The following is a 239,397-nucleotide window of genomic DNA, read 5'->3' as shown; positions in this document are numbered from 1 at the left end:
TTAGCATACGTTAAAGATTCTGCCCCTGGCACTGATGGTATACCCTATTCGTTTTTCTCTCACTTAAGTGATTCTAGCCTTCTTTACTTTTTAAGTTTGATAAATTCCATTATGATTTCTGGCAATATCCCCACTTCGTGGAAATTACAAGAAGTAATCTCTATTTTAAAACCGAATAAGCCTCCTTCTGATGCGAACTCGTATAGACCAATAGCCCTCGCATCTGTTCTCGCAAAATTAACAGAACATCTAATAAAAAATCGGTTAGAATGGTTTCTTGAATCTAATGATATTCTTGCTCCGAACCAATACGGCTTTAGGAAAGGTCGGAGCACTATGGATAGTCTTGGAATATTTACAACTGATATTAGATTATCCTTTAGTAATAATGAATCAACACTTGCAGCATTTTTAGATATACATGCTGCTTACGATAACGTCGATCTTCACATATTAAAGCTAAAACTCCTTAAGCTCAATGTTCCCTTTTTGATTACTAATTTTATTATTAATTACTTGTCTGGTAGAGTAATAACTATGGATACGGGCGATTCAAACCATAAATCTAGAACTTTATGGAAGGGCTTACCCCAGGGATGTGTTATTAGCCCTACTTTGTATAACATTTACACACATGACCTAGATAAAGCAATTCAAATACCTAATGGTGATTCTAATAACGTGTCTATATTACAATATGCAGATGATCTAGTTTTATACGTTTCAGGGCGATCTGTTTTAGAATTAAGTGACTTTTTAAGTCGAGCACTGTCCAAACTTAAATTTTGGCTTGTCTCCAACGCTCTTAATCTTTCTGTTTCAAAAAGTTGCATTGTGTTATTTTCTAGAATGCGGCTTCCTCCTCCTGTTTCCGTATATTTTGATAATGAACTTATTCCATCTGAAAATGAAATAAAATTTTTAGGAGTTATTCTAGACGCCAAATTATCAGGTTTATCACATTGTTATTACGTTATAGCTAGATGCGAACGAGTTTTGAATATTATGAGATGTTTAACTGGAGTCTGGTGGGGTGGACATCCATATAATCTAAAGCTCCTATACAACGCTCTCATACGAAGTATTTTAGATTATGGTACTTACTTTCTTGAACCATGTAATGCAGTCGGACTAAATAAGCTTGATGGCATACAATCAAAAGCTCTCCGTTTAATAACCGGTGCAATGAAATCTAGTCCTATCAATGCTTTACAAGTTGAGTGTGTTGACCCTCCTCTGCGACTCCGTCGTCAATATCTTTGTGACAAGTTTCTGTTCCGTGCTCTACAATTTACCAAGCATCCCCTTCATACCAAATTATCTACTTTATCACATTTAGTTTCATCTTCCCCCTACTGGAGGCACAAGTCTCTACCTTGTTTAGTCGTGAGTTTTCGTAAATTTTCCTCTTTGCTTGCCCCCACTCACATGTCTCATCGTCTCTCTATTTTTTCTGCTGAATATGAAGCATTAACTCTTGTTCCTAAAATTCATTTTACCTTAGATATATCTCGATCTATTTTTTCTGCCAATATCGATTTTAATATCATCTTAGATAGAGAGTGGTCAGATCGACATTACATTTATAGCGATGCATCTAAAAATTCTTCCTCTGGTCTCGTTGGTGTTGGAGTTTATCATCAACAATCAAAAATTGTCCAAAAAATTAAACTTCCACCAGAAAGCTCTGTTTTTACTGGGGAATGCTACGGATTATTTAAAGCTATAGAATATGTTAATTTGATGAAATTACATAAATCTGTTATTTTTTCTGATTCCAAAAGTGCGCTTCAGGCACTTCAGAAATTTCCTTTCAAATCTTGCGCCAATTACCCTGTTATTGTAGATTGTAGAAAATTACTGTGGGAATGTAATTTAAAAGGTTTCGATGTAATTTTTGCCTGGATTCCTAGTCACGTGGGTATTTCTGGCAATGAATTTGCTGATAAACTTGCCAATGATGCTGTGGATTGTGGAGATATTTATCCATACAAAATCTTCATAAATGATCTTTTGTGTCTTCCGAATTCAGACCTGCGCGAATCTTGGGGACAAACATGGGCTATTTCTAGTCAATATAAAGGAAAGAATTATGCCCAAATACAATCTGTCATTCCTACCAAGCCTTGGTTTTACAATTTTAGATTTAATAAGATCACGACTACTATCATAATCCGGATGAGACTGGGTCATGCTTGCACTCCATCTCATTTGACTAGATTGGGTATAGTCAATAACAATATGTGTGATTGCGGCGCTGATGTTGGCAATTTAAATCATATTTTTTTCGCGTGCTCCTTAAATGACTGTTCCTCATTTATTGATTTATTAACATCCCTTGGTATTCCACTCCCGACTTCTATTAATACTTTGCTGTGTACTATGAACTATGATATTTATTTATGTATTTCAAATTTTATCCTGAAACATAATATCAAATTGTAATTATGTATATAAATACCTACCTGATCCATTCTTTTTAATTATCCGTTTTTTCCTTTTTCTCCTGTTTCCCTACCTTTACCCTTGTATGTGGCTAAATGCACAAACAGTGCAAGCTAAAAAAGAAAAAAAAAAAAAAAAAAAAAAAAAAAAAAAAAAAATGTCTATTTTGTGATTGGGCTATTATTATTCAAGTTTGATCATATAAAGTAATGTTTATTCTCAAATGCTCGCTATAAATAAAATATCTTTAAAAATGTGATAAACTTAATATGCCACACAAATATAACGAATTAATTTCAATATTCAACAGTGAACAAGAAAATGTAATTTGTAACCTCAAAGACTAGTAGTAAAGTGTTGTTTAAACGACTAATATCACGTCAAAAATGTGTGAAATGTAAGAAAGAAACATTATTGTGCTCTAATAAAATACAATAAAAATGGATGCTTCCAAAATAACGAGTAAAACTAGTTCACTAAAAGCTTTAATTTTAAAAGCTTGGAAAGAACGATGGACTGATATTCAATGGGGCATCAACATCAAAACTATACTGCCGAGGGGCGTCAGTGGTGACCTATATAATCTGGCTGATTGTATTCTTCAACAAGCCATGGTAGGCTGTGGGGCCAATCAGTTAGTGATATCGTATTTGAAACATTCACTTGCGTGTCATTTGGTCTCTTTCGCGGCTGTGTTACAACGAATCGCAAAATTTGATGCTTTTCACAAACCTCATTGTATAATAAGCTTGTTGGAGTTCCTTGAAACCTTTTTGGAGAGTATTACATGCAGAGGCAAGTTAGAAGAAGAAGTTTTAGCTTATGCTGTATCATCTATAATATTGTGGCTTTTACAAGTATTTCACTATTCATTAACCAAGTATCCAGCTTCAAGTTCTGTTCAAAGTCAGGAATTATTGGAGAAATCATCAGTTTTACTGAACTCTATTGTTAATACAGATTTTCTGATTGCAATGTTCTATTTGGCCAAGCAGAATGATCCTGATGAGTATAACGAAGTGACAAAGAAATGTCAAGAGATAACAGCATTTATGATGATGAACACTCAATTCAAACCTCCGATGACCATACATGTCACTTTACACAAAATCTGCAATATGGAATTGGATAAAATAGCACCCTTAAACAATAAACCAGAAGCTGTAACCTATTGTCTGCAGGCTTTAATAGCTATAAATGTGTTCTCAAACCCTAGTGCAGGCATGCAACAGATCTCCAGCCAACTACTAATGGTTCAGAAAATAAAAGGCTATTCATTGTCACGTCTCTACTGTGAACTTATTAGAGCTTGTTTCATTTCACTAAATGATTCTAGTAATGATGCATCGAAGCAATCATTGTGGGCTGCATTCACTTTTCTAAAAGTTCCACAAGTGATAAATCACCTCCATAATATGTGTGGGACAACAAATAAGGAAAGTGAATATTCTACTGAGGTTGTGGAAGCTTTTGAAATGTTATTACAATCAGCTCCACTCCTGGATATTGTTGATACGAAGAATTCTTGTAATAGTGTTATTTCACTTATAGAGCCATTAGTTAAACTTAATGTTCTGTCAGATAATACTTTGACATATTTTAAACAAAAACGTGAGACTATTGATCATCCTTTACAAAAATTTGAGCCAATAGGATTACAAGGCTCAGTCCCATTATTTATAACTCGTGTTGAACCTACATTGGCAGAGATTTTAAAAGCATTGAGTGGTGAATTTCACAAAACTCAAGAGTCGCTCTATATCATGCTATGCCAAATAGTTGGTCGAACTACATTGGATACCATCCTGGCCGTTGCAACTGTGGAAGGAAAACTAAAAATGTTTGTGTCAAGACTCATTAAGTTTAATGAATTTGCATTGTTTGCTGCAAGTGAAAAAGGTGCACCACAATCAAAAGTATATATATTTGACATTTCATTTTTGCTTTTATGTTGGATAGTCCAAGATTATGGAGCTGATGTTGTTCTAGAAGAAAATGGTGATTCATTTTTTGAGAAATGGGTAAGGGATTGTATGGTACATAAAGGAAATTATAAATCTTCAGATCAGATACTTCAGAAATGTGATCATGTTGTTGATGTTATCATTCACCATTTGAGTGCTCCTGACTTTGATTTCAAAAATACTAATGTCAAACCTCATGATCTTTGTATGAATATCACTGGTGCAGTCAAAGAGGTTCTTTTTGCTTGGGAACAAGGTCTACTTTCGGCAACAGATGTTAAAAGAATGTTGGATTCTATAAGACAAAAAATGGCTTCCTTGGCAGTGTGTGCATCAGTATGGCTTTGTTCATACATCAATGTTGTCCATCAAGATGCATCAATAAAACCCATGAATATGGTTCAGCAATTTTTAACATCACCTACTGAATTAGAATTAACTCAAATAGACAATTTTCAAGAAAGAGCAATTTTGATGTGTCAGATAATAAGAAAATTACTGTTTAAAATTCATCCTACCTCAATGCCAAAATCAAAAGAGCAGCAGTTGCCATACAGTATCACCTCTCGCAAGCCAATATTAGAGCAACTACAAAGCATTTGGGAAAATATAAAGTCTAGAGGATACCTTCATATTGATGCTACCCATCTCGTTGAGAATCTTTTGAACACAACTGGCCCAATATGGTTTGTGACGAACTTAGTGAAAGAGACATTAAAATTTCGGTACCAAGTAGATCTCGATAGATCTGTTGATATTGTGTTGGCGATGTTCCATTTGGACATAGAAAAGTGCACAGGAGCACTTTTATTACATGTTCTACCACAATACCTGTATAATTCTAAGTTGTCTGAAGAGCTAGTTGAACCCCAGTCTTCTGTATTAGCCAAGCTAGCAGTGTATTGCATATATGCTGCCTTAGATTACAGCAACACTAAAAAGTCGCATTTTTCGAGGAAGCGTCGTCATGACGAAGTTGAGGATTTGGATGCGATGTCGTCTAGTAAAATGCGGAAACTCAACGACAATACATCCGATGGAAGTGGTGTTTATTATTGTAAGGGACAAGGATATGAAATATCATTAAAAGAACCATTGTTGTCAGCTTTAGAAACGCTGTATGCGTCCTTTTCACAACTAGCTGGCAAGGACGGAAATATCACACCCCAAACACATTTTATACTTCAGTTCTTGATTTATGTGGTTCAATGTGGCCAAGATAGGGCCCAGTTAGTATTACAGAAAATGCCTAGTGAACTCGTACCAACTTTAATTAAAGCTCTACCTGACAATTTTAACATTGGTCTGATTTTACGCTTATATAATTTGAATACTGCTTACGGAAGAAAAGACACCGCGAGAGATCTATGCCTTTTACGAAATATGAGGTTAAGGCCAGAATAATAAATAAAAAATCATAGTAATAAATTAATAAGATAATTTATTTTAAGATATATATAATGAAATACATTAATTATTTTGATTTATTAAAAAAAAATCTTTTATTTTAGTTTTAAATATAGTCAGTATCAATTTTTACAGTTTTATTATGGGAACACTCATAATAAATAGTTCTTCCACCCGTATTATCCTACTTCTATCGTTTTTCCAAATAATTTATTAAATAATATTTAATAACATTTTAATATAATGTAGGATGCGTTTTAAGTTATACTAGGCACTGATAAGTTGTGTATTCAGCTTTTTTAATGTACACTGTATACTGCAAAGAGTATATATATCAAGCCGAAAATTGTAAATGCTCTTCTATTAGAATAATCGATACGACGAAGAAATAAGATTCCCAATAGTTTCGGAATAAAGAGTATCTGATCATAACGAACAAGCTATTATATTGTCAACCCATGAATTGCGTAAATTACGTAATAATAATAATAAGAACACTTTATTTAACATAATATGTACAGAGTGAGCAAATAAAACAAATAATAGTTGGTGACATAAATTGGCGGCCTTATCGCTGAAAGCGATCTCTTCCAGGCAACCTTGCAGGGAGAGGAATAAGCGAACTGGACGGTGCTATATTATAATAAACTTACATTACTTATATACACATGTGAAAAATAAATACAATATAAGATAGACTTACATACGATTAAATACAAATAAATACCTACTAAAAATATGCAAGTAAATACAAAATAAGTAGCAACTTGTACAGTTATATTGTAGGAGCCATATTATTGTGCAAGGTAGTGCGATTTTAATCTGAATTTGAAAATTATACGTAAGATATTATGATTCGTATTAAAACAACAAGGCTGGTCATCTACCGCAGATACGATTTTTTTAGATGGTGAACGAACTCATGGTTAACCCTTTGACTGCCATGTAGGTCACCGATGCCCTACGTGGCGCACTGAAATAATTATGTCGATTTCTCTCTTCGATCTTCTTACTAAGGCACCGGAATATCTAGTAGACACTGGGAAAGATGAATCCGTAGATACTGAGAATGAATATGTTTTTAAGAGACCTAAAAGACTAAAATAGACATTAACAAATAAAATAATGCAATGTTTGGCAATCCAGGTGCTTAGTAACAGAAATCGGCCAAATAACTTCAGTGGGCCGCGTAGGGCACCGGTGACCTACATGGCAGTCAACGTGTTAAGTGCTTACCGAAGTCCAACGATATCAACGACATCAATGCCGTTACCCTTCTAGAGACATGAGTTCTAAGTGTCAGTACAATGGTTGCTCCGCCCTTCAAGCCGAAACGTATCACTGCTTCGTAGCAGAAATAGGCAGGACGGTGGTACCTACCCGTGCGGGCTCACACTAGGAAGTAAACGTATTAGTACTAGTTGTACAAATTGAGTGCGCACATTAAAAACATTTTTCTCCGTCAAATAGGAACTGTTCCTGTGATATTACTGGCGGTAGGACCTCTTGTCAGTCTGTTTCGGTTTGTAACTGCGGTTGTAACTATACTGAGACCTTAGGACTCATATCTCAAAGTGGGTGGCGGCATTTACGTTGTAGATGTCTATGGGCGCCGGTAACCACATAACACCAAGTGGGCTGTGAGCTCGTCCATCCACCTATGCAATAAAAAAAAATGTCTGTCGCTTTCATCAATTTCTGCTATTGTCTATCTCTCTCTGATGCGTTTACCAGAATTAACAGCCTAACGGTACTTTTATTGTATAAATTTAGGGCTGTCATCGAACAGTGAAAACAATTAATAAAATATTCGTTGTATGAAACTACTAATAACAATTTAATTTATTTTTACATTTTTTTAAATTAATTATAACGTGCTCTATCTACATTGTGATACTTTAATCTAGTTTCGTCTTGTTATATTCATTGTGAGGTGAGAACCTATACAGTCCAATTTAAGGAACTGATTTAAATATTTCTTAAATATTTGCCGTAGTTATTTTTTGGAAGACCAACAAAGGTAAAACATTAAAAAGGTTAGTATTTAGGCAATGGTTTTTTTAAACAGAAAAAGGTCAATGCCCGTTACAGAGAGGGTTTGCAGAATAAAAAATAAAGCAATTGACTAGGGTCTCAAAACTTTTTATTTTCAAAATTCACACAATAGGTTTATACAAGTTTAATATAACCTATAATGGCTATACCAAATTTGGAATCATATAATATAGTAAGACTACTTTGTACAACATGGACCATATTTCGGACGGTACGAATATTTAATACTACTTACAAAAATACAAGTTGTAGGTATACAAATCGATTATAAAACTACAGGAATATTTTTATAATAATAACACAAGTTAATTCGATAAATATTTAAAACAAGTTGAATATACATTAACAATGTTTACAAATAAAACAAAAACGCACTAAGCGAATAAACGCGTTAAGTACTTACTCCTACCTACTTATTTAACAAAATTAAAGTGAGAATTCCTTACTATAAGTACCACGGTAAAAATGTTTAGGACAGCGGACTTCAAAAGTATCTTTACCGATAAAACTTTTAAAATGGAAAAGATATTTCATCTTCCGTAAAAAACACTTTTGACACATAAACGCAATATTATAAATTCAACGCTATTTACTTTCAATGATATCCTAGAGCTCACGATTTTACGTAAACAGTAATTCTTTATGTACAATTGCTACTATACACAAATTATATTTATTCATATAATACAAGATCACAGGAGAGTTCCAGAGCTAGTATTTCTTCTATTCAACATTATAATTGTATAAAATAATTACAGGTAACAAAACAATATGATACTAAAATTAAAATGTCATTATACAGGTAATAGTTATAATGCGGGCTTTTTCGCATCCGGGGAATCGGGATGTCCACGATCTATGAAAACAAAACAAAATTAACTTAAACATTAAATTGTAAATGAATAGTAAATTAGTTACCTATGTTACTCAAACTTACCTATCTGCCTCCTAAGCATTTCCCCTTCGCTGGTTACATTGTAAGGCGGTGGATTACTGACCCTCATTGTTAAACTTAACCTATTAGTATTGCAAATCTCATCTACAGAACTCTCTCCGCTATTAGCGAATGTTCTTTGACTTCTATTCCACGTCTGTTGAAAGGAACTTTCCGTTGTCACTGTATTACATCTATTGTTAGTATGAGGAACATATTGCTCTGGTGACCAGTCGAAAACAAATGTATGGCTGTAGTTGTGTGTGTACGCCGAGGGTGTGCCTGTGGGTGTCGGAGGCGTTGTTGTCACATATGGACTCAAATCTTGGTGACAAACATCAGGAACTTTCTGAAGTGCCGTCTCGGACCATGTCGGACTTGGATTCCACTGGTCGACTATTTCGGTTTCAGTGATATTAAAGTTTTTAGAACCAGGGCGTCTGCTTGCAATCGAGCCCGCAGATACGGCGACCAAAATGTCTCCACCGGATGTAACCGTTGATGGTGTGCACCTGGGAGATAAATTGGAATTAGGCGTACTGGGCTTTTCCTCAGCGTTTTTTCCTTTTCGTTTAGCATTAGACTGAATCCTGGTATCCTCTACCCGTATATTGTGGTACCTGAAATGGGAATCTAATGTTAAACATGCGGAATTTTAGCTAAACTAACCACTGAGATTGTAATTAGATATGTAAATGACGAGAGCGAGCTAATAGTGCTCAGTACAAACTCTTTGATGCCACAAGGTCTTGGCGCAATTAGTCTGTTTCTAGGACATCCCATTAAGATGCGATTGTATCTCATTAAAAGTTAAAAGGTTCACGCATCTGTGTTAGTTTTTTTCTGGTGGCTTATCATATTTACTGTTTGCATTGAATATGAAAGTCACTATTTAAGCTAGGTAGGTACCTACTCAAATCGTATCCAAATTCATGGTATCTTATACCCACATATTACTAATAATGTATTAGTATTGTTATAAATTTGTAGTTTTTTATGTAATCCACAATCAGTATAAGCTACATACAGATGCGCTGTGTGATGTGGCAATTTTCGTGTGTACTTCAGTGAAGGCTCCTAATTAAGTAGATTAAATAAAATGCATTTATACAGTACAATGTTCATTCGTTTTAGGCTTTTAGTCAAGTTTCATGATGTTAATTTAATAGTCAATTAATTTGGATGTATTTTATTTTATTTAGCCTTATCTGATACACTCTGATGTTTTACGGATTTCGTTCTATACAGTAGTAATGTTAGATGGTTGTGTAGAGGTTGAACAGATATTAAGTAATTAAATTATTTTATCAAATACCTGCTCTCTTGTAATGAGACGGAATAATCTACAGGTCCTGTGTCTGATCTATCGTAGGCGTAGTGCATTGGAGTCAGATGAGTTGGCACATGCGGTATCGGAGTCTGCAGCCCAGGTTGCATAACCATCGGTTGGGTTCCGTTGATACAGACTGGTGGAGCCGGTGTATATTGAACCGCCGACGGGTAAACTTGTAGGTCCGGAGGCGGAGGTCCGTACATTCTGGTTGCCGCTTCGTAGGCGAGCCCGTAGTGGATTTTCGACTGGACAGCGTAGTAGTGGTAGAGCCAAGGGTTCGCTTTCATTACTGATGCTTCATGTTCACTGTTGACAATCAACGTTTAAGTATATGAAGTACCTGCCGCATTTTTTATTTATTTATTGCTTAGATGGGTGGACGAGCTCACAGCCCACCTGGTGTTAAGTGGTTACTGGAGCCCATAGACATCTACAACGTAAATGCGCCAGTCACCTTAAGATATAAGGTCTAAGGTCTCAACTATAGTTACAACGGCTGCCCCACCCTTCAAACCGAAACGCATTACTGCTTCACGGCAGAAATAGGCAGGGTGGTGGTACCTGCCCGCGCGGACTCACATGAGGTCCTACCACCACTAAGAGCATTTGATTAAAGCAGACGTTTTTTATGATATCGTTTTTGAATCACTTAAAGTAACATAATAGTTTATTCCATTACGATCAAATGAGGCAAAGGTAAATAATAAATTTATTAGGCATATGACTTTTTCAGAATTATCCAGTGTGAAAAAGGGTAATCTGGAAGATTTTCTAATTTTATCTAAGGTTATCTAAGTGATAAAATACACCCTTTATCTCTCATATAAGACACTGTTCTGAAATTGGACATCGCCTAGAAATCCCGAGTGATAATTGAATTCAGCGTTCTAGCGTGTTTCAAGCCTTAAACTGATAACTAATTAAAGTAACTTATCTACGTAAGTTTGTAAGAATTTTGCAATATTTTCAATTAATAAAATTGCGAAGCACTCTCGGAACCGGGGTATCTTTAGCATTATTTAAGATAATTATTACGAACACAAGTATCCAATTTAAATAACTTTTAAACGTTCATCGGTAATAAAGAGAAAGAATTGGCATCAACTGAGCAGAAACGATGTTACACGGTTCACCCATTACGGCAACACAAAATGTGACCGCTAAAGTTTAATGTTTATATTAAGTATTTCTTTGCGTTATTTGTAGCATTGTTAAAGTTAAGGCGGCAATAAATAGATTAGGGATCTTAAAGTCTGCTGTAATTTATTAAATTATAAAAGTTCTATAAGTGATTTTGAATGTTTTTTGAAATGCTACATAATATGTAGACTACATATGAATAAAATTTTCATTTACCTTAATTATTGATGCACATAAGACACATTACTAAGGCAATGAAGACGGAAATAAACGAAATAACTTTAGAAACAGTTTTGAATTTGTATTTAATGTAACCTTTAGTGTAAGGTGCCTAACCCAGCGTTTGCGCTGGCAACCTTTAGATAGTGGATGCAGGAAAATGTCACATAGTTGGACTTAAGCCCTGGACTAACAATCGTACAGTGGCGTTGAAAACGCTTTTATACAAAAGAAGTCGTGACAGTTAACAAAAAATGTCATCGAACGCATTGACGTCATGGATAGGTTTCATACTTCAGCATAGACCAATATAGTAGAGACACGACATATTGTTCTATACGTACAATTGCTTACATAAATAGCACCCATTTCGAAGGCACACACATAAACATATATCTATCTCGTTCTTACTCAGCACTGTAACTCGCAGGAAAACAATATAACAGTATTTCAGTGCATACATAAAATTCAACATGAATATACGTAAATGTCTAATGAGGCCGAAAATCCGCCATGTTTAGCGCACCAAATGTCATTGTCACGTCAGTTTTTTTTCTGTGACGTTTTGTCAAAAAAAAAATTTATACACATTGATTTCAAATCAAGCAAGCCGCTAGCTAGGATATGGTTACGTTCATCCTGACGCAAGGTACCTCCTTGCGAGGATTACACCATATTCATTGATTTTGGGGAACTAATTTGTGCTAATATTTCTTCCACGTTATATGAGGATAGAAAATGGTACAGTGATAGGATACTTATGCCTATAGCATTTATGAGATCAAGGCTTTAATTTTGAACTCTAATTTACCACTTGAGATCTGAAAAAAACTGTAAAGGTATCCGTACATAAATAATTACTAAGACTGAGTGTTGATCAGGAAAGTAAAATTTTATGTACAAAATTTGTGTACAATACACACGAGTTATTTTGTAGTATACATTGAAGATTATTTACATCGCTTAAACTTTGGATGTATTGGTTTGCCATATTACTTACTTACTTACTTACTGGTGGTAGGACCTCTTGTGAGTCCGCGCGGGTAGGTACCACCGCCCTGCCTATTTCTGCCGTGAAGCAGTAATGCGTTTCGGTTTGAAGGGTGGGGCAGCCGTTGTAACTATACTTGAGACCTTAGAACTGATATCTCAAGGTGGGTGGCGCATTTACGTTGTAGATGTCTATGGGCTCCAGTAACCACTTAACACCAGGTGGGCTGTGAGCTCTTCCACACATCTAAGCAATAAAAAAAAAAAAATTCAATGTATCTTGTTTGCGAGTGTACATTAAAGTTTAGATATGTGTTGGACGACGACAAATCGCTTTCGTATTCGCTTTGGGTGAGAGAGATAACAGCGCGAAGGCTGTTTGTTAACAGGAAATCAAAAGGGCACTTTTGCGGGCGAAGGTTTTTGAAAATATTTACGCTAAGTTAAAAAAAATAATTTAATACACACCGTTTAAAGTATTGAAGGTAACTAACTATATAGTATTTTTTTTATCTGCTATGCTTCAAAACTCTTTGTTTTCTATCATTGCTTTTGTTCCACTTTTTAGTTAGATTTCCCATTAATAAGCTTGACCTCGCCAAGTAATGTTTATTTATTGCTTATTTATTGTGGAGTTTCTCTAAATTCTAAAATCTTCTCTGTTTAGTTGCCATATTTGTTAAAACTGAATTCGCGTTTTGGAAATAATATTTTTTATTTTCTTTTACATCGTAAAATAGCGTATCATATTATTATTGAGTGCTATGCTTATTTCTGTAACCTTCCAAGATTTTTATCCAGTGTTTATTCGAACAAAATTTATTTTCAGGACACCGGAAATGAATATGCTTTGTATGATGTAGTCACGAAATTTGTTACCTTTGTTACGAATCTATAAGAATTCAGATCGACGCGAGTGCGTGTCTCGTAAGTGTTCCCGAAAAAATCGCCTACGATAATCTCGAACGCGTCGTTCCAGGAACATGCGTAAATCGTCCTGTAGTGTATGAGTAATAATGCTTCATTAACTTTTGTTTTTTAGTCTAAAAACGGGGGAGGTACATTCATTTTATTCTTTTTTGTTGAGTTTTTTTTTTAAATAGCTTGAATTAAATGATTGTTTGCGAATACGAAATGCAAAAAACCTTCCCCGGTAAAGATTCAAGCTTTCCTCAGCATTCATCTTAATTGTATTAGTTTTAATACGGAGCTCGTTATGCATTCCCAAGTAAATGGGATCTCGGATGTCGATATTGACTGCCACAGATAAACTGTCATACTAGAAGGGCACCATTTAATTTTAATAAGATATTTTCACTCATTAAAACAAAAATTAGAAAGTATCTTTATATTTTTGTCGTAAATTACACATCCTCCAGATTAACTTTTTGAAAGACTTTATTGTGTGGACGTTGAGTTACCAAGATGAAATGGTTAATTTGCCACATATAAAATACTGCCTGAAATTTCGTCTATATTGAACACTCTACACTAAATATAATCTACACTAAATATAATAAAAGGAAAGCTCATTGTATATATCCATCGGCTCTCATGATCGTAGTGAAATAAAATAAAATAAAATGATTTTAAACACATAAAGCTTAGAGTTCAAAATACTCTAGCATGAATACTTAGATAAACTAACAGATGACACACAAAAAAATATAACTAAATACCTACAGGTATAACTTGTGTAATCTTTTTGAACGAAATTACCTATCTGCTTTACTAAGTTTATACGAAATCTATTCCTTATTTTCTCGAATTTTAACATACAATGCTCGTTCTGTGTATTCTAGTTCAATGTGATTATAATTTAATCACACAATCCGGTATGCCCTCCCTGGCCAATTTGTGCGTCCGCGCAGCCAAACGCATAAATCTGAAGGGCAAGATGTAGGCGGGAGACATGTCGACAATACGCAGTCGTTCTACATATCGCAAACAAAATGCGTATCGAAAACCAGGACAAAAAACGGATAGACTATTTTAGCATTTTGAGTACAACAATGTTTTTCAAGATATGTCCAATGTTTTTACGGGTGGTAGGACCTCTTGTGAGTCCGCGCGGGTAAGTACCACCCTACCTATTTCTGCCGTGAAGCAGTAATGCGTTTCGGTTTGAAGGGTGGGGCAGCCGTTGTAACTATACTTGAGACCTTAGATCTTAAGGTGGGTGGCGGCATTTACGGTATTGATGTCTATGGGCTTCAGTAATCATTTAACACCAGGTGGGCTGTGACCTCGTCCACCCATCTAAGCAGCAAAAAAATAAAAAATAAAAAAATAAGCTTCGATTAATTCAAGGCGTATACTCTAAAATAATGTTTGAGAACTGCATTTAGGATAATTCTATTCAAAGTGTGAGTTCAATGTTCATTTGATCTAAAGGGATTATCGTAGCTCAAAAATATCACAACAAGAATACTTAATGTTTTGATACATCGAACGATCTGCTCGGTTGTAGTATTTCTTCGCGGCAGAAACACGCAGAACCGTATGTATGTGGTATCAAAATATGCAGGATTGTAGAGTACAACATAATAGTACACATTCATTATAGGTTAGGGCTAATAATTTTGTAGTTAAATGGGAAAATATGCCTGAATGCTGTTATTAGAGACGGATTCAGTAGTAGCACCAGCGACTTTTGGAGGACACAGAATATGCCCGTGCTAGGGAGTGGTAATGGATTGATTACATACTGGATAGATAGATCTATGATAATTTACAAAATGAATTTCTATTAAAATAACGAAGTCCAATTAAAATGGTACAGGCTGGAGGGATTAATAGAAGGTACCAAATACAATATAGACTTCAGTTTGTCGTATTTTTTTTATTTAAACTCGCATTTTAGATGACACGAAAAAAGTTTGTCAAACTAAAAGACAAATTAAGTATATTTATTGTAAATATACTTAAAAGACAAACATACTGAACATTTGTTTTATGATTTCGGTCATCGCGATCGGGTCTACGATGAAAGAAATAAAAAAAAATCTTAGAGCACGTGACGTAATTTTGTTTTGTTAGTTCAGAGGAACGTGACAAAAGTGACAAATAACGCAATCCAAGTGACAATGCAACCCGGCTTGTGAACTGAACGGATTTATAAACACCACAGCGTGGGTGTGAAGTCAAGTGATGAGAGCTAGCGTATTTATCTGGCCGTGTAAGATTTTGGGAGGTGATTTTTTTGCGCATTGGACTTCGCGCTGAATACCATATACGTAGCAGATTATGCGTTCGTCTATTCTAGAAAAATCTTGATGAATGACCTTTTATTTAAATATCTATTTTCGTTTGAAAGATTCAATGGTAGGAAGAAAGGGTATAATCGATACAGAAGTGTGCAACGAGTCGTCCATTCTCCTGACTTAACAACCGGCTCCATATTTATACTGGTTAATTTCAGAGATGCCAGACTATGGTAGGCCTCTAATTAACTTTCATGTTAAATTATATGTACTCGTAGTACATTGTAAGCCCGCATGGCAAGGTGCTAACGTCCTGCCTATTTCTCTCGCGAAGTGGTCATGCATTCCGATCTAAAGGGTGGAACAGTCGTAATGTAATTCAATTGTAACTACGACCTCATGTTTCAAAGTGACCGACTGCATTCACCTGGGCTGTCAGCGAGTGTACCCAAAAAATGAAAAAGAAATTAAAACCTAGGCTAGTTATGTCTGTGCTTAAGATTAAACGCAAGAAGAAGATGTTAGGGTGTGAAATTCTATTTGAGGATATTTAATTGTAAGACCACTTATTTGGCCTAGTATCAAATAATTATATAATTAGATATCGGAAATAAAGAAAAAAAAACTATTATAAAATATGAATTCCATATAACAAGAACCGCTTATGACTTGGACCGTCACATATCACTGGCCCGTGCACTGAAGGGCCGCGCCACCGCCCTTTGTCCTATTTGATTGTTTAGTTCTGACCGCACTGTCACCCACTCACCCATTCAAATTAATTTAGATTTACTATCTAATATGCTAACCAGTCACTACTTACGGTAAAGCTTGTATCATACTGTTTATTCTTCGTTTGTCGGTTAAAGAATTTCAAATCGTAATGAAACATTTTTCCAAATGTGGACTCTGCAATCTATATAAGTTTTATTATGTGACGTTACGTTCATAAGATTACGTTTTGCTATGCTTACTGTTAAATGTTTGATGAAATACACCGTTTGGCTGAAATTCATTGTATCTCAAACCTATGTCAAATGTGTGGTAATTATAAAAAAAAAAAACTTTAAAATTAGTACATACTCTAATAATCTTTTCAGAAGATCAATTAAAGTTGTAGTAGTCGAATAAGTCATGTGTAAACGAATAGATTAGTATGTAAAAATAAACAAATAAGCCTTTTAAATTTATGTATGTAATTTGGTTAGACGTTACAAGAAAACGTGTAACAATATGACATTGGGCAGCAGTTGAAGTAGTTTTTTTTTTATCACTTAGATGGGTGGACGACCTCACCACAGCTCCCCTGGTGTTAAGTGATACTGGAACCCATAGACGTCTACAACGTAAATGCGCTACCCACCTTGAGATGTGTTCTAAGTATAGATACAACGGCTGCATCACCCTACAAACTGCACCCTAAAAACTGAAACATTACTGCTTCACGGCAGAAATAAAATTGTTTGTTAAGATGTATGCTTTATTTAAAATTACTTTTACGGCTTGCTTAATCAACGTCAATCGCAGTCGTCTGTGACCACGAATACTGTAAAGTACCCGAAACCGAAATAGGAAATGATTTAATGACAATAAAAACGGGAGATTAATCCGCTAAATTGGTTTTAATTATGTCTCTCTTATGTCTATGTCTATGACTCGCGTAAACCGATTAAATCACTGCGTATACTTTAAATAATTTAATGAAATTTGGAAATTCGATATTGAATTTTTGCAACAGTGTGTACTCTTGTTTATAGTAATTTATTTAATTTTGTGTGTCGCCTGCCCTCTGTGGTAATGATTTTGTTGGCACTGATTCTTATCTACACTGACTCAACCTAATCTGGATTACTGAATAGAGTAATAAATTTAGAAATACGTACAATAGAAAGTTTTGAAAGACGTAATAAGGTGTCAGGTGAACAATGCGATCTAACTTACTTAACAAGTAGATGTCTACCTATTCATTAATACCACATTGCTTAAAATAAAATTTACAGATGTGTAAGCAGCTACATCTTTTTTGATAAAGTAGGAATTAAATTAAAACAATAGAATTTTATAATTAATTAACAAAAAATAATTTCAAGACTGATGTAGTAAAATTGTCGTTTAGTAATAATTATATTCAAGCGTATCATTTACCCCATTGAAAAAAACTAACTTGAAGTAGTAATTGTTGAAATTTGTTTTATTATTCATCAGGGTCGTTTAATCAGAAAATTTTTAATGTTCTTTTTAATAGATCAAATTAAACAATTATTTCAAGCTCGACTCGTGTAAGCTCTGAAAAAATTGACATAATAATTTAACCGTACCATTTTGCAATGAAATACGCCGGGGTGTTACCAAGGGCGCCATCGATCAACTGCGGCGCTTGTTAAACATAGTTTCTCACATCACAACAATAGCTCTCTGCGGGCATATTTCAACCGGGTCGATAGTAACATCGGCCCGATCGACTCCGGAGCGGTTCTGGCTCAATAAATCACCCCCTTACAATATTTATTCTCTAACAAACTAAACTATAGAACCACGTTCGAGTTGCATGCTAAGTAGCTCGCGTAGAGTTTTCTGAGGATATTGTTTTTTTTTTTATTGCTTAGATAAGTGGACGAGCTCACAGCCCACCTGGTGTGAAGTGGTTACTGGAGCCCACAGACACGACGTAAATGCGCCACTCACCTTGAGATATAAGTTCTAAGGTCTCAAGTAGAGTTACAACGGCTGCCCCGCCCTTTAAACCGAAACGCATTACTGCTTCACGGCAGAAATAGGCGGGGTGGTGGTACCTACCCGCGCGGACTCACAAAAGGTCCTACCGCCAGTAAAAGTGTTTGGGTTGATACCGTCATCTCATTTTAATCATCACGCCATTTGCCAGCGGCGCAGACTTAATCCATAGATGTGCTTCTAGAGACACTTTTCCCACGTACCATCCGTCTTTGGAATAAATGTCACTCTAGTTTTTCCAAGAACGAAGAAATGAGGTCCAAAGAGAGTTCTTAGCGGTGACTTGGTTTGCTATCTACGACATTGCTAACTTATGCGACTGTGATGTCTCACCATGCTTACGGAGGCAGTTAAAAAACCATTAGTTTAGCTCGAATACTTAAATACCTTTTTTTTTCGAATTGTTCCTTTTAAATCAAGCTAGGAGAATGATTAGTAACTCTTTAGTAAAAGTGTGAATAACAAAATTAAAACCCTATGCTTCTCGTCGACTTCTCGCTGAGACTATGGTATGGGGCACATTTCCGCGAGAGCCGCGCGTCGTACAACGTCATCTACTATTGATATCTCAATAGGGAAGTCTGTAAGTGACCGTGTTAAGTTATAGCCGTAATTTTTCAAAGTCGAAAGCGTGCCGTGAGCCGAAGAATTATCGGTCCGTTTAATACTATAGCCTTTAGAGCCAATTAGTTCGAAGAGTTTTGCGGCTTAAGGATCTTTTGTGGAGATTAAAGGGTCTCTTTGGTAGAATGTTGAAGTGATTTGGGTCTTTGGGGTTTCTTGCCTGTTGTCGTAATATAAAGGGATAACTAAGTGCTTTTCGACCAGAACCGGAGAGGGATCCCCTAAACGCGTTGGAGAAAAATTACATGTACATTTATTTAGAAGTAATTACAATTACTTTAAATCATTAAGACTCGGGGTACGCGCTGAGAAGATTCAAAACTAGTCGAAAAATAACTACTTCTCAAGTCTATTCAGTTTTAAAATAAAATGATTTTGACATGACATGCATTTACATTACGAATTGCCGAAGATAGCGTGGCGGTAGCTATCATACAGCAGACTGAAGTCTGAATCTCGCTTTCAAGCTAAAATTTTCAAGATAAGCTTATATATTTACAAGTCCCAAACAAGAAAATTCGGACTGACAATCTACCGAGCAATATCACCCACCCGGAATGGATGGAATATCTTCCCTTTGTCGTTAAACCTCCCAAATAAACATATTTCTAAGTAATCCGCATGTTAGTAAGGATGAAATTTCTGGAAATATTAACCTCAAAACCTGATTGGTGCAGACTATCAGCGGCCGCTGCGAGTTCTCCAGATTGTCTTTGAGCTGCAACACGGTGTGGACCCACAGGAATTGGCCAGATCTCCTCTGCAGTCTGAGTAATGCAATGCAGGACCTTTCTTGTTCCGATTGCGTAACTGTTAAAAGAAAAGCGTTTTTTAATTGCAGTAAGTGATCAGAGAAGCTTACAGGCCATCTGGTGTTAAAATAATTTAACCGGACTTTAAAAACACGTCAATCTCACCGCCAACCTAAATTGTTTTGAAATCAGGGATTTGAAATAAGAAATACGCTTCAAGTATTATTAAAAATTGCTAAAATAGTTTGAAGTGATAAACGATAAAAACTAAAAAATAATAAAAAATTTCATAGATTAACTTTACATTTACAAGCGTTATTTTTTAGGTACGTATGTACGGAAAAGATTTCTATATTATTAATTTCATATAACAATACTTGTCAGTCAGTATGTGTTTAGTGAACTTAATAAATTAAAATTTTACTAAACCAAAGCGAACTCTCGCGAACTCGTGAATTATATTATCTTCTAGAAAATTCAAGCCCTAGTCTAACTTGATACTTAGGGCATCATTTTAAAATTGGCCAGAATCACTGTACATGTAAAATGTACACGGAAAATCCATCAAAAAAACAAATTATAACATTAGTGGTTAACTAGCAAAAACAAAAAAGTAATTTTCATCGCGTCTTTCAGTATATCGTAGATCTCTGCTTAAGATGGATGTTTAATAGGCCCAGAAAAATGTTCTACTATTTTTATTTCAGATACATAATGTTCGTAAAATATGATTAGTTCTATGGTAATTTTTTTTTTCCCTACCTAAGCTGATAGCCCTAGCGGCTATGTCAGCGTAACCCTAACTTTAGTAGGTGAGCTCACGGGGCTCAAACCTGACGATGTTGCTAACACGAACCCTAGCAAGAGCCGTGCTTCGCAGAATCTACCACCGGATCGGAAACGCGACCCACTGAGAAGATCCGGCGAGAAACTCAGTGGGCTAATTTCGATCACACAAGTTATTGCTAAAACAAGTACACAAAAACAGTCCACGTGTACTGTGTTTTATTAATGTGTGTACATTTATTTTTTATTGTAAAAATCATCACTCCAATAAATTGATACTTGTTCGTAATTTTTTGTGGTCTGACATTATCGTGAAGCGATAATAAAAAATATCAATTGTTCCATGTATTATATAACAATCGAGATTCGATTGAGTGTGAATTGTTAAAATTGGACATATCAAATTTGGTTCTCTACGACAGATTAATGCAAGTATAGATTTCAGAGCATTTTAGTTTTTATTTGCTCGTATCTTAGACCCAGAATTCCTTTTCTGTGTGTCAATGAGGTGTCAAACTTATCCGTTCTTTTTTTGTTCGGATGCCCAATTTCGACAAGCACCTTGACTTTTGAAGTTTCGTTCATTGAAGGTGCCTGTAGTAGTTTGTTTTTACAAATAGATGTATCGTAACTATTTTATGATTTTTAAAATTTTAGTGTTTTTACCGCCCTAGAGTCTCATGTAGTCATTGAATAACTATGTTTATAATCTATTTTATAAATATCAAAGTGTTAGTGCCAGATAAAAATAAGAATATAAATTAAAATAAGACATGATCTAAAGGTCTTAGTTACCAGGTCATGGAATCTCTTAAAAAAAGTGTCAGTACCAACATTTGACCACTGGCAACATCAATATATTACAATATATCGATGACTGGCAGGGCAAGCTCTTAAAATTATCACAGGCACGACATTAAATATTTAATCAAGCCTCAATGACCATTATAAACGTATGTAATAAAACTGTGCCAACGCGATATGTAAATAAGACACCCATTCGAAGTACTCGTACCGCAACGATAGTAATTAATAGAATTCCTATATCTGATCGAAAACGTTAATAAATTCATTGTGTACTGTCGCAAAGAATGGAAACGAATGCTAATACCTCGACTTATCTGATTTCAATTGAAATCGTTCGATGGCGCAAATCTTTGCGTCTATACATTCATTGATACCGACCGTACATTTTTCATGTTTGATTTAATTAATTTATTATTTCGGAATGTTGGTGAATGGTTTTATTTTTGAAATAAGGTTATAATTTACTAGATATACGTTTCATTTTTTAACGCGCGTAAATTAATTAGATTTACATTGATGGATTCGTTCGTTGTATAGGCAAAGGGAACATACCCCATAACAACCAAATATTTTTATGAATTTTGAAGCTATGTTTGCTGTATGAAAAGGGAAATGGATAGTAATGACTTCAAATACGGAATGAAAGGAAATGAACTTGAATAGTTTAGTCGTGAAATCGTAATGCACTTAAGCTGAAGGACAGTCTTTACCAAATATAATTGAGACGACCTTAAATCTAAATATGAGTCGAGACATTTACGCTGTGACATCTCTTGGCTTCAGTTTCGGAAACTCTTGTGGACTTGTGAATCTGTGAGCTATCGTGAGCTTCGTGTATGCTCAGAACAACAGAAAAGCATTTCAACTAATATTAGTGTACAGAGCTAATCAGCCTACGCTTTCAAGCATGATTTAACAGTGCAGATGTAAATAGAACTAATTCTAAATCTGACGGTTATATGTAGGTGTAAATCTCGAATGAATGAAACATAACTTTTACTGCCGATTAATTTATGTCTCGGGAATTAGTCGAGAAAGGTGTTGGAAATATTATGTACGATGTTTTCAATGAAAACGCGGAAACAGCAGCCATTAATAGTGTTTAGTGCTAAGAAAACATCATATTTATGGGGTTTGTGCTTACGATTAAACTGCCTTTATAAATAAAAATCGCTTTTACTAATTTCGCTATAAACATCTTTCGAAGTTTTCTTTACAATTCTTTGGGATCATTGTCGATGATTATTTCTTATTTCATTAGTTACTATCACAATTAAAATTACTCAATAATGTTAAATGTTTGACGTTTAAAACTGCGTTGTTTATAGCTTAATAAATTACATTTACAGTTAAAAGTAATAGTAAATGTAATAAACATTTATACTTTATGAAGAAAACATCAAGTACATCTTGATTTCACGTAAGAAATGTTTTCACGAAATAAATTTTTGCCAACACAAAGTGGTGAGATGAATTTTAATTTTGTTGACTTTTATTTTGTCATTTTTTTATCAGACACTGCAACACACATACACGCACACACATACACGCATATGTATGACACAGATATTTACGATGTGATGAAGCTTATAAGTTGATTCCTAAAATATGCAATAACCTTAAGCAGTGGACCTGCTATAGATTTTATAAGCAATTATTTTATGATAGGACATTGCAAGCACTAGTCGGCGTTGCTGTGATTATTTTCACGCAGCAATCATGCGTGTCAGATTGAAGTAAAGGGATCCATTATTCTAATGCAAGTAAGACTTCCAAAGAATACCACAAAAATTGGCGCCTTTAAGGTTGGCCAAAAAAATAAAATTACACAGAGTAAAGATTACAAAATCAGCAACATAACAGTATTTAATACGATTTAATCTCTCACGTAGTTTTGTTCACACACGACAGTCACGTCATAAACACAACTTTTCCTAAAATGTAGCGTTACAGATAACGCACGCTAATGTGTATTGTCTTAGGTTATCGAAACATCACTGATTTCCTTGTAGATTTCATTTTGCGAAACATGTGGAAATAGCAGATACCCTTTGCCGCTGTAACTAATCTGTATCAATGCGCGGAAGAGCTCGAGCCATTTGAGTTAATATCAATTCATTCTGAAGTTGGATATTCTAATTTTAAAGGGATTTTATGACCTGGTAACTAAGACCTTTAAGTCATGTCTTATTATAATTTATATTCTTATTCTTATGAAAAATGATAATATGGAGTGAAATGAAATGAATACGTATGCTTAATTTGAGACATTAATCAACTGTGATGAAATGAAATGATATGCGATGAAATATAATCTCAGTAAAATGGTGGTCATTTTCTGAGATTTTTTTAGTGGACTTTTTGGAGGATCCCGAGAAGTTATGTCCAGCGGCTTTGTTTCACTTCCCCACATTTGTGCACTTTCACAGGTTTTAAACAGTTAATAAGCCACCGTTATTATATATTTTAACCTGAAGAAACACTAAATAGACAAAATAAAACAAATCACAGAACTTCACTCCTCGCGTTCCCGCCAAAAAGTCTGGATACTCTAAGAAAGAGGAAAATACTAGATTGTAAAAAGGACGACAATTTTCTTGCAACACAGATAAACATATATCGGTGTTATTGATATTACTTAATACTTTAGAAAATATCTAAAAGTGATACGATATACTTATTTGTGTACTTACTTAATCGATGCTTGCTTTGTGCCTCCTTACAGCAGTCAGGATGGAGAAGGTGGTACCAGCTGACTCCGTGCAATGAACTTCGCTCCCAACCTAAATGCCACTCGCTACTGGACAAAAAAAAAACAGAATTTTAATTAAGTAAGCATTTCGATCTAATAATACATTCGTATTCTTGTAATTCCTTTTTACAATTAACTAACTTTATACCTACTATTTATATGGTTCAATTTATTATTATTTGACGCGTTTACTATTTATACAATTTGACAAGATTCATATCCTCCCTAAAAAGCTAGACAAATTCATTTTACATATTTTTTAATGCTGGTACGGCATGTTGTAAGCCCGCATGGGTGGTAGGTACCACCATCCCGTCTATTTCTGCCGTAAAGCAGTAATGCGTTACGGTTTGAAGGGTAGGGCTGCCGTTATACTATAAAACTGAGACAGACCTTATGTCTCAAGGTGGGTACGGCATTTACGTTGTTCATGTATTATCGGCTCTCACAGCCACTTAACATCAGATGGGCCATGACTTAGTCCACCCATGTAAGCATTAAAAAAAGGTATAGTATACGAGGCAATTGAAATAAAAAAGAGCCCAAGTTTTAATAAAGAGGACGTTTGGTTCTTGGTTGACCTATGATACTCTTATCGTGAAAATTACAACCAAAGTCAAGCAAACTGTCTCATCAGACTACGAAAACTGTATTCGTATTGTCAGAATTTAGGAATTGAAAATATTAGATGCGAAATTACACTGTGAAAGTAGTTAATTACTCGGAAGTCGGAAGTAGCTGTATTTGTTATTGAGACCATAGGTTTTTTTGTTTGTTTGTTTAACTATTAAAAGTACAGTTTTATTGGTTCCTAAGAAACTGAACATCGATAACTTTTACATCACACATCCACATCCACGAAGATCGCGTTATACAAAATTCCCTCATATTTCTATGACTTCACTGTTAATCGATCAATCTAATATCGATAAACATAAAATAATTTTTAAGCATGTCTTTTTTTTTTTTATTAAAACATTCAGCAAAAAAACTCTTATTGTTTTATTTATTTATTGTGGCTCTTTAAAAGTAAATTATGCAATTAAATCACAATGTAAGCATCCTCTTAATATGCCGGAATCGATTTATTATAATACATTTCTTAAGCCGATACCTACATATAATTAAACAACAAAAACTCCGCAATCTCATTAATTCACAAGCACAGAAGTCATAATACAAACACACGAAATCATTTGCCATTGCAACTTACAAGGTCTCCCGAATGATTGATAGACGAGATGACCCTTCTTGATATAAGTTTGTTTGTGTCATGTCTGGTACAAAAATTCGTATTGATTTTAGACTATTGATTTTAATTTTATTGTTTTACTTCTGATTTCGTAATGTATTAATGTTTTTTTTTAATTATAATCTTATTCGTTATTCTTATTGAATTTTAGCTATTATTAATTTGAAATCGTAAGGTAACGTTCGGAATTACGTGAACCGACACTATGGGCTTTGCCAGCATTCGTATGGAGTGTTGTTACTCATATAAGTAGGTCACAAGATCTCGTCTAGAGCCGCGGAGCAATCATACGTTCCAGTTTTAAGGGTGGCTCAATCAACTCACAATACAGTGGAAACTTTGATCTCATCTCATGAGGTCGATAACGGCATTCTGGTTGTGATACCTGTGAGTTTTGGCATTTAACTGGTTCTAAGCTATAAGAAATACCTAATAAAATCGCACCAGGTGAGGCGTGAACTTGACCTCAACTTCATAAGGGTATAGAAAAAAAAACCTAAGAAAATAATTTCAAGTCAACTTATTATTCTATTTAGAATCTTATTTATTAGAAACAAATAAGCTAAGTTTTGAACAGCAATGACCTATATTACGAGTACTTTTGAGGATACCAGCCATTTAGTGCCCGCATGGAGTGGCTATCATCTAAAGCTAAAAGAAATGCAAACACTTAAATAAAATTTAATTGGCAAACGACTTGAAATGCTCTCTCGATTTGAAGGTGAATTAAAATTGTTGAAGAAACAATTACAAGCGACAAAGTTCGAGAATTGGGCAATACGTGTTTGAATACGCTATAAAAATAATAGCTTCTAGAAAAACATATGTAAAGTTATGGTCAACTGCGTGTCAAGGTTTGGAGGTTGTATTTACTTTTTTTTTTATTGCTTAGATGGATGGAAGAGGTCACAGCCTACCTGGTGTTAAGTGGTTATTGGAGCCCATAGACATCCACAACGTAAATGCGCCACCCACCTTGAGATACAAGTTCTAAGGTCTCATGTATAGCTACAACGGCTGCCCCACCCTTCAAACCGAAACGCATTACTGCTTCACGGCAAAAATAGGCAGGGTGGTGGTACCCACCCACGCGGACACACAAGATGTCCTACAACCAGTAATTACGCAAATTATAATTTTACATGAGATGGTTCGCGTGCTTGTTGGACCACTAATAAAACAAGAATATTCATGATCTGTTCCTACCAATAGCATCTATTTTCTTCGATTTTCTCGAGTCGTAGACATAATTAAAATAAATTGGTTAAATTTTGAGTTTTTTTTTTAAATTGTCATTTTCTTTTGAGTTTTTTTCGAATACTTTACAATTTTTGTGGTCACAGACGACTAAGGTTTTATTCTTTATTCGTCGAATATCAAATGTAATGACAATAACAAAAAACGCGGTATTAAACCGTAAAAGTAGTTCTAACTTTATTTATATCCAGGTTTTTTGTTAATAAAACTATTAGCATACTCTTTTAGTTGTCTTAAGAGGTCACTATAGAGATCATAACGTGTCCCCACCCAAACCAACAAAGTTCTATGTGAATATTGCATGAAGATTACCCAATCCTTTAAACCAGAACCTATAATTTTTTGCTGCATAAATGAATAGGGTTTCCGTAGTTATTTGTTCTCTCAATTAATTGGCATCAGTAATTAGAAAACATATAGGTTTTTATTACCCGCTGCTATTTCCTCATCAAGTAAATTGTTTATGAAGACGTCGTGTTAGGTATGTGTTTATTTTAACAAGAATAGTTGTTTGAATTTTATGAATCTAGTCCCGGCAGAAACAAGACAATCGATATACGAGTAGGTATTTATACGGACGACTTATACGTTAAACCCACGGATGGTTGAAGTGTCTAATTGTCATCGACTCGATTAGAAAAATTGCTCCTAGACGTAGGAATTCATTTCGATAGATTGCTAAGAAATTCAGAAATAAATTATATAAAGATTAAAACATAGTGGGATATTCTAAATTCATTAAATAGAGTTGGTACTCTAATGTTGTGAGAAGAAAAATCTCCATACCAAAATCCAACTAATACAAGAAGACGGCATTTATTATAAAAAAAACAATGAATTTGATTACTACACGCTTTGGTCAATGTTAATTTCTGTATTTGTATAAACATTGATTTTGAATCAGCAGCATAGTTTTCGAAGGCAATGCAAACACATTACAATTCATTCCTTGGTTTATACGATCACGCATGCGTATATCATAATGGATATTTATTAGAAATGGCTCATTGAAAACCTCGTATTGTATTAAATAAAGACAGGACAATAATGTTTACGATCGCCACATGTAATAGAACATTATTTGCGCGGCGAATACTTGCGTGATCTGTTTAAGGTATATTCCGTATAATACAAGATCGTAAACCGTGGTGTTCGGTTAAATCTAAATTGATCAATCGTTAATTAAATGTCACGGGTGCTGTATTAATCTAGCAGTTACGAGTTTCTTGAGTGTCTTTGTAATTAAAAGACCTTTTTTTAAATTCTACATTTCTGTGATAATAGCAAAAGTTGGTAACCTTTTTTGACAATAGATTTAAGCCTTGCGTTTTTTGCCTTTGTCTTTTGGCAAATGGCAAATGCCTTAAATCGCTTACAGTTTTCCTATCCTTATAGCCTTCGGGGCCTCACGGGGCTCAAACCGGGGAGTGTTGCTAACACTGGCTCTAGCAAGAGCAGTGCTTCGCAAAAATTACCACCGGATCGGAAACGCGACCCACTGAGAAAATCCGGCGGGAAACTCATTGGGCTAGTTTACAGTAAAATACAATTCATGCACGGGCAGTACAATCTTGCAGTATTACGAAAATAATGAGATCTAATCAAGCATCAAAGACTACACTGTTTATTTATGTATATACTTTACAAGTATCATTGTATGCAAAGCCAAGCGCTTCCGATCAGGTGCCATGTTTACATTTCGATACTGCGGAAAACATTAACGTTGCGTTAGAAATAATCGACACAGACAATAGAATGTGTGACTTGCAGGCAAAACAACGGAATGTAACCAACGGAAGCTTGTGGCAAGATATACGTGAACTCCGAGAGGTTAACTTGGTTATGACATTTATGAGAGAATGTATGTATTGAATTATTCTAGGTCTTGTTAACAAGACACAATTAATTGTGAATTTATTTACTATGTTAATTTATTACATGTATTCATGATATAGTGTCCTTTTTTGCCCGTAGCAATAATAATTGTACCTTGTAGTCTAAGAGGCGGGTTAAGTCCTAAAAATATTAAGCAACCGTAACTGGTGATTACAGGAGGAGTCCGAAAACATTTGATTTGTGATAAATATCGGAACCAAAAATCACTTAAAAAAAGTAGTTGAGCTATTGAAATTTCCAAATAAACATTGGTGTTTCCAAACCATCCATGACTATCAACTATTGAATTCAAGGAGTATCGAGCTTATTATTAAACATTAAATTATTCCCGCTCGAATATTCGCTATATGCCCTCCATAAATCTAAAGCAGGCGGCGGCTGCATAAAACCGCCAGTTTATTTGTGGCACAAGTGACAAACTCATCTGACCGGGCTGTTTACCATTGCGTATTATTTCAATACCTCTTTATCTCGTGCCATTGAGGGCTGCTACAGTGACATCTATGAATATGAAACGTTTTCAATAGACATGTTGTCATACAGTAGCTTGATCGACGGCAGAACGGCGACAGTTACGCATCAATTTAGCATTGTTCAGAGCAGGCCTTGAACTGGAGAACATTAGGTTTGCATGAGGAAACGTTCTTGTGAATTAAATGTTTGTTTGAGCTTCGGTGTGGGTGTGTTCAGATCGTATCAGACGTAAGGACACGTGTTGCACTAATGTTATGTTTTGTTATGCAAATTTTGTTGATTGTTTTTCGTTGATGGCTCATCAGCTTTTTGTCTGACACCGGTATGTTTATACTGTGTTTTTTTTTTCTGTAGAGTTCCAAGAGTTTAACGTAAAGGGCAATTATATACTTACCTAATAAATAAATCTTTGTTACATGATATTTTTGAAGTGAAACTTCTTTAGAATCGTTGTGATTTCAAACTCGATGAAACGAAACGAAAAAATAAGTCCATAGAGACACAAACACATAAATGTATAGGATTCAGCCGGCGAGAGAATGAGATAGAACACATTATACGTGAAGTTAAGATATCAATTCACAGAGGGCGCTACCTTATACTATATAAGATGATTTACAATTATTTGCTAATGACAAAATTTTACATATACTTAAACATTTGGGATAATTGTATTTTCATTTTTGAAGGTTTCACTTCTACCACGTGTGAATTGCACACATGTATTTTTTTTAGCCCTTTGACTGTTATGTATGTCACCGGTGCCCTGCGTAGCGCACTGAAGTAATTATATCGATTTCTGTTACTAAGCGCCTGAATTGCCTAACTTTTCCTTGTTTTGTTTTCAATGTATATTTTTAATTTTTAGAAACCGATTCATTCTCAGTATCTTCGGATTCGTCTTTCTCAGAGTCTGCTGATATTCCGGCCCCTTAGTAAGAAGATCGAAGAGAGAAATTGACATAATTACTTCAGTGCGCCACGTACGGCATCGGTGACCAGCATGGCACTCAAAGGGTAAACGAGACTACGTACTGAGGATTTTCAGTAATATAGTGTTCTTTTCTATGTAGGTCTTACTTGGTGTCAACGTGGAGTATCTTCATGTCCATGGCGTGCAGAGTGGTGAATACGTTGGTGGCTCCGTGCACCACGCACTCGCGGGTCTCCGGCATCGCGAGCGGCGTGCACACCGCCACAAACACCGGCTCGTTGCGGCTGCACAGCGGCAGATATGACACGTAGTGACCCCGCACAAGAACTACCTAAAAAGGAATAGGTATGATTAAAATTAATCGTACAGTTGAATCTCGCGTTTATTGATTCCGACAGACATATAGAACGAATACTTTACAGCTTTCGTGGTCGCGGATTTTATTCATGCCTCACGGAGTCAGGAAATTAGTACTATAAATAAATAACATACTATACATAAATTTTGTACCACAACGCATGTTTTACTAAAAGAAAACATTAATGAATTGTTAATTGAATTAACAAAAAAAGAGGCTGTACTTCAATATCCTTAACTAAGTCTTCTTTGTTAATGGTAGGACGTTTTGTGTGTCAACACTGATAGGTAAAACAATTCTGCCAATTTCTACCATGAAGCCACGCGTTCCAATTTCAAGGGTGGAGGAGCCACCATAGAAGTAAATTGGCACTTGGATGAGGTGGTCATGAGTTTTAAGGAGGGTAATGATTTTCACGTTGGCTATGTCTGTGTGGGTGATCAATGGGCTCAGGCAATCACCAGAAAACCCGAACGTGAGTTCATTTACTCATTGAGCTTTAAAACAAAACAAAGTTAGTGGTAGTAAGCCTCAAAGCAATGCCGAAACATCAGAAGTCAAGGTCGCAAATTACGCCAAACGAAACCTTTTGACTTGCAGCCCGAACTTCGAAAGGAGGTGTGGTTCTATGACATTCTTTATAAAATTTTAAACAACAATAGAAGACAGAAAGTTCGATACAATAGTTCACAGTTGAGCCGCTCACCGATCCGATGCACGATCCGGTTCGATACGACCTTGGACGATATAGCAACGTTTTGTTGAGGCTAATACCATCGTATTAAATATATCTCTAGGTAATTACGCGGACGTAAATTCTGTGAACTCGCATCGAAATATTGAATTACAATATCAGCTTCGCTAAAATTTTTCAATTTTTTTTTATGTCTTAGATGGGTTAACGAGCTCACAGCCCACCTGGCGCTAAGTAGTTACTGGAGCCCATGAACATCTACAGCGTAACTGCGCCACTTACCTTGAGATATAAGTTCTAAGGTCTCAGTACAGTTACAGCGGCTACCCACCCTTCAAAACCGAAACGCATTACTGCTTCACAACCCGTGCGGACTACGTCCTACCACCAGTAATTTTTTTGATATTTAACATTTCTATTAATTTATATATACATTTAATTTACCGTACATGAAATAAAAAATATTGTTTTTAAGTATTTTTTACTAGAAAAAGGAAGATGTTTCTGAAATTTAGAATTTTCACCTTTAATGAGTATTTGAAACATATATGAGACAAGAATTAGTCCTACCAGACTCCGAATGTAGAATGTCATTTACAAAAGCCATTATAAATCGCCCTAAAGGTATAGAGTATGTGGCTGATCCTACCAGCGCATTGGACTTCTACCTCTGGGCCTTCTTCCTTACATACATAAATCAATACATAAACTTACTTTGCTAGCTCTGGGCTTAGCACCATAAGATCTATTTCAATCATGTCCACTTCGGCCTCGTAAGTCCGATTATATCATTGAACAGAAATAGATCATTTTGTATGATCTAAGTACTTTGTTATTTTTCCAATACCGTTATTTGTTGACCAAGCTTGTGATTTCGTTATGGATTTTTGGACTAGTTATATTATTCCGATAAGTTTGACTGTCCGAAGAAAGGTGGTCATTTCGGCCAATGGAAATTGATGCTGCGATTGCCGTATCGCGGACATACTGTAAAGTCCTCTCATTAAATCCATTACGTCCGAAGAATGTCATTTCATATACTGTCAAATACTGGTGGTAGGATCTCTTGTGAGTCCGCGCGGGTAGGTACCACCACCCTGCTTATTTCTGTCGTGAAACAGTAACGCGTTACGGTTTGAAGGGTGGGGCAGCCGTTGTAACTATATTTGAAACCTTAGAGCTTATATCTCAAGGTGGGTGTCGCATTTACGTTGCAGATGTCTATGGGCTCCAGTAGCCACTTAACACCACGTTGGCTGTGAGCTCGTTCACCCATATATGCAATAAAAAAAATGTCAACACTAGTATGAGATTATTATGTACGTATCTAAATTAATAATAATAAGTAAAGTTCGGACTATTTGAATGTTTCTGCAGTACATATTCCTCTAGATTCGTAAAGAATAATTTACAAAATTATAATTCTTCTTCATGTTGCTGAACATGCAGGACAAAAATATAACGTAATTGTTTCCAAAATCAATCAGTCTTCTTCTTCTATAATAATTAAATATTATAAGGGATAGTTTAAGTTCTCATAGCATTGCATTTCATTCAGTCATTTCATATTATGTAATTGCATGTTTTTCGCTTCGTTTTAAATAATAGTTGTTCCAATAGCCAATAATAGCGGTAATAGAACACCGAAATTACCGTCGAACCACATACGACTAATTCGTTGTAACAATGAAATTAAAAACTATCAGAATGATTTGTAATGTCGACGCGTGTCCGCCCACCCGGGAACGTAACGCAATGCCGATTTACTAGCCGGATACGAAACGTAAGATTAACGTATCGACTATATTAGTGGTACGCCCGAACATACGGCACCGGTTACGTTTGGTACAAGACACGAGCGACCGGCTGTCAAGTTGTTGACGAAGTTGAATAGGTTATTTTATTTTTAATGAATGAATATCGGCAAACCGCCGTCACGACGACCCAGTCGTAATCGTATCTTTGTAAAAATCGCTATTTGGTCTTCCAGACCAGAACGGTCGGGGGATTCATAGTAGAAACTAGTCGAATGTGCTCCATAATACACCTTATCCCTGCTTTAGAAATGTAATAAAATAAAAATTGTGAGATAGTAGCTCGGATTCTGAACCTTCAGACTGAATACAATGTTTCTTCCTGAGGTTACCAGGAATCTCAAGCATCTAATTAACTTGGTGAAGAAGTTGAATGAGAACTACTAATCGCACGCAAATAAAAGCATGGTACCCTAAATGTGGGTAGTTCTATAAATTATTATTTACTGTAGTGATTGCGGGGATTATTTTATTCTTTGAATATTGAAATTACCATTGAAAACGCTAGTTTTTCTAACTACTAGGTATGAATTTTATTATGATCCGTGTGCCCTATGTTTTATAGAGAAAAAATAATCCTTTAGACAACTTACTAATACGCTGGGGTTTTTTGAATTATCTATCAACTATATCAAAATTGCCTCAGCCAATATGATCACGAGTTGAAACGTATGCAGATAAATGACCAAAAAATTATTCAGAGTTTTAATGCATAAACAAATAATAACCAATGTATGAAAAACAACAATGTATTACATAATTTAGTCCAATCACGAACAAGATTTCGCGCAAATAAATCGATTTGTTTTCTCGCTACAGCTCACAACTTTTAGCTCATTAGAATATGACAGAACAGGGCGATCAATCGTGACTTATTATCTGTATATACCTTCATTTGGACCAGAATCCATCGCACAAACCGAGCAATGCTGAACAATGACCACTTTCTATCTGAACGATAACCGTCATGAATAGGGCTGTCAAACTAAATAGAGATATTTGTGGTTGCCCCTTGAGAGGGAATTCTGGTTTTTCTGGTCTTTTTTGTTTCGTGTCTGTGTTTTAGAGCGTTTATAATGAATTGATTGGTAGTTATGCTGCTATTGAAATAAAGTATGGAAATTATCATCATATTTATAAATTTTAATTTTGGCTCTTCATTTAATTCTACAGACACTTGACACAACAAAACACCTTACCTTCTTAATATCTCAATTATCTATTTGGTGACAACCTTAATCGTGACTTTATTTGATTTCCAGTGAAGTAATGATTGTGTTTATCAAATAACATAAGCAGCAGGATGTCAGAAGCATTACTTATGAATTAATTAACTGTGCAGTTTTTAAATGACACGTCGTGTAAATTATGTCTATAACGTTCTGTAATTGGAAGCATTTATTTATTTGGAATAAAATTCTTACTTATATTGATTGTAAAAAATTCTCAACCAACATTTAAAACCTATTTTGTATAATTCGTCATTTATTTCATATATAATAAACGAAACAATCTATTTTAATTAATCAATTCAAAAATATATGACAACCACATAAAGTATTAGCTTGATTGAGACACGTTACAGTATCAAGTCCGTTAAAATGTTTGATATATAGTTACGATTAGACCACAATGCTTACAAATATGATTTTATTATTGGCGCTAGGATAAACGTGGTCAAGTTAAGTAAGGCTAAGGCTTTGTTCGCAGCTTATCAATAATTTCTCGAAAAGGGGGCGAGGTTCTGTCAAACATACCAAAACGACCACTTAACTAGATAAATAGCACCGCAGTCAAGTTATAATTAGCGTATTAGCCGCACTGTGGTTTGTTGTGAATTATTTAGTAATTATGTGCTAGATTATATTATTATCACAAATTAATATCACGCACTTTGTTTACTCAAGTTTATAGATTGAATAAAATTGAATAAATGAAGAGTGAAATTGATTTGATGAGTTTAATTGAATTTGCTGGTTGCGGTAAGAGTTGATAATGTCTCTTAACACACGCTGTACTTATATTTTAAGCATTATCCATTGCCATACAGCGTGGCAATGCTGCTAGCGTAATGGGTACTTTCGGGCCGGGTGCGATCCAGAGTGGCTTGTTTGACTAGCCGATGCCTACGCGCGCATTGCTGTTAGCGTGGACCTATAATGACGACGTTTGTAGCTGAAAGTAAGTATTGTACTTTTTGACGAAGCATGTTGCTTATAACTCTATTTCTGTAATCTGACGAAGCGTGTTGCGGATAATAACATGTAAGTACGCTTAGGTTATTTAGGAATATTATGTTCTTTTTTTTATAATAAACAAACAAATATTTTAAGCAAATTTATCAGTTTCACTGAGTAGACAGACACACTTCATGTTTTAAACTTGAATATGCTACCACATATAAAAAGCAAGTCTTAAAAAAATCTACTCATTTTAGCTGTTCAATAAAAAATTACTTAAGTAAAAGATTTTCGTAATTATTACAGGTACTATCGCTATTCAGATTACTCCAGGTTTGTAATATTAGCATTTAAGCGCTAAAATAGCAATAAAGTCTTTCTCGTAATCAGACTAAATAAATTTCATTCTTAACAGCCGTCAGTAGACGGATACCTAACCGGATCAAATTTGTTAAAATTTATGACGACGTTTTTAAGTTGTTTTTCCCAGTTAATTCTGAGATACTGCTGATTTGTTGTTGGATGTTCTTTTTTTTTTATTGCCCTTGTAGGCAGTCGAGCATACGGCCCACCTGATGGTGAGTGGTTACCGTCACCCATGGACTTTAGCAATGCCAGGGGGAGAGCCAAGCCGGTGCCTATAACCGGATGGTACGTGGCAAAAAGACCTCTGGAAACGCAGTGTGGATGACCGCAGTGGCTCCAGGTAGTATGGATGAACTCTACTCCGGTGGCGGGCGGTGCAATGGTAAAAACGAGATGCCGGTATCATCTTGAACAACTCCTCAGAGCACTCATGTATGTATCTTGCCAAGTCATGCTGGAAGGCTGGCACGGCTTATTCAGTGCAATTGAAACTACAACCTCATATCACTCCATTTATACAATAAAAACTCAACACACATATCTTAATTAAATAAATGAAACTAGAGGTTCCGCAGTAGTCGAAATTCGACTATAATTAATTGGGATTGTAAGTTTGTACACTATTATGATTGTATTTTATACTTCAAGACTACACTATAGAAAAATATTAATAAAGACAAACAATATTTAATCTATTCTCAATTTGACCACACACGTCAAGAACAAAAGTTTGACAATAAATAAACAGTATGTATGTGTGTGTGTGTGTTAAATACATGGTAGTGTGTGTAATGTTTTCTTTATTGATTTAATGTATATTTTATGCATTATTAAAAAAATATATATTAGCATTGTGCACTTCTTCTCTATATTCTCTATAAGTGTGGAAAATTTCATAGTCCTCCGTCGGCGCAATTTTCGTAAAAATGGATACAAAGCTTTTGCTTCACCTATTAATATATAGATTAACCAAACAACGTCCATACGGAATAGCTTAATTTAGTCGTAAAAAAATCCAGCAAAAACGTTGAAGGCATACATTCGCCCACACGATGTTTTGTTTATACATCGATTCTCTAAATGACCGATAACGTGGTCTATTCACATCTGTCTGGTCAGGGGAGTCACGTTCCGCGGAACATAAGTCACGACGGAGCACGGTCTGCGTCACCGGGACACACCTCCGGACGTGATTTTTAAAGTTCGATGCCCTTTATCCGGAATTTAATCATCCTGTTTCGACGAGAACAATCTCCCGATTTATTGTTGTTTTTTTGACGATTAAAAGAGCTTCTTTCCACTCGATTGTAGAGCTGTAAATACTTGAACGTGTGTCGTTTAGGAAATGTGTGTTTGAGATATTTAATTTCAATATAAAAAAATTAAGTATTTAATTTTTAATTTTGCAAGCAAATTGTTATATGAATTAAAATTTTGACGTTCATTATTTTTTATCTTGAAGAATCTCCTGATCGACTATAGAAGAGGCTAGAACTTAATTAAAAACGCTTTGCTTTTCGGTGAGAACATTTTTTTATGCGCTATCATATGTTCTTCTGTAGACAAAACTAGTCAGTCTTCAGCATTACACAGCTTTTTTTTTACCTATGCTGATAGCCTTGAGAGGCTATTTCAGCTTCTCCTTGACCTGAGCTCACCAAGCTCAAGCCGGGAGTATTGCTAACACTGGCCCTAGCAAGAGCAGTACTTCGTAGAATCTACCACCGGATCGGAAACGCGACCCACTGAGAAGATCCGGGGAGAAACTCAGTGGGCTGTGTCTATGGGTTAACGTTAAGCAGCGGTTTAGCAGTTGTCCTGGTATAGATGTTTATCCATAAGCAACGGTAAGCACTTATCCGAGGTTCGCCTTAGTGGCAAGCAATAAAAAAAAGGGATACAAAACTAATATCTATCTATACTTTCAAATGGTCAAATGCTTGATGACAAAGAAAACGACTTCTAGTTTAGCACTCGCCCAACCCCAGCTAATTACATTTTACTTTAAAATAAATTTTATTGTCAGCGTTTGTCTTACTCGTAAATTAGGAAACGTATGATTTGAAATACCAAAAAAAAACGGTTTATATGTATTATAAGATTTAGAATATTTCATGTTGATTGCCATGCCCAACTTTACCTACAAAATAGCTTCATTACGAGTTAGATTGGTCACTGGAACGACGTTTCCAGAAATGAGTCTGTCACGACATGGCAGTTGCGTAACTATGATTCAATTTTAGTAATCGACAATATGTGATATCAAATTATTATGGACCAACAATATTTATGATAAATATTAATTGCTTTAATGACGAAATTTTTAAATTTTTGAACCATATAATTAAAAATTATTTTAAAAAATAAAAAATTATTTTAAATTTAAAATCAAATTAAAACAACATAAACTATTCTTTAATTATAATGAAAGAATAGTTTTTTAATAGTAGTAGTAATAGTAGTTTATGTTGAAAACAGCCTAGTTTATGTTGTTTGACGGAAATTTCGTGTCCTAATTTTTTTTTGAGCTTGTTTTTTGATAGTGCTTATGTTTTTTTATTTCTTGCGCAACAGCCCTGTCGAAATCACCTACAGATGACGTGGGAATTATTTTCAAACTGGGTATAAGGAAGAGCGAGAGCGCAGTACTCTCGCACAGAAGACTCTTCTATCTGTCCTTACTCATAATGTCCCATTCATAATGTTCTTATTAATTTTAATTTTGATTCGAAAACTTTTAAATATTCTTTGGAAGCTGTGCCGGTAGACATAAAATTTGAAAGCAATTGTCACATCCATATGTCGTTGACCTAGTCAGTACTTGGTTTACAGGTTCCCAACAATTAACACCTCTGAATAGACTACATTACATGTAACTTGTTGATTATTGTAAATATAGTGATATGTACCGAACTAATCCCAAATCTCTCCCGTGAAAAGAAGAGACATTTGAAGTCGTTGTGGCCTAAAGGATAAGACGTCCGGTGCATTCGTGTTGAGCGATGCACCAGTGTTCGAATCCTAGGCGGGTACCAATTTTTATTTGCGTAATTACTGGTGGTAGGACCTCTTGTGAGCCTGCGCGAGTAGGTACCACTCCACCTATTTCTGCCGTGAAGCAGTAATGCGTTTCGGTTTGACGGGTGGGGCAGCCGTTGTAACTATACTGAGACCTAAGAACTTATATCTCAAGGTGGGTGGCGCATTTACGTCGTAAATGTCTATGGGCTCCAGTAACCACTTAACACCAGGTGGGCTGTGAGCTCGTCCAACCATCTAAGCAATAAAAAAAAGACATACTCGTAAAATAATCGATTATGGCATAAATCAAAGACAGGCTTAAGAAACATACTTCTATCGTCTGACTCTTATACTATACACATTACCATAAACACTCACCCAAATAGATTGATGAGGCAGATCTTTTTACATGATACGTCAACTTACAGTAAACGCAATCGACTATCATCATGTAATTAAATAATTGCCAGATATATTATATTACATAACTCGAACTATGAACCTCTTAAATTAAAACACAAAATTACACATTCGAAACTCGATTGAGTTAGAAAGTATTATTTATAATTACATCCATGTAACATCCTATACATTAATCCGTGCGTTTATTTATTTATATTCGTTTAAGAAACAGGTGTAAATTATAGGTAATAAGAATTAAGACACGGTTATAGCAACGCAATCTTCGGAACGCTTAATTATTATCTACTGAATTAATTTACGATTGAATTCGTAGCCTTGATTGGGTAGGTAGACGGAAAACATGCAAACTAGAAATTTAGTTTTTTAAGTACTCTGTAATTCCTCGCGGCTAATCAGTTTATCCGTTTCAAAAAAATACTAAACGTAATTTTAGTAATTAAGGATGTCTACCAGATAAAAATCTATGAAGGCATTTTTTGTTGTTGTTTAGAGGGGTGGACGAGCTCACAGCCCATTTGGTGTTAATTGGTTACTGGAGCCCATAGACATCTACAACGTAAATGCGCTACCCACCCTGAGATATAAGTTCTAAGGTCTCAGTATGGTTACAATGACTGCTCCACCCTTCAAACCGAAACGCATTACTGCTTCACGGCAGAAAAAGGCAGGGTGGTGGTACCTACCCGTGCGGACTCACAAGAGGTCCAACCACCAGTAATTACGCAAATTATATTTTTGCGGGTATCATTTTTATTACACGATGTTATTCCTTCACCGTGGAAGTCAATCGTGAACATTTGTTGAGTACGTATTTCATTAGAAAAATTGGTACCCGCCTGCGGGGTTCGAACACCGGTGCATCGCTAGATACTAATGCACCGAGCGTCTTATCCTTTAGGCCACGACGACTTCGACTTTGACTTATTTGATTCTGTCTAATGTATTATTGTTGTGTTAGTGCGTATGGGGACAAGTGATACTCAAGACGGCCAGTAACACACTAACATTTATTAAAAACATAACAATTATAATATATTTTTGTTCTGAGACCTTTGTAAGTGTGCTTCAGTTTTTTTTTACAAAAGTCTGTTTCACTCCTAATCAGTATGAGTATATAACTACTACCTACCCACTTCGAGGTTTCACAACTATATCTACGCTACGTTGCGGAGTCTATTTATGGGCTTTTTGTAACCACTCGTCGGAGCGATCAGTTCATCCATCCATCATAATGAAATTTTAATGTCATAAAAATCTCTGATTCATTTCAATTGAGAATGATGCATATTTGCATATGATAATTAAATATAAATATGCAGCTAGTGCATATCAATAACGTTATTGGTTTATAATAAAAAAGCCACAATTAATAGAGTGAATTCTGCAAGTTTTACTCTATAAGCAGTCGTAAGAAAATTTTCTTGCAATTTGTTTCCGACTAGTACAGCCAGCCACCAGTAAATCTGCGTGTAGCTTGTTGATTTACTAATACAACAGACAGAGCCGGAATTAGAATCTCGATATTTTAAAACAACGCTTTTTTTTTCAAGGCCGCTGTCCTTTTCGTTGTGATTTTATTAGGGATTGCTTATATTTGTACCTTAGAACTCATTTTTAGTATCATTATATTTCTTATGTGAGCGATATGTTTGTTGTGACCTTTAAGCCGTTACTGCATAACAAACAACTTTATTGAATGCGGTCCTTGGCTGCTGGTGGCTGGGTAGGAAATTTTTATTGATAAGCAAACTACAATAAAATGATTTTATATAGCGTAATAAGCACATGCTTTTATGAGGGTATTAAATATTTACTGGACTGCGTGGAACGCTCTAAATGAATACCACGGTAATTAAAACACATAATCAAAACTTCTTTTACGGTCTCACGTTAAACTACCGTCCATTTTTTTAGTAGTTCGCGCAATATTCATTTATCGACGAATATGCCTTTAAGTAGTCACCCGAAAACCATAACGTATTCGAAACGTCCTTAATAGTAAAATGGAAATAATTACATAGCGATTAAACCGTGAAAGTAGTTTATTTATTTTCACGATTCGCAAAAACTGAAGAAAATATCATGCTAGAGTTAACTTTAAGATACGAAGCTGAGGTCCCTAATGCGTTAGAATAATAGCCCGCAGAAAATGGTAGCGTATTGTCGGTACTTAAGACAGGAGGTAAGGGGAAAGGGAAAATATTATTAATATTGTTATGCCAGTAAGAGTAACGCCATCTATCATCGAATAGCAGAAACGAATATCAAAAGAACTAGTAAAATCGAGAACACTCGTGCTCTGTACAGCCATCTATTATCGTCGAATAGCAAACGAATATCAAAAGAACTAGTAAAATCGAGAACACTCTTTCTCTGTACAGCCATCTATTATCGTCGAATAGCAAACGAATATCAAAAGAACTAGTAAAATCGAGAACACTCGTTCTCTGTACAGCCATCTATTATCAAATAGCAGAAACACACATCCGAAACGACTCGACCTGCCAGGAATGTTCTCGATAATAGTAGATATATCGTATCAACTATGAAAGTGTTGCAGATACGGATCACCTGAAGCGAAACGGAAGAAGTGAAATCTCTAAAGTGTTCTGTAAGTGTTTTAAGTGTTAAATAGAGTTTTAATTTGTACTTCGGTGGAAGTTTTATTTATCCCGAACCCCAGCGCGTAACAATATGGATAGACATTGAAGATATACCTGTATTATCGGAAAGATTACAGGACATTTTATTTTTATGGAAACCTCCTCTGGAAAAAATACAACCAAATCACAAATACGAAATATAATATCTTTTACAAAAATCTGAGCCCCGTAACATCGTCGTTCATATCTGTAATGAAATTATAATATATTATTATATCTTATATTATATATAAAGCTTTGTGTCGTTGCATGTGTAACGTGTTTTTTATTATAAATTAAAAAACAACAGCGATCGTTATCAGAGTCGAATCGTCCAATCGACTCTTCATTCCACCTCTGACTTCAAAAGCAAGTACAAGTTCACAAGATTATGCGAGATCTCGTACCGTAGATTCTCTACATTTTATATTTACTAAAACCATGCCAAAGCGAAATAAAGTCTAAAACCTGTTGAGGTACTTAAATAAAATTAATCCTTAATGCGCAAGCTGCAAAGTTGAATTTTCAGCGATCAGTCATATTCAAATCGAACCCATGGCATTATACTGTAAAAACATTCAGTGTGGCGTCGTTAGAACCGGGTATGCATTTATTTATGAAAATGTAAATTCATCTGTTTGTAATAACAAAACTGGAGCCAGTGCTCTCTATATTAAGATGTTTTATTTGCATATTGTGAGTTGAGACGTGTGAGTTTGCGGCGGATTATGTCAATGTTAATACGCGAATGATGAAAAGCTAGTTCTTTCATTAATACGACACGTTTATTAGACGAGTTTTGTTTACTTCTGTTAGACCGTACTTGGTAATAGAATGAGCACTAAAGCTATAATAAATGTTCCGCGTTGGGGTTCGGGATAAATAAAATTCCACCGAAGTATAAATTAAAACTGTATTTGCACTTAGAACACTTTACAAACACTTTAAAATTCTCAATTCGCTTCGTTCGCTTCGCTTCAGGTGATCGGTTTCGCTTCGAGTAGTTCCGATTAAAGTCCCCGGCACGTAACTTGGCAAGAATCGTCAGATGCGCAGAAGTCGATTTTTAGGTCTCTTTGGTTGTCAAGCGGGACGCGGGGAAAGACGTAGCACCGTTCCGAGCGCGCGATTGGTGAGTCAGTCGACTCTCCGTTCCCGCATTGCGTCCACGTTCCGTTCGCTCATGATTACACATGGGCCTACTAAATTGTAGGAGCCCTTTGTTTATATTGAGTTTTTGTTACGAGTTGTTATTATTGTATTAAATTCAGTTTTTGTTACGAGTGTTATTCTTTTAAATTTGTTTGCAATGCCAGGACCAAATACCAATGACCATATAGTCGATTCAGTCCCTGAGCGTTTTATTATTTACGCCAGTGACGACAGCGACTCTTCGTTATGTCAACGATGAGGAGCCAACTCCTTCCACCAGCTCAGGTGCTACCATAAATTTAATCCAAGGGGTAGCACTATTAGAAAATGATAGTGACGATGGCGACACATAATTTTTAATATGAAGTATATTTTTTTAAATAAACTTCTTAACTTTTAATTGTATTTTATTTATAACACCTAATATACTTCACGAATTCCTCTCTTTTTTTTAACTTTCTTCTAAACACACAGGCTTGAAAACAAATTATGGCAAGTAAAAAATTAAATAAAATAAAATTAAATTATATGCGGGCAATAAAAGTGACCATTTTTTTGTTGCAATGTGCACTATGCGCGACATTACCCCCACTACACCAAAACCTTGCCAACTTACGTGCCGCTTACTATACTAAATGACTGCGTGCCATCTCTGCAACGTTTTTATACCCGATACCACATCCCTAGAATTATCGAGAATATTCCACACATTTCGAGTATTGTGTTTCCGCTATTTGACAATAGATGGCGTTGTACTTCTCGAGCGTTCTAGATGCTACTAGATCCTTCGATATTCTTTCGACTATTCGGCGATAGATGGCGTTCCTTTACCGGCATAACAATACAGTTACCGCTTGAAGTCAATTACTGACAAATTTTGGAAATTCATTGCAATACGGCGAACGGCGACTTCACACATTATACATATGACACTCGGTGAAAATTACTAATTTTGCAAAAAAAAATATGATTGATTACTTAGCCAAACAAGAAGAAACAAATAGCGCACCGATATAATTATAATTCCTTAAAATTTAATAAAGTATATTTTCATTATTAAAAACGCTCACAATAATTTCAACACGAGAACAACTCATCATTGTAACGAATTTCAATAAGAGCTTGTCAATTCGATCTTAAGAAAAAAAAAACCATTTCAAAATTGGCACACGCTCTGTACAGAGCCACCACGAACATCGTACAATGATTGATCACTCTGTATCGAACAAAATAAATATTTCACAAGCCCCAACCTTCGATACCGGCCTTCGTAATTAAAGACGTCTCACAATTACCGTAGTTTATAGATGCCTCTAATTATATGTATTTGATGTTTTCTATACGTTCTGTGACGAAAGAATCATCATTCGTATGGTCATTACTCGAATTAATATACCTACGTGTCAGTTCGAAAGGTTCCGTGTAATGATCGGTACTCGATTTTTATAGCGCCCGTGAGAACGCGAACGAATCACATGTCTCTGTGTTTTGTGTTCATCTCTTTGGCTTCACTTTTTAGGGTACGTACGAATTCGTTTTGTAATTGATACGACCGATAATGCGGCGGTGATTTTAGACTCGAACAACACATTGAATATTAGATGATTCTAATGACGGTAATAAATGTGAAGTACCGAAAATTATCCATTAAATTGCAACGTTTGTTTTCTATTTCAACGTGAGATGCCTTGATTTATGTTGTGTAGGATATTAAATGTTGCACGTAGGGATACCAGCAATTTGGAACGCCTTGTGGTGACCGGTAAAATAGAGGGAAAAAGGCCTAGGGGTAAAGGTCCCAAAAGATGGTCGGACCAAATAGCGGAGGAACTGGGGATACCTATCAGCGACGCACTCCACCGGGCTGCAGGGCGGGATCGATGGAGACAGTTGGTTGACGAAATCGGACGGAGTCACGATCCTCAGCAGTGAGGAACCGATCGAAGAGAGAGAGAGAGAGGATATTAAATGTATACTTATAGTTCAAATTTGATTATGAATCCACTATTTAATTGGGCTATTGACTGTCAAGTGTTGAGTCATCTGTCTCGTTTTGGTAAATGCTTTTTGGATCCGACCACAGAACTTTGTTTGATAATACATCATTTAAACTTGAATAAAATTTTGATACGCTTAGCAACATTATATGCCATCTCTATGCAGACACGTTTACGTCACGTCAGTGATCTGATGTCCACGAAGACTCATGATTGACATTTAGAGCTTCCATTGTTAAATCGGACTGTTAAATCCTTAAAGCTTACTTAAAGTTGTACTGGTGGAAGGACCTCTTGTGAGTCACACGGGTAGGTACCACTACCCCGCCTATTTCTATTGTGAAGCAGCAATGCGTTTCGGTTTGAAGGTTGGGTAGCCGTTGTAACTATACTGAGACCTTAGAACTTATATCTCAAGTTGGGTAGCGCATTTACGTTGTAGATATCTATGGCTTTGGCCACTTAACTACAGGTGGGCTGTGAGCTCGTCCAACCATCTCAGCAAAAAAAAAAATAATACTTATCCGTTTTTATTCTGTTGCTTGATAAGCAAATCTAAATAGAGAGGCTCTTTAAATATGTGAGCGAACACAATGCATAACTCACAATGCTTAAAAATATGTTTACCTTGTACGAGGCTATCGATTACCAAACCTGACAACAATATTATCAATTTATAAATGTATTGAATGGAACTATTGTGAAGTGAAGAGCCGACGACGAACCGTCCAATGCGTGGTAAATGCAAGCTCTCGACCTTTTTATATTGTTTGTTACTGGTTCAAGTTCATATACCGACTAGGAAAAGAATATGTACTTGGATCTTGATGATTTATGTAGGCAAAATAAGAGATAATCGTGTAATAAAAATCAAACGGGCAAAATTATAATTTGCGTAATTACTGGTGGTAAGACCTCTTGTGAGTCCGCGCGGGTAGGTACCACCACCCTGCCTATTTCTGCCGTGAAGCAGTAATGCGTTTCGGTTTGAAGGGTAGGGCAGCCGTTGTAACTATACTTGAGACCTTAGAACTTATATCTTTAGGTGGGTGGCGCATTTACGTTGTAGATATCTATGGGCTCCAGTAACCACTTAACACCAGGTGTGCTGTGAGCTCGTGCACTCATCTAAGCAATAAAAAAAAGATAGAAAAGATTTGCATCATTATCGTTGGCGTGGAATGACCAGGGAAGGAATTGAGAGGTAGAAACTGTTTTCAGATATTCAAAGATCAAACACCGCAAAATATCTATTGTTGATAAATTTACTCCGCTAATGTTCATTCTGTTTACGAAATTGAACCATTATCAAATGACGCTTTATATTTGGCTCATATTTCGATTTACTTAAATTACATTACTTAATACATTTTTTTATTGCTAGCAAACTGTTAAACAGACTAAACTAAAACTAAACGTCTACTGTGCTGTTTATAATAAAATGCTGACTACGCTAAATGTTTTATCATTTATTATACCAATAAAGCTAATGCTAATAAATTGTTTGGTATATTATTAAAAGTGAAGGCTTATGCGTTAGTTTTTTCGTGACCTATAGACTCGCGTGACTTTTATCCGGTCGATTTTTTTTGTGAGGAAATCGTATTGCTTCCGATCACGCTTCGATTGAGTTGAAAAATATGTATGTACAGTAGTTGTAGGATTAAGGTATAAGGCGTCCGACGTACTGGTATCTAACGATGTGATTAAGCCGTTGTTGAAAACGCGGAGGCAGGTACCAATTTTTAACAACACACGTCCACGGATTACTTCCACAATTTTTATTAAGCTATTGCATAGCTTTTATCGCGGGCCTTGAGCGCGGCGACCGAATCATGAAGTTCCGTAACGAAAAAAACCTAACACCCCTCACTCCGCCTACCATGTGGCTCGCGTTCAACACATTCACACGTTGTGCTTGTGTAGTGTTTGTGAATAAGCGCGTGGCGTGACGTCACACTGCATGCGCATCATGAAAAGTCTGCCCATCTCTCTCTCGCGCGGTCTATCTTATGATTGTGAAGGGGACAGTTAAGGTTTTGCTTTTATTAATGTTTAATATAGCGTGGTCTTGTTTTATTATTGTTTTAATATTAAATTATCATTGTCTAATTATAATTGCATAAGTTAATAAAAAATGCTATGCAATAGCTTTACCGCCGCAGTTCCCGAGTGCCACACGTTTGTTTTTTTTTTATTGCTCACATGGGTGGACGAGCTCACAGCCCACCTGGTGTTAAGTAGTTACTGGAGCACATAGACATCTACAACGTAAATGCGCCACCCATCTTGAGATATAAGTTCTAAGGTCTTAGTATAGTTATAACGGCTACCCCACCCTTCAAACCGAAACGTATTACTGCTTTACGGCAGAGATAGGCGGTAGTACCTCTTGTGAGTCCGCATGGGTAGGTTCCACCACCCTTGCCTATGTTGTAGATGTCTATGGGCTCCGGTAACCACTTAACATCAGGTGGGCTGTGAGCTCGTCTACCCATCTACGCAATAAAAAAAAGTGACTTTTCACTTAATACGCGACATTTATCTTTGTAATTAAAGGTGCGTTTTAAATGGTATTAGCATTAACAGTTCGATGTTTTTAATTAACTTAAATAACCGGAAAAGTTTTTTGGTTATAATATTTTTTTCAAATTTTAAGCTTTAAATAGGTAAAGTTCCTGTAAAGTTGCAAAAACGTCGCTTAAACTATCTACTTCCTAACTAACCTTCTATCCGATTTTATTGCATTGGGACGGCTTTTAAGTCCTATTAAAATTAAACAATGATTATCTCTGCACTAATAGATATACAAAAGGCGGTATACCCAAATGATATTCATTAAAAAATACACGACGAAAACTGAATCAAATCACTTCTCAATATTTAAGACGTAGTTTATTATTTAACTATGACATGCATGAAATGGATCGAGAAGTGAAGTTTATTATGTACAATAAAAGGATTCATAAAAATGTATGCTAGCCAATTTTATCTATTGGTCGTAACTAGAATATCCGCATTCGTAATGTCTATGCGATTGCATGAAATATTTTGCTTTGAAATGATCTAAGCCATTATTGTGACGTGAAGTAAGGTTAGCACATTGAAATTGTTTGGTACGGTTTCCAGCTAAATTTAGATCATTAAAATTATTATGTTTTTATTTCACATCACTATTAAACTAATTTTTTTGCAAATATAACTTAAATATTAAAAATTGTACCGTGTAATATCATATAAAGAAATATTGAATTTTCAATAACTTTCAGAATTAACATTGATTTCTTTTGAGATGATAGGATTGCGTCGAGGTACCTTGCCCTAGCGAAGACAGATGGGCGAATATAGGGGCTCAGCTAGGAGGGAAAGGTTTTAAGCTACGTGAGTATCTCCGGAGGAGGCTTGATAGACTCAAAGGCACTTTTGTGAGTCGGATGGCAATCATTTAGAGGTAGGGCGTGTTATGACTTATGGGGTCTCCCTCGCGTCGTTTCCTCACTGCTGAGGGTCGTGACCATTATATCTCGACAGGATTTTGCTCCTTAATGTAATGTCCCGCCAGCGCCTCCGATCATTAAACGCATGAAGGGCGTCGTGGATGGGATCACACTAGTGTGGTGCGGATTTTGTCGAACCACCTTGTCGGACTGCGCCCGCGCGGTCTTTTACCCTTGATCTTCCCTGTCACGAATAGTCTCTCTAAGCTATCCGGTGTTTTCCGAGCAATATGACCGAAGTACTCGAGTCCGCGGCGAAGGCAGAGTGTGTACAGTCTAGTCTTGATCTGCAGTTGGTCTAAGATAGACGGATTGCTTCTCTTCGCTGGCCAAGGTATCCGGAGCATAATGTTCTTAAATTCAAATTGAAAAAAAAACCTTATGATTTTCAACTGTCAGCATAGCGTACATAGCAAAAACATTTTTTTTCTTCTAAAGGTATTATTTTATTGCAATCCGTACGTAAGAGGTACCAGATACATTTAAAGTAGTTGCTCAAGCTTTTGTCATTGTATAATGATGTTCAACGATTGTAATGTTTTGTGTATGCGAATGTAACTAGTAATACATACCGTAGAACGATCTTTACCGCATATTCCGACATCATTAAAATTAAATGTATCATTAACTAAAAGCCCGGGAATCTATTTATGTAGTTTAAAAACGGTGCAGATGTGTTTTTAGATTGGCTTGATTAATGTTTAGTAGTTCATATTATAATGGTTTTTTTATTTGTAACAGCTCATTGCTAGAGAAATCGTTTATGCTTTTAGTTTCGTTGTAATGCTGTGAGAGCTTTAGAGAACAGACTGAACTAAACGCGAGGCTGAATTAAAATAAAAAAAATCAAACTTATTTTTCTTTAAATTGCGTTTTGACGGGTGAATGAGTTCACTGTACACCCGGTGTTAAGTGGTCACTGTAGGCTTTAGTTTTAACTGTTAGGCTTTTTAACGTCATGACGTGATATGAAGTCGGAATCTCGCTTGTATTCCATGACGACTTTGTCCGCTGAGTTTCTCGGCGGATTTTCTCAGTGGGTTGCGTCTCCGATCCGGTGGTAGATTCTGTGAAGCACTGCTCTTATTAGGACCAGTGTTCCCAACACTCCCGGTTTGAGCCCCGTGAGCTCATTTACACGTCAAGGGGAAGCTGAAATAGCCTCTCAAGGCTATCAACAAAGGTAAAAAAAGACGACTGTTTGCACTTTACGGCAGAAGTGCGCATTTTGGTTTCCCTTCTTAGCATTTATTAACTATGATATTCGTTTCAATTGTGTTTCATCTATTTCATGGGAAGCATTTATGAATTTAATCATCATAAGTCTGTACTATTAAACGTAAGTTTTAATCTTAAATCTGAATAGTTGTCAGTGCTTGTTTTGAGTCCGAATCGATGGTTAATTTTCAATAAAATTCATTTTATAGTATCTGTCAGTTCTCGTAGCCACTAAAGAAGAGAGCCGTTTATCTATATATATGAAAATGAATTGCTGTTCGTTAGTCTCGCTAAAACTCTAGAACGGCTGGACCGATTTGGCTAATTTTGGTCTTGAATTATTTGTAGAAGTCCAGAGAAGGTTTAAAAGGTAGATAAATATGAAAATGCTCAGAATATAAATAAAAATAACAATTTTGTTTTCCCTTTGATGTGTGGAGACACGGACGTCGGACGGATTCCTTTTGTTTGTTTTAAGTTTATTTTACGCAAAAGTTTAGGTCTTTTATTTATCGATTGAGGCACAACGAAGTTTGCCGGGTCAGCTAGTTCGCTAATAAAACCAAAGTAATGGCAAATTGATTAATAACAAGTTTGCCAAATTATTAATGAACGAAGATTAAACAGAATCAATTAATCCCTCCATTAGCCGAAAATGAGCCTGTGTGCCTGTTCGTGACCACTTAGCCATTAATGGGTCTTGCGTAAAACGCTTACCTCGATACTTACAAACGAATCGGGGTAAAACATTAAGTTTTGCAAACTGTTTAGTGCCATCGTATTATCGACCTTGAATGTATTTAGAAAGCTCTTAATGTTGTTAACGTAGGACGTGTTAATCGTAAACTTTTTAAATATCTTGAGTGGTTATTATTTATTTTCTATATTCACGAATCGATACAAAAATAAGAAGTGTTATAAGTGTGATAATTAGAGCCACGTTAACAATTTTGTACTAAGCGCAGTCTTCTACCCTTTCTAACCTTTTCATTTCTGGAACAAGTTGAAATGTAATATAAATTTTATTTTTATTGTTATTTTTCTTCTGTCTGTTCGAGTGATGAATGTTTTAATTTTTTATTTTTTCTTGTACCTTGCTCGAAAGATATCGTTACTTTTTGAACGAACGAAGATGACAAAAATTGTATGACAAAGACAAAGTGGACGTAGTTCTATTGAATTTGACGTAAGTCAATTATAATGCGTTATGTCTATGTCTAATAAGATAAAATCTCAATTTTAATAATGTTCTTTGTTTTTTTCAATTTATTGACCAACATTATCTTCGTAAAATGTTCCCTTGATATCACTAATGCAGAACTAACCTATTTATCTCAACGTTTGACTTTAAACGAGTGTCGCCTCTTACTAACTACATTGTATGCAAAACCTTACAACACATCAGATAAGTTGATTTCGATTCCCAAATCTATACCAAATAAGGCGACTTGTCTTAAACTTCTACTAGAATGGAATCGTGGAGATGCTGACTTAAGAGATAATGAAAAATGTCATGTTGATGTGGCACATATAATGCGCAAACTAAAAAGAGATGATCTAGCAGATTGGTTAGAAAAATCAGTATTCAAAAACCTAGCTAAAGATGTTAATGATACTTTGAATAACGCTTTTAGAGCCGATTCTGGAGGACAGCTAAAGAAGAAATTGTATTTGGGAGATAAAGGCATTGAAGACGAACATAATTGGAGTGTATTTGAATACTTTCTGGCATTATTTCTCGTAAGTGTTGTAATTATAGTAATGATAAATTTATATCGTTTATTGACTCTTGTTTGTAGAAGAGACGAAAAGAAGAAGCCTGATGAAGAAACAATAGATCTTCTCAGTCGTGGATCGGAAAGCGATCAAGAAGTTGTATTTGATTATAATTTAATTTATAAAAGAGATAAAAAGATGACTGAAACTCTACAAAGTGATTAATTTAAAATATCGTGTTCCACATTTAGTCTTAGTTTACTGAATAAATGGATTGTTAAGTGAATAAATCCTACCTAACAGATTTCATTAAAAAAATCGAATGTTTGAACCGAAACTAAGTGATGATATTTTAGACCTAACAGAAATAAATGTTGTTACTGTAGCAATATTTTACTGAATGTACTATTTGAGTTATGTGAGTGTAGTTTTAATTGTTTTATATGTATAATTAATATAAAATAGTGACAGTCATATCGATGTAACAGTAAAGAGAAATTCAAACACTAAGCTTTTTCATTCCACCACAAAAGAGCTATTTGACACAAAGCTGATCTATTGGAAGTTTAGAAACTATACTCATTAGATATTTTAAACTGCTCAGAAGATTATATTTAATTATATTTGTGACGAGGAAAAGTAAAGGAAACAAACGCTCATTAGATTATTTAAATGACTCGCAGACGTTGTAGGTTTTAGGCCCTCTAATCTTCTAATTACAAGTCGAGTCACCTGTAACTGAGTCAAAATCTCGATTGAACACTGTCCCTTGGCTAACTAGCCGCGTGTAGGATTGCGCACACGCAGCCATCGCACGTGTCATCGGGTCCGGTCCTCGATAAGCCTCATTAGGGGACAGGCTTAACTTCATCAGTTGATATTGGACTCCGATGCGGGGGACTCGGACGATAACTGTATTTTAGTATAAAGTTTACGTTTTTTAATTTGCCTTTGTATTACTTTGTAGTTTTCTATATTGCTTGATTATATTAAGCAACCGCTTTGATTGTTTATTATATTTAATTGAGTCATTAATAATTAAAAATTAATTCATGGCTTCACATTTAATTTAGGTCAACAAAATGTGATATTTATTAAGATTGTATGTAGACAGGATGAGCAGAAAATGTCCTATACTGGAAGTTGTCAATTTGAAGATGTTTTACTTCCCATTCTCTTTGGGCAGTGTAGGCATTATTAATGCATCGTATAATTTTATCTTGTGTGTGTAATAGATAGTAAATGGCTTTTAAGTTAATATCCATATTTGTTGTCGCAAATAGAAGAACAGGCGGCACATGGTCACCAATAATGCCACGGGCATAACTATCCCGCTGCTTACCATCGTTCTCATGATTAAAAATATTTAAACCAGCTATTAGAATGTTACTACGTGGAAGAGGAAATGCCACGACCGGGACTTGTGGCAGGATTGTGGGGAGGCCTATGCGAAAGCAAAACAATCTTTGCCGATGTCAAATGCTTAGAAAAAATAACATTAATATGTAATTTTTTACTATTAATTAGAAATTACAGTTACATTTAGAAAAATTTGATATTAATGTAAATTTTCTAAACATTTGACATCGGAAAATATTGTGTTACTGTTAAGTATGTACCGAAATATGAATTAAGGTCGTTAATAAAGGCTTCTTTATTAGAATGCTAACAGCTGGATCAGTACTACCTATTAACACCCACGTTTTCGATTTAGCTAAATCGACATTAAAATAATTATGGTTCAGTAGAACTTGTTTGTTTACAGTACATTTAATGATAGTCGTATCTCTGATCAAATAATAAAGAAGCAATAAAACTTTCGTACCCCAAAGCGAACTTAATAGAAATTAACATAAACTAGCGATCTAATATTAACGGTTCTTTATACGTACGATAGTATAACAGTATTTGAAAAGCTAGTTATGAATATTGATGGAGAAAATATGTATGTAATTCAATATTTATCCTTGCCGTATTTATTTTTGTTTTGATAGAAGACATTAAACCTGTGTAAAACTGTATGAATAATTATTCGCTGGAAATTACAGAATGAATGAAACTACTGATTCTTGCAACGACCGCTCTTTAGAAGCAGCTAAAACACAAGCAAAGTTAAAAGGTCTGCTTTAAGTTTTTTAAATAATCAAGCATATTAATAATTTAAACTAACGCACTTATTAGGCTGAAAGGGGTATAGTACTCCACTATTGTTGTCGGAGCCCATAGGTCATTAACATTCCGACGCATTTTGATTTGTGTTCCGGAATACTTACTAATTGTTATAAACTTTCATTAACATACTATTTATTATTAAGCGGCTTATTTTCTACGATTTTTAGTTTTAATGAATTTCCCATATTTCAGCGCTATTGTAAGTGGCTCGAACACATTCAGTTTTCAGTCCAACAGCTCCTTTGGGAAGTGCCAGTTATATAATAGTGTTTAAAACTGTAATACTGTTACTGCCAGTCTGATAGGGTCTTGTGAGTTAACGACATTTGAGTGATCCACAAGATTTGCAAATAAATTATGAACATATTTTAAACGTCCTGCAAATCATAATCTAAAACGATTAAGTATCTATAGCTTGTATTTAAAATTAAATTCTAAAGTAAATTGGATTAAGAGCGTTAATCAAGCGAACGGTTATCTTTGTAGAGACATTTTATGCATAGCACTCAGCACGTGCGCGCTCATTATTAATAGCTATACAGCGACAGCAAGTATTACGGGCATTAGTTATTTTCAAAGTGTTTTAATGCCACTCAGTACTGTATCTAGTTCGCCACTTATAACCCATAGTGTGGGCGTGTATGGATTATTTTAATACATTTCAATCGATTTCCCCTTTCGAGCTGATAAATTGATGGTTTCTAGGTTGATCTGTTATTCCTGATATCTGAGCGTAGGTATTCATTTTATGTCGTTTATAATGAGTATATTGGAATATTACCAGAAACGAAGACAGGCAAATTTAAATTATAAATTTTATAATTTTCCTGTTGTTTTTTTGTTGCAAGCAGTTTAACTTAAAATGTATTAACCACTTCCAATGACTTTGCTCTAAGTTAGGGATCGAAAACGTCATGTCAATGAAATAAATATTCATTGCTAGCTCAGTAGATGTGTCTCCTTTACTTTGGGATGGTATTGTAATTTCGTTTTGGCTGCGGGACTATTTGCGATTCAGCCTTTTAGCGGACCGTTTTTGAATCACTGATAAATACTCTAAGCGAACGTGGTGTTTTAATCAATACTGATATTGCAACTTAAGAATTCTGGCGGATACCACGTTCATAAGGCATTACGGTGCCCACAATTGAGTTGTTTTAAAAAAAAAGAAAATATTGTTTTGTGTTTTTTTTATTGCTTATCCCCAATATCAAGTGGTCACCGAATGACTGCTTCACAGTAGGCTGAATGGTGGTGGTATATACCCGTGCTGGCTCACAAGACGCCATATCACCAGTAGTTTCGCAAATTATAATTTTTGCGAGTTTGGTTTTTATTATCCGATGTTAATGCTTCACCGTGGAAGTCATTCAAGATAATTTTTAAGTACGTATTTCATTAGAAAAAATAGTGTCTGCCTCCGGGATTCGAACACCGACGATTCTCGCTCACGACTCGGTCGTGCGCGGACGTGCTTTCCGATCCGTGGCCCGCTTGCGAGCCGCGTCTCTGAACTCACAGTTGTGCTCGACAGTGTAGTGACCGTGAATACATCGTGCGTACAATTCGGTAGTGCGGACGTGCCGATCCGTTGGTCGCTTGCGATTTGCGTCTCGGAGTCCATTTTTGTGCGCTAAAGTTTTGTAACCGCGAACCCACCTTTTACCAACTGTCTTTTTCAAGACAAAACCAATCGCTACGATCAGGCTTCCTGTGGCACTCACAGGCTAGCGATTTCCTAACCCTTCCCAAAACAACAGTCTTTTTCAAGACTAGACCCCCGCTCGCGATTCTGCCTGCTGTAGCACTATACAGCCCGAGCGGGTTCCTTTCCTTTTCCCCGCCGATTGCCGTTTTCACGGCATAGGCATTCCCCCCCCCTGCTCCTTGCTGTCCTGCAGCACAGGGGGGTTACAAATCCTATCCGGGGCCTCGCCTTTCGGCGAGTTCAACAAAAGTCCCGGGGCCGCCCCCCCTGGGCAAGAAGACCGAAGATGAAAGAAGATTGTGATAGTGTCAGTGACAGTGATTTTGTCGGGTTCCTCCGGGAAAGGTACCCGACAATTAGGGCCGAATATCAGGCATATAGGGCCTCTCGTGGCAATCCCTCCCCCCCCGCGTCCGTCGCCGCGTATTTCAAACGTGCCTCGGAGGCACGCCGCGCGCCCCCCGCCGCCGCGTTAAGTTCGAGCGCACGTTCCGACGATGCGGCTCACATAGCGCCTAACGCAACCCCCACCCCCGCGCCCGCGTCGTTTACGTCATCGCGCGCTTCGTCCGTCGCGACCTCGATCGTTTCGAGTTCAGGCTCCGATACCGAATCGGAGATGGATTTCGAATCCGCGTCAAGCCCCCAGCCTGGAACCTCGGATGGGTTCCAAACCGTAACGCGCGGTAAAAAGCGTTCTCGCGCCGTGGAGTCCCGGAGCTCCACGACGAAGCAAACTAAATCCGCGACCGCCTCCCGCCCGCAGGTAGTCGTGACACCGGAGTCGGACTCCGCTCGCCGCGTAACCCCGCCGCCGCGTCCCAAGCCCGCGCCCGCTCCTAAAGTAGCTGCCCCACCCCCGCTGATACTTCAAGAGAAGACAGCGTGGAATCGCGTGTCTCAGGCCCTTCAGGCCAACAAAATTAATTACACCCATGCGCGTAACGTCGCGCATGGGATTCAGATAAAGGTCGCAACGCCGGGCGACCATAGGGCCCTCTCTTCATACCTCCGAAAGGAGAACATAGGTTTCCACACCTATGCTCTTCAGGAGGACCGCGAGCTCCGCGTAGTGATACGCGGAGTCCCTAAGGAGTTAGACATCGATTACATAAAGGAGGATCTGACCGCTCAGTCCCTCCCGTTAGTTAGCGTGCACCGGATGCACAGTGGGCGGGGCAAGCAGCCCTACAACATGATCCTGGTAGCTCTAGAACCCACCCCGGAGGCCAAAAAGAAGATCGCATGTCTCACGACAATTTGCGGCCTATCCGGGATCTCGATCGAAGCCCCCCATAAGCGTGGCACTCCCGGGCAGTGCTACAGGTGCCAACTCTATGGCCACTCGGCGCGTAATTGCCACGCGCGCCCCCGCTGCGTGAAATGCCTCGGCGATCACGCTACGATAGATTGCGTTAGAGATAGGGAAACCGCGACCGAACCTCCCAGCTGTGTCCTATGCCTTAAGCAAGGGCACCCCGCGAACTACCGTGGATGTCCCAGGGCTCCGCGAAAACGCCCAACCCACCCAGCTCCGCGAACCGTCGGCCCAAAGACTTCGGCACCTTCAGTGCCGAAACCCGCCTTCGTGCCGGCTGCAGTTCCCACGGTCTCGGCGTGGAAAAAGCCGCTGCCGTATACGAAGGCGGGAACGGAAACCGCACCCCCGCCCCCGCTCGTGACACGCCCCGCGCCCCAGCCCCTGCTCGCACCTCGCCCCGCGCCCGCGTTCCGTCCCCCGCAACCCTCTGCCGTCAACAACTTCGCGCTCGTGCGTGACTTCGTCACTGCGGTGAACTTCGACCGTCTGCGATCGTTCGCAGACGCGATACGTAGGTCGGTAACCCCCGAACAGCGGCTCGCGGCCGCATTCGACCACATGGACGTCTACGAGTCCGTGTCGCGTACGTTATAAAAATCTTTACCGGTAACCAATGGCGCAAAAAGGTAGAGAAAAACCGTATTCCCTTACGTTAGCATTCTATAATGCTAACGGACTCGCGCGGCAACGCGATCAAATTTTTGAATTCCTCCGCGATAATCTTGTAGATATTCTATTAGTGCAGGAAACCTGTCTGAAGCCCTCGCGTCGCGACCCGAAAGTCGCGAATTACGTCATGGTTAGGAATGACAGACTCACCGCCTCCAAAGGCGGGACTGCCATTTACTATAGGCGGGCCCTGCACGTTGTCCCTCTCGATACTCCCTCGCTCTCACATATCGAGGCGTCAGTGTGCCGTATCTCGCTGACGGGACACCAGCCGATCGTCATCGCATCCGTTTATCTCCCCCCGGACAAGCCCCTCCTGAGCAGTGACATCGAGTCACTGTTCGGCATGGGAGACTCCGTCATCCTGGCAGGCGATTTAAATTGCCACCACACTAGGTGGAACTGCCATCGTACAAACGTTAACGGTAGGCGTCTCGACGCGTTTATAGACGACCTCACCTTTGAAATAGTCGGTCCCCCAACTTCAACATGTTATCCGTATAACATCGCGCTCCGTCCGAGCACTATAGACCTGGCATTGCTTAGGAACGTAACTCTGCGCTTGCGTTCCATCGAAGCAATGTCAGAGCTCGACTCAGACCACCGACCTGTCGTTATGCAGCTCGGTCGCCCTCACAACCCAGTCACTGTTACGAGGACCATGGTGGATTGGAATAAGCTGGGCACGTGCCTAGCCGACGCCGCTCCGCCAATCCTCCCTTACGGCCCGGATTCGAATCCATCCCCCGAGGACACCGTCGAATCCATAAACATCATTACCGATCACATCTCTTCCGCGATCATTAGATCTTCAAAAGAAGTCGATGTGGAGGACAGCTTCCACCGCATCAGACTGTCCCCCGATCTTAGGAATCTCTTAAGAGTTAGGAACGCGGCAATCCGGGCCTACGATCGTCTTCCCACGCCTTCAAACCGGCTTCAGATGCGTCGTCTACAACGCGAAGTCCACTCCCGCTTAAGCGACGCGCGTAACGATAATTGGCATAGTTATTTAGAACAACTCGCGCCCTCCCACCAAGCATACTGGCGACTAGCTAGGACTCTCAAATCCGAAACTACCGCTACTATGCCTCCCCTCTTACGCCCTTCAGGCCAACCACCGGCATTCGATGACGATGACAAGGCTGAGCTGCTGGCCGATGCACTGCAAGAGCAGTGCACCACCAGCACTCAACACGCGGACCCCGAACACACCGAGTTAGTCGACAGGGAGGTCGAGCGCAGAGCTTCCCTGCCGCCCTCGGACGCGTTACCCCCCATTACCGCTGACGAAGTTAGAGACGCGATCCACAACCTCCAACCTAGGAAGGCACCAGGCTCCGACGGCATCCACAACCGCGCGCTAAAATTTTTGCCAGTCCAACTGATAGCAATGTTGGCTACAATTTTAAATGCCGCTATGACGCACTGCATCTTTCCCGCGGTGTGGAAAGAAGCAGACGTTATCGGTATACATAAGCCGGGCAAACCGAGAAACGAAACTTCTAGTTACCGTCCGATTAGTCTCCTCTCGACGATAGGAAAAATTTACGAACGTCTCCTTAGAAAACGCCTCTGGGATTTTGTTACCGCGAACAAAATTCTCATAGACGAACAGTTCGGATTCCGCTCAAAACACTCGTGCGTACAACAAGTGCACCGCCTCACGGAGCACATTCTGATAGGGCTAAATAGGCGTAAACAAATCCCGACCGGCGCCCTCTTCTTCGACATCGCGAAGGCGTTCGACAAAGTCTGGCACAACGGTTTAATTTACAAACTGTACAACATGGGAGTGCCAGACAGACTCGTGCTCATCATACGAGACTTCTTGTCGAACCGTTCGTTTCGATATCGAGTAGAGGGAACTCGTTCTCGTCCCCGTCAACTGACTGCCGGAGTCCCGCAAGGCTCCGCGCTCTCCCCGTTATTATTTAGTTTGTATATCAATGATATACCCCGGTCTCCGGAGACCCATCTAGCGCTCTTCGCCGATGACACGGCTATCTACTACTCGTGTAGGAAGATGTCGCTGCTTCATCGGCGACTCCAGATCGCAGTAGCCACCATGGGACAGTGGTTCCGGAAGTGGCGAATAGACATTAACCCCACGAAAAGCGCAGCGGTGCTCTTCAAAAGGGGTCGCCCTCCGAACATCACTTCGAGCATCCCACTCCGTTGTAGGCGCGCAAACACCTCCGCCGTTAGTCCCATCACTCTCTTTGGCCAGCCCATTCCATGGGTCTCGAAGGTCAAATATCTAGGCGTCACCCTCGACAGAGGGATGACATTCCGTCCCCATATAAAAACGGTACGCGACCGCGCCGCGTTTATTCTAGGACGACTCTATCCAATGCTTTGTAGTCGAAGCAAACTGTCCCTCCGCAATAAGGTAACTCTCTACAAAACTTGTATACGCCCCGTCATGACGTATGCAAGCGTAGTGTTCGCTCACGCAGCCCGCACCCACTTGAAATCCCTTCAGGTTATTCAATCACGATTCTGCAGGATAGCCGTCGGAGCGCCTTGGTTCCTTAGGAATGTGGATCTCCACGACGACCTGGAGCTCGACTCCTTTAGTAAGTATCTACAGTCGGCATCGCTGCGCCATTTTGAGAAGGCGGCACGACATGAGAACCCTCTCATCGTAGCCGCTGGAAATTACATACCCGACCCAGTAGACCGAATGGTAAACCGTCGACGTCGCCCAAAGCACGTCATTACGGATCCCCCTGATCCATTAACGGTGCTTTTAGGCACCACAAGCACCGGTCACCGTCCTCGTCGAACCCGTCGCTTGCGACGAAGGGCTCGACGAGCGAACTAACCCATAGACACAGCCCACTGAGTTTCTCGCCGGATCTTCTCAGTGGGTCGCGTTTCCGATCCGGTGGTAGATTCTGCGAAGCACTGCTCTTGCTAGGGTCAGTGTTAGCAACTCTCCGGTTGAGCCCCGCGAGCTCACCTACTAACGTTAGGGTGAAGCTGAAATAGCCTCTCAAGGCTATCAGCATAGGTAGGGAAAAAAAAAAAAAAAAAGAACACCGACACAGTCGTATCGCTCAATATGGACGCACCAGGCGTCTTATTATTTAGGATACAGCGAGTATATAAATACGTAATCTAATATATAAAATTCTCGTGTCACAGTTTTCGTTGCCATACTCCTCCGAAACGGCTTGACCGATTTTGATGACATTTTTTGTGCTTATCCGGTATCTATGAGAATCGGCCAACATCTATTTTTCATCCCCCTAAATGTTAGTGGTAGTCCACCCCTAAATTTTTATTTTTATTTTTTAGACAAAATTTTTAATTTCTATTTTTTTATGATACAGCATACAAAAATACATACAACCCTAAATTTTCACCCCTCTACGATCAACCCTTATTTTTTATTTGCTAATTAAAAAATTTAAATTTTTTTGCGAGAATTTTGTTTTTATTTTGTCATGACGTAGAATAAAAAAATTCATATTACTCTGAAATTTTCACCCCTCTATGATCAACCCCTATTTTTTATTTGTTAATTATAAACTTTAATTTTTTTGCCAAGATTTTCATTTTTATTTTTATTTCGTCATGAATTAAAATAAAAAATGTGATGTTACTCTCAATTTTTCAGCCCTCTATGATCAACCGCTATTTTTTATTTGTTAATTATAAACTTTAATTTTTTTTGGCAAGTTTTTTATTTTATTTTGTTATGACTTAAAATAAAAAAAATCATATTACTCTCAATTTTCACTTTTATATGATCAACCCCTATTTTTCCACCCCGATTAATATTTTATTTTCTATGCACAGATCTGCAATAAGGTTGCAAGATGGCAATCAAATTTTATAATTGTAGTACGATAAATTCTTATTCAGAGTTTATAATTTCAAGTTTCTTTAATTATGATTTTTTTTAAATTGAATTTGATCTCCCGCCCTCGCCGGTCGACTACTGATCAACTATCAATTGATCAGCTATCCCCGCCAGGTGTCACCACTCATCCAGCAAACACGTAGTAGGGCGAAGCCGGTCTCCTGTCTTACTTACTCACTATACATCATAGATCACTTAATATATAATTTGAGAGCTATACAATACTATACATTTTTCAGCCATGTTTTTTTGGTTTTATTTGTGTATCAATAGTATGTTCAGTAGGTCTGAGAATCGGCTACTATCTATTTTTCATACCCCTAAGTGAAAAGGGTTGTCCACCCCAAACATTTATTTTTTATTTTAATTTTTTGGATATTTTTTTTGTTTATAATGAGGTATTATGTGGTTAAATGAGGTTTCTACAGTAGAATTTCCCTAGAAATCTTATTTAAGGCAACACAACGTTTGCCGGGTCAGCTAGTATACTATAATTTTGTACTTATTATTAGTGCTAGGTATAAATAATATTAATGACAACCACCTGTATTCATTTTTTGGAAATGTTTTTTAATACGCTCTGTATATTTATTTTATAAATACAGGGTTTATTTATGGTTAAGTTTGTGATTTTAAAAAGAAATAGTAGTACTTTAAGTACTACATATTTAACGAATTTTTTTTTCCTAATTACTTAGCTTACTGTTCGTTTTACCTTTACTTAGTGAAATTCCCGAACCATAATGCATAAAACGCAAAAACACTATCGCATCTTGAAAACAAATCTGTTGCTAAGTAAATAATTGAGTTCACTGAACCTTGCCGATATTCTCACAAATTAAATAACATCACACACGATTGAGGAAATTTGCAATTACAGAAAAATTTCGGATGCACAGATTAGGCGTCTACATCAACTCCATTAAGCGATGATTAGGCATAATCAGTTGTTAACCAAATAACTCTTTACTAATAGTTTCCGTTCGAGGCGGATCTTCAAGAAATGGTAAGTGTCTTTTTCTCACGGTGTTGTAGATACGTTTGGACGGCAAAGGGACAATAAGACTAAGTTGAACAGAATTTTTGACACTGAAAAATTTCAAGTAGTAAATTAATAAAACAATATACAATTTTAAACGAGGTTTGCGAAGAGAACCCAGTGATAGGCTGTGGCTTGGCTTTGCTTCTGATATTGCTGATCTTCATGAGGGACGGTAACCACTTACATAAGCTCGACTTCCTAAAAGTCCAATAAAAAAGGTACTATTCACATCTTTTGGCGTGTTTTATCTAGCGATGATGTTTGGGAGAGGCTTGTGTCCAGCGGTGGACATCTGTGGGCTGATAATAATGTACGAGATGATTTTAACCTAAGTCACGCTGGTTGACGTGGGAACGTACAATAAAATTGGTTGTGTTGTTATGGGCTTAAAATACGGACCCGTCTCTTCTGATAGCAAACACCTACGGGGAGAGAAAATTGAATAATAAATTAACTTTTTTGCGTGGTGTTACCAAGCATAGCCATTCGGATTTTCATAGTATAATATACTTTATAGTAGGATAAAGACAAAAAATTTGGTTTACTATAAAAGTGTTTGTTCGTGGGTCTAATGAGAACAAATTTGAATGTACATCCGGATCGACCTTTAGGTTAAACATCTTCAGTGAGCATCCAATTGGCGTTAATCAACAGATTACTGATTACCACTCGATAAATGCTCATAACTAGCTTTAAAGTAATTAAGCTACAAATTAATGAATTAATACTTTTTTAAATATTTTTCCCAGGGAAATTATATTAGAATAGTGAAAGTTTGAATTAATAGATTAAGTAATTTTGGTAACTATGAATCAGGAGGTGCTCACCTCCTATTCTTTAACTCACTTTAGAATTTAGAGTTCACGTTTTTTACGACGTCTCTTTGAAATTTGGAACTTTTATGTAGTTAATTTTCACCTCTATCTTTTTAGCACGTAATACTAACGAATTTTATTAGTTTTTTTTACCCAAACGTTGGTTATCTAGGGGCTATTCTAACTATGCGCGGACTGGTATAGCTAAGCTCACAGGGCTAATCCGAGAGACTTGTTTCTAACCTAGCTAATACTGCGCGTCAAATTCATCGCATTTATCTAGAATAATCTAGATCGACGAGAACGGTGACCGGTGCTTAGAGATCCTAAAATCACCGAGAATAGATCGGAAAGATCCGATGATAGGACATGTTTGGGCTTTGCGTTGCCCCGTCGCGGCGTCGCCTGGGTTGGGTATGTAATTAGAGGCGACCAAGATAAGAGAGTTATCGTGTTGTGCCACTATTTCGAAGAATTCGAATCAAATTTAGAGAGAGAGAGAGAGAATACACTTTACTGCACACCAAAACACAATTTACATTCAAAAAACAGTCAAAAAGCAGATATATTTGTGCAATAAGCAGTCTTATCGCTAAAAGCGATCTCTTTCAGACATCCGTTTAATTTACAGAAATTCTGGAAAATATAAAAAAATATATGGCAGCAAATTTAATTGCATTTAATTTTGAAATTCGCTTATGTAACTGGTATCCATTCCATATCAGAGCCGTTGACAATAGAATAAGTTCCAGGGGCCTGTTTTGCGTATAAAAACCGACAGAAAGAAAAGTTGGAGAGTAGCAGATGAGCATACAAATTAGCTTTTTCTTTCTTCATCGTGCCGCCGAACAACATTACTAAGGTTACGCTTTGCTTTGCACGCATTGTGTACGCAACACCAAATTCTATAAATATAGATAGCTTAGCTAAAATTGGTATGGCATTGTTTTAAATTACAAATTGTTTGTATTTTTTTACCGCAACTAATTCACTGTACCCTAGCGTGCCTGCCTACTTTGAGAGCCGTTGCATTAAAATACTAGCATTTTTTGTAGCAAATAGATTTAATTTATAAGATTCACAAAAAGCTTAAATTTCATGGAGTCATATTTATTATCCTATATATATACTTGTAACAATACAGTAACTGACAGCTGATAAAAAAAAAAGTTATAACCAAAATCCCATACATTACATCAAAAACCAAACTTCACTTGGAAGCGTGATCATTCAATTACCCGTGATAACTCGTCAATATCGAAGCCTATCAATTTGTCTGTCCGTCCGTCCTACCACTTCATAGCAGTTTTAAGCTCATTTCGAAATTTTACTGGTTAATTATGAACACAATTTACAGTTACATTTTGTGATTTTATTGAAAGACTAGCCGTACTCGCCCGCTTCGCTGGGCATTTAAAAATAACATTATTATTTATTATCATTATTATTAGGGAGTCCAGCACTCATATAAATATTAGCCTATCCATTAAGTACATGTATTTTCTATATGAATACCAAGTTTCAAGTCAATCGGATGCATGGTTCAGTAGTTATAACGCAAAATTTGTAAAAACCACTGTAGATTTATATACCTATATTAGTATAGATATTCTTGCTTGGACAAGGCTCATAGAAGAATGAAGTTGTAGCTTTGTATTTATTATTGTATTTATTTATTTTGATATTTATCAAAACAACATTTTATCATTTAAAATAATAATCGACACAATATCTTAATATTACTAAAGTCGTTATCCACGACATATTATTGTATTTATTTTGTATTTTCGCTTTATATCTTACCTTTTGATCACCAAAGCGCATCTGTCTCCGAGCGTTTCTGGCCACGTTCATCCGGCACAAGAACACCCTGTCTTCTCCATCGGCCGGTGACCTGGTCAACTCGGTTCTAACAGCTTGTTGATCCTGCTTATCTATGACGTCATATACACTATCCCCGTGGATTAGGAGATCTTCCTGTGAACAAAACAATTGCGTTAATAACCGTTTTTTTTTTGTTATAATAATTAATAAATTATGTAACAAATAATATTATAAACGAACGAATTTATAAACTGTTTTGATTAATAATGTTCACCGTCATGTACCACAGAATTTTAATTATTATTGTTATTGCGTCAAATGTAAAGATGAACGATAGGAAGACAATACAAAAAAAATGTAAATTAAATATCCAGATATTTTCAAAATGAAACGTTTAGTACATCAAAATTGTTTCGCGTCTTTCAAAAATTTTTGTAAGGCAAACAAGTGTCTACTGCAAAAACGGAGTATGCGGAAATTGCTATACCCAGCAGTTTTTTTTCCCTACCTAAGCTGATGGTCTTGAGAGACCATTTCAGCGTAACCTTAACTAGTAGGTGAGTTCACGGGGCTCAAGCCTGTCTGTGAATCTACCACCGGATCAGAAACGCCAATGAGCTAATAACGCGTCTGTCACAATTCCGGTGAACTTTTGTGTTCTAAGAAATTGCCTAATTTCGCAAATTTAATTTCTTGCTCATCTAAAACACTACTACGTAAATAAATAGATTTTAGTACCCAATAACATGTGATTTAAATTACATACATATTTTGAGGTGTGAGTAAGAACTAGTAAACGTATTAAGAATCTTTAACGGAACTTATCCAACAACAAACGGTTACAAAACTCGGATAATTTAAATATCTAAAATTTATATCGCTTGCCATTTAAAATTTACATTATTATTTCTCACCCCCACAAAGATTAATATCATTATCGCTCCCGCAATTGGTGTAGGAAGTCCAACACTCATATAAATATTAGCCTATCCATTAAATACATGTATTTTCTACATAGATACCAAGTTTCAAGTCAATCAGATGCATGGTTCAGTAGCTATAACGGAACATCCGTAAAAACCGCTGTAGATTTATATATTAGTATAGATAAAGCAATTTCTGAAATGGAACGAAATTATTTTATTTTAAAACGATTACATAACAGCAGATGTTGATCAAAAACAATAGCGAGACGCAGGAAACAAAGGTGCCGAGTCTAATATTAAAATAATACGGCCTGCGGTCGGCGCACTGATGAAATTGTCGAGGTAATCTCGCTAAGTACACGCCTCTTTAAAAATAAAAGCGTTTGCTTTGAGTTTGCGGCGACGGATTTTGTGTCGTGTTCCGCAATTAGCGTTCTTTGTAATGAGCCCGAATGCTTCACTCAAAGGGAAATGCCCATTTCAGGCCCAAAGTGGGCAATAGATTAGAGAAAAAATACTCAGTGCATTAATTTTGGCATAAATAAATATGCATTTACTTTCTTCCGAATGAGCGCCACTACAGTTTACAGTAAGTAGTTTAAAAAAAGTAGCTCTATTGAAAAAACAAGGTTTTTGATTTTTTTTGAGATATCCAATACATTCAAGAATTTGAAACAGTCCATTTTTATAGTAATACAAACAAACAAACAAATCTTTCCTCTTTATAATATTAGTATAGAGTATAGATTACTTTATTCTATCGTCAATAGTTTTCGCAAGGCATGCGATGTAAAGAATATTTTAGGTGATTTTTTTTACATCTTGGGTTACATTATTGGAGTTTTAGTAAGGATCCCTAACTTTTTTCAAAAAATATTATAGCCTATGTCACTCGGAAATACTGTAGCTCGTAAACAGTGAAAGAATTTTTCAAATCGGTTCAGTAGTTTGGAAGCCTATTCGAAACAAACAAACAAACAAATCTTTCCTCTTTATAATATTAGTATAGATTTTATGTCCATTTTTGGGCTCAGCATACTATGGAGAGTGGGCATTCCCCTTTGTATGGAGTTGGAATAACGGCCCTAGCGCCAAACGTAGGAACGCTGTCCAACTCCATACAAATTAGAGTTAACTTTTACGTGATCGAGAAGTTTAAAAACTCGCACTAAGCACACAGAGCTCTAGCATAGCTACTAGTGAACTCATCGAGTTCTCATTACTGGTGGTAGGGCGTCTTGTGAGCCCGCACGGATAGAGATCACCACCCCGCCTATATCTGCCGTGAAGCAGTAATGCGTTTCGGTTCGAAGAGTGGGGCAGCCTTTGTATAGGTAAGTAATCCAAGAAGAAGGGGCAGCTTTTTTAACAACTGATTCTTTGTTCCGATTACCAATTTATTTATTTATTTTTTAATTAATACATGTGTCGCATCTATCACGTATTACTATTGACGAGACTATTAAGTATCTGTATCTTATCTTTTCTTAAGAGATCACTCGAGGATCTTAACGAAATACGCTACTTACTACTATACTACTACTAGTAGTACAATACTTTGTTTTATTCACCTAACTTTTATTTTTCGTAGCAAGCTCTAATCGTGTTTGTTTCACGACTATGCGAGAATTATTTATTTTAGTCCTGAAGTCGTTGCAATCATACTGTCCCATGATATATATGTACATACATATTTCCTATATCTTCTATCCGCACATTGAGTCATTAGTGAAGTTCGTTTTGAAAATATCCTTGGTTATTTAAGTTCCCTATAGAGACCCCAAGTAGGTATTTACAATTTACGTTATAATAATCTACAATCTATACATATCTGAGCTGAATTTAACAAGATCCAGAATACAGTACAAATAATTTTATTTTTATCTGAACGGTTTCACCTAAGAACTGGTTTTATAAAGAAAATAATTGTTATCTTTGTTGACAGTCGTTCATAAATATAGAAACTACGTAATTTTATAATATTAAGTGCACGAGTCGAGTTTTAATTTACTGACCCCGAGGTCAAACGAGTCTACCAGTACAGTTTATGCTTTCATACTATACAAACAGATTTCAATTAAACATAGACAGCCTTAATAACTTTAATTAAATCATATTTCGCTTAAGAACCCGTTAAACTTTTCGTAACAAAATTGCGAGAGTTTATAGTGTTTGATGCACAGGGGTGATCGAAAATAATTACTTATTTTATTTTCACAAATAAATTAATATTTTAATTTTCGTTACCGTTTTTAGGTTGAAAATGCATTTATGCGTGATACGTGAGTGTAAAATAGATTTTAATTTTTTTTTTGGTGTTGTAAGCAGACTCATTACTGCCTAGTAACACCATAGCTGTTAGTTCCCGTAAATTAGAGTTGTCAGATATCATAGTTGAACATTAGGGTAAGTTGAAGACATTGTTACATGTCATTTCTAGTACCATCTCAAAGTCACGATTTCTACTTTGAAGTCTAAGATACACAACACAACGATGTCAGGCTTAAGTCTATTAGCGTCATCGTTAATCACCGTAAAACCCTGACACGAAAATTCTCATTCCCACCATAGCTTCATCTCAAAAGCGACATTCACACGTGACAACTTCAATTACGGTAATTACATACAAACTCGACACTGTCATCCTTACGCGCGGTGTCATGCGCACGTCATATGCCCCGCCCACCTGTCGCGAAGCCAGCGTTAAGACATTACGCGTCATTCCCGCCCACGCGCCTTACCCGTGGGGGGCGTGTGAGAGCCACGTGGAAAAATTCACGTAAATTTATTGCAATCCTTGATAAGCCATTGCTCTGTGACCGCTAGCATATCTTGATACTCCACAGTGTAATTACAAAGAGGACGATTACAAAAAGGAAGATTATCTTTTTTTGGGATAGAACATTTTTGTTTCTAACTGTACTTAAGCTTAGAAATTGTTTAACTTGAAGCCGTGTTAGTAGGAATCGAGAGTATTTTGTCAGATTGTGATACTATTTGCACTAATTGTGTTAAACATTCCAGTTATACAATAATTGAAAATAGATGTACATATATTTAAAGTAACTCAAAAAAATATTTTAAATATTTTTATACTTGCAATTTTACGTCTTGAATTTTAGTTCTTTCTTAAAATTGATTGCATGAAACATACATCTGAACTTTGCTTGATAGATTATCTGGAGCTAGATATCTATAATGACAATAACATAGCCACATTACATGTATACAATATAAAGCCAATTATAAATGTGGTAAGTAAACGATAAAATACATAAAATTCAAATCAGCTTAACAAACATAACCTTTATTCTCTTCTAAAGCTAACAATTAAGACGAAAAATCCACATCAAATTGTTTACGGTGAATTAAAATTTCAAGACCACCGGCCTTGTGTTCCCCAACGTTTTATTAGAACGAAGTGAAATTATTTAATCATGCACACATAACATAATTGCTTTAGGCCTCCCCGCCCATAACGATGTAAACGCATTGTAATTTATGCAAACATGTCGACGAGAATAGGCGAATGTATAATGTGGACAGAGTGTTTGTACTCTGAATCGTTTGTTAGAATTCAAACTCTGCTTTGAAGAATGAAATCAACAAGATGAACTTAAATTTTGTAAACATAATCTATATAATATATAAAAATGAATTGCTGTTCGTTAGTCTCGCTAAATCTCGAGAACGGCTGGACCGATTTGGCTAATTTTGGTCTTAAAATATTTATTTGTGAAAGTCCAGAGAAAATTTAAAAGGTAATTTAATTTAAGGTAAAAAAAATACAATTTTGTTTTCCTCTGATATGTCCCGCGTCAGACGGATTCCTTTTGTTTGTTTTAAGTTTATTTTATACAAAAGCTTAGGTCTTTTATTTATCGATTAAGGCACTGCGAAGTCTGCCGGGTCAGCTAGTACTTAATAAATATTTCTAACTTAAAATTCGTCTTCGTTAAAATCTCATTATCTAATAAACGACAGCTTCATTTCATCGCATATACGAACCCCGATGCAAATTAGTTCGTCTAGTATGGAAAGTAGAGTAAAGCGTAAAATATAAAAGTAAAAATATTGGTAAAATAAATAAGAACTTTTAATAAAAAGTAAACCACAATTTGAGGAACATTGTAAAGTTTATTTTAACATAACTGAAATTCTTTCATGATTTAAATATGCATTAATGCATTTATTAACAATTCATGACATAACATAAATTTTTTCAAAAAATATTCTAAAAAACATAACGCAAAAATCTCACAGAGGCAATTTCACACTAGACGAACTATTTTGCATCGGGGCTTGTATCTCGTATTACTGCAAAAGCGATTAACTTAATATATTATTTTAACTGTACAAAACCGACCTAAGCGTTAAGATACAATACCTTAAACTCGTAAATTTGTAAAGTTGCAACGCAGATTTGCTCCTACAAGACAAGCATGCTCGAGTCTGCGAATGATAATATCTCTTCCTGTGTTATTATATGAATACCGCTATTTCACACCTGTACTCAACTGCGGTGTCCATGAATCATATTAACAATACTATGACGTAATTCACTTTGGATTTAACTGCAACAACACGTTATTTAGGTATCAATGAAGTGGAACCGTGATTTAAGCGCATGAATTCTCGGTTCGATAAGTTGATGAAAATTTATTACGGCTTGCGGCCATCGTGTGGCGTAATACGCCGAGCGTATTAATATTTGTAAACACGTCATGGAGGGGACGGAACGTGGAATCGTAATGTAAAAGAATTATAATACAGCCATTCACGTCAGTTCAGGCTTTCGATGATATCTCAAATTAAAGTTAAAGAACTGACAACAAGCTCTTTTTTTTATTGCTTAGATGGGTAGACGAGCTCACAGCCCATCTGGTGTTAAGTGGTTACTGGAGCCCATAGACATCTATAACGTAAATGCGCCACCCATCTTGAGATATAAGTTCTAAGGTCTCAAGTATAGTGACAACGGCTGCCCCACCCTTCAAACCGAAACGCATTACTGCTTCACGGCAGAAATAGGCAGGGCGGTGGTACCCACCCGTGCGGACTGACAAGTGGTCCTACCACCAGTAATTACGCTAATTATAATTTTGCGGGTTTGATTTTTGTTACACGATGTTATTCCTTCACCGTGGAAGTCAATCGTGAACCTTTGTTGAGTACGTATTTGATTAGAAAAATTGGTACCCGCCTGAGATTCGAACACCGGTGCATCGCTCAACACGAAAGCACCGGACGTCTTATCTGTTAGGCCACGAGAATTTCAAAATTGGATTCCAATCTGTTTATATTGGAAATGGATCAATAAACAATAAACATACATAAACACAAAAAACACAGAGTATGCTTTAGCTACATATGAAATATAACAAAAACCTAGATATATGCATATAATAAACTTTATTTTCTCGATCTCCGAGTCCTGGATCAACGAGGCCAAGGTTCGTTTTGAAACACTCTCGGTTCGTCAAGATCTCAGTCACATTGTCACGTGTGTAGATCTACGGTCCACGATAAGAACGTGGAAAGCGAATAAGATCGTATTGGCATAGTGACAAAGAGCTATGTTAATGATATTAGAGTATCCGTGACTTATAATATGGATATAATAGGCTTCGTATTTATTGTAAAGTCGAATTAAAATATATTAGTGAGTATCCATATTTAGCCCTAGGATTCACAGCGGCGACTACAGGGAAATATTTCGAACGATGAAGTTCAGGTAGACCGCGGCAATGATAATAATTTATCTCTCTTAAATTCGGCAACGAACTTAGAGATGCTTAGATTCTCAATTGTCTCACCGCTTAGCGGACGACAGTATAAGCAGAAAAGTCACAACCTGAAACTAAGAAGAGTTTCATTCGAAAGGACTGCCACAGACCATTTATGGATATAATGGGACATCATTTATGAACTGCCACCTCATTTAAGGTGCCAATAACAATCATGGCGAAATCGCCTGAATAGGTAGAACTTTCTGGCAGTCTCCGATATATCTACTGGTTTTACTACGCATTTAATAGTGGTAGGGCATCTTGTGAGTCCGGACGTGTAGGTACCGTCATTCTGCTGACTATCTCTATCGTGAAGCAGTAATGCGTTTCGATTTGGAGGCTAGAGTAGCGGTTATGCTATAGAACTGTGACGTAGAACTTATGTCTCAATGTGGGTTGAGGCATTTGCGTTTTCGATGTCTATGGGCTCCGGTGACCACTTTACACTAGGTAAGCCGTCAGCTTGTTCACCCGTGTAAAATAAAAAACTGAGAAAAAGAAAAATTCACCAGAATCGACGCAAATGGAATTTAGCATACCAGAGCGTTCATACCAGAGGATTATGTTTGCTCCTATTTATGCGCGTGTGTTGGGCAATTGCAATGAGATAACTTAGGAATCTTAAATGAGAATAATTTAGGCTTGAACTTATCATGTCTAGTCAGAAACTACAAAATGCAATGATCCTTATTAATGTATTTTTTTTTCTTTGTCGCATACAGGGAAAGGAAGTTAACGGCAAACCTTAACAGAAATATCCCAATAAGTTTGTTATTTTATAATTGATTCGCCATTAACAAAATCTGAGGTGTAAAGTTTCTGTATTTTGCTTTTGATTAGGCCGTAGTAAATATAAGTTAGTTTTTGATGAGTGAAAATTATTTCAGAAACACTATGTATAATAGACGATTTTTTTTTTATATTTTTTTTTTTTAATTTTTTTTTTTTTTTTATACACGCCACGTTAACCGGCCCCGTGATAAGTTCGTAAAGAACTTGTGTTACAGGTACCAGATAACGGATATAAATGTAAGATTTTTATTATAATTTTATAATTTTATATAATTTTTAAAATATTTTATTTAATATACATCCATAACCCTGGAAAAGACATTTATATTTATCATACAAATATCTTCCCTTGGCGGGATTCGAACCCGCGACCCCCTTGTGTAGTGACCATGTCACTTACCACTACACCAGACGACCGTTAAAATGACCACGAAAACTATATAGCATTCAAAAAGTTTGAAATTGTGTAAGGTGGTATCAAAGAAACGCGAGATTAATACGTAAATTTGTTATAATAACAGATTAAAATAACGAGGTGGACAGTATTACAGATTTTCAATATTAAATTGTCCAGAGCTGCAGTTGAGAAGTGACTCACAGTTAAGTGGAGACAACATTGTTTATAAGTTCCGTAGCTGAGACCCAATCATTACTATTAATGCAGTCGTTCCGATAACCAATGAGTTTTCTCCGCCCATGAGCGAATACAATAAACAAACATGGAGGTGAAGCTATTTCTAACTGAAATCGTTCATTTTACATCGATACTCTGCGGTGGGCCTATTCTATTTATCTATATATCATTGATTCGTAATCGAGCAGGGCTGGTACTAATAAGATCGCGTAAACTCTAGAAATCAGAGTTTTTAGTCATTTGAAGCCGGTATTAATAATATTCACTGAAATCTATTATGATAATATTATTTAGTGACGACACTAATCTATTATATTCAGAATAGAATAGAATAGAATTAATAGAAGTATCAATGGGAATATATTAGATTGGGATCTTTGGCTATTAATCAGATAATACCTAATGACGCTATTTTTTTCTGGACCAGGGGCCAAACCTTCTGGTGGACCCTGGGCCTTGGGAGCCCACCAAGTATGTGGGACTGGACAGTCCGCAGAAGTTGGGAGCGGACCACAGGTCCAAGAGTATTTAAGGATCTACCAACTAAAAGACTCCCCACACTCTCGCCCAAGCATCCCCCCTGAGGTCAGAACCTGGACAGAGTAAGGGTGTTACCGCGGTCAACACCGCAGTCACATGCACGACTCATCCCAAGGACGCTCGTCTGACGGAGCCTTCGAGGCGCAACGAAGGCTTTGGAATGTCAGCCGCCTCGGTACGGCAGCCCGTCAGGCCATCCAGGCTGGTATCCCGGGATGCCACGCTGGGTCAGAACCACCCTACCAACGAGTGCTATCTGAGTTCTACTGTTACATCATTTTTTATTTGAGTAATAGTGATGAGGTAAAATGGTCTTTTCGTACCAAGTGAAGGCAGAGGCACTACGTATAAGGAATGAATTCTGTGCTAATGGTAGGATAGGATATGCGATGGTATAAAGCAGTTTTTATTTATTTATTGCTTAGATGGGTGGACGAGTTCACGGCCTCACCTGGTGCTAAGTGGTTACTGGAGCCCATGGACATCTACAACGTAAATGCCGTCACCCACCTTGAGGCATGAGTTCTAAGGTCTCACTTTTAACAGTAACACGGCTGCCCCGCCCTTCAAACCGAAACGCATGCTTCGCGGCAGTAATAGGCAGGGTGGTGGTACCTACCCTTGCAGACTTACAAGACGTCCTACCACTAGGGATCGGTACGCTACGTCAAGGATCTTATTTTTAACGTACATTAATATCGTTAACCAATTACTATCAAGTTCTGTGGGGCTATAAGCTTTAATAAATAAATTATATTGCTACATTCACTTTTAAATATCAATCTTACAGTACACAAATTGTAATTTTTTGTATAAAATTTATCACAGACATCCCTATTTCAATAACTTTCACGTTCAGCGGGAATTTTCGATATTTTCGATTGATTCAACGACTTATTGTGATCTCGTACTGTACCGTACACGTACCGTTATAGGAACAATTTGATTGGGAGATACGCCAAACAAGCGTTCCAGTTATTTTTGATTGTTTAATGTATTAAAATTGATTCCATTTGGTATCGACTGGGAGGTCCTATTTGTTGAATATGATTTTGGATTTGTTTTTGATGACGAATAGTTGCGATTATTTCGGTCGTTTATAATAATAGAAATAAATGGTTTGAAATTATGTTATGTTATGTTACTTTTATGTTATCAACCTATTGTTAACGATGTATGTATTTATTTATCTTTAAATATATATTTCTTCTGTGCGTGTTTTTGTCACTGAATTCCTCCTAAGCGGTTGGACCGATTTTAATGAAATTTTCTATATACCTTCAGGTGGATTCGAGAATGGTTTAGATTTAAAAATTAGCCCGGCAGATGACGCTGCAGTCGGTATCTAGGTTATTTATCTTTCCTAGAAATAATTTATATGGCAAAACAACGTTTGCCGGCCTAGCTAGTATACATATGTAATAATTTGTTCGAAGAGGTATTCATTAGAGAGTCACCCGACTCTGATTGCTGCTTCTACATTATTTGTACGGAAATCAATAAAATCATCTCTTTTTAATAAACGTTAGGCAGCGGCTTGGCTCTACCCCTGGCATTGCTGACGTACATGAGCGACGGTAACCACTCACCATCAGGTGGGCCGAATGCTTGCCTACACGGGCAATAAAATAAAATTATATTTCCAAATTCTTTTCAAATTTAATTAAAGTAAATTATCTGAAAATTGGTTCAAAATTAGAATACAATAAATAATAACTCAACGGATATATACGACCAGAATCCACTGTATTGCTAACGAGACGAATAAGTTTTTTTTTTTTTTTTTTAATAAACCATCACACATCGCGTCGCTTCTCCTCTATACAGCAAGTCGAACCTTATGTAAATCAGCGCAAGACTAGTACGCAACAAATGTTATACAAACAAACATGCCCCTGGATATACAGATTAATGATGGTATAACTAAAGCACGGGCAGTAATTTTGTTAACAAATGTACACTTGTCTGAATTGATTGATGGCATTGTAATTCTTTACATGTATAACACAAACACTCGTGCTACTTCAGTGCTTTGTTTGAACCTTGTGATATTAATGATGTTGGTAGTGTTAAATATTGTTCAGAGCAGTTGGTAGTGCAACGTACTGCGTATAAAGAAGCACTTAAATGTGTTGGTGACGTCATAAAGGGAAATTAGGGTCAATGGCCTCGTGTGGCGCGGGAGGGGGAACCATCAGACCTATTTGCGGGTTAGTAGTGAATTTACCTCGTATTTTTAGTAATTTTCGCAACCATTCACTAAAAAGCTATCCGTAATATTATAGATATCACATAATCTCTACAAGTATAAAACAATCATTGTATTCACAAAGGCCATAGTCACAATAGAAGTGATAAATGCACAAAACAGCCACAGGCGTAGAAGCGGCCCTATCATTACTTACAGCGACTAAACTGACTAGAACCGTTCCTTTGGTTAATTTCGAATAAAATGTAAGATGTTGCATTGATTTCTAAGGCCCATTTTAATTGGACGTTTACTGTAGAGACCTTTAATTCGTAACTTATAATGATATTTATAAACTAATTCGTATATGTGTTGCTTAGCAAATAATATTTAGTCGTATTATTGGTAGCATGATTCAAAACGTATATGTTCGTATATAATAATATGACTAAATTACTAATTTAATTTAGTTTTGAATTCTTCTTGATTACTAGTGCCTTTGTACATAATTTTCCTATTACTCTGTACTGTGTCTTGTTTTCTGTGTGTACATAAATAAATAAATAAATAATAAATAAGTTTGTAATATTTTCGTAAATTGTCAGCATTTAATTCGATTGAAATATATAAGTTCGATAAAGCACTTTTGTATTAATTAACATTTTCACTTTCTGCACCAGAACCCACGTTGTCAAACTAGTATTGAATCGATCGGCATAGTGGTTTGTGCGACGAAAGGGTATTATTGTTTGTGGCATTATCGTTACATTGTTCGGCTGGCATATATTGAATTGTGTGCCTATTGTTTTTCGGCCGTCTCTCGGTCGCTATGTGTGTGGTTTTATTTATTGCCTTTCAGCGCTTTCGGTTCCATGAGATTTGATGACTCTTTCAATTGTGTTAAGGAAAACTTACACTGTGTTCTAATTTCATCGAAATTAAGGCATATGTTTCGTTTAATTTATTTAATAGCTTAAATGGATGAGCTGACCACGTGACATGATGTACTACTGAAGTCAATGGACGTCATTCACCTAAAGACACTCAGTAAAAGTTCAGGTTATATTGGACTAATAGTTATCGTGCCCTGCTGCCTTCTGAGCAATGCATCAGTGGTATGATATAAAACCAATTCAAGTCAATTGTTCCAAATTTTAAGTAGTTAGTAAAAACTAAAGAAGCGAAGGAATGGTAGAAACATGAAATGATGCACGCCCATGTTCGGCCCAGGATTTTCTATTAAGATTCTATTAAGTCCTCATTAAGCAACAGTTTCTCCCAACAAGCTCAGCCCATTACCACAATAATTGCAACATCAATAACCCTGGTTAGTAAGACAGGGAACCCATGGTCCGGAAAGAGGCGGTTGCTCCTAGACCCAACTCGTGCCTCGCAAGGGGAGACAACGATCCTGTCCTTCCAGAACGTCTGATTTCGTCGTGGTAAAAATAGGCAGGAATGCAAGAAACTAACCCGTGTGAGCTCATTTTTCTTCCTACCGACAGGGTTCGTAATAGCAAGGGAAATGTTTTTCTAAGCATAATAAAGAAAGAAAGGTAATAAAAACGTTGGTCACTAGAAGATTTATATTGATTTCAAAGTATTTATCGTCATTATCTTAATACATCTGGCGTCTCGAGGGATCTATCTGCTATATTTATACTTTCGCAATAAAAATCTGGGAATTTGGAGTCTAGTTTAGTGAGAAGTCTTCGAAACCATCTTAATGTATTTGAAGGGAAAACATACTTGTGGATATTGCCAAAAAAAAAGGAGTCGTTTGGGGTTTGGAAAGCACCGAAAATAGCATTCAGTTTCCAATTGGTCATGTGGTAATGTTTAAATGAGTTTTCCAGCAATGGGTATTTGAAGCAATAACAGTAGTAAAAGGTAATTTTTTTAGTTTGAGTTCGGCCATCATTCTTACAGTTTGTTTAGTATAATTATTTATTAATGATGCACCTTATTTCATCATAATGTCACCATACATGCCCAATTAGCATAGCCCACCCCATAGCAATAGCGATCGCTACGTCATCCATGACTACTGATCGTAATATTATGGCTATACTATTACATCAGATTAAGAACATCAAAGCTACGCAGATGAAAACGTTAGCCCGTATCGAAGATCTAAACGGAGTGTGAAAACATAATTATAACCCTAACTCTTTTCTTAATAAATTACAAAAAATATATATATACACAGTTAACTTGACTCCTCCCACACAACGATTTGATCGCATTAAGAATACCGCATTGTTTTAACCAGATATTTCGAATTAAGTACCACTAGACTCTTATCATTAATCTTAATTGTGGAATAACAATAAAATATTAACGGAGAGCTCCGGATCTATGTTACGAAAATGTACTTTAATCTTGAAACGTTAAAGCGTATTTCTAATGACTAATTGTCGGCGCATTAGAGGCTTATAAAAACTGTATCGTGGGAATTCTGTCGATAGATGTGGCTCGTCTATTTTCTGATCGATCTAGATGGAATCTATATTATCAGCTATGTGATATTGGGCGGTCTAATCTAAGTCCGGGATTGGGATTTAAATGTAGTATCTTTTGTACTTTTATTCCTATCTCTGGAATTACTTTTAAATGCTTTTTAAAGGCGAATAACTACCTATCCCACTTGCTCAATATTTATCAATTTCAATGTCTCTTGATCGAAGTCTTTATTTTTTATCCTCATATTCAAGAAAAATTGTGATCTCGTTTATTTTTGACCCGAAGTGAAATGCTCAGAATCTGTACCAATAATCAGGCTGTTTAACTTTTGCAAATTTTAAAATCTGATTACACGTCACCGTGTGAACATGTTCAGTACGTAATTACTTAGTAATATTATTAATCAGCTCGAGTATTTAATTTCGGTCGATAAATTGTAGAATTCAGAAATTGCAGGTACGTTCGCACGCTAGCTTTAGTCATTAATACTGTTTGAGTATTATTTTTTTAATATGCGCATAATATGGTCGCATAATATATTATGATGGTAAAATCTGAGTAATGTAGAAAATCATTATTGATAATTTATTATCATATGTTGACAATAAATGGTGAAGTTCAACTGTACCTTAGTTATAGTTTTTTTATTATTTTTTTTGCTTAAGTGGATGGACGAGCTCACAGCGCCCCTGGTGTTAAGTGGTTACTGGAGCCCATAGACATCTACACCGTAAATGCGCCAACCACGCCACAATTTGTCTAATGAAATAAGTACTCAACAAATGTTCACGGTTGACTTCCAAGGTGAAGGAATAACATCGTGTAATAAAAATGAAACCCGCAAAATTATAATTTGTGTAATTACTGGTGGTAGGACCTATTGTGAGTCCGCGCGGGTACTACCGCTCTGCCTATTTCTGCTGTGAAGCAGTAATGCGTTTCGGTTTGAAGAGTGGGGCAGCTATTATAACTATACTTGAGACCTTAGAACTTATATCTCAAGGTGAGTGACGCATTTACGTCGTAGATGTCTATGGTCTCCAGTAACCATTTAACACCCGGTGGGCTGTGAACTCGTCCACCCAACTAGCAATAAAAAAAAAGTTATTATTTGAAAATTTAATATAGACGAAATACTACCGAATCGCTCTATCATTTTTTAACATGTTTTTTTTTATTAGTTTCGTAGCACTCATATATAATAGATTGATTACCCGGATGCGTCGATAAATAATAAACATTCGCCGATATAATTATAAACAATGCTGGTAATATTAGAAGAGTTATTATGCGGATCTAATGTCTTCGATTGGAGTTTATGAAAGATCAACAATTAGTTTTAAAAGTCAAGTAAGATAAATCGTTGACGTTATCCGAAGATAATTTTGTGAAGATAATTTTGCATGTTTTTGTTAAATTTGTACTTATATATTAATATTTTAAACTTTAAATATGTTTTTTTTGTAGGACAAAGATGTACGGGCTCACGGAAGCTCATGCTCTCGGTATGATTTTGTTTGACCCCATTAAAAAATTACGAACTTGTGTTAAATGTTTTTTTTTTGTTTTTTTTATTGCCCTTGTAGGCAGACGAGCATACGGCCCACCTGATGGTGAGTGGTTACCGTCGCCCATGGACTTCAGCAATGCCAGGTGCAGAGCCAAGCCGCTGCCTACCGCTGATATTTATCTAGGACTATTATACTGTAAAGTTTTTTTTTTTTTTTTTTTTTTTTTTTTTATTGCCTTTGTAGGCAGACGGGCATACGGCCCACCTGATGGTGAGTGGTTACCGTCGCCCATGGACTTCAGCAATGCCAGGGGCAGAGCCAAGCCGCTGCCTACCGCTTAATACTCTCCACAAGCCTCGTTTGAAGAAGGACATGTCATAGCGCTCGGGAAACACCGAGGAGGGGAGCTCATTCCATAGCCGGATGGTACGTGGCAAAAAAGATCTCTGGAAACGCACTGTGGATGACCGCAGTGGCTCCAGGTAGTATGGATGAACTCTACTCCGGTGGCGGGCGGTGCGATGGTAAAAACGAGATGTTGGTATCATCTCGAACAATTCCTCAGAGCACTCCCCATGGAACATACGGTATAAAATACAGAGGGAACCGAAGTCCCTCCGCAGACCCAGAGGCTCCAAACGATCCGAGAGAATGGGATTATCGACAATCCGAACGGCCCTCCTCTGTATGGAGTCAAATGGAAGAAGCTGGTATTTGGGAGCCCCGGCCCAGAGATGGGAGCAGTACTCCATGCGAGGCCGGACTTGTGCTTTATAAAGCAAAAGTCTTTGTCCAGGCGTGAAGCACCGCTTCGCTCTGTTGAGGACTCCCAGCATTTTGGACGCCAACTTGGCTTTGCCTTCCAAATGACTCCGAAACTGGACATCGCTCGAAACGTCGACCCCAAGTATCCCGATACTCTCGGAAGGTTGCAGGGATACTCCTTGGAATTGCGGCGCCATGACAAAGGGGTCCTTCTTCGCAGTGAACGCGCAAACTTGTGTCTTTATCGGGTTGAATTGAACCAAGTTCAATTCACCCCATTCGGAGACTCGCCCCAGAGAGTTCTCCACTTCAGACACAAGTTTTGATCGTCTCTCTTGCACCACGCTCCGAGAGAGACTCTGATGGCCGATATATCGCGCATCCCCCGTGCTATCATCTGCATAGCAATGCATGCCATCAATAGACAGCATGTCATTGATATACAGGATGAAAAGCGTGGGGGAGAGCACCGAACCTTGTGGAACGCCAGCGTTAATGGTCATGGTATCAGAACAGTCACCGTCTACAACGACCGTGATGCTCCGCCCATCCAAAAAGCTAGCGATCCACTTGCAGAGACCCTCGGAGATTCCGTAAGATGGTAACTTCGATAGAAGTGCCCTATGCCAGACCCTGTCGAAGGCCTTCGCGATATCAAGGCTCACAGCAAGAGCCTCGCCCTTGCTCTCCAAGGCTTCAGCCCACCTGTGAGTAAGGTATACAAGAAGATCGCCAGCTGAGCGACCGTGACGGAAACCGTACTGTCGGTCACTGATCAGCTGGCGATCCTCAAGATACTTCAGGAGTTGTGTGTTTATAATTCGCTCCATCACCTTGGAAAGCAAGGAAGTTATCGCGATAGGCCTGTAGCTCGATGGGTCCGACCGGTCACCCTTCTTGGGGATAGGGTGGACGTGGGCGGTCTTCCATGAAGACGGAACCCTGTTAGTGCAATAAGAGAGGCGATACAAACGCGTTAGCGCAGGTGTCAGCTCAGGGGCGCACGTTTTCAAAACCACTGCGGGGATGCCGTCCGGCCCACTCGACTTATGGACGTCCAGGAGTCGGAGCTCCCGCCTGACTGCACACTGTGTGAAGCAGATATCCGGCAGGGAGCTATCACACCGGGGGATGTTCGGTGGTGTGGCACCCCCGTCGTCCACAGTCGAGTTCGAGGCGAAGAGTTTGACCAGAAGGTCAGCCTTCTCTTTCGCGCTGTGGGCCAGACTGTCATCGGACTTGCGCAGTGGTGGGAGACTAGACCTGCAAAAGTTTCCTTCTGCAGCTTTGGCGAGCGACCAAAAAGCACGGCTCCCGGAGGGATAGCTCTTCAATCGCTCGCCAACTCTAGCAACGTGCTCCGACTTCGCCTTGGCAATTACCTTCTTGTAGGACCTGGAAGCGGCGTTATATTTCCGCCTTTCCCCTGAGATGTTAGGATCCCGACGTCTCCTGGCATTATCCCATGCCACGTATGCGGACCGCTTGAGGCGTGCAGCATCCCTGCTGGCATTGTTATACCAGGGTCTGCTGCGACCCCCAACGGGCACTTCAGAGGAGGGAATAAACAATTCCATCCCCTGGAGCACCACGTCTTTAAGACGGTCCGCACAGACGTCAGGATCAGCAGAGGAAAAGCAGAACCGCCCCCATGGGTAGGATGCGTAAAATTCACGCAATCCATCCCAATCTGCTGACATATACCGCCAAACTCTTCGATACCCGGTCGTCGTTCGACGATCAGGACGAGAGAGTGGTACGGCAGCACGAATAAGGCAGTGATCAGACGATCCAAGCGGAGCGTCGACCACCACACTGTATCCGGCCGGATCTGTGGTCAGCAGAAGGTCCAACAAAGAAGGCTCGTGCCCCTCGATATCTGGGACACGGGTGGGCTGTGTCACCAGCTGGGAGAAGCCGTAGGCCAAGGCGAAATCGTAGGCAGTCCGACCCGGGAGGTCAGTGGTTCTGGACCCCAACCACTCTTGGTGGTGAGCGTTAAAGTCTCCAAGAACCACCACCTCCGCAGATGGGTACTGCTCAAGCACGCGGTTAGTCCCCTCTTGCACATGCTCAAACAGAGCTGAACCTGCATCACTGCTGTGGGACCTGTACAGGCACGCGTAGATTCGGCTACGGCCCCCGTGATCTACGCGCAGCCACAAGAGGGACAGGTCCCGTTGTTCGAGGCCCCGAAGACGGCGACAACAGACATCAGCCCGGACGAATACGCACACCCCGGCTTTACGCAGGAAGTTGTGCTCCAATACGTAGCCGGGGTACTCAAGGTATGAGGTATCATCCGGAGCAGATATCTGTGTCTCCGTTAAAAAAAGCAGGGCAGGCTGCGCCGTCTCAAGGTGGTGGTGTACGGCGTCAAGGTTGCTATGTAGGCCCCTGACATTGCTGAAATCCACATTAAATGTGGAATGGGGGACCGCCTGTGAAACCCTTTTCTTTTTTTTTGTCGACTTCATAGTTGTTCAATTTTCGGAGAGTAGGATTAGGAGAGGTAGGATGTTGGAGGTGAGACCGAGGCAACACCTGAATGAAGCGCGGAACATAGTACGTGCTCGACCGCGGATTGCGTGAGAGACCGACGCAGGGCATGGAAGGGCCCCCAGTCCACTCTGCATGCGATCGCCGGGATCCACTCCGGTCTCCGACTCCGGCACGACGACCGCACGACAGGATTTTACACCGGTTGGCGGGACAGCTTCCCGGGGCGGAGTTTAGTAGAGACACCCGGGTTCAGGTCCCCTACTGACCGGCGGGCGGCAGCGGGTACCGTTTCACTGGGTCTCCCTATACCCCCGTCAAACCATCACGCCCCGCGAGTTCGCACGCACGTCTGCTCCGCAAGTTCCAGGCGTCACCAAGACTTACCCCCAACAAGGAAAGGGAAAGGGAAGGGATAGAACTGGCTCTCCAACCCACACGCCGGAACACAGCTAGGCTATTTGGCGGCGGACTCTAGTTGGAGGGTGGTCGCCAGCCAGTCGGACTAGGTCCTACCACCGGTTATGTTTTCGGCTCCCGTTTAGCACCACCCAGGGGTCACTTGTAGGGAATCGCGGGTTAAACCTACGGAAGCGGGAAGCACCAACCCCCAAAAGAGGCTTCGCAGGCAGAATTAGAACAAGCTCACGGGCCTCTTAGTGTTAAGTATCTACCAGAGCCCAAGCTGTGGTCATGAGTGCCGCCACGCACCTTGGACATGAATTTAAAGTTTCAAATGTATATTATGTATGGCAACAATAAAACTCTTCAAAATTAAATGGGAAAGTACTACTGCTTTGCGGCAGAAACAGGTAAGTAACAGCAGATTTTTGAATTTTCAATTGTGACATCTTTGAGTTCCGGGAACCACTTAACACAAAATTGTATGAATACTTTGGACAATTTAAATTTACTTTTTGTCGCTTCATAGAAAACCATCCAAACATAAGAAAGAATCCAAGAGAAATATTACCAAGCATACACTAGATTGTGTATTTGAGCGAAGACACTGGTAGTAGGAGGACCTCTTGGGAGTCCGCACGGGTAGGTACCACCACCCCGCCTATTTCCGCCGTGAAGCAGTAATTGTTTCGGTTCGAAGGGCAGGGTAGCCGTTGTAACTATACTGAGACCTTAGAACTTATATCTCAAGATGGGTGGCGCATTTACGTTGTAGATATCCATGGGCTCTAGTAACCACTTAACATCAGGTGGGCTGTGAGCTCGTCCATCCAGCTAAGCAATAAAAAAAAAAAAGATTGATAATACTCGATCGCTTCGTTTCGTTATGATACTTCCTTAAACGAACTATTAATCACAATTTGAACACATTGACCGGCTATCATTACACATACATCTGCTCCTTGGTAGCGACGTTTCACACGAGCCGACCGCCAAAACAACATCGTACAGGGTGTACTACTACACAGGGTTGTTTCCGAAGTCGTACCTGTAACTATTACCTTATCCGAAACGATTTTCTTCATTGACTGAGTTCAACAAAACCACTTGTTGGTTTAGTTAAGTCATATTTTATCTGCCTTCAATACAAAGCGTATGCAGGCATTTAACATTGTAATAAAGCGCAATGATAAGTCCTTCTTCAAACGTTTTACTGGTGGTAGGAGCTCTTGTGAGTTCGCGCGGGTAGGTACCACCGCCCTGCCTATGTCTGCCGTGAAGCAGTAATGCGTTTCGGTTTGAAGGGTGGGGCAGCCGTTGTAACTATATACTTGTGACCTTAGAACTTATATCTCAAGGTGGGTGGCGCATTTACGTTGTAGATGTCCATGGGCTCCAGCGACTACTTAACACCAGGTGGAATGTGAGCTCGTCCACCTGTCTAAGCAATAAAAAAAACGTGGTTTTAAAAAAACACTGAGGGGTTGCCAATTGTCTAAAAGTGATCGAGTCTAAGAAAGACTAGACCATCACGTGGAGCGTAGACTCATTTTTCTTCAAAACATTTCCTATATTAGTTTCACTTTAATACACCTGGGCCATTTTAAGTTGTCCTAAAGTAAATATTAGAGGACCGATAGAGGAGAAACCGATCCTGAAAATAATGTGTTTGTTTCGGAGCACCCTGTATAAGGCACACGAGTGCAGCCGCGGCAAACAATGAAACGCGGTGATTAATTTATCGGTGCTCGGACTAACGAGGAACTATTCGGGGTCAGATTCTATGTCATTTGTAACTGGATCGCTGTGCCCACCTCCGCGAGGCTGTGAGAGGAGGAATCAAACAGGATTTTTTTTTATTGGTTAGTTGGGTGGACGAGCTCACAGCCCATCTGGTGTTAAGTTGTTACTGGAGCGTATAGACATCTAAAATGTAAATGCGCCACCTACCTTGAGATATAAGTTCTAAGGTCTCAGTTAGTTACAACGGCTGCCCCACCCTTCAAATCGAAACGCATTACTGCTTCATGGCAGAAATAGGCGGGGTGGTGGTACCTACCCGTGCGGACTCACAAGAGGTCCTACCACCAGTAAAGTAAATATTAATAAGCCATACTTTAAATTAAGTAAAATACAGAAAGTTTAAGATTATTTTGGAAGCTACAAAAATTTGTTATTTACCACTACCACTACCATTGACGTTTTAAAAAAGCGTCAGCAAAAAAATTGATCCCCTTTCTTAATTTGTATTACGAATAAAAGTGTTTTTTGTTTATTTGTGTGATTGTAATTTATGCCTATGCACATTATTCGATTATGTTGAAGTTATTCGCTTATGTGAGTTGAAGTTTTGTGCAACTGTGGGCAATCCAAGTCAGATGTAACCACCATTGGATTTCCGTGACATCATGCAAAACCTAAGCATGAACTCAATATCAATTCGGCATCCTTAAATACAATTGCTGTTGGGAATAAACTGTAACATTTCACCGAAAACAAAAAAAAGGTCTATAAAAATAGCGATATATTTGTTTTCATTTGAAAACTAATTTTAGATACTTTAAGGCAGACATACATGTTAATCTTTACTCATTTTTACCACAGAGAATAAATAAATGTAAACGTCCACACAGATTTCGCCACAGATTATAACGCTGAGATTATTTATAACTTCAGGGAAATTTTTAACTGTTCAACCATATTTTAGTATTTAAATAGTTCAAAGCTTCCATTTCAGGCAAACCATTAGCGTCATAGCAAAATTATGAAATTCCAAAATTTAAATTAATAGTGAAACAAACGTGTGCAACGTTAAGTCGACTACATATTACTACAACTATGGATAATGAATGTTGACTTACCATAGAATGCCCGAGGTATTCAGCCGCGTTGTCAGATATATAAAGCAGTTTCCCATTTTGCGTCATCATCATCAGAAACCCGTTAAGTGCCTGTCGGAAAACAACAATCGTAATATTAAATGAATAATAACATTTAAGTTTTATTGTTAGTGAAAAAAATATATAATGAGATGACTTGTACAAATATCATATTTAATTGCTGTTTATATATTATATCGTTTTGTTCAAGATTCATTTATAATTCCGGGTAGTAGTGTACTGTTTAGATGTCGATCATCGAAAACCTGATCGAATTGTTACAACATATTGACTTTTGCGTTGACAGACGATTTCGAGATGATTTAAATAATAATATGATCGAAAGACAAAATAATATGTCAATATCGGATTAGTCGTAACGTGTTTAGTAAATCGGCAGTGTCGGAGAAATGCCAATGGCACTAATGCGCCCACAGTTCCCTTTTTCGTGAGGGCTGCAAACGACAATTTTATTTCAATAACTTTCACCAAATTAACTGACTTGTATTGAAAATTAAGATGATCTTCTACAATTATTAGCGGGCTTATATAGCGATTGTATTGTGTTTAAACTGCATGTTGAGATTAAAATATTTGTAATTTCAACTTTGATTCTTTGAAAATAAAGATTACTGTATAATAGCCGAGTTCAACGTTCAACGTTCCTTTTCCATTTATCATAGGCAATGCCTATCATAAATACAGGCGTCGACAGAGACCTGAAAAAATCTAATTCTGCCAATGCAACTGCAAGAGTTATCATTTGTATGACTATGACATATAACTATAACACTAATTTTCATATCTAAATAACTATTAATACCTAACAATATAGTTATTTTTTTATTTTTTTTATATAGTTATGTTCATTGTACTGAGTTGAAATTTACATATTTTAAAACCCCGTAATTCTCTAAAGATTTAGATTAAAGTTTTTTGATAGTTTCACTGATGGTATGGGCCATATGTTGTGAAGCAGTGATGTGTTTCGGTTTGTAGAGTGGGACAGCAGTTGTGCTATAAAACTTGGATTAATATTAGAACTCATCTGTCAAGGTCGCGTTATTTACGTTGTTAATATCTATTATTCCCTTAAGCTCTTAACATCACGTGGGTCGTGTCCTCGTCCATCTATCGCAATAAATGAAAAAAAAAATATATATAAAAGTTGGCTTTATAAAAATAGTTAATAAACTCTTGTTCTGAGATGAAAATGTAGCCATCGGCACAGTTACTGATAGCTACTAACTAATGAGAAGGAATTTTGTAATCTAAAAATGTTTAACGGCAAGTATACATCTTAAATAAATTTATTATTATGTTTTTATTAAGCTTCCCCCTTTCAGAAGTATTTTTGTTTAAGTACAAACAAAATATTAAGACAGCTAAAATGAAAAATAGCTCCCAACTTATGATTAAAACTCAACGAATTAAAGTTAATAAGTGGTTCCAATGGACCACACCTCCATAATACTTGGTTTTACGTAAGGGATGTTTTGTCCCTCTCTGACAGGCAACAAAGGCAATAAATAAAGCGAGATGCTGAAATTGAAATTAATAGTAAAGATTTGTAAAAATTTGAATTTGAAGCGTGGGAAAGAAACGTGATAATAAGTTCAAAGTAATTTTGTGGTAAAATATTTATGATTCTCGAAATATAATTTACAATTGCATGTTCAAATGATGCCTAGTATACTCATGGTTGGCCGTGCTATGAGCCCACATGGGTTGATACCACAACCCTGTCTAGCCTGCTATGAAACAGTAATGCGTTTCGGTTTGAAGAATCGGGCAGCTGTTTTACCACAACAACTTTTTTTTATTGCTTAGATGGGTGGATGAACTCACTGCCCACCTGGTGGTAAGTGGTTACTGGAGCCCATAGACATCTACAACGTAAATGCGCCACCCACCTTGAGATATAAGTTCTAAGGTCTCAGTATAGTTACAACGGCTACCCCACCCTTCATACCGAAATGCATTACTGCTTCGCGGCATATATAAGCGTGGTGGTGGTACCTACCCATGCGGCCTCACAAGAGGTCCTACCACCAGTAAACTAAGACTTAGAACTCATGTCACGAGGTGGCATTTATGTAAGTTGTCAACGTCTTACGTCCGGTAACCATCGCAACTAAGCAATAAAAATACCTATAATGCATTGTAAGTAGGTATCAACGAACAGCAAACCCATGCTCTTAACAGATTAAGGACCAAGATTTTTTAGCGATTTTTGCCAAAAGTAATTAAATACATATGGATAAAGAATTACTCAAATAAGCTATTCCTACTTTTAGTTTTTTGATTATGCAATTATATTGTCGAATAGTCCCCCTTCAATGTTATAGCTACTAGCCCAGATGAGCCATGGCGATCCGTGTTTCTTACATATTCAATAGAAAATATGCGGTCAGGGATATTCTGGGCAGGTGAGTTGCGGCGATCTCAAGAGACCGCTTATTATGTTTTGGCAAAGTAATAGTATCCACCCACAGGACTGCTCCGGTCATTAACCTGTTAAGCAGTTATATTTTATATTTTCTATTCAAAATACAATTTAATCTTGAAATAGTTGGCACTCATGACGTAACGTTTATGCATACTTATTGGACGGGCCGCAAGATGGCTTATTTTAATTTTTTTTTATTCCCCTTGTAGGCAATAAAAAAATAAAAGACGAGCATACTGCCCACCTGATGGTGAGTGGTTACCGTCGCCCCTGGACTTCAGCAATGCCAGGGGCAGAACCAAGCCGCTGCCTACCGCAAAACGCAAAATTAATCGGTAAAAGACAAATCAATGTATTAATTGAGATGGTTTCTGTGGATTTCATAAAACACAAATTATATTAATGCCCCCTATACATAATACATAACTTCTATAATTCGAATAGTAAATACCTTTGAGAATCCGAAATTCGATGACGTCGTTGGTTGATGGCTTATGTCAAAGCGTTTGAATACTGTAACAAAAAAAACACATCATTAACAAATTTGTTTAAAAAAGGAGCAATAAGAAAACTAGATAAGATTGCAAACGCAAAAAAATCGAATTAACTAGAAAGCATAATAGTGCAGTTTTCAATATAATTAGTTTGAAATTATGATTTGTAAATATATTTTGTTTCTCAGTATATACATATATATCGATGTTGACAATATCGATGTCACACACTAACGGAATAAACTCGGTGCTTAATTAATCGATAGTATCTATCGATACTTTCACGTGTACTAGGAAAGTACGATAAACAATAACCAGAGCACTGATAATATCGATAAGCTTGGCCTCTGGTTTAGCTGTTAGGGTTCGTTCACACCAAGACTGTAAATCGATAATAGTCGGTTTTTATTTACAGCACATTATCTTCTTTGACTTTATTTATGATTTAAACATTTAAAATTAATGTTATAGTAACATTTGTGATAATTTTTGTTGTATGTATGTATTGTGAAAATTTTTTAGTTGAATTTCAATTTTTTCAATATATTTTTTTTTAATTTTTTTTTTTAATATTGAATTGTCATCGGTCCTTAATAAGTATACCGAATTTCGAGTTAATTCGACGTTTTGAAGGGGCTCAAAACCATGTTCAAAGATTCCGTTACAAACATACATAGACGTCTGAAGCTAATAAAAGCGTATTAAAAATACCTACGTAATGATGTCCAAATAAAAAAAACGAGCGGCGTTACGTAGAGTTTACAATTGATGCTGAATTCAATGACAAACTAAAACTAACTCATTCGATTCTGTCTTGTATCTCTAATTTCTATGTAATAGTTGTACCATAGCAAGCATCAGTCACAGTCAGAGCAAATAGCGCTCACGGGCCGCTCTAACTGATTCTAATGTGCTGATCATTTGTCTTGAAAACGTCTTGCCATTTCTCATTTCGAGCCGGCTAACATTGATTTTGGTAAAATATATTTCATAGTTATTCAAAGTCGGACAATTAACGTAATACTGAAAGCTTACGATTTTGGTTAGTTTATTACTTGTAAGTTTGATGTACATAATTATGTTGATATATCTGCATATTCGGTATTTGTAGGTATCGCCTATTTCTGCCGTGATGTAATGCGTTTCGGTTCGGGTGGGGCAGCCGTTGAGACCTTAGAACTCATATCTCAAGTTGGGTACCGGCATTTACGTTGTAGATGCTTATGGGCTCCAGGAACCACTTAGCACCAGGCGGGCTGTGAGATCGTCCATCCATGAAAGCTAATCAAAAAAAAATTAAATCAACTAACTACACACTATAGCTAGATTAGTTATAAAATAATTAATAAATTTAAATTAAACGAAGCACAAAAAAGGTTTCAATTTTGTAATTTTGAAAAAATCTTTAAATCCAGGTAGTAAAAAAATAAAACAAAAACGTTTCTCTAGTTATTAACTGAAAACTAAATGTAGGTCCAGACTCTAAATGATCATGAATAAGATATTCTGATAATTATTTTGTGTCAATTATAAGACTAGCAAACCTAATACAAAGATCATAAATTGCAAGTCAGGTCGGCTGAGACATCCCAGTAGCAAATGCTTTCACGTATTCCTGACAAGAAGATTTGAAAATTAAGACGACCGTTGCAAAGAGCTTTCAAACCTGTTTGACACACGAATGTGTGTCCGACGTGGGAATCGAACCTCGTCCCACGGTGCAGCAGTCATATGCTAATATGACTATTAAGCATTTTTTTTATTTTTATTATTGCTTATACAAGGTGGACTAACTCACAGCCCACCTGGTGTTAAGTGGTTCCTGGATCCCATAGACATCTACAACGTAAATGCGCCACCCACCTTGAGATATAAGTTCTAAGGTCTCAGTATAGTTACCCTTCAAACTGAAACGTATTACTGCTTCACGGCAGAAATAGGCGGGGTGGTGGTACCTACCCGCGCGGACCCATAAAGGTCCTACCACCAGTAAAATATGTTATATATTTGTAAGATAAATTCAGAATTGTTGCAAGATAACATGATAAATAAATTGCACAAATGCATGGGAAGATAGACATTTAATATATTAACGTCAGAAATTCGACAAATTAACTGGATGCTTCAAATATTAATACACAAAAGTATTTTACCATTGATGCTGTCGAAACTCATCGCTAAATACCCAAATTATGAAAAAAAAGTGTGAATATCTAGATTTGAACTTCCTCTATTAACGTGTGATTAGTCTTTAGTGTGACTCACAAGAAAATACATTATTTTTCGATTTGTCTTTGTCGTAAACACATTTAGTATGGTCGGTGGGCACTTCGAATTTACCTGTTTTAAAAATACTCTGCTAGTAAATAATGAATTATTGGATCTCGTATTATTAAAAAGAGCATAACATTTTTGGAACGAATTTCCTTATGGGACGATGCGCAGGGGTAGTACCCTAACCGGGAAAAAAACGTCCGTAACGTAAGATTTTTATTAGTAATGCATACAGTGTATATCTTCCATAATCTGATTGTGGACTATACGTACAACACATAACTATTGTAATAATATCTAACGTCCGCAACGTAAGATTTTTATTAGTAATGCATACAGTGTATATCTTCCATAATCCGATTGTGGACTATACGCACAACACATAACTATTGTAATATAAATAATATCTTCTTAATAGTATATAACACCAATATAAATCACATTATTAATCAAGACCAAAGACTGAATCGTTAAAAAGTTTGCAATGTATATATTAATTAATTAAGAAGTTTTAAATTTTATTGTACTATAATGCGGCTCCTGAAAGCCGATAATTAATTAGCGCGCATTTGCAATGATCATTTTGAATCCATTTAGTTAGTCAGTTGTACCGAGCTATTCATTTCATTCGGATTGGACTAGCGGATCAGTCTTAATGGGTCTCCTCTAGTTAATGGATTGGGATAAGCGAGTATCGCAATGTTTAGCTTAAATTAATTTATTTGTTTCAATGAGAAACAGCGGCTAATTAAAGTGATTTGTAAATATTTGAAAAAGACGAGAATCTGTATCTGAATCTGATAAGTTCTATAGGATATGATTTTTATCAAACAATACATCAGCAAGGAGAGAAATAATAGCACATGTGGTACGGTATGCTGTTTAAAAATACATTCGGGTGTAGTTAATCTTTGCAATAAATTTTTCAATCGCAACTTGATGTTGTATATATGGAAATGTTTTAATTTCATAGTTTGCGAGCTCAGCGAAAATTTCGTTGTAAATTAAAAAAAATATCGCTTAATGCGGAGATATTATTCAGATGTACTATAAAACGGAGACTTAGGACTCAGGTCTCAAGATGGTTGGTGCCATTTATATTGGTACCTCGAGGGCTTTCATATATACATAGGTTGAGAGCCCCTCGTGTTGCGATCGATAGCGTTAGGTATAAATTATATTTACTGCGTACGGTAAGATAGCCGTCATTCCAACGCAATGGATACAGGCTCATGGATTGACGGGGTGAGACGACATTCCCGTTTATGTGTTTCGAGATTGCTGTTAGATCAATTGTACATTTACCCCGGTCACAAAAGTTAGCCGTTTTTTTGTTTAAAGCCACATACACTCATTTATGGTAAAAAAATAAAATTCAATTATAACCACAAAATCGATGATTTTTTTAATGGTCAAAACTTACGGTACTCATTAAGGGTCGTCATCAGATTATACCATAATAATGTATGCATGAAAATACAATTGAAATTGGGGAACAAAGTTGTATTTGAGGAAGTTCTATTCTGCTTGATATAACAATACGGGGTATCCGTAATTAAAGACTGATTTTCCGGTAACGCAAAAGGCACTTCAAAAACACACAAGGAAGCGTGTAAATGAAACATTTCTTGTTTTTGAAGTGGAAACTTCTTTAGCGTCGTTGTGATTCGGAAGACGATGAAACGAAACAGCGACACTAAAAAGAGACAGACACATAAATTCATAAGATTTAACGCGGGCCAAAGTGAGATAGGAAGCATTACATAGCGTTTCTTATATTTGTGGTTCTCTTTGTGCTCTGCTTCGTACTTAATATTCGTACCTTATATATTTCTGAATATATCTATGTAATTATAAGAATAAAATATAAATATAATAATTATCAAACTTTGTATCACTATGATCATTACTAAAACCTACAATTATCCTTTTGCCGAAATTTTACATACGTCTCATTATCTTGAAGTCAAAATATTTGAAGGTTTCACTTCTACCACGTGTGATTATACATGTTTTTTTTTAAATTTATTTCTCTTTTAGTGGCCCATCAGTTAATCACTCCTAATGAGGTTCGGTACTAGTATTACTAGTTCATATTATATATTTTTTTTCATTACAGCTTTAAAATGAAAACATTTTTAATTTTATCGTGAAGCAATCAAACGTTCCGGTTTGAAACCGTTACTCAAATTTAGACTTCGGTCCCACATTTTAAGGTAGAGTTCACGTTGTTTCATATAGGTACGTTTCAGATATCGCGTACCATCAAGTGGACCAGGAGCGTCTAAGCCAATTACACAAGCACCAAACTATTAAATTAATCCGAGTCCCAGCCCTGAGCAATTCCAACGCTGAATACCTTTCAGAAATCCTGAGTTTATTTAACGTGAGCGCTGTCTCAAGGCAGGTGGCTGGCTAAATTGAGATGTTCGTTAGCTCCTAATGATATGTATCGAGTCAATCTTGGGCCAGTTATTTCTGCCCGCGACAACTCATGTGCTATTGCGCTGTACCTTTTTAATAAAGGCATTGGTAGCGCGAAAAATGTTCGTACAAAACATATTATAAATACTTCAAAGAATGCTTAGCAGTTTTATTTTTGAGAACGATTTGTGGTTTTTTTTTTATGATCACTGTAGACAGACAATCATCTGGACCACCTAATTGTAAGTAGTTACCGTCGCTATGGACGTCAGCAATGCCAAGTGTACAGCCAAACCGCTGACTAGTAAACATAGTATTTATTTAATAGCTGTTATTAATCAATTCTAAAGAGAGAAAAAGATAAACAAGTTATTTGGTGGTAAAGTAATTCCGAACCTACTCGGATAAGTTCGACCGGAATATTTTTGTTCAGAGGCAGTCAATACAATTTGAAACTTCGATCTTATGTCCAAGGTGGGTGGTGGCATTGACGTTTCGATGTCCATATAATCCGGTCACGTATTAACAGCAGATAAACTTCTGTCTATCCTACCCTTCTTCTTACAATACAATCATTGTTGTGTTAAAAGCGTATTTTATGCCCTGCTTATTTCTGCCTTGATGCAGCAACGCGTTTCGGTTTGAAGGGTGGGGCAGCCGTTGTAACTATACTTGAGACCTTAGAACTTATATCTTAAGGTGGGTGGCGCATTTACGTTGTAAATGTCTATGGGCTCCAGTAACCACTTAACACCAGGTGGGCTGTTAGCTCGTCCACCTATCAAAGCAATAAAAAAAAATTACAACATCTCTCTCTTTGATTTACTGTCGCAATAAAAAAATGCCTAATTCTAATTTAAAGAGTATGCTTGCTTAATCGAGAATTTTATTTCATTTCGTATCCCAAAAGGATGTCGACATTTATACATTTAACTGAAAAAAAACGGCTTCTTCAGTTTCCCCGTTTAATTTGTAATTCAGGAAGAAAGGCGTTTCGTTTTTCAAGTGTTTATGTAACTCGGGTTAACAAACTACCAATCGATTTCTAGATAGTTACGTAAAATCCAGAATAAGGGACAATAATAATAATACTTAATAACCAACTATGTCATCTGTACATTTACACATACCTAGATAAAAAAGCATACGATTTGTTAATTTAGGCTATGAAGTATATTTCTGCGAGGTTTTATACTAATCTATTCAGCTATAACTGATTGAGTAAAAAATGTCCAATTATAAAAACGTTTACAATTCTCGTTTACATAGTTTACATACTAGCGGCCCGCTCCGGCTCCGCTGGGGTTTTTAACAAAAATTTCAACGATATTTGACTTTGTGTTATTTTTTTAAATAAAAGAACACTTATTGAGGCACAACTATAATAGTTAGACATACGCTGTCACAACACATTTTGTAAATAATAATGTGTTCTACAAAGTCGTAGTACATTATTTTATTCTGTCATCAATAGTTTTCGCAGGGCACGCGAATTAAATAATATTTTAGGTAATTTTTTTACACCTACATTGTTACAATACATTATTGGAGTAAAGACCCCTAATTTATTTCAAAACAGATAATAGCCTATGTCACTTGGGTATAGTGTAGCTTCTAAACAATGAATGATTTTATCAAATCGGTTCAATAGTTTCGGAGCCTATTCAATACAAACAAACAAATCTTTCCTCTTTATAATATTAGTATAGATTTAACAGTTGGTTCATAATATCGCGTGAGCTATGCTTTTCCTGCTTCCCAGTTTATCAGTTTAACTATTTAAGACTTCGTATCCTATGTTCATCTAAAGGAATGTGACGAGTTAATCTTACCCGACTGCAGACAAATTTCATTCTATCAATACAACGTGTCTTATCAAATACCTCCACGCATGATTATTCTAGTTACCTTCAAAGATCGACTAATATACGGCTCACTTAGGGTGAGTTATTGATATTATCAATACTAGGTACACAAATTATAGCTGTAGACCCTTTTCAAACTTCGTGTAAAAAGAGATACGTCATAGAACACAGGAAAGATTAGAAGGAAGTTCATTTTAGCCACGGACTGCACTTCGTCAAAATTATCTTTAGAAACGCAGCCGATTTAAATAATTTCTTTCCATAGAGATCCATAGAGATCCTTGTTTCTTCAAGACAGCATAGAAATTTATTCTTTTATTACAAAAAAAAAACCATGACCACAATCCACATTAAATTCGTTAAGGTTCAAATATCCAGTGCCCTCCACTAATAAGCTCTTAATATCCATTACGCCATTTTCTTAGAAAACCGTATCGTAGTACTCCTCACATGCCCACACAATTACATATAGACTGACAGACAATGGATTTAAGATCGAACCCGAAAAGGCTTCGCACGACCTAACATCGTTCTGGGAACGCGTGAGAAGTACCAGAACAATTTCCCTTATAGTAATTGCCTATAAAATTTGCATAAGTACTCCCCGAGCGTCCGTATCGATAGTAATGTATGCGAAAAACTTCGATACAAGGAACAGTTTTATAGAAATTACCTTGAATTCGAAATGGCATACGACTATGACATTGATTCTAGTAATTCAGAGACTACCTGAATATTAAATACATATGTGCGTTTATGAAAAACCATAATTTTAAACTTGATGTATTGTAAAAATAAGAAACAACTTATAAAACCTTTTTTTCAGTCGAACCATGTAATATAAGGTGAAAGAAAATCCTTTAGTTTTTGGAACGAAGTTCCTTATGGGACGATGCGGAGGGGTACCCTAACCGGAAAAAAACGTCCGTAACGTAAGATTTTTATCAGTAATGCACACAGTGTACAACTTAACTTTGTAATAACGTACAAATTAGTAATGCACACAGTGTACGGCTTAACTTTGTAATAACGTACAAAAATTAACATATTTTTTTATCATTCATTGACCACGATCTCAGAGCGTTCGTTTGCGCAATACACTAACTCTTATGCAAACAACCGTGAATGAAGTGTACCACAGTAAGTTCGCACGTTACCGAATTACCGTGGGTTGTTGCGGAACCTCCAGTTTTATTTTCTTTATACCTCGAATAGAACTTAAAATTAATATTTTTATAATAAGAAACTTCGTTCCTATCCGGTGTCCCACGACACCACACATCTTTTTTAATTTAAAAACACGCTTTGACTAAAACGTTTACCCAACGAAACTATATGTCTGATCGATTATGTTTTTTTTTTATGAATCTGACCTTTAAACAGAAAATTCTAATTAAAATCCCTCCCAAAACACATTATCACACTTTTAAATAACGCAAGACACCAAAATTACGAAACAAGCTCGTCTGTCTTAGATCATCTTCGTGTCGGTATTTACCGCACTGCAATTAACTTTTCACGTACAGAACCGGATTGGTGAGGGACAACGTGAATTCGACCCCCGCGTCCGGAAGCCAAAGATTGTCCGAAATAAAAATAAAGATTTTACTGGGTCGTTTTTGGAGATTATTGATAGAATTACAGAATTATTGCGAGTCAAGAAAGGTGTTTCATAATCATAATCAGGCAATTTTGGTTTATTATTTTTGTTAGACAAAAATAATAATAATTGACAATTAACACATCTGCCTATATAAATTATTCAATTACTGGTGGTAGGACCTCTTGTGAGTCCGCACGCCACCGCCCCGCCTATTTCTACCGTGAAGCAGTAATGCGTTTCGGTTTGAAGGGTGGGGCAGCCGTTGTAACTATACTGAGACCTTAGAACTTATATCTCAAGGTGTGTGGCGCATTTACGCTGTAGATGTCTATGGGCTTTAGTAACCACTGAACACCAGGTGGGCTGTGAGCTCGTCCACACATCTAAGCAATAAAAAAAAAATATTGAGCCTTACATCATTAATTGCTTGAAGAAATCATATTCCAAAAATGGCCGATTGACTAGGTCTACCTAGTCTAGAATAATTCAATTTGATAAGTTAACATATGGCATATTTGACATTACAGTTCTAAGGTCAAGGAAAAGCCCCCCATAAATCTCCAAATACTTAGATGTACAGCCGTCAACAAAATTAGCTTGTCATGGAAATGCGCTGGATTGTGTGAAGCAGTCGTTACATTAGCGGTGGCCCGATACTCTGACGGACGAGTTGAAGGCTTGACTGGTTTAACTGAAATTATACACTGATGATTGATCGAGATAAGATGCTCTACTAATGATATCGATTTCAATATCACTTTAATGCATTAAATATGGCACCAAAGTGAAAACAAATTAGATATGCATTTTGTTTGAAGCCTTCAAAGTTGCCCGACTTAGCGTTATTGTACGATAATAACAATAATTACGTTCGCAATTGAAACAGTTTTGTAGTGTTTCAATCTTCTTAATTAATGTTCATTTATAAAATTATTTACTGGTCTTATATTTATGTGAGGCACTTTGGGTTACTTGGCTGCTTTGAAAATTCAAGATATTTTATGGTTTTTAAAAATACTAAAATCAGGAATGCGATTTTAGTCTATAAAAAGAAATAGTCTTCAATAATATTATGTACGCATATGAATTAGCCTTTGAATCGCAACGCCTTATAGATTTGCAGTAAAAACAATCTACATAAGGTGCCCTTTTACACTTCTTGCCAAAAAAATTGTGCCTGTATTTTTATTTATTACACAGGCTTGTTGAATGACTATATTTGTGGTGGTGAGTAGTTAGCAGAGCCCACAGCCATCACCATGTGAATGCGACCGCCGCCTTCAAGATGCAAAATCTCGATTGTGTAACTTCTATCTCATCCTTCAAATCAGAACTCACTTTCTGCCACAGAAACACGCAGAATTATGGAACTAGTCATACTCGTCGTCGAGTTCGACATGCGAACTAGCCCATAGACACAACCCATTGACTTTCTCGCCAGATCATCTCTGTAGGTCGCGATTCCGACCCGGTAGTAGATTCGGCGGAGATACGGCTCTTGCTAGAGCTAGTGTTAGTAAATTCTCTCAGGTTGAACCCGTTAGCTTACCTACCGGTCCGCGTGAACTTGAAGTAGCCTCTTGGGCTACCAACGATTACGTACTTTTTTTAAAAATCGAATTAGTAAAAAATATCTCTTTTTTTATAAACCTTTATTTTATTGCTTAGTTTGGTAGACGAGCTCAAGGCCCACCTAATGTTAAGTGGTTACCGGAGCTCGGATTACCGGAGATATCTATAACGTAAATGCCGCCACCTACCTTGAGATATGAGTTCTAAGGTCTCCCAGGTTCTAAGGTCTAAGTTCTCCCTTTTTACAGCACAACGGTTACCCACCCACCTTTCAAACCGAAACGCATTACTGCTTCACGGCAGGAACAGGCAGGGTACGTACCACCACGTACGTATTTCATTACAAAAATTGGTACCTGCCTGCGAGATTCGAACACCGGTGCATTGCTAGAGACGAATGCACCGGACGTCTTATCCTTTAGCCCAGAACGACTTCAAAACTTGGCAACCTCGAACTATAAATAATAATAATAATAGTGTTTGAATATTTAAAATACACACCAACGAGCCGCATTTATATGTAAAATACGGCTATTCAAATGATCGTTCTCACCACGCTATTAACACTTGAGTTTTAATTAACAAACTTAGCAAATCGATTTGTTAAAATAAATATCATCAAAACACGAATTAATTGTAGCGAAAGCGTTTGTATATTGAATAATAAATATTTCGGCATTTTTTTTGTTTGCCTGCCCGATCGCCTATTTGTTTTTAGAACGAAGTTCCTTATGGGACGATGCGAAGGGGTACCCTAACCGGGAAAAAAACGTCCGTAACGTAAGATTTTTATTAGTAATGCACGCAGTAAACGACTTAACTTTGTAATAATGTACAAAAATATCATTTTTTTTTATCATTCATTGACCACGATCTCAGAACGTTCGTTTGCGGAATACACTAACTCTTATGCAAACAACCGTGAATAAAGTGTACCACAATAAGTTCGCACGTTACCGAGTGACTGTGGGTTGTTGTGAAACCTCTAGTTTTATTTACTTATACTTCGAATAGAATTATTAATATTTTTATAATAAGGAACTTCGTTCCTATCCGGTGTCCCACGACAACACACATCTTTTTTTTATTTTATTTGTCCGTTCGCCCCAAACAGAGAAATTCCCGATGTGATATTTGTATATTTTTTGGACTAGTTTCACTACGATTACGGGAGCGAGGGAGTCGCAACAAATCCGTCAAATCCAGATACTGTTTTTTTTTATAGTATTTTTATGAACAACATAAAAATCAAATTACCAATCGATGTACGTATCTAAGAAAATAAGTTATCCCACTAAACGTTTTAAACATAAACGTCTTCGAGCGTATAAATTTGAATTCCTTGACATTTCAAGAGCAAATTTTAATAAAATAATTGAAGCCAGCTAAATGTTTGTTTTCAATAGTATCACAAATTATGTTTATTTTTTTATATTGTTATATGAACTTATACAAAACAACAACTTTTCTTTGAGTGACTTGAACAATATAATATAACAAAAAGAAAGGCAAAATAATAAGTTTGTACTTTTATGTTTCTATCGATTTCACTTTACTTATAAATAAATAGGGCGTGTGAGATTGTATGAGCTAATATCATCAGTTTTTTTTCCCTACCTATACTGATACCCTTGAGAAGCTATTTCAGCGTAACCTTAACTAGTAGGGGAGCTCACGGGGCTCAAACCGGAGTGTTACTAACACTGGCCCTAGCAAGAGCGGTGCTTCGCAGTATTTACCACCGGATCGGAAACGCGACCCACTTATAAATAAATAGGGCGTGTGAGTTTGTATGAGCTAGTATCATTCTGTCCGTTCTCATTGCAAAGCAAGCATGTGTTGTGTTATGTTTTACACGCAGGATAGCTTTTAACTGTAGAGCACTACGGTGGAAAATGTCAAAAGTATGGCTGGAACGAACACTCTATTTCTGGCCCTTCGAAGAATATGATAATCATAATAATCAACACTACATTTACGGATCAACCTATCGTTTTTGATTGTCACTACACTATTACAGCCCTTTAGAATATTTTAAAATGTTCGTGGTTAAGAACGGATGGATGTAAACGTGGTTTTAATTATGTACTATGGAAGATTCGCGAAAACCGAAGAATATATCAATAGGACAATCATTCAATTTGAGCAAGTTGCAGCGATATTCACTTTGCGGCGTCATTAGGTCTGAAAACTGTTGAACGTTAGGTAGAGTGTGAGCTCATTTGTTCAACTACGCAATCCGAAAATAGTTTCATCAGGACAAATCAATCAAAAATCTATATATATAAAAATGAATTGCTGTTCGTTAGTCTCGTTAAAACTGGATAACGGCTGGACCGATTTGACTAATTTTGGTCTTGACTGTTTTGGAAGTCCAGAGAAGGTTTAAAAGGTAAAGATAAATATGAAAATGCTCGGAATTAAATAAAAATAACAATTTTGTTTTCCCTTTGATGTGTCCCCCGTCGAACGGATTCCTTTTGTTTGTTTTAAGTTTATTTTATACAAAAGCTTAGGTCTTTTATTTATCGAGTGAGGCACTACGAAGTATGCCGGGTCAACTAGTATAGAATATAATTGAGTTCATGTATTGAAAATAACATTCATCTGTCTTCGCTCATCCTTGATAACAATAAAAAACAATTATTGTCAAACTAACATTCAGTTACATCACGAAAACGAACGAATATTTTAAATATCGATTGCATACGATTTTTATATCGATGATTGAATAATTTATCGATACAAAATATAAACAAAACACAAATACAGGAAACATCCCTTTATATATATCATTTATAATCGATGCATTCGAATCGATAGGCCTTATAAATACGGGTCATACGATTTATAAATCAAGTTCCAAATCGATTTCAACAAGTGGCTATTAATTAAGTTGTAGTTAGATTGGAAATTAGATAGAGTAAGCGTTTGGGCGGCGTCGCTGCTTTAATATATGGGATCTTAAAATTATCTAAATGTTGTCACAGAGTAAGAAAACGTAGTAAGACATCTTTAAGTTAATGGATGTTTAGATAAACGAATAGGGATGTTGATAAACGATTTTTAATCAAAGTTACAAATTAACAAAAAAAATAATAGAATTTTAAAAATTGTCTCAGAAATGGAAGTTGTATGTGAAAAACTAAACAACGGTCACAAATTACAAAGATTAAAACTTATGTCGTCATTTTGATTCAAATCTTACCGTGCGAGAAAGATAGCAATATATTTCTAGTATGCACCTTTTTTATCTACACGAGCTATTTAATTATTAAGACTTTCTCAAAGAAAAATAAATTAAATGAATTTTGTAACGCATAAAACGAATGCTCGAAATAAAACACGATATAGTTTTCTTACATATGAGTCGTCTATTATCAAAGGTGGCAATCTGCGCATTTGGACAAAAAAATGTTATTGATATGTCAATACAGATTGATTTGAATATAATCGTCTCCTTCAAAGAATACGGTTCAAAACCTGCATTAAATAAAGGTTAATAGTTAACCTGTCATTTATCTAAGATGTCGTTCCTAAGAGTTTTGTGACTGCCAATGGAATACAAAGTCAATAATTCGTTTTTCTGATTTACCAATAATTATCAAAAATTCAGATTGCCGGCTTTGATAATAGTCGACTCATATATACTTTTCTGTAGTGTAAGTACATTCTCCCTTTTCTCCTCTTATTATGTTATGGTCTAAATGTGAATATACGTAATTAATATATTTAATTTGATTTTTTTAACCTATAGGTTTTTAACCTGTACATTGTACAATGTACAATGTACAGGTATGTGTAATACATCCTATACAATGTAATACATTGTATAGGATGTTGTTTCACAAAGCACTAAATGGGCAGTGAGCTTTACTAACTACATACGATTCACTAAAAAATCTAGAATTTTTTGTCTGCGAGTAGAAATATGCAACAGATTTAGTACTAAATTTCTGATATAGAGAATTGATATTTTGATCATAGATTAGAATCAGATATAAGGCGACGTAGAGAAATATCAGTCATAAAATAAAATATCATACATTATTATTATATTACTTTTTATTTTTTACATATTACTTATAATACTCGTATTAGCTTGTGGATCCTTTATCCCATATAAACAAATAAAAAAAATAACTTTATTTTTTGAAATTTAACATCATCTAATTTCTCTTCTATACTATATATTTGATATTATATCATTTGGCACATTCTCACAGATGTTAATTTATATTTGTCTTGAACCCTGAACCTATAGGCCTCACTTATCACCTTGAGATGTTCATACTCATATGTGGTTGTCAATATTAATAGCTTTAAACATTCAAAATCAATGTGGCTAATCATTATCTCTGAGTCTTGTGATCCAGCGGAATGGATATGCGACGTGCTTGCTGTTTGTATGATGTGATTTAGTAGCTTTCATAACAGACATGTTAATAACGATGTTAGTAAACAGCTAATAAACCGCGATCTCTGAGCAGTCGCTTTAGTTCATAATGGGTATAAAATAAGTCAAATATTTAATATTTCAGCAATAAAATAATTCAAATCCCATAGTGGAAGTAAAGAAAATAGTTCAATCTGGGAATTACTCGTACTCAGCAAATGTTCACGATTGACTTCCACGGTGAAGGAATAACATCGTGCAATAAAAATCAAACCCGCAAAATTATAATTTGCGTAATTACTGGTGGTAGGGCCTCTTGTGAGTCCGCACGGGTAGGCACCACCGCCCCGCCTATTTCTGCTGTGAAGCAGTAATGCGTTTCGGTTTGAAGGGTGGGGCAGCCGTTGTGACTATACTGAGACATTGTAGATGTCTATGGGCTCCAGTAACCAGGTGGGCTGTGAGCTCGTCCACACATCTAAGAAAAAAAAAAGAAAAAAAAAAAGGTGAAATTTTGAAATAGAAGGTGCTAACAACAAATTCTAGAATATCTTAAACATTCAATTTAGTGATTATTAATTTTGATTGAAAGAGAACGACCAATCAATCCTCTCTCCACGTTTCATTGGATAGTGTACTTTAATATCTTCATAAATCATACTCTATCACAAGATTGGCTGTCAACCATTGACAAATAAAAATTGCAAAAATGAAATACGCATATGTATTCTTTTCCATTAAGGCTCTCACTATAATTGTTAATGGAACGAACCGTGTGATTGGGTCATTAATTTTAATTAAAACACATTAGAGATATCGTGTCAGCACGATGTTTGTTATAAAATATGTTTTATTTGTTTTGTCGTCGATTTCGAAATAATGATTTTATATTTCACCATCTACGTGCTTTGTTTGAGAGAACCTAATAAATAAAGAAAATTGGCTTTACAAAAGAATATACTATGTAACGTACACTGCAATAGTTATGTATGGATATTTTTAATGATAGATATTTTTTAGTAAATTTAATAAAATTTATCTTTTAATATAAATGAATTCCCAGTTTATTTGTTTAGTGATTAACAAAGTTATTTTTTTTTGGAACGAAGTTCCTTATCGCGCGTTGTGAAAGGGGGCTAGACGAAAAAAATTGTTACGAAAAGTTGTCACGACACTTTTTAGATCCGTTATTCTGACCAATCAACGTGTAGGCGCTTATCGCGTGACATTGCTCGTATCCGATTGGTCCGCGTAATGAGTACAGTTTCTCGAGATAGCGTTTCAACAATAGTAATTTAGTTCATAGTATTGTTTTTTTTTTCTTCATAATGCCGTAATTTATTATTATAACTTAAAAAAAATTACAATTCCTTCACTAATTAATCGAAAGGAACTTCGTTCCATCCGGGTGTCCCTTGACACCTCTGAAGTTTTTTTTTTTTTTATAATTATTCACATTTTTGTTAATTTCCTTTTGAAAGCTAAATACGTCAAAATTTAAACACCTTCGGAGTAGTAGTATAACAAAAATATGTGATATCGATTAGACTAACAGCGTACAATTAATTCAATGTTACGCGTAACGCCCAGTCAATGTCTGTAGTTATATACCTCGTAAAATCCATTAACGAAACTAAAATTTAACAAGCCGGCTTCAATTTGTTAATTACAGTATGAAATATACAATTATTGTATTAAAATTTAACCTTCGAATGATTTCAATGCCGAATCCGTATTAAATATTTATTCCCAGAACGTTTATTTTTAAAATTTACAGAATGATCGAAAAATTCACGGGCAAATTGGTTCTAAGATAAATCGATGTTTAAAGCAAAGCTCGTTCCAATGATCGCTCGTAGTTTAAGTGTCTATGACCATTACGGAGTTCGGGGGTCTATTCTCGGTCGTAATTGTTACTTAAGTTGATGATATTTGGTACTCGCAATCTGAGTGTAATTCTTTTCTCGTTCACTCTCATAATATAAGAGAAAATCTCTTATTTGAGCCGTTCAAAAAAAAACTTTTTATACACCTAAATAACTTTTGTTGTATTTTTAGCATCGCTATCACTGCAAAAATTCAATAAAAGTTTTTTTTTACAATTATTAAAATTATTCAATTTTAAACATTGATTTTTTAGCGAATTCTTAAGATTAATAGAAGCCTTTTACGAGTGCAGATTTGGGGTTGATGTTAATTTAGAAATACACCACACCGTCGTCGAATAATAAATGTTCAATTTTCATTACGGAAATAATTTTTAACACCTTGTATATTCATTATCAAAGCGCATTTCAAGCGAGGCTATACGCAACCGATCGCATGAAGTTTAACTTTACAAACCGGATCACGATTTAGTTGTAAAAATAAAGGCACCGGTACAAAAGCGTTTACACATTGAAATCCCCAGTGAGACGCAACCCGGTATCTGGAGAAGGCATGAAGTCATCACAACACTACCGGTCCGCGTGACCTTTCGTTTCGTAATATAAAATGTTATTTTTTTATATTAAAACAATTGAAAGTGAGTCTCAGTACTCGAACAGAGGTCACGTCATACGTTCGACCCAGTACGATTGATGTATGAATGAATGATTTTACTATGTTTTTTTTGTTCGTTCGCTATGATAACTTCGTGCAATTACAAAAGACTCTAATTGCACTATTATTATATTTTGTATTAATAATATTACGGTAGCCGCAAAAAAATATAGATTTTTAATTTTGTTTTGTTGTGTTGATTTTTTTGCGATTCTACCACCTACGATCCTACATATCGACGCTTGTAAGGCAAACTTAACTAAGCGACAATAGCTGCTTTATACATAAATGATAGGCAATAACCATATTCGATGCGCAAAAAATGTATATTTCTAGGTCTATTAAAATCATTTCAATCCTACACCTAGATTCGTTAAAATAGATTATTTTTTTCAGATATTTCAACTCTAAATTAGTCTACTGTAAAGTTCACGCATTGTCGCTTAGTCACGTTTGCTTTTCAAGCGTCGATATGTTTTTAATAATATTTATCAGCCGAAAAACATCCACTGAAAGACATCAAGCTCCTTTCAGTTTTCGATAACATGATGAACAGTTATTCGCTGTCCATATCCTGCGGAATTATTCGATATGCATATAATATTTATATCTATCAATTTTGAAACCATTCATGCGTCCGTTAACATCCTACGTTGATATCACTATGGCCCAAGATCGAAAACAAACATAATTAATTAATAACTTACATAATTCGGTATGTTTTGCTATCTAATGACGTAAGAATGGCTGAATCAATTTCGAATTTGAACCGCGTGACTGCTTCACGGCAGAAATAGGATAGGTCCCTATTAAATGTCAATTGGTGTTGCTGGTGTCCTGATATAGTACTCTGAGAATACCGCTACCCCTTTTCCTTTGAGTTCTGTTGTTTATTCAATTCGTTTGGTCACCTTAAGCACCTACGGGAATATGAAGTGGTGCTATTCTAGGTCGACACTGCAAATCAGATCACACTAACAATTTAGATGTCAAACTAAATCGTTTATAAAAAAAAAAACATTTCAGGCAATGTGTTGCAGACCGATTTGGGAGAGAAAACAGGGAATTTGTATTTCGATTCCGGCTATTTGATATGCAATTTTTACCGCGAAATTTTTGGAGATCGTTTTCTTTCTTGTTTGTTACTTAGACGTAGTCTGATGAATTTTTAGTCGTCTCGTCTACAAACAAATTATCGTCCGATGTTTTACCCGTCCTAGAATTGTTATTAGATGCAATTAGTGTGTTTGCAGGTCTTAAATTATCCGTAATATATTATGTGATTGTAATTTATCATCGCGATCGATTAAGTGTGAAGCGTTTTTGTTTGTGTTATTTATATTCCTCATTTAATGCATCAATGTCATTTTCTTTTTCCTTCAGTAATATTTTTGTAGCTAGAACAGTTTCCTTTATACATATTTTACTGTCCATTTTGAATTGACTATTTTAAGAAATATACATGCAATGATTCTTATTTCGGATGAACGAAAATTTTTAAAAACGTGCGAATTTTTGGAACAGATTTGATTAACAGAGATTTGGTTTTAAAATTGTATAATTTTTTTATCTCTAGTAATAAAAAAAGTAAAAATAACAAAACTATAGTTTTAATAAAGCTTTTACATAAACCAGAAGGTATCCATAAAAAAATATTAAAATAGACCTTTCTAATTACAGAAATCGCACGTGGAAGACTTCGCCAGTTTTCTGTGTATCTACAAGGAACCTACCGTAAATATTATTATACAAATTGAACATTAGATTAAAAAAATTGTTCCTTATAAATAGCGTGAGAATTAAAATGCAACACGAAGCCATAAAGTACATAAATGGTTGCTATGAGGTTACAATTTATTTAATGGTAAGTTTCTGATGGACACCAGCTGGTTCAGTCCCCAATAAATTTACTAAATTTTCGGTGTAAAACTTCAATAAATAATTTCAATTTTGAACCTATCAAATAGCAACACTAAGTATATACTGTTAACTTATAATAATGATACATAACATGAAACTTACTTTTTACTGGTGGTAGGACCTCTTGTGAGTCCGCGCGGGTAGGTACCACCACCCTGCCTATTTCTACTGTGAAGCAGTAATGCGTTTCGGTTTGAAGGATGGGGCAGCTGTTGTAATTATTCTTAAGACCTTAGGACTTATATCTCGAGGTGGGTGGCGCGCGCATTTACGTTGTGGATATCTATGGGCTCCAGTAACTACTTAACACAAGGCTGGCTGTGAGCTCGTCCACCCATCTAAGCAATAAATAAAAAAATATATCGAATGATCACGGTATCGCAACGTTAAGCATTGAACTTATCATCAACTTAACACATATGTAAGTATAATGTGCGCTTATACATACGTTAATCCAATTAGCGACAACGACGCAGCGTCACATTTACATCTAATTTGAATTTTAAAACAGCTTGAAATTACTTAGCGGCTCGTTGCTGGCGACAGGTGGTTGATACGTTTCGGTAGTAGATATCGTTTGATTTTTACAAAATATCTATGTAGATAATCAGGGTTTTCAATATCAAGACATCTCTTTTTTCTAATAGGTCATTAAAATTTTGAAATACGCTAATGACATTTAATGATTGAAATTTTCTTTATTGGCTCAGAATGTTATAGGAGTTAATGGCCTGCTTAGTTAAGGGAGTCTGGAGTCTGGTAACTGCAGTCCACGGACATAGCAATACGAAAATCGTAGCCGGGTAAGCTGGAACGCTCAACTTTTTCGCAACAAGAATAGGCAAGATGTCTACTGTTGGGAAGTTCCAACCGGTAAAGTTATTATGGAAGGTTGTCTTTTTTACCTTGCGTAAGTATGTATAGTTATATATTTCATTTAAAAGAATCTGTACCTCTGCTGAGATCCTGGCATCAGAACCTTAAGTTAAGCGAACACTCGAATCCCGAATCAGAAATGAGAAGAAGTAGAAGAACCAAAGTTACTGACATAGCCCGTAGAATTATCACGCTGAAGTGGCAGTGGGCAGGTCACATAGCGCGAAGATCGGACGGCCGATGGGGCAGAAGGATCCTCGAGTGGAGACCACGTACCGGCAAGCGCAGTGTGGGATGGCCACCTACGAGATGGACTGAAAACCTGGTAAGAACCGCTGGGTCACGTTGGATGCAGGTGGCAACAGACCGGCCGCACTGGAGATGACTTGGAGAGGCCTGTGTTCAGTGGTGGACAGTAGACAGGCTGAGATTACAAACCCAGACTCCTATTAATGAGGTCTGACGACTTCAATACGTCACAAGACTTAAAAGGCTCTTAATTCGATAGCCCAATGTTCTTTAATTCGTTGAAAATCTCCGGGGACTTAGATAAGCCTACATATACTTAATATTGGTTTCTTTTATTACATTTTGTATTACATTGTTGGTCAAGGTTGCAGAGTCATGGCAGCCAATCTATGTCGCAAACGATACGCGAAAATTACATTTTTGCAACGTAACTAATCGTTGATTCGCTTAAACTCGGATCCGTGAAATTCTTGAATTTTTAATTGAAGATGCGAGCGTAAGTAACATTCTTAATAATCCTAATGAAATGAAGTAACTATAAATTTGTTATCGAATAAAAATTTAGTGTTTTGTTTAATTGAATATGCAATATTCGAAAAGGGCACATCTCTGAAAATATAAACTGATTATTTTTTTAAAGCAGTGTAAAATTTTAAATATTACCTTTTGAGATATATTTTAGTGTTCATTAGCAATTGAAAATTACTGGAATTATTATCTTAAACGTCAGTATATATATTTTATTGGATATTTTATATTTGTGAGATATGCCCTTTTCGAAATTGCATATTGAATTGTATTTATGATTTAAACTGATAGTGATAGATCAAAAATCAATTTGTGTAAATTATAAAATTGGTTGGATGTGATTCAGCCCACATGCTGAACGTATAAGAAGACAAAATAAGATTTTTTGTTTATTGCTCTTAAAGGGCTCGTGAAAGGCTAATCTGTAAAATGTATGTAAATGACTGGTAAATTTTTTGGAAAAAAATGCAAGGCAGTGGACTTTATTTTTTTGATCCGATCCGATTGTTACCAAGCTTCAGAGAATCTGGCCAATTGGAATATTTCCTGAAAATTGCACGGCAATCGCTCTAGCCGTTTTAAAGTATATTATAGGGAACATAGTTATATATACACAGCGACTTTTATATATTTAAAAACTAATTTTTATGTACCTACCTACCTACCAGTTTTTTTGGTTTTTTTATTGCTTAGATGGGTGGACGAGCTCACAGCCCACCTGGTGCTTAGTAGTTACTGTAGCCTAGAGACATTTACGTAAATGCCGCCATCCACCTTGAGATATAAGTTCTAAAGTCTCAGTATAATTACAACAAGCTGTGTCTGTCAACTTAAAATAATCTCTATGCTTGACACTTAATAAATCTGCAATTTAGACAAATCGTCTGCGAATTGATTAAAATCTGAAATACCTAAATCTAGTTTCTTCTGAAGTAAACAGATTGCAAGGTATCACAGTAACATACGTAAGGAGATTTATTGCTGGTTCGGTGCACTGTTATTACATGAATTCTTGTCTATATACAATTGAATATTATTTTAATCAACTGTACGTCTGTATCGATAGACCTTGAACACACAATGTGAATAAGAATTACATAAAAAAGTATTTGTATATCTGGTTGCCGTGAATTTTGTTCAACTAATAGGACTCAATACCTTCTATGATGATGAATATGATGAAGACGTTTATTAAGAGAAATGCTGCATAATGTTATTATAGAAAGTTGTCTAATACATTATATATATTTATAATTTCATATTTATAAACAGCAACTTGCTTTAAAACGTTCATTATTTACGATATGTTGTGTATAATATATATGGTGGTAGTACCTTTTGTGAGTCCGCACGGGTAGGTACCACCGCCCTGCCTATTTTTGCCGTAAAGCAGTAATGCGTTTCGGTTTGAAGGGTAGGGCAGCTGTTGTAACTATACTGAGACCTTAGAACTTACATCTCAAGGTGGGTGGCGCATTTACGTTGTAGATGTCTATGGGCTCCAGTAACCACTTATCACCAGTTGGGCTGTGAGCTCGTCCACCCATCGAAAAAGGCAATAAAAAAAGAAAAGAAAAAAAAAAGACATTCTAATTTTTAATCGATCGAATATTCACCATATTCAATACGAGTATAGGACTTTCGTTATAGTCTTCAATTTAATTATGTAGTTCAAATATTTATGGACGTAATCCCCATTGCGCAATCCTCGAACAATCTCCACGAGCAGTCGATGTCCTTAATAAATTTAGTAAATTAAATTAATTGTAAGTAAGTTATTCTAACGATTAATGGTTTGGGTAAGGTCGGAAATAATTATTCAAATATCAATAGTTACGATCGATTACATGTATTTTCGATTCGATACAATTACAAAATCGAATTCTCGGGAGTCACTTAAATTAATAAACGTTTTATGATAACAATGTTATTATCATGGTTATAAATGAAGCCCGAACTGAATACAATACAATTCGTGTGAGTTCGTATGCCAAACTACAGCATTACGTTTTACGTTTGCTGTTCATGTTTTCCAGTCCACCTGATGTTAAGTGGTTACCGGAGATAGACACCACAATGCTACTTTCCATCCATATTTAGATACAAAGTTTTATTTGAAACTGGAATACATGACTGCGTCAGACACATGTAGGTAGGTAAGACTGTGAAAATACTTGTGCAAGCTCTGAATGCGCTGGGGCGCATAATTTAGTGGCATAATCTGGGTAATGTAGAAAAAAATTATTGATATTTTCTTGGTATCATATGTTGACGATAAATGGTGAAGTTCAACCTGTACCTTAGATATATATACCATTTTTTTTCCTTTTTTTTTTGCCTAACTGGGTGGACGAGCTAACAGCCTACCCGGTGTTAACTGGTTACTGGAGCCCATAGACATCGACAACGTGAATGCCGCCACCCAACTTGAGAAATGAATTATATGGTCTCAGTATAGTTACAAGGGCTGGCCCACCCTTCAAACCGAAACGCATTGCGGCTTCACGGCAGAATTAGGCGGAGTGGTGGTACCTACCCGCGGCGATTTACAAGAGGTCCTACCACCAGTAAAAAGCTGCATCTGTTTATCAAACAAATACATGCGTATATAGCGTTGGAAAACAAACATTATCGTACACAAGAAGTATTTACACTTACATACGTAGCACAAAGCGTATAATTACGAATGATCCGGTACTTACGAGTTAATTAAACGCAAGAAAGAAGCTGGAAGCTCCCTATAGTTCCCATGGAGGTATGCAAAAATTGTTGAGAAAATACCTGGGCCGTTTTGCGTGCCTGATAATTCGCAAGGCGTAATTTCAGCTTTTAAAACGATAAGGGGAATCGTAATTGTCTCGACTAATAAGTGTAGCGGTGCTCAAATCGCGTTTTGTTTATAAATGTATATATTGTTTCAGTGACTTATGCGTGATTACAATATTCTACGTATTGATGTTAAAGTTATTATAATTTAATTATTTTTATCGTTGTTTTCTAGAAGCGAATGTTTTAAATTTGCGATTCTAAATGAAACAAAAACACAAAAATATTTTATAACAAACAAAAAACTTGTTATTAGTTTTGATGATGCTGTTTTAGATACGTATTGAATGTTGATATAAAATATGGGAGGTACTGAACCCAGTTAACTGTCTTTGAATAGAAAATGTATTAGTAGAATACTTGATGTAAACATAAATACAAATATTATTGTTTTTGTTTACACAGCTATCACATTTCATTAATTTTAACTCTATTTTTTGGATTAAACACACACCGGTGGAGTATATTTTAAACCTTTACTACCATCACCACCCTGCCTAATTCTGCTGTCCTGCTGATCCTGATGTTTTGATGCTTTTTAGACTGCAGGCTTCCACAGCGGCTATAGCAGGGCTATGATGATTAATTTTATGCCTCAGAAATGATACGAGCACCTCTACATTGTAGAATCCAGGAGCTGCTTTAAGCCAATTAGGATTTGGGAGTTCCTATGTCTAACGACTTAGTAAAGAAATAGACCGGCACTCATTAAGTAAGAACAACGTTAGGAATATCGAAGTATGTAATTCTTAAGTTAAAGACATATCATCATCATCATCATTATCCTGCCCTTCTCCCAGTTATCTGGGGTCGGCGCAACATGTTTTCTCCTTCCATACTCTTCTATCATATACCATTTCTTCGCTCATTCCCTTCTTACTCATATCGTCTTTCACGCAATCCATTTATATATTCTTAGGTCTACCTCTTCCTCTATGTCCTTCCACATTCATAGTTAACGTTCTCTTACCAACCTCATTTTCATTTCGTCTCATCACATGTCCATACCATCCCAAATGCGCACTTCGAATTAACTGTACCGTAAGTTAACGACATAAGCTGCATTAAAAACCGTTTAAATCTGAAGCTATTTTCTAACTTGAATCCAAACAACGCCCAATAGCCATTGAACGCTGCCACAGTCATCATTGAGAGGCAAATTCCAAGGAAATCATATGCAAACTGCGTTTCCCACGATCCGTCCGAGGACAATCGAACGTTTATCAGCTTTGCCGAACCCTTATTCTGTAACTTCGAAAGGCAATCATGTTTCATTTAGTAAAGAAGGGTAGTCAAAGAATTATGGTCATTACGATACAGCAAGACTTTTTAGCTGGAACGCGAGGAGTGAAGTTGTGATTTGTTTTGTTTTGTCTATTTAGTGTTTCTTCAGGTTTAAATGTGTAATAGCGGTGGTTTTTTAAGTGTTTAATATCTGTGAAAGAGCATAAATGTGGGAAAATGAAACAAAGTCGCTGGACGTAACTTCTCGAGAACCTGCAAAAAGTCCACTGAAAAAATCTCAGTAAATGACAATCATTTTACTGAGATTATATTTCATCCCATATCATCTCATCTCATTTCATTTAATTTCATCCCAGTTGATCTCAAATTAATCATCTTAATTTCATTTCGTTTCATTTCACTCCATATGATCATAGTTCATAAAAATTAAGTCATATCTTATTTTAATTTATATTTTAAGATACCAGGTCATAAAATCCTTTAAAAAAATTACGACACAACAACTTTTTACTTTAAGCCTCAGGTTTCCTTGTATAAATAAACTGCATGTATGCGATTCATACGCGGTGCAACAGAAACTTCATTTTATCGCAAAGCTAAATCCTGTAAATAAATATGTTTATATTTTTTAATGTCGTTTTTTCTGTTTCATAGAGATTTATATCATAATGGTGCTGATATAGTTTTACATTTAACGACCCTAAACTTGACCTACCTCGTGTTTTTTTTATATTGCTTAGATGGGTAGGCGAGCTCACAGCCCACTTGGTGTTAAGTGGCTACTGCAGCCCATAGACATCTATAATGTAAATGCGCCACCCGTCTTGAGATATAAGTTCTAAGGTCTCGAGTATAGTTACAACGGCTGCCCCACCCTTCAAACCGAAACGCATTACTGCTTCACGGCAGGAAAAAGCAGGATGGTGGTACCTATCCGCGCGGACTCACAAGAGGTCCTACCACCAGTTAACTAACTCCGTGTTATGTGCTACGGAGTTACCGCAGTCTCATAAGATCTGTTGGTAAGATGTATTGTAAAGTATCTGCAGATCACACAATGACTACCTCACAGCATATATACTGCACGGTGATAATATTCGTGTGGGGTTAAAATATGCTCTATAGCCCATTTATATGTAGTACGACGAATTGCGTTATCATCACTTGGCAACAATTAAAAAAACATGATTTAGTAAAAAAAAAAAAAAGAAAAAAGTCAAGAAATCATCGTACGAAATAATCGTTGAAATAAAATCCAATTTAATACAATAAAGAAACACTAAACTTTTTAGTTTCCTTAAAATATGGACCACTAAAAATTATTGACTATAAAATTAATGGCGTGTGAGATATGAACCAGGATCATCGATCGTTTGATCACAAAATCGTATTTATTTGGATTCGAAATATGTATACATGTAATAATACGTAAGATGCTTTATATCAAGACATAAATAAAATATTGTTTAGAGATGTTTATGCCATCTGAAAAGATCTCAAGAATGTTTATAAAGGATCTGAATTATTTGGAAATTTAAATTCAATTTGAAGCAAAAAAAAACGCATTTGTGTTGGACGCATATTTACGAATAATTAAAAACCGATTGTCATGTAGTTTATTGTCCGATACAAGAAATAAAATAGCTATTGACCGCCATTACACTTAATTTGAATAGTTATGAGAATTGATGGTTAATTTAATCCAACTACCGATTGTATCGGAAATATAAGTTATTTATATATTTGACAAATTGATCAATTCACTAGACTACACTTATCTTTATATCATGATATTTATTCATGAATGAAAACTATTGGGAATGATAAATAAAATTATTAGTATATTAATACGCGGTGACTTTCAACTTCATAACATAAGTTTCACCTTGGTTGATTGATCTACGCAATTTAGACTATAAAATGATTAATTATGATGATTTTTTTTTATGGCTTATTGATTTTTACGTCCCAATAAATTCGATACAAATATTTATTAATTAAGAATACGATTTGTTTTTATTTTATAAGAATATAATCAAATATAGATACTGCAATTATAATAGTGGTTTTTCGGTATACACAATAAAGTATAACGATATTAAACTCGAATGTTAAATACAGAATAAGGTCGTATTACCTCTATACAAAGACAATATGCAACTCTGAGTCGGAGGATGGACTAAAGGGAATCTCGACAAAATGTTTGCACATTCTTGTTTTAGAGGAAGAATTTAAGTTGTATTGGATTGTTAGACTTTTTTCGATCTTTATTGATGTAATAAAATTATGCTGACTTTTCACTTGAGAAATTAGAGCTCTTATTCCTGACATAATCGGGAAAAAATCTCCTTGATATAGACGTGTATGACTACGCAAAGTCTAATACGGAATTTCAAATATAAAAGTTTGTTACAGTTACTTAATTTAGGTTTAGTATTTTCATATGCCTATTTCTACCGTGAAGCAGTAACGCGTTTCGATTTGAAGGGCGGGGCAGCCGTTGTAACTATACTGATACCTTAGAACTTATATCTCAAGGTGGGTGGCGCTTTTACGTTGTAGATGTCTATGGGCTTCAGTAATCACTTAACACCAGATGGGCTGTGAGCACGTCCACCCATCTAAGCAATAAAAAAACCAAAACATATATATACTTTATCATTTAGTTTTCTTACACTTTACGATTGGCTGTAATATAAATCGTTGATGACTCATAAAGTGATTCCCGATGAACTCATGTGAACTAAAGCCGCTCCAAGTTCGGCGTGACACGGCCCGACTCAGATTCGATCCCTCCAGGCACCATTAGGGCCAATAACCAGCAAGCAGCCAGTAGTCAGAACCGAACCCGCTAATTTTCTCTAATTTTCCAATCAAATCGAAACCTTATTGTTTTTTGCACGGTAGCGTCCCGACCTAACTGTTTCGCGATCGTGAGAATATCGGATTTTTCGTTACATAATTGTTGTGTTTTTGCCGTTCAAGGCAGCGTTTTGGTCTTTGCGTGCCCACGTTCGTTACTGACGTGAAATTCGACCTTGTCTTAACGCGGTAAATTGAGCTTGAAGAAGAGAATCTTAAGCGTTTGTTAATGGACTTGTGTGATATGTGCGGTATAAGTGAGCGGAGAAAATCGCTTTCAAGGTTCCCTTATTGCTTTATTGTTTGAATTCCGTTGCAAGATGTGTTGACAATAGACTCATCAATGCACATCAAACTGAGCCGTAGGGTGACATGAAGATATAACTTTAAAATTATTGCTTGATTCGTAATTTTTTTCAAATAAAAAAACCTTTAAGGCAATTAAGATGTAAATATAAAATCTTGATGTACCTAGTTAATTTTGAGCAAATACAATGCGTTAATTAATGTCTTACATGAAAAAACATGCATCGAATTTACTTGACTAATGGTAATTGATTAAGTAAGTTGCGGTTTTAATTCTTTTGTAGAAATCATAGACCAATTTAGGATATTCAATTTTTTTTTTTTAAGATATGAACAAAAAATTAAATTAACTCTTAGTCCGATTTCCTATTTTAGGGTATTTTTTTATTTTTAGACTACACATATTTTTATTGGATCCTATCAATTGTCCGAAACTGATTACAAATTTAAAATATACAACGTTTATCTCATATATATGTGTTATTACTGGTGGTAGGGCCTCTTGTGAGTACGCACGAGTAGGTACCACCCTGCCTATTTCTGCCGTGAAGCAGTAATGCGTTTTGGCTTGAAGGGTGGGGCAGCCGTTGTAACTATATTGCGACCTTAGGACCTATATCTCAAGGTCGGTAGCGCATTTACGTTGTAGATGTCTATGGGCTCCAGTAACCACTTAACACCGGGTGGGCTGTGAGCTCGTCTACCCGTCTAAGCAATAAAATAAAAAGCTGCAAATATCAAACAGCTACCATCTTTTAATTATATATTATGTAGAGGTATAATTATCATGCCAATTTGGAAGGAACAGCCGTAATGAAGAATGCGCAATGTAATAAAGGCTTCGAGCTTTTTTTTTATTGCTTAGATGGGTGGACGAGCTCACAGCCTACCTGATGTGAAGTGGTTACTGAGGCCCATAGACATCCACAATGCATGCGCCACCCACCCCGAGATACAAATTCCAAGATCTCAAACATAGTTACAATGGCTGCCCCGCCCTTCAAACCGAAACGCATCACTTCTTCACGGCAGAAATAGACAGGGCGGTGGTACCCACCCGCGCGGTCTCACAAGAGATCGTACCACCAGTAAACTGTTGATTTCCACTTAATACGGGGTGGGCCGTAAAATCATTCTACTATCTGTGCAATAAAAACACCAATAATACACACATTTCAAATTGATGAGTCAGTACTATAAAATCTTAAATGTTCACGTTAACTTATGCTCGGCTGCAAGGAGTGGCGGACAGCATATCATGCTCGTTTGATATTAATTCATAGGTTGTTTATTACTACTCAACGCGTCAGTACATCGGTTCTGTGGACTCACGCTGTGAGACTGTTTAGAAGCCATTCGCATACCGAGCTACTAATATCGGTGGTAAGCAATTTTAGAAATATTAAATGTATGTTATACAATGTTAGTATTTATTTCTTATCGTGTGTTATGATTTAATGATGTTATTCTTTAATATTATTATTGATACTAGATTAATAGATTTTAAATGCTAGAACACTAAAATGTTTAAAGCTTTCTGATTAAAAATACTTGTTACACTTTTCAATTTCACGCGTCTTTTTAACATATATCTATCTAATGACTGATCCGGACTAACCAAGTGATCCATAAACGAATTCATTTAATTTATCAGAGCCTAAGCCTAGAAATTACGTAACTAAAATCTTGAAATTTTGGCAGTTGATACTTTTATATCGTTAGTGCCCACTAAGAAAATTCCGAATCTATGGTAATAAATATGGAAGACCGCATTCAAATTAATATTATGAAATTTCAAACATATATCGGCTTTTGGTTCCAAATAAAAGTATTAGTAGATGGGTATTTTTGAAAATAATATCCTAAGAGGTACATACGAGTGTTTACTAGTATTAGTATTTACTAGTCGCCTTATGAGCCCTCACGGATTGGTACCACCACCGAGCCTATTTCAGTTGCGAAGGACGGGGACAGGTTTTGTACTGCAACACTGAGACTTAAAACTCATGTCTCAAGGTGACGGCATTAAATTTATTGCTGTCTATGGGCTCTGGTAACAACTTAACACCAGGTGGGCTGTGACCTCGTCCACCCATCTATGCAATAAAAAAAAACCATTTTAACGAACAAAAACAATAAAATGACGACAAAGACGTTTGATCTTTACATTCTCGCTCACGACTCGGTCGTGCGCGGACGTGCTTTCCGATCCGTGGCCCGCTTGCGAGCTGCGTCTCTGAACTCACAGTTGTGCTCGACAGTGTAGTGACCGTGAATACATCGTGCGTACAATTCGGTAGTGCGGACGTGCCGATCCGTTGGTCGCTTGCGATTTGCGTCTCGGAGTCCATTTTTGTGCGCTAAAGTTTTGTAACCGCGAACCCACCTTTTACCAACTGTCTTTTTCAAGACAAAACCAATCGCTACGATCAGGCTTCCTGTGGCACTCACAGGCTAGCGATTTCCTAACCCTTCCCAAAACAACAGTCTTTTTCAAGACTAGACCCCCGCTCGCGATTCTGCCTGCTGTAGCACTATACAGCCCGAGCGGGTTCCTTTCCTTTTCCCCGCCGATTGCCGTTTTCACGGCATAGGCATTCCCCCCCCCTGCTCCTTGCTGTCCTGCAGCACAGGGGGGTTACAAATCCTATCCGGGGCCTCGCCTTTCGGCGAGTTCAACAAAAGTCCCGGGGCCGCCCCCCCTGGGCAAGAAGACCGAAGATGAAAGAAGATTGTGATAGTGTCAGTGACAGTGATTTTGTCGGGTTCCTCCGGGAAAGGTACCCGACAATTAGGGCCGAATATCAGGCATATAGGGCCTCTCGTGGCAATCCCTCCCCCCCCGCGTCCGTCGCCACGTATTTCAAACGTGCCTCGGAGGCACGCCGCGCGCCCCCCGCCGCCGCGTTAAGTTCGAGCGCACGTTCCGACGATGCGGCTCACATAGCGCCTAACGCAACCCCCACCCCCGCGCCCGCGTCGTTTACGTCATCGCGCGCTTCGTCCGTCGCGACCTCGATCGTTTCGAGTTCAGGCTCCGATACCGAATCGGAGATGGATTTCGAATCCGCGTCAAGCCCTCAGCCTGGAACCTCGGATGGGTTCCAAACCGTAACGCGCGGTAAAAAGCGTTCTCGCGCCGTGGAGTCCCGGAGCTCCACGACGAAGCAAACTAAATCCGCGACCGCCTCCCGCCCGCAGGTAGTCGTGACACCGGAGTCGGACTCCGCTCGCCGCGTAACCCCGCCGCCGCGTCCCAAGCCCGCGCCCGCTCCTAAAGTAGCTGCCCCGCCCCCGCTGATACTTCAAGAGAAGACAGCGTGGAATCGCGTGTCTCAGGCCCTTCAGGCCAACAAAATTAATTACACCCATGCGCGTAACGTCGCGCATGGGATTCAGATAAAGGTCGCAACGCCGGGCGACCATAGGGCCCTCTCATCATACCTCCGAAAGGAGAACATAGGTTTCCACACCTATGCTCTTCAGGAGGACCGCGAGCTCCGCGTAGTGATACGTAGAGACCCTAAGGAGTTAGACATCGATTACATAAAGGAGGATCTGACCGCTCAGTCCCTCCCGTTAGTTAGCGTGCACCGGATGCACAGTGGGCGGGGCAAGCAGCCCTACAACATGATCCTGGTAGCTCTAGAACCCACCCCGGAGGCCAAAAAGAAGATCGCATGTCTCACGACAATTTGCGGCCTATCCGGGATCTCGATCGAAGCCCCCCATAAGCGTGGCACTCCCGGGCAGTGCTACAGGTGCCACTCGGCGCGTAATTGCCACGCGCGCCCCCGCTGCGTGAAATGCCTCGGCGATCACGCCACGATAGATTGCGTTAGAGATAGGGAAACCGCGACCGAACCTCCCAGCTGTGTCCTATGCCTTAAGCAAGGGCACCCCGCGAACTACCGTGGATGTCCCAGGGCTCCGCGAAAACGCCCAACCCACCCAGCTCCGCGAACCGTCGGCCCAAAGACTTCGGCACCTTCAGTGCCGAAACCCGCCTTCGTGCCGGCTGCAGTTCCCACGGTCTCGGCGTGGAAAAAGCCGCTGCCGTATACGAAGGCGGGAACGGAAACCGCACCCCCGCCCCCGCTCGTGACACGCCCCGCGCCCCAGCCTCTGCTCGCACCTCGCCCCGCGCCCGCGTTCCGTCCCCCGCAACCCTCTGCCGTCAACGACTTCGCGCTCGTGCGTGACTTCGTCACTGCGGTGAACTTCGACCGTCTGCGATCGTTCGCAGACGCGATACGTAGGTCGGTAACCCCCGAACAGCGGCTCGCGGCCGCATTCGATCACATGGACGTCTACGAGTCCGTGTCGCGTACGTTATAAAAATCTTTACCGGTAACCAATGGCGCAAAAAGGTAGAGAAAAACCGTATTCCCTTACGTTAGCATTCTATAATGCTAACGGACTCGCGCGGCAACGCGATCAAATTTTTGAATTCCTCCGCGATAATCTTGTAGATATTCTATTAGTGCAGGAAACCTGTCTGAAGCCCTCGCGTCGCGACCCGAAAGTCGCGAATTACGTCATGGTTAGGAATGACAGACTCACCGCCTCCAAAGGCGGGACTGCCATTTACTATAGGCGGGCCCTGCACGTTGTCCCTCTCGATACTCCCTCGCTCTCACATATCGAGGCGTCAGTGTGCCGTATCTCGCTGACGGGACACCAGCCGATCGTCATCGCATCCGTTTATCTCCCCCCGGACAAGCCCCTCCTGAGCAGTGACATCGAGTCACTGTTCGGCATGGGAGACTCCGTCATCCTGGCAGGCGATTTAAATTGCCACCACACTAGGTGGAACTGCCATCGTACAAACGTTAACGGTAGGCGTCTCGACGCGTTTATAGACGACCTCACCTTTGAAATAGTCGGTCCCCCAACTTCAACATGTTATCCGTATAACATCGCGCTCCGTCCGAGCACTATAGACCTGGCATTGCTTAGGAACGTAACTCTGCGCTTGCGTTCCATCGAAGCAATGTCAGAGCTCGACTCAGACCACCGACCTGTCGTTATGCAGCTCGGTCGCCCTCACAACCCAGTCACTGTTACGAGGACCATGGTGGATTGGAATAAGCTGGGCACGTGCCTAGCCGACGCTGCTCCGCCAATCCTCCCTTACGGCCCGGATTCGAATCCATCCCCCGAGGACACCGTCGAATCCATAAACATCATTACCGATCACATCTCTTCCGCGATCATTAGATCTTCAAAAGAAGTCGATGTGGAGGACAGCTTCCACCGCATCAGACTGTCCCCCGATCTTAGGAATCTCTTAAGAGTTAGGAACGCGGCAATCCGGGCCTACGATCGTCTTCCCACGCCTTCAAACCGGATTCAGATGCGTCGTCTACAACGCGAAGTCCACTCCCGCTTAAGCGACGCGCGTAACGATAATTGGCATAGTTATTTAGAACAACTCGCGCCCTCCCACCAAGCATACTGGCGACTAGCTAGGACTCTCAAATCCGAAACTACCGCTACTATGCCTCCCCTCGTACGCCCTTCAGGCCAACCACCGGCATTCGATGACGATGACAAGGCTGAGCTGCTGGCCGATGCACTGCAAGAACAGTGCACCACCAGCACTCAACACGCGGACCCCGAACACACCGAGTTAGTCGACAGGGAGGTCGAGCGCAGAGCTTCCCTGCCGCCCTCGGACGCGTTACCCCCCATTACTACTGACGAAGTTAGAGACGCGATCCACAACCTCCAACCTAGGAAGGCACCCGGCTCCGACGGCATCCATAACCGCGCGCTAAAACTCTTGCCAGTCCAACTGATAGCAATGTTGGCTACAATTTTAAATGCCGCTATGACGTACTGCATCTTTCCCGCGGTGTGGAAAGAAGCGGACGTTATCGGTATACATAAGCCGGGCAAACCGAGAAACGAAACTTCTAGTTACCGTCCGATTAGTCTCCTCTCGACGATAGGAAAAATTTACGAACGTCTCCTTAGGAAACGCCTCTGGGATTTTGTTACCGCGAACAAAATTCTCATAGACGAACAGTTCGGATTCCGCTCAAAACACTCGTGCGTACAACAAGTGCACCGCCTCACGGAGCACATTCTGATAGGACTAAATAGGCGTAAGCAAATCCCGACCGGCGCCCTCTTCTTCGACATCGCGAAGGCGTTCGACAAAGTCTGGCACAACGGTTTGATCTACAAACTGTACAACATGGGAGTGCCAGACAGACTCGTGCTCATCATACGAGACTTCTTGTCGAACCGTTCGTTTCGATGTCGAGTAGAGGGAACTCGTTCTCGTCCCCGTCAACTGACTGCCGGAGTCCCGCAAGGCTCCGCGCTCTCCCCGTTATTATTTAGTTTGTATATCAATGATATACCCCGGTCTCCGGAGACCCATCTAGCGCTCTTCGCCGACGACACGGCTATCTACTACTCGTGTAGGAAGATGTCGCTGCTTCATCGGCGACTCCAGATCGCAGTAGCCACCATGGGACAGTGGTTCCGGAAGTGGCGAATAGACATCAACCCCACGAAAAGCGCAGCGGTGCTCTTCAAAAGGGGTCGCCCTCCGAATATCACTTCGAGCATCCCACTCCGTAGTAGGCGCACAAACACCTCCGCCGTTAGTCCCATCACTCTCTTTGGCCAGCCCATACCGTGGGTCTCGAAGGTCAAATATCTAGGCGTCACCCTCGACAGAGGGATGACATTCCGTCCCCATATAAAAACGGTACGCGACCGCGCCGCGTTTATTCTAGGACGACTCTATCCAATGCTTTGTAGTCGAAGCAAACTGTCCCTCCGCAATAAGGTAACTCTCTACAAAACTTGTATACGCCCCGTCATGACGTATGCAAGCGTAGTGTTCGCTCACTCAGCCCGCACCCACTTGAAATCCCTTCAGGTTATTCAATCACGATTCTGCAGGATAGCCGTCGGAGCGCCATGGTTCCTTAGGAATGTGGATCTCCACGATGACCTGGAGCTCGACTCTCTTAGTAAGTATCTACAGTCGGCATCACTGCGCCATTTCGAGAAGGCGGCACGACATGAGAACCCTCTCATCGTAGCCGCTGGAAATTACATACCCGACCCAGTAGACCGAATGGTAAACCGTCGACGTCGCCCAAAGCACGTCATTACGGATCCTCCTGATCCATTAAGGGTGCTTTTAGGCACCACAAGCACCGGTCACCGTCCTCGTCGAACCCGTCGCTTGCGACGAAGGGCTCGACGAGCGAACTAACCCATAGACACAGCCCACTGAGTTTCTCGCCGGATCTTCTCAGTGGGTCGCGTTTCCGATCCGGTGGTAGATTCTGCGAAGCACTGCTCTTGCTAGGGTCAGTGTTAGAAACTCTCCGGTTGAGCCCCGCGAGCTCACCTACTAACGTTAGGGCGAAGCTGAAATAGCCTCTCAAGGCTATCAGCATAGGTAGGGGAAAAAAAAAAAAAAGTGTGTGTGTCCGCTCCGACGCACGACTGGAGTTTACTGGATATAAAAAATTAAACGAAACAATACGAGAAATAGTTCTATATTACGACAACACGATACACTACAGATTATTAACAAATTAACGAGACACAAAACAAACGACTAACAAATATATGAAAATACAATAATGAGAGAAACGCGCGATCAGTACGAGGCTTTGTGGCGGACTGCCGGCGCAGCAGCCCGGCGCGCATTTCGTGTGACATGCGCAATCAGGCGCATAACGCATTTCGTGTGACATGCTAGTACGATTTTGGTCCCCATAATTTTCATACCCCGGGCCTATATATGTAAATCGATTCTAAAGGAGTAAACTCCAAAAATTGATCTTTATACTTTTCAAACTGGAATAAGCTTCCGAACTGAAACGAGTTCATACCGTGGCAATATCTTTTCTATCAAGAGAGATGACGCAGCTCAGAGACTGCTTACATACATAATATATACTGAGTGCTAAAATATTCACACGATATGCAGTTTTAATCTCCAAGGAAACTGGTTATTGCGACGGCTAATAATTGTTTCGGCGAACAGTAATATCAAATTAAAATTTAAAGACCATTTCATGTCCCTTCAGTAGGGTACAGTACTGCCCTTTATTGGGGAGATATGGAATGTGACCTACATTCCATATCTCCCCAATAAAGGGTGTTCCAAATTACCATGTACGCATGTAATTAAATAAATTGTAGCTAACGGCGTCAACTTTTTATTGATTTAATAATAACATTGTAATAAATTCATCTTGCTTTGAATCAATAGGCGAATTTATAAGGTACCTACTACAAAAATTTGCCTTAAAAGTTTTTGGGGCACTTAATGTTTGAGACACTTAATATTGGACACTCTAAATTTATTTATAATAGATAATTTAAATTAAAATAAATACACTAAATCATAGCACCTACTACACATACTACCTAGTGTAATATAGATTTGTGATAGATATTATAGATAGATTTTAATTCCAGAGACAAAGCCACGCTGCTGTCTAAATATTTGACTCCAAACTAGTCTTTTCGTTCTACAGAAACGAACGACTGATATACATATTAGGTATATGTTCCCAAAAGTTTACTTAAATTAAACTATTAGATATATTAAATTACTTCTTCTTCTTATCAGCCTACAGACGTCCACTGCTGGACATAGGCCTCCTCCGAGCCATACCACAAAGACCAGTCCTGCGCTGCCTGCATCCAGCGGATCCCGGCAAACCTCAATAGGTCGTCGGTCCATCTTGTGGGAGGCCTACCCACGCTAAGTCTTCCGGTACGCGGTCGCCACTCAAAGACTTTCTAGCTCCAACGGCCATCCGTTCTAAACGTTCTTAAACTACTACTACATACATAATATATTAAACTAATAAACAATAGTCAGCAGAAGTTATGAAAATAAGTCTTACGAAAGTAGAGAGAAAGACAATTTTTTTTTATTGCTTAGTTGGGTGGAGGAGCTCACAGCCCACCTGGTATTAACAGGTTACTGGAGCCCATAGACATCTACAACGTAAATGCGCCACCCACCTTGAGACATAAGTTCTAAGGTCTCAGAAATAGTTACAACGGCTGCCCCACTCTTCAAGCCGAAACGCATTAATGCTTCACGGCAGAAATTAGCAGGGACGATTCAAATTTAAGACGACTATCTCGTAATCATACCTTGTTGGAAATAGTTGGATTTTCTGACATAGACGCACACGAGAGCCATTAGTTGTAGTTGTGAGAGCCGCTGTCTGGTGGAAGGAGGTAGAGGAAGCAAGTCCCGGAGGTTTGCGATTTCTGCATTGATCAGGTCGCGTCGTAGCTTGCTCGCGCCTTTTGTTGACTTGCCCTGGTCGAACCTGTAAACAATGAAAATATATTTAATAGGTCAGAATAGGACAGCATAGTTTTTCAAATCAAAACTAATGACTGCTTCATGGCAGAAACAGGCAGAGTGGTGGTACCTACCTGAGCGGGCTCAAAAGAGGTCCTACCAACAGTAGTAGTATTCCTAATTTTTAAAGGGAGGTTTCTCTCTCTTAAATTTATCAAAGAATGCAGCAAGGTGCTGGTGTCACTCTCTGATCTATAAATTCTAGTGGATTTGTAGACCCGATGGTATGTATGATAATACATAAACTTGCATATACAATATCGTATTTATGATATCAGAGACGTCGTTGTCCAGGTCATGTCATTTACCATGAGAAAAAATAACGTAGCCGTTAAATCAAATGCATTCAGCCATATTTTCGCTTTTATCATTTCAAAGATATGATTTTCGTATTCATAGTATAGATAGATTTTGAAATCCTCATAATTTGGCAGAAATTGGTAGATCATACAAACGATTTAGTTGTTTCTTAATTAAGAGGTGAGTTAATAATGAATTGTAAATCGTGATCGACGTAAAGTTCATCAAATTTAGCAAAAATTAAATTCTTCAAACATCCTTGTTATTTATTTAACAACTAGCGACCCACCCTCGCTTCGCTTCGGAAACTGTAATTTATTATTGATTTCTCCACGATTTAATGGATGTTATTATACATATAAACATTCTTCTTCAATCACTCTATCTATTTAAAAAAACTGCATCAAAATCCGTTGCGTAGTTTTAAAGATTTAAGCATACATAGGGATATAGGGACAGAGAAAGCGACTTTGTTTTATACTATGTAGTGATATCCGATTAATTGATCGTTCGATAATACGTCTCAAGATAAACGACGGTAGTCACATTGGTACCTATGCTTCCTTAAGCACTACAAACAAGGAACCTTAGCTATGCTCATAAAAAAACATTTCGAATTTGGGTACAGACAAAAATATCCCAAACTCACTGGTAACAAAACGTTATTGAAATCACCTTCATTCAATGAAGCAGTTAGATATTTATGTTCACATCGAAATTCGTTCCACATTCGTATCCTAGTGGTTTTATACGTTAATTCAAAGTTGCAACGATTGATTTAAATAGTTCTATATTTTTTATGTATTCCTTAGAAATCAAGGAAAAGACAACGGACCAAGGATTTGTGAAATGTTGAAATTGAATTGATTTTATTCTTAAATTTACACTCAAGCAGCCTTCAGAAATGTTTTATTTTTATTTTTGTCGTGCACTTAAGAGATTAGACTATGACAAATACAATTGTGAAAACCCTGAAACCACCCTGCCTATTTCTGCCGTGAAGAAGTAATGCGTTTCGGCCTGAAGGGTACGGCAGCCGTTGTACCTATACTGAGACCTTAGAACTTGTATCTCACGGTGGGTGGCGCATTAACGTTGTAGATGTCTATGGGCTCTAGTACCACTTAACACCAGGTGGGCTGTGAGTTCGTCCACCCACCTAAGCAATAAATAAAAAAAATAAAATAAAAATATACAATTTTGAAAAGGGTTACATCTGGTGTTGACCATTTATAGGAGGAACCCATGCCGGATTGAAAATTTATCAACATTTGTAATGTACAAACATACAAACATACAAATCAAACACTCCTTATTTTTTGTTTAGTGTAAAAAAAATTGCTGGGTAATTAAATTCATTATTCCTTATTAAATCTACCCGATGATATGTAGGCGAAGTAAAATGTCCCTTAGAAATAAGGTGACACTCTACAAAACTTGCATACGCCCCGTCATGACCTATGCAAGTGTAGTGTTCGCTCACGCGGCCCGCATACACTTAAAATCCTTTCAAATCATTCAATCCCGTTTTTGCAGGATAGCCGTCGGAGCCCCGTGGTTCGTCAGGAATGTCGACCTCCATGACGACCTGGACTTAGAGTCCATCAGTAAGTATCTGCAGTCGGCGTCCATGCGCCACTTCGATAAAGCGGCACGACACGAGAACCCTCTCATCGTGGCCGCCGGTAACTACATTCCCGATCCTGCGGACAGAATGGAAAGCAGTCGACGTCGCCCAAAACACGTCATCTCGGATCCTCCCGATCCACTAACGGTGCTTTTAGGTACTTCAAGCACCGGTCACCGTTCTCGTCGAACCCGTCGCTTGCGACGAAGGGCTCGACGAGTAAATTAACTCTCAGACACAGCCCACTGAGTTTCTCGCCGGATCTTCTCAGTGGGTCACGTTTCCGATCCGGTGGTAGTTTCTGCGAAGCACGACTCTTGCTAGGGTTCGTGTTAGCAACATCGTCAGGTTTGAGCCCCGTGAGCTCACCTACTAAAGTTAGGGTTACGCTGACATAGCCGCTAGGGCTATCAGCTTAGGTAGGAAAAAAAAAAAAAAAAACCTTATTAAAGCCATAAACATAAGACGTTCAACATTAAAAAAAATACTTTGCAGAAGTGCAGCATTTTATTGTGATAATTAACGATTTTAAGTCTGATGAGAACCGTTAGTTAGTTTAAAGTGCCGATTCTACGACCATCTCATTTCTGTAATCTAAGATACTTCTTTACTAATATATAAATCTACAGTGGTTTTTACGGATGTTCCGTTATAACTACTGAGCCATGCATCCTATTGACTTGAAGCTTGGTATCCATGTAGAAAATCATCATCATCAGCCTTTATCTGCCCACTGCTGGACATAGGCCTTCCCCAATGCCTTCCACATAATGCGGTCCTCCGCCTTCCGCATCCAACGACTTTCCGCCGTGCGCACTAAGTCGTCAGTCCACCTGGTTGGAGGACGCCCCACGCTCCTTGTACCCATCCGTGGCCTACATTCGAGGACTTTCCTCCCCCACCTGGTGTTGAAAATACATGTGCTTAATGGATAGGCTAATATTTATATGAGTGTTGGACTCCCTACACCAGTTGCGGGGGCGTTAATGATGAGAATCTTTGTGGGGGTGGAAATAATAATGTTAATATTAAATGCCCAGCGAAGCGGACGGGTACAGCTAGTACTTTATAAATGTATTTGTACAATATACAGATCGTATACTAAAACGCGGAATATTTCCTAAAATTACACAGTAACCTTGAGTTTCGAGCAAGTAACGATGTGAAAGGTCAAATTTATAGCAATTTGCTTTAAGGTTACTTAATTTTGTCTGTAATTTTAACGAAATAAAAAGCTTTTACGTGCAATTACTGGCCAATTAAAACTGCTTGTTTGAATAGTGTACGGTCGTTTCGATTATTAATAATACTATTCTATTTTTTTTTATGATTGCAACGATTTAAATTTGGATGAAGGACAATTTGCAAACCAATATTTGCAAATAATAAATATTGTCACCGGGATCACCCTGGATCGGTTAGTAATAATTAGAACTGGTGGTAGGACCTCTTGTGAGTCCGCGCGGGTAGGTACCACAGCCCCGCCTATTTCTGCCGTGAAGCAGTAATGCGTTTCGGTCTGAAGGGTAGGGCAGCCGTTGTAACTATACTGAGATCTTAGAACTTATATCTCAAGGTGGGTGACGTATTTACGTTGTAGATGTCTATGGGCTCCAGTAACCACTTAACACCAGGTGGGCTGTGAGCTCGTTCGCCCATCTAAGCTATAAAAAACAAAACAAAAATTAGAAGCCTGCACTTTGAATGTTTCGGGTACCAAAAAAAGTTCCATGGTAATTTTCTTCAAAAATATCATCAGTTTGTTATTGATAATCGCTTTCTCCGAGGAACATTTCAAATGACAAGTCACGTTTCCCAAATTAGTTCAATTACAACGAAACCTTCGCTCATTACCATCTCGCGGCTTTCTTTTAATTGTATTCATTGTGTTCAAAAAAAAAGAAGGCGAATGTTTTGTTGTGAAACCAAAAGTTGCGTATTTTGCTTGAAAATGTGAAATCGATGAGTTGAAATCTCTTAATATATCCATGCACGCGATGTTTAACGTTACGAGCCTGCTCATCATATGAGGGTACGTTCTAATTGTAGCTCAGTGTTATTCGCAGAATAAATTACAATTTGCACTGTGAAACAATACACTTTTTTTTTTACTTTTCCGTACCAAGTACCAAGATTTAATAAGGTGATTTACATTGCATAAGAACTAACTTGCGATCACTAAAAGTGGAAAAGCTTCTTTAATATGATGTTTATAGATTACTACAATCAGAGCCCAAGATTCAAGGCTGATCCTTGTATCCTTGTCGGTGCAATTTTACATGATGCATTTTTGATCAACTCCACTTAATTTGTGACTATCAGAGTACGAATTTGAGAACAATAATTTTGTGGATTCAAGGATATAGTATAATCATGTTTTTAGATGAAGGGTACCAAACCCTATATATTTTCTGTAGCCCTGGAAACGTGTATCCAATATTTCATGATCCAACGATATTAAATAGTTAACACGTTTACTAAGGAATAGTTAAATATATAAAATAAATTAATTAACTTTTACTCAATAGTAAATAAGAGTTTATTTCAAAATAAAATAAGTAGTTGCAGAGTAGATGAGTTTTCTATATCGAGCTGGAAATCCTCATTTAGACACCATTAAAATACTTGTGCTAGTAAACATAAATATTTAAGTCAGCCAAAGAAGAAAATTTAAGAAACACATTATTTCATTGTGAAAATACGATGCGAAAAGTTACAAGCCCTTTCAATCGTAATTGGATCTTGTCTCGTTCAGATCAAAGTGGAACACAACAATATTTACGTCGTGGGAAAGAAAGGCATTCAGCCCCTTGTCGGTGAACCTCTAAAGTAGCCTATTTTACAAATGGGCATATGTAGTTTACGTGTTTTGATTCTTTCTGCGATTCGGTGAGGTGAGAACAAAGATTTGCAATTTGGTGCACCACGTTTGGTGGTATAACAGGTTTGTTTGCAAACAAAAGTAACTTGTTTTATCTGAATAAAACCATTTGTTTTACATTACAGAAAGTCTCACGGGATGTAATCTATCTATATATATATACCTAGTCAGGTCATAAATTCTGTCACATGTTTAATGTAAAATAATTGAAACAAGTTTATTCATTATGTAAACCATTCATATACCAAAATGAACTTAACAAAACATAGATTCTTATGACACTAAAGTTTATTCAAAATGACCTCCTTGATTTTGAATACAGGCCTTCAATCTGCGCGGCCAGTCGTCTATCGCAGCACGAACGAGGTCCATGTCAATATCGGCGGTTGCCTTAATCAAGGATGTCTTGAGTGACTCCAAATTGGGATGAGGCTTTGAGCACGCCTTTTCCTCCAAGTGTTGCCATATCTTGTAATCTAACGGATTCAAATCTGGACTGGAGGAGGGCCAGTCTTCGTGCCGGATGAAGTCGATTTCACGCGCCGCCAGTCAGTCTTGTGTGCTCTTCGCTCTATGAGCTGGCGCCGAATCTTGTTGGAATACCCAGTGCCTGTTATTGAACATGGTATGAGAAACAGGTTCCACAAGGTTCCTCAGGACTGTATTTTGATACACAACTGCATTCGTTTTTACACCTTTCTCACAAAAATGTACCTCTGTTAAGCCCCAATAAGAAACTCCCAACCATACCATGAGCGAGGATGGAAAATGACCTCGTTGGACACGCGGAATACGGTTGCTCGCTTCTTCACTACTGTGTGCGTACACCTTATCATTTTGTTTGTCGTAGCTCTTTTCTACGGTAAAAATTTTTTCATCCGAAAAAAGAATTTTCCGATATTTTTTTCCCGCGTACCGCTTCAACAAAGCGCGGCATCTCTTCAGTCTCAGGTCCATTAGACGAGCATTCAAACGATGTCCTGTTTTTCTTCGATATGCCCGAAGCCCTAAGTCTTCATTTAACACCCTTTTCACCGTGGTTCTGCTTAACCCCATCTGAAGGGCCAACAGTTTCTGCTTACGTTTGGTATTTATTTGAATTCGCGCCTTCACAGCTTTTATCACTGCTGGAGTCCTAACAGACCGAGGGCGACCACTTTTTGACCTGTCATCTACACTAGAGTCTTCATTGTATCGTTTGATGGTACGATAAACGAATCTTTTGGTTATATTCAAATTTTTCAGTATGTTAAAAATTTGAATTGGCGCGTAACCGCAACGATGCAACGCAATAACTGCAACACGGTCTTCTTTAAGCGTCCACTCCATATTTAAAAACGAGTAAAATTCTAAAAGTATACATTTTTATTTGCATGAACAATTCGAAATTCGAATTCAATAAACTTTTTTGTGGCCAGCATTCTAAAAGAAAAGTTTTTACTGTGTGACAATACTTATGACCTGACTAGTTATATATATCTTTATATAAAAATGGGGAAGTGACTCTTTGCCTTGACAGTATAAACGCCAGAGAGCAGGTACTGTTGCTGGGCGACTTCAATGCCAGGGTTGGTCGGGACTATGAGGCTTGGCCTGGAGTTCTGGGTAGACACGGAGTTGGCAACATGAACAGCAATGGTCAGTTGCTGCTCAGTCTTTGTGCTCAATACGGTCTAGCAATTACGAACACTATGTTTAGACTTGCTGCTAAGTACAAGACAACATGGATGCACCCAAGATCCAAGCACTGGCATTTGATCGACTATGCTATCGTAAGGCAAAGAGATTTCAGCCAAGTGCAGATCAGCCGTGTTATGCCTGGTGCGCACTGCTGGTCTGACCACCGACTTATTGTCACTAAGCTACGACTCCGCCTCCGCCGCCCGCGTAGATCTCCTATGAAAAAGCTTGCGTCTTTGGACATAGAGAAGCTAAGAGATCCTGAGGTGAGGAAGAACTATGCTGAAGTTTTGACTAAGAAGCTGTTGCCAGTTAATGAGACAGGTGATATTGATGCTGACTGGGGAGCTTTACCATCTCATATCATGGATACCGCTTCAATTGCACAGGGTAGGAAATGCCGTCGTAATGAAGACTGGTTTGATGGAAATGATGAAGTTTTGCGGGCGGCACTCGACAAACACCGTGATCTCTTGCGACAGCACAGAAGGCGTAAAGGAAGCGTTGCGGCGGTCAAAGCTAGTGACCTTGAACTGCGCAAGCTGTCTCGACAAATAAAAGACAAGTGGTGGCAGGACAAAGCTATTCATATGCAATGGCTCACTGACACAAACCAGCTCGGTGAGTTCTATAGCGAGGTGCGCAAGCTGATGGGTACATCCAACCATGCAAAGGTTCCTTTAAGGGCTCTAGATAGTAGGCACCTCTTAACAAGCAAGGAGGATGTACTAAGGCGCTGGGCAGAGCACTTCAATGCCCTGCTGAATGTGGATCGATCAGCAGATCTGCAAAGCATCGCTTTAATGCCTCAACTCCCTCTTGCCCTTGAGCTGGACGAGCCCCTATTGCGTGACGACGTTGTTACTGCCATCAGACAGCAAAAAAATAAAAGGGCGGCTGGCGCTGACCTTATACCAGGAGAGCTGATCAAGTACGGTGGAGAGGATTTGCACACGTTGGTTTGGGAACTGTTTGTTCGTATGTGGGAGGAAGAGCGCGTTCCGGATAGCTTTAAAGTATCGCGCATAACTGCTCTCTATAAGAACAGGGGCGACCGATCTGACTGCGACTCCTACCGCGGTATTTCGCTCCTATCGGCCCCCGGAAAGGTCTTTGCTAGGGTACTCTTAAACCGCCTAAAGGACTTATCTGAAAAGATCCTGCCCGAAACTCAGTTTGGCTTCCGACCGGATCGAGGCACATGCGAAGCGATCTTCTCTGTGCGTCAACTACAAGAAAAGAGCAGAGAACAGGGTCGTCAGCTGTACCTCTGTTTTGTTGACCTGGAGAAGGCTTTTGACAGCGTGCCTCGCGAAGCCTTATGGTTGGTGTTACGGAAGCTCGGATGCACAGAAAAGTTTGTGGCGCTTCTTAGACTCCTGCATGACGACATGCAATGCTGCGTCACTGTAGATGGTGAACAGGCGGGTTTCTTCCCCGTTACCTGTGGGGTGAAGCAAGGATGCGTCTTAGCGCCTACTCTGTTCGCCTTGTACTTTGCGGTCGTAGTTAGAGAGGTTCTACAAACTGTTTCCCAAGGAGTCCGCATCCGCTTCCGTACGGACGGCAGCCTTTTCAATTTGGCTAGACTTAAGGCTCGCACCAAAGTGTCGTATGCATTGATCACTGAGATCATTTATGCTGATGACTTGTGCTTCTTAGCAGAATCCCCAGACGGCCTGCAACAGCTGATGTCCGTTTTTCACCAAGCCTGCCGTAAATTCGGCCTGAAGATTAGTGTCAATAAGACGGAGGTGATGTCCCTGGACAGTCACGGTCACGAGACACTAACCATAAAGCTTGGTGAGGATGTGTTGAAGCAGGTGGATAAATTTCGCTATCTGGGGAACACTTTAACATCCAAGTGTGACCTTGATGATGAGATCAATAGCAGGGTCGGTGCCGCTGATGCAGCATTTGGAAAGCTATATTCCAAGGTCTTCTGCTCACACGACCTTAAGTTGGCCACTAAAATCTCAGTTTACATGGCAATTGTGCTGCCAAGCCTCCTATACTCCTCCGAGTCGTGGTGTGTGTACCGCCGCCACATTCGCACTCTGGATCGCTTCCACCTTAAATGCCTTCGTGCCATCATGAAAATCAGATGGTCTGATAGAGTGCGAAATACCGAAGTCTTGCGACGTGCCAATGTTGGTGGCATTGAGACCTATTTAATGCGTCGGCAGCTTCGATGGTGCGGTCATGTATCACGCATGACGGAGGAAAGAGTGGCGAAGCGCATCTTCTTCTCTGAATTGCAGGATGGCAAGCGAAAGCATGGCGGACAACTCCTGCGGTACAAGGATGTCGTGAAACGACACATGAAGAGATGTGATATAGAGCCCTCTCAATGGGAGCGCTTGGCAGCACAGCGGCCAGAATGGCGCAGGATGGTGAACAGCAAAGTACGCGAGTTCGAGGATCAGCGTAAAGCTGACCTTGATTACAAACGCGACCAGTTGAAGGCCCGCCCACCTGCTGCCATAACCTATAATTATGCGAACGGCGTGCTTACGTGCCCTCAATGCGCAAGGAGTTTTGCCGCAAAGATAGGCTATATAAGCCATCTTCGAGCGCACGAGCGCCAAATCGACGGATAGGAGTCAAAGTGGTCGCCATGGCTGAAATCGGTCGGATAAATCATCATCATATAAAAATGAATTGCTGTTCGTTAGTCTCGCTAAAGCTCGAGAACGGCTGAACCGATTTGCCTAATTTTGGTCTTGAATTATTCGTGGAAGTCCAGAGAAGGCTTAAAAGGTGAAAAAATATTAAAATGTTCGGAATTATATAAAAACAAACAATTTTGTTTTAACAATTTAAGTTTATTTTATACAAAAGTTTAGGTCTTTTATTTATAGATTAAGGCACTACGAACTCTGCCGGGTCAGCTACTTCAAAATAAAATAATTGTCACGATATATCCTCATTTTCAGAGTCTGGGTCATATTTATCTAAAATGTTTACGCGTGTTGGTTGTTCTTAAGCAATAGTTTTTACAGAGCCTCTTCATATCCTGCTACCCATATCCATACTATATTCGCCCAAAATAGTACAAAGTAACATCTCTCTATTTCAACAGTTATCTCAATGTGAAATAGTTTTACATTATATCGGTTTTTCCGGTTGAAATGAAGTCGGTACGGATCTGCGATTCCAGACACTTCTAGTTATGAAAATTGGTTTCCTGTCTGACCAAATTAGTGACCTGAATAGCGAAGAATTTGAGAGTCCTACATAAAATGGATGTTGGACCAACGACATTATCATTGTGAGCCACCATTTCTATTTCAGCCGCGGTGCAGTCACATACCTTTATATTATATATATTTCTTCTGGGCGTGTGTTTGTTACTGAACTTTTTCTAAACGGCTGGACCGGGTGGCGCCCTGGATGGTTTAGATTTACAAAAAAGCCCGGCAGACGGCACTGCAGTCGGTATATAAGTTATTTATCTTTCCTAGAAATTATTTATATGGCAAAACAACGTTTGCCGAGTCAGCTAGTTTCCATATAAAACATCGAAAAACCGTAACGCAATTTAACTGACTCATTGTTTCAAGGCGATATTTAAAGTGTGATGTTCAAAACACCACCTGAAGCCGTAGTTCAATATCAACGATTACGAGAATTTCTATTTAGCTTTCCATAATTTGAACAAGTTTCAATATATGTGTTCATTTATGAAACAACAAAATTTTACGAGCACGCTGGCTACAGAATACTTTAAGAGTGAAGTGTTCAGTGTAAGCTAATCGTGTTTTCCCACGACGTAAGCCGCTACAAAAGCACCTAATAATTTAGTCAATTTTCCAATATCAGTCAGGGCGTGGTCTAGAATACGGTATATAGAGTAGTATGGTAAGCGAATTTTTTTATGTGGTAATTGACAATATGGTTCGAGTCTGTAGATTACAAGGTTGCTTATTAAATAATTTTAGTTTTGTCTCTTACTAATGAATCGTGAACATAATTTGCCACAACTGATTATGAGTAGCATCGTTAAGCACATTTGTTTAAATTAAGATCAAAATCTATTAAATATTACCGACAACTGTAACAAAGTAAGTGAACACAAAAATATATATTTGTTGTTATTTTTTATTAAAAAAACACTATAAATCAAAAACTTTAACAAGCACGTACTCGCTTACGCTTGTGAGTTAGGTCACACATTAGGGGTAGTGCACACAAACCGCAACAGCGTTACGGCGACTCCGTACAAGGGCCTTGCGTTGTGTGGTGCCTTACAGTTAGAACGCTTTATAAATTCTAACTCCGTGTTGCCGAGATATTTCTATTAGCTCTGCGTACTTATGCTTTCCTAGTACTCGTAAAGTGATATGTTACGAAATTAATTTAAAAAGTAATAGTTTATGAATAGGACAGGCGTGCCTTCTAACGTCGAACGATTTTAGAATTGACTTAATTGAAACAAACACTAAATATTAGGTATTTATTTCAAATTTAGTGACAGATTTTAATTCAATTTGGATCTTTAAATCTTGAGCGATACCAAACAAAAGACAAAAGCTCAAAAAAATACTATACACTCGTGTGTATTTTTTAAATAGATTTTATTAAGATTCGGCAAACATTTTGGTAACAGTTGTTCCGTTTGAAACAAAGGTCAATAATTAGTTTAATCCAAAAACAAATAAATTAGATTGACTGAATTTTTTATTTGGTACTAACTGACCCGGCAGACTTCGTAGTGCATCATTCTATGAATAAAAGACCTAAGCTTTTGTATAAAATAAACTTAAAACAAACAAAAGGAATCCGTCTGACGGGGGACACATCAAAGGAAAAACAAAATTATTATTTTTATTTAATTTCGAGCATTTTCATATTTATCTACCTTTTAAACCTTCTCTGGACTTCCATAAATAATTCAAGACCAAAATTAGACAAATCGGTCCAGCCGTTCTCGAGTTTTAGCGAAACTAATGAACAGCAATTCATTTTAAGTATATAGATTAGCATCAACAAATCGATGCTCACCCCATTTAAATAGTTGAAGAAGTTTTTTCGTCATGATATTTTTTTCCAAAATTTCAACTTTAAATGACTCCTGTAAAGTTGCCAAAATGACGCTTAAACTAAATAACCTTTTATCTATCGATATGATTTATAGGAGTTACTCAAAAGCATATAGTTTTAGGAGGATGAAACCCAGCACATTATCGACTTTTAATGCAAGCGAATTACGAAAGCTGTTAGGACTGCTATGTTCGAAAGCTGCTAAACATTGCCCGAGGACTGACTGGGCAATTTCGCCTCACATGGTTGTACGACATGACTCCAACGTGGGGATAATAAATTCAATACATTTACGCAATACAAACTACTTGTTCCTGTAAAATTTAATTAACAACAACATTTTTTATTATTATTTTAAGATCTCTAATTTATCCTACATCATAAAATGGTTACAGCATTAATATAAGTATCAAGTTATAGTTTTTATAGGCTCATTGGTAAGCATTGTTTAATCTAGGTATAAATAAATCGTTTTATTGCTTTCTTTGCTTTAGGCTTTAGGTTTGTTCGAAAAATACATAACATGGTGTGAGAAACTCTTTAAATGCTCACAGAAATGAAGTAGTATTAAAATATTTCTTTATATAGTCTTGTTGAGTTACCTAGAAAAAATTCAAATTTTGAAATTAAATTTTGTTTCAAAATCTAACTTAACACGTTCAACGCCATATGAAAAATGGAACATTTTCATTCAGGGCACGGTACTCACCGGTGAGCCTTATCTTACTGAACCATTCGGGCCATGAGGGTCACCCGTGAGCCACGTGAGGGCTCCAAAGTAAACGGTTCCTACAAGCCACAGATTGCAGCTATCAAACAAAACACATATGGACTTGCCGCGGCTAAAGGAGCCGCGTGGTCCTTTAGCCGAAGCGAACGCCTTGTTTTTCAAATCCAATAGAAAGTTGTAGTTTTTATCAAGCCTTTTAAAAGATCTTAAAAACTAGACTGTAAAAGTCGCTTAATTTTATCTTCCGTGCAAATTATCGCCTTTGATAATATTTAGAGTGAAAAAGTTTATAAAAATTCCTGATTCCCGGATTATGCCTTGGTATAGTACGCTAAGCCCAACGCTGAGCCGCATGGCGTTCACTGTGTTAAGTTAGTTTTCCTTCAGTTAAGTTTCCACCTTTATCTATCTAATGATAGTCCTTCGCAAAGCGTAGTTCTTAGCTGGATGTGAGTCTGTTTTCTTTAAAATTTTTAGTTTTCAGATTGAAAAATATATTTATATTTTATAAAAATAAGTTATTACTAAGAACTTTAAGTTCCAATGTAACTATTTAAACCAATTTAAAAATACAGTGTGTACAATATAAAAAGCTTTATTCACTGACAATACTTTATTTAACACAATAGGTACATAGTTTTTATATTGATGCCTGTTACACGCAGTCAAATACACAATATACATACTTAAAATATACATAATACATCATCGTTATAATTATGTTATTAATCAAATTTACTGGTGCTTTTATATCATAAACTACAAATGATATGACATGTGTACATTTTGTATGAGGAAAACTACATGTTTACGACTTAATTATCTTTATAATAATTTTTCGGATTGTTAAAGTAAGTAATAAACAGACCAAAGCAGTTTTACTTAATTCTACTAATTCTACTGGTCGCGAAATTTAAATTTAAATGTGGACTCTCTCTTACACCATGTTCATAAATGAGGTAAATTTTCTGAAATTGCCTTGTTTAGTAAATCATTAATTATAAATTAGCTTTCCGTCTATTTCAATATCAAAATTAGACAAATATGAGGTCTGTTACATATAATACAAAATTTTAATAGAAAAGAAAGTCGACCTCAGCGTAATAAAATGAGATGATCGTCAATGTAATCGAAGTCAATTGAAGATGCAAAATTAAAATGAGACAATAGGAAAAGCAAATGCACTTAACTAAAAAAAAATCATTAAAATCGGTTTAATAAAAAAATATTCTAAGGCGATATAGTCAAAAATCGGTCTATTTGTTTATATAGTTGATAGGTATTCTGTGGTAATCCCTCCCGGTTTTGAACTATTTTATACGTAATTTGATCCAAATTCGCTCAACCGTAAGTGACTGAGTCAAAAACATTTAGATACCCAAACTTTCACATTTATAACATTAAGTGTAGATGATATTATTTATGACATTTCCTTTTATTAATTTGAAACCAGTCTTGAACTATAATTGCGAATTCATATTTAATTTATTTAACCAAATTAAATATTCTCATTTTGTTTCGTGACGTCATTTAGATTTCGTTCAAAATGTTATCCTGTATTCCAACAATGAACGCTATTAATCAGTGGCGCCAACATTAATAGCCGCCGAACATCAATTGCATACTAATTAAAATCTATTGTTTTATTTAACTATGCAAATCAGATAATTTCTTGTGCTAAAATATATAAATATTCATACCTTTTTCTTTCTCTCATTAAAATTTTACGTTGTCAAATAAAATAGGAAAGTATTAAATTGTTTGATGCATTTACGCGCTCTTTAGACTGTGGAAAACGAACTTCGATTGTGGTTCGGAAAATTTATACGTAAGCCATTTTTGTATTGTGGCCTTTTTCGAATGAACTCACGGCCTTTGTATTAAATTATTCCCAGAACCCATAAATATCATAATTCTGATGCTGCTGCCTGCCTTAAGGCGTGAGGTTGAGTCAATTCTATCAGAATATCTTCAAACGAGAAATAAGCAGAATTTACGTACTAACTACGTAGATCGTGTACAACTACGGAAGATAGCCTATTTGTAACACTTAATCTGCAATGCAATTTCGAGTTATAAATGAAACATCGCTAAGGCAATCAATTTCATTGGGAAATTATAACATTTGTGCCAAATTTCGTTCAAGGCGTTACTAATAGTATTCAATTACGTATAACATGACATCATCTAAGGTAGATTTTTTTTTTTTTTTTTTTCTTTTTGGACCCAACACCAAGTGTTATTTGCCACTTTCAAAAAGGTAGTTAAGAAGGGTCAATCATATTTTCCAATAGTTTCAGTTTTGAGTTCTAAATTTGAATTACAAAGTAAGTGTGTGACTTTTGAGAGTATTGAACATACCTAATAACTTGTTGGTAAATAGTATTTATTTTTACAGATACATTTTACCTTCTCATTTGACAGGCGCACTGTCACATTAATGACATATGTACTTATAAAATTGCGAAGGTTAATTGCTGACCCGGATTTGTAGATTTACTTTTCGAAGTCGAATCAAAGTTGTCAAATCCGATCATTTGTCATTCAAATGTTATTAGCGAATGTTTCGTAGAGCAAACAGCTCTTGACCACATTTTGAAATTATTTATTGGTCTCTAAGTGACGGGAGACAAAATATATACCTTGAAATGTCAGGCTTTCAAAAAGTTCCGGGAAACATCGCGGATGAAGTGCTTTTCAAGGGCTTTTTTTGCTTAGACCTCGATACTGTGAACGAATGAAACTTTTACTTTAGAATTTTCAGGGCCTTAATAATATTCTTCAGCGGGAGCTGAGAGAGTAATATATGAGCTTCGAGGCGAACATCGAAATTACTACCTTTAGTGTCGCCTGTCACTGTTGGGTATAAAACAAATAATAAAATTACACGCCCTGATATCTAGCTGGTTCTTATCGTAATTTTCACAATTGATGTGCTCCCAACAATATTGATACGTTCTTTATTCCGATGCTTTTTTTTGGTCGTGATAAAATCGCCGGACTTCCGCCCTCTACTGTGGATGGCGGGGCATATCGGAGTCGAACCGACTAAAAACCTCCTGCCCCTCAGCAACCTCCATCCGAACCCCCCATGAGACAGAACTCGTGAAAAGGCAAAGGGGGGAACGTGATGCGCTTAGTACAGAGCACATCTCTCCCATCACCTTCCCCCTCGGGACGCCGCACCGGCGGTCGTTGGCGCTACGACCACCAGCTCTGTCGGTCGACAGGCTATCCGAAGGCCACCTAGATGGCGCCGGTTAGAATGGGTTATCCCACGGAATACCCCGCTGGGTCAGAACCAGCCTGGGTCGAGAATAGCCGGCCTTCCGTCATCTGGGTGCTCTCGCGTAAAACGTGTGCAGGGCAGCTTGCATTACGTCTTCTTAGGCCCTCCTCGCCCCAGCACAACATGTGAGGGGGACCCAAAACATTTAGAGGGCCACGGCTTGGGCGTGATCCGCCACGCTGCCCCTCGCTTGACGGCGGCGAGCAAGTTTCTCAGGTGCCCCGCCGCCTCCTTCTGCGAGATAGTGCACACGTAGAAGTCGAGCATTGCCTTCCACGACTCGTGACCATCGAGCATCGATGCCACAACACTCCGCCTCGACAAGTCGTTTCCTATTTTTGTGACAAGTTCACGGCACCACCCCTCCCATGCGGGGCAGGCGACGAGCGTATGCTCCGCTGTGTCCAAGTCACAACCAATGGTTATTTCGATGCTTGGGTCGTTTTGGGATTTAATTTTAAAAAGCCATAGGGAGCCTTACGCTGTCCAAATCGGTAGGAAAAAGAAATGGTGTAGAAAGACGCTAGTCTTGACATGGTTAATCATATTCAGGTTTTTCACTCTGGACACTTAACCAAAATTCGATTAAGTTGTATATACCGCCGTTCTACCGGATACCGGATTCTATTATCATTTATTTTATTTTTATTATCATCATCATCATCATCGTCATTAGCCCATTGTTATTCACTGCTAGACCTAGATTCTCCCAATTTACACCATTGATAAAATATTGTTAAAGTACTTTTTAAAATAATATATTCATCCAGTTATATACATTCACAATAGATATCAATTAATAGATCTCCTGCAAGATGTTTGGATATCTATTTCATTTCAAGAGAAAAACTATGTTAATTTTCGTTTTCTTTAATGTATCAAGCAAAAATTTGGAGAAAAGACACCTAAATGTTTTTTTAATTGTTTTAAATTGGTTTGCAGTACATGCTCATAAAACCAATTTCAAGAAATTGTAATCACACGATTGAATGCCACAGCCACATGTGTATTCTCCGTCACTTAAACTTGCTAATAATAGATTTGATTTTGCACGTTTCTTCAGAAAGTGTTACTATTGCCAAAAGTACAGACGCGTGACTTTATCGTTATCTTTGGCTACGTGACGTACTGTAGTAATTCGGTCCCTAAATCGTGACGTAGCTGGACCGTTAGAATACCTTGAAACAATTTACACAAAAACGCGTAGTGAAATCGTGTTGCTAGGATATTTCGAGAAAAATTAGAATTTGTAACTGTGTGTAAATTTGTGACGTGTGAATTTCGAATTCAAATCTGGCTAATATATCCAAATTCTGCTCGATTTTGAATTTTGAAATTCGAAAAAAAAAACCACAGTCGATTCTTTGTTAAATGTTTGTTCCGAATTTGAATTAAGTACATCGTTACGGAGTTTGAAATAAATCTTAATGTTACAAAAAAAACCTAAAAGCAAATTGCAAAGGTGTCTTCCTATTTATACAGTCAATTAAAATGTAATGTCAAACAAACCTTACGAGTCAAAAATTAGAATAGTTGACAGATTAGTCTCCCAGCCATGAGACGAATTACGGATATAAAAATGAGCTAAGCTAAAAGGTTACGTAATTGTGTCGCAGTTTTCATTGTGTACAGACATCATATATAATGAGTCTATTAGAGAACGTAAATTTGAAGATGTGTTTTAAGATCTTCAGTAATGCACATCAATAATTCTGACATTTTGCTGTTATATAAACACAACTCAGCTTTACCGACCCGGTAATTAGGTTTAAACTTTAGTGAAAGTATTTCATGATAAATTTGTCTCAAACTCAATTCCGTCCATTGTTTCTCAAACTCTAGATGCTAATAAAGAATATTTATTTGACGCATTCTTAATTCGATTTAAAGATGTCTAATTTCAGTGCACTATATTTTTCCTGTATTCAATAATATTATAATAAAAGGAAATTACAAATAATAATAAAGAATCAGTAACAGGAAATCTGAAAGGAATTAACACAATCCTTGATAAAACGTTTACAAAAGGTATGACCAACATTTTGTATGAATGTAACAAAATTATTAATGGTTGTTTGATTGTTGCGTTTCTATATATTAATTACTTCCCAATGTCTGTTGGAGTGGTGATTGCTTCCTCGTCATCTTATAAGCGAAGGTCGATGTACATACAACGAATGTTTATGGCTTAGTTGATGGATTAGTACATTATCTAATTCTTGCATATTAATATGTATGTAATCTGAATCTCGGAAACGGCTCCAACAATTTTCATAAAATTTAGTATACGATTTATTTTCAGAAAATGTTGTTTTATTCGTGTTTTCAATAATCAACTCTTCCCGACATCTATTGGCGAATAACAATACTATTTTTCTTAATTGAGGGCAACTAACCGCTTTAAAGACACAACAAGATGGCGTTATAAAAAAAAACCCAGCTAAGCTCATCATCTAGTTTATTTGATAAATTCAAGTGATTGGAAACATCAAGATAATGTCGCATGAATTATACTCGACTATTTAAAAATTTAATTAGCTTACAGAGGCAATTAATTCAAAGTCAGGCGTGTTAACAATACGAATAACGTCAACAGTGAGCACAGTTGATCTGAAGAGAGTGTATTAAGTACGCTGTTTAATTAAGTCTGTTTTTCTGAAGATAGGGTGGTTTGCGAGCCCGCACGGGTAGGTACCACTACTCTGCCTATTTCTGCCGTGCAGCAGTACTGTGTTTCGGTTTGAAGGGTTGGCCAGACGGTGTACTGTAAAAACTGAGGCAACTCATGTCTCCAGATGGGCGGCGGTATTGACATAGTTAATTTCTATAAGCTCCGATGATTATTTAACACCAGGTGGGCCGATAGTTAATCCACTCGTCTTAGCAATAAAAACATGTGGATATAAAACTGTTAGAGTTTAAAAAAACTAAGATATACACAACTTATCTACAAACTGCACATTTTTGATTTAGAAGTAAACATTAAGACCGACTAACAAGAATATCAAAGTTTCAATGTAAAATTTGCTGTACCCCTAAATACATCGAAGTTCCAGTTTGGAATTTATTCATCGGGAATAAACAAATAACTTAAAAACGAACACCGTCGACATATAAATAAACAATATAGTAAAGATTTATTCAAATCATTGATAAATGAGCGTGAAAAACAATTATAATCCAATTCATAGCAGATACAGTGCGTTAAACTCGCGGCGGCGTTCATTAGCTGACAGTTAATTTTAATCTTCGATTAAGGACCGGGTATCTGTCAAGTCTTAATGAGAATAATGGGGCTCAATTGTTTACGACCCCTGAATTTAAATGGCGAATGTTTTTGTTTGTTCCATTTAGTGTGCGAACGCTTTTTTTTATTTTTTAAGTTGTCTCGGTGTGTCTGACAAATTGATACTTATAAACATTATTTAATGTAATAGGGAACGTGTAATTTATTGAATTAAAATCAACGCATTATCAATAACAGTTTTGAAACTGGTCACGCAACTCGTATAATAAATATTATATTACAAAACAATCGAATATCACAAAATAAATCGTGTGATAAGTTTGACGATATCTAAAATAACTATATATTCAAAATAGCGTATTTCTGTATCGTGATTACAAAAGTAAATAAATGAGAATCTGGTTTCGATAGTTCCAGTTCGCATCTTACTAAATAAAAATAAATTCAAATCCGATTCACACAGCAGACATGTTTTCAAGTTAAAATTTAATTTTAATCCAACAATTTTTAAGATATTCTAAAAAGTAGACCGTTAAAAATAGTCTTAATAGTCTCAATTGGACTGTTTTTAGCTGATGGGTGTATTTTAGCACACAAAGCGTTGCTTTTGAATTTTTATTCCCAGACATTATGGGAATATCCAAATTATTACTAAAACCCGCAAAATTATAATTTGCGTAATCACTGGTGGTAGGACCTCTTGTGAGTCCGCACGGGTAGGTACCACAACCCCGCCTATTTCTGCCGTGAAGCAGTAATGCGTTTCGGTTTGAAGGGTGGGGTAGCCGTTGTAACTATACTGAGATCTTAGAACTTATATCTCAAGGTGGGTGGCGCATTTACATTGTAGATGTCTATGGGCTCCAGTAACCAATTAACACCAGGTGGGCTGTGAGCTCGTCCACCCATCTAAGCAATAAAACAAAATAAAAACTTCTGTTTACGTCAATCAAAAAATCACCTGTCCCCGTACAAACCTGTATATTACAAAATGGAATAACTTATTGGCCTCCGCAAACTCCGGGTCGTATACTAACATACTCAAAACTATCATTTGACTAATTACCCGTATATCGAATACAAGTCGTATCAATTACGAAACATATTTCGCAAACTGTTAAAATTTAAACGATCTAACTGCTTCATCTATAGTACAAATTTCGTTTGCTTAATACCAAGAACGGCTTAACTGAAAGCTGGCGATAATTTATACTGAAATAGAATAAATAATTTAATTAAGTTTTAATTAAATGTATTGAAATAAATAAAATATAAAGTAAATATCCATTAAAAACGCAAGCTTATACCGTAAAGGTAGTTTTAATTCGGTTTTTATTATATTATTAACTAGCGACCAGCCCTCGCTTAGTTTCGGAAACATTAAATTTTATTATTAATAGCCGAGTCTCGCGACGTTACCCGCGGCTATTGTCGTACTGCGAGTGACGCCGCGGGGCGAAGCTAGTATAAAAAAGTAGCCTAAGTTACTCCTTATATCATTAGCTACCTATCAGTGAAATTCTCGTTAAAATCGGTCCAGCCGTTCCAGAGATTAGCCGGAACAAACAGACAGACAGACAGACAAAAATTGTAAAAAATGTTATTTTGGTGTATGTACCGTATATATATATTCATATGCATGTAGTAAAAAGCGGTTATTTCAATATTACAAACAGACACCCAAATTTTATTTATATGTATAGATAGATTATACTCGCGTGGCAAACATCAGAAACATTGTCTATGAATTTCGCAACAACATTTCAAAGTGACTGACAATGCATTAAGTGTTGGTTTTCGAGTTTTTTCTCTAGTCCGTATCATATGTGGAACACTCGTAGGTAAAGGTCGCGGAGATTGTAATCGAGAAATACTTGTTAGAATTGTTGTTTGATTATGTTACTCACAGTTATAATTAAACTAAGGTTTTACGATTTCATGTAGCACGTCAATGCTTTGCAAACATTCAATTGCTATTATTTCAATTTGTCTCTTTAGATTTTATTATTATTGTTATAATGACTCTTTTTGACTGCATTGATAGAATTGACAAACTATGAGACTATTGACAAAGTAATTAAATTAACTAAAAAAAAATTAAATTTCTACTCCTTCATAAAGAATTAGTCATGTGCGTCAAAGATCGAAGTTTGATAGTAATCACTGAAAATTCAAGAGTCATTTTACATTTTCCTTTTATTTTGTATTGTATGAAAAAAGACTACATTGAAAAAAATATATAACTATATGAAATACTGGTATATTTTACTGGTGGTAGGACCTCTTGTGAGTCCGCACGGGTAGGTACCACTACCCCGCCTATTTCTGCCGTGAAGCAGTAATGCGTTTCGGTTTGAAGGGTGGGGCAGCCGTTGTGACTATACTGAGACCTTAAAACTATATCTCAAGGTGTGTGGCACATGTACGTTGTAGATGTCTATGAGCTCCAGTAACCACTTAACACCAGGTGGGCTGTGAGCTCGTCCACATATCTAAGCAATAAAAAAAAATTTTTTTTTGAGAACTAACACAAAACTTCATCGTAGTAACTTAACAAAATAAAGTCATTTAATAATCCGTTGAAATTGTTTTAACTTACTTAGCTGAATTGTTTTTTGCCTATTTAAATTTACAATCAAATATTCCGTTAGACGTCTAAAAAACTAGTTTTAAAGTAACTAAACGGGTATTAGCATACGCGTGTCTTCATAATATTAATCTGAATAGATTTTCATCATTAAGTTTCTTTCTATGTAACATTGAAGAGTTCCGTTGAATTTTTGGATCAAAATAACATCAGATGACCTATGAGGTCGTATACTAATCTAAAGAAATAAAAAAAATGTTAATTCATTAATTTAATGTATATATTTCATCGCTTACTACAACTATTGCTAAAATGTCTACCCGCATTTCTAATTTAATGAATCCCGGTACTCAGAAACTTAGCTTTAAAGATAATTAAATAAGCTCTGGTCTCGCAAATATACAGATACAATCATACAGCGACTTTGTGTCCAATACTTCATCAACAATATCATTAATATCATGAATTATTTAATGTTATCAGACATTAATAATTTATTGGTATCGGTTGCCGTGAGAATTGTTCCGCACCACGAAAACTATGCGAGTGTACTTGAACTACATTTAGTTAATGGTCCTCTTCAGACTAATGTTGAGACACTAGGCACGAGCAGGATAGAAGATCGAGTCGCATCTTTAAATTATCTATCTTGCACTTTTACTATCGCGTGTAATGGATGGGAGTATCGGATAAATTATTACACATCGCTATTAATATAACATCACGATATTGTAGATAGGTCTTCTGTTTTATCTCGAATGTCTTCGGTTACATCAGGGGAAATTGCAACTTAACGAGTACAAATTTGATATTAATTATATTTATAGGTAATAACAATTTCATATTGTTATTCACTATGTGTAGATAAAAGAGATTTAGATAGTTACTTTGAAATAAAGACTATTTCATAAGTCCAAGACGGCTTTAGTGTGAAGTTCCCTTTACTATGTTTTTTGAGCACTATGACATGTCTTTCTTTAAACAAGATATGTGTGAGCGATGGTACACTGTTACCGTATGCTGGTCTGCCACTAAATGTAATAAAAATAAAAATATGACTTTTTGGCGGGAACGCGAGGAGTGAAGTTGTGTGATTTGTTTTATTTTGTCTATTTAGTGTTTCTTCAGGTTTAAATGTGTAATAACGGTGTTTTGTTGACTGTTTAATATCTGTGAAAGTGCACAAATGTGGGAAAATGAAACAAAGCCGCTGGACGTAACTTCTCGGGATCCTCCAAAAAGTCTACTGAAAAAATCTCAGTAAATTACCACCAATATTACTGAGATTACTTTTTCATCCCATATCATCTCATCTCATTTCATTTAATTTCATCCCAGTTGATCTTAAATTAATCATCTTCATTTCATTTCACTCCATATTATCATTTTTCATAAAAATAAGAATATAAATCAAAAAGATATGACGTAAAGGTCTTAGTTACCAGGTCATAAAATCTCTTAAAAAATAAAAATAGCTACCACAAACAACACTTCCATCTAAACGAAATAAAAAAAAAAGTTATATTTACGAACCAAACGAAATATCAGCTTATTAAAATTACTAGGTTTCATTGTTGGTTGGATTAGTAAACTGAGATTGTCTACAGTTTGCTTTAGGTTAGCATTTTATTCCCGTTTCAGTTTCAGAAGCCGTGTCTCTGGCATTAGGGGAGCCGAGATGCTTTTTTGCTTATTATATGCAATTTTTTGGAATTCAATCGACATTGAATGTTGTGTGCTTCAGTGTTAATTTTTTTAGTTTTTTTTTTTTATACACGGATTTTCACACAACGTTCTCTAGCCCCAAGGTAAGCTTAATGCTTGTGTGCTATGGGTGCCAGATGACGGGTATACTACATATATTACTTTTTGTTATAAATATATACATATAATACATAGAAAACACCCAGACGTAGTACAAATATCTGTGTATCATCACACAAATAGTTGTCCTGAGCGGGGATCGAACCCGCGACCTCGAAACGGCAGTCGGTATCACTTACCAACACGCCACGAGGCCCGTCTATAATGGCACTAAAAACCTAGTCGCGAAATCTACAAGAATAATAGTCTATTTGTTTCAAGCGTATCCCCGAATACATGACGCGTGCTCGTTAGCAAAACATCAGTGCATATGACGGAAAGCACTTAAGACCAATTAATATAAGAACAGGTTCAATTTCTTTGCCCGTGTTCGCCATTGAATTACTCAAAACATCAAAGTGCGCGTTTAAATAAATAAAAAAAAAAACGAGATAACGAAAACGTTTCCCGCAATGCGAGTCGGCCGCAACAAACGGGATCACAGTTTCAATTAAACCCGAGAGCCGACTTGAGTGGACTTTTGATTGATCAATCAATAAGTACATAAATCCATTAAGGCGATACGCGCCCGTTAATTGTACTTTCTTACGAGTGAAGAAGCTTGTTCATTGTTTTTCGATCGGGGATGCGATTTGAATGAAATAATTGCTGTTTATCACGCCTGTTCGATACTTATTTAGTTACTGGTCTAATTTTGTAAAGTTTAAAATTTTCTTATACGAACATTAAGTGTTCATGATTGATTTTTTTATACATATATATCTGAGTATGTAATTATATTATTATAGGCATTATATGTGATTATACTATTATTGTAGGCAGCGACTTGGTTCTGCCCCTGGCATTGCTGAAGTCCATGGGCGACGGTAACCACTCACAATCAGCTGGGCCGTATGCTCGTCTGCCTACGTGGGCAATAATAAAAAAAAAGCTTGAGACCTTAGAACTTATATCTCAAGGTGGCGCATTTACGCTGTAGATATCAATGGGCTCCAGTAACCACTTAACACCAGGTGGGCTATGAGCTCGTCCACCCATCCAAGCAATAAAAAAAAAATACAATACTACATTTTCAGCATTTTTTTTATAAAGAGACGTGTATTTCTTGAAACAGTGAAAGTGAAACCTACCCGTTTTTTTGTTGTCATTGTGTTCTTTCTGACATTTCAAATACTACAATTTTCGTGGTGCTAAGGTGTTATTCGTCTATCAATTCGTCATTTGAAAATTGTGTCCGTCTATTTTTACCGTTTATTTTTTTTATTTTATGTTTATAATTTTTTCAGATTTACCGTAGAACCCTACGAATATATAATTCGTAGGTAGAACCTCACTAATCGAAATAACTTTTCAAACCGAAATGTTATAATGTGTATAATGCCATAAATGATAAGAAAATATTAATATCTATTACTTTCATAATATCTTATACTGACATAAATCATTTTACATAGATTAATACTCGTACATAGCTCTTTATTAAGAGCATATAAACTCGAAGAGGTCGTTCATTGAAATCGTCCGTCCTCTAGCAATTATTATGTAAATTACTTATTTGTATTTATTTCATTATATTTGATCATTCACACTTAAATAGGATTCAAATGTGTTAGTTAGATAGGTTCTACTGATCATATCACAAACAAATCAATTTAATTCAGATTCGTGTGTAGCAGCAAATGTTTTATCATGACATCATGTACGTCACTATACGTAAGATGCCGATACAAATTCGCACTATTGGCATGTGATTACCGAGTGATGTTACTATGTTATAAATTTGAAACGGAGCCTATTTGTGTATCGATATGATATCGACGGGTGAAAGGTAGTTGGTTTAAGCGACATTTTTGCAAACAGGAGAGCCATATAAAGTTTAAAATTTAGAAAAAATATCATAACAAAAAAATTTCTTCAGCTGTTTGAGTGAATTAAACTTAATTGAAGTTTGTAACGAATTAAAACTATTACAGTCGAATGTATAGCTTAATGATGTGTGAATAACTAACAATGAACTAAAAGATAAGTGATTGCGGTAAACATAATTAAACGATTTCTTCATTTCCTATAATATTATTACATTAGTATATTGAAGTGCCTACATAATAGAAGTCAATTAAAACATCAAATAGAATTCGACTCTGTTCTGTAATACACATTCAAACGAACTTTAATTAATTCTAAAATTACCCCAAAACTTGCAACATCAAATTGCACATCGGAGCAAATTAATAGTACACATAATATATATTATTTAATTAATGTTGATGCGCCGTTTCATTACGCGATATAATTAGTTTAGTCGAACCACAATAGCTTAATTAGAACGGGGTTCATTAACATACGATTGTGTCAAAACACTTGGAGCTGTGTATCCGAATGTCAACTAAACGTCAGAGATGTCTCGAGGTGTGTTTGATACTTTAGTCTGTCGGAGTAAGTACAGGCGCCAACAAAAAGTTTTCAAGAAATATCAGATTTTGTTGATCACCCAAACAGTCACGCAACTCATAGACCTGACAACGACAGTCACTTTGACTTGAGTGGCAAAGTCTTGAATGAGTTTACTCAGCTCAAATGCTGCCAAGTGGTGACTGGAGTCCACAAAGAGTCAATCTTGAGACACGAATCGAAGCCTCAATTGAATTTTATTACAGATTTGCTAATTCATTATACAAAAATAAGCAGGATTGTTATGTCCATTCGTTTGGACTAACAATGTGACCTACCAGTAAATAATAGTATGCTACAAATCATGTAAAGAGTAAAATATAAATGATTTAAACATATCAAAGGGTATTATTTTGTTCCAACGAATTATGTGAATACCTGTCACCATTTTAAGCTAAGGTTTCATTGACTTTATCTTGGATCAATTAAAAAATAACAGTCTCGTAACGAAGATCTAAAGAAATTGGAAGTTAACTAAACGCGAAATATAATCGAAATGAAATTGTTATAAAATTGTTAGAGCAACTTTTAGCACATACTCTGACATTGACGCTGTACGTATGCATAATAATCAATAAACGTTATTAGAATTACCAAAATCGATTTTTAATTCTATCATTTCCAGTTTTGAAGTCGTCGTGACCTAAAGGATAAGACGTCCGGTGCATTCGTATCTAGCGATGCACCGGTGTTCGAATCCAGCAGGCAGGTACCAATTTTTCTTATGAAAAATATGTACTCAACAAATGTTCACGATTGACTTCCACAGTAAAGGAATAACATCGTGTAATAAAAATCAAACCCGCAAAATTATAACTTGCGTAATTACTAGTGGTAGGACCTCTTGTGAGTCCACACGGGTAGGTACCACCGCCCCGCCTATTTCTGCCGTGAAGCAGTAATGCGTTTCGGTTTGAAGGATGGGGCAGCCGTTGTGACTATACTGAGACCTTAGAACTTATATCTCAAGGTGGGTGGCGCATTTACGTTGTAGATGTCTATGGGCTCCAGTGACCACTTAACACCAGGTGGGCTGTGAGCTCGTCCACCCATCTGAGCAATAAAAAAAAAAGAAAATACCAAAATCGATTTTTTTTTTGTATCATTTCCTAATTAATATTTTTTACAATTGAACTTTTCAATGCAAGCGTACTCTTCAAATGAACCTGCCCTGATCGGCTTACGTCGGCCGCTATCAACCGACATCGAACTCTGTCCACGTGCCCGGATTAAATGTACCATGTGACATCTGATTGTATACTTATTTGTACCACTAGGTGCATGATCAATGGCGTGATGCAACGAATAACGGGATCAAAGTTTGATCGACCGATACGAATGTTTATTGAATTTTGATGGTTTATAAAACTATTTATGTGAACTGGGATGTTTTTTTATATTTATTAGAACTAATAGACAAGCGGGCCAGCGGTCAGAAATTCTATGGACATTAATGTAACCGCTAAAGCATCAGCCTCGTTTTAATAGGTAGACGAGTATACGGTTATCTAGTGTTGAGTTATCACCAATGCTCATGGACGCTAGCTATGCTATGCGCTACTAATACTCATAGTCACATCTGGGTGAATATCTATCACAAATATAGTTTAAGACATGATATCTTTATATCAATTGTATAATAATAACTATCATGGTTGCTTAGTAACAGAAATAAACAAGATGGCGGTACCAATTAGTGCCGACCTATAATCTACAGCCAGTACTCGTATTATTTATGCAATAACTAACAGTTGTAATCTTTATTGTATAATAAAATTGCAATATAATAAGGTGCAATTTATGAAAGCACAGATTCGCGTGTGCACTACCTGATTGCCGCGTATTTTCGAACACTCAATCGAACGTTGTAGAACGTACTAGAACCAATATGTTATTCTACGTAATATTTTCGTTATTTTCGCCATTTGTAGACATAATTAAAATTTTACGGATGACTGCATGACCAGGAAAACTGTATTCGCAATGTCAGAAATAATATTTCTATACTAATATTATAAAGAGGAAAGATTTGTTTGTTTGTTTGTTTCGAATAGGCTCCGAAACTACTGGACCGATTTGAAAAATTATTTTTCCATTAGAAGCCGACATTGTCCCTGATGAACATAGGCTACTTTTTAAAAAAAAATTTTTTTTTTTTTGTTTCATGTGTGTTTTAATGTTTCCGAAGCGAAGCGAGGGCGGGTCGCTAGTTTACAATAAAAACGCGGGAATAAATCGTAAAAGTTGTCTCAATTTTGTTATACCACATATTTTCTTTTAATCTATTTTGCATTAGCATTGAAAAACCTATATAAATCAGGACTAATATCTATTGACTGAAGGTATGTATACATTTAACAAAAACATATATGCGCAATTCACACGCGCTAGAAGTGAAGTTTAAGCAGCGCCCTGTCTGTGCCCCCGGCATTGCCATGAGCAACGATAACCACTCAGCATCGGGTGGATCTTATACTATTCTGCCTACAATGGCAAAAAAGAAAATACATAATTCTAAAGTCTAGGTATCCTAAAAGGACAATCTATTGAGATGTCTGTCATAAACATGGGGAAAAAAACCAAAATGCTGGGTCGTATATCATAGCAAATCATTACGTTATCGTTCTTGTCTTTATAAATAGAGCTGTTCTTATTTCGGAGATATATTACAACGTAGTTTTACTACTACATGGTTGTGCTTAATATTAAGCCGATCGAAAGAAGCGTATAACTCTTATCTTATACGTTTAAACGAGCAATTCTTGTATATTAATATATGTATATATAATCTGAATCTTGGAAACGGCTCCAACGATTTTCATAAAATTTAGTATACAGAGGATTTCGGGGGCGATAAATCGATTAGCTAGCTACGATTTATTTTCAGAAAATGTTGTTTTATTCATGTTTTCAATAATCAACTCTTCCCGACATCTATTGGCGAATAATAATACTATTTTTCTTAATTGAGGGCAACTACTAACCGCTTTAAAGACACAACAAGATGGCGTTATCAATAAAAAAACCTAGCAAAGCTCGGTCATCATCTATCTCTAATAATGTTTCGTGAATAAAAATACTGAAATTTATTACAAAAAACAGTTTATTAAGACAATTTTAACCTATTCGAGTAATGGATGTCGTCAAATGTAATTTAGGTACAGTCCAGTAAATGAACGACGCTGAGCTATAAGCAAGTCATCTGTTTTGAAAACATTATAAGAGTTTTTTTTTGTGACGGCTTGACTGTTACTCTTATTAATGCCGACGTCCATCAGAGACGGTGATCACTCACCATCAGGTGGGCCGTATGATCTGCTTATATCTGTATTTTTCGATAGTTTTTTTTTTTTTTTTGTATTAAATCGAGAATTGTTTCGAATGGTAGCTTTTACTGCTAATGCTGTATGCAGGTAGCACAGGACCGGTCACTGAGGAGAGTCTTGGGTAGGGTTATGTTCAGTAATGGGCGTCTTTAGGTTGGTTAGATTTTTACTGGTGGTAGTACCTCTTGTGAGTCCGCGCGGGTAGATACCACCACCTTGCCTATTTCTGCCGTGAAGCAGTAATGCGTTTCGGTTTGAAGGGTAGGGCAGCCGTTGTAACTATACTGAGGCCTTAGAACTTATCTCAAGGTGGGTGGCGCATTTACATTGTAGATGTCTATGGGCGCCAGTAACCATTTAATACCAGGTGGGCTGTGAGCTCGTCCACCCATATAAGCAATAAACAAAATAAAAAAAATAGTAGTAGTAATTACTAATTACTAATTACTACTACTAGAGCTGTGTTGTAAGCTCACACAAGAGGATACCGCCACTTAGCACGTTCGGGACGATGTTACAGAGCGAGACAAGTGTGATACAATACAAACAATTGCGACTTAAACCTCACGTATACTTGGTGGTGGAATTTTCGATGTGAAATCTATGGGCACCGCTAACCACTTTACATCTGGTGGGCCGCGTGTCTGGTGCCGGTCTTAAAGCTACACATAAACATCATTCGGCATTCTATTTAATATATTACATAATTCCTGTATTTATATACATGGCACGAGCTCGCAATCAAGAAGTCTAATGGGTGATGGGTTTTGTTAAAGGTAAATAGATACCATAACTCTATTTTGTCCTGAAAAGCTGTTGTTTTAATGTAATCGGGGCTTCGGCAACCTTGTGTCTCGCTATGAGGGTACATTTTACTAACGCGCTCGAAGATTTCGGCTTAAATAGTATCGGTTTCTATTTTCACTCTTATATCTCCTGGCAGCAAGATCCGTGTTGCAATGTAGGCACTTAACGCCAGGGTCGAGTGCTCAGAAATGAACATAAATATATAAGAAATAGCCCAAAACATTTCATAATATTAACTAAACGATCAAATACATAATGCGAGTTCTTGTCACATACGTCACGACGCCTTGGCGCCAAACGACGAGTACAAAATAAACTAATTTCATGTCTAAACAAAAAATAAATGTAATATGTAACGATGATATATAGAAATATGAGTCTCGTTTTAGGCTAGCAACATTGAGGCGTATTCGATAATGACACTCAGAGATGCGAAATCTGTTTTTGTGGTTTTTTTTTGTACATAGTGACGCTGAAAAATTTTTTTAGCACCTTACGTCACAGAGCACTCTGGACCGGCGACGTGTGAAAATAAACATTTCAGCGTAAAATAAAAATTCTAAGTAATTTGAATGGTTTTCAAAGAAGCGACACATACGTCGATGAATACGTTTATTTCATCATAATTTTGTCATGTTGTCGATTTTGACACACTGGATGACTGATTCGGAAAATGTGGGGTAAAGTTTTGTGAATCAGATACTTAGGAGACAATCATTTTTGTAGCTGGTAGACTCGATGGCAGACCAGAATTATAGTGGAACTTTAAATGCCACCATTGTCACCGCCCAATGCCAGACAATGCTAAAGTCGCAATGTTTTTGAAACATGTGCAGCGGATTGTCAAAATAGTAGCAGTATTCACTGCCACACAGTGATACAGTCTGTGGTAGAAACAAAAAGCCCGCCAAAACAAAACGCGTGTTAACTTTTAATTGTGAATCTTGTTTAAAATGTTGTTTACTTCAAAAAGAATTGCATACGGCTTGCTGCGTTGCTTACTTAAACGTCGACATAATTGTGATAGTCCATTGATCCTTTAAAAGCGTATTGTATGTACATTCACCAACTTAGATTAGGAAATTATTTAATGTAAGATTAGTTCTTGTAAAGCCAGCTATTTACCTTGGCGAATTAAAGCATTGTTTGATACCTACTGAAATAAAAGGCTAAAGGTGTCAAGCTGTCTTCAGAAATTATTAGAAGACAGTTAACGCGATAATTAATTTTTGACAAAGAGAAGCCTTATGGAATCGGAATCGAGACGTTGAACATTGTTACATAGAAATAGTAACACTTGATTAAGCTTGAACATGAATTTTAATCAAATCTGCCCTTCAAAATAGGTAAAACATCGTTCGAAATAATTTACTTTTTTCATTGAGTAATGGCTCAAAATATCTATTAGATGTAATACCAGTACAAGCACGTCACTTTCAAGGAGTCTAACCAATATAACAGGACCACGAGTAAATGCGGATGGAATATCCAATTGATTGGTCACGAACATTTTGCACGTCCACTAAAACATACATGTGACGAAACATAAGGCAATTTAGACGAATTTAGCAATAGTAATGGGGCAGAGTGTACCTACTCGTTCATGTCTCGTTCTTATGCTTCCGACACTCATAACACAGGCGAAAGTGCTAGCTTAGTAATCCACTCCATGTAAACTTTTATTATCTATTATTTATATAATGTTTTCCAAAATGTGGACCGACAAACTATTGAGGTTCGCGGGAATTCGTTGTATACAAGCAGCGCAGGATGGATAGTTATGGCAAGACTTGGGGGAGGCCTATGTCGAGTAGTGGATTTCTTTGGACTGATGGGGAGATAGATAGAATATTATATTGTAATACAAGATGAGAATGGACGCCTCAAAGGCGTAGTGTAAGTGAAAGTGACCCGAGAATTCAACATTGCTTCTCATTAAAAGTGCAGTAATATTTGCGAGCTAACTTACCTGGTGAACATGATGAGTTAGGGTGAGTAGACGTATTATCGGTACGCTCCGGTCGGCGTCCCCTCGCGCCACGACAGTTGTCATCATTGGCTCGACGCACGATCCAGATACTCACATCACCAGCCTAGAAAAAGGAATACCTTTAATTAAATTTCTTTTCAATTTCATTGTTATAAAAAATATATTTAAAATTTACATCACTCAACCGTTCAAATCATTCTATAAGCATTACAGCGAAATGCTGTGTTGGCTAAGCTGCAGTTGCTGGTAGTAGGGCGTATTATGAATCCGTATTAGTGTCACTTCTAAGTCGTTGTGCATGCACCGGTGTTCGAATCCCAGGCGGGTACCAATTTTTCTAATGAAAAACGTACTCAACAAATGTTCACGATTGACTCCCACGATGAAGGAATACGATCGTGTAATAAAAATCAAACCCGCAAAATTATAATTTGTGTAATTACTGGTGGTAGGACCTCTTGTGAGTCCGCGCGGGTAGGTACGACCACCCTGCCTATGTCTGCCGTGAAGCAGTAATGCGTTTCGGTTTGAAGGGTGGGGCAGCTGTTGTAACTATACTTGTGACCTTAGAACTTATATCTCAAGTTGGATTGCACATTTACATCGTACATGTCTATGGGCTCCAGTAACCACTTAACACCAGGTGAGCTGTGAGCTCGTCTACCCATCTACGCAATAAAAACCAAAAAAATATATATCGTATTTAAGCCGCCAAGCAATCATGCGTTATATTTTTCAAAGATGAGATAGTCTTTATACAATACAAAAAATAATTCTGCGTCATGTCTTAATGGTTGTGACAGTAATGATGTAATCTCTGTGAGCTTCAGTAACCAATTAGTACCAGGTGGGCCATGAGTCGCAAATCTACAGGAAAACATTGTACATATTTGTGGGCTGTAAATTTCTAATCATTACATAAATACATCTAATGTGCGCTAAAAAATGATACTGCATGCCATTGGCTGGCTGGCCAGTATGCCGAAAAAGGAGAAGTTAACACAATCATAAAACAAAAATGGTGTGCTAAAAAAAATCAGTGTTAACAAAATAGAAACGCCAATCGTAAAAGAGTCCTTCTCGAAATATTCATGTTTGGCTTTGGAGGTGTTATTATGTTGAAGCCAGAAAACAGTTTGTCAAATGTAATAATTTAGTTTTTTTTTTCATAGGTACTTTTAATTCTATGCTATAAAAATCAGTATGAGTAACCAAAATTTGTACCACAAATCATTTTAAACAGCTTAATTAAGAATATTACTAATTAGGACAACCCGACCATAGTTGGCTGAAGTATGATTCACCACATCGAAATGCAATATACCCCATATTTAGTGAAACCATTCACAAAATATGTGATATCTTCCACAACAACTATCCAAATGTTCAACTTATTGTATAGTTTATGAACTTATTTGAATTGTGTATAACATGATCTGTAGTGTGATGTAAAAACATCTATTTGGAAAAATGGGGGCTTGCTTTTCGGATCCGCTAGTTGCGGATTTTTGTCTGTTGTCTAGCTGGATTCCAAACCGGTGATAATGTCAAGATGATTTAACTGTTTCCATTTCTTTTGGCCTACTTATCTAGAGTAATCCACTTAGTCTATCCAAATATTAGCAAAAAGGTACGATTTTGGGTCTACAGCCTCTGCCCCTTTGTTATTATCTTATCTACCGTATTCCCTTCCTTATCAGTATTACCTATTTTCTTTTCTAACTTCCTAAGCCCTAATGCCATTATCTTTAGCGTCAACGATAGAGTTTCTTTCTAACGCTAAAAACCGTGCCTCCCTGTTGTACCAATCCTGTTTTAAAGTCAGTAATACCATTTCACAATTCACGTTCTGATGACGTGTTCCGGTAACCATTAAAATTTAACACAAGTGGTCCGTGTTTTCATAATAACTAGTCAAACACTCATTTATTTTTAAATTGGCAACCCTATTTATAACTGTCAAATACGGTTCGAAGGAGTGACGACCAGTAGTCGTAAAACGCTAACAAGTTATGGCCTTTTTTGTTATGACGCCTCATTGGATACTACCATTGGTCAATTTATACATAATTCGAACTTTTATTGCCCATTTACATTTTTAACGTCATATTAAGTGGTTTCACAGATTTCAAGCATCTCTCAAGTTATTTAACTTGAATTATTAGATGTATAATATATTGCTCAGAAATAAATGATTTAGTGTATCTTGTGTATTTTTCTAATTCACAGCTTGTATTAAACAGTTATCTGTACTAATATTATAAAGAAGAAAGATTTGTTTGTTTGTTTATTTGTATTAAATAGGCTCCGAAACTACTGAACCGATTTGAAAAATTCTTTCACTATTTGGAAGCTACGCTATTCCCGAGTGACACAGGCCATAATCTTTTTTGAAAAAAAATAGGGATCCTTACTAAAACTCCAATATTCTTTACATCGCGTGTCCTGCGAAAACTATTGAGGATAGAATAAATTATAATATACTACGACTTTGTAGAACACATTATTATTTACAAAAAGTGTCGCGACAGCATATGTCTAACTATTCTAGCTATTCCGCAATAAGTGTTCTTTTATTTAAAAAAATAAAACAACTTCAAATATCGTTGAAATTTTTGTTAAAGACCCGAGCGGTGCCGGAGCGAGCCACTGGTTAATTATAATATTGTGGTAAGACTCTCATATCGTATACGAATACATGTATTGAATGATCTGACTAAGTTACAGTTGAAATTGCAACATCCGTGCTTTTTTTAATAGCTACGTATACAACACCCGTTCTCGAATGATTTCCAGTGTAAACTGTTTCTAGATTACTATTATTATTAATATTATTAATACTTTATTTCACGGCATCCCTGCAGTGGTTCTGAAAACGTGCGCCCCTGAGCTGACGCCTGCGCTAACGCGTTTGTATCGCCTCTCTTATTGCGCTAACAGGGTTCCGTCTTCATGGAAGACTGCCCACGTCCACCCTATCCCCAAGAAGGGTGACCGGTCGGACCCATCGAGCTACAGGCCTATCGCGATAACTTCCTTGCTTTCCAAGGTGATGGAGCGAATAATTAATATACAACTCCTGAAGTATCTGGAGGATCGCCAGCTGATCAGTGACCGACAGTACGGTTTCCGTCACGGTCGCTCAGCTGGCGATCTTCTTGTATACCTTACTCACAGGTGGGCTGAAGCCTTGGAGAGCAAGGGCGAGGCTCTTGCTGTGAGCCTTGATATTGCGAAGGCCTTCGACAGGGTCTGGCATAGGGCACTTCTGTCGAAGCTACCATCTTACGGAATCCCCGAGGGTCTCTGCAAGTGGATCGCTAGCTTTTTGGATGGGCGGAGCATCACGGTCGTTGTAGACGGTGACTGTTCTGATACCATGACCATTAACGCTGGCGTTCCACAAGGTTCGGTGCTCTCCCCCACGCTTTTCATCCTGTATATCAATGACATGCTGTCTATTGATGGCATGCATTGCTATGCGGATGACAGCACGGGGGATGCGCGATATATCGGCCATCAGAGTCTCTCTCGGAGCGTGGTGCAAGAGAGACGATCAAAACTTGTGTCTGAAGTGGAGAACTCTCTGGGGCGAGTCTCCAAATGGGGTGAATTGAACTTGGTTCAATTCAACCCGTTAAAGACACAAGTTTGCGCGTTCACTGCGAAGAAGGACCCCTTTGTCATGGCGCCGCAATTCCAAGGAGTATCCCTGCAACCTTCCGAGAGTATTGGGATACTTGGGGTCGACATTTCGAGCGATGTCCAGTTTCGGAGTCATTTGGAAGGCAAAGCCAAGTTGGCGTCCAAAATGCTGGGAGTCCTCAACAGAGCGAAGCGGTACTTCACGCCTGGACAAAGGCTTTTGCTTTATAAAGCACAAGTCCGGCCTCGCGTGGAGTACTGCTCCCATCTCTGGGCCGGGGCTCCCAAATACCAGCTTCTTCCATTTGACTCCATACAGAGGAGGGCCGTTCGGATTGTCGATAATCCCGGTCTCACGGATCGTTTGGAACCTCTGGGTCTGCGGAGGGACTTCGGTTCCCTCTGTATTTTGTACCGTATGTTCCATGGGGAGTGCTCTGAGGAATTGTTCGAGATGATACCGGCATCTCGTTTTTACCATCGCACCGCCCGCCACCGGAGTAGAGTTCATCCATACTACCTGGAGCCACTGCGGTCATCCACAGTGCGTTTCCAGAGGTCTTTTTTGCCACGTACCATCCGGCTATGGAATGAGCTCCCCTCCACGGTGTTTCCCGAGCGCTATGACATGTCCTTCTTCAAACGAGGCTTGTGGAGAGTATTAAGCGGTAGGCAGCGGCTTGGCTCTGCCCCTGGCATTGCTGAAGTCCATGGGCGACGGTAACCACTCACCATCAGGTGGGCCGTATGCTCGTCTGCCTACAAGGGCAATAAAAAAAAAAAAAAAAAAAAAAGTTTTTTTTTTTAAAACAGTTACATTTTGTTAGTAATAATTACTTATAATCTATGTTAGTAACTTAAAAAATCTAACACATAACTATCATTATATAAATTTTATACCATTACAATTTTTTTTTTTTTTCTCTTTCCATGTGCCTACTGCAAAGGCTATTGATCAGCAGTCCCTCGATCTTGCTAGGTATGATTCTCAAAAGACTGTTGCCACTGTCACGGACTCGACGCAATAACGATGCACTTCTCTTCCGCATTATTGCAAAGAAGTCATCGGTGTGAGATGTCGCAAACATTGTGGATGCACTACAAAAGCGCGGCAGTGGCAACATCATCCTAAATCATATACATAATAGTTTAAGTATCAGTAATCCAAAGTCCAACAAAGTATTACACCAATCAGCCAAAACGTTGCCTTGAAACAATAATTACTTTTCTAAGTTACACTTTTTATTTATTTGAACGATATAAATCGGACAACGAATAAATTAGAAAATTATCGACAGTTAATTAGGATTGTCTTCAATTCGTTGTGATGTATATCATTTACATTCATCTTTGAAAGTACAAATTATACTTTTGGTGGAACAATAATTCTGGCCCCAAATGTACTAAGGACGTGTATTAAGGTCATTAAGACCACTTTTGAGCAATGATTGGACATTATTTTGCTGTATAATTTTTGAGCCATTATTGGTAAAAGCTTTGTAATCGGTGCTTATAGGCTTGTTAGAAGTTTTTCGAAATAGTTCTTGTATACTATAGGAGGAACACTTCATCAAATAGGGTTAAATCTCAATATGAGAAGAAAAATCTAGATTTTTCAGGATATCAAATTGAGAATTTATTTTAGTACAAATAAAAAAAAAAATATTTCAAGATTTCAATCTAAGCTAAGATCCTATGCCTGTCGTTAAATCTCATAAGCTGAGAAGCGTAAAATGTGTACACAAACCTATTAATGAGATAAGTAATGGTAATTTACACAAATCTCCTCAATTATTGACTAAACTTCGGAAAGGAAACGAATATTTTAAATTTATATTTTTTGATCAATCAATTATATTATAGAAATATGTTTTAATTTTTAGTATTTCATGTATCAAAACCAAAACACAACTGGTGAATTTCCAATTGCTTATTTAATTACAAACATACGAGAACACGAAAGTGGAAACACGTAAAAGCCGAGTTCAAAGCCAAGACAATGCTGCCAAAGAAACAATATGAGAAACGGATAATGTTACTGCGCCTACAAATCGAATAAAACAAACACAGATATTCTATTATGGTGATCTTCTGTCTGTTTCTTACACGCCAGAATAGAGTGAAATGGAGCTATCGGTTGAAATGTCGGAGGTCATTAGGTCCTCGCCATGTAGGGCTTGCAATATGCCAATATGGGAGCCGCCGTGACTTTTAGTTGGTTCGTTTCAAACAATAGGTTATTGGGATACAGTGTGCGTAGTGCTTCTCGATGACATTGATAGGAAGGGACACGGTGAGTTAATTGCGTTCGATTTATTGAATACTCGAACCATCGATATATTACCACTCGATGACTCGAACAGTTATTTTGTTACTTTGTAAACTTACCAATTGCAGTCACTTAGTGTCAACAATGAATCAGCTTTTCTTTAAATATTATATTAATCAATATTTCTACTTACTGGTGGTAGGACCTCTTGTGAGTCCGCGCGGGTAGGTACCATCACCCAGCCTATTTCTGCCGTGAAGCAGTAATGCGTTTCGGTTTGAAGGATGGGGATGGATGGGGCAGCCGTTGTAACTATCTCAAGTATAGTAAATGAGGTTTTGAAATTAATTTTATATTTAATTTTAAGTTGGAGAGAAATGCACTTCGAAAGCCGTAAAGCCGTAAAGAATTTGCAACAAAGTTGTGCGATGTCTTGAAGAAAATCAAGATGGTAGGTAGAACTTAACAAGGTTTTGAACAAGTATGAATTGCATTATTTTCACTGTACTAGATCTAAGTACTTAGACTGAACGAGCTCAGTGGCCGTCTAGTAGTACTAAGGGGCTACCGAAGTCCAGAAACATGATTGCTTTAGAGATGAATCTGATATCTCAATTTTATCGTAAGAATTTAACTCAGTCTGTAAATTAGACCGCATGGCTGATTTGCGGAAAAAAATTGTTAGGTTCGTAGTACCTACACATGGCGTCTCACAGCACGCGCTTATTACCAGCATTTATCACTTCCGACGTCCATGATAACGCAGTAAAATCAGTATACATATAAAATGTCTGAAATAACAATCGATTAAACGGTACAGGTAGAATTATGTCTTAATTATATTTATGACTCGCAAAAGCCGAAGAAAATATTATGCCTAAGTAAACATGACAATAACTCAAAAGAAAACCCTGTAAAATAACTTCAGCTAAACATAATTCACAGTTCAAACAAAGATGACACTGATAGCAAGTCCACTATAAATTAATTGTGTTCTCATATTATTGGGTACGTTGTCGTAGATTCAGATTAGATAATTCGAATCTTATTGTTTAAGTGAATTATAATTAAGGGACTCGTTTTAATTATCGAAGTAATTGTTCACAGTGTTTTCATCGTAGGGTAGATGTTATCATGAAATGAAAGCAATCTTAATTAAATATTATACGATTTCTAGTTTCGTTAATGTTAAATGTTGGTAGGACGTTTTGTGAGCCCAAGCATATATATTCCACTATTTTTTATGCAGTGAAATAGCTACGAATTCGATTGCAAGAGGCAGTCCTAATAGAAATATGTTTGAGAGTTGGAATTCAAATCTCAAAGCGACTGTGGGCATACTAGCTGTGATGTAGTTATGTGCCGTCAGATGCGCCAAGTGCTCATCTGCCAAATAAAAACAATGAAAAAATAATAGTTTAAAAAAACTAACAAAATACGCTTTAATAGAAAATCTAACTAAAAAATTGAAAATAAATTTTAAAATATTTGAATTAAAAATAGTGTAAGAAAAAATGATTTTATTGTAAAAAAAAGTATGGGGTGCATGTTATCAATAGTTACAAATATTTTATGAACAGATATGAGTAGAAGGGTTATTTTGATTTATTTGTTCCATAATTTTTTTAAATTTTGAATTGTAATCGGTCCTTAATAAGTATACCAAATTTCGAGGTAATCTGGCGTTTTGAAGGAGGCAAAATCATGTTTCAAGATTCCGTTACATACTAACATACATACGTCTGAAGCTAATAAAAGCGTATTAAAATAGACTGAAGGATTTCACAGCGGTTACATAATATTTATTAACTTCATTTCTAAAACAGTATTACGCCGAACAGTGCAATGAACTCTATCGCCGAGTAAATAATACATTGATCTAAAAAAAAACTAAAGTCACAGTTAGATACGCTGTAAAAATTAATAACCATAGAGAAAACACTGGTTTGTCGTACAAAAGTCATCCAGAATGTCGATTCAAATTATGATAAGACGCAGTGAATTAGTTCTGGTAGAATATAATGACCTGCGATTAGACTGACGTTACATTCGACTTGAAAATATATTTTAGTTTTGGATATGGTAAGTCCTAAAAATATTATTAAAATTTCGAATTGATTTGAACGTTCATCTTAGTTATAAGCATTATTATTTAATGGGTTCTTGCCATGTTGGAACGAAGTTTCTTATGGGACGATGCAGAGGGGTACCCTAACCGGGAAAAAACGTCCGTAACGTAAGATTTTAATTAGTAATGCACACAGTGTACGACTTAACTTTGTAATAACGCACAAAAAATAACATATTTTTTTATCATTCATTGACCACGATCTCAGAGCGTTCGTTTGGGCAACACACTAACTCTTATGCAAACAACCGTGAATGAAGTGTACCACAATAAGTTCGCACGTTACCGAATGACCGTGGGTTGTTGCGAAACCTCCAGTTTTATTTTCTTTATACCTCGAATAGAACTTAAAATTAATATTTTTATAATAAGGAACTTCGTTCCTATCCGGTGCCCCACGACTCCACACATATATTTTTTATTTTATTTGAATGAGTTATCAATTTTTCTGTGCTATTTCAAGTATCATGACTACGACATAATACAGCGAGTAGGACTTTAGAAGCAGACAAATCAGTCTACTCTCTTTCTGGTCCGTTTTCGGGTTTTATCACTAGGATTCGATATTTCACCCAGTCCCGCACTTCATAAGTGGTGGATGTGAAATCTTTAGAAGTATTCGATCTCTTTTTCTGGGAGGCTCTCATTCTTTTTAGCGGCATTCTTTACCTTTTTAGTGTCACTTTTTAGTGTGGTAGATAGACCTACAAGCTCACAACCCAGCTGTTGCTATGCCGTGAAGTCTACGAGGACGTCGAAGCACATAATTGCTACTGCCGAGGCAAATCTCAATCGTATTGAAGTAAAGGCTATCTATAATACAAATATGATTCACGTGGATGTGTAGAACAGATATTTCGCTATAAAAATAGATGTAATGGTTATCGTCGGTAAGCACTATCGTTTTAACTATATCTACTGTGATTATATGTTTGTTGGCTAGTTAGTTGGCCACGATGGTCGTAATTCTATGGTAATTAAGACCTCGACGTAATGTCATAGTATGGAACGAACTAAATGTCACGGTGTTCATAATATGTCCGTCAATAGTGACTGCCAACATATTGGCACGCGGACTTTACTATGGTAACAAAACTCCTTGCTATTGTTTACCAAGAAGGCATATCCAAAAATATTCATCAAATCCCTTTTTCGTAGTTTTAGGGCACATTCTTTCGAGCGTTGAATGACGCGACGCATCTTAAAGCTATGTCCCCACGAAATCAGCCATTCTCTTTAATAACAGTGCCATAGCTGCGTTTTAAATAATCTACTTGAAATATTTGAATACAGCTTCATTGCTTTTGAACAAAATACAAACAAATTACGGTCAGAAAGAAATAAGATTTACTTATTGTATTGACTTTATTATGATTAGGTTAATTTGTTCGGCACGTTTTTATTTGAATTTGCGGATGATTAAATTAGTAATAACTAATAGAGTGTTTCTTTACTGTATAGTCTTAAATACTAACTATAAAGATATCCCATAGATTTCACAATAAAAATGTCGTCAGATATCTTGAAACTTGCGATTGAATCTTAATTGTAGCATAGAACGAGCCTCTTCCTCTTCGAATAGACTACGTGAATTCATGATTGATTCGGCGGAGCAGATATTTATCAACATATGATCATACAACAACATACGGTAGGCAGTCTGGATCTGTCCCATCGCTGACGTCCATGGGCGACGGTAACCAATCACCATCAGGGGGGCCGTAAGCTCGTCTGCCTACAAAGTCAATAATAAAAGCCTAGTTAATTTTCGCTAAACTTTAACTTATGTACAAAGATCCTTAAGAGTGTTACAATACACAAAGCATCGCTTTAAAACAATCGAACGTAAAAGCTTCTCGTAATTACCTTTTTAAAAGCCTCGAAAACGAGAAAGGCATCTTAAAAATCGGACCCGTTTAAACAAAGACCACCTGCGTCCACCCCGTAAGTAACCGCTAAATACTGGTGTTAATTCCGATGCTGCATAGCACCCCGACGGCAAGGGACATGCTAATGTACATGTTAAAAACTGAACCCAAATATTTAGAGGTAAACAGCTAGTGGCGGAAAATGAACATGAGGATCGACGTTTAAAAATAAGCATAAAGCCGCGATCTTTGAATTTGGAACGCGACAGTTGTGCCAACATGAAAGGACTGTTCAAATTTTATAGAAGGAACTTTTTGTTCTTGGCCGGCTACTAATTTAAAAAAAAAACTTGCAAATTTTTGTTGCAGATTTCAGTCATTTACGATCTTAACCTTTTCTTTTTATAAAACACTAGCTGACCCGGCAGAATTCGTAGTGCCTCAATCGATAAATAAAAGACCGAAGATTTTGTATAAAATAAACTTAAAACAAACAGAAGGAATCCATCCGACACATCAAATTGTTATTTTTATTTAATACCGAGAATTTTCATATCTATTTACCTTTTAAACCTTCTCTGGACTTCCACAAATAATTTAAGACCAAAATTAGCCAAATCGGTCCAGCCTTTCTCGAGTTTTAGCAAGACTAACGAACAGCAATTCATTTTAGACAACTTCGCGTATTTAAACAAATAAATATTTAACTTATTTCTTCTTCTTAACCATAATGATATACGACATGAATAATGAAATAAAAATTGTAAGGTATAGCTGTACTAAATATCGTAAATTGTATGATTGAAATTAAATGAGGATGAACGGAAAAAAATTAAATTATCAATAGTTCGTAAACCAGTCATGGATGACCTCACACAGCAAATTTCGTTTAATGTTAAAAACCATGTGATTTCATAGTATCGATTTGCATTAAAAAAAAACCATTACTCACACTTGCAACGGGTATGCATCGCTTAAATTCCAATAATATAAACGTAAAAAACAGGTTGATCTTAACCCTTTTCGAGAAATAGAGTTACTCATCCATCGAACAAGGAACATCCTAGTTGAACTCGGATCCTGTTACTAAAGCTATCATGCAAAGTGTAAATACAGCGATGACCGAATCACAATTTAATTAAGCATGTATTAAATATACAACTATAAACTTGTTGCTAATGAAGTAGCTGGTTTTTTTGAAACTTTTTATATTTAATCAACACTAACCTATATTTAAAGGCTCATAAACCAAAATTAGCTGATGATGAAACTTATTGATGGGAAACAAAAATATTGACGTGATGAGAACTTCATAAAATATACATACCTTTTGAACTTCGATATTAGACTTTAAGAATTGAATTTGTGTTTGATTTTTATACAAATTTTAGAGGGAGAGAGAAAGAGAGAGTTGTGTATATATACAGGGTATACAAAGGCAGACAGAGAAGAATTTAGATATTGGTCTGTCGATCATCATTGATAATCACAATATTATCATCGCGGATTATTGATCAGGAGACTCGTAAGTCTCGAACTAATCCTGAAATTTCCCTACCTTTAATCTGTGATATCAGTATTCACATTTTTCTCCCCAACTCCATGTACCGTCTCCGAGTCCCTAAGTTCTATATTGGTTAATGTTAACAGAGCATGTAGTGATCCCCCAGCATTATCCTGCCTTTTTGAAGTAGCAAGATTTAAATGTAACTAGAACTATTTCATGTCTCAAAGTGTATAGCATTGTTTTTAGCCCACTGAGTTTCTCACTGGATCTTCTCAGTGGGTCGCAATTTCGATCCGGTGGTAGATTCAGCGAATCACCGCTCTGTGTCTGTGGGTTAATTTACTCGTCGAGCCCTTCGTCGCAAGCAACGGGTTCGACGAGAACGATGACCGGTAAAAAACGCTGCGAAACAGCATTTACATCAGGTGAGACTTCAAATTGTTGGCCTATCCATAAAAAAATACTAAACTACTTTAATAGAATCTGAAATCTGAACAGCCATTAAGACTTACAGAATATCTTAACTCGCTTCGTATACATATCTGCATACAGAATAGCTGGACAATACAATCAGTGTTACTCATTCAAAAACATGAAAACCCTTGTCGTATGTAATTATTACGAAAATAGCTACCTGACGTTCGATAGACCGTCGCATTGTGATGCACCGGAGAAAAGAAATCACATCGACTTAATGTTAAAACGTACAAATAAAAGGGCAAACGAGATGCGGCCGCGTACACTAAGATCTCGGTCAGGGAGCCGACTTCTTTTGTTTCCAGCCTCGAATCAGCCACAGTCTCGAATCTAGATGCTGTTTTCGAATTGTTTTTACGTTTTTTTTCCGCTTACGGCTTTTTCTTTATTGTCCCTCGGGCCGGGCACAAAAAGACAAAAGCCGGTGGCTTATGGCTCCCCATTGATATGCGAAGTTCGAATTGAAATTTAAATATTTGCTTGCGCGGATACTCGACGGGTATATTGAGTGTTTTGTTTTTAAATATCAACGTGTTTTCATGTAGGTTAGCGACGCTCCAAGTTAAGCCTGGTCGTGTTAGGAAAGTGAAAACGTATGGATTTCGTGATCAATTTGTCACGTTTTTGTGCACCTGCCTCAATCATTCAGTAACGATAATAATCAGGTACCGAACAAGATTAATTTGTTGATAGCCACGCTTAAACGGTGTAAATGAATCTTGGCTGAATCATTTCACAAAAAAAAAATACGAATAAAAAAACAGATATGAACTCACGCTCTAATATAATAATAAAAATTACTAACAATAATATTATTCGTTTCTAAAGCTGAAGTAAGTTAAAAAAATATATTAATGTCCTAATTAAATTATCATGTAACAAATTTATTTCCAAAAAGTACAACGTCATTAATTTTTATTTAACTGAATTCTACAATGGCAGTCAGCAATCAATAGGTTTTCGCAATAAAAAAGCCCAAATTTCTTTCAATATGATAAACTAATTACAGCCCTGCGTCCCAGTAACTGGAGCAAAGAAATTTAATAGCGTTTTACGGAGCAGAGGTCATGGGTCAATATTGGATATTTATATTATAAACGTTCCAATGAGAGGACGACAGGTTTTTAATTGAACTAAGACTAATTTGCTGAAGATGTGTGCACAAATTAATAAAATAAAAACTAAAATAGCTTACCCGGAATAAACGTATTACTGCATTTGATTTTGAATCTTATTTCGAGCTCACCTAGTTATACATTACTATGTAAAATTTTACACACTGATCAAATTAACACGTCGTTAATTTTCTTTATGGTGTAATTGGTAAACATTACTGGCAGCCGCATTTTACACTGTTATTTTGTGAGGAATATAACGAACGATCCCATTTGTATTTTTCTAAATTATATCAAGGTAAATTTAAAAATATATTTGTAACCTAAAATCGTTACCTACTTACATATACGATTGGATATTTAATGAGTATTTGATTTGTTTAAAAAAAAGAGTTTGTTTCATACAGTCACGAAGCCTAAACAGCTTTAGTAGTGTAGTCAACGGTAACAAATGTACTACAAAAATTACTAAAAAACAAATAGGGTTATAGAGTAGGTTCTATAGCATGGAAATCAGGCTATCTCTATGCAGTGTTGTCAACAATTACATATTAGCGAACAGAACTTAACTGCTACTATGGCGTATTGTGAGCCAGCAAACGTAAGTATCATTGTTTCATCTATTCCTTGGATTTTAAGCAGACAATCACATTTTAAGGCTCATCATCATTACACGAATGCATAAGAAGGGCGGCCGTCAGAGAGGAGTGGTGGAGTGCTGTGAAGCTTGCCACCAACGCCTAAAGTGATGACCACGACCACTCTGTCAAGAGTGTCTGGTACGGACTAAGAAGAAGATCACATTTTAATGTCTATGTGTGAGGATAATTTAATACAAAGTTGAATATGCACACAGACGAACTACCAATAGAATAGAAAAAGAAAGAAAAAAACAATATTAAAGGTTAAGGTATCTAGCATTGAATAAGAATTTCACAGCGAAAGGCTCTATCGGTTGCTCTATCTCTTCCAGGCAACGTTTAACGCGGAGAGCTTGTGTCGTATAAAACGCACTTCGTACTTGTCCGTCAATTTATGACATTAAAAAGTGCTTTACCAAAAGTTCAACATATATGTACATCGTCGTTGTCGAACCAAAATCTGCTGTGTGCACTTTTTGAGATTTTTACTTTTTGAACTTTTCGTATAGTTCACAGCCCTATCTATCGTATAAAAAAACTGTTATGTGTCTGTAGCTTTAATATTTATATATAGCTTTCATTTCATTTAGTTCTTAAAAATTCACTTCATATAAAATTTTATACGCAAATGTTTTTACTCATTAATTCAAAATAGAGTTTTTGCACATAGCAGTTTTTGATTTGACAGCGACGATATATCTCTCTTGTAGAATTTTGTAATTAATAGGCGGTAAATAAATAGCATAATGACTACTGTTATTTATTTACCGCCAGTTATTTACAAAATTCCTTGGGAGAGAGACTTGTAAGCTTATTTTTCTGATTTAAACTTCAACTACAAAGGTCTTCAAGGACAAAAAAATCAAGGGCAAATGATTTCTATGTCATCGCGTCGTATCCTTTGAGTTTCGACGAAAATAGCTGTAGGTACAGATTCTAGCGCTCTAGAAATAAATTGCGCTTTAGTTGTCTCTTTTTCTTGGAAGCACGTTCTAAATAATATTTCATTTCCGAATTTTACCGACTCTAGTTAACGAGCGGGTTTTTGTACCATGTCTCATCGTCTTTTTTATTAAAATTTTCAACAGGCTTTGAAGCATAAATCCACGTTAATAACGTCGACAATTGCATAGCCAGTTTCGATTTTTTTTGTTTAAAATTCAGCACGTAGTCGCTCGATGCAAACTTTTTCTTTCAATTTGAAATCGTTAGTATAAATGTTAGGTATGATTAGTTATCATTGTCTAAATTATAATTAAAGTATTAGTAAATTAGATTGTACGTTCGGCCATCAAGATTTGCATGAAAATGCTCATCTCATTTTCAGTTTTCTTCTATAGATTTTACAATTATTATTTAACGCCTGAATATAAAATAGTGTTATTTATTAAAAAAAACACTATATTCGCGTCTCTGGTTGACTTAACTATGAAAATTAAATGAATAGTAATTTTGATTTCTGATGATTTAAAATTAGAACGGGATACTTTCACAGGGAACAAAGAGAAATATAGTTCTCAATACTTTAAGATAAAATGTCGAACGATAAACTGATTAACGGAACTAATTGGTTAGGTGTCGTCGTCGTGGCCTAAAGAATAAGACTTCCGGTGCATTCTTATCTAACGATGCAACAGTGTTCGAATCCCGCAGGCGGGTACCAATTTTTCTAATGAAATACGTACTTAACAAAATGTTCACGATTGACTTCCACGGTGAAGGAATAACATCGTGTAATAAAAATCAAACCCGCAAAATTATAATTTGCGTAATGACTGGTAGTGGGACCTTCTGTGTGTCCGCACGGGGAGGTAACACCATCCTGCCTATTTCAGCAGTGAAGCAGTAATGCGTTTCGGTTTGATGGATGGGGCAGCCGTTGTAACTATACTGAGACCTTAGAACTCATATTTCAATGTGGGTGGCGGATTTACGTTATAGATGTCTATGGGCTCCGGTAACTATTTAACACCAGGTGGGCTGTGAACTCGTCCACCTTTCGATGGAATAAATAAATAAAAAGTTAAATTAATCTTAGTTTACCCGAACTAGTTCTCTTTGATGAGTTCAAATCCGGATTACCAAACTAAAACATTATTGAAAATAAGCTGATGTTAAAATCACCTCAGAACTTGATAGTTTGAGAAGCGCGTGAGAAGCACACCAGCTTTCTCATAAAAAAAAACATTATTAAAATCGGTTCACTTCGAAGCAAAGTAACACACAAAAAATACAATCGAATTAAGAACCTTATTTTGAAGTCGGTTAAAAACGAATGCTTTCAACCAGAATGTTTCTCGGTAAAGTTTTTCAAAACTAAACCAATTCCAGAAGTTAGCGTCACGCAAAACGGTCATCACACTGTCATACTCCATTTCATATAATTTTATATTATGTTCGGTTAACTAACGTACTAACTGACGTACGAGGTTGATAAAACTATTTCACCGTTCTATTTTAGAGCACAATCAAAAATAGAACTTTGGACGGTGAGGTCTGTAAGCTAGAACCAACCAGACGTTTACGGTCAAGGTAGTTTATCTATATATTAATACGTGAAGCAAAAACTTTGTACCTACCCCTTTTTACGAAAATTGCGCAGACGGCTGAGTATGAAATTTCCCACACTTATAGAGTATATAGAGAAAGAGTGCACAATGTTAATTTTTTTTTAAATTATACATAAAAAATACATTAAATCAATAAAAAAAACATTACACATTTTACCATGTATTGGACACACGCACGCATTCTACAAACATTCTATTTGTTTATTGCCTAACTTTTCTTATGGCTTATTATAGAACAGACAAGGCTGTATGGGCTTAGATCCCCTTGCCTTTTCTAATAAGGAAAAATTGTACCAAAAAAAAAGTCTGTGGTCAAATTGAGAATAGAGTAATATTGTTTGTCTCTATTAATATTTGTCTAAAGTATAGTCTTGGCGAAATTTGTGATTATAGAAGTATCTTTGACAATAGAATCATACAGGTGTACAAACTTATAATTTCAATTAATTATAGTCTAATTTCGACTACCAGGGGTTAAACAGTTAATGTAAATGCTTCATCACCCAGCTCCTAAACTAATTTGTACTTCAACACATAAGTGGTATGCAAATATGTATCGTTAAATAGCAGAGTAGAGTTTATTGTACAGTGAGACTTTATTTTACACAATATATACTTATATAAAAGTAAGTATGTAGCATAAGGCCTACCTGATGTGAGGGGTTACCGCCGTGGTGGACGTCAGCAATGCTAATAAAAAATGAAATCAACAGAAATTCGAAACACTAAATACAAAGGTACAATGGGCGCTTTTATCGCTGATATCGATTTTTTTGAGACAGCCATCCAATGGACAAAAATTATCCACAGAAATAATATAACCGAAGTGTACTTATCGATTTGAAAAAAATCAATGAAATATATCGACGCTTGAAAGGCAAACGTGACTAAGTGACAATAACTGCTTTGTACATTAATGATAGGCAATAACCGTATTCGATGCGCAAAAAAAATATATTTCTAGGTCTATTAAAATAATTTCAATCCTACAGCTACTAACTAGATTTTACTGCAGCTAGATTCGTTAAAATAAATTTTGTTTTCAGGTATTTCAACTTTAAATTAGTCTACTGTAAAGTTCACGCATTGTCGCTTAGTCACGTTTGCCTTTCAAGCGTCGATATTTATTTATATTAATATTGTGTATTTATTTTAAGATAATGATAATAAGTATCATTGAGATAAATACGAAATCAAGTAGATTAAATACTTTCAAGCTAATAACAAAAAAAAAATTATTACTGATGAACTATAAAATGTATGGACTTATAATTACAGTAATACATTTTATAGTCTATATAGAGTGAGAAACGTTAGAGCCTGTCAGTAAGATCCACATCCGGTTAGCAACCGGTTCGGGATACCAATTTGCTTAAATATCTATTTATGTTCTATAACTTTATCTAATATCAATCTGCTAAGCCTTATTGAAGACTGATTTTCTGTGTTGAAATCTATGTCCTGTGCGAAGCGCGATAAAGTTGACTTTTGCTAGTATGTTGAAGCGTCGAACCGTGACAGACTTAATTTTGCACTGTGCTTTTAGAAGAAAACGGATAAATTCGACTGGAATGCTGTGTAACATTCAGACGCGGTTACAATACCTTAGCGATAAGGCTTGTTTCACGTAAACTTAGAAATAACTTTTTCCAATTTAATAAAAATACTGGGATTCATTTTCAAATTACTAAAGAGTAAAAGTGTATTAAAAGACTTTTTTAGTATTAGTTAAGAATGTAAACTAGGTAAGGTAGTAAATCAAAATATGTAGTTAATAAAAACACACGTAAATAACAAATCGAACTAACAACTACCAGATAGTAGTCATTAATGACTGTTAATCTACTAATATATTTTTAATAGAAACAGTATTTGCATTGCTGACGTCCATGAGCGACGGTGACCACTTACCATCAGGTGGGCCGTATGCTCGTCTGCCTACAAAGGCAATAAAAAAACAAAAACCGTGATCCCAACCAATTCTTATTTTTAGTCAGAATTTATTTAAAACATTACCGTCGGAACTATATCTGAAACAACAATAAAAAACATAATGTCTTTAAATTAGGCAGTTTTTTACTTTTACCTATTAAATGTTGTTAACGGAAAATTCATTCCCAAGTTGTAAAATGCACAAAATATTGATTAGGCAAAGTTAACATCTTCTTGATGAGGTCTTCTAGAACAGAAAAAGTTCAAGAAACTATACCTATTCTCATTTAAAGATTTAAATGAGAACGCTTAAAAAATTACCAACGTTTTCTAATTCAAAAACAGATGGCCTATCTCGGTAATGAGCGACCAAAAGCCACCACGTATTGTCTCGCAAAAAACATGACTAACAAACATACGATGCGTCATTTGACCTATTAAATAAAACGTGAACAAAAAACACTAGACTTATTGTAAGGTTGGGGTCTGTACTTTTTACGTCAATTAAGATGGTACATTTGTCTAATATTTTCCTTAATGGCGTACAAAAACGCTTCGAACGCTCCTCCGAAATGTGGGATAAGAGTAATGACAACATACGTGACCATCTGTATTGTAGTCCTTATATTTTTATTTTAACGTGGAGCAATAGGTTGTCATAAGCAACGCAGAGCCGTTGAGAATACTTAGGTAACAATATTATTGTTTATTGTACCTATATTTTCTCGGCAATTAAAAATATAATTTATAATTTTCTAGGCAGTCTAAATTAAATAACAATATTGTACACGTGCCATTTAATAACATAACTAGACGATGACCGAGTTTCGACACGAGTTCGTTTTTTTTTTATAACACCATCCTGTTGTGTCTTTAAAGCGGTTAGTTGCCCTCAATTAAGAAAAATAGTATTATTATTCGCCAATAGATGTCGGTAAGAGTTGATTATTGAAAACAAGAATAAAACAGCATTTTCCGAAAATAAATCGTAGCTATATCGATTTATCGCCCCCGAAATCCCCTGTATACTAAATGTTATGAACATCGTTGGAGCCGTTTCCGAGATTCAGATTATATATATATTAATATACAAGAATTGCTCGTTAAAGGTATAAGATTAAATTTATTTTTACTTTTGAATTCCAACCGCGTTCTGCTATAGCTATCAAATTATTAAAAGAATCAGCTACATTTGTAGACACTTCCTTCTTTGCCAATGTCGTTCTTTGACTGTATATCACAAAAGGTTTCCGTAGACATTGTTTAATTTGATTCGAAGGCATATAACATAAATAACTGAATATGAAAATAACAACTTTAAATATTAAATATATAAATAAACATCGCTTTAAGCTGACGAGCGTGTTGATATAAATGATATTCTCTGATTTAAGTATAGAGCGCTAAAAAGTAGAATTGTTGAATGTCCGTGAACTATAAATTGTTATTGTGAGATAGTTTTTATTCTTTAGCAATCAATTTGGTAACAATAAGTTACATACAGTATACAGAATGCCATATTTTTACTTAACCAGCCAGTTTTTACTTAACAATACATTTCCTTTAAATATTATTTTAGTGCTTATCTAACATACAATACATTGCTAATTTTGAGCTAATAGGTAGATATTACAGTTTCAGTCTTATTCCGGCACCCTGTACAAAATTTAACTAAATTCTCTTACTTTTTTTTTATTGCTTAGATGGGTGGATGAGCTCACAGCCCACCTGGTGTTAAGTGGTTACTGGAGCCCATAGACATCTACAACGTAAATGCGCCACCCACCTTGAGATATAAGTTCTAAGGTCTCAGTATAGTTACAACAGCTGCCCCACCCTTCAAACCGAAACGCATTACTGCGTCACGGCAGAAATAGGCAGGGTGGTGGTACCTACCCGCGAGGACTCACAAAAGGTCCTACCACCAGTAATATTTCTGTCTGCCCAGTCTTATTTCCTATTATTAGTATTTTATTATTACATCTGTATTAAAACTTGAAATCATATTATCTATAATTGTATGTTTTGTACAAGGTGAATTTTCTTACACATGTTCGTTGAATTACGTATTGTCTCGCCGTCGAAAGAATGCGATCGATCCTCATCAAAAGTTAGCATACAATTACACGATTTATCCCAAGCTAACGTAATGGTATTCTTTCTAAATCTACTTTAGTAAACGGGGAAAGAAACTTTTTTTTTCATCGTAAATTCAAGGCTATACTCGTATAGTCTTTTCAATGGCACCCTGACAGAAATGTATTCCTTCAGTGGCCGTATAGAAGTATTCTTAAGTAAGTAAGAAGTAACAGAAGAAGTTCCCATAGACACGACCCATTGAGTTTCTCGCCGGATCTTCTCAGTGAGTCGCTTTTCCAATCCGGTGGTAAATTCTGTGAAGCACTGCTCTTGCTAAGGTCAGTGTTAGCATCACTCCGGCTTGAGCCCCGTGAGCTCACTTACTAGTTAAGGTTACGCTGAAATAGCCTCTCAAGGCTATCAGCTTAGGTGGGGGAAAAAAAGAAAAGAAAAGAAAAAGAAGAAGTACAATCGATATTTTGAAGACCTTCAAGGATTTTTATAAATGTAAAATCAAAAGAAATCTAGTATAGCACATTCACGTAATTGAACTTGGATTTCATGCTTTTTTATTGACGTAAGAAATAAGACATGAATCTAGAATACAAAATTTCGCAAAACTTTCCAATTATATTTTATAAAGCTTCCGGAATATCACGTATTCACTTAAGCTACGTCGTCTCTTAGTAAGTTCATCTGTCCATCCACTACAATAAATAAAAACAATTTTTAATGTCAAATTATTTAAAAGACAGGTAACAACAAAAATCGTAGGAAATTAGTGATTCCAATCATTCAATGTAAAATTACAATGCTAATAATTTAATAGTTCAGTGCCGATCATCTTCCTGGAATAGTAAGTTTCAATTTTACGGCAAGCAATCCGTATTGTTTTTTGTGAATGGCGAGATTTGAATCCTACGACATATACCAAGTTTATAATTACGTTAGTAGACCATAATTTCTATGGGATTACATTTTTAATATTGATAAAACTTGCAAGTGGAAACACAGTGGAAGTGTTTCATAAACTTAGATTTTCTCCTGTGGAAAAAAAACCTAAGTTTATGAAACACTTCCACTGTGTTTCCACTTCCAAGTTTTATCAATGCAAACAATGTAATCCCATAGAATTTATGGTCTATTTTGCATATAGTATTTGCAGTGAAGTTTCCGTGCATTTTTTTTAAGACAGCATTTATTAATAAATAATTGCATCTATCATATTTAGTTGTATTGATAAGTTTCTCGTGTATGAAGGTGGGCAACAGCATTCTCTGTTGGATGTTTTTCTTCGTTATGATTGAAAGTTTACAGTAAGATAAGCCAATGTTTCAAGTGCCATGAAGTCAGAACATACCATTTTGCAAATTAAGCAAAGTAGTATGTTTGAAAGCTCTCTTGAAAACTTTACCTTTATGTATTCATTAGTTGACATAATAACAAGGAATATCTCTCACCATAATAAATAAAAACAGATTGCGAATGTTCAAAAAGTAGCCATACTGTAGTAGTACGTACTGCCCACTGACTTTCTCGCCGGATTTTATCAGTGGGTCGCGATTCCGATCCTGTGGTAGATTCTGCGAAGCATTGCTCTTGCTAGGGCTAGTATTAGCATATTCTCTCAGGTTGAGCCGGTGAGCTCACCTACCCGTCAAGGCGTAGCTAGAATGGCCTCATAGGCTACCAGCGGTTCGTAGGGGGGAAAAAAGTACGTACTGAGACGCCCATGCTAGATTTAAGGCTTGTGTTTCAGGACATGAGATAAACATAATCAATTCAATATTAAGCGCCTTACCTTCAAGTTACAAATTCGAATTCTTCGGATTAAGGATAGCTCAAACGATGGTATCTAATGTAAGGATATGATAGGAAATGAAAGTGAGATTCCTACAGATAGAGGTAGAGTAATTGAAGTCACTGTTATCGATCTTGGTTACACTATAGTTACAGTGGTAGCAAGCAAATATTTGAATGACAGAAAGTGTGGAAATTGTAGTGACTTCAGCAGTCTATGCGTCGGGATTAATACCAGGATTTAGAGGTGAGTATCTTGAGTAAGTTCTTCTAGAATTTTTTTTCGCTCTAGATGGCTAGTGATGATATACCTAATGATGTGTTTGTTGTTACAGGATTATCAAAGCACAAACGCCACAGCGTGATATGAGGTTGAAAGCTTGATTGTAATAATATGGCTGTTCCATCTTTCTAGGGGCAATGTTTGCTGCTTCGTTCTTAAAATATGGTCACATGATGGTCGTACCTATCAATGAATTTGCATATTTTCATTACTTTAAAGCAGATACAAGAACGATTATAACATACCACAGTATATGAGTCCTTCACAATCCTCTTTACGTAAATATGAAATTGCACAAAATATAATAAACTAAGTCTGAAGTCTGCCTCACACAAACGTACGGACAGACGAGTTCAAGCAAATTCTAATAGTTCACACCTTTTTACTTAACACATTTAACAAGTCAAATTTCACGCCCTTGTAAACGCTGAAGTGAATCAAGCAGACCTAGAAAACGTTTAGCACTCAATTCGGAACACTGTACTCAAATACACGGTCATTAATACACATTCGGGCACGATCCACAAGGCATACCGAATAGAAAAAAAAAATAGTGTCGTTTACGTTAGATCTACACAGAAACGGTCGGTCATTCGTTCCATTTTCGAGATTATTGTTCTGGGTTCGGCCAATCGGGGCTCGGGTTTCGGCGAGATTCGGCAGCGCTCGCGCTTGATGTAAGCGTGCTCTGCGCACGACCAACGGCGCCACACTGCCTTCGCGCGCTTTTCGAAGCCTCCGCAGCCTCCAGCTCTCAGCTACGAGACGCAAGAGCAGAGCTGTCGATACAATAACGTTTTTCTCACGGAAAGGACTTACGATATATAGCTCGTAGTCGTGTAACGGTAAGGTGTCATCGCTGACTGATGTTGATGAGTGGTTTTGTTTTAGTGTTGACGTGCTGCTTTTATTTTGTACTATGGCTCCGTGTTATGACCGCCCGGTTCTTATGAGCCGTGGTTAATCGGGATTGAAGATGCTGGGGACTGTCAATTTGTTGATGTATAATCTGACAACGGGTTAACTACGATGCTCTTGTTTGAGATCGAGGTAATACGAGAGGATGCAGGATAGGGTCGTTTTTTTTTTAAATTTTGCCTAGCCAAACCTAAGCTTCTTTAGCTAATAAACTGATAAGTAATTTGGTAACAATTGTCTTTGAGCTTTGTGCAAGTTAACGAGTACTTGATATCATTTAGATCAGGAATGGGAGTAATGATTAAATATATTTCATTAGCGTACATCGGACGAATTCACGGCCCAACTTTTGTTATAATATCACCGGAGCTCACATATACAAAGAATTGCCCTAATTACGATCAGATTAACTTAAAATATGATTGAAATTAAAACTTTTTAGTTAAAGAAATTCTCGTAACGCTTACATGATAATTGGATTAAAAACGTATTCATATAAAAGACATAAACGCGTTGTCAGACATCTGATGCTAATTAAAAAACTTTTTAATTTAATTATATTTAAAATGAACTTAGAAATTTTCCACGTCCCAATTGATCATTCGAAAAAGTTGCATAAGTTCTAATTTGCATAATTACTGGCAGTACTGTTTCTAAAATATTCGCAACGCGATGTATAAAATAAAAGCTCTCGTAACCTCTTAAGATCGTTCCAATGTCTTGTAATTAAAAATAGTAATTAATATTAACCGTTAATAACACTATATTCAAATGTCTCCGAAAACTAAAATATTAAAATAGAATATAGAACTAGGCACCACCCACTGACAACTGGTGCTTATTTAAAGCACTTAGCAATTCAGAATATGACGGAATATTATAAAGCAGATTTACTTAGTATTTTCTTTGGTATCTAAAACAAATTTTACGATTTAACCTCGCGTTTTTTACTCTCATTATATTATTTCCAACTTTCGTAGACCTTCGTATACTTTATAGTTTTCGTGGTCACGAATGACGAAGGTGATATGAGTGGACATTTCAATATTGTGCTCAATTTCTCATAGTAATGTCAATATTTTCAGACTTACTCAAGGTTCTTCTTGTGACTTAATACATAACATCTCTTAATATTATCAGAGATCATAGAGAAAGCACCTGACTATTAAAAATGACTTTGAGGTACCGTTTGCAAGATGAGCACTGGATATTATCATCAGTATCGAATCGGGTCATATAATACTTGCTGTAAAATACATGTGTATTGACCCATATCATATTTACACAATGATTGGTATAGTTGGTAAATTAGGTCAGGTTTTTACTGGTGGTAGGACCTCTTGCGAGGCCCACGGGTAGGTACCACCACCACGGTTTGAAGGGTGGGGTAGCCGTTGTAACTGTACTGAGACCTTAGAACTTATATCTCAAAGTGGGTGGCGCATTTACGTTGTAGATGTCTATTGGCTCTAGTAACCACTTAACATCAGGTGGGCTGTGAGCTCGTCCACCCATTTAAGCAAAAAAAAAAGGTTAATACAATTTTTTAATTGATTTAATTGGGTCGTTCACGATTCATCTGATTTAAAGGGGGACCGTAGACATCATAACTGAGCAACTGTCTATAAAGCTGGGTGGTGGTACACCGCACCTATATCCTTAAAGGCTGTTTGAGCTGATCTCTTCATTCCTTTTTCATCATCAAACTACCACTCACCGGAGTTAAACTCATCCATACTACCTAGAACCGCTATGTTCAATCACTGTACTTTTTCAGACATATTTTTTGCCGCGTACCATTAGGCTCTGGAAATAACTCTCTTCCACAGTATCTCACGGGCGTTATGATATATCCTTGTTCAAATGAAATTTGTTGAGAATCCTTAGCAGTAGAGTAGTCGATACGTCTCGATTACATTAAGCCTTATAGTAGTAGAATGTCCTCACCCGCCACTTGACATTTGAGTTTAAACTCTCAATCGTATTATAGTTTGTATTGGTTCTCTCAAATATACAACACATTCAAAATTTTTCTTGAAAACGTTCTATAAGCATTAAACTTTAACAAATCCCTACAGATACAGCCTTGATACATTTTATCGGTATTACGTCATTAGTTGTCAACACATTAGCAAAAACTGTTAGAACAGGACAACATTATTCGTTCAGTTCACTCCGCATTGTTGCTTCGTCTTGAACTTAAACGGTCGTTACGCTTCAAAGAGAAAGCCGGCCCACAATCGAGTCACACTCGGCAACTACGTACATCCCTTTCACACTTGTATCGTTTTACTGCATCATTAGCTCCGGAAAGAGACAGCGATACCGGTATTTTTAAGCGGATTGTTTGGTTTTTGTGAAATATAGATCAACTTTAAAATAATGTGTCATTGAACTCTGAGGTTTGGCTAAAATTATACAGATTGAGGGATACGAACAGTAAGAAGTAGCATTTAATGAAAAAATATCTGTAGTATTTGTAGTCATTATTTAAAAATAACAAAAATAGTTGTTATACTGAAGTAAATTTAATGATTTATAATTTCCGGCTTAAATATTATATGAATATTATTATTTAGAAAAATAGTTTTTTGTTTTGAAAGAAAGAAATCATTTATTCGCTAAGCATAGTGAAAATGTGTTATTACATAAGTTAAAAGCAGCGTGTTTGCTTTGTCATTATATGACATGCGAATTTTAGTGCAGTGCAAGATATTATGATATTATATAATTTACCTTTCATTCATCCATAATTCAAATCCATTTATTTTGAATGTTGTCCCTAAAAAAATCATTTACGCGATAATAAATTTTCACTAATAAGATTATCTTTTAGTTTTTTCTTATAATGAAAATCGTCTAGATCTCTTAATTTCTTTGGTAGTTTATTAATAGTAGAACACTGTATTTATTGTCTTCTTTAAGAGATTATTGAACGATATAAATTCATTTAATTAATTATTCAAATACAACTAACAGTAATATGAGTAGTCTTGAACAAACATTGAATAATTTTTTTACTAGGATTCGATATTTAATTTGATGTCACAGGTTGGAATGTTTTTATTTAAGCGTCAACTTTATTAAGCTATTTAGATGTCCGTGTGGTATAAAGTCGTTACCGGAGTCCATCATTAACGCATGAGGTCGAAAGCTTGTTTGTATTAACGGCAGTTCAATTTTTCCAAATGCGGATTACGTGACTGCTTCATCAGCAGAAATAGGCTATTACATCAATGGCTTTTACAGTAGGCTACCTTCGCAAATTAAAACATTAAATTCCCTCTTCCGATTCTACAACGTATCAATAGCGTAGCATGCATAATTACTATTGACAGGACAATGATAACACGTTAAAAAGCTTTTCAATTGTAGCAATATCTCTAGTGAAGTAAAATCGTCATGAACTTGAAATAAGAATAAGAATTATTATATGTAATGTTTACTGTATGCACTAGGTTTGTGTCCCTAATTCTTCTTTCCTTTTGCGGGCCTACTGGAAGAGATTTCAACATGAAATAAGTAGTGCCCTTGTACTCTGTATCCTTATTGTCGTGTTTTTTTCTAACAGCTGTGTGTACAAAATATATTAAATAAATAAATAAAATAAATAAATAAGAACTTCTGTTTAACTTAGCAAATAAACACAGCTTTTCGTTTACCTACATTGAAGCTTGTGAGCATACTTCAACAGCAAATTCTTTACAAAAACACAAAGTTCATACTTTCGTTAAATAATTCATATTATATATTTGTCTGCTTGTGTATGCTAGTCATTCTGTTTTTCACATCGAATTCCTTTCTTCGAGTTATCTCAGATCTGGATAAAGATCCGAAGAATCCTCTAGAATATGTCAAAGTACTATTAGCGCGTCTGAAAATACATTACGCAAAATTACTATATGTGATTTGAAATTCGACATTTCTTTACTACCGTCTAATTCGGTAAAAAAAAAATTGTTTTTCTTTTTTTTCTTTTAGCGTATTACGTTTTTAGCTTAATAGCTTTCTAGTTTTTTAATTGTTTCTTAATAAAATCGAGGCACGGAGTGTATCTGACCTAGCATAGATCTTGTTATCTTTCGTTAAGAAACTAAATGTTTCATGTTCGAACCTACACTAAAATATTATACATCTGTACGATAAATGTCTATTACCTTTTTAATTCTCAGTAATATGGTGGTACTGTTCGTAACCTGTATTGCCGGGAACACGCAATCACTGAATCCGGGTTCTCACGCCCGTTTCCATGGCAACTGATACGGAGCAATATCTTCGCCGATATGGAGCATAATTTGTGGGTTCGTGTTCAAACCTGATTTACTGCAGTGCAGACAAATACACAGTGAACTTTTATTCTAATTGTAAGAGTCCGTAAGTGTTCTCTGTGCGTTTTAAGTGATCTTGCTTTCTGTATAGTAGTTAGTTCTGAATATTATATCACGGAATCCAGGTTAAACTCGAAGATCAAATTTACAAAAAAAAAACTACACGTGTATTCATAATAATATCAATTATGTATTACAGTTTATCATTGATTTTCTAGATTAGGATGGTAGTAACTATTTATATATATTCATTCATAATTTTTCATAGTTTGTGAATTTTAATCATATAAGTCTCGAGTAGCCTTTTATCTCTTCCGTGAGTATCGTAACAGGCCACTTGATTTAGTGGAGAACAGGTACCAACTGACTCTTTCTGATAGTCGGTAAGGCCGCAAAATTAGGTTTTTTTTATTTTTTTTATTGCTTAGATGGGTGGACGAGCTCTCAGCCCACCTGGTGTTACGTGGTTACTGGAGCCCATAGACATCTACAACGTAAATGCGCCACCCACCTTGATATATCAGCTCTGAGGCTTCACCCTTCATGACGAATCGCATTACTGCTTCACGGCAGAAATAATCAAGGCGGTGGTACCTACCCGTGCAGACTCACAAGAGGTCCAGTAATTACGCAAATTATAATTTTGCGGGTTTGATTTTTATTACACGATGTTATTCCTTCACCGTGGAAGTCAATCGTGAACATTTGTTAAGTACGTATTTCATTAGAAAAATTGGTAACCGCCTGCGGGATTCGAACACCGTTGCATCGCTCGATACGAATGCACCCGACGTCTTATCCTTTGGGCCACGACGACTTCAATGGCACTGTCCTGCCCATTTTTGCCACGAAGCAGTGGGCTTTTCGATTTGAAGTATAAAACAATCGTTTACAATACTTCCGATACTTCCACCTTAGGATTCTAGATACACAGTAATACACGCATTGTTAATATACACATAATAACAAATATTACATTAAATACTAAAAACTCCTTCATATAATTAATCTGTTTAATAATCAATGAGGCCTTTAATTAAACAGTTTTCGACTAAAAACGCTATGGTGAATGGAAGTGTGAAATTGATTTAAGACAGAAATGTTGGGTCGGTTGCATTGCGAGCGAGCGACGAAGTGTGACCGCGTGTTTCAAACGCCTTGAGTTCCAGACGCGCTGCATGCCACTACATTAGCACCAACAAAAAGTGGGTGCTAATCATTCTTACCATTTATAGACCTGAGGCTATGAATGGTGATTGGAAGGTGTTATTACAGATCAAGAGAATGATGAATGTGCTATGTTTACAGTATTTATCTATGATTTTTGAACATTTTTTTTTTATTGCTTAGATGTGTGGACGATCTCACAGCCCAACTGGTGTTAAGTGGTTACTGGAGCCCATAGACATCTACAACGTAAATGCGCCACACACCTTGAGATATAGTTCTAAGGTCTCAGTATAGTCACAACGGCTGCCCCACCCTTCAAACCGAAACTCATTACTGCTTCACGGCAGAAATAGGTAGGGTGGTGGTACCTACCCGTGCGGACTCACAAGAGGTCCTACCACCAGTAAAAAAAAGTTCCGTAATGTAGGACAAATTTTTTTAATCCTACTGATAGCTGATAGCTATTTCAGCTTCACCCTAACATGTGGGTGAGCTCACGGGGCTCAAACCGGAGTGTTGCTAACACCAGCCCTAGCAAGAGCAGTGCTTCGCAGAATCTACCACCGGATCGGAAACGCGACCCACTGAGAAGAGAAACTCAGTGGGCTGTGTCTATGAGCTAATTCGCTCGTTGAGCCCTTCGTCGCAAGCGACGGGTTCGACGAGGACGGTGACCGGTGCTTGTGGTATCTAAAAGCACCCGTCATGGAAGGACGTAATGGTAAGAACGGAACGTATGAATAGAGTTTGGAACGGATGTTAGGTGCGAGTGAGAGAAAACGGAAAGAAAGAAAATAGAGATAGACAGACAGAATGACAGAAGATAAAAAAGAAGATGGCGAAGACGGTTAAATGAGCAAGGCGTAATAAAAGTGTTAAAATTATTATTATAGCAGAAGATATTGGAACAGTGGATTTTTTTATGCGCTGCGATCCTTATTCTACAGTAATATTTTTATTTAGTTATTTATTAGATTTTAATATTGTTTACGTCTTAGAAGCAATCCTTTTTGAAAATATTGACATGCTGGATCATATTTTAATTCGGTAAAACAGTAATATATTGTCAGACGTATGCATATTAGTATGTAACGGAATCTTTGAACATGATTTTAATACCTTTCAAAAAAAAAACGACAAAAAATTTTTTTTTTTATAAAAGCGTGCATGATATCAGTAGTTATAAATATTCTATGAACAGATATGAATAGAAGGATTATTTTGATAATATCCTGAAAAGCATCCCACGTTTTTTTACAATAAAATCATTTTTTTTACACTATTTTTAATTAAAATTTATTCCCTTTAATTCGTGCCATGGAACCGCTGTTCGAAATTCATCTAACATATTCCATAGACATCAAAGCATACATGCCGCCGTCAAATTTAGGGCTTTAAGTCAAAATATTGATTCCGTAAAAAAAACAGTTATTGACAATTATAGTCTTAAATGCAAGATAATATACAAAATAGTCTACATAAAACATTTACAGCTAAAGGCTTGACAAAATGAAGATGTTACAAGAATACGAATTGGAATTCCTTTAAATTTGGAGCCCTTAGAGATTCCTTTCATACCAGCGCGTTCCGTATTGGACGAATCGCGACCGATACTCGACAAAACCAATTTATTTCGTTTCACTTCATTGTCAGTTTTTCAACGACGAAATTCTTTGAGTTCCAAACGGTCCTCATTGAAATTATCGACCTATTTAATTTCTAGAATATTGTGAACTGATCCAAGTAAGACAGTGCGTTTGTCTAAGTCATGAATTTCCAGGTTTGATGATAAAGGCGGATCAGTCTTGAGACTCTTGTAAATCCTAGAGATAATTCACAAGGGGTCGTGACTTCATTTGCTCTCTCTCATCTGTTAATAAACAAAAAAACGTTCTGGTTTTTTTCGTCAATTCTAAAAGAATTGCAAAGAAAGTAAATGTCATTAAATTGTCAAAGCCTGAGGTTCGGACACATTTAAAAAAAAAACTCGCTTTGTCTGTATTCGCCACAGAACATCCCTTTTGTACCGATTCTGATTCTACCACATAGTTCCAAATAACAGAATCGATTCAACCATACTGTCTTTGGTTAGATTAGTCCTTGGTAGATTGTTGAAAACTGCTTTCTATTCATAGTAGTCGTGACGAAAACATTATATAAAAACAGCATCAAACGTCACTTCTCTGAAGTGACACTTCAATCAAATGCGGTATCACCTGATGTGTTCTTTAAGAGAAACTGTAGTAAATGAAATGGTATTTACTCAGGATAATACTCTTAAATTTGAACGAATAGTTTTTTATAGACTTGCGTGCTAAAAATTTACAAGGCTCGATACAATCTTTCTTGTTTGTCACTACACCTACAACAATTCTGATTAAGTTTTACAGTGCTTCGTTCTGTCGCTACTCCAAGACTAATAATGAGTTTGGATTGGACAGTCTTGAGTTTTGTACGTAATAATTAGTTGAATCACTCTTACCGATCACGAAATATAATATGGTATCATACTTTTTTACCAGGATGCAAAAAATATATTTATTTCACTTATGAATGCAGCCAGTACTAGAATATCACATAAGTTAGATTACTCATAGAAGGAATAGTATGACTTTCCGAAGACAGCAAGACATACATGATACATGATGGGAATGCATTTCAGAAAACTTAAGTATAATTTTAGGAGCCCAGTTACAAACCAGTTCTGCACAACAATGCGAGGCGTAGTCATTTGAAACCTTCCAGAAACTTAGACTTATTTATATCTCATTAAACTGAACAAAATGGGTTCTGAATTACGCCGGAACATGATTGATTTATAAAATGATTTTACAATCCAATTTCGTAGTAAAGTAATCGGGTAATCTTACTAAAATAACTGCATTATTGCTCAGAAGCAGCGGAGGCACGTGTGCATTGAATTGTTTTGTACCTTACAAAAGTCGACGCACATCGCACGATATGCAGCCCAATAAAACGTATGAAATAACTTAGGGATGTGTATGTATCTAAGTTTACAGAAAGATAATTACAATAGTTTAATATAAATAACGAAATATACTACATGAGTAATAGAATATGACAAATGTAGTTTAAAAAAACGCACTCATAAGAGGTCGAAGTAAAAAAATACATTAATTCTGTTTATTCTCGGTGCTGTACCCGAAATATTATAATTATTAAATTGCCATTAATTAGCCCTTCATTAATCAGATTAATAAGATATCTTGAAATTGCGGAAAACTACATTGGAATATTCGATTATATAGGACAAAATATAGATAAATGAATATAGGTCCAGCTAGTAAAAAGGGGTTAAGAGCTCATATATTATACTATGGAGAGTTCAACCTTATGAACCAAAATAGAAAAAAGGCTCCACATTATCATGCCTATAGGCACTGGAAACCATTTAATATAACATCTGGCAGTCACACCATTCGGTCGTGCAAGACCATTGCTCGATTTTTATTTGCAGTACATTGCGCTAATACTTTTAAGAGACCTAAAATGTTAAGAGACTTAATGTTCCATCACCCTCCACATAAAGTGGATAATAAAATATATGTTAATAAATTTTAAAATTAATTTAGTTGTAGCTTTAGCGATTACAGTTATTTTAGTTCTTGTATCGATAAACGTTGAACGAATTAGTCACATCACTAGAGCTGCGCATCGGATCGCATAGCGGCGCGTACGCGAGAATCTCGCGTTACGCAGCCTATCCCACTTTCCATTTCCTCCCTGCATTACAATACTTTATATAAAAGTTTCTTCTACGGGAACAATGTTCTTGTCTCCATTGAAAACCTAGTAGGTGACATTTTTCAATACGTTTTTTTTTTTTTCGCTTATTACAAGCATTGCGGGGATCGTTCTGACTTAGTACCCTCAACGTACGATAGGTAGCGCGCGAGTATTTTTTAGTTATTTTTTATTGCCCTTGTAAGCAGACGAGCGAGCATACGACACACCTGGTGGTTACCGTCCCTCATGGACGTCAGCAATGCCACGCAATGTCAGCAATCCAACTGATACTGACACTTATTGAAACTATACGTAATGGTAGTACGAGATCAATAGTAGGAAGCCTATAACTCTAATTATACTCAAAGGCGACTCGGCTTAGGCATCCACCCATCTAAGCAATAAAAAAAAAGCGTAAGAGGTTGCTGCGAGGTTTTCCTGTGAACTCCGTCACCGCTCCTGAAGCAGCCAAAAGTCGTCAACAGGAAGTCAGCAATAGGAATAAATTACCACAAATAAATACGTATTTGCGATCAACTTCCCCGATGAAGGAATAACATCGTGTCACAGAAGTGACAAACCCGTAAAACTTATTTATTTGCGTAACGGGTTGTGAGCTTTCTTTATTGCATTCGTAGACACACGAGCAAACGCCCCCTTAAAGATAGGTAGTCACGTTATTCATGGACATAAGCAACGCTATGGGCATACTACTGCCTATACGGGTAGATATCGGACTGACTTGGTGGTGCAGTATTTAGCGTCCCTATTCGTGTGATGAGGACATTTGTTTGTTCTTGTCTGGTTTTTTATATATATATATATGCTGATCGTACGTAACTTGAAACCCGGTTATTATTGTTATTACTATTTTCATTACGATGTTTATGTTATATGTTATGTTATATATTAAGAAGCAATCTTGCGTTCCGCAAGGAAGGGAAAGGCTACTGTTATACATACAATTAGATAATATATAAGTAATGAAGATGAGGTTGGAGCCTAATGCTTTAAAGTGAGTTGACGCTTTCTGCTTTGATGTTAATGGACTCAAGTAACTCAGTCGGCCACGAGCTGGTTTTTTTCTTTTCTTTTCAATTAAACTTAAAAGACTTATACATTTTTGTGTTTACTATGTTCTTAAGCAGCACAAAGTGCTGGCTCTCCGGGTGCGCTCCAGCCCCGGGGAATTTTATATCATTTCAAAAACAAAAAGTCGCAAGCTGTCTGTAAATATTCCAGCCATTGTTGCAATGAAATATTGTGGAGCGGTCGTTCTTTCGAAATCTCATTGAATTAATGGATTCAAGTTTGTGATCGTCAGTCGAACATTGGTTAGACCATTTGTTTCGAGCACTAATAAATAATTTTATTTGTTTACTAACATATAAAATTGAGCAACATTTAAAATAGTTACTTCCAAAAAGGCGATGTGCCGTGAATATGCCTTTCTATAAAGTGTAAATTTTTATTCATTTAATCTCAAAAAAAATATATTTTTATATCATTCTAATATTTTGATTACTTATGAGTATATAAAAGTTTTATTTGTAAGCGTAAATTTTATTTGTAAATGAAACCTTATGTACTTTTTCACTCGTTACACATTTAGAAGGTTGGTTTTTTTTCCTACCTAAGCTGGTAGATAGCCTTGAGAGGCTGTGCCAGCGTGACCTAACGTGTAGGTCAGCTTTCGGGTCTCAAACCTGTGAGCGTACCTCTAGAAAGAGCAGTGCTTCGCAGAATCTACCACCGGATCGGAAACGCTACCCACTGAGAAGATCCGGCGAGAAACTGAGTGGGCTATGTCTATGGGTTAGTTTACTCCCGAACCCTTCGTCGCAAGCGACGGGTTCGACGAGAAGAAAGATACGTAGATGTGCTCTTAAAAGCAGTGATAGATTACTGAGACAAAGGGGATTTTAAAATTTCTCTTATCAAACGATATGCTAGATTTCTACATAAAATATAGAAAGCAGAGTTCAAGGCGGCATCGTTAGTAACCTTCAGATGAGCGTCCGGTCACTTCATTAGTTGAAAACAAGGTGCCGACGAGCTGACAGCTCCAGATCTATGCATCTTGTATGAGCTGAGAAGAGGGCGATTCTGTCTAAAAAGAAAACGTTATTTTTCTATGTATAATAAACCGTAAATCGTTTGTGGCTTTTAGTATTTATATAAGATTGAATTTTTAATATCCACTAAACTATTAAATATCTTTGCTAAAAATAAATGGCATAAAAATTTGTGAATAATGTGTTTAATAAAGTTGTATGAGACTATTAGTTTCCCACTGTTGGTTGGTTTTTTATTTTATTACTGAAAATAAATACTTTTGTAGGTGTTATTCGTTTCATTAGTGAATTTTGGCATATTTATTTATTTATTATATTTTACTGGTGGTAGGACCTCTTGTGAGTCCGCACGGGTAGGTACCACCTCCCTGCCTATTTCAGCCGTGAAGCAGTAATGCGTTTCGGTTTGAAGGGTGGGGCAGCCGTTGACCCTGTACTGAGACCTTAGAACTTATATCTCAAGGTGCGTGGCGCATTTACGTTGTAGATGTCTATGGGCTCCAGTTACCACTTAACACCAGGTGGGCTGTGAGTTTGTCCACTCATCTAAGCAATAAAAAAATATATATATTACGTAGATCGGTAAACAGCTCACGGCTCATGCCTCAAAAGGATTAAAATAGCCACTGTAGTCCTTAGACATCACAATGTGAATACTCTTTTTGAGAAAATACATTAAAGTCTTTGTTGTACTAGTTTCAATGTTCCAGTATTAAAGGTAGAATCATCCCACTCATAAAACTGGAAATAATGTTTTTTTTTATGAATGAGGGATTACTGGTGGCCCAGGTTGTCGTGTAGGTAAACGTTCCTCCGATGGCTAGCCTGCAAAAGCGAGATTGTAGAGATTAGGTTTTGTAAAGTGTCACCTTGTTCCGAAGGGACATTTTACTCCGCTTGCAGATCATAGGGTAGAGTCTGCTGATAATAAGCGCGGCGCAGTCGCGGACTGATTTTATATGCGGGCGGAATATTATGGATCCATCCAGGGCAACTTCCCAGTACTTGATCTTCCTGGCCCAGGGTATAGGTTGGCCGAAAAGGGTGATCGGGGTGGAAAATAATGACTTCGCATCAGAAATAGATGTGTAGTATCAGTAGTAGGTAGCATAGTAGTTTAATTTCAAATTTCACAGAATCATCCTTTCTCAGCGTAGCCAGTTACTTGGTCGAGGATATATTGCGTATTGTGTGCCTACAAATTGATTGGACTCGTCACAGAGAGTGCCGCCTTTGCGCTTGTCGCTTCGTCACTCCATACGCGTAAAATTTAAACAATTTTATAGTTTAACACCAATTCTGCTAAAGTCATTGCGATTTTGAACCTTAGAAGTACAACATATGAAACATTTATTTTATATGAACCTAATATTGAGTTTCATTGAAAGGAGAATCCAACTTGTGTTTGATTAAAACAAATTCGTAATAATAAGTAGGTTAGTATTTTCATTCTGATTTTTGGCAAATTACAAAGTTTTAATAATATCATTTTTTTTTTTATTTTTTTTTTTATTGCTTTGATGTGTGGACGAGCTCACAGCCCACCTGATGTTAAGTGGTTACTGGAGCCCATAGACATCTACAACGTAAATGCGCCACACACCTTGAGATACAGTTCTAAGGTCTCAGTATAGTCACAACGGCTGCCCCACCCTTCAAACCGAAACGCATTACTGCTTCACGGCAGAAATAGGCGGGGCGGTGGTACCTACCCGTGCGGACTCACAAGAGGTCCTACCACCAGTAATTACGCAAATTATAATTTTGCGGGTTTCATTTTTATTACACGATGTTATTCCTTCACCGTGGAATTCAATCGTGAACATTTGTTGAGTACGTATTTCATTAGAAAAATTGGTACCCGCCAGCGGGATTCGAACACCGGTGCATCGCTTCAACACGAATGCACCGGACGTCTTATCCGTTAGGCCACGACGACTTCTAAAATTAATTAATTTCAATAAAAATTATATTTAGATATTCTAAGTTGAGAAATTTATTTTTATTCATTCATTCAAAACACTTTATGTTTACGTTGCCACATTTATTTTCCATATGTCAAATAATTCAAAATAATAATTAGTAATCATAACTTTTTACGATTATTTATTACTGTCAAAGAAAATGAGGATGCGTTACGGTATATTACTTACTTCACTTCACCCGGTGAAAAAATCGACGAATGGTTGTTAATAAAAGAGTAAAGATTCTGCCATCATGACGATCCGTAGAGAAAACTACTTCTCTTGTGAAGATGAGCAAAGAAGCTGACGGGCCAGAGACTGATATGCATACTTATATACGTTTAAATATATACACACATACATAATAAATACCAAAACAAAAAACAAACAAATCTGTTCATCACACGATTGTTTGCCCAATGTGGGAATCGAGAACCCACGACCCATCGAGAGGCGCTAGCTACTGTACCACCGAGTCAGTATTCGAACGAGAATGCCGCCAATTACCTTCGGGCATTAGACGGAAATCTCAATTTAATTATAATCGAACACTGCTATATTTTACTACTACTACTACTGAGCTGGCGCTATGACCCCGAAGTGGGTCTTGGCCTCCGACAATAAACTTTGCCTTGCCAGTCCGACACTTGGAGCTCCCTTAAATTTCCTTCCACAGCGTCAGACCAGCGGTACTTGAACCTCCCTACGGGGCGGCGTCCCTCCGGTACACCCGCGTACACCTGTTTCACAGCCCGATCCTGCTCCATACGTACTACATGCCCGAGCCATCCGAGCCTCCATGCCTTCATCTCCCCCAGAATATTTGGCTCACCAAAAAGCCTCTCCACATCCTTATTTTTCCGGACGTGCCAAGAACCGTCTTCTTTCCGAACTGGTTCTAGTATTTTTCTCAAACTGCTATACTTTAAGTATACAAATATAGAACAATATATTTTCCATCATTTTTAATTGCGTTACCTTAGGTCATCGACATTACAGTCTAGCTTAAGCCCTCCTTCATAAATGTAAAGTCAAATTCTTCATCGGTATAAAAATATTACCCTTCAAATGGACTTTGTGACTAAAAGGTCGTATGAGGACATGCGAGTCGATAAGTACACCTAAATACACTTATGATAAAATATCGTTTCAATATTCCCATGAAAATGACAAAACAAAACACGGCTCTCGTAAAGAGGTCACGTTCTTACACAATAGTAGCATGGACGCAATAAATACAAACAGACGGACGAAAATGATCGGTATTGTTGGCGAGGTAATATTTATGCGCGGTCCGGAATCGAACTCGCGACCCCGTGCTACCGTACCGGCGCTGGTGGTCTACCCGCAGTTGTATAGGTCAACAGACGTTGTCGTGAAATAGAAATAGGTTTTATTTTGACCAACTTATGAGTCGGTTGTCATGCGTTTTCTTGTGTTATTTTCATAATATAAAATAAAACATGCTACACCAATCAATCAACGTCGAAGGAGGAAAGGCGGTTTTCTAAGTTAGGTATTTGTTTATCTAAATAAAATTAATAAAAATAATAACGTGCTCACGAACAAATTTAACGATGAAAGAATAACATCGGGTTCTAAAAAATTAACCCGCAAAATTTGTACTACTAGCGGAGTCGTCATGGTCACAATCAAAGTCACATCAATCACAGATAAAATGACGGAAAATCGCCTTAGATGGTATGGCCATATCATGAGACGGGACGAAGATCATGTGGTGAAGGCCGCATTGGGCTTGCCAGAACAAAAGAAAGGTAGAGGCCGCCCGCCATCGACCTGGTGGTGAAACATCGAAAGAGACCTTAAGAAAGCCCAATTGCCAAAACAGACAAGCCAGGACAGATCAGCCTGGCCCCGTAGAGTGAGGAGACCCAACCCCAGATAACGGGAACAGGGACGGATAGTAGTAGTAGTAGTAGTAGTAGCGGAGTCGTCATACTTCCTGTCAAAATTCGTAAAGCGTAATTACTTCTAGCAAGGATTCTAAGGCCGTACGACTAGGTACGATCATTCTATGTGTTGTAAAGCATGCGTTTCGAATGCTTCGGACAGCCTTAATTCAAATTATACAGGTAAGACAAGGTTATCGTTTCTCAAAGCGAGCTACGGCATTAACTTTGATGTCTATCTTCTTCTTCGTCGCTTTCTTCATTGCTGAAGGTCGTGTCCTTGAAACTTGACCGTGGCCTGTCTCGTGAGCTGTTTCCATCTCGTCCGGTCCTCAGCTTCTCGAATGACGGTTGCGACTGGCAACCCAGTTAGAGCGGTTACTTGATCACACCAACAGCTAGGTAATCGGCCGCGGGGTCTCTTTTCTTCTACTTTGCCCGTCACAATCACTTTGTCCAAGTTATCTGACTGTCGGCGGGCAATATGACCGAAGTAGCTGAGGATCCTCTGGTAACAGATTGTTAAGAGCCTGACTCGGATGCGAAGCTGATCCAGGATAGATTTATTTGTCCTCTTGGCCGTCCACGGGATTCGGAGCATTCGTCTCCAGCACCACATTTCAAATGCATTTATTTTCTTGCACTCGGGTGCCCTAATTGTCCAGGACTCTGCCCCGTAGAGAAAGATTGAGAAAACTAAGGTTCGGACGAGTCTCATTTTCGTGACGTTAGAGACTTTGCGATTTTGGCATAATCGTTTGAGCTTGGTCATCGCTGCTTTGGCCATCTGCGTCCTCCTCCTTATCTCTCCCTCACTGCCCCCGGGGTCGGTCAGTAAGGACCCGAGGTATATGAACTATAAACACTGCTAATCACTTAATACTGGGTACGCTGTTAAAAATAGTATGTTGGTATAATATATTAAAACAACGCACAAGAATTAGTACAAAAAGTCAATAGAATTAGTACAAAAAGTCACACACAGAATCACATTTAAAGTTTCACGATTCTATGCATCGTATAGGTTTTGACAAGCTAATTGAGGTCAAGGTCAGTTATTGTAAAAATGCCATTGACCACTACTTACTTGACCATTATATAAAATAGTGTTTAATTTAGTTAGTTACATTTTTAACACGTTTTAATTAGCTTCATATAATTTGTTTGTATGTAACGGAATCTTTGAAGACCTTCAAAATGACGATTTTCACAAGACTTCAGGACTTAACTTGAAAATTTGCAGACGAATCAAGTATCGATGATAATACAATAATATCTCTAATACTTCGCTCTAATATCTCAATCGGTATCAACAGGACAACAAAAAATATTAATTGTTATAGTAACCGGCAAACTTCTTGAGCAAATGACCTTGACTGCGCAGAACCGAATTTTAGATCACTTTGGTGGCGAGGGTGAGGCGCGACGGCAGGGGAAATCGTATCGAGCGCTTTATTGGTAGATCAGTCGAAACTTGCGTCCCGCACCGCGCCCTCATTCCGCTTGCTCCCAAAAGTACGCTTGCGTACAGTGAAAAGTCTATCGTTATTAATCGTTAAGTTATTTGTTATAATTGCTTGTTGACTTTGTTGCCATTGCTATTTGTTGATTGTTTGTTGATTTTTTATAAAACATACACTATGCCGCGACAAACTGGTGTACTATTCAAAAGAAAGGGTAGAAAAATTGTGTACGACGTATATTGCTTCATTATAAAACAGGGAAAGAATGATATGGAAAAATTAAAACTGACTTCGGAGGTAACAAAACCATCAGTGAGTACTGTTAGGTGCATTATTATTAAGGAAGCTAAAGGCTCTGGCTTGCTCGCCGTGTTTCGGACTCCGGGTAAGAAAAGATCAGGGAAGAAGAAAGTTACCGGAATGGATAGTTTCGTTCAATCTGTAATAAAAAGATGTAATCATAATAACTACATAACAAGCAGCGAAACTCCGTACCGTAGAAAGGCTTCGAAAAATTTAAAGAAGATATAAATTCTAATGGCTCGGAATGAAGCTTACGACGTATTATGAAAGAGCTAGGCTTCAGATGGAAAAAAGAACAGAAAATAATCGGAAGCTGGTAATTGAAAAAAGTTACATTCGATTACTACGAATCGAATATCTTCAAAAAATAATTAATTATACACAAAAAAGAAGACCGAATCGACCGAGTTGTAAACTACACCGATGAGCCCTATGTCGACTAATCACGATGATAGCGACTCGGGTGATGAAAACAGTGATGATGATGATGGTCAAGATTATGATAACGAAAAAAAAAATTACAAATACCAGCTTCGCTTCAACTGAACCAAGACCTGGCAACAGCTCTAGTTTTGACTTAATAGAAGGAATATCTATTTTACCCCAAGATTAAATTATTACAATTATTAACCTATATGTTTTGTTGATGTTCTAATAGATATATAAATAAATACATATGTTGATTTTAATAATTTAATAGCATTATGACGCAGAGTATGTAATGTTTTTGCACGTGAGTGTACCATGCGCGAACTTACCCCCACTACGTCAACAAATGCTCAAGAAGTTTGCCGGATATTATAATACACTTTGTGATATTTATGCGATATTTTTTTTAGAATCTAAAATACCTAAACTGTAATAAACATTTTTTTAATCAAATCGAAAAGAAGTAAGTTTTTACGAGATAAGAACGTTGCGATGACCAGCAAAAGCCTTGTTTACGTTCAAGGCGATACCTTCATGCCACCCGTACAGCTGACGCGAAACAAAGCCTCGTAGAACATACACAGAAATCCATAATTTATCAAGTTATTCGAATGCAGAATGCGAGTTCGGTGCCGTTCGTGCGATACGCAGCAGCGTTCATTAATCTAATCTATCTAATGGTGAACCGGGGGCATAATAAATATGGACTAGCCAACGTGCCGCCTGGACATGCGCCTTTATCTCTACATAGATAATTAAACGTATCTACTACGGTAGCGTTGGTTTACGAGAACGACGAATTTGCTATTATTTCGAATTGGTGGTGGTACTCTTGTGAGTCCGCACGGGTAGGTACCACCACCCTGCCTATTTCTGGCGTGAAGCAGTAGTGCGTTTCGGTTTGAAGGGCGGGGCAGCCGTTGTAACTATACTGAGACCTTAGAACTCATATCTCAAGGTGGGTAGCGGTATTTACGTTGTATACACTATGGGCTCCAGTAACCACTTAACACCAGGGTCGCGAGTGGGCCAGGGGAAAGCCAAGCCCCTGTCTACCATTATATAATACATAAACAACATTATTATAATGCGTCACATAATACAAATTCAGACTTTGACCTTCTATAGCCAATAGCGTTATCCATTCCACCACTCTTCACGAAGACCGTAAAACTCCTTCGTTTAATTAAGTATTTAAAAAAGAGTTTTTGTTCCTAAAACAAACCTATTCTGTCTTTCAAACCGATATATATGACAGTAATACAAAAGACATAAAAATATATTAATAATAACTTAGGAACCAGTCACACAAGGTCATCTGACCCCAAACAAGAATTCCCTGTACTAAGGGAATGAAAGATGCTTAAATTTACATAAATGGATATTAAACATCTAGACAAGTTTGTTTGATCTTACAAGCCCGTTCAACACACGAATGTTTGTCCGATGTGACAATAGAATCCATGACCCGTGACCTAGTCGTCTGGAACGCTAACCACTACACCACCGAGCCAGCAACGGCTGTAAAAATGAATGATGCCTTTGCGACTTCCAATAGGTCCCACTAGCAGCAATTGCGAATATAAGTTCCAGTAGGCCGATTCATATATATAATTTTTTTTATTGCCTTTGTAGGCAGACGAGCATACGGCCCACCTGATGGTGAGTGGTTACCGTCGCCCATAGACTTCAGCAATGTCAGGGGCAGAGCCAAGTCGCTGCCTACCGGTTAATACTCTCCACAAGCCTCGTTTGAAGAAAGACATGTCATAGCGCTCGTTAAACACCGTGGAGGGGAGCTCATTCCATAGCCAGATGGTACGTGGCAAAAAAGACCTCTGGAAATGCACTGTGGCTCCAGGTAATATGGATGAACTCTACTCCGGTGGCGGGCGTTGCGATGGTAAAAACGAGATGCCGGAATCATCTTGAACAATTCCTCAGAGCACTCCCCATGGAACATACGGTACAAAATACAGAGGGAACCGTAGTCCCTCCGCAGACCCAGAGGTTCCAATGACTGATATGCAGCAAAACAAAGACTACTAGAGTAGATGACAACTTCAGCGGACATAGTGAATCGTAATATGGAATGCCCACATGTCTAGGATAAGCGACAACCGAGAACTAAGAAATAATAATGAATCAAGAAAATATGTAACATACTTTTGTGTATAGCTGAATAAACGAGCCCGTATTATTCGAAGAAATAAATTTAAAACATACATTGTGAATTTTTAATCAGGAAAACAACGTTCTATTACAGAATATTTACAACCTTAACAGTATCACGAACAAGATGTTCGAAGCCAATTAACATAACCACAGCGGTTGATATCTTCACATGATCTACTCGTATTGAAACGGACTTGATTTAATATCGGCTTAATAACAGTTTTAAAACGGAATCGATAATTATTCAAAGCGATAACAATCGGTTGCTAATATCCACGGCAGGTATGCATTGTATTGTATCTATTAACATTTTCTTGCTATTAATTGAACAGTTCCGATGATTATACAGCATTTGGACTGGACTATAAATGTATGATATATTGAAGACTATTTCTATAAACAATCAATGCATTCAATAAAACATTGTTTTTTTTTTAATTGGTGGAGACATACACATTGATAACGTAAATGCCACCACCTACCCTGAAACACGAGCTCTAAGTTATTTATATAATATTTCTTATATTTTCTTCGGTTTTCGCAAGTCTTCGTAAAGCATTTCAGACTTCAGAAATACAGTGACAATAGAAAAGGCGCGATTTAACTGTAAAATTCATTTTTGATTATGTGAACTATTTTTAATCTTGTTTTACTGGCGGTAGGACCTCTTGTGAGTCCGCACGGGAGGTACCACCGCCCTGCCTATTTCTGCAGTGAATCAGTAATGCGTTTCTGTTTGAAGGGTGGGGCAGCCGTTGTAACTATACCGAGACCTTAGAACTTATATCTCAAGGTGGATGGCGCGTTTACGTTGTTGATGTCTATGGGCTCCAGTAACCACTTAACACCAGATGGGCTGTGAGCTAGTCCACACAGCTAAGCAATAAAAAAAAACTCATTACGACAGATCAGATTACGGCTTATGGCCCCTTATAGACATCGTAGCGTAGGGCGCCGGTACTTTGCGCTTACCATACGTGTACCGTGTGAGTTCATAATACAAATTCCTTCATAATGTCATAATAAAGAGGTTAGATACGATTAAAAATAAATAAATAAATAAATATTTTACTAACAATCACGCCACGTTAACTGGTCCCGTGATAAGTTCGTAAAGAACTTGTGTTACAGGTACCAGATAACGGATATAAATGTAAGATTTTTATTATACACATACATATATTTAATATACATCCATAACCCTGGAATAGACATTTATATTTATCATACAAATATCTTCCCTTGGCGGGATTCGAACCCACGACCCCCTAGTGTAGTGACCATGTCACTTACCACTACACCAGACGGCCGTTTTATCGTGATATCAACCCTACGTCTGCATTTAAATTCAGTAATTATTTCACAAAACTCACACATCCTGTACGAGTTCGGCCAATTGCATTGGACACTCGGAATACACACGACACTCGAATTAAAACCGAATTCTTCTGGACTGCAAACCAACGCATGCTCTATTCCCAAGCTATCGAATCTATGACAAAGATTGCATTCTAGTGTAGTGTTAAGGGCCATACGTGCACCTAATTGATTTATTAAGGTGAAGTCATTAATTTATTTCTATTTCCTAGTTACTTTGCGTACCATCAGCTTTATATTGCAGCTGAGTAATTATTTAAGCTTTCTGAATGTCAAACCTGTTGTTCTGTTGGAGCATTATAGAGCTTTACTTGTGGATTCGCTGTTGTTTTCTATCAAGTTTACGTCTATTCAGTAATAAGCAGCCACAGGGGATATGAGGTAGACTTGTCGCAATTGTGGTAGTACATACTCTTACGGGCTTACAATTCACTGTTTTTTTTTCCTACCTAAGCTGGTAGCCTGTAGCGGCTATTCCAGCGTAACCGTAACTAGTAAGTGAGCTCACGGGGCTCAAACCTGACGACGATGCTAACACGAACCCTAGCAAGAGTCGTGCTTCGCAGAATCTACCACCGGATCGGAAACGCGACCCACTGAGAAGATCCGGCGAGAAACTCAGTGGGCTGTGTCTGAGAGTTAATTTAATCGTCGAGCCCTTCGTCGCAAGCGACGGGTTTGGGATCGGGTCGGGGGACCCGCAGGATCGGGAATGTAGTTACCGGCGGCCACGATGAGAGGGATCTCGTGTCGTGCCGCTTTATCAAAGTGGCGCATCGACGCCGACTGTAGATACTTACTGATGGACTCTAAGTCCAGGTCGTCATGGAGGTCGACGTTCCTGACGAACCACGGGGCTCCGACGGCTATCCTGCAAAAACGGGATTGAATAACTTGGAAGGATTTTAAGTGAGTGCGGGCCGCGTGAGCGAACACTAGACTTGCATAGGTCATGACGGGACGTATGCAAGTTTTGTAGAGTGTCACCTTATTTCTAAGGGACATTTTACTTCGCCTGCATATCATCGGGTAGAGTCACTGTTATAAATATGGATTGGCAATAGCAGTAGCTTAGTACACTACTATCCATTTTCTAGTGAATCATAATATTTTAATATTTTGATGACAACGTAGTAATTCATTGACTTTTAAAACACAAATCAGACTTGCAATCAAAACAAAGTAATAATTCTTACACGTTATTTCCTTCTGATGATTTGCGCAATTATAATACATTGATACATCTAATAAGGCAAAACCAAGTTTGATAAATGCTTAACGTAAATAACCTTAACCAGTATCTGTGATTCAAAGATTACGTTGAATTTTCTTAATGCATAACACAATCAAATGGAAAAACAGAGGATTACGTATTTGGGAAAAAACGTGGTATTTCCGATTATTTGTGTTTATACATAAATACATCTAATATAAGTATGTATGCACAGATGTATACATGTATGTGTGATATATTTATAAGAGCAACTCAATTGCTATAGTTTTACAAAGCTAAACTGTATTTTGATTTAAATAAATAAATACATTATAAAACAACATTTAAAGCTATTGCTTCACCATTTTTATATCTTTTTATATTTTAATATTGCAAAAATGCTCTTTATATGTCTAATGTTCTAATGTTTCAATAATCGAAATTCTATTTATGTCATCTATAGAAGAATGATATAAATAACATATTAACCTCTTTAAGGATTAATCGTATAGAGGTTACATATTTTTAAAATATATATTTTCAGCTTTCACTATACTACGATAGAGTTTAAAAAAAAGTTCAGCTGACTACTTCAATATAAATACTAGATGTCAATTGTCTTCACCGTTCCTCCCGATCCACTAACGGTGCTTCTAGGTACTTCAAGCACCGGTCACCGTTCTCGTCGAACCCGTCGCTTGCGACGAAGGGCTCGACGAGTAAATTAACTCTCAGATACAGCCAACTGAGTTTCTCGCCGGATCTTCTCAGTGGGTCGCGTTTCCGTTCCGGTGGTAGATTCTGCGAAGCACGACTCTTGCTAGGGTTCGTGTTAGCATCGTCGTCAGGTTTGAGCCCCGTGAGCTCACCTACTAGTTAAGGTTCCGCTGGAATAGCCTCTCTAGGCTACCACCAGCTTAGGTAGGAAAAAAAAAATCTTCACCGTATTCATCTCATATCGCGCCGTGGATTGCAGAGCCTTGATACATACCATGTATCAAGGCTCAGGACCACGTCGATACATTTCACAGAAATCATTGACTCTGGCGAAGATAGTATGAAATTATTCATCATTCAAGAGTAATTTCAAATAACCGCAAACAAATAGGAAATCGACATAAAAAGACCGCAAAACCGAAAGATCGCCCAGATTGAATCGTTCGAACATAAATCCCCCACGTGCCTTTTAAGTTTCAAAGACCGTAAAAACACCGCCTTTGGCCATAAATTATAACAACATAACTACATGGACGTCGTATGAGAATTAAGAATTTCGTTTGTTATTGGGGCAAGATTTTTAGGTCATGCAAATCAATTAATCAACAGATATGTGCATAAGTTGTTATGTACTTATCCATTATCTATCCGTAATTTGTCTTCAACTGATTTTTTTTATATATCGCAATTTAGGTATTTGCCACGAAGTCAGATGTAGTCTAGTGTAGACCAATGTTTTTATTGTAACAAAATAGCTTTCGTATTTTCTTAGGTCTGTGCTTCGACATAATTCTTCTTTTTCGTCGCTTCCTCATTACTGAAGGTCGTGACCACCTTGGTCCAGTTTTTGCACCAGCTTTCTTCAATGTTGCCTGCACTCGGCCTGCTTAATGGCGCCCGGGACGCTGGTGTTTGTGGCCTCCTTGACAATATCTGTTCACCTGGTTGGCAATCTTCCTCGACTTCTCTTTCCTTCCACGTGACTTACAACTTGAACTTGACCTTCTCTCGGAGCTAAACGTCAAGACCCGTCTATCTACGATCTGTATGCAGCGTCTCCTCAAGTGGCCCGACAAAATCCTGACAACTTGGAAAAATTAATAGACATAATTAAACGTAACCAAAAACTAAAATTAACTTTAGTGATATAATCTCCCACTAAACAGTTCGTTTCAGAAATATTACCGTTTCTGCCTTCAGGAACAACTAATGGTTTTTTTTATCGCCTAAATAGGTAGACGAAATCACAGCCCTCCTGGTGTTAAGTGCTTACCAAAGGCCATAGACATCAACAATGTAAATGCCGACCTTGAGATATTAGTATAACTATAAGTTTCACAGTACAACAGCTGCCCCACCCATCAAATCGATACACATTATTGCTTCCTAAGCTTCAAAAACTAGACTTCAATTAGCATACTATTCAAATGTCTATGAATAAATCGTAAAATTAGTTAAATTATATCCGATTGCCTTTCTTATGTCTATACTGAACTTGAAACTTTAAATTTTATCTAAGATGTACCTCAGTCATATATTAAATATTGACCTTAGCTACGTGTGGCATTATTTCACAAACAATTTGATAATCACAAAAAAAGCTACATATTCACCAACAGATTCTTACAATGTTGAATAATTTTTTTTTGATTTGATTTGATTTGAATGCCGACAGTTAAAAAACACCGGACATAAGTCGCGATATAATGTTACGTCCATGCTCAAACACCCAGTGCACTTCATAAAAGAGCCTACAAAAAATAACATAAAGTAATGAGCTGCAAAACAACACGATAAATTTGAAACTAAGGAGGTGTTATAATTAATGCTTCGAGAACGAAACACTGGACTAAAAGGGACTTCGGAATCATTCAGCGCTTTTTGGGGCTTTTTAATTTTTTCACATTAGTTTTGAAAGTAGTTTGATTATCATGATATAGTACAATATAGAACAAACAACGAGTTTATGTCTATTTTCTAGCATTGTATTTTTATTCCTAGAAATCTGAAAAAACAAGCAAATTTATAAATGACTAGCTTTTGCCCGCGACTCCGTCCACGTGGAATAGTTACTTTGGTATACCGCAAAATTTTACCCCCACTTCATTTACGTAGAAAATGAAAATATTTTTGAATTATAGAATGTTAAGGAGCTGTTTAAGCCCTTATTTTGTATTGGGCTTACCGTGACGTTATATAGCCTATAGCCTTCCTCAATAAATGAGCTATCTAACACTGAAAGAATTTTTCAAATCGGACCAGTAGTTCCTGAGTAATCTCAGGCACGTTCATATAAGCAAACTCTTCAGCTTTATAATATTAGTATAGATATAAAAAAATCGACATTGGAATTTATGTCGCCTTAAAAGTAAAATTTTACATAAAAAAAATAAATTTATTAATACTTCTTTATTTAAATGTACAATCGGTTAAAACATTTTTTTTACTATAGATAACGCACAGATAACACTAAAAACAAAGCATGAAAATATAACTAGGTATACTTCAAAATATTAAAGCTCTATAATAATTCTATACACATAATAAAGTTACATAACAAAAACTTAATAAACCATAAAGCGAATCACACCTACGTTCCGAAACGGTGACAAAACATAAACAATTGATTAATTATACCAGGTGTAAAGCTTAATTAACAACTGAACAACGATTACTGGACTGTGTCGTTGTAATTTGCAATACTGGAACAAGATTGGGATAGATCGGTCGATATATCTCGCTTATCCGATTTGTGGCAATCGATTAAACATATTGATAACGCTAACGTTAGGGCTGTCGATGTTGAAACGATTGGAGCTATCCGATATTGAAGTGAATACTTCAATGCTCGCGACAAATCGATAATCGATATATATAGCAAGCTTTCCAAATTTCTACCTCAGGTCAAGTATATGTTGAACATATGGTATTCAATTTTTATTGGATCTAACATAGATAACCATTCTAGGGTACGGTTTACTTAAATATTTGATCTAAAATTATCGGCAACAGTCGGAATCTAAAAATAATAATACATAAAATACTGTAGAAAATTCTAAAAAAAACTAGAATTGTGCTTATGCTTCGTTGTGGAGAGAATATCTAGAAAAAAATACCTGATAAATTTACAATTTTATTAAAAATAAACTCTAGATGAGTTATAAAAATCAGAACCTGTAGACCTTAACAGCGTAAATGCCGCCACCCACCTTGATTCATGAGTTTTAAGTCACAGTTCTAGTACTATATCTGCCCCACTCTTCAAACTGCAACGCATTACTGCTATACAGCATAAATATGCAGCTTTGATTCTTTATTCGAGAACATTACGTACCTATTTCATTAGAAATATTGATACCTGCCTGCGGAATTCGATCATCGGCACAATCGCATCTCTAGACACGAATCTAAGATACTTTTTTTTTTTTATTGCCTTTGTAGGCAGACGAGCGTACGGCCCACCTGATGGTAAGTGGTTACCGTCACCCATGGACTTCAGCAATGCCAGGAGCAGAGCCAAGCCGCTACCTACCGCTTAATACTCTCCACAAGCCTCGTTTGAAGAAGGACATGTCATAGCGCTCAGGAAACACCGTGGAGGGGAGCTCATTCCATAGCCGGATGGTACGTGGCAAAAAAGACCTCTGGAAACGCACTGTGGATGACCGCAGTGGCTCCAGGTAGTATGGATGAACTTTACTCCGGTGGCGGGTGGTGCGATGGTAAAATATTTTCCTTTAGGGCCGTGACGATTTAAATGTCCAGTTTTTTTATTAATCGGCTGAGCCAATAAACAAATCCGAACTCAGCGTTTAGTCGCCAGAACCTTTTCCTAGATAAAGTTAATTAGACTAGGCTTTAATTATTGTTACAACATCTTAGATTAATGCTAATGATAACACGCAGAACTAAATCGTACGGACAATTCTCATACACGAACACCACCGTTATAATTAAAATCAAGAATAATATTATAAAGGAATTAGCGTTGTTGTTGCTTTATCATGCAGCAGATTACCTTTTCGTAAATAACTTTAAAATAATGGCAAATGGTACTTTCGGTCTGTGAATGATGTGAGGGAAAATACTAACATGTTTAGGACGTTTAAATAAAAGCGGCTCTAAATAAAATAATAAAATGTTTTTTTTTGTAAAAATGTACAATATTTTTTCTTATGGCGGGGATCATGGCCTCCTGGATTTCTATTGGCGCGCATGCAGAACCAAAGGTTTCGCCATACATGTATGCATGCACGGGACACATGTAGTTATATATTTTGTTTATCATACTTAACGGTGATAATTCCACCTGATTTTTAATGATTATCGGAGCCCATGGATATCATAAAGTTAATAACCTTGACACATGAGGTCGAAGCCTCAATAGTATTGAGCGAGTGACTGCTGGGCGACAACAACGGTGAATCTGGAAGTACCCACCAGTGCGGACTCACAATATTGGACGTACAATCAGTTGATACGCAAACACAATTATGTATATAACCTTATCAATCTTTAAGATTGAAATCAAAAACTTTCACAACAAGGAAAGCTGGCAACACTTAAAATACGTCGACACGCGTCTACAAATTGGCGCCGAGTTACTTTTTTGCCCTGAACATAAACAAATAGCTAACTAAGACATCGGGACACTGATGTTTATGGCTCTCGCGTTGCTGCACTATTTATTGTGGCCTGGCAATATACGTTGTTTTCCCTTTGTGAAACGTATACATTGAAAGGTGTTATTAATTATTATGATGATTAAACCAAATTTAAATGCATTCTCATCGTTTCGTTTGTGTTCGTTGCTATAGCTTATTAGCGCGGCTTAGCTAAATCACGGGTCATCTAGTGCTTAAGAAATTCAGGCAGATGACACCACGACGTGAATACCATTATCCCTTAAGATTTTTTTTTCTTACCAATGCTGATTGCCTTGGTGGGCTATTTCAGCTTCGCCCTAACGTTTGTAGGTGAGCTCGCGGGGCTCAAGCCGGAGAGTTGCTAACACTGACCCTAGCAAGAGCAGTGTTTCGCAGAATCAACCACCGGATCGGAAACGCGATCCACGGAGAAGATCCGGCGAGAAACTCGGTGGGCTGTGTCTGTGGTTTAATTCGCTCGACGAGCCCTTCGTCGCAGGCGACGGGTTCGACGAGGACGGTGACCGGTGCTTGTGGTGCCTAAAAGCACCGTTAATGGATCAGGAGGATCCGTAATGACGTGCTTTGGGCGACGTCGACGGTTTACCATTCGGTCTACTGGGTCGGGTATGTAGTTTCCAGCGGCCACGATGAGAGGGTTCTCATGTCGTGCCACCTTCTCAAAATGGCGCAGCGATGCCTACTGCAGATACTTACTAACTGAATCGAGCTCCAGGTCATCGTGGAGTTCCATGTTCCTCAGGAACCATGGTGCTCCAACGGCTATCCTGCAGCCCTTAAGATACGAGATCAAAGTATATACAGTATCACTTCAGTATGGTAATAATAATGATCGTATATTTAAAACGGGACTGCGCGAGTGTTTCGCTGCGAAAATTGGTGGTACTTACCCGCACAGGTTCACAATACCACTTCTATCAGTGCTGTGGTCGTAACTCGGTTTAATGGTATTTTTCATCTTCTACTTACCCTTGTTCCACATTATGTAGTATAGGCGCAGCATGTCCCCTTATCATGCTATTAGTATTTCAAAGTCAACCCTCCTTGAACTATATCTACATATATCCATTGCCACGGGCCATAGGGAAAGACCTTTCCTTCATCTTTTGGTGTTTCTTTGACTTTATCGGTTTTTGATTCCATGATTTGCATTTTATTATTGAAAACATTTGGAGTAAAATTTAGATTTTAAATTACCAACATGATAAAAATATGAAATAGGTAATTCATTACCTATGAAGTAAGTTGCCGTTTCACAATACTGGCCATTTTAAACATAATTTATGTATAGCAATAAATACATTTTAATTTGAAAATTTGAAAATTATGGTAATTCATTTTCAAATTCAATCATTGGTTCATTTATAAGTATTTTGATATCACTACAATCACATATTTTTCATAAATATGGACACGATAAAAATTAGAGTAATTATGGAATACGATATCCGTCGCGGTAGTAATGCCGGACAAACGGCTTAGAATGATTTTCTGCATAATAAATAGCAATTTCTTAAACTATATATGTACGAATAGTTAATAGGGATATTTCACATCCGGCACAAAAAATTAACATCAAGCAATCGTTGAGCTATACCCTAATTGAAGTAATTCAAGATAAATAAGCATTTTCAATTCCCTTCAGTCATACACTTATATATTGAACTCGGGCACTTAATACAAGCGTATAAATTAACCTTATTTATCGGAGTACATGCTGAATAGCACACGAAATTCACTGTAATAGGCGACAGTCCAACAAATGCTCGTTCAATTTGCGCGTGAACAAAATAATGTATTGTGTTGTTAGTCATTAAATAGACTAGGTTAGCTGTTAACATGAATATAAAGATTAAAGAACAATATATTCGAGCGCGAAACCGAATAGTTTTTATTGTTTAATTAAATTCTTCTAGACTGTTTAGTGACAAGGCATTTTACCAGAATAAATATTACAATTTATTTAAATCATCATCATCATCATCAGCCTTTATCTGCCCACTGCTGGACATAGGCCTTCCCCAATGCCTTCCACATAATGCGGTCCTCCGCCTTCCGCATCCAACGACTTCCCGCCGTGCGCACTAAGTCATCAGTCCACCTGGTTGGAGGACGCCCCACGCTCCTTGTACCCATCCGTGGCCTCCATTCGAGGACTTTCCTCCCCCACCTGGCGTCGCTGGCTCGACAGATGTGACCGGCCCATTGCCACTTCAGCCTGCTAGCTTTGAGAGCTATGTCGTCGACTTTGGTTCTCTAAATTATTTGGTTATTTAAATGAGTTGAAATTATTTTAATTGGATAATTCTGCCGTGAAGCAGTTAGTGCGTTACTGGCTGAAGACAGCGGTTTTCCTAAAAGGTTGAGACTTGGAACTGATGTCTTAAAGTGGGTGGCGACTTTTACGCTGTTGACGTATATAGGTTCCGGTAAATAATTGTGGGCTGGTTGGCATGAGTTCTAAGTCTCAATTTTTATACTACAACGACCGTTTTACGCTTCAAATGGAAACGCATTACTGTTTTATGGCAGAACTAGGAAGAGTAGTGGTACTTACAAATGCTTTTTTTTTATTGCATAGTTGGGTGGATAAGCTCACAGCCCACTTGGTGTGAAGTTGTTACGGAACCCAGAAGAACGGAAGACATCTACAACGTAAATGCCGCCACCCATCTCGAGATATGAGTTCTAAGGTCTCAGTATAGTTACAACGGCTGCCCCGCTCTTCAAACCGAAACGCATTACTGCTTTACTTCAGAACTAGGGAGAGTACCTACCCGTGCAGCACATCACGCCCTACCACCGGTGATTATGCAAACTATCATATTTTTCGGGCTTATATTACACGATGTTATTCCTTCATCGTGGAAGTCGTTCGTGAGCATTAGTTAACTGCTTGTCTGAGACCTGCCTGCGGGCTTCGAACACCGGCACAGTCGTATCGCTTTATACAAATACATCAAGTATCTTGTGCTTGAGGCCACGGAGACTTCGAGTCTCCAAGTATCCAGTAGAACTTAAGTAATTATTTAGAACAACTGTTAGTATTTGTTTTTTTTTTCTAACTAGTGAAGGAAGCCTAAGGGGCTATTCCAGTTACACCCGGACGGGGGTAATTGGACCAGACTTATCAATATACTTGTTCACGCAAAATACCAACTTGTATATTTCTGCCGTGAAGGATGGGAGCGCCATAAGATGGGTAAGAAGGATGGGACACCACCATTGAGATTTCGAACTCATGTCTCAATCTCATGGGATTCAAGATTGTGAATAATCCGTTTTTCAAAATGAAAACTATAATTATTGTATCTTCAAATTTAATGTCTATTAGTAAATGCTTAACACTAGTTGAAATATGTTGACGAAAATAGTCTGCCTTATAACCAAGCCTTATATACCAAAAACAAAAATACGAAAACTTAGCGTACATTCTCGACTTTGTAGCAAACAAGCAAAATACGTAGTAGCAGATAATAGTAAAATTTTATTAATCCAGTCCATACTGTCCTTGTAGCATGGAACATGACTGTTAGGCCTAATAGCTGGATCGATACTATAAATATTAAATAGAATTTGTAGTAAAATAACAATGAAAATCTAAGTAGAGCTGTACAATGATAAGCTGAAACTTTTATATAATACTAGCGACCCGGCCTCGCTTCGCTTCGGAAACAATAAAACACACATGAAACTAAAAAAAAAAAAAAAATAGCCTATGTTCATCAGGGACAATGTCGGCTTCTAATGGAAAAAGGATTTTTCAAATCGGTCCAGTAGTTTCGAAGCCTATTCGAAACAAACAAACAAACAAATCTTTCCTCTTTATAATATTAGTATAGATTGTTGTCAAGTGTCGTTAAAAAGCCATAAATAAATTAAAGAACTATTTCTGCGGCAAAGTAGCTAAGCATTTCGAGGTAAAATGTGACAAAGCCGCTATAGAATTCAATTAGGATTTCAACATTCCTCAATGTGGATTACTGTATTCGTGTTATTGCAACGAAATTGATCAACATAAATAAATCCAATAATATCTAATTACCTTATTATTTAACTAGTCTTCGATAAGTATGTATAAGTTTAGTTCATTGTCTTTACATCTGATTTCCCTCGGCAGAAAACCATCCAAACTCAAATCAAATGCTCTAGTTTTAGCGTAAGCCAAACACTTCACAGCTTCTCCGATATTCAGCAAGTTTTAGAATTCTTACATTCCACGAACTTATTGCTATCGCAAATAGTCCTAAGCTCTTAAAAATAAAGATTTTTTTGTAGTACTCTGATCCTTCTATGTCTCAAGACAACTATCGTGTAACTTACATAAAGAAGAATGTGATGTGAATGGTACATGAATAAAGCACGTCCTAATGTAAATTTGGTCAATTAAATTCGTATAAAGAACAATTCCGTTTAAAAAATCTCAAAAAGGTTCCAAACTCGGAGACAGGAGATGGGAATGTAGCAAAGAACTGAATTCATGGAAAGAAGAGAAATAAATTATGCCAAAGATTAAACATTGCCAAATCTTTCTCTGTAATATAGCAATGCAGAGTAATCCTATCAAAACGATAAGGTACGTTGCTGTATTCAGTCTGAAAAGAATTTTATCTCACTTAAAAACATATAAATAACCGAGTAATGACTTAAAAGATGCACAAAGAATAAATGAATACTAAAATAAACAAGCACTCGGCACCTTTCAACACCTGACAGACCGATTACTGTGATCTATGTGTACGGTGGGTACTTGAAGATATTTTACAATAAATTGCCTGCACAATATTACAGTTGCATTAAAATTTTTGTTCCCGCGAACTCTTTTCCGAATAGTTAAGTTTGGTAAGTAAGATATGCCCTTTTGATTGAGAGTATACTATCCTACGGATAACCTACAATGAGAACGTATGATTTCTGCATACATTTCTTATGGTATAAAATTTGGTTGCCATTCTATTTTGAATAGATTGACTTTGGAATATCAACTTCAGAATTCAACCAAAGCCAGATATTTCCTTTTTTCTGAATCATCACAGATCAATTTAATTGAAAAGGAACCAGTAATGGTAAAAAACGGCAAAAATATAGGAACTATTTTATTGAACTTGTGTACATGAAAACAGGAATTTTATTGCCAGGTTCTGTTCAACATTGTTGAACAAATAAGATTATTTGAAAAAAGAAAAAAAGTTAACTAAACTACATCATACAACAATACACTTCTGTCAATCACCGGGTAGTGTGCTCAGCACTCACCAACTGACACGTAATTAAATAATGCTTCGAGTGTTAACACTAAATTCAATATCTCCGAGCCGGCCCTTCAGACCTACGAGGCTTATGATTTTGAAGATACCTTGAATTTTCGATTTAACACGTTTATATCAATTGGATTTTTTTTGGAACGAGTTCCTTATGTGACGATGCGGAGGGTTACCCTAGCCGGGAAAAAAACGTCCGTAACGTAAGATTTTTATTAGTAATGCACACAGTGTACGATTTAGCTTTGTAATAACGTACAAAAAAGAACATATTTTTATTATATATATTTTTATAAATCATTGTGAATAAAAAAGTTGATAACTTTGTAAAGTAGTTTTTTTTTATCAATAAAAAAATCATAATAATAAATGTATACCCGAATAATTATTTTCTTTATACCTCGAATACAACTTAAAATTAATATTTTTATAATAAGGAACTTCGTTCCTATCCGGTGTCCCACGACACCACACATTTTTTTCTAAAGTAATCATATTTTGAAAGAATAATTAATCCGTTAATAGATTTACAATTTCCAGACAATTTATTTGATGACGAAGAACTGCTATCAATATCACACAACACATGATTTTGATAATAATTGTGTAAATTTAACTTTCGTTTTAACTTTATTCGAGTTTAAACGTTCTTTTTTTTTGTTTTCTTAATTCGAACGATGGATTATGCCAGGAGAAAATCTGGTAGATATATTTCATTTATTATTTATTTTATTTTTATAAAACTAGTTGATTTTGTGACTATGTGAAAATTTTAAACTAAATTAAATTTCACTTGCGACTTCTTGTGAGTTTGAAACAAACGGTACGGAACTAGCAATTCAAGAACAGTTGTAATGTACGGTAACATTACACCCTTTGTTTTGTTGGACAGTTCCCACAGAGAAACTAATGAAGTGTCCATTCTACGAAATATCGTGTTCGCACTCCATTTTTGCATCACTTTATAAGCGTTTAAAATTTCTTCGCTTTGAAATATATTACAGGATACAAAGCAATTTATCGCTTCGAATAAAGTTGCCTTAATCCTGTTTAAGTTGTTAATATGTCTCACAATGTTGTTTGGTACGCTCACATCTTTCTTCAGGTTCATATGTAATGATTATTTATTTTTCGTGTTCAAGCCTTTATCAAGTGAAGTCTTTTTAGCGTAGTCTTAATAGATGATGCCTAACTTTTGTTTAATAGTGAATTTGGCCCATATACACATAATGTTTATCGCAGTGCACACGCTTCTTCTTCTTTTTGGTCTTATTCCACATTATGTATAAATATAACTATAGTATAGTATAATAACTATACTGAGATCTTAGAACTTATATCTCAAGGTGGGTGGCGCATTTACGTTGTAGATGTCTATGGGCTCCAGTGACCACTACTATTAGGTGGGCTGTGAGCTCGTCCACCCATTTAAGCAAAAAAAAATATATTAAGCTGGTCTAATTTTTGTAATGGCTACACTTCATACGGGAACCGCGGCAAAAATTGAATAGACACCATATTCCAGTACACTTTGACTACTAATGAAACGTTTCAAACAGCAGTGGGTACTAATGGCTTTATTCAAAATCAATTATCATTGCTTTGTAAATAAAAATACTGTCCAAAAATGTTATATGTACTTCATTCGATAAATTTAAAATAGCCCCATTATATACTTTTTATAAACTTAAATACCTTCGATCAACGTTTTGTTATGAATATGACTGTAATTAATTTTTATTGCTTTTGTGGTCGACGAGTTTACGGCCCCCCTGGCGTTAAGTAGTTATCGGAGCTCATAGACATCAAAAACATCGGCGCCACCCATCTTAAGAGATGAGTTCTTAATCCTCAGTTCCATAGGACAACGAATGTCATTCACTTCAAACAGAAACGCATTACAGCTTCATGGCAGAAATAGGCTGGGTTGGTGGAACCTACTCGTGTGGACTCACAGCACGTCCTACCGCCAGTAGCATTCCAGATATTAATCAAAGCCCCCGCTTAAAAAACCAACACTAAAAACTATTTAATACGCAATCAGTCGACTAAGCAGTTTCAGTCACACATGTATCCCTTCACAACCAAATTTTTGGAAACGGTTATCTGTAAAATGAATTTAGTTATTTAGATCTTAATTTGAGCCTGCACTAACGGTATGCGCACTACCGACATTATTTATGCTATAGTGACAAGAACGCCATTACTCACGTCACACCAGCCATTACTGTAAGGTCATTCCGATTTGAGCAACCGACGCGCGTGGACGTGCTCATTGTTCGTTCGATTGCCCGACCTCGGTTCGTGGCACATCTGGCGTCCAAGTGTTTTGTCGGAAGTGACTACCGGTGATAATAGATCATTGTTCGTGGCACATCTGTGGCCCAAGTGTTTCTCGGAATTTGTACCTGCGCCTAATTACAAGGCATTGCCGCCCGGAAACTGTGCAGTGGTTCTATTCACTCTAATTCTATTCTATTTATTCTATTCACTAAAATTTCTAAAATTCCTAGAATCGCTTCGGCCAATTTAGTGTTACCGACGCAGGGGCCTCGCCGCAAGGCGAGCGCGTGTTTAAGTCCCGGGGCAGCCCCCCCTGGGCAGTTCGAAGAAATGGAGTTTTCTCCAACCAACACACTGCTCGCGGAATTTTTAAGCGAGAAATACCCGGCCCTCGAATCAGAATTTTTAGCTTACAAAGCTAAACGCGCCGTGAACTGTTCTGCCGTGCCCGCCGCGCCCGCCGTTTCCGCCACGCCTGCCGTTCCCGCGCCCCCTGCAAGCGCGCGCAAAACTCCCGCGCCGTACACCGCAGCCTCCGTCGCGCCCAGCACACCCGTGTCCCCCATACTGTCGCGAAAAACTGCCGCGTCTACCGCGGCAGCTTCCGTTCTACCTCAGCGATCGTCTGCGGCCTCCGTCGCGTCCGCCGCTCCCGCGCCTTCCTCCTCGTCCTCCGACTCTGACTCGGATATGGAGGTTGACCTCGTTCCCGCCTCATTAACAGATGGATTCACTCTCGTGCAAAAGGGTAAGAAGCGCGCCGCGGAGTCCCGAGCTTCCGCGGCCGCTAAAATAAGCAAAGCCGCGAACGCGTCGCGCCCCCGCCCTCCGACCCCCGTCGCTCCCTGTCCTCGTGCCACGCCGTCGCCGCGCCCGGTGGCACAAACGAGAAATCAGGCCCCTCCTCCGTTGATTATTCAAGAGAAGGCTGCTTGGGACCGTATCTCCCTGGCCCTTAAGGCCAAAAACATAAATTTTGTCAGTGCCCGTAACCTCGCGAACGGGATACAGATAAAAGTAGCAACACCCGACGACCATAGGGCCCTCTCAAGCTACCTCCGAAAGGAGCGTATAAGTTATCATACGTATACGCTCCAGGAGGAGCGTGAGCTCCGTGCAGTCATACGTGGCATCCCCAAGGAGTTAGATGCCGAGCTCGTAAAGGCCGACCTACTCGAACAAGGCCTACCCGTAAACTCCGTGCACCGCATGCACACAGGACGCGGGAGGGAGCCATACAATATGGTTCTCGTCGCCCTCCAGTCTACCCCCGAGGGTAAGAAAATCTTTAACGTCCGAACTGTCTGTAGGCTTTCCGGAATCACCGTGGAAACCCCTCATAAAAAAGGCACTCCGAGCCAGTGCCACAATTGTCAGTTGTACGGGCATTCTTCCCGTAATTGTCACGCGCGCCCTCGATGCGTCAAGTGTTTGGACGATCACGCCACGACTCTTTGCACTCGCGATCAAAAAACCGCGACGGAACCACCTAGCTGCGTCCTGTGCCGAACACAGGGTCACCCCGCGAATTACCGTGGATGCCCCCGAGCCCCTAAAATAAATCGCCGCGTCGCGCGTCAAAACCGCCTCCGAGCTTCCGGCCCTGACATCAAAGCCACGGCACCCTCTGTGCCGAAGGCTAAGCCTGCCTTCGTGCCGGCGCCGGTGCCCAGCGGCTCGGCCTGGGCTAAACCGTTGCCGTACACGAACACGGCTGTAGCTCCCTCCCCCGCGATTCGTCCCGTCCCCGCGATACGTCCCTCCCCCGTGATTCGTTCCTCCCCCGCGACCAGCACTCCGACCGCGTCCGACAATCTCGCTCTAGCGATCGACTTTTTTCAGTCGATCAACTTTGAGCGTGTTAATGCTTTGGGTGACGCCATTCGCGCCGCCTCCACTGCACAACACTTCATCGCCGTTGTGCAAGAATACGCTGACGTATACGCGTCGTTAAATACGTACGTCCTCCCCTCGCTCCGCCGGTAATCAATGGCGTACATAAGTAGAATAAAGCCCCTATCCGTAACGATAGGATTTTTTAACGCTTACGGTCTCGCAAATCAACGTGATCAGGTTTGTGATTTTTTGCGTGACCATCAAATTGACATCTTTTTGGTGCAGGAGACCCTGCTTAAGCCCGCGCGCCACGACCCTAAAATCGCGAACTATAACATGGTTAGGAACGACAGGCTCACTGCTCGTGGTGGTGGTACCGTCATTTACTATAGACGAGCCCTGCACTGCGTCCCACTCGACCCCCCCGCGCTTTCTAACATCGAAGCATCAGTATGCCGAATCTCACTGACGGGACACGCGCCGATCGTTATCGCGTCCGTTTATCTTCCACCGGATAAGATCGTTCTAAGCAGTGATATCGAGGCGCTGCTCGGCATGGGAAGCTCTGTCATTCTGGCGGGCGACCTAAATTGTAAACACGTCAGGTGGAACTCACACACCACAACACCGAATGGCAGGCGGCTTGACGCGTTAGTCGATGATCTCGCCTTCGATATTGTCGCTCCGCTAACCCCGACTCACTTCCCGCTAAATATCGCGCATCGCCCGGATATACTCGACATAGCGTTATTAAAAAACGTAACTCTGCGCTTACACTCGATCGAAGTAGTTTCAGAGTTAGATTCAGACCATCGTCCCGTCGTTATGAAGCTCGGTCGCGCTCCCGATTCCGTTCCCGTCACGAGGACTGTGGTGGATTGGCACACGCTGGGCATCAGCTTGGCTGAATCTGATCCACCATCGCTCCCGTTGAGCCCGGACTCTACCCCGTCTCCTCAGGATACCGCTGAAGCCATAGACATCTTAACGTCACACATCACCTCGACATTAGATAGGTCATCGAAGCAAGTTGTAGCGGAGGACTTCCTTCACCGCTTCAAATTGCCCGACGATATTAGGGAACTCCTTAGAGCTAAGAACACCTCGATCCGCGCCTACGATAGGTATCCTACCGTGGATAATCGTATTCGAATGCGTGCCCTACAACGCGACGTAAAGTCTCGCATCGCCGAAGTCCGAGATGCCAGATGGTCTGATTTCTTAGAAGGACTCGCGCCCTCCCAAAGGTCTTACTACCGCTTAGCTCGTACTCTCAAATCGGATACAGTAGTAACTATGCCCCCCCTCGTAGGCCCCTCAGGCCGACTCGCGGCGTTCGATGATGATGAAAAAGCAGAGCTGCTGGCCGATACATTGCAAACCCAGTGCACGCCCAGCACTCAATCCGTGGACCCTGTTCATGTAGAATTAGTAGACAGTGAGGTAGAACGCAGAGCCTCCTTGCCACCCTCGGATGCATTACCACCCGTCACCCCGATGGAAGTTAAAGACTTGATCAAAGACCTACGTCCTCGCAAGGCTCCCGGTTCCGACGGTATATCTAACCGCGTTATTAAACTTCTACCCGTCCAACTCATCGTGATGTTGGCATCTATTTTCAATGCCGCTATGGCGAACTGTATCTTTCCCGCGGTGTGGAAAGAAGCGGACGTTATCGGCATACATAAACCCGGTAAACCAAAAAATCATCCGACGAGCTACCGCCCGATTAGCCTCCTCATGTCTCTAGGCAAACTGTATGAGCGTCTGCTCTACAAACGCCTCAGAGACTTCGTCTCATCCAAGGGCATTCTCATCGATGAACAATTCGGATTCCGTACAAATCACTCATGCGTTCAACAGGTGCACCGCCTCACGGAGCACATTCTTGTGGGGCTTAATCGACCAAAACCGTTATACACGGGAGCTCTCTTCTTCGACGTCGCAAAAGCGTTCGACAAAGTCTGGCACAATGGTTTGATTTTCAAACTATTCAACATGGGCGTGCCGGATAGTCTCGTGCTCATCATACGGGACTTCTTGTCGAACCGCTCTTTTCGATATCGAGTCGAGGGAACCCGCTCCTCCCCACGACCTCTCACAGCTGGAGTCCCGCAAGGCTCTGTCCTCTCACCCCTCCTATTTAGCTTATTCGTCAACGATATTCCCCGGTCGCCGCCGACCCATTTAGCTTTATTCGCCGACGACACGACTGTTTACTATTCTAGTAGAAATAAGTCCCTAATCGCGAAGAAGCTTCAGAGCGCAGCCCTAGCCCTAGGACAGTGGTTCCGAAAATGGCGCATAGACATCAACCCAGCGAAAAGTACTGCGGTGCTATTTCAGAGGGGAAGCTCCACACGGATTTCCTCCCGGATTAGGAGGAGGAATCTCACACCCCCGATTACTCTCTTTAGACAACCCATACCCTGGGCCAGGAAGGTCAAGTACCTGGGCGTTACCCTGGATGCATCGATGACATTCCGCCCGCATATAAAATCAGTCCGTGACCGTGCCGCGTTTATTCTCGGTAGACTCTACCCCATGATTTGTAAGCGGAGTAAAATGTCCCTTCGGAACAAGGTGACACTTTACAAAACTTGCATAAGGCCCGTCATGACTTACGCGAGTGTGGTGTTCGCTCACGCGGCCCGCACACACATAGACACCCTTCAATCTCTACAATCCCGCTTTTGCAGGTTAGCCGTCGGAGCTCCGTGGTTCGTGAGGAACGTTGACCTACACGACGACCTGGGCCTCGAATCAATTCGGAAATACATGAAGTCAGCGTCGGAACGATACTTCGATAAGGCTATGCGTCATGATAATCGCCTTATCGTTGCCGCCGCTGACTACTCCCCGAATCCTGATCATGCAGGAGCCAGTCACCGTCGACGCCCTAGACACGTCCTTACGGATCCATCAGATCCAATAACCTTTGCATTAGATGCCTTCAGCTCTAATACTAGGGGCAGGCTTAGGGACCCCGGTAACCGTACTCGTCGAACTCGACAAAGAGGTCGACGTGCAACCTAACCCATGCATCAGCCCGCTGAGTTTCTCGCCGGATCTTCTCAGCGGGTCGCGATTCCGATCCGGTAGTAGATTCATTCGCGAAACAATTGCTCTTGAGTTGTTAGGTCTCCTTCGGAGGCGCTCGGGCAGTTGTTAGCAAATCCCACCCCTCTTGGCTGAGCCTTTGCTCGCCCACCTGTCCTGGTGAAACTGGAAAGGCCTTCGGGCCACCAGTAAACTTTCAATCATAAAAAAAAAAAAAAAAAAAACCATTACTGTAACTCAAAATGGCGGGCAACTATCAAAGGGAAAGCTCGCTCTCACATCATTCTCTATGGTCTAGTCTATGAGGTGCTTGCGGGAACAACCTTTCATAAACACCCATCAAATATGGACCTTAAATATAACAATTTTAGAGTTCATACCCGCTTGTAGTTAAATCTAATTCAGGGTATTTTCAGTGTGGCAGGTCTGAATTTATCAATTTACGAAGATTGTTCGTTGTTGTGTTATTAACATGTTGGCTCCGTCGCGGTTTCGTCGCAATCGTTAAATTATAGAGGTTTCACCTGTATTGATGGTGTTGTAAGCTTATTGACGGCTTATAGCATAGGTTTATTTATGTCTTAATTTATCAAAATGTTTTTGTGGAGTCCAATTTTTCTGTAAGTATTCAATTTTAAATGTAGCGCATGTACATTTGTCTACAATTAAGTGCAGAAGAAGATTTTTTTACTAGATGCATGACCAAGCTCACGGCTAATACGTTGCTAAGAAATCACCGGAATCAGTTCTTTTTTTGGTTGTATAGAAGATGGGTGAACGGCCCTCCGGATGGTGTTAAGTGGTTATCGGAGCCCATAGACATCTACAACGTAAACACCGTCACCTATCTTGAGATGAGTTCTAAGGCCTCAAGTATAGTTACAACGGCTGCTCCACCCTTCAAACCGAAACGCATTACTGCTTCACGGCAGCAATAGGCAGGGTGGTGGTACCTACCCGTGCGGACTCACAAGAGGTCCTACCACTAGTAATTACGGAAATTATAATTTTGTGGGTTTGATTTTTATTACACGATGTTATTCCTTCACCGTGGAAGTCAATTGCGAACGTTTATTGAGTACGTATTTCATTAGAAAAATTGGTACCCGCCTAGGATTCGGACACCGCTGCATCGCTCAACACGAATGCACCGGACGTCTTATCCTTTTTTTTTTTTTTTTTATGATTGAAAGATTACTGGTGGCCCGGAGGCCTTTCCAGTTTCACCAGGACAGGTGGGCGAGCAAAGGCTCAGCCAGGAGGGGTGGGATTTGCTAACAGCTACCCCAGCGCCTCCGAAGGAGACCTAACAACTCAAGAGCAGCTGCTTCGCGAATGAATCTACTACCGGATCGGAATCGCGACCCGCTGAGAAGATCCGGCGAGAAACTCAGCGAGCTGATTCATGGGTTAGGTTGCACGGCGAACTCTTTGTCGAGTTCGACGAGTACGGTTACCGAGGTCCCTAAGCCTGCTCCTAGAGCTGAAGGCGTCTAGTGCGAAGGTTATTGGATCTGATGGATCCGTAAGGACGTGTCTAGGGCGTCGACGGTGACTGGCTCCTGCATGATCAGGATTCGGGGAGTAGTCAGCGGCGGCTACGATAAGGCGATTATCATGACGCATAGCCTTATCGAAGTACCGTTCCGACGCTGACTTCATGTATTTCTGTATAGATTCGAGGCCCAGGTCGTCGTGTAGGTCAACGTTCCTCACGAACCACGGAGCTCCGACGGCTAACCTGCAAAAGCGGGATTGTAGAGATTGAAGGGTGTCTATGTGCGTGCGGGCCGCGTGAGCGAACACCACACTCGCGTAAGTCATGACGGGCCTTATGCAAGTTTTGTAAAGTGTCACCTTGTTCCGAAGGGACATTTTACTCCGCTTACAAATCATGGGGTAGAGTCTACCGAGAATAAACGCGGCACGGTCACGGACTGATTTTATATGCGGGCGGAATGTCATCGATGCATCCAGGGTAACGCCCAGGTACTTGACCTTCCTGGCCCAGGGTATGGATTGACTAAAGAGAGTAATCGGGGGTGTGAGATTCCTCCTCCTAATACGGGAGGAAATCCGTGTGGAGCTTCCCCTCTGAAAGAGCACCGCAGTACTTTTCGCTGGGTTGATGTCTATGCGCCATTTTCGGAACCACTGTCCTAGGGCTAGGGCTGCGCTCTGAAGCTTCTTCGCGATTAGGGACTTGTTTCTACTGGAATAGTAAACAGTCGTGTCGTCTGCGAATAAAGCTAAATGGGTCGGCGGCGACCGGGGAATATCGTTAACGAATAAGCTAAATAGGAGGGGTGAGAGGACAGAGCCTTGCGGGACTCCAGCTGTGAGAGGTCGTGGGGAGGAGCGGGTTCCCTCGACTCGATATCGAAAAGAGCGGTTCGACAAGAAGTCCCGTATGATGAGCACGAGACTATCCGGCACACCCATGTTGAATAGTTTGAAAATCAAACCGTTGTGCCAGACTTTGTCGAACGCTTTTGCGACGTCGAAGAAGAGAGCTCCCGTGTATAACGGTTTTGGTCGATTAAGCCCCACAAGAATGTGCTCCGTGAGGCGGTGCACCTGTTGAACGCATGAGTGATTTGTACGGAATCCGAATTGTTCATCGATGAGAATGCCCTTGGATGAGACGAAGTCTCTGAGGCGTTTATAGAGCAGACGCTCATACAGTTTGCCTAGAGACATGAGGAGGCTAATCGGGCGGTAGCTCGTCGGATGATTTTTTGGTTTACCGGGTTTATGTATGCCGATAACGTCCGCTTCTTTCCACACCGCGGGAAAGATACAGTTCGCCATAGCGGCATTGAAAATAGATGCCAACATCACGATGAGTTGGACGGGTAGAAGTTTAATAACGCGGTTGGATATACCGTCGGAACCGGGAGCCTTGCGAGGACGTAGGTCTTTGATCAAGTCTTTAACTTCCATCGGGGTGACGGGTGGTAACACATCAGAGGGTGGCAAGGAGGCTCTGCGTTCTACCTCACTGTCTACTAATTCTACATGCACAGGGTCCACGGATTGAGTGCTGGGCGTGCACTGGGTTTGCAATGTATCGGCCAGCAGCTCTGCTTTTTCGTCATCATCGAACGCCGTGAGTCGGCCTGAGGGGCCTACGAGGGGGGGCATAGTTACTACCGTATCCGATTTGAGAGTACGAGCTAAGCGGTAGTAAGACCTTTGGGAGGGCGCGAGTCCTTCTAAGAAATCAGACCATCTGGCATCTCGGACTTCGGCGATGCGAGACTTTACGTCGCGTTGTAGGGCACGCATTCGAATACGATTTTCCGCGGTAGGATACCTGTCGTAGGCGCGTATCGAGGCGTTCTTAGCTCTAAGGAGTTCCCTAATATCGTCGGACAATTTGAAGCGGTGAAGGAAGTCCTCCGCTACAACTTGTTTCGATGACCTATCTAATGTCGAGGTGATGTGTGACGTTAAGATGTCTATGGCTTCAGCGGTATCCTGAGAAGACGGGGTAGAGTCCGGGCTAAACGGTAGCGATGGTGGATCAGATTCAGCCAGGCTGATGCCCAGCGTGTGCCAATCCACCACAGTCCTCGTGACGGGAACGGAATCGGGAGCGCGACCGAGCTTCATAACGACGGGACGGTGGTCTGAATCTAACTCTGAAACTACTTCGATCGAGTGTAAGCGCAGAGTTACGTTTTTTAATAACGCTATGTCGAGTATATCCGGGCGATGCGCGATATTTAGCGGGTAGTGAGTCGGGATTAGCGGAGCGACGATATCGAAGGCGAGATTATCGACTAACGCGTCAAGCCGCCTGCCATTCGGGGTTGTGGTGTGTGAGTTCCACCTAATGTGTTTACAATTTAGGTCGCCCGCCAGAATGACAGAGCTCCCCATGCCGAGCAGCGCCTCGATATCACTGCTTAGAACGATCTTATCCGGTGGAAGATAAACGGACGCGATAACGATCGGCGCGTGTCCCGTCAGTGAGATTCGGCACACTGATGCTTCGATATTAGCGAGCGCGGGAGGATCGAGTGGGACGCAATGCAGGGCTCTTCTATAGTAAATGACGGTACCACCACCACGAGCAGAGAGCCTGTCGTTCCTGACCATGTTATAGTTCGCGATTTTAGGGTCACGGCGCGCGGGCTTAAGTAGGGTCTCCTGCACTAAAAAGATATCAATTTGATGGTCACGCAAAAAGTCAGAAACCTGATCACGCTGATTTGCGAGACCGTAAGCGTTAAAAAATCCTATCGTTACGGATAGGGGCTTTATTCTACTTATATACGCCATTGATTACCGGCGGAGTGAGGGGAGGACGTACGTATTTAATGACGCGTATACGTCGGCGTATTCTTGCACAACGGCGATAAAGTGTTGTGCAGTGGAGGCAGAGCGAATGGCGTCGCCCAAAGCGTTAACGCGCTCAAAGTTGATCGACTGAAAGAAGTCGATCGCTAAAGCGAGATTGTCGGACGCGGTCGGAGGGCAAGTCGCGGGAGAGGGACGAGTCGCGGGGGCGGGACGAATCGCGGAGGAGGGAGTTGTAGCCGTGTTCATGTACGGCAGCGGTTTCGCCCAGGCCGAGACACTGGGCACCGGCGCCGGAACGAACGCTGGCTTAGCCTGCGACACAGAGGGTGCCGAGGCTTTGATGTCTGGGCCGGAAGCTCGGAGGCGGTTTTGGCGGGCGACGCGGCGATTTATTTTCGGGGCTCGGGGGCATCCGCGGTAATTTGCGGGGTGACCCTGTGTTCGACACAGGACGCAGCTAGGCGGTTCTGTCGCGGTTTTTTGATCGCGAGTGCATAGGGCCGTGGCGTGATCGCCTAAGCACTTGACGCATCGGGGGCGCGCGTGACAGTTACGGGAAGAATGCCCGTATAATTGGCAGTTATGGCACTGGCTAGGTGTGCCTTTCTTGTGTGGGGTTTCGACTGCGATTCCGGAAAGGCTACAGACCGTTCGGATGTTGAATATTTGCTTACCCTCGGGGGTAGGCTGGAGGGCGACGAGAACCATATTATATGGCTCCCTTCCGCGGCCTGTGTGCATGCGGTGTACGGAGTTAACCGGTAGGCCTTGTTCGAGAAGGTCGGCCTTGACGAGCTCGGCATCCAACTCTTTAGGGATGCCACGTATAACGGCACGGAGTTCGCGCTCCTCCTGGAGCGTATATGTGTGGAAACTTATACGCTCCTTACGGAGGTAAGAAGAGAGGGCCCTATGGTCGTCGGATGTTCGAACCTTAATTTGAATGCCGTTCGCGAGGTTACGGGCATTCGTAAAATTGATATTTTTGGCCTTAAGGGCCAGGGAAACTCGTTCCCAAGCTGCCTTCTCTTGAAGGATTACCGGGGGAGGGGTCTGGGCTTTATTTTGTGCCACCGGACGCGGCGACGGAGTGGCACGGGCTGGAGGCGCAACGGGAGTCTGAGGGCGGGGGCGCGACGCGTTCGCGGCTTTGCTAATTTTAGCGGCCGCGGGAGCTCGAGACTCCGCGGCACGCTTCTTACCCTTTTGCACCAGGGTGAATCCATCCGTCGATGAGGCGGGAGCGAGGTCGACCTCCATCTCCGAGTCAGAGTCGGAGGACGAGGAGGCGGGCGCAGGTGACCTACGAGTAGGTGTTTTGGACGGCGCGACGGAGGCCGCGGATGATCGCGCTGCTGGAACGGTGACCACGGCGGACGACGCAGCAGTTTTACTCGCCAGTATAGGCGACGCGGGAACGGCAGGCACGACGGAGGCTGCGGTGCTCGATGCAGAAGCTTTGCACGCAGGTACAGGCGACGCAGGAGCAGCGAGCTCGGTGGAGTCCACGAGAGGGCTCGCAGTGTGATCGGCCTTGAAGGCCTGAAACTCGGAAGTGAGCTTTGGGTAGCGAAGCCGGAGAAATTCCGCAAATACAGCGTCCATGATGTCTACGTGCCCAGGTGGGGCTACCCTGGGTCTTAGAAAACACTCGCCTTGCGGCGAGGCCCCAACTTCTCGGACCTGAGCGGTTCTATTGAACACAGGTGGCGATGCGGCACGATTACTGCAGGACAAAGAAAAATCACAACAAAACGGAAATAACAAAAAGAAACAAAACAATTAAACACTTCCAGGAAGACAGTTTGTCGGCAGATGTACCACGAACACAGAAATAACAAAAGGAAACAAAACAAATAAAAACTTCCAGGAAGAGCACTTAGTCGGCAGATGTACCACGAACACAGGCCGCGCGAACAATGGCCGGGCTAACAAAAGCCGGGCGAACAAAGGCCGGGCGATCGAGTGGTCGATGAGCACGTCCGCGCGTGACGGGTGCCTCTATCGGAATGACGTCTTATCCCTTAGGCCACGACGACTTCAACAAATTACAACTTGTATAACCTTTTCACATATTTTTTTCAGGATTCACTGATAAGCGGAGACATAACAGACCAGACGACTACTACTTGATTAACCCTCAGATGTACAACGGCTATTCCACACTTCAAGCAAAAACGAACAGCTTCTTTGCGGCAGAAGCATATTTGATAGCGACCCCTATTCTAACGCTTTCCACAAGTAATTACGCATATTTTTTCTTAATTATTGGTTAGGCTTTCATCACACGACGTTTAAAAAAATGGTTATCGTTCAAGATAAAATAAATAAAACCATATTTTTTTTCCTAAGCTGATAGCCTTAAGAGGCTATTTCAGCGTAGCCTTAACTAGTAGGTGAGCTCAAGGGGCTCAAACCGGAGTGATGCTAACACTGACCTTAGCAAGAGCAGTGCTTCGCAGAATCTACCACCGGATCGGAAACGCGACCAACTGAGAAGATCCGGCGAGAAATTCAGTGGGCTGTGTCTATGGGTTAATTCGCTTGTCGAGCCCTTCGTCGCAAGCGACGGGTTCGACGAGGACGGTGACCGATGGAAACCATACTAAGCTTTGTTTGTATGCAGATATTAAGTAGATGTTTTCTTAGAAAAAAATTGGTGCTTGCTTGTGGGATTTGAACACCGGATTAATCGATTCGCTCGATACAAATGTACTGGGCACAGTATCCTTTAGGGTACGGCGATATGAAAACTGACTGAATTTATAAAATACTAGCTGTACCAGTCCGCTTCTCTGGCCATTTAAAATTAACATTATTATTTCTCACCCCCACAAAGATTCTCATCATTAACGCGCCCGCAACTGGTGTAGGAAGTCCAACACTCATATAAATATTAGCCTATCCTTTAATTACATATATTTTCTACATGGATACCAAATTTCAAGTCAATCGAATGCACAGCTCAGTAGTTATAACAGAACATCCGTAAAAACCACTGTAGATTTATATATTAGTATAGTTAAAAGAGATCAACCCATAAAAAATTTTGATGACGGTTTTAACATCAGTAAATGATAAATAGTATTCCAATGTATCGTTTATTTTGTTATAAATTACAACACATCAATTACATTACAACATTCAATTAGACCTTATTTTCAAAATCGATTATTATCATTATTATAATTTATTTGATTATACGCACAGCATTAAAGCCAGGCTCTACTGATTTAAACTTCAGAACAACATGATTTTGATTAGTGAAAAAATATTTGTTTCGTATAATGTTATTTTTCAGACAAATTTTTGTTTATTTATTTTAAGAGACTTACGATTAACTAGATTTAAAATGTGGGCGAGCTCACTGTTATATCGTTATAATCGTAAGTATATAGTATAAGTATAATTGTAATTGTAAGTGACATTAGTAAATTTCCAAGTACTTTGGGCGTAAAACAGTAAAAAGTTGGTATTCATTGATGCGAGCTAATAACACTGCCTCTGTATCTGTTAAACTTGTAGGCATACATTTTTCTTGACTAGTACTAAAAAGTCCTATATCAGTTGTGAAACTATGAAGTTACATGTTAAAGTAAATGTGTCCATAAATTCGTAATAATTTCATTGTCACCGTCATGCTGTTCCCTTGTACTGTAGAATATTTTTGTAGGATGTCTCCATTTAAATGGCTAAACGTAGACATTCCTAACATGAAACCCTAATCAGGGAACCTTATGTAAGTGACACATTATTGAAAATGAATCAATAAATTTTACTTCAATCAGAAGGACTATAGTTTTATTCACGAATCCAGAATTCCAAAATGACATTAAATACATATAATTTTAAAACTTTTAATAAGAATCAAACAATACAGATAATGTTCATACACTTTATAATTTAATTTAAAGTAGATTAAGTTTCGTCTTCGCGACAAGCATTTGTCGGAAATTAACATTCGACTATAAGCATCAACTCTGAACATGTCTGAGCATCTGTTAGCGGAATTCTCGTGAAGAGAAAACTAGACGAGAGCGCTGTTTTTATTTATTATACAATGTAAAGTGTGACATGCCTCTTTAAAATTTTCATTTTTCGATAGTAACAAACGTAATAGATGTTTATAGGACGAAGACAAGTCACTCTAGAGAGAACAACATCGTCCTTTTATCTTTTATCTGATTTTATTATTGAAGTGAAACTTCTTTAGGCGCATGAGGGTAAAATTTTTACAGAACGTCACGCAGGTATGCAACAGAAGTGACATCAAACTACTATTGAAATTAAGTACTTGTCAAATGTCAGTAGTAGTAGTTGTTGTATTTTTCCAACTGGAAAGGCAAATGTATCATACCATACAGCCTAATATTTTTTTATATTTTTTTGTGAAAAATATTAATAGGAATTGAAATAAAATGAAAAGAATTTGGAACATTAATCAAATAGCATGAAATTAAATTAGTCAATTCAATTGGCAAAATATTAGTCATTTACAATTTAGAAATCTAAACATAATGTGACTGTCAACACTGAGGTTTGAGATTGACATTTGACAGACTTTTGGCGGGAACTTAACTTCCTTTTTCCCTTCCTCTAAGTCTCGGAAATCTAAGGTTTTAGATTTGTATAAATATAAGCAAGACTTATAAATTAGTTCCCCAAAAAAGTTTCACTTCTGACATGTGTATTTTGTACGCACGCACTTTTTTGTACGCACGCACTTTTGGAACGAAGTTCCTTATCGCGCGTTGTGAAAGGGGGCTAGACGGTAAAAAATCTTACGAAAAGTTGTCACGACACTTTTTAGATCCGTCATTCTGACCAATCAACGTGTAGGCGCTTATCGCGTGACATTGCTCGTATCCGATTGGTCCGCGTAATGAGTACAGTTTCTCGAGATAGCGTTTCAACAATAGTAATTTAGTTCATAGTATTGTTTTTTTCTTCTTCATAATGCCGTAATTTATTATTATAACTTAAAAAAAAAATTACAATTCCTTCACTAATTAATCGAAAGAAACTTCGTTCCATCCGGGTGTCCCTTGACACATCTGAAGTTTTTTATTTTTATTTTATTTTACCTTTGAGTGACAACAAATAGAACGAATTGGTTTAAGGTAATCGGGAACGTTCGTTTACAGAATGCCAGCTTTGAGAACGCACATTTTAAATGTTTCGACCCTTGAAATTCGAATAATTATCAAGTATCACACACGTTTTAAATAACAAACTAATATTGTCAATGGCACCACTTTGTATTCTTAGTCAATAAAATATTCAAGATCATTAAAACTTTACGGTTTACGGTTCATATGTACGAAATACTATTAGAAAATGTTTTTTTGTTAAGTATTGAAATGTTGCTACAAATTTTTCAAGCAATTTTGTAACCGAAACATTTCATGTTGCCAAAACAGAAAGTAATACAGTGAGATTAGTTAAAAAAAAAAGATTCGTTTTACTCGATGTTTTAAATTTTACTGTAAATAGGTAAAATTCAGATGACAGCAAACTGTAAAGTTATTTCATTCACTTCTGTTATTTGTAAAACCTAAAAAAATACTAAGACATTTTATTTTGTAGATACATAAGCACCTATTAAGATCGAAGATATATTCCATATATTATTATAGATAATTGACTATATTTTAGCAAAATCATAAATTTTTTGCACAGTTGCAATTGACTTGTTAAGACGCTAAAAGTATGACAGCTTTTAAACTCTGAATACAAAATAAGTATCCGCCAAAAATTGTTCTTACATTTAAATATATTTCAACACCTACTACAATAAAAGCACTAATTTTTAAATCAATGCACTAAAACCTTAAACAGGAGACGTAAGTTTCTTGTTTTGTTAATTAAACCTTGCCTTCATTGGGGCATTTACCCCACCCAGGTATGAAATATCAGTTACAATTTTAGCAACATTCCGTCTAAGTTTGAGATACAACTTCATAAACATTCCATAAGGCCTGGGTATATTTCATTTCATTTAAATTACTCACTTAAACAATTCACAAAGTTGTTCAATCCTCATGCTTTATCGTGTTAAGAGCACTATAGAGTTTGTAAGGAAATAAAAGACTGTGCTGAATATACTAATTGTAAAGGAACATCCAAGTTGCGCTTAGGCCCGTTCAATTTATCGAAAAATATAAATTGTAATCAGAAATTTGAGTTCTACAACCATTATACCTTAAAAGTTGTTTAACTGGATAAATTTCTCTCTCCTTCCATTTAACTTATTTCTAAACAAACAAAATCACATTTTCCGTTAATATGACTTTCAGATATTTCCCTATGTCTATTTTCAATAACACCTGGGTGTGGTACTACTTAATTATAATTTACCTTCGCTGTTAATTTTGGTGTTTAACTATTAAATATTTGGGTACATTATAAGGGTAGATAAAGCTACACAAAACAATTTCAGGTTTTATATATGAACCTGTATTCTTTATATCATTAATAGTTACAACGTCTACAATATTGTATCGCACAGATTCCACTACATTTGGAAGATCGTTTTCATCACATTATCGTTTAAGTTTTTAAATTCTATCTGTCTTCTTGTATGCGTGTTTTTTTTTTGTTGTTGTATAAAGTAAATACGAATCCGTTTTGTTTCGGTTCTGTTTTCTCAAAGAAGATATATTTAGTCAAATTTTCTACAGTATGATAAACAAATTATAGCTTCAATTTACTTCACACGTTTTTAATTGCAAATGACAGTCAAAATTTTGACAGACTCTTCAAAACTAGTTAAGATATTACAGCATTATCAACGGTTTGTAATCGTTGTTTATAGAGCACTCCTGGAATAAAATTGTGTTACATTCCTTTTAAAATGTTTATCAAACATACATTCTTATCATTTTTACATCAAATTTTATAGACATTTCCTTGGTTAACGCATATATAATCACATTTTTTTAAAAATAATAATTGCATTGATGACTGCTTCCCATTTGAAGTGGAACCCAAAAGATGCGATGAATAAGTCATTACATGTACTTTCCTGTAATGAAAACATAAACTTAACATTGAGCTTTCTTGAAGACGAAGACCTTCTGGAATAAATGTTATAAATGTGTTTGTTAGTCAGTTTTGTGGGTAGAATAAATGTTGATTTATGAAATTAAGTTAAATATTTGTATTAAAGAAATCAGTACATAATATACACTTGACTACAAAAAATCATACGAACATGATATAATATTTAGCAAATATGAAAGCAATAAAGATAATATATATGAACTTAGTTAAATCGAAAATTTTGAAACCCCCTTTTGCATTGTGTTTACCCAATGCAAAATTGGAAAAATAATCTTTTTATGAATTAAAAACAAAATACAATCGGATTTGTCGATAAACTTTTAATATGAATAAAATATTTATATTCAGATTACTGTCGAATTATACTATATGTAAGTAGATTTATGATATGTGTTAATTGTTGTTTGTGTACTTGTATTAAGATCGGATTCCCTGTTTTTTTTTTTAATAACCTTACTGAATATAACTTGAATAAAAAGATTCTCATAAAACTGAATATTATTATTAATACAAATACATTTTCGAGGCACTAATTAGGTAGACTAACACAGGGACCACATGTTAAATTTTTACTAGATTCCAGGAACTTCATGTGACAGCTGTCCATCTGAAAACATTACGTTGAAGTCTCACATGTATAAAGCTATGCCACAGTTCAAACTGTAATCCATGAGTCGTTTGCGACAGAAATAGACGGGATCACATCATCATTATCATCATCATCATCATCATCATCGTCATGATCATCTCAGCCTGTCTACTGTGCACTGATGAACATAGGCCTCTCCGACTGATGTGATACGTGCTGCTAAGAATTCACAACACATCAAATATGAATGAAATTGATTACTCTGTTACCTTGAGAAAAACTAAATAAATGTATAATATGTCCCTACTTTAAGTTTGAAAGTGTATTGTAAATGAAGATTTCTAATAATAGTCATGCTTGATAGCTAGAAGCGTCATGCACAAGAAGGAAATAAGGACTTCATCACCATACGAACGGATCTATCGGAAATTATCATAAGTTTATTAATCGATGAAAAGAATCAGTAAAATATTCGGAGCATTCAATTGAAACAAACCGATGTATATATAGGTACGTATTGTTTTCTTTTTATCGCTCTATAAAATTGTATTTGGTTCGTATATTCCATAAAAACGATAAACATTGCAGTTTAATGGCTTGGTACTGCTGTCCTTATAAATAGGCTGTATGCACTGAAGACAGTGAAGTCGTGTTGCGGTACATAGAGAAATTTGGTAATGATAATAAAATTCTGAAGATATTGATTAAAAATAATATGTTATAATAATTCTTATGCTCTTTTATCAATTTTTTTTTATTGCTTAGATGCGTAGAGCTCACGGTGCCCCTGATGTTAAGTGGTTATCGGAGCTCATAGACATCTACAAGGTAATGGAGACAACGGCTGCACACAACAACAACATTACAACCGCTGCCCCGCCTTTCAAACCGAAACGCATTACTGCTTCACGGCAGAAATAGGCGGTGGTGGTACCTACCCGTGCGGACTCACAAGAAGTCCTACCACCAGTAATTACGCAAATTATAATTTTGCGGGTTTAATTTTTATTACACGACGTTATTCCTTCACCGTAGAAGTCAGCCTACCCGCTTATTATTATGTTTGTCAGTGATAGATCCGTTCGATGATTTAGTCCGGAAGGAAAATACTCACAGTGTTTAGTGCCAGCTGCGACAGTATTATTGGCATCCACGACAGCCGGGGCCGTCGGAGTTACCTCCGAAGACGAACCAGTACCTCGGTATCGAACTAATTAGAAATGCTTTCTGTTAACAGCTGTGACGAGCCTCAATTTTTTATTTTGAACTCGACTTAAGAAAACTGTTATTTTTGCTCGGTTGATATCATTATATAGTGACACACGTTTTCTGTGTCAATATTAAAAACAAAAAAAGAAACATTTATTCAACATTTATAGATAGCAATGATGTGGAATTATTTTGTAATGTTTTTTAGATATATTTTTTTCTTTTCTCATCCTTTTTATTTGCACTGAAAACCACAACTTATCGTGACCTATTCTAGAAGCAAAAGCAAATACTCAATTCGAATTCAGAAGAGCTTCTAAACAGCACAGAATAGTTAATAGAGGGTACACTTTAGGTTACTAAACAGACATCCTAATAGCAGCGCAAAGAGTTTCTGGGATGCAAAACTAGATAGCCACATTAAATTTTGTACACTTTTTACAAACACAGTTAAAGACGAAACCAACAACAATTTAATTTGTTTTAGTACAAATATAAGATGACCAATTGCTACTGGTGCAAATATAAGGTGACCAATCTGAATTTTATTAGTCTTTTTTTCCTTAAAGATTATTTTATTCTTAAAGATTTATATTTAAAGATATTTTCACAGTTTTATTAGTGTCAATGCTTATTATTTTACGGCCTTTAAAATATAAAACTATTGTATCCGACACTAATATAAAAATCAATAAAATAATAATTAAATGACACAAACAAACAAACAAACAAACGGTATGTGCCAAGACGCTTAAGAAATCAGTAGGGCAACATCCATTTTTCAACATCATAATTCACTGAAACCCATTATATCGATTTTATCGGTTCAGGTTTCAAAGAATCATGGCCTTTGTGTTAATATACGATAAGATAAAACATTACTTTCATGAAATGTGTACTTCCGACGTTATCGTTCTGTTAAATGTATAATTTTTGTAACATGCGATTTTTTTGTTTGTTCGTATTTTATTTGTTGGTTTTTTATTGGATTGCGTTAAAACTGTATATTTATTATTTATGTACATTTATTAATAGCAATGTAAAGAAAGTTTTGTCATACTACCCTCAAAGTATGACAAATTGGTCTTTTTCCCTAATTAATCACAAAAATTAATAAAATCCATTAAATAAACCCGTAAGTAAACTGTTCAATCATTATATCCATGTGTTTATCTCTTAAGATTTGGAAGAATACTTTTATATAGACAAATAAAAATTCGTTTGATTTCCGTCTTTAACTGTTCTCGGTATCGCTGCAATTTCTTGTAACTCTTATACTTCGAAGCCTTATTCATTCAACAACATCGATCAGACTTTTACTTACATACTTAATAATATAATGATTACTTACCGAATAGCAGCCCTATGATAATAACACCAATCACACCCATTATTATTATCATCTGAAAATACAGAAATTTATGCTTTTTTATTTTATTTTCTGAGTTTAGAAAGAAAGATATGTATCAGTTGAAAAGTGTCAACCATAAGTTCACTATAATATTAGTAGTACGCGAGCGTGTGCTCCGCCGTGTTCTCGTTGCATCCACTGCAGTGGCAAATGCCGCCACCCACCTTGAGATATGAGTTCTAAGGTCTCAGTATAGTGAACTCATATTTCGAGGTGGGTGGAGACTTTTATGTTGTGGAAGTGGGCTGTGAGCTCGTCCAACCATCAAGCTACAAAAAATATTTAAAAAAATCGACGATTAAAAATTAATTCCTGTACCTTTAGATTCTGTAACCAAAATTTGTTTTTCAGACTCTTAGCTTGTCTCTCAAACTGCGATGCCCCTTCCTGAAGAGCATCTGAAAATTAACACTAAATTTATTACAAATTTCAATTACAATTCAATTACAATACATTCTATATGCAGTTCATCTCGTATTTAATTTATAATTATTCAATTTATATATTATTATTATTCCATTCATTTATTATTATTCTTCTTGTATTTTTTTTTATTCAGTTATCACACTATTCAATTTTTTAATACATTCCGTTCCGATTTAAGTATTATAAATGCATGAAATGATTTTTTTATGCAAAATTTGGTTTTTTCTTCAAGATGATGCCCGGAATATCCAAATAACTCAAATACTTAGTGCAATCCTCGATCCCTTGTTGTAATAATCATCAATCACTAGACGAGATAATTAATCGAAAACCTTATCAGTATTTACCTGCCCTGTAGTCCAATTCTGATAACTTCGCGTCCCTGTCCAAAACTTTATCTACATTCGACTTCATAATATCCACCACCTGTTTCACAAAAAAAAAATCAAACAAAAACACATATTAAAAGCAATAGGATAGGATTCAAAATTACGAATGTACAACGTAAAAAACCCTTTACCTCATCAACTTGTGCTTGTGTCTGCTGAAGCCTCCTCTGAGCAGCAATCTGCTGAGGTGTACGAGGTCCTCCAATAATCTCTCCATCAGGACCTGTCTGGGGCTCTGCTGGTGCCAGACCACCTGGATTGCCACCTTCTGCTGCCCTACACACAAAAAAAATCGATGTAGTACATTATTTTATACGTTGATAAATTGCCCTTCGATAAATTCCCTTCGATAAATTGTTTTTGAGAGATACAAAAAAAACATTTAAAATGAATTAAACCAAACAAAACTTTTAACATTTTGCCTTTACCTTATTTTAGGCAATTCTGAATTTACGAGAAAGAATTATAGTGAAAACTTACCAAAGCATAATAATAAAAATACGTGTTGTAGACAGCCTTATGATACCATTATCATGTATAGCATAATCCCACAATTTTCAGAGACAACATAACAGCCACGACAATACAATATCATATAAGTTTTTTTAATTTAAAAAAAATCACATAGGTTCACGTGTCTGTGTTCGATTCTAATCAACCCTTTAACCTTGAAATTTACTATGCAGATCGGCCTTCACCATGAACTTCATACGACAGTCGTCATTCATCGATTATTTCATTAGCGAAACGACCTTGCTTATCATTATATAATAGATATACCTAATTTATAAACAACACTAACATATGTGTCGGTGGTTGAAAAAATCCGACATTTTAAATGCAACGGCTTGATTATATCTTACACATTGCTGACGTCAATAAACGAAGCTGATCAGCAAGCCCTACAAGACAATAAAATATTAAATCAAAATACAATTGAGTTATTCATCAATAACTTAACGTGATTCACTTCAGCATAACAACAACCATTTTAATCAATTGTAGATTGCTGACAACAGCAATCGATAGCATTTGGCAATAAGCCAGCTATTCAAGCCAAGTGGATCAAAACTGCATTATTAATGGGATCTTGCTTATGTGCCAAAATTGCTTGGATATTGAGCGCTCATAAAAAGAAAGTATACGTGATTTTAAGTTAAAGGATCCCAATGACAGGAATCTACGAGACTATTAATTAATCAGCGCGTATATAAGGCCAGTTTTCTCTAGCAACTTCTTCTAATTCCTATCATACCTTCTTAGAAGTAGCATTTTTGATAAATTTCCATATTCTACTGGTGGTAGGACCTCTTGTGAGTCCACACGGGTAAGTACCACCACCCCGAATATTTCTACCATGAAGCAGTAATGCGTTTCGGTTTGAAGGGTGGGACAGCCGTTGTAACTATACTTGAGATCTTAGAACTTATATCTCAAGGTGGGTGGCGCATTTACGTTGTAGTTGGCTATGGGCTCCAGTAACCACTTAACACCGGGTGGGCTATGAAATCGTCCACCCATCTAAGCAATAAAAAAAAATTTAATGCATGCTCACGATTTCTTTCAAATATGAAGGAAACATTATGTACCTAATAAAAATCTAACCCGTAAAATATACGAATTTGCTTAGCCATCGACTGCAGGGCGTATTGCTGCTTGTGAGCTCACATACCCGGCTCTTTCTTACTCGACTACTGTCTTGCCTATTTCTATAGCGAATCTTTCATGCGTTTTGCTTTGGAGAATGAGACAGCCATTATTCGATACAAATCAGTCTTCGACTTCAAGGTAGATTCCTTCACATTGTGATATCTCTGTACGACCATTTAACACTAGATGAATCCTTGGATCGTTTACACATAATATATACACATATTACCAAAAAAATGTTAAGCACGCACCGACGTATATGATATTACAACGAAGCACTGCTCTACACATCGAATGACAATATTATAATTTATTAGTAGTGAGTAAAAATTTCTTTACGTCCTGAAGCATTTTTTTAGTATGGAAATAGCTCTGTTGATTCGAAAATCTTGCTATTTAACTTGAACGGATGGACAAATTGCTTGGCTCTGGGAGGAGAAGGCTTAGTAACAACTGCGCGAAATGACCCCAGAGGAAGCCAATCAAATCAATTGTAGACGCTTTACTATCAAATGCTAGCTAGTGCTAGCTAGTGCATCTACCATCAAATCGAAATGCAATTCACTAAAATGAACGGACGAGAAACTCAGGGGACTGATATTATAAGCTTAACTTCACGTCGAACTCTTCGGTGAGTTCGACGAGTGCAGTGACCTGTGCTTTCGTTGCTGCTACTAGTATCGTCTAATATCGCTAGATATGAATCAAAAGGATCTGCAAAGACTTGTCGTCTCAAAATTATTAATGAGAAATAGGTTTCACCATTAACTCGTCTATTAATTTTGGCCAATAAAAAATTTTAAAAAGATAATTTAGCATTGATTCCATAACAATATCTAAGGCTATGAATCAGAATTTAGGGGAACAGCGCCCTGGTCGCCCCAAAATGGTTAGTAGTAGAATTCCAGTCCTATACCACCAGCCATCAGTAATTACGTACTACGTAATTATTAGATACACACTTATTTAATACTTTCAAAAAATTTGACGAAAATCAGCCGTAAATTCGACTTTCGATTCGGCTTTCAGTGGCCGTATAAAAACAACGTCTCACAAAGAATTTCTACTTTACAAATGGGTTCGTGCATAATAAAAAATATCTAAATTTAATTGTAAACTTACATTTTCCTTGTCTCACACTAAGTTCGAGGTAAATTATTTGTATACTTGACTTAAAGTATTTCTAATATAGTTAATATAGCAGCACTGAGCTATTTTCCGACACGCCCGTTCTGCGGCAACAGAAAACTGAAGCCGGCCGCAGTATAATCGAGAACGAAAGCTCGTCAGCGCTTTCTAAGCTTTTAAAACATGTATAGATAAAATATAATACGTCTTTTAACATTTAATTTTTTTCATTTTATTTTATGGTGGTAAGTATAAGTACAAATTAATAAGCTACACTCTAAGCTTTAAGTTGTAGGCAGTATAGACTTTATGACACACGTAAAAATAAACCACACAATTTAACATTTTCAATAATAGATTGTTGCTAAGTATACTTGCAGCGGTATTACTCGTTGTCTTCACAGCATTCAAGCCATCTTCTCCATGAAACACTACCATATTCTAACACCTAAACTAATTTCAGTGCGCTTATCCTCAAAAACTGTGGCTTTAAAAATGGCCCAGATCTCGCTGGTCTAAGTGCAATAGATATTTGGTAAAAAATAACACAACATCTCTATTAATATTTAGGGTAAGCAATGGCTTAGCCCT

The 239,397-nt window shown here is 37.7% G+C and overlaps 4 protein-coding genes and 1 long non-coding RNA gene across 7 annotated transcripts; 3 read left to right on the top strand and 2 right to left on the bottom strand.

The window, feature by feature from the left end:
* Window positions 1-2,159: 2,159 nt before the first annotated feature.
* LOC101741503 (mediator of RNA polymerase II transcription subunit 24) lies at window positions 2,160-6,248 on the top strand. The gene has a single exon (XM_012694894.4). It carries the CDS (start codon window positions 2,886-2,888, stop codon window positions 5,811-5,813), a length of 2,928 nt encoding a protein of 975 aa, XP_012550348.3. The 5' UTR covers window positions 2,160-2,885; the 3' UTR covers window positions 5,814-6,248.
* Window positions 6,249-7,945: 1,697 nt separating this feature from the next.
* On the bottom strand, window positions 7,946-180,500 carry LOC101741363 (PAS domain-containing protein cky-1). Of its 2 annotated transcripts, none has more exons than XM_012694808.4 (12): window positions 179,984-180,500; window positions 157,404-157,527; window positions 125,426-125,607; window positions 88,746-88,807; window positions 85,828-85,917; window positions 64,437-64,610; window positions 30,104-30,288; window positions 24,086-24,192; window positions 19,704-19,857; window positions 10,121-10,444; window positions 8,809-9,425; window positions 7,946-8,727 (listed from the first exon to the last, which is right to left on the bottom strand). In XM_012694808.4, the coding sequence occupies exons 2-12, from the start codon at window positions 157,412-157,414 to the stop codon at window positions 8,681-8,683; spliced, it is 1,953 nt and encodes a 650-aa protein (XP_012550262.1). In that variant the 5' UTR covers window positions 157,415-157,527; window positions 179,984-180,500; the 3' UTR covers window positions 7,946-8,680. The 2 variants fall into 2 exon arrangements, with proteins under 2 accessions (XP_012550262.1, XP_021207093.1); XM_021351418.3 differs by having other exon boundaries at window positions 24,086-24,189; window positions 179,984-180,481.
* On the top strand, window positions 23,935-30,331 carry LOC134199143 (uncharacterized). Its single transcript, XR_009973500.1, has 2 exons — window positions 23,935-24,223; window positions 30,097-30,331. It is a non-coding gene; the product is annotated as an uncharacterized LOC134199143 (long non-coding RNA).
* On the top strand, window positions 50,483-51,541 carry LOC110386103 (uncharacterized). The gene has a single exon (XM_021351419.3). The coding sequence runs from the start codon at window positions 50,565-50,567 to the stop codon at window positions 51,258-51,260; it is 696 nt and encodes a 231-aa protein (XP_021207094.1). The 5' UTR covers window positions 50,483-50,564; the 3' UTR covers window positions 51,261-51,541.
* Window positions 180,501-228,785: 48,285 nt separating the features above from the next.
* LOC101738545 (neuronal synaptobrevin) lies at window positions 228,786-238,936 on the bottom strand. 2 transcript variants are annotated; one of them, XM_038012130.2, is made up of 7 exons: window positions 238,801-238,936; window positions 236,160-236,304; window positions 235,987-236,065; window positions 235,532-235,611; window positions 235,154-235,205; window positions 233,708-233,803; window positions 228,786-231,966 (listed from the first exon to the last, which is right to left on the bottom strand). In XM_038012130.2, coding segments are annotated over exons 1-7 (456 nt in total). In that variant the 5' UTR covers window positions 238,803-238,936; the 3' UTR covers window positions 228,786-231,964. The 2 variants fall into 2 exon arrangements, with proteins under 2 accessions (XP_037868058.1, XP_021207041.1); XM_021351366.3 differs by lacking the exon at window positions 233,708-233,803.
* Between the last annotated feature and the right edge of the window lie 461 nt (window positions 238,937-239,397).

The sequence above is a fragment of the Bombyx mori genome, chromosome 7, assembly GCF_030269925.1.
Source record: "Bombyx mori chromosome 7, ASM3026992v2".
Classification (NCBI taxonomy): domain Eukaryota; kingdom Metazoa; phylum Arthropoda; class Insecta; order Lepidoptera; family Bombycidae; genus Bombyx; species Bombyx mori.
The sequence above is the reverse complement of the archived record's forward strand: the minus strand, read 5'-3'. Positions and strand labels throughout refer to the sequence as shown.

Coding starts and splice junctions, on each gene's coding strand:
- LOC101741503 (XM_012694894.4), top strand. CDS start 2,886: ATGGATGCTTCCAAAATAACGAGTAAAACTAGTTCACTAAAAGCTTTA.
- LOC110386103 (XM_021351419.3), top strand. CDS start 50,565: ATGTTCTTTGTTTTTTTCAATTTATTGACCAACATTATCTTCGTAAAA.
- LOC101741363 (XM_012694808.4), bottom strand. Junction 88,808..125,425: donor ATCCAACTATTTCCAACAAG/GTATGATTACGA, acceptor TTTTTGTTACAG/TATTCAAACGCTTTGACATA. Junction 10,445..19,703: donor TGCACCAATCAGGTTTTGAG/GTTAATATTTCC, acceptor GATTGTCAACAG/TGAACATGAAGCATCAGTAA.
- LOC101738545 (XM_038012130.2), bottom strand. Junction 236,066..236,159: donor CACAAGCACAAGTTGATGAG/GTAAAGGGTTTT, acceptor TTTGTGAAACAG/GTGGTGGATATTATGAAGTC. Junction 233,804..235,153: donor TATCATAGGGCTGCTATTCG/GTAAGTAATCAT, acceptor ATTTCTAATTAG/TTCGATACCGAGGTACTGGT.